General features: G+C 46.2%; 1 protein-coding gene across 6 annotated transcripts; it reads right to left on the reverse strand.

Annotated features, from left to right (window-relative positions):
• Nucleotides 1–20,518: 20,518 nt before the first annotated feature.
• LOC310824276 (striatin-like) lies at nt 20,519–133,924 on the reverse strand. Of its 6 annotated transcripts, none has more exons than XM_083697144.1 (18): nt 133,562–133,921; nt 106,215–106,318; nt 99,078–99,151; nt 75,924–76,002; nt 72,195–72,368; nt 43,374–43,557; nt 43,061–43,232; nt 40,277–40,390; nt 33,839–33,970; nt 33,474–33,607; nt 32,522–32,697; nt 32,265–32,312; nt 32,050–32,171; nt 31,763–31,930; nt 31,517–31,657; nt 31,321–31,422; nt 31,037–31,123; nt 20,519–21,970 (listed from the first exon to the last, which is right to left on the reverse strand). In XM_083697144.1, the coding sequence occupies exons 1-18, from the start codon at nt 133,775–133,777 to the stop codon at nt 21,801–21,803; spliced, it is 2,397 nt and encodes a 798-aa protein (XP_083553270.1). In that variant the 5' UTR covers nt 133,778–133,921; the 3' UTR covers nt 20,519–21,800. The 6 variants fall into 6 exon arrangements, with proteins under 6 accessions (XP_083553270.1, XP_083553273.1, XP_083553274.1 ...); XM_083697147.1 differs by having other exon boundaries at nt 43,374–43,500; nt 133,562–133,920; XM_083697148.1 differs by lacking the exon at nt 40,277–40,390 and having other exon boundaries at nt 133,562–133,924.
• Nucleotides 133,925–288,358: the final 154,434 nt, after the last annotated feature.

Raw genomic sequence — 288,358 nt, forward strand, 5'->3', positions numbered from 1 at the left:
ATCCAAAGAAGTTATTATCACGTCTGTCCCTTATATACACGAGAAAATGCTGTATCATTTCTTTTGGCAAAAACAGGTGTACAACATCCACCCTTTGGCCCAAAACCCATTGGCTTATAAGAATTGGACCAGAACATCATCGTTTAGACATCATTATGACATGTTTTTCTCACTCCTGTCCCAATAAAAACATCTGGATCGTATCAGCCATTATTTGATAAGCAGGAATTAACATCAGCAATTTCTTAGAAAGGCTATCACTAAACTTTCTGTCACATCATTCTGGGATTTTCTACCACATATTCCCCACTCTGGGACTGGAAAGTCCCATCAGCCACGGAAAACATCATTAAAAGCAAGAGTGTTGAGCAAGTAGAAGTCGCTTCAGCAATCAGCCGGGTATTTGCAGATATGACATATGAGTAATGAATAATGAGTATGTGAGAGAAATAGACTCAACAATCAGCTATCCCTTAGCTGTTGCCAAAGTCCATCCCACCTGGGCAGTAAGACGCTAACCCCTGATATCAGTGATCATCAAAAAGATGACTATCACTCGGATGGAGGTTTAACAACAGATACGAGCACTGCCTGGGAAACATCCTCTCCCTGTTTGGAGGGAAGTAGGTAAAACCCTAGCATTGCTCCTCTCCCTAAATATTGAGTCCAGTTTAATACTGACAACAAAAGTAAACAACAACAAATTATGAAAATGTTATGTGGGATATGTCAGTGTAAGTGCAAATACACTTGGAAACAGTCTCCAGATGATGGTCAACGTCCTCTTTCAGATGTCAAGTTTATTGGTTTCATTACCCACTGGCCCGAAAAACACTAGGCAACTGCAGTGCCGGGCCAGAGTAATAGAAACTTTGTAGTGGCATATCCTCTTCGCGCGCCAGGGCAAATCCTCTTCACTTCTCCCTGGAGACATGATTGTTCCCCAGTGTCCTAACAGGCACGAAGTCCCTCCAGTTCATGCGACATCTCAGTCCACAGACCCTTCAACTCTCAATATTTTCACCAGCCCACCTGCAATGAGAGATTAGCCTGTCCCCTACACAGGTGCATTCTACCTAAACACACCAATCTCCCTACCACCTAGCACATGAGCATAAACATACAGAACCACATAACTTGAACTAACCTCCACTACCCTTCTCCACAAACATGAATACATGATTATTACCATACATTACTAGGTTATGCATCTTTTTATTATGATTATTATTTTCTATGATTTTGTAGTGATTATGAGCACAGAGATTATAGGATTACACGATTAAGTAGACAACTCCCCACACAGATAATACTCAAAATTACATACTAATCAACTTCCACACTTAAACTTCAACCCACCTATACTTCCAGCTGGATCTGTCACCCTAAACACTGGCAAGCCAAACTCACTTTAGTGGATCACAACATGGAGGACTACACCGAAGTGTCCTCATCATCCTCTGTGTCATCATCGTCCTCACCCCCCTCTGACCATGGCTTTGTTGGAGCCTAGTCAGGAACGGGGTACAAGTCAGGCTGTTTGAGAGTTGGACCATTGGACTGCATCACCATCTGGGCGCTCAATTTTGACATCACGACCTTGCGGAGGATCGGAATACAACAGCAAAAACTGAAACCAAGATCGGCAAAGTTGATGGTGGGGAACTCAGCTGTGAGGTTCCCTGCTTCCTCACCGCACCCGGGTCTTGTTGGCACAGGTTGGCTGGGATGACGTGTGGTATGGGGGATGGCTGCGTCTGGCTGTTGGTGGCCCCTCCAGCCAAGTTCGGCAGTGGGGTCTGGGTGGTAGAAGCTTCTGTTGAAAGAGGGGTCAGACTGTCGAGACTCTCCCAGGCCTCGGTTGGCCAGGTGTAGCGGAGGAGTACCGTTACCAGCATGAGGACAGCAGCTGTCGCCAGCACTCCCCCTGCCACCAAGAACCTCTTTTCCCTCTCTCGGTTCCTGCCCCCTGACTCCGGCTGCTCCAGGTCCGGTTCCTGGACCGGCTTCCGGATCAGCTCCTGGACCAGCTTCATCCTTCCCCTTGACTCTGGTACCTGCAACTCTTACGTCCTCTTCTGGCGAAGCCTTAACACAGTGATTAAGATGATACCACATGGGTGAACCCTTTACCTGGACTGCTGTCCCTGTTGACCGGATCACCTTGAACGGTCCTTCTCGCCGGGAACCGTTCCACTTGCGCCGGAAGACCTTCACGAACACCCAGTCTCCCGGCTGGATTGGATGTGCCTCTGGCTTCTCCGGCTCCTTCTCCTTTTCCTGTAGATATATAACTCGGTGGATGTGAGCTATTTGTTGCACAAAGGTTTTTATATCCTTTTCTAACACATCCAACCCCGGTCCCTTATGCAAATGCCTATATGCCGGCGCAGGCATGGGTCGACCCGTAAGCATTTCATGCGGTGTTAGTTGCGTTTTGCGGTTCACTCTACTTCTATAGGCCATGAGTGCTAAAGGTAATGCATCCACCCAGTTGAGTTTTGTGTGATCACACATTTTTGTTAGTTTTGCCTTCAGCGTACCATTCACTCTTTCTCTCATTCCTTGTGATTGCGGATGATATACACATCCTAGCCTTTATTCCCAATTTCTGGTAAACTCCTTTTACCGTTTTGTCAATAAACTCCTGTCCATTATCTGAACTTATCATACTTGGTATGCCAAATCTGGGGATAACCTCTCTACATAAAAATGTTACCACTGTGTCCGCATTTTTATGCTTTGCTGGTACTGCTTCCACCCATCGACTAAACCTGTCCTCAATAACCAACAAATATCTCTTTCCCTGTATTGGTCGAATCATATCGACATAGTCCATAGTAATATGTCTAAACAGCCCCTCTAGTATTGGTATATGGCCAATTGGGGTGGTTATCCCTTTTCGAATGTTGTTTTTTATGCTTGTCAGACATCTGCCCAATATTGCATCTACCTGCGCTTGCAATTTAGGAAACGACAATCCCATATTTGCTATTTCCCTTACCACCTCCCCCCTTGCACAATGGTCCATACCATGCGCATCGGGAATAGTATATGCCTGCAGACGCTGATTAGTGTGGTGGATGTCTAGGATTTACCGCTCTGTACTTCAGCTCTTCGGAGGTAAGAATCAAGAAATAAGTCCTGAGTAGCCACAATATCTGAGTCCGGTATTTATTGCTTGCAAACAAGAGACAAGAGCGTAACAGCAGCCCAGCGTAAATCTGGAGGTCTGTTCAGCACAAGTCTGAAGAGGCGATTATCAGGGTTGTCTCTTATACAGATTAAACATAATGGTAGGCACCGCCAAGGCTATCACCGACAAGCTTGTGCTTACGTGAGAGGGGGCGGGAGAGAATGAACAATGGGGAGACTTTCTTACTGATCAATCAGCGTTCAACACTTCACACTTCCTGTCGGCAAGATGGGTCTGTTCCTTTGTCCTCGCTCTCCCCCCACTACTCCCTCCGAAACCACTGCTATCCATATTGTAATCATCCGCCGTTTCTCAAAACAATGGCTATAGAACTTTAGAGGTGTGGCAAGAGAAAATGTAATCACAGTATTCACACAAGTTGTATCAGTCATACGAAAGTGCATATCCTTCTAACAGTTCTATCAATGTATTTTCCATAACATTAGTCAACACAAATGTACCCCTCTCAATCACATTTGCCAACTTGTGATGTGTGTGAATGTGAATGTCATACCCCATGGTTATACAGGAAGCTTTTTCATACATCAAATGTATTGCTGCTAGCCCCTGGTGACAAGGCAGTTGAATAGTAAGCTATTGGCTGTTTCTTTCCCCCTATACCTGTATCTTGTACCAGAACTGCCGTGGCGTACTGGAGTCGATGGGAAACAAACAGATGAAAAGGTCTTTCATAATCAAGCAGCGCCAACGCTGGAACCTGCTGAAGGAGACACTTGATTGTTTCAAATGCCTGTTCTCCCTCAGCAGTCCACACCAACGGTGCCTGAAGTTTGTCAGTCCCTGCAACTTTAATCATATTTCTTAAAGGCGCAGTAGTCAAAGTATAATTTTCAACCCAATCCGAACTATAGCCCGTCATCCCCAAAAACGTCATCATATTCCGCACAGTAATGGGTTTAGGGGCGGCCGATATGCCCCTAAGCTGAGATGGCAAGATACTTTTGGTGCCTTCTTGTAGCACCCGAGCCAAATATTCAACTTTAGTTTTACAATACTGCACCTTTTGTTGGGAAGCTTTATGCCCCCCTTTTGCCAACTCTTGTAACACCGTGATCGAATCCCTGTGACACTTCCAGTGAGTCAGAGCAAATGATTAGTTCATCAACATACTGAATCACAGTACTGGTAACCTTGTGTTTTAAAGCATGCAGATCTTCCTTAAGCACTTTTTGAAATACATGTGGCGAATGTTCAAAGCCCTGTGGCATACATGTATACGTGTATTGCTGACCACGATATGTAAATGCAAACAGATGTTGAGACCTTGCGCTCAGTGGCACACTGAAGAACGCAGAACAGAGATCGATGACAGTGTAAAACCTGGATGTTGGTGGCACGTTTGTCAACAGCGTGTGTGGATTCGGCACCTCTGCATCATACCTCATTAACAGCTCTAAGATCATGCACTAATCGGTATCTAGACCTGTCTGCTTTTATAACTAGATGTATGGGAGTATTAGCTCTGGAGCGCGTATGTACAAGCACCCCTGCAGCCAACAGACCTTCTATTGTACTTGCAATACCCTGCTCTGCCTCTGGCTTCATAGGATACTGCCATATCTTAGGTGGCCTACACCCTGGTTTAAGCACTATCTCTACAGGTTGAGCTGTACATCTGTGTCGTGTTGAGACCATAACTCTGGTGGTACTTGAGACATCATGTCGCTAAACAAATCACTTTCTACCATAATGTGAGCGTTGTTAGGCAACCTGACCACTTGTGGCACAGCCACATAATATTAATGTAGTTTTTGTTTTCACTATGCCATATTTGTGGACACTCTGTCGAAGTCCACTTTTGTTCGCTCGCCTCTAACCATGGGCCCCAAATGTTTAGACTCATATTCCGGATTTATTTTTAGCGTGACATGCGGGATTGCATGTTCTATTTTAAATTGATCTTTTAAATACTCATTATTTAACACAGGCAGAGCAGCTCCTTGTTATTGAAGCTGAATCAATCTGCACCCGCCGTGGCTGTCCTTTCAGCCAGCACTCATTTCGCTTTTCATCATTCTTCTCATAATATTGGAACGTGCAGTGAGATTCCAGCTCTGGCTCTCTGGACTGGGGGATCTGAGCCATTATGAAAGGCTCCCACGGATGACAAACGCTGTACACTTCATCCTTGAGCCAGAAGACAGTGGACTCTTCACAGCGTTGGGCTTGCAAAGTCATTTGATACACACCACTTTCCATGCCAATTCCATATTTTGCATCAGAGTTTACACATGGCATCCCTTCCCAACAAATTGATAGGAGTATTTTCCGAAATCAGAACTGGTAATGTTATGTCTCTGGAGTCCACCCTGAGGGTGACAGGTTTTGAGGTGGGGATCAGCTGTGTGGTTCCCGAGAATCCAACTGTCCTGACAAATTGTCCTGACCGGGGGAGATGTGAGGCATAGGATGGTGACACACAAGTGTACGCGGCTCCCGTGTCCACCATCATTGGTGTTTGTTAGAATGAATCTGGGGGGCAAACTATTTACGACTCTATTGTAATGATAACCAGATGTGGAACATAACCTAGGGCTACATCAACCTCCAGACTTACTGGCACCATGCCACATAAGGTATGGGGGGGAGGCTTACAAAGAGTTGTTGTATTTCTGTATAAATAGGAGCGAAACCCCCATTTCGTTGCTCTCATGTGGAAATATGCACTCACCATGTATCTTCCATTGTGAGCCCAGATCAATCTGAATTAAACCATCTTGATTCAACTTCGTTGCTCTCTCAAGTGGAAATATGCACTCACCATGTATCTTCCATTGTGAGCCCAGATCGATCTGAATTAAACTATCCTGATCCAACTGTTATTCGGCATATCTACTTTGTGTACATCACCGGTGACTGCATTCTTCAACATCCGAAAATCATCATTACAGTGTTGTTTTGCCTCCAACTTGAACCTGCAGCATAGGTTCTTCATCAGCTGCTGTCGAAACCATGGATAGCTGATGCTCCCCCCTCAGATCCTCTGGGCACCCCTAGTAACCTTGATTGGGGCCCCCCCACCTGTTGGAGGGGCCTCCTGGCCCATTGGGGTTCCGCTGGTTTCCAGACGGCGGCGGTGACATCCACGGATAAGACCTACATTCTCTCCTTCAGTGTCCTGTCCGTCCGCATCCCCAACAAACCCCTGGTCGACCAGGCGCTCCTCTATGCCCATTTGGCCCTTAATTTTGGTAGACGTTACCTTGTTGTCCACCCAGTCTGTTGGAACTCTGCCTCTGCTGTGGCCCCCATCCTCTTCCTCTCCCTGCTTGGGGCTGAACAGGGCCATAATTGTTCATCACTTGAGGCTGGGGGCTAAAGGCAGACGCAGGTGTTGGCGGGGAGGGGGGCTTGACTTGGTGCTCCTACCACTCCTTGCACCTTCTTTTTCCCTTTGTTGAGTTGCTGCTGAGTGACCTTTCTCAGCTCATTTTTATCACTTTCTGTTCTTGACTCCTGAGCTTCTCCACTGCATGGGTCACATGGTCACAGAACAGGATATACTCCATGTCCAGCAGCCCCACGACGTCTTCCAATCTGCTGCGCACCGGACCAGATAGACCTTTTGTAGTAGAATTTAAGTAATGGTATTGTAAAATGAAAATACCGTTAACCAGAGCTGTTGATTCATCCAAAAGACTTTATTCACAGAGAACAAAGCCGGGTCAGGTTTGCAAAGTTGAACCCCTTTCACTTCCGTTACCTGTCCTTTTATAAACATCACACAGGTCAACGCCCTTCATTCAAATTCCTGTCTACTTACACCAATGATATTTAAGAACTACATTTCGTCATCCAGGGGCTACTCCCCCTTTGACTTGGCGCCGGTCAGTCTACTTGAGAGATCAATTGACCTAGGCTATTTTCTAAAGCCTTTTGTCCTGGCTGTTTACAACTGTGTTTATTACTCATCTATCCTGTTTCTGCAGCCCTGAACCATTTTGCTTCAAAGCCTTCATACCCTCTAGTCAACCCCCACTTATCTGATCTCACCCCTTCTGAGATGTTCCAGGACCATCTGGTGTCCTTGTGACCTTTTCCCCTAGGTGTGGGATTACAACCCTTATATTGTCTTTAAATTTACCATATATTCCCCCCTTTGGGACTTAATAGTCCCACATCCTATATTAATGAGTTGTAAATGATACACTAATAAAACATACAAGTGATTTCAAGACAATATACATAGGCAACTCACAGAAGTAAACATAACCTGTATGGCATAAACAATATGACATTCTATTAGCTCCTGGGGACACAGATCCTTTACAGGAGGCGTGGGGGCGAAAAACCCATCCTTGTATTTGGGAAAATTCCCCCACGGTTCTCACCTAATCCAATCATCATTGAGCAACCACTTTACAGGTCTGCAAATGAGCACCCGTCCCCATGAGCAACAACTTAACTACATTTAAATGACTACACAAATTGTTAATAAAAAGTAAAACAACACACAACACATCATTCTATTATGGGACCTATATGTCCAACACAGGGTAACACTCCTTCTCCCTTAACCATGGCCATCCCATTGTGTCTCTATGCATACATTCAACATGGTCATTCTATCAGTACTACACACAATAATTGTTACACATAACACCTTAAAACACATCCATGTCAATTCAAATTGTCAATATTCCCAAAGGGAATATAGTCCTTGTATGGCCAGGATTTCGTCTTTCTTGAGGATTGTAGCAATGCTTCTCCCCTGTAGGTGTAGTTGTTAGCGCTTGCTAGTCCTGGCTGGGAGTCTAGACGATCTCGTCATCATCGGATGAGGGGGCAGAAGACTCACTGCTGCCTCCCCAGTCGAGAACAGGATATAGGTCTTGTTGTCCTCCCATTCTGTTGAGTGCCATCGGAGCTATCTCTCTGGTTACACTCATCTGCTTAATTGTGCTCTGTATAAAAAAGGATCTCAAAACAGGCATTATACAACAAAATAACAGTCCTAACAATACAATCGCTATCACAACCATTATTCCCATTCTCACCAACATTCCTCCCCATGATCCTAGGATGTTGTCAAACCAGTCTAATTTCCCAAAGTCTGTGCCCTCATTTCTTCTGTGCTCCTGTACGATCTCACCCATTCCTTCGTCTTCTTCTCTGGTTTGCCTGAGTTCTTGCCTCGGGACCCTGGTGCCGTGGTTCTAGTGGTATCAGGTTAGGCTCCCTCGGACTTGTATTGCAGTGTGGGGGTGGCTCGCACTACCTCGTACGGTCCCTCTGTCCTTGGCTCGTTCCACTTCCTTCTGAAGACTTTGATGTCCACCTTCTCTCCTGGAGTTCTCGGATTGGGCAGGGGTGTCTCCGGCTCCAGCTGCTTGTCTTTTTCCTGTGAACATATAACTTTGTGTATCTCAGTTAATCAATTCATATATTGTTTCAATTCTATCTGGCGTTGGTCAAGTGGTGGTCCACTTGACCAAAGCTTAATTTACACAATTAAGCTTTGCGCTGGCACATATCTTATTCAGCTTTGTTTTGAGGGTACCATTTATTCTTTCTTCCATTCCTTGTGATTGTGAATGGTAGACACAACCCAATCTTTGCTTTATTCTTAACTGCTGTATGACTTGTTTCACAGTTTTCTGAATAAATGCTGCACCATTATCTGAGCTAATTTCATTAGGTATTCCAAATCTGGGTATTACTTCTCTTGTTAGAAATTTAACCACTGTTCCTGCCCCTGATTCTGCCGATGGCGTTGCTTCTACCCATCTGCTGAATCTATCTATTACAACAAGCATGTATCTTTTCCCATTGACCTTTTTGATCATGTCTACATAGTCCATTACCAAATGTTTAAATGGTCCGTCTGGAACCGGTATGTGTCCTAAAGGTGTTTTAATTCCCTTTCTCACATTGTTTTGTGCGCATACTGTGCATTCTGCCAATGCATTTTCTACCATAGCCTGTAAATAGGGTGACCAATACCCTTGGATTTTTATCTTTCTCACAACTTCCCCCCTTGCGCAATGGTCAAAACCATGCGCACCAGTGATCAAAATCCCCAGTAGCACCGTAGGTGCCACTGTATTACACTCATATGATCTCCACAATCCTGTAGAGTCTACCTTCGCCCCCCTTCGGAGCCACATGGATTGCTCAAACGGCCCTGCAATCCGTTGCATGCGTATTATATCCTCTAGCTGCGTTATTAGTTCTATTAATTGATTTATCTGACTTTTCTTTCACCTGAACCTGTCGTTTAACCAATATGGCTACTTCCTGTGGTATATATTATTTTTATGAATTCCTTATTCGCAGAATGTTTTATCAATGGGTTACTTGTTTCTTTCCAATTACTTTTTAATGCGGTTCTCATCATAGGTCCCAAGACTCTTGCTCTATACCCTTTATTTACCATTAATGACACATGATGAGCAGCATTAGGTATATTATACCATTTTTGTACGAATTCTGATTCATCTATTTGTATAGCTGCTCCCTATTTTCCCCCTATAATATATTGTGACATTAATGGGACAACCAGATTTTTGGTTTGCTCCTGCCAGATTTGTTCTTGGCAGGAGTTGTAATTTAAGTCAAATCGTGGTCTCCTTGCATCTGGCAGTTGGGCTTCAATATATTTTCTCCATTTTAACCAATTTTGCTCTATTTCATAATTTATTTCCCCTAACCAGTAATCATTTGCGCTTGCAGTTATTGGGATTTCTTGTATCTTTATTGCCATAGTATCTACTTATACACCTTCTGGGGAACACCATATGTTCATCCCCAGCATGCATAATGCATCCCTCCCCAAGAGATTTACCGATGACCGGTCAGAGGTCAGTATGGGCAGGGTTGTGGCTCTGTTTCCTATCTTCTATTTGAACCTACAGCATTGGTTCTTGATCAGCTTCTGTGGTTAATACTGGAAGCTAGTAACCATAATTTAATCCCCTATATGGATTGGCCGGTCCTTGTGGAGGCCTCTGCTGCTGCTGACCATAGCCCTGTTTACTATTCTCCCTCTGCTTCCATGGATTAGTTGTACAGTTCGTTCGGTTGTGTCCTGCTTGGTGACATCCCCAGCACACACCTGGTGGACTTAGTGGGTCTGTCCTTAGGACCCTTCCTTGGGGTCTCTTTCTGCCCTTCCCTGGCTTAAACTGCTGGGGCTGCCGGGTATACACCTGAACTACAGGTATGGTGGGTTGCTCTTGTCCCTGAGGTCTCAGCACTGGAAGTGGTTCTGGTGTGGCTCTGTATGGAACTGGTGTCCCGGTTTCGGCGCCCATTACGCCTTGTGCCTTCTTTTCGTTTCGTTCTGTGAGTTCCCCCAGCTGGAGCTGTGTTAACCTTCTCTGGTCCTCCTTTTCTTGCTTCTTTAGCCTTGACTCATCCTTGTGTGTTTTGGACGTGAGCCCCACCACAGCCTCTAACCTGCTTTTCACCGGAGGGGACATGGCATCTATCACTGCGGTTCTGAACAGAGTTGTCATCAGTGGGTCTCCCTCTGGGCTACTTCAGTCTCCAGTTTCCACTTCTTTGGTTGCTGGTGCAGGTATGTGGCAGGATTCTCAGTCTCTCCTAGTGGGTCTCCCTTCAGGGTCTTAATATCCATCCTTTGTGGATATTCTTCTCTCAGGGTTGTCCACCTCTCATTTCTGGTCTGGTCAAATGACATCCCATCGGCTCTGGTATCGCCCTTTGCTCCTTCCAGTCCACAGCTTATGAGAACGTCTTCCATCTTTGCCACCCCCAGTACCTTGGCCAACAGGGCTATGAGGTCTCCCACCGCCAGCAGTTTCCCTGCAGTCTCTTCCTCAAGGCTTCTAATCCCTTTACCTGCTCCATCATGTATGTTAAGTAATCCGCTAACTATTCCCTGCACATCCTGCATATCCCAGGGCACATAGTGTCCTTGATTTCCTTTTATCAGGATGGGGCAATGATATCTATCTTGGTGACCTATCTTTCCCCTATCCCTCAATTCTCGTTCAGTAGTCCTGGATCTTTCCTCATGTCTTCTCCTAATATTTTCTTTCCAGTCACTAATTATTTCATCTATTGTTTGTACTTGGTCTATCTCCCTCTGGCTTATCCCAGACCTCCTCTCCTCCTGTTCCTCGTCACCGGACCTCGGGTCATCTCTTGGGTCATCTCCTGGGTCATCTCCCGGTCCCCAGGTGGTTGCTCCCTCATCTCTGGGTGTGCTGTATAGCTGTTTCTCTGTTCGGCGTGCGCTTGGTTCCTTCCCTTTGTCGCCGAGGGCGAGCCTAGTATGGCCTTTACCCGGCCTCAGCACCACACTCAGAATTACTCAGGCAGTAGTAAGAAATCAGAATATGTGCTGTGGGAATGTATCCCGGAGGAAATGCCTACGGATGGGGGAGCCGAGAACACCTACCGCAGGGGTGGCCAACACGCGGCTCACGAGCCGCATGCGGCTCTTTGCTCATTAATGTGCGGCTCTTCTTTTTAAAAATGATTTTCTATTTAAAAACATAAATAATAATAAAATAAAAATAAAAAATGGAATACACATTACATCTTACATTAACTTGTATTTGTCATATTTTTACTCATTTTAATTTGGGAGTTATACGTTTAAATCTGCATCCTACTGCCGAATGTGTGAATTAGTTGAGTAACGTTAACTTATTGCTGTAGCAGCGGAACCAATCCACTGAACTAGCGAACCAATCACATACCTTGAAATTGAAAAAAAAAGTGCTTCAGCGCGGGTTCATGATTTTGCTGGTGAGGTCTTTGCATGACATGTCTGAATTGTTTGGCTAGTAATCATCGTTCAAAATGGCAGGAAAAAGTGAAACCAAACGAAAATATGAAGAAGAACACCGAACGTTTTTAGAGGATTGGGAGAGTTTGTATTTTTTTGTTGAATGCAATGGAAAACCCTTCTGTCTAATATGCCAGACATCATTAGCCAATTTCAAGGCGTCAAATCTAAAACGCCATTTCACCTCACTGCATGCTGCCATAGACCAGGAATTCCCAAAAGGTACAGCACTCCGCACGCAAAAGCTGAACATGTTGAAAGGTCAGTCCGAAAAACAAACGCAGTTGTTTTGCAAATTCGCCAAACACGCTGATATCGTTACAATGGCCAGCTATCAGGTCGCGTGGAACATTGCCCGTGCGAAAAAGCCATATAACGAAGGAGAGTTTGTAAAGAAATGCATCGGCGAAGTTGTTGCAATCTTATCCCCAGAAAATGAAAATATGAAAAAAATGGTTTCAGACATACAACTCTCTCGCCACACAGTTGAACACAGAATAACGGACATTAACAATGCGATAGAATCAGAATTACATTCTGATCTGGCAAAATGCGCATACCTTAGTATGGCATTGGACGAGTCGTGCGATGTGCAGGACAAGCCACAGCTAGCTATATTTGTACGGTCTGTGTCAGATGATTGTGTAATACACGAAGAACTCCTTGATATCGTACCATTAAAAGACAGAACCCGTGGCATCGATGTGAAGGAAACACTGATGGATGTCTGTGCGAAAGCAAATCTTCCATTTCTGAAACTTACGGCAATAGCAACGGACGGAGCGCCATCTATGGTCGGATCTGTGAACGGACTTGTGGGGCTGTGCAGAGCTGACGACAGGTTCCCAGACTTTTGGACATTTCACTGCATCATCCATCGGGAGCAACTGGTGTCTAAAAAGCTGAATTTAGACCACGTCATGAAACCCGTGCTGGAAATCGTCAATTACATTCGTACACATGCTCTTAACCACAGACAATTCAAGAATCTCATTGATGAGCTCAACCAAGGTCTTCCCGGAGATCTGCCCCTCCACTGTACTGTGAGGTGGCTTTCGAAAGGTAAAGTTCTTTCTCGTTTTTTTGAACTTTTGGACGCTGTGAAACTGTTCATGGAAGAGAAGCACAAGGAATACACCGAGCTGTCAGACCCCCAGTGGATTTTAGATCTGGCGTTTCTGGTGGACATGCTGCGTCATCTGGACAGACTGATCCTGGATCTACAGGGGAAGTTAAAGATACTGCCTGACCTGGTGCAAAGTGTATTTGCGTTTGTCAACAAACTCAAGCTGTTCAAGACTCAGCTTCAAGGGGGGGAACTAATGCATTTCCCTTCTGTGTTAAACGCAAGTGGGCACGCAGCTGACGTCCTGAAAAGGAACACAGCACGGTATGCAACATTGCTCGAAAACCTTGAAGATGGTTTCGTAGCCAGATTCCAAGATCTACAGCTGAGAAGGCCGCAGATTGCATTCCTGATTGACCCTTTCACTGCGGAGGCGGACTGTTTGAAAGCCCCGTTAGTCACAGACGAAGCAACTTCTCAGCTGGAGATGATCGAACTGTCTGAGGATGACAGACTGAAGTCTGTTCTGAGGGAAGGAGCCATTGAGTTCTGGAAAAATGTGCCGATGGAGAAATACCCCAATGTCAAAAGGGCTGCGCTCAGACTACTGTCAATGTTTGGCTCAACTTACGTGTGTGAGTCGGTTTTTTCTACCCTGAATCTAGTGAAGTCGAAGCATCGATCTGTTCTAACTGACACACACGTGAAGGAACTACTTCGAGTGGCCACAACCGACTCCAAGCCAGATTTGAGGAGGATTGTTGAAGGCAAGATTTGCCAAAAGTCCCACTGAATCAAAAACTGATACATGGCAAGAAAAAAATATTGTTGCTCAGAGAATAAATTATTTTCTCATTGTTATTGTAGTGTTGAGCCATTTTTATTACATTTATAGGGGGGGGGGGAAACATTATAATTATGAAAAAGTTATTTAATTGCAAGGTGTGTGTGTGTGTGTGTGTGTGTGCGCGTGCGTGCGTACGCACTATGTGGCTCTTTGCAGTAGCCATGGCAATTTTTTTGACTGTGACTGGTTGGCCAGGAGCCGGGGCACCAGTGGGACTTTGGAAGCAGGAGGCATCCACTGAGGGAGAGAAATTACCCGTACACACCCAGGAGGTGGAGCCAGACTCAGCTGAAAGCAAGGCCATAGAGACTAAGCCGGTAAGCATTGGACGAGAGTTGAGACCCCGTATAGTTGGGAGGTCACGACTGCCTAGTGAACTGACCTCTACCACGGATACTGACACCGAGTCAACTGACTCTGAATCTGATGTTTCTGAGTATAGGCCAGGGGCTAGGCCCAGTGGGCAAAGGTTAGAGAAACGTATGAGTAGAATGCGTAGAATGGATAGACGTATGGGTTTTAGACCTATTGGAGGGCCACATAAAAGCCACAGGGCTCAGGAAAGGAAGGCGGATACACCATCACCCCCACCAGGTTCACCAGCCTCCTTGGGCACACCAGAGGATTTAGTCAGACATCTTATTTACCACCCCGCAGTGGGGGAGGAAATGGAGAGTGTAGAACTGCCACCCGGCTGGGTGGTGTTGGATGAAGTAACCTCCCGTCAAAGTTCACCCGTCCAGAACGATTGGACTAGGGATACACCGGCTGCAGCTGGACCCCCTAGTACCCACTTACTTGCCTCTCTCCTCTATCCTCTCTCTCCTAACCCCTCTCCCCCTCGCAGAAATGGATTGGTTAAACCAACACCGGCAGTCATGGAGGAAACAGTTGCGGCATTGGTGGCTGAAGCTCAGGCTGCCCTGCAGACCCCCGTTCCCGAGAGAGAGGTTACTGTTATTGGTACCTTAGAGGAGGATATGATGCAGACCCCCCCTCGTGAAGAAGCAGTGTCTTTTGATATCGATCTCTCTGACATCTATGAGTTTTTCCTGCCAACTGTGGAAATGCCGGACCTGGAAGAAGGGATGGATCCCTTCCTCGACTCTATCTTCCTGGAATAAGTGGAATGATAAGTTGGCCAAAAATAAATATGTATCCAAGAATTGCTTAAAGAAAGTATAATGATTTAGAAGTAGTGCAACTATATAACTATATACTTAACCTGCAAATAATGAGTAGTTTTCAATATGTGTAATTGCATAACTAAATAAGAGGAATTAGAATGCAAGTGTGACCCAGAGTCACTATAGCTGCTTAGGCCTTGTGTATAAAGTGGGCCCACTAACAAAGAAAGTGCTAGAATTAACCATATTTAACTGTGTATTCTTGCTCAGAGTTGATTGCTGAGACAAGGCAATATATCTTTGGAAAGTTGACGTCATGTGTACAAAGGGCAACGGCTGTAGGAGAGAAAATGGGAAGTGAGACCCGTCTAAAGGTCAGGTCAGGTGATGGAAAGTCCCCAGCTGGACAGTGCCATGGCGTCCAAAATCAAGTAAGAATATGCTGTGTGAAGTGTGATATTATTAATATAAGGAATATAGCGATTTGCTGGTTTTAAGGCTTTTAACATGATTAATTACTATATGTTATACGATAGGAAAGTGCGTTGATAATGGAGCCTGGAAGCCATACTGGTTGGGGGAAGGGATAACGGCCTCACCACAGGGTTGCTACATTTGGAGCTACAGCAGCCCCCACCTTCTTATCTTTTGACTTCTGGAAAGGAAAACATTGCAGGCCTGATGTGTACCAACCAGAGAATCAAACTATGTGAAGTGTGTAATAAGATGTGTAATAGTGTAATAGATGCACTGTAACCAAAGCATAGATGTACAACAGATAGAGAAGTTCTGCATGCAAAACATAGATATGTACTGTGCAAGCAGACCTAGACACGCAATATCCAGATATAGACAATGTCCAGACATAGACCCAATGATTCAGGCTTAGGCCCAGTGATTCAGACATCGACGCAATGTCCCAGACAGGGAGGTACCTTAGCCAGGGTATAAAACATGCTTCTTGGGGCATTTCGCTGGGCGCACCCCGCTGCAGAGCGTAATACTTGAGGCATTGGAGCAGGATTGAGTGTGTTGGAGACCAAGCCCGGAGCTCATACTCTGATCATATTCTGACTTACGGATTGCCACCGCTGAACAACTTTTGGAAACGAGTTTTCTTGATAAGTATTTGGAATTCAGTTTAGGGACTAGACCACAATTTGAGAACTCCACAGCTTCTCTTTCAGCACGGGGCTTAACCCTTAGCTGTTGGGGCTGTGGCTTTAGGTAATACCAAGGAACTATTATCACAGGTTTTCACTCTGAGGAGCTATTATCATAGGTTTTCACTCTGAGGAGCATTTATCATAGGTTTTCACACGAAGGAACAATTATTACAGTTTTGTTGTTTTCTAAGTATTATTGTTTTAAGAGGAACCCCCTTGGATATAGTATTGTTACAGGAGTTCTCATCAGTTTCACAGATAATATTGGACACAGGATTTCAGAATCATTTGGATTTCAGGATCAATCGGAGTTCCGGATCATTGGGAGTTCAGGATCGTCTAGAATTCAGGATTCTTCAATCAATACCAAAAGAAAATAATTTTAGTAGTTTTTCTGGATTTTGCCTGTCAGGGGCAAGGCTGAAGCCCTGCGGGGAATCAGAGCCTCTTGGCTGGGTAGAGGAAACTCGAGCTTACCACAAACACGGCGGATAGAGGAAGCGGGTCTAACTCGACGGGGTTTGGAATCGAAGCCTCTCTAATCTTCACTGACCAGTAGTAAGACAGGCTGATAGGTTTTTATTATTTTCAATTTATATCATTTTTCTATTATCATGTTAACAATTAATCAAGCTGTCTGTAACCCCATTTATTGATATTTTAGCTATGCTGTAATGCTTTGAATTATTAATTAAACATCATATCCTGCATTTAAAGCAACAGTGTCAAGAAATGTAATGGTTTATTATTATTTTATTCTAAATTGTAGAACTTAGTACAAGTCACATTACTCTTCCTGGTAATGTAAAAAGTTATAGGCTACTGTGCATATGATATCATAGGATCTGAACGGTTATATCTGGCCCCTTATTTTTACCTCCATTGGGTATATTGTCCATACCGATAAATCTTTTATCCGCAACCACACCAACTGGCACTCATTAAGGTTAGAGCAGCCGTTAACCATAGAGGTCATTTGCTTCGATGCACGGTTTTATAGGGGTGACTTTTCAGTGCATTGGAAGTGAGTGAAGGAAGATTTGGGGGAACTATGGGATTTTTAGGCTGTTAACAGCGGAGTGAATCTAACCACCACCAACCTACACCGGACCCCTATGGTCCAAACCTGTTACTAGAGGGTTGGTACCGGAGCCCTGTACTGGGCTATGAGTTCTGGTTGTGAATTTTATATTTTAAACTGGAACTCAACTTTTGCCGGGAGACACCTTTTCCTCTCTCTCTTACTCCGGCTTTTCCTCTTCTCTTGCCTTGACTCTGACCTCCACACACCTTCTTCTAATCCTGCATAACAATCAAGCTCTATGGGGCTTCTAGATCCCCTTCTCACTTCACTTCTCTTCTCCTCTTTTAACATTGCTTCTCCTTCTGTTTTGAACGATTTCAACATACAGTGGGGGAAATAATTATTTGATCCCCTGCTGATTTTGTTAGTTTGCCCGATTACAAAGAAATGAGCGGTCTATAATTTTTATGGTACTTTTATTTTAACAAATAGAAGAAGAAGTCCAGAAAAAACACATTATATAAAGTTATAAATTAATTTGCATTTGATCGAAGGAAATAAGTATTTGATCCCCTACAAACCAGCAAGAATTCTGGCTCATACAGACCGGTTATATGCCCATAAGGCACACAGATTAGTCCTGTCACTTTAGGAAAAGTACTCCTAATCTCTGCTTGTTATGGGTATAAAAGACACCTGTCAATAGAATCAATCTCTTCCATTCCAACCTCTCCACCACCATGGGCAAGACCAAAGAACATTCAAAGGACATCAGGGTAAGAGTTGTAGACCTGCACAAGGCTGGAATGGGCTACAAGACCATCAGCAAGAAGCTTGGTGAGAAGGAGACAACTGTTGGTGCAATTATTAGAAAATGGAAGAAATACAAAATAACCATCAATCGCCCTCGGCCTGGAGCTCCATGCAAGATCTTGCCTTGTGGGGTAAGGATGATCATGAGAAGGGTGAGGGATCAGCCCAGAACTACACGGGAGGAGCTTGGTAATGATCTCAAGGCAGCTGGGACCACAGTCACCAAGAAAACCATTGATAACACACTACACCGTAAAGGATTGAAATCCTGCAGTGCCCGCAAGGTCCCCCTACTCAAGAAGGCACATGTACAGGCCCATCTGAAGTTTGCCAATGAACACCTAAATGATTCAGAGAAGGCTTGGGAGAAGGTGATGTGGTCAGATGAGACCAAAATTGAACTCTTTGGCATAAATTCGACTCTTCGTGTTTGGAGGGAGAGAAATGCTGAATGCTACAATCCCAAGAACACCATCCCCACCGTCAAACACGGAGGTGGAAACATTATGCTTTGGGGCTGTTTCTCTGCTAAGGGTACAGGACGACTTCACTGCATTGAGGGGCCAATGGACGGGGCCATGTACCATAAGATCTTGGACGAGAACCTCCTTCCCTCAGCCAGAGCACTGAGGATGGGTCGTGGATGGGTCTTCCAGCATGACAATGACCCAAAACATACAGCCAAGGCAACAAAGGAGTGGCTCAAGAAGAAGCACACTAAGATCATGGAGTGGCCTAGCTAGTCTCCAGACCTTAATCCTATAGAAAATTTGTGGAGGGAGCTGAAGCTTCGAGTTGCCAAGCAAAAGCCTTGAAACCTTCAGGATTTGGAGAGGATCTGTAAAGAGGAGTGGACCAAAATCCCTCCTGAGATGTGTGCAAACCTGGTGACCAACTATAAGAAACGTCTGACTTCTGTGCTTGCCAGCAAGGGTTTCTCCACCAAGTACTAAGTCATGTTTTGCTTGGGGATCAAATACTTATTTCCTTCGATCAAATGCAAATGAATTTATAACTTTATATAATGTGTTTTTTCTGGACTTCTTTGTTGATATTCTGTCTCTATTTGTTAAAATAAAAGTACCATAACAATTATAGACCGCTCATTTCTTTGTAATCGGGCAAACTAACAAAATCAGCAGGGGATCAAATCATTATTTCCCCCACTGTCGCTCTCTAGGGAGGTCACAATAACAATAACTAATCCTGACTGACGTTAAGCCGGGTCACTAGCTAGCTAGCAAGCATGCCTGTGTGTGTGGCAAGGGTGACAAACCCTAATCCAGAGCCCTTTGATTTCTCAAAGATTTTGTCGAGCATTAGGGTTAAATGCAAAACCAGAAGAATATCAGGTTAATTCACTCCCGTATGCTATGGGAGATACAGCTGACAATATTTTGGTAGTGTTACCATTGACTGATGCAGATAAAAATAATTATGATGCAGTCAAAGAAGCGTTTGATAAGCACTGTATAGGAAAACATAATGTTATTTTTGAAAGAGCTCAGTTTCTCATGAGATGCCAAAATGATGGGAGAAAGTGCAGAGACATTCATCACAGCAGTACATAAGCTAGCAGAACATTGTAGCTTTAGAGTACTAACAGAAGAATGTTGAGGTATCAGACAGAATGTTGACATTTTTTATTAGATGAGGAAGGAAAGCGTAAGCAAGCAGCGCACTACAACTTACAACACCACAACACCAAGGTCATACTTGGTAGAGACTGACAGGGGCATACTAAGGAGAAACAGACTTCCCCTTCATCCCACTGGGGATGCCCCAGGGCAAGAGACACTCACTAGAACAGGCATGGTTTCAAAAGCATCTGTGAGACTGGACTTGTGAATAAGAGTTAAAAAAAAGAGAACAGTTCATGAGTTAAAAAACTGTACAGTTCATATGTGCTAAAGAAAAGAACATACAGAAGATTATGTTTAAAATATGTTTATTTGAAACCGTAACGCTTAGGCTGTGTTGTGTAACTTCCCGGTTGTCTTCCTAAACATGTTTTACAGCGAAGTCCACGGCATCCTCGTCTCCTTATTATACACTTACAGGCCTTCTGTGCCTCGTGTTTGGATAGTTAGCCTTCAAATTTAATTTTGGCTCTATATGTCAACAATATGGATTTGAGATCAAATTATGAATATGTGGCAAAATTAATATCATCCTTTATTTGAGGGTATTTTCATACACATCTTTTTGACCATTTGGAAGTAGTCCCCCATTTGAAGAATTCACCTTAAGTGTTGTCTACAAGTTAGTATTGATCCCATATCCGTTGCATGCAATAACTACATCAAGCCTGCAACTCTATTAACTCTTTGGATGCATTTGCACTGTTTTTTAATGATGAGTGAGAAAGTTTCAAAGGCTAGACCAAAAGAAGAAATGCGCAAGAAGGGCGCTGTACTGTACATCCCTTTAGATTACCAAAGGCATTGGAGAGTGTTGATGCAAACCTTTATTCTCAATATGTAAAATGAAAGACACAAACAAGATTTTACAGCAGTTTTAATTTGAACAAACTTTCATATACAGACCAGTGACAGAGAAAATGGCAAATTAGATCTTGATTGGTTTGTATAGAAATAGAATGGTCTTCTCCAAATAATACACTGTAAAGTAACGCAATACACACCATGTAGTACTGTACAAATGTACTGCTTACAAACCAAAGCCTGGGTCTCCATATCTTGACATCAAAACTTCCCAACCTCAGTGGCTTTTTCTGAAGATGGATGGACAGCTGTTACCACATTCTGCTCATATAACAACTCATGTCTCCAAGTAAACCATCTGGTTAAGAATTTAATTTTTGCAGTGTACAGTAACTTCTTATTCTAACAAACAGGAAATGTTTACTTAAAAGGTCTATTTCACTCTGCCAACTTTGCTTTGAACTGCACAAAACGAATTCCCCACCCACACAATTTATCAAAAGGAGCACTCCAACGAGCACAATTAGTTAAGTGAACTTATTAACTGAATACATATTTTGTTTATTATCAGTATTAGTAATTTTACATCAAATGTTTTGTTAAAATGGACACCATTGTGACAACCTTTGCCCAACTCCACTTCTCCCACCCCGCTCTCGCCTCCAAGAAGATGTTCAAATAACATTTCAAGACTTTTTAAAGCAAAGGCACATTTGTCAGTAAGTGTTTTAAAAAGGAAAGCAAGGGCAGGCAGTCAGTCTAGGAAGCAGAGAAGGACAAGAGGCTTCCGTGACAGCTGCAGCAAGCCTTTAGTACCCGATGTTTCCATCACAACACAAAACCTGACAAAGTAGGGACCAGTCCACACTTGTCTGAGAGGAAGCCTTGGACTGGCATGGAAGCTGGGGAGTTGAGGGGGGCATGATGATGTGGGGATGGGGGAGCCCAAGCTCTCCAGTCCGCACTATAAACACTTGTTCTAAACCCCCCTGCTGTTGAGGGTAGGCATCAGTCAGTCTGTGTGTTAGCTGGCGACAGGGGCTCTGTGGCCAGTCACACCCAGGCCTGCCTGGGAGAGTACAGAGCCTTGTGCCCAAAGCAGTTCTTCTCCTAACGGGCCTTCCAGACAACCATAGCTCTGGCCCTTTCTGTCTGGAGTCAGGGCTAGTCTGGGGCTAGTGGCTACACAATCCACCAGTCAAACAGGACACCAGTAGCCAGAGGGAGCTGTGTGTGGTGGGAATGGACCCACACCTTATGGTCCTGCCCCTCCTGTGTCTATTGTTCCCTGACTTGAAGAGGCTGTGGGCAGGGTGGTCGGGAGAAGGCAGCTCCACATCATACAAACACCTTGGCAAGAGCATCTGCCCCAGCACAGGCGATATAGCACTTTGACGGGTGGAACGCCACATCATGGATTGACTCATCAAACTTCTTACGGTGGGCGGTGAACTCCTGGATGCAGGTCTTACTATCCAAATTCCAAAGACGGATCGAGCAGTCATGACCTGGAGAGAAGGGGATAAATTAGGAACAGAATAATAACGCCTTCAAGGATAGACTGAATCAATTTGTCTGGAGACAAGGGATGAAGCTAATCTTAGAAATACAGGTAACACTTTACATTAAGTCAGGTTTATTCATGGTTGATAATAAATCACTAATAACCAGTTTATGCAATCAGGAGCCAGTTATTAATGCTTTATAAATGCACTTATAAATGCTTTAAAAGCTAACCCTGACGTGAAATCATGCAACATTATTTGCAGTGGTTGCACAGTTGTTATTTCCTGAATTGTGGGGATGATTCAGCTGGCACCAAACAACACATCTTTACATACAGTATAATGTGAAGATCTCCCAAAGTACAGTACAGCTGTCACCATGTTTTTTTTTAACCATGGCCCATACTTGAAATCCTGATGTCCTTGTCAACACGTTCCTCATTTAAACATATCCACCATGCAGGTTCCTAGATTGTATTTGTTGATATATCTATCCACTACTTACTCCTTTCTCTGTGTTCACTGATGTGTGGTTAGTGCTCTGAGCTGGTTTGGATTAATCAATGAGTTGATAATTAAGTTACATGAGTACTGTTATGGAAAATACATTGATAGAACTATTTTCAGGTTATACACTTTCATATGACTGATACAACTTGTGTATATATTGTGATAACACTTTCTCTTACCACACCTCTAAAGTTCTATAGCCATTGTTCTGAGAAGCACTGTATAATTTACCATATGAACAGCGGTGGTTTCGGAGGGAGTGGTGAGGGAGAGCAACAATGGGGGGACAGACGTATCTTGCCGATAGGTGTGAAATGTTGAACGCCGATTGATGAGTAAGAAAGTGCCAATTGATCAGGAAGAAAGTCTCCCCATTGTTCATTCTCTCCCGCCCTCTCTCACGTAAGCACAAGCCCATCAGCCGATAGCCTTGGCGGCGCCTACCATTATGTTTAAACTGTATAAAAGACAACCCTGATAATCGCCTCTTCAGACTTGTGCTGAACAGACCCCCGTATCTACGCTGGGCTGCTGTTACGCTCTTGTCTCTTGTTTGCAAGCAATAAATACCGGACTCAGATATTGTGGCTACTCAGGACTTGTTTCTTGATTCTTACCTCCGAAGAGCTGAAGTACAGAGTGGTAAATCCTAGACTTCCACCACAGTACTCTTTTAAATTTTTGACATTTAGCAGACACTTTTATCCAAAGCAACTTACAACAAGTAAAGTCTAAAGTAAGTGAATCATCACATCAGTCATCATAAGAAAAAAAATTCTATGCTAGGACCAGGGGAAATTGGCAGTCACAATGCTAGAAGATGGAAGGATTTATTTATGATTATTATTATTATTTATTTTTTTACAGTAGAGGAACTGTACCGGGGGGTCGTGGGGTCTTTAGGAGGGACAGTCAAGATGTAGCCCGAAGAGATGGGTCTTCAGTCTAGATAGGTAGTGACTCTGCAGTCCTGACAGCAGTGGGAAGCTCGTTCCACCACCGGGGTGCCAAGACAGTGAAATGCCGTGACTGAGTAGCGCGACGGCTGCATTCTCGTAGAGGCGGCGGTGCCAGGCGGCCAGCCGAGGTGGAAGAATGGAGTGATCGGGCAGGGGTTTGGGGGCTGACCATTGCTTGCAAGTAGGGAGGGGCTGTTCCCTTTGCTGCCCGGTAGGCGAGCACCAGGGTCTTGAATCTGATGCAAGCTACTACCATTGAAGGGTGCAGGAGGTGGGTGACATGGGAGAATTTGGGGAGATTGAACACTAGACGGCCAGCAGCATTCTGGATGACCTGCAGAGGTCTGATGATGGAGGCGGGGAGCCCGGCCGAGAGTTCGTTGCAGTCGTCAAGGCCGGAGATCACAAGTGCCTGGACCAATAGTTGTGCTGCTTCTCTGGTGAGAAATGGACATATCCTTCTGATGTTGTAGAGGAAGAATCTACAGGAGCGCGCTGTCGCTGTGATGTTCGCCGCACAGGATAAGTGGTTGTCAAGGATCACCCTAAGATTATTGGCTGTCTGGGAGGAGTTCTCTACTGTGATGGAGAAGTCTTGAAAGCTTCTTTAAAAAAAAAAGAATTATTCCTTCTTCTAGCATTGTGACTGCCAATCGCCCCTGGTCCTACCGTAGATTACTTTTTCTTATGATGACTGATGGATAGATGATTCAATTACTTAAACAAATGTATTTGTTGTTAGTCGCTTTGGATAAAGAATCAGAATCAGAATCTGAATTCTTTTATTTTGCCAAGTATATTTGCACATACAGGAAATTGACTTGGTGAGGTTGCGTGGACATAAAAAACAAATAGCAAATATTGACATGAAATTTACAAAATAGCAAAGTATTAACAAAAATAACAAATTTACAAATTTACAAAAAAGAGCAGCAGAACAATACATCTTGTAGGCACAAGAGGCTGTGAAATGGTTGTGGGGCATGTACACTATACATTAGAATAATTTTAAATAATTATAAATTACACTGTCAGTGCGTTGTTTGTGTGACAGGGTGGGGGGTCAGAGAGAGGCAGGGGGCGTGGTTGTGAGCCCCACTGCCATGGGGAAGAAACTGTTCAGGTGGCGCAATGTTTTAGTCTTGATTGACCAGAACCTTTTGCTGGATGGAAGTCTCTGGAAGAGGTGATGACCAGGATGGGAAGGATCAGCGATGATCTTTCCTGCTCTCTTACTGGTCCTGGAGTGGAACAAGTCCAGGAGAGATGGCAGGTTGCAGCCTTCTCGGCTGACCGAATGATCCGCTGCATTCTGCCTTTGTCCTTGGCAGTGGAGGCAGCAAACCAGACAGTGATTGATGAGCTGAGGATGGACTCAATGATGGCCGTGTAGAACTCAACTATCACTTTCTGCGGCATGTTGAATTTCTTCAGCTGCCGTAGGAAGAACATCCTCTGCTGGGCCTTCTTGATGGTGGAGGTGATGTTCTCCGCCCACCTGAGGTCCTTTGAAATTATTGTCTCCAGGAATCTGAATGACTCCACAATGTTAACTGGGGAGTCACACATGATGAGGGGGGCTGGGCTTCTCCTGAAATCTACGACCATCTCTACAGTTTTTAGGGCGTTCAGCTCCAAGTAGTTCTGGCTGCACCAGGAAGCCAGGCTGTCAACTTCCTCCCTGTAGGCGGCCTCATCACCATTGGAGATTAATCCAATGAGGGTAGTGTCATCCGTGAACTTCAGGAGTTTGACAGAAGGGTGGCTAGAGGTGCAGCTGTTGGTGTAGAGGGAGAAGAGTAGAGGAGAGAGCACACAGCCTTGTGGGGCTCCGGTGCTGATGGTCCGGGCTCCGAGACAAGCTTGCCCAGCCGTACCTGCTGCTTCCTGTCTGTCAGAAAGTCAGTGATCCACCTGCAGGTGGTCTCAGGCACGCTCAGCTGGGATAGCTTGTCCTGGAGGAGAGCTGGGGCGATAGTGTTAAATGCAGAGCTGAAGTCCACAAACAGGATCCTGGCGTAGGTGCCGGGGGAGTCTAGGTGCTGTAGGATGAAGTGAAGTCCCATGTTGACTGCGTCATCTACAGACCTGTTGGCTCTATAGGCAAACTGCAGTGGGTCAAGGAGGGGGTTGGTGATGGTCTTGAGGTGGGTGAGCACGAGGCGCTCAAAGGTCTTCATTACCACAGAGGTCAGGGCGACTGGTCTGTAGTCATTAAGGCCTGGGATCCTCTGCTTTCTGGGAACTGGGATGATGGTGGATGTTTTGAAGCAGGCAGGTACCATGCATTCAGCCAGTGAGGTGTTGAAGATGTCCGTAAACACTGGAGACAGCTGGTCTGCACAGTGCTTCAGTGTGGAGGGGGAGACAGCATCTGGTCCAGCTGCCTTGCAGGGGTTCTGTTTCTTTAACAGTTTGTTAACGTCTCTCTCCTGGATGGAGAGAGGTGCGACGGGGGGGAGGGGGCTGTAGAGGTTAGTGTCTCTGGCCAGGCTGGGAAGGAGAGGTGTGATAGCTGTGGGGGAGGGTTGGTTTAGTGGGTCAGAGTCAGGGCTGCTCCATTGTCTGTCGAATCTACAGTAGAAGTCGTTCAGGTCATTTGCAAGTCTGAGGTCTTCCATAGAGTGGGGGGATTTGGTTTTGCAGTCTGTGATAACTCGAAGGCCTTTCCAGATTGACGAGGAGTCGTTGGCTGCAAACTGTTGTTCTAGCTTCTTTGAGTACTGTCGTCTGGCCTCCTTAATCTCCTTGCCAAACGTGTACTTAGCTAGTCTGAACCTTTCCTTGTCTCCACTCCTGAAAGCCCTCTCCTTCTCCAAACGAAGCTGTTTGAGTCTTGCTGTGAACCAGGGCTTGTCATTGTTGTAACTCACCCTGGTGCGTGTTGGAATACATCTGTCCTCACAGAAGCTGATGTATGACGTCACAGACTCTGTGTATTCGTCCAGGCTGTTAGAAGCAGTCCTAAAAATGTCCCAGTCTGTGGTGTCAAGGCAGTCACGCAAATGCTCCACTGCTTCTCTGCTACTCCAATTCTTTGATGTCCTCACAGCAGGTTTAGAAAGTTTTAGTTTCTGCCTGTATGCCAGGATCAAATGAATAAGAGCGTGGTCAGATAGTCCCAGAGCCGCGCGGGGAACTACGTGATAAGGTCTGCTGATGGTGCTATAACAGTGATCCAAAATCTTCTCCTCCCTGGTCGGGCATTTGATTAACTGTTTATATTTAGGATGTTTGTGAGTTAAGTTGCCCTTGTTAAAGTCCCCAAGGACAATAACTGGGGAATACGTGTTCGCTCTCCTTCTCTCCACTCCTAATATTTGGTCGGCGAGTTGACGTTGCCACTTTCACGTCAGCTTGCGGGGGGATGTAAACTCCAGCCAATATGAAAGAAGTGAATTCACGTGGAGAGTAAAGGTGATGAAAAATGATTCCAGGTCAGGAGAACAAGTTTGCAAAATCACTTTCACGTCGTTGCACTAGCGTTGATTTATATAGAAACAGATCCCACCTCCTTTCGCCTTGCGAGTAGAAATCGGTTCGCGATCTGCACGCAACAGCTGAAAGCCGGGCACATGTACAGCGGAGTCCGGTGTCAATTCCATCAGCCACGATTCCGTGAAACACAAAACAGAAGAAAGGGAAAAGTCTCTATTTGTCCTGATAAGAAGACGCAATTCGTCCATTTTGTTGCATAGTGCGCGAACATTTGAGAGAAGTATTCCCGGTAGAGGCGAGCGTAATCCTCTCTCCCTAAAGCGCACTAAAGCCCCGGCGCGTTTGCCATGGCGCCGGCGCCTTCGTTGCACTGCTTGGCCAAGGGACAGAGCACCTTTGACCAGAATGTCCAGTAAATCCACGGATGGGGCGAGAAAGTTGGGACATAAATCAGATGATGTTGAGTCCCTGATGTTAAGCATCTCGTCCCTCGTGAAAGTAAACTTAGTGGAATCACAATTAACGGAATTAAAGACTATAAACAAACAAAGAAGTGTGCACCAACACACCGAGGCGCCATCTTGAGGAGGAAAAAGGCGTCTGCTAAATGCCATACATGTAAATGCTTTAGCAGCTGATGCAGAGGAGGTGTAGTTGAGGAGGAGATAGAGATAAGGTTTTCGGTCATCGGGAAGGCCGGTTTTACTCCATTTCCTCTCAGCTGCCCGGAGCCCCATTGTACAAGTTTGCAGGGTTTCAGACAGCCAAGGAGTGCGTGGAGAGGATCGTGCTGGCCTTGGACAGAGAGAGTTGAAGGATGAAGAAAGAGTGGATAGGAGGGTGGAGGAGGCTGCATCAGTGGATAGAAGGGAGAAGGAATCAACAGAGGGTAGGGAGGATAAGACAGAGGAAGAGAGAGCGGTGAAGGAGAGGTTACGCAGGTTGCGACGAGTGGACACAGTGTGGGTAGAGTCTGAGGGGGTGGATTTGAGGGGAAGGGAGAAGGATCCAAAATGATGGTCAGAAACTTTCTCTCAGGCCTTCCTCGATGGACTCCACAGATTGACTCCTTTGTCTTCGTGTCAGGAGGCTGTCGCTCGTTGACAGTCAGGATAGAAGTACAGATTCTGTAATTGCTGATGAAGCAGGGTTGCAGCCCCTCCCACCTAAGGATCAGTTAACGACCAGACAGACTTCACCACCAAGTCCAAATGTACTTTGTTGTAGTCAGGAGCTGCTAGGCACTTAAGTTGGTTGCAAAGTTTTCAGCCCCTCCCACTGGGAATTGACAGCAGTTGGCTTCAAGTTGTCTATTCAACAGAAACTAGCTCCCTCGGCTTCAGGCAGGATTGACACAACTCACAGCAACAACTAAAAGCAACACACTGTTAAACAAGACTAAATTAATTTACTTAGTCTCGAGACAGACTTCACCACTCAAGTCCAAATGTACTTTGTTCTAGTCAGGAGCTGCTAGGCACTTAAAGAGTTTTCAGCCCCTCCCACTACTCTTCTATCCTGTGTACTTATGAAGAAAACCACTGACCATTTCATCATGTATAACTGATGAAATGTCACAACGTTAACCATTTATTAATGAGGAATCAACATTTGTAACTGATAAAATGTGACCTTAGTGTGACAAGTGTAACACATTTGATCATTTATGAATGACTTACCAACATTTATTAATGGGTTACAAATATTTCTAACTGATGAAATGTAACCTTAATGTAAATCGTAACACTGTTTACCATCATTATGAAGGAGTTACTAACATTAAATAACTAGCTACTACCAAGCCTCTTGGCTAGGGGTCAGTTCAACAGTCTGATGGCCTGAGGGTAGAAGCTATTCCGGAATCTGTTGGTCCGGGTCTGAATGCTTCGGTACCATCTGCCCGATGGAAGCAGGGACAACAGGGTATGACTGGGATGGCTGTTGTCCTTGATGATCTTCCCGGCCTTCCTCTTACATCTCTGAGTTGATGGCGGGGAGCTCACGGCCTGTGATGGACTGGGCCGTTTTTACCACTCTCTGCAGGGCTTTCCGATCGTGAGCGGTGCAGCTGCCATACCAGGCGGTGATGCAGCCAGACAGGATGCTCTCAATGGTGCACCTGTAAAAGTTTGTGAGGATCTGGGGGGGACATGCCGAATTTCCTCAACCTGTGGGGGACTGTGGGGGTGTGGTGTGAATATGTTAGATCCTTAGTGATGTGGACACCAAGAAACCTGAAGCTATTGACTGTGAGGAAAAAGTGTTATAATAATCATTTCTGTTCAATGTACTTGTTCTCTTCACGTGTTCTGCACATGTTTCAATGTATTGTGAGAGATTTCTAAGAGTGCAAGGGTGCTGCCCAAAAGGTCAACTTGTTCTATGTTAATGGTTTCCACCCCATAGATGTAAATGTGTTCGTGTTGATAGAACAATGAGAAGTGATAACATCTTGTATAGTATAAGACAGTCTGAATGGGGAAATAACCCCTCAGAACTGAGGTATAATTATGCTTTGTATCTTCTCTAAGAGCTCTTAATAAACTGAGGAAACTTTGTTTCATCACATCGTGTACCCTTAGTGGTTAATTCTTGTGAGCCTAGCAACTCACGTGTATCTTTAATTGATTAGTTAGTAGAATTTCCACAACATGACTCTCTCCACCTCAGCCCCTCCGATGTGGAGCACACAGACCTCGCTAGTAACAGGAGCTTTGATGGGGAGCTCCATATCACTATCCTCAAACTGAGCGTAAAATGAATTTAGCTTGTCGGGGAGCGACAGTGTCCAAACTGCTTGGTCTCACTTTATAGTCCGTAAAAGTCTGTACCCCTGCCACATACCTCTCATGTTAGAGCCTTGGTACTGAGACCTTGATCATCATTGCTTCAGACTATGATTCTTAGCACAGCGTTGCCTGTGCAGTATGTCTCTTTCATTATACCATTGTATCATTTAGACAACATAGGGCACTCGTCGGACTAAAGAGACATATTTTTCATTAAATATTATTGTTGTTGTTAATTAATCAATGTTCTAAATGTTTTCAATTATTATAAAAGTTTACCGAGAGAGGCTTGGAGAACCATTTTTTAAATATACTGTATACACAGTGAAGGGGGAGACATCAATTATGCCCCCCTTCTTGAGCCTGCAGAGTTCTGGAAAAGGGTCTTGTGGACAGATGAGACAAAGATTAACATGTACAAGAGTGATGGCAAGTGTAAAGTGTGGAGAAAAAAAGGAACTGCCCAAAATCCCTGGCATAACACCTCATCTGTGAAATATGATGGAGGGGGTGTTATGACTTGGCCGTGTATGGTTGCCACTGGAACTGGCTGCTACATCTTGTCTGATGAAGATGGCTGCAGTACAGGCCTGGCAGAGTATCACCAGAGGTCAATGGGTCGCAGACAGTTATTGCATGCAAAGGATTGTCGACCAAATACTAAACTTGAGTGCTTTATTTGGACATTATATGTTTTTTTTCAATAATTGTGGAGCCCTGAAATAGGGGAAGTATGTTTCAAAAATGTTGTACTTTCTCAATAGTGAAACCAATCTGAAAAAAAAAAAAAGAATTCAAGCTGAGATTTCTACTTTGACCCTATAGTAATTGTTTTATTTCAACTGTTGGAGTATAGATATGTTTTTATTAGCCCAGCCACCCACCCCCCCTTTTTTTTTTGTACAGTTTTTACATCTACATTGTATTTACATTATTTTATTTTTTTTACATGGTCTATTATGGTATATTTGGTATTTGGGCAAACTTTGTGGTGCTCTTATTGAAAAGCAATGAAGAGAAAACTAGTCTGCTATTGCTGTTGTCCAATGAGGTCTTGCCATACCAGAAATTAATCAATAAGTGGAGGGTATCAGTTTCTACCATATCTGATGAGGGTAGTCATGGTGGTAATTGTAGGACAGAGGCATAGATAGATAGAGTACATTCATTTGCAGGAATAAGCATTTCTAAAGCATTACTCACTGGCTCCTGATTGCAAGCTCCCTATTTGGCAAGCACCAAGTGAATATTGAACAATCTAAACAAATTAGTTAACTGTTTATAAGTAATTTATTAACGAATTATAAACCCTTGACAAATGTGACCTTAATGTTACCAAAATACAGAGATCATACATAAATATTGCTACTTACTGCCAGACATCAAATATAGTCCATTGGGGTCAACAGCTAGACTTGTGACTGCATCCAAATGGGCCACCATGGAGTGGATTAGCTTCCCTGCAATTATTACAAAGACAAATATTTGTCAGAACAGCAATTTTGGGGATTCATTGTACATTGAACAAACTCAGTAAATTGGCATAAGATACCAAATAGCTAAAAGGCTGAGGATGGCATACACAATGGATATGGTATATTTTGACCAACATTTTGACATAAGCAGGGATGCTGTCCAGGTATAACCTATACAGTACCTGTGTTGTTGTCGAAGAACTTGATGTGGCGATCCTCCTGTGCGGTAATGGTGATGGGTAGGGTGGGGTGGCTCAGAACTTTGTTGATCTGACAGGGAGTGCCTAAGGTGAGAAAAGGGACAAATTAGACCTTTTTCATTATCCATTAGGCTTCCTCAGTCCACCCACTGTCATAAATCCATCGCTCCAGATTTACCTGGCTCTACAGTGGATTGCAGGCTGAGGACCAGCTGGCGAGTCTCCATGTTGAAGAGGCCAATCTGACCACTGGTGAAGGAGGTGACCAAATGTGCTGGCTCACTGCACACCAAGTCTACTGAGGAGGGCACACCCATCTCTGCAACATGCACACGCACACAGACAGAGATTAATTTTTACCACATAAATAAATAAAACATCATGAAGAATTCAACTCATTTAGTGTGTGACATGTCTCTGTAACCTTTGTTCTCATTAAAGACTGCCAGGGCAAGGGAGGTGTTGTTGGCGTCCCACAGCCTCACAGTGCCATCCCCAGAGCAGGAGAGGAGGCGCTGGTGAGCACTGCTGTACACCAAACCATACACAGAGTCAGTGTGTCCCCACAGCGCCCCCCGTTGGACTGATGGCTCTAAGAAAAGGACAAAAAATGTAAATTCCGCATTTTGGTCTGAAAATCGATACATCTCTGTCCTCCAGATTCTTTTGGAATTTCAGAATTACACAGAAATACTTGGAGGCGGTTCTTACCGTATGAGTCATAGGGGTCGAGGTTGAGGTTGGGGGTGTTCCAGCTGTGGATCGTCCCGTCGACCCCCCCACTGAAACACTGCTCCCCTGTACTGCTCATGACCACACAAAGCACAGCACCCCTATGGAGAGAAGGCCAGTGTCAGTAATGTTCCCACACGTCACTTGTTCATAACAAACATCCAAATACGAGCTTTAAAACTAGAGGGGTCGACCTGTGGGCCCTGAAAGTGTAGATGGGTTCCACATCTAAGAAGGCACTCCTGCAGTCAAACAGAGAGAGTGGGTCAGAAAGCTGTAAAATCACATGTCATGTGTAGTTGTGGATACACTTACTTATAACACTAGAATGAGTTGTGGCCATAATCCAGACTAAATGGAGATGGCAGACAGACATTACAGCGACAGCTCTCTCCATCACTAGTACAGTTCATTGCATGGCTGTGCACTAGACATAAAAGGGTAGTCTCACTTCTTCGCAGGGGCAGCCTTCTGCAGGTTCCACATCTTGAGTGTGTGGTCCTCTGAGGCTGTGACCAGGACAGGCTCCACAGGGTGGAAGGCCAGACCACGGATCCCGTCAAAGTGGCTACGAAGAGTGAACTTTGGGTTCCACGTCTTCCTCAGAGCATCCTTATTGTTGGCGATCTGAGGAGAGGAAATGTGATCATGAAAGTGATCAAGTCAAGGCTGATTCATGTTTCATCGACAACAACACAACCAGGGGTCTGCGTAGGTTCGCGAAGGTCGCGCAACTGTTGCACAGGGGTTTGCGCTACTCTCTCAATTTCTCAATGTGCTACCTGCCACGTAGATGTTGCACACCATTAATTGGTTGGTTAGTGAATGGAGGCGGAGCTATCGGTAGTTAAAAGCACCGAGAGACCGAGACAAACTATCCTGAGGTAAATACAGGCAGCCTTTGTTTACTAGCTAGCTAGTTAGCTTTGTTTGTTAACGAGCCACTACTGATACCCTACTTTGACTGCAGCTGTTCTCAACCATTAATTATGTAATCGGTAATATAAAAGCTAAATATGTGTGTTCTATCTAGAGAACATGACCCCGCTGCACATAGGCTACGCAGAAGTATGAATTACAAAGTGCTTGCGACAGCGCAAACTGCGTACTCATCGCACAAGTGACGCAGAAGCATGTAGAGGCTTTAAGTGAACTGCTACAGTATATCTTCCATCTCTTGCAAGTTGTTAAAATCATGTTCAAACGTAAAACATTTCTAGAGGTACCTAGAAGGTAGAGGTATCTTTTTTGCATAAGGGCATCATTAATTTCATTTCTTGGCTAGTGGTGAGGGTTGGCTATGCTCAGTGTAATGACAGTTCATCTGAGGATGGGCAGTTCATTACTAAAGGTTACTCCTACAGTCTACAGAGATACAGTTGACTTTCTCTTGAGATACTCACATCATAGGCCAGGCTGTCAGCCTCGTTGGCCACTGTGAGTCCAGCCAGCTCCCCAAGCCCCAGCTCACTCATGGCCTTGTCAGCGTCCATGATGAACAACTTCCCTGAGGTGGGCGGGAAGGTCAGTGCCTCCACTGGGAAAATAAAGCCACAATCAATCTCCAATCGATGACCTGCAGGGCACCCATTAGAGCTAAGCTAATACAGGGTATTATAACAGATGCTTGCTGGGTTGGGGTCAACTTCATGTACGTTCAGGAGGTGAATTTAATAAAATATATATATATTTTTTTAAAAAGGGCCAAAACTATTTTAAATGTCTTCTTTTCTTTTGCTGTTAATCCTGTAAAAGACGGGGATATTACCTTGATCAGTCCGGTTTGCCTCGTGCTCGTTGAGTCTGGCCACGCTGGGCCGGGCATGGGGTGTGGCTGAGGGCATCTCCTCAGCATCTCTCAGGTTGGCTAGCATGTCCTGCAGCTTGGATCGGTTGGGCCCTGTTCAATAGCCAGGGAGACAGCATTAGCACACAACACACAGTGATGAAGAGAGATTGAGATACACAATATATAAAGAAAGAGAAGGGAAAGTCTTATAGGGAATAGGGAATGTTGTATCGGGAAGGTACAATGGGATAACAAAATGTACAGTGCCTTTGGAAAGTATTCAGACCCCTTCACTTTTTCCACATTTTGTTGTGTTATAGACTCAATTTAAAATGGGTTTGTGGGGGGACATGCAGCGTTCGGCCTGTAGAGGGAGCTACAGGACCGTGGCCGGGGTTGTGTCGGCGAGACTTTTGTTGCACACCTGCTGCGAATTAAGTCTCGTCGGCGAATGTTTAAGATGTGTGTGCTTCTGCCATTTCAGTAGGGGAGCTAAGCTGGAGAAGGCGAGGCGAGGCGAGGAGAGCCGAGAACTGAGACGGGAGAGAGAGAGACTTTGGACGAGGCTGGAAAGCCAAACAGTGCCAGCGGAATACTTTATGAATAAACGGGACCAATTCCCTTATCGAGATACTGCGTCTGCCTCTGTGTATAAACGAACTTTGTTACATTGGCGCCCAACCTGGGACACAGAATACAGGCAAGATGGACACGCTAACAGCGGCAATATCGAGGATAACGCTCGTCCTCGAGCAACAGACGGCCCTGCAGCAGACCCAGCAGGCGACGCTGGAGGAGCTGACGGCGGCGAGGGTCGCGGACAGGGCCCTCCTCCAGGACTTCACCAGGGCCGGCGGGCCGGCGCCGGGGACCGGAGCGGCACCAGGTCCCCCCAAGGTCCAGCTGCAGAAGATGGGGGACCTGGACGACCCAGAGGCGTTCCTCGCGGTGTTCGAGGGGACGGCGAGGATCTCGGGGTGGCCGGACCGAGAGTGGGCCTACCATCTGCTGCCCCTCCTGTCAGGGGAGGCGCAGCTCGCGGCCCACAGTTTGCCGGCGGCCGCCCAACGGGATTACCAGTCCCTGGCCCGGGCGATTCGGGACCGCCTGGGCCTGACACCGGAGGAACACCGGCGCCGGTTTCGGGCCATGACAATGGAGGAGGAGTGCCGGCCCGCACCGCCACCTGGGTCCAGTACCACCGCCCCCAGGACCTCAAGACCGCCGTGGGACTGGCCGAGGACCATCTCTCCCTCCCACCGCGGGGGCCACAACGACCAACCCCGGCCCCGCGGCAAGGGGGGGGGGGCCAACGCCCAGGAGGAACCGGGGGAGCAGAAGGAGAGAGGCCGGCGCCCGCCCCGAGGACGAGATGGCAGGGGCCCACCTATCTGGAACCGACCCCGGCCCCACAGGGAGCACCTCGAGCGACAGGGGGGTGTGTTGGCGGTGCGGACGGCCGGGCCACGTGCAGGCCGAGTGTCGGGCGATGGACGTGGGACAGGTCGTCCGCATCGGCGACATACCGGGCCCTCCCCCCGGACCAGGAGCGGCGTATCGTATTCCGGTAAGGATACAACGTGATACGCACCAGGCATTCTTGGATTCGGGCTGCATGCAGTCCATGATCCAGGAGCGCCTGGTTCGGCCGGGGGCATTGTTGAAGGCATCGAGGGTGCGGGTGAGGTGTGTGCATGGGGACATTCACGAATATCCGGTGGTCGCTATCGAAATTCATTTTGAGGGGAAAAACCATAGTGTACAGGCGGTGGTTAGCCCACGCCTCACGCATCCCCTGATTCTAGGTGTGGATTGGGAGGGGTTTCCTCAAGCGGTAAAGAGGGCTACCGGGATGCGTGCACGACAGCTAGGGAGGTGTGTGGCGTGTAATGTGCTCTGTGCCGAGGCGGCCCCTCGCGACACTGCCGGGGAGCCGGAGCCGGCGGGGGCGCCTTCCCCGCCGGACTTCCCCGCCGAACTATCCGCGGCTAGGCGACTTCCCCCTCGAGCAGTCTCGTGACGAGACCCTAAGATCAGCCTTTGACCAAGTGATAGCAATTGATGGTACTTTGATAAGGCCAGACACAGTGCGCGCCCACCCCTATTTTGCGATTATCCGCGACAGGTTATATCGAGTAAGTCGTGACTCACATAGTCAGGAGGAAGTAACCCAGTTGCTGGTTCCCCGCAGCCGCCGCGAAATGGTCTTCCAGGCGGCTCATTTCAACCCCATGGCGGGCCATCTAGGGTATGACAAAACACTGCACCGTATAATGGCTCGATTTTATTGGCCGGGGATTCGGGCAGAGGTGCGTAGGTGGTGCGCTTCCTGTCGGGAATGTCAGTTAGTAAATCCCCCGGCCATTCCACGGGCCCCCTTGCAGCCCTTACCATTGGTCGAGAACCCGATACCCCGAGGCAATACCTCTGCGCAATATCTCTGCCAGGAGTGTAGCGCAAGCATTGTTTCAAGTCATCTCCCGCGTGGGAATCCCGAAAGAGATTCTCACCGATCAGGGCACTAATTTTATGTCACGCACCCTCAAGGAACTGTATGGCTTGTTGAACATCAAGGCGATTCGAAACAGTGTTTACCACCCGGCCACTGACGGCCTTTGTGAGCGGTTCAATCGGACCTTGAAGTCAATGATCCGGAAGTTTGTCCACGAGGATAGTCGGAATTGGCTTAAATGGCTAGATCCCCTGTTGTTTGCGGTGCGGGAAGTTCCCCAAGCTTCCACCGGGTTTTCCCCGTTTGAATTACTCTACAGGCGTAAGCCCCGGGGTGTCCTAGACCTGCTTAAAGAAAATTGGGAGGAAGGGTCTAGCGACAGTAAGAGCGAGATCCAGTACGTCCTCGACTTGCGCACAAAGCTCCACGCCTTAGGGGCTATCTCACGTGAGCATTTGCTGCAAGCCCAGGAGCGTCAGAAACGCCTGTATGACAGGGGGACTACCCTACGAGAGTTTACACCGGGAGACAAGGTGCTCGTACTGTTACCCACCTCCAGCACGAAATTACTCGCGAAGTGGCAAGGGCCGTTTGTGGTCACACGTCGCATGGGGGACGTGGATTATGAGGTTGTACGCTCGGACCGGGGGGATAGCTTGCAGGTGTATCACGTCAATGTCCTAAAAAAATGGAACGACGGGGTCACGGTTGCTCTGGCTACGGTAATTCCGGAGAGAGAGGAGTTCGGTCCGGAAGTCCCAAAATCGAAAGTTAGCACTCCGGTCGATATTGATAACCATCTCTCTGCTAGCCAGGCCGCGGACGTTGCAGATTTGCAGCTTAAGTTCGCTGACGTGTTCTCTCCCCTGCCCGGTCGGACTACGCTCATCGACCACCATATAGAAACGCAGCCGGGTTTAACGGTGCGCACGCGTCCCTAACGAAACGTTGTGTGCACGGAGTTGGAAGCTATGCTGGAGCTGGGTGTGGTCGAGGAGTCCCGCAGTGATTGGTGTAGCCCCATCGTGCTTGTCAACAAGCCAGATGGGGCTATACGGTTCTGTGTGGATTATAGACGGGTTAATGCGGTCTCCAAGTTCGATGCATATCCGATTCCCCGGGTCGACGAGCTCTTGGACCGGCTTGGTACGGCCAGGTACTTCACGACATTGGATTGCACGAAGGGATACTGGCAGATTCCACTCTCGCCGGTGTCCCGGGAGAAAACGGCATTCTCCACTCCGCTCGGGTTATTTCAGTTCACCGTGCTCCCTTTCGGGTTGTTCGGAGCCCCAGCCACTTTTCAGCGCCTCATGGACCGTATTCTGCGGCCGCACGCCGCCTATGCTGCGGCCTACCTAGATGACATTGTCATTCACAGTGACACCTGGCCGCAGCATGTGCGGAGTGTGGCTGCTGTTCTGCGGTCCCTGAGGCAGGCGGGGCTAACGGCCAACCCGAAAAAGTGCGTGATCGGGCGGAGGGAGATCCGGTATCTGGGGTACCACTTGGGACGGGGGGAGGTGCGACCGCAGATTGAAAAGACTGCGGCCATCGCCGCCTCTCCCCGGCCCAAGACAAAGAAGGAGGTGAGGGCCTTCCTGGGGCTGGCGGGATATTACCGCCAGTTCGTACCAGGGTTTTCAGAGCTGGCCAGTCCCTTGACGGACCTCACCCGAAAGGGTGCCCCGGATCCGGTCCAATGGTCGGGCCAGTGCCAGGGGTCGTTCGAGGCCCTTAAGGGGGCTCTTTGTGGAGAAACGGTCCTGTATGCGCCTGATTTTAACCTCCCTTTCTCCCTACAGACGGACGCGTCGGATAGAGGGCTGGGAGCAGTGCTGACCCAGCGCGTGGAGGGGGCCGACCGGCCGGTGCTGTACCTGAGCCGCAAGCTGTCGGAGAGGGAGGGCCGGTACAGCACCGTGGAGAAGGAGTGCCTGGCCATCAAGTGGGCGGTCGGCACCCTCCGCTACTACCTGCTGGGTCGCGCCTTCACCCTCTACTCCGACCATGCCCCCCTCCAGTGGCTCCACCGCATGAAGGATGTAAACGCGAGGATCACCCGGTGGTACCTCGCGTTGCAGCCCTTCAACTTTTCCGTCGTGCACAGACCGGGGGCGCAGATGGTCGTGGCAGACTTCCTCTCCCGTGCAGGGGGGGGGGGAGTAGGTCGTCGGCCGTCGGTTCCCCGGCCTGTGTCGGGCGGTGGGGGTATGTGGGGGGACATGCAGCGTTCGGCCTGTAGAGGGAGCTACAGGACCGTGGCCGGGGTTGTGTCGGCGAGACTTTTGTTGCACACCTGCTGCGAATTAAGTCTCGTCGGCGAATGTTTAAGATGTGTGTGCTTCTGCCATTTCAGTAGGGGAGCTAAGCTGGAGAAGGCAAGGCGAGGCGAGGAGAGCCGAGAACTGAGACGGGAGAGAGAGAGACTTTGGACGAGGCTGGAAAGCCAAACAGTGCCAGCGGAATACTTTATGAATAAACGGGACCAATTCCCTTATCGAGATACTGCGTCTGCCTCTGTGTATAAACGGACTTTGTTACAGGGTTATTAATTGATTGATTCCTATGCAAACCAGAGACCCTATAAAAACAAAGATATTAATTCCAAAATTACATGAACTATTATCCTTGCATTAAAATGGACTCAATTCAACTTATTGAGTGACTTGTTGATGACATTTCTTTTAGTATTTTAGCTAATTTTAAGAGTGTCATAGCAAAGGGTCTGAATACTTATGTACATGAGGTATTTCTGTATTTCAATTTTAATAACTTAAATTTTTAATAAAAAAAACTTTAATAACTGAAATTTAAAAAAACTTGTTTTTGCTTTGTCATTCTGGGGTATTGTGTGTGGATTGACGGTAAATTATTTTTAATTCATTTTAAATTTAGTCTATAACACAACAAAATGTGGAAAAGGTGAAGGGGTCTGAATAGTTTCCGAAGGCACTGTATTATGAAAAGCAGATTTATCAGACAGTGCAAAGTGGAAATAAAACAATAAGAGGAAAGGAGTAAGAACGTAAAAACAAAACTAAACAATAAGCTGTAGAGAGAAAAAAAGAAAAATTATAGACTGACAGCAGTTGAGAGTCCATGTTAGTTGAAACTGAAGGGAAAGAAAAAGAGGCATATGATATAGGATGAGTGTTGGGGAATGTGTCTCCACGAGTAGAGGGTTAGAGGGGTTGGGAGGATGGGAGTCTAATACAGCTGGCAGGGTGGTAGACCTGAGACCACAAGGAAGCCGCACCTGCCAAGATACCCCCAACCAAGGTCTTTGGAGAGTAAATGCCAGTGAACACTGAGCTTCTCTGAATTGTGGATCTAATATAGAGGTAGTCCAAGTGCTGTATATTCACTTCAATAAAACTCAACCATAAGAGGGTGATCATGTCAGTTAGTGTTTGATTCCTGTTAGACCAGATCCAGTAAATGCTTTTACTGGAATCAACCTAGGACAACAAACTACACATAACTTTGGCATATGTAATGGTGACGCAGATGATGATGATAGGACAATACCACCAATATAGCAGTGAAAAAATGTATCTCTGGACTAGTGTAAGACCTGACAGGAGATCGTTCAGAATGGAGTAGAGAAAAGAGCAAATATCCAACGTCCATGAATTGATAAAATACAGCTTAAATATGGCCTTGATAGCATAACGAAAGACACAACAATGTCAGGGAGAGAGAAGCATGCAATGAAGAAACAATGAGAACAAAGATTTGAAGGAAATAACAGAACAAAACACAGGTTGTGCAGTACAGACACACCACTTTTTTGTAGGACACAGACAGAATTGAGGAGAGCTATAGTGGGAGAAATAAGGAGTGGCTAAAGTAAGAGATGAGAAAGAGGGCAAAGATGTTTGTTCTTGATTTGAGGCTTTCATATAATTTCTCAAACTCTATAGAGAGGGGCAAGGGAGGCAGCAATGCCTGAGTGGACTTACTCTTCACCCCCTTTTTCCCCTTGCGCTCCTTTCTGTACTGCTCCTTGAGTTTGGTTATCAAGCCCTGGTCCACCACGTCCCAGGCCTCAGAGATGGGACACTGCTCGTCCTTCTCTACACAGGGGGACAAAATCAGGCCGAGAGGCTGTTCAGGTGCAGCCCTGGATGTGGCCATTGGCCAGGCAAGATGCAAGACCTGGTCTCAGGCTGCTATTCTCCTGGAGGTTTCTCCACCAAAGATCTAGCCAAACTCAATTGGTCATGTCTTTTAACTGAGCCCTGAGATCATTAAAATATTTAAAAGGGAGTTCAAAGGGAGGTCGAAACCCCCAAGGAGAGTAGGTCTCTAGCACTGGAGGCGGACATCCCTATTTTAAAGGAAGAGAGAGACCACCTGCCAATGACATCAGTCCTGAGTTGAACCCTGCCCATGAGTAGCACAGAGGCCAAACATGAGATGGACCAGTCACTGTGGAGATTACTCTTTTACTCTTGGCCATTACCAGTGAAGGGACTTCTTCAAACTGGGGTGTTCCTTTGTCTGACACATTCATCTATACTACTTTAATGGATGAACATTTGGGGGATCAAATTAAACACAAATAATACATTTCAAGCCATGTGCATATCCTTACACGCATATTGAAATACTAGCTCATTCTCATGTTGAAACCCTAAAGAACACTAAGGAATTCCTTAAAATGGGTTCTTTCTGGCTTGAACATTCTCAACAAACCATACCAAAACAAAACAAAGTAACTGCCCAATATTGCATCCAGACCAGTTTTCTTAGTTTAAAGTAGAAGACTTGTGGGACTCATGTCATTACATACTGTCAGGAAGAGAATCAAGTCAACCCGGATCTTTTAACCAAAACAATACATTTGATTCTGTTATACCCTAATTAGTTTCAGCAGCACAGTATGAGGTGACATGCTGTAAAGGCGAATTTTTGAATTTCATCTTTCAGTACAGCATAATTCCTGTAGATGGCAGTAGAAGTAGGAGCCCCTGCCTGTTCCTGCTCAATCCTACAGTGTGTGGACGAAGTCCGAAAATGAGCCTTTCCAAAAAACGAAAAGTGTTTTGTCGTGTTTTCAAAATCGAATGGAGCACGAAATACTTTTTTTTTCATCTGTTGTATCTAAAGTGGTATGGCCCGCCAGAACATATTCGTTCAACAATCCACCGTTCAAGAAAACTCAACTAAGGCGATGCTGTCTCACAAAATCGCAAAGCATAGCAAGCCTTTTTCAGAGGGTGCATTTTGGGTGAATGCATGGTGGAGGCTGCTAGCCTGGTCAGCCCGGACAGTAAAGCTAATTTTGAGAATATTAGCCTGTCACGGAGAACAGTTACACGGACGGTGGAATTAATCAATCAAGATCTTAGTTCCCAGTTGGAGAGGAAAGTGACAGACTTCGAGTATTTTTCACTTGCGCTGGACGATAGTACGGACATTAAGGACACTGCACAACTTCTTGTCTTTATCAGAGGGATAAACAAGAACTTTGAAATTACAGATGCATTTCTTTCCATGGAATCATTATAAGGGACAAGACTTATTCAATAGCGTTTCTGCTTGCCTCGAACAACATAATTTGTCATGGGATAAATTGGTAAATGTCACTACAGATGGTTCTCCAAATCTTACGGGCAAAAACGTGGGCCTTTTGAAGAGAATTTAGGACAAAGTGAGAGAGGTGTCGCTAAACGCTGAGGTAACTTTCTTGCACTGCATTATCCACCAAGAGGCTTTGTGGAAATCTGTACTTGGACTGGAGCATGTTCTTAGAGTGGTTGTGAAACAGGTAAATTTTGTCAGAGCTAGAGGACTCAATCACCGTAGATTCATTCAACTGTTAAAGGACACTGATGCAGAGCATGGTGACTTACTTTATCATTCAAACGTTCGCTGGTTAAGTCAAAGGAGAGTATTTAATGCACTGTTAGTGATGCCAAGAATACCTTTTCCTGATAAAATGCACTGGAAATGAAAATAGTAAATGTTACATGAAAATGTTACTGAAAGTAGTAGGACAAAAAAAATAACTGTGATTAAGAGTATTGGTTGACTGTAACACAAATAATGTGCATTATAACTTGAGATAAGGCACTGATGTACTGTAAAATATGAAAGTGATAGCCTATTGTTCTGTATTTTGTATGTATTGATACTAATGTCATTGTTAAAAAAACAGGACTTTAAATGGAGGGACATTGTGTGAAAATAGGTCTCTTGAGAGCCAGTCCTTTGGAAATGTGATTCACTTGAACATCAGTGCACATGCAAAAATATTTTTGGTTTAATAAATTTGAAATTGAGGTACATAGAGCACTGTGTGTTGAATGCAATGTAACATCAAGTATTTCGAAAAAATAAATAAAATGTGGTCCCCCCCACCTGGTATTCAAGACCAAATGTGGCCCCTGAGCCAAAAAGTTTGCCCACCCCTGCTGTAAACAATCTGCAATCTGTAAACAAATTACAGAAATTGACTGCAAAGAAAATAAATTAAAGAAAATAGCAACTATTAAATGGCTTTGACAAATATGAAATTACTTCATGGTCAGTGTGGCACATTGTGTAAAAAAAAAAAAAAAAAAATCAAAAAAGAAATAGGTGGAATCTGAAATTAAAACTGTATATTGTAAAAGGAACAACCTGTCATAGTCTGTCACACCATACCACTGTTGCCTATCCTCTCCCTGGTCCCCATGTATTACTTCTTCAAAAACTGTCTGTTCCCCATCTCTCACTGAGCAGTGTTTCCCCTTACTCACCCCAGTCTGTGCCGTCCCCTGCACTCCGGGAGTCTGGCGAGGTGTCCATGTCATCAGGGCTGGACAGGAAATCAAAGCCCTTCATGGCCTCCTCTGTGTCTGGGTCTTCACTGGTGTCCATACGGGGAGATATGGTTGGTGATGATGACGATGATGGTTTCTGCCTTATGATCTGGGGAACAGACAGAGGGTCCTTATTACTGCAACAGCAGGGTATGGGTGCTCATAATAATCAGTATGAAAAGTGGGATAGAATTGTAGGTGTAAGTGATTGATGTGGACCATAGTGTGCGTCTGTGCATGAGGTTCTTACCGTCCCTGTTTCCATGATGGTTCGGTCCGTCCCCTCACTTTCCTCATCATCACTGAACTCTGCTGCTGCACTTTCAATTAACTTGAAGGCCTCCAATATAGCGCTGGATTCACTGAGCTCTGTTTTCCTTTCAGACACAATCACACAATGTTTGTATCCATGGTGAGAGACTGAGCCAATGACCCTACATGATGAAAGCAGACCGAATCAAACAGAGAGCAACATGACATTTCTACTCAGAAGGGGCCACCAGTGAGCAGGCCCATTATCACAGACATGGAAAATGATGATAGCTGATCCCTGTATAAGCCAGAATGGATGGCATTAGTAGAATGGACTGCATTAGTGGCATATCAATGTGGATGTGTATGATCATGCCCTTTTCATTTTGGAATCCCAATTCAGTGTTCTTCAGCTATGTGGGACTCAGTTCAAACACAGAGTACGTTGTTTCATTTCTGAAACCAAATAAGCATCTCCATCTGTGCTATCATGCATACATACATACTGTTGAACTGTGAGGAGAGACAGATTTCGCATCTGTCATTTATTATATTCTCATCAATATAGCCATACAACAATCTGCTTCAATCAGTATATCTGTCATTATGATTATATTTTGTTCAGTCATACACTGTTCAATGATTCTGTTATGATCAGTATCATAGTCTTTTATGATTTTGTGTAAAACTAGAATGCCTATGCAGTAATGGTACGAATCAAAATAGTCAAGATGGCGCCATGCTCTATCTGTTGGCGAGAACGCGCTGATTTAGGTGCAAGGCCTGTTATGGAAAATACATTGATAGAACTGTTTGAAGGATATACACTTTCATATGACTGATACAACTTGTGTAAATACTGTGATTACATTTTCTCTTGCCACACCTCTAAAGTTCTAGAGCCATTGTTCTGAGAAACACTGTATAATTATCATATGGATAGCTGTGGTTTCGGAGGGAGTAGTGGGGGAGAGCGAAAACAAAGGAACAGACCCATCTTGCCGACAGGAAGGTGGATAAGTGTGAAATGTTGAACGCTGACTAATCAGTAAGAAAGTCTCCCCATTGTTTCTTGTCTCCCGCCCCCTCTCACATGAGCACAAACTTGCCGGTGATAGCCTTGGCGGCGCCGACCATTATGTTTCATCTGTATAAAAGACAACCCTGATAATCGCCTCGAGACTCGCGCTAAACAGACCCCCGGATTTACGCTGGGCTGCTGTTGGGCTCCTGTCTCTTGTTTGCAAGCAATAAATACCGGACTCAGATATTGTGGCTACTCAGGACTTCATTTCTTGAATCTCACCTCCGAAGAGCTGAAGTACAGAGTGGTAAAACCTAGACATCCACCACAGGCCACACTGACCTAAAGGAGCGTCTTTATTATTGAACTGTGCACAAGTTTCTGTCCCTGAGAAAAATCCATTATCAAAGGTTTGCTCGAAAAAAACCTTATCTGAGAGAGTTTGAGACAGAGAGATCTACGGAGGCGGGTTGTCTCCGAGGTTAAGGGTGTGCATGCACGGGATGGTGTTCCAATGTAAAAGGAAAAAAGGCTTCCTTAAGGGGTGCACCCGCACAGGAAATTGGTTTTCCCCAGGTATTCGGCGGTCTTTGAGCTCACAAGAGAAAAAATGTTTTCCCCAGTTTTGTTGTATAAGTGCATGGGTTGTTGACCCTCTACAGTTGGTCCATTGTTTGTTGTATAGTGTGTTGGTGCACAGTTTATGTTTAAGGTGCGGGTATAGAAAAAGATAGCTTGGTCATCGAGCACGAAGGGAGAAAAACGTTTTAATGTCGATGTACTGTGGTTAGACAACAGTACTCCATAAGTATTGGAAAGAGGAAGCTTGTTGTCTTCTTTTAGTTTTATACTCCAACAGTTTGGATTTGAAATCAAACAATTACTATGAGGTTAAAGTAGAGAAAATTGGCTTGACAGGTGTTTCTGGTTAGTCAGGTGTGTTCCGTCACATCATTTGTGCAGGCGTAAGAGAGCCGTCAGTGTCTAGTATTGATTCTAGGCTTCGCATTTGGAGTCTGCTATTGCTGTCTGACAACATGAGGACCAAAGAGATGTCAATGAAGTCAAGGAAGCCATTATGAGGCTGAAATATCAGAAATATCTATCAGAAACATAGCCAAAACCTTAGACTTCCCAAAATCAACAGTTTGTAACATCATTAAAAAAGAAAGAAAGCACTGGTGAGCTCAGCAATCGCAAAACGGGCTGGTAGGCCAAGGAAGATTTCTACAGTGGATGACCGAACAATGCTCACCATAATTAAGAAAAACAACTGTTCCACTGATCAAGAACACCCTCCAGGAGGTAGGCGTGAATGTGTCAGAGACTGCAATCCGCAGAATACGTCGCCAGCCGAACTACAGAGGATTCACTGCAAGGTGCAAACCACTAATGATCCTCAAAAATGATGGTTAGGTTCCAGTTTGCTAAAAAGTACCTAAAAAGCCTGCAGAGGTCTGGAAAACGGTCTTGTAGAAAGATAAGATGAATATTATCATGTACCAGAGTGATTGCAAGAGGAAAGTTTGGAGAAAAAAGGATCTGCCCAAGATTCACAGCATACCACCTCATCTGTGAAAAATGGTGGAGGGGGTGGTATGGTTTGGGCATTTATAGCTGCCACAAGTACTGCCTAACCTGTCTTAATTGATGTTACTGCTGCTACTGAAGTGTACAGAAACATGTTGTCTGCTTGAATACAAGCAAATGCCTCCAAATTCAATGGATGGCACTTCATCATACAGTAAGACAATGACCCCAAACATACTGCCATAGCAACTAGTGAATGTCGTCAGTGACAAAAACCGGAAAGTTCTTGACTGGTCAAGTCAATCTTCAGATTTTAATCCAATTGAACATGCATTTCACTTCCTGATAAGATTTGAGGCAAAAAGACTTGATTTGAGACAAAAAACTGAAGATGGCTGCAGTGCAGGCCTGGCAGAGCATCACCAGAGAATATATCCAGCGTCTGGTAGGGTCAATGGGTCTCAGACTTCAGGCAGTTATTGTAGGCAAAGGATTGTCACCCAAACACTAAATTTTACATTACATTTTTGACATCTAGCAGACGCCTTTGTCCAAAGCGACTTACAGCAAGTACATCATCTATACATCAGTCATCATGAAAAAAAAATCTATGCTAGGACCAGGGGCTGTTGGCAGTCACAATGCAAGAAGAAAGAAGGATTAATTTATTTTTTAAAATTTGTTTTTATTATTTACAGTAGAGAAACTTGTACAGGGGGGTAGTGGGGATGAAGAGGTCTTTAGGAGGGACAGTTAAGATGTAGCCTGAAGAGATGGGTCTTCAATCTACGGCGGAAGATAGGAAGTGACTCTGTAGTCATGACAGCAGCGGGAAGCTCGTTCCACCAGCGGGGCGCAAGGACAGTGAAAAACCGTGACCGAGTAGCGCGGCTGCTGCATCCACGTAGAGGCGGCGGTGCCAGGCGAAGTGATCGGGCAGGGGTTTGGGGGCTGACCATTGCTTGCAAGTAGGGAGGGGCTGTTCCCTTTGCCGCCCGGTAGGCGAGCACCAGGGTCTTGAATCTGATGTGAGCTGCTACCGGGAGCCAGTGAAGGGTGCGAAGGAGGGGGGTGTATTTGGGGATATTGAACACCAGACGGGCGGCAGCATTCTGGATGAGCTGCAGAGGCCTGATGGCGGAGGCGGGGAGCCCGGCCAAGAGTGCGTTGCAGTCGTCAAGGCGAGAGATCACAACTGTTTGGACTAAGAGTTGTGCTGCTTCTCTGGTGAGGAATGGACGTATCCTTCTGATGTTGTAGAGGAAGAATCTACAGGAGCCTGCTGTGGCTGTGATATTTGCCGCACAGGATAAGTGGTTGTCAAGGATCACCCCAAGGTTCTTGGCTGTCTGGGAGGAGGTCACAGAGTTCTCTACAGTGATGGAGAAGTCTTGGAGAGGGTGTTGCCACCTGTGAGTCAGAAGGGGGGAAAGAGAGAAAGAGTTGAGTGTCATTTGCGTAGCAGTGGTAGGAGAAACCCTGGGGGACCCCAGTGGTGAGGGCTCGTGGAGAGGACAGCGATCCCCTCCACGTCACCTGGTAGGATGCAAACCAGGAGAGTGCAGAGCCAGAGATGCCCAGTTCTGAGAGGATGGAGAGAAGGATCAGGTGGTTTACTGTGTCGACGAGAGGATACTGTGTGGGTAGAGAGTGACTGGGAGGGGGTGGATTTGAGGGGAAGAGAGAAGGATACAAAATGATGATCAGAAACTGGAAGAGGGGTAACAGTAAGGTTGGAGGTATGGGAGGATCTGGTGAAGACAAGGTCGAGCTGATTGCCCGCCTTATGAGTCAGAGGAGAGTGGGACAGGGTAAGGCCGAAGGAGGAGAGAAGGTCAAGCATTCCAGATGAGTGAAGCTTCTCTGACTGGACGTTGAAGTCATCCAGGCGTGAGAGCGGTCTACCGTCCTCAGGGAAGAAGCTGCGAAGGACATCCATCTCATCTAAGAAGTGGCCAAGCTGACCTGGTGGACGATAGATAACGACAATGTGAAGTTTGACAGGGGAGGTGACAGAAACAGCATGGAATTCAAATGTGGATATGGACAGGTGTGACAGAGGAAAGACACTATGTGACCACTTAGGTGAGATGAGAAGTCCTGTGTCTCCCCCTCGACCAGAGAGTCTAGGGGAATGAGAGAAGGAGAAGGCATCAGAGAGGGCTGCCGGAGTAGCTGTGTTTTCCGGTGTAATCCATGTCTCTGTGAGGGCAAGGAAGTGGAGGGACATGAAGCAGGCGTAAGCTGAGATAGCCTCTGCTTTCCGGACCGCTGACTGGCAGTTCCAAAGTCCTCCCGCGACAGTGAGGTCGTGGTCAGTTGAGCATGGTGAGTAGATTCGATTGGAACGGTTGCGAGGGGAGGTGTTGTGTCGATTTGTCCTCCTGAGGGATGAAATAACAGGAATGGGGAGAAAGCACATTGTGATATTTGCCGGAATAGAGAGAGAGGGTTTGTGGGCAATACAAGATGTAGGTAGCGCTCAATAGACTCAGAGTAGTGAAAAAATAATAAAATACAATAAGAATACTTAGTAGTTTGGCCTTCCTCGATGGACTCCACAGATTGACTCCTTTGTCTTTGTGTCAGGAGGCTGTCGCTCTTTGACCGTCATGATAGAAATGCAGATTCTGTAATTACTGATGACGAGCAGGGTAGCAGCCCCTTCCACCAAACGATCAGTGTACGACCAGACAGATTTCACCACTCAATCCCAAATGTTTTTGTCCTGGTCCAAGGTGAGCAAGAGTTAAAATACCTTGCAGAACAGTTTCAGGCCCTCCCACTGGAGATTGAAAGCAAGTGGCTTCAAACAGATAGCTTTCAACAGAAACTAGGTCCCAGAGCTTAAGGCAGGATAGCCACAGCAAAATACAGCAAAACTACCAGCAACACACTGACTTTAAACAAGATTAAATTAACTTACTTAGACTGGAGAACAGGCTTCACCACTCAATCCCAAATGCAAACCATGAGTACTTTATTTGGACATCATATGCTTATTTTTTTTAATACTTTTGGAGGCCTGAAATAAGGGGACTATGTTTAAACAGTGTTGTACTTTCCAAATGGTGAACTCTAACCCAAAAAAAATAAAAAAATAAAAAAATAATGAAAAACATTGCATTAAAGCTGAGCATCTCTACTTTAACCCCATAGCATAGTGACTGTTTGATTTCAAATCCAAACTGTTGGAGTAAAGAGCTAAAATAAGTTATGGAGGGCACTATCACTTTTGAATTCTGTGTCTATACCAAAACAATGTTAATATCTGAGAGTGTGCATCTGAACTAGTTGTGATGGGGAAACAAAGCTTTCTGATGCATTGAAGCTTTCCAGTCAATTGTGTCGAAAATAGGTTCATTAGTCAAGGCTTTGAACAACAGTGTACACTAGTGGCAACTGCTGGTCAAAATAATTTAGAGCAGCCAAATTATTATTCATGATTATGTCCCACACGCTATAGTGCGGAGACAGAACTGTAGTAGTTGGGCCATTGGAGTATAATTATTATTTATGTTTGAATAAAAATAATGATGAGACTTTCCAAGATTGAAATAAAGAGGGAAAACATTTGTGTGGAACAACATTGTGTATGCATTAACTGGGCAGCGAAAGTGCTTCTTATAACTGGGAAGTTACCGTGCTTATGTAACTGGGCAAAATGTGTCCATGCTTCAGAACGTATTCTTTTTCTCTCTGGTTCCATCTCTCTAGGTTCTAGGTTTCACTCAATAGAAGCACACAACTTTAAATAACTGTCTGTCTCCTATACAACAACCCTCGAAATTAGTTATTTTCTTAAAATGACACTCTTAAAATTAGCCAAAATGCAAAAATGCCATCAACAAATCACTCAATAAGTTGAATTGAGTCCATCGTAATGCAAGGATAATAGTTCATATCATTGTGGAATTAATATATTTGTATAGGGTCTCTGATTTGCATAGGAATCCATTACACACTGTGTGAATCATCCATCTGCTATTTATATTGCTTACTGGCTATACTGTTCATATTGTTTATACTGTTTATACTGTCCATACTGTATATTTTTTAGTACTTCTATTTTTATTTTATTGTATTTTAAAACTTATTGTGTTGTTGCACTACTCTGTGGCACTGTCACTTTTGCATTTCACTGTATACTTGTATGCACGTGACAAATAAAGAAATCTTGAATCTTGAATCTTGAATCAGGTTGTCATTACAAACTGAGCAAATGGAGAGGAACAAAACTGTGGAAATGTGTTTAGTTGGTTTTACTACAAAGCATTAAGTTTGGTGCAAATCCAGCACATGCAATGCAGTTTCTGCACCATCTCTTGTGTGAAGAATAGTGGTAGCTGCATCAAGTTATGGGTATGTTTGTCACTGGCAGGGACTGGGGAGTTTGTCAGGATCAAGAGAAAATTATGAAATTTGCTGAGTTGGTCGTGACACCCTAATCTACACAGTGTGTAATTGATCCTATGCAAATCAGAGACCCTATAAAAACAAAGATATTAATTCCAAAATGACATGAACTATTATCCTTGCATTAAGATGTACTCAATTAAACTTATTGAGTGATTTCTTGATGACATTTTTGCATTTTAGCTCATTTTAAGAGTGGCATAGCATAGGGTCTGAATACCTACAGTGGGGGAAATAATTATTTGATCCCCTGCTGATTTTGTTAGTTTGCCCGATTACAAAGAAATGAGCGGTCTATAATTTTTATGGTACTTTTGTTTTAACAAATAGACACAGAATATCAACAAAAAAAGTCCAGAAAAACATATTATATAAAGTTATAAATTAATTTGAATTTGATCGAAGGAAATAAGTATTTGATCCCCAAGCAAAACATGACTTGGTACTTGGTGGAGAAACCCTTGTTGGCAAGCACAGAAGTCAGATGTTTCTTGTAGTTGGTCACCAGGTTTGCACACATCTCAGGAGGGATTTTGGTCCACTCCTCTTTACAGATCCTCTCCAAATCCTGAAGGTTTCAAGGCTTTTGCTTGGCAACTCGAAGCTTCAGCTCCCTCCACAACTTTTCTATAGGATTAAGGTCTGGAGACTAGCTAGGCCACTCCATGACCTTAGTGTGCTTCTTCTTGAGCCACTCCTTTGTTGACTTGGCCGTATGTTTTGGGTCATTGTCATGCTGGAAGACCCATCCACGACCCATCCTCAGTGCTCTGGCTGAGGGAAGGAGGTTCTCGTCCAAGATCTTACGGTACATGGCCCCGTCCATTGGCCCCTCAATGCAGTGAAGTCGTCCTGTACCCTTAGCAGAAAAACAACCCCAAAGCATAATGTTTCCACCTCCGTGTTTGACGGTGGGGATGGTGTTCTTGGGATTGTAGCATTCAGCATTTCTCTCCCTCCAAACACGAAGAGTCGAATTTATGCCAAAGAGTTCAATTTTGGTCTCATCTGACCACATCACCTTCTCCCAAGCCTTCTCTGAATCATTTAAGTGTTCATTGGCAAACTTCAGATGGGCCTGTACATGTGCCTTCTTGAGCAGGGGGACCTTGCGGGCACTGCAGGATTTCAATCCGTTACAGTGTAGTGTGTTACCAATGGTTTTCTTGGTGACTGTGGTCCCAGCTGCCTTGAGATCATTACCAAGCTCTTCCCGTGTAGTTCTGGGCTGATCCCTCACCCTTCTCATGATCATCCTTACCCCACAAGGCGAGATCTTGCATGGAGCTCCAGGCCGAGGGTGATTGATGGTTATTTTGTATTTCTTCCATTTTCTAATAATTGCACCAACAGTTGTCTCCTTCTCACCAAGCTTCTTGCTGATGGTCTTGTAGCCCATTCCAGCCTTGTGCAGGTCTACAACTCTTACTCTGATGTCCTTTGAATGTTCTTTGGTCTTGCCCATGGTGGTGGAGAGGTTGGAATGGAAGAGATTGATTCTATTGACAGGTGTCTTTTATACCCATAACAAGCAGAGCTTAGGAGTACTTTCTTAAAGTGACAGGAGTAATCTGTGTGCCTCATGGGCATATAACCGGTCTGTATGAGCCAGAATTCTTGCTGGTTTGTAGGGGATCAAATACTTATTTCCTTCGATCAAATGCAAATTAATTTATAACTTTATATAATGTGTTTTTTCTGGACTTCTTTGTTAATATTCTGTCTCTATTTGTTAAAATAAAAGTACCATAAAAATTATAGACCGCTCATTTCTTTGTAATCGGGCAAACTAACAAAATCAGCAGGGGATCAAATAATTATTTCCCCCAATGTATGTACATGAGGTATTTCTGTATTTCAATTTTAATACATTTAAAAAAAATGTGTTTTCGCTTTGTCATTCTGGGGTATTATGTGTGGATTGATGGCAAATTCTTTTAATTTAACCCATTTTAAATTGAGTCTATAACACAATAAAATGTGGAAAAAGTAAAGGGGTCTGAATACTTTCCGAAGGCACTGTACATTTTTGAAAACTTTCAGAAACTTAGTCCCTCCCACACACTGCCCCATCAAATCATGACTGAAGCTGGTCCCATTACTGGCAAAAGGGAAATAGGTGATGCCTTTAATCAACATTTAATTTCTGCTGGATATGTCTTTGAAATGTCAAATTCTACTCCTGCTGTTGGCAAGCAGTCAAGTGATATGGCAGTACATAGTGTCAACTGGCCTGGATTACATAGTAATAGTTATGGTTAGGCAGGGCTGCGCGAAAGAGGAATGGACCAGTGGGCCTGCCATGTCGGCGGAGATGGAGTAGTGGGCTCGGTCATTTTGGGCTGCGTCGTTCACCGGCCCCGCAACCCACAGATCCACCGGCCCCACAGCCCACAGATCGCGTCGTTCACCAGCCCTGCAGCCCACTGATCAACCGGCCCACCGGGAATTCTCCCGGTGCCCCAGATGGCCAGTCTGCTACTGGTCACTGGTCATAAATGATATTGTTAGTGCTCTGGATAAAAAAAACTAAAATGTATTGCTCTATTTATTGATTTGTCTAAGGCAGTTGTCTGACAACTCAGTCTATGAGTGCTGTAAATGCTATACAACACTCACCTTTATCTAGTTACAAAATACATGCTATTCTCCAGATCCCGCAAAGATACCTCAGAGTTAAATATTAGCACCCTGAGTGGCGTCCAAATTGAACAAGTCCCATCATATACATATCTTGGTATCTGGATCGATGACAAGCTGTCATTTAAAACACATATACACTCACCGGCCACTTTATTAGGTACACCTTGCTAGTACTGGGTTGGACCCCCTTTTGTAGCCCATCTGCTTCAAGGTTCGACATGTTGTGTGTTCAGAGATGGTCTTCTGCATACCTTGGTTGTAAACGAGTGGTTATTTGAGTTACTGTTGCCTTTCTATCATCTCGAACCAGTCTGGCCATTCTCCTCTGACCTCTGGCATCAACAAGGCATTTTCGCCCAGAGAACTGCCGCTCACTGGATATTTTCTCTTTTTCGGACCATTCTCTGTAAACCCTAGAGATGGTTGTGCGTGAAAATCCCAGAAGATCAGCAGTTTCTGAAATACTCAGACCAGCCCGTCTGGCACCAACAACCATGCCACGTTCAAAGTCACTTAAATCACCTTTCTTCCCCATTCTGATGCTCGGATTGAACTTCAGCAGGTCGCCTTGACCATGTCTACATGCCTAAATGCACAGAGTTGCTGCCATGTGATTGGCTAATTAAATATTTCCGTTACCGAGCAGTTGAACAGTTGTATGGTCCTCTGTGGCTCAGTTGGTAGAGCATGGCGCTAACAACGCTGAGGTTGTGGGTTCAATTCCCGCTGGGACCATATATACTGAAATGTATGCACTTAACTGGAATGTAAGTCGCTTTGGATAAAAGCGTCAGCTAAATGGCATGTAAGAATGTGTGTAGAAATATCATTACTGTGAAGTTATATGTACTTTCAAAGAAACTGGAAATTAAAGAAGGTTTCTTCTATCAACCTTCACGGCCACATTGGATTATGGCGATATAGTATAGTGTGGCGCCCGGCCCGTGCCTAAGCCCATGCGCGAGTGTGGGACGGTGGTAAATGGAGTATATATCTCGCCTCTCTTTGTCTCTGCTGTTTCTGCTGTCCCTCTCTTGCCCCGTGTTGTCTTTGGCAGGACCATGTATGGAGTTCCTGCGCCCCAAGGGGCCACAGCTGCAACCCGTGGAGATAATCACCGTATGCCCATACATGGAGTTCCTGCCCATCAAGGCACAGGTGAAGGGCATCAGCAGGAGCAGCAGAGACGGTACAAAAGTAGCCCACGGAGCACCCAGTGGGGAGGAGTTGCTACGGCGAACCAAGGAGCAGTTGATGAGAGAGAGAATAAGCCAAGTCACCATTGTCCAGTGTATGACCCCTGACCATAGGAGAGCCCGCTACGTTGCCAACCTTCGCCTGTCTGACTACCCCGCTGCCGCCCCGACCTGGAACGTAAGAGGACCACCCACCGTGTACCGAACCCCCCTGCTATCTTCACGACACGACGCCTTCTCACCCCCACCCTCTCTCTATCATTTCCCTCTCCCCGCTAACCGAATAAATATCTTTGATTATAATTCTGGTGTGGACCTCTCTGCTTACACTGTGTTTGGGTCCGTGACGCGCCCGCACACCCCGGCGGCCGTCACAATAGTAATATATGCATGCCAGTACATCCTCATTAAAACCTCTTGACGCAGTATACCATAGTGCCCTCCGCTTCATTACAGGAGACACATTTAATACACCATTGCCATCTCTATCAGAAAGTAGGTTGGCCATCCCTATCTACGAGGATAAAACAGCATTGCCTTCTGTTTATTTATATAGCCCTTTTATAAAAACTTCCAATCTCCTAAATTATAGAACCACTAGTTTTTCCACCCGATCACAGGAGTGGTTAGTTCTCAAGGTCCCGCATGTTTCCACTAACCAAAAAACCCCAGCTTTTAGCCAGTATGGTCCAAAAAAAATTAACGAACTCCAAGTGATACCAAAACTAGACTCTTTAGTACCGCTTGGACATTTTAGGTCGCTCTTACTCGTTTTGTTTGTTTCCTTGTTTGTATCCTATGTATTTGTATCATTTGTATTGCAAGGCTCCCTTGAAAAAGAGACTCTGGTCTCAATGTGACTGTGTTAAAATTATGGTTAAATAAAATAATTTATAAAAATGTATCTTGTTGGTTGAGGAAGACTTAAAAATGTGCATTCATAATGTGTTAAAACAGGCCACTAAGTAATCCAGAGTGAAGTATGTTTTGTGAATCGTGCTAACCATTAAGCATAGGCAAATTAATGGACAGTTTATCATTTGTGCCTACAGTAGTTGACAATGATAATTTTTGCTTACTTTGTCTACAGCACACATGCGGCCTGGTTTAATCAAGTAAACATATTTAGAGAAATGTAAGTGAACATTAGTTACCAACTCCAATTGTTGCCTCATTTCCAATAACACGTATATTCATTTCCAATAACAAGGACATCATTGTATCCCAAACAACTTACTAATTGGAAAGTAATGCAGATTCATTGAAATTGAATGTTGTAGACAAAAACTGATGAGTTGATGTGCTTTCAAGACGCATATTCAAATAAGAGGTTAACCGTTATTCCTAATTTTGAATGTAGGGATAGAATCGCTCCTGGTATGTGAAGGCCACATACATGGCATTGAAGCAGACTATTCTGTACAACCCCTGATAGGGGTGCAGGATGTTTAGTCGGCTGTTCCACACTCCGTTCTCATTGTTTTGTCAATGAGAATGGAAAGAACATAGCTGGCGATGCTCAGTGGATAGTTATACCAATTTGAGATAGTTGATTTAAGATGTCTGTGTTGTGGTGGATTCCTGACTAGTGCAGGATCACCAATACAAAATGGGGGATAGGGCAGAGACTACTATACAATAGAAAGCCCCATGAAGATCTTGATTTGGAGTTTAAAATGTTGCTGTACTCCTACTTCAGGAGGAGTATTATATTGACAGTAACTGATATATTTACTATTTACACAGATTCTAGGTATGCATTTGGGGCTCTATGGAGAGAGCGTGGGTTCTTAACCTCTGCTGGTACTCTGATAAAGCATGCTGCCCTCATTGCTGACCTGTCAGATGCTGTTATGCTGCCTTTAGATGTCTCAGTTAGTAAATGGGCAGCCCACACCACAAACACTTTTCTGTCTCACGGGGGAATGCCTGATGTTGCATTTAAATAGATTACTCCCTTTGCCCAGGGATGCCCTGTTGGCCGCCGTGACTCCTGTCCTTGTCCCTTTACCTGTTGATGAAGTTCTGTTGTTACAAAACAGTGCTGATAATAAGGAGAAATGGATTTGGATGTGTAATGACTGTACTCTAATCTAATGTTTGCCGCCATCGGAGCGGCTGCCCTGTGGCCCCAAAAGCACTGCTCCCATATCTTGCTCACGTGTCACGTCCTGACACGTGAGAAAAGGGAGGATGGTGGCAGCATGTGTAAAAGATTGGTGGACCTTTGGATTTGGTGGAATCTGTAAGAGATTAACTAAAAACTGCGGAATTGGCGCAAAACACAACGCAGCTAAACCAATCCCACACACTCTTGAAGCTGCTCCATCCCCGTGGGGACCTTTTGTAAATATTCAAATGAACCTGCTCTCATCTGTGAAGAGAACAGGACGCCAATTCTGGTGTTCTATCACGAATGCCAATCGAGCTGCATGGTGCTGAGCAGTGAGCACAGGTCCCACTAGAGGACGTCGGGCCCTCATGCCACCCTCAGGGAGTCTGTTTCTGACAGTTTGGTCAGACACATGCACACCAGTAGCTTGCTGGAGGTCATTTTGTAGGGCTCTGGCAGTGCTCCTTCTGTTCCTTCTCGCACAAAGGAGCAGATACCGGTCCTGCTGTTGTGTTGATGCCCTTCTACGACCCTGTCCAGCTCTCCTCGTGTAACGGCCAGTCTCCTGGTATCTCCTCCATGCTCTTGAGACTGTGCTGGGAGACACAGCAAACCTTCTTGCGACCGCACGTATGGATGTGCCGTCCTGGAGGAGCTGGACTACCTGTGCAACCTGAGTGGGCTGCAGGTACCACCTCATGCTACCAGTAGTGACAAGGACACTAGCAGAACACAAAACTAGAGAAGAATCAGTCAGGAAGGATAAGGAGAGAGCAATTGTCTGTGGCCACCACATGCAAAACCATTACCTTTTTGGGGGTTGTCTTGCTTTTGCCTCTCCAGTGCACCTGTTGTCACTTTCATTTGCACCAAAGCAGGTGAAATTGATTCACAATCACTTGTGCTTCCTAAATGGGCAGATTGATATCCCAGGAATCCTTCTCTCCACTGACTTGGTGTTACACTGTGACGATTAAGTGTTCCCTTAATTTTTTTGAGCAGTGTATATTATAATTCACTGCCCATCACTGACACTTGAAAAGAGAGTTCATTCTGTCTGTATAAATTACTGAACGCTCATTATCTTGATTGCCCCACTTATTGCAGCAGAGATGTTCGTCATGGTTCTGTAATCTGTCTGTTAGCTTCTGTATGTTGCCATGTTACGACGCAGTTGTCAGAGAACTTAAGTATTTACAAGTGTCTCTGTCTTAACTCACTCCTTAATATACCGATAGCAACTTGCGCAAAATTCGTGAAATTAAGAACTTGACTGTTCTAGGGGAGGAGTGGGACTGGATGGTAGTCACCATTCGAATTGTATCTCTAAAAGACAGTGAAAACATAATTTGTTTATTCTCATCATTGCAAATGGCATGACACATTTTTGATTGAAATTAGAGTTTTCATGAATCAATCATGTGAAATACATTCAATATGAACTTGTGGTGCCAGAGTAGAACATTTATGACACAAAAGCTCTTTGCTTTGTGTCCATATAGCCTCCTGCTGAAATGCGCGGAATCAACTGAGAAACATTATATAGCCTATATAGCCCTGCAACAAGGGGTAAGGAGCCCCCCAGGCTGCCCCCACACACTGAAATGTGATGTCCCTTAGTTCATCCAGCCCCACCTTTGGGGCTGTTACCTATGAGTGTTGAAAAATAAAAATAAAATGACTAGTCAATGCTGTCAAAGTCCCTATGTCTATATCCAATAGCATTGATTTGAATTCTTGACATCATCAGTGTACTGATTTCACGGCCCTGCAGCAATGGGCCAAAGAGCGGGTGGAAGAGGTATTCTCCTGGTCTCTGCCTAGAGGAGGGATAGAGGGAAGGAATCATAGGGATTGTCGTTGGGCAAAGTGTCTGGCCTGTTTGGTAGCATGAACTCCATCTCAAAAACACTATGAGGTGCTGAGATTAGACCAGACCCCAGGCCAGCACGATCCTCTCCACGCGCTCCTTGGCTGTCTGAAACCCTGCAAGCTTGGAGCTCTGGGCATAGGGCTCTGGGCAGCTGAGTGGAAATGGAGAAAAAACGGCCTCCCTGATGACCTAAAACCTTATCTGTCTCTCCTCCTCAACTACACCTCATCTGCATCAGCTGCTAAAGCTTCTTACAACCATTCCAAAATTCAATCCTCTGACCCAAGGAAACTGTTCTCCACAATTTCCTCACTCCTCAACCCACCTCCTCCCCCTCTTCCCTCCTCCCTGTCTATGATGACTTTGTCACCAACTTTGAAAAGAAGGTTGATGACATCAGCAGCTCTTTCCCTCTACCTCTCACTAATACTGTTAAATCTCCTCCCAAACCCATTGCGCTCTGGTCTCTGGTTTATCAGCTTTTCCCCCCCTCTCCCCTGATGATGTTCTAAAGCTGGTCACATCCAAGCGGGCAACCACCTGCCCCCTTGATCCTATCCCCTCCCCCTTTCTCCAATCCATCTCCAAAGACCTCCTTCCGTTCCTTACCACCTTAATCAATTCCTCTCTGTCCACAGGATCTGTCCCAGCTGCCTTCAAGACAGCCAGAGTCAAGCCTTGTCTCAAGAAACCAACTCTTGACCTGTCTGCTGTCCATAACTACAGACTGGTTTCCCTTCTCTCCTTCTTATCTAAAACCCTTGAACGTGCTGTCTCAAACCAACTGTCTCACTACCTCCTTCAGAACAACCTCCTTGACCCTCACCAATCTGGCTTTAAGGCTGGGCACTCTACTGAGACTGCTCTCCTTGCTGTCACGGAGGCCCTCCACTCTGATCGAGCGTCCTCCCTCTCCTCTGTTCTCATTCTTCTGGACCTGTCTGCTGCATTCGACACAGGAATCCTTCTCTCCACCCTCTCAGAATTGGGCATCTCTGGCTCTGCACTCTCCTGGTTTGCATCGTACCTGGCCAATCGCTCTTACCAGATGACGTGTCCTCTCGCTGTCCTCTCCACGAGCCCTCACCACTGGGGTCCCCCAGGGCTCTGTCCTAGTGCCCTTACTGTTCTCCCTCAATACTAAATCTCTTGGCTTGGTAATTTCCTCACATGGTTTCTCCTACCACAACTACGCAGATGACACTCAACTCTTTCTCTCTTTCCCCCCTTCTGACTCACAGGTGGCAACATGTGTCTCTGCGTGTCTTGCACCACCACCTCAAGCTCAACCTTAACAAGACTGAGCTGCTCTTCCTCCCAGGAAAAGCCTGCCCTCTCCATCACAGTAGAGAACTCTACTATGACCTCCTCCCATACAGCCAAGAACCTGGGGGTGATCCTTGACAACCACTTATCCTGTGTGGTGAACATCACAGCGACAGCACGCTCTTGTAGATTCTTCCTCTACATCATCAGAAGGATACGTCCATTCTTCACCAGAGAAGCAGCACAACTTTTGGTCCAAACACTTGTGATCTCTCGCCTTGACTACTGCAACGCACTCTTGGCCGGTCTCCCCGCCTCCACCATCAGGCCTCTGCTGCTCATCCAGAACGCTGCTGCCCGTCTGGTGTTCAATCTCCCCAAATTCTCCCTTGTCACTCCCCTCCTCCGCACCCTTCACTGGCTCCCGGAAGCAGCTCGCATCAGATTCAAGACCCTGGTGCTCGCCTACCGGGCAGCAAGGGGAACAACCCCTCCCTACTTGCAAGCAATGGCCAGCCCCCAAACCCCTGCCCGATCGCTCTGCTCTTCCACCTCGACTGGCCACCTGGCACCGCCGCCTCTACGTGGACAACATCAGTTCTCTGGTGGGAAAGGCAAGGCAGCGCCTGTTCCATCTCAGGCAACTGAGGAAATTCAGAGTCTCCCGGAGGATCCTTCAGTCCTTCTACTCTGGAGCTGTGGAGAGCATCCTGGCTGGCAACATCACCGTCTGGTACGGTAACAGCACAGCCCAGGACAGGCGAACTCTGCAAAGGGTGGTACGCCTGGCAGAAAAGACCATGGGAGCTCCAACCCCCCCTCTCCATGTCCTGTACACCAGGAGGTGTAGGACCAGAGCATACAGGATTATGAAGGACCCTCACCACCCGAAACATGGACTGTTCCAGCCGCTGCCGTCAGGAAAACGCCTCCGCTGTCATGCAGCAAAAACAGAGAGGCTAAGACTGAGTTTCTTCCCCCATGCCATCAGAATTGTCAACGATGACCCCACCAGTGCCCCCCTCAAGTCACTCACACATGCACTGTCATTCTAACACATATGCACACACATAATCATCCATCTGCTATTTATATTGCTTACTGGCTATACTGTTCATATTGTTTATACTGTTTATACTGTCCATACTGTATATTTTTTAGTACTTCTATTTTTATTTTATTGTATTTTAAAACTTATTGTGTTGTTGCACTACTCTGTGGCACTGTCACTTTTGCATTTCACTGTATACTTGTATGCACGTGACAAATAAAGAAATCTTGAATCTTGAATCTTGAATGCAGCAGCCGCACTACTCGGTCACGGCTTTTCACTGTCCTGGCACCCCGCTGGTGGAATGAGCTTTCCACTGCTGTCATGACTGCAGAGTCACTACCAATCTTCTGCCGTAAATTGAAGACCCATCTCTTCAGGCTACATCTTAACGGTCCCTCCGAAAGACCTCTTCATCCCCACTACCTCACTGTACAAGTTTCTCTCCTGTAAATAAATGAAAAGAAAAAAAGAAAAAAAAAAGAAATTATGCCCCTGGTCCAAAGCATTATTTTTATTTTTTTATCTTATGGCTGCGACGGTGTGTTGGTGCGCACTTCTTTGTTTGTTTTTAGTCTTTAGTTCCGTTAATTGTGATTCCACTCTGATTATTTTCACGAGGGACGAGACACTTAACGTCAGGGACTCAACACCATCTGATTTATGTCCCAACTTTCTCGCCTCATCTGTGGATTTACTGGATATTCTGGCCCTTGGCCAAGAAGTGAGGCGGAGACGGAGAGGTAAGCGCACCAGGGCTCTGCGCTTTAGGGAGAGAGGATTACGCTCGCCTCTAACGGGAATACTCCTCTCAAATGTCTGCTCACTGTGCAACAAAATGGACGAATTGCGTCTTCTTATCAGGACAAATAGAGACTTTTCTCTGTCTTCTGTTTTGTGTTTCACGGAATCATGGCTGATTGAATCGACACCGTTTTACTCTCCACGTGAATTCACTTCTTTTATATTGGCTGGCATTTACATTCCTCCGCAAGCTGATGTGAAAGTGGCTCAACGTCAACTCGCTGACCAAATATTAGGAGTGCAAAGAAGGAGAGAGAACACATATTCCCCAGTTATTGTCATTGGGGACTTTAACAAGGGAAACTTAACTCACAAACTCCCTAAATATAAGCAGTTAATCAAATGCCCGACCAGGGATGAGAAGATTTTGGATCATTGTTACAGCACCATCAGCAGAGCTTATCACGCAGTTCCCTGCACGGCTTTGGGACTATCTGACCATGTTCTTATTCATCTGATCCCGGCATGCAGGCAGAAACTAAAACTTTCGAAACCTGCTGTGCGGAGATCTAAGAATTGGAGCAGCAGAGAAGCAGTGGAGGAGCTGCGTGACTGCCTAGATAACACAGAGTCTGTGACGTCATACATCAGTTTCTGTGAGGACAGATGTATTCCAACACGCACCAGGGTGAGTTACAACAATGACAAGCCCTGGTTCACAGCAACACTCAAACAGCTTCGTTTGGAGAAGGAGAGGGCTTTCAGGAGTGGAGACGACGGTACAACAATTCACAGCCAACGACTCCTCATCAGTCTGGAAAGGTCTTCGAGAGATCACAGACTGCAAAACCAAATCCCCCCACTCTATGGATGACCTCAGACTTGCAAACGACCTGAATGACTTCTACTGTAGATTTGACAGACAATGAAACAGTCCTGACTCTGACCCCCCATCACACCTCTCTCCATCCAGAAGAGAGACGTCAACAAACTGTTCAAGAGTCAGAACCCCCGCAAGGCAGCTGGACCAGACGCTGTCTCCCCCTCCACACTGAAGCACTGTGCAGACCAGCTGTCTCCAATGTTTACGGACATCTTTAACACCTCACTGGTCGAATGCATGGTACCTGCCTGCTTCAAAACATCCACCATCATCCCAGTTCCCAAAAAGCAGAGGATCACAGGCCTTAATGACAACAGACCAGTCGCCCTGACCTCTGTGGTAATGAAGACCTTTGAGCTCCTCGTGCTCACCCACCTCAAGGCCATCACCAACCCCCTCCTCGACCCACTGCAGTTTGCCTACAGAGCCGACAGGTCTGTAGATGACGCAGTTAACATGGCACTTCATCCCCCAGCACCTAGACTCCCTCGGCACCTACGCCAGGATCCTGTTTGTGGACTTCATCTCCGCATTCAACACCATCGCCCCAGCTCTCCTCCAGGACAAGCTATCCCAGCTGAGCGTGCCTGATCCCACCTGCAGGTGGATCACTGACTTCCTGACAGACAGGAAGCAGCACGCGCGGCTGGGCAAGCTTGTCTCTGAGCCCCGGACCATCAGCACTGGAGCCCCACAAGGCTGTGTGCTCTCTCCTCTACTCTTCTCCCTCTACACCAACAGCTGCACCTCTAGCCACCCTTCTGTCAAACTCCTGAAGTTCGCAGATGACACAACCCTCATTGGATTAATTTCCAATGGGGATGAGTCCGTCTACAGAGAGGAAGTTGACAGCATAGCTTCCTGGTGCAGCCAGAACAACTTGGAGCTGAACGACCTAAAAACTGTAGAGATGGTAGTTGACTTCAGGAGAAGCCCAGCCCCAACCGCCCCCCTCATCATGTGTGACTGACCAGTTAACACTGTGGAGTCATTCAGATTCCTGGGGACAATAATTTCACAGGACCTCACCTCCACCATCAAGAAGGCCCAGCAGAAGATGTTCTTCCATTCCGAAATTCAACATACCGCAGAAAGTGACGGTCGAGTTCTACACGGCCATCATTGAGTCCATCCTCAGCTCATCGATCACCATCTGGTTCGCTGCCTCCACTGCCAAGGACAAAGGCAGACTGCAGCGGACCATTCGGTCAGCCGAGAAGGTCATCGGCTGAAAATGTAAAATTATTCTAATTTATAGTCTACATGCCGCATACCCATTTCATAGCCTACAAAATGTATTGTTTTATTGTTCTATTTCGTAAATTTGTTATTGCTATTTTGTTAATATTTTGCTATTTTGTAAATTCTAGTCAATATTTGCGATTGTTTTTTATGTCCCATACATCAACCTCACCAAGTCAATTTCCTGTATGTGCAAATATACTTGGCCAAATAAAATAATTCTGATTCTGATGATTCTGATTCCCTAGTCCTAGCATAGATTACTTTTTCTTTTGATGACTGATGGATAGATGATTCACTTACTAAGACAAATGTATTTGTTGTAAGTCGCTTTGGATAAAGGTGTCTGCTAAATGCCATGAATGTATGATTCATTAAATGAGATTAAGAATAGGAGGGATGAATGATTTCACCTCAGAGGGGGGTAACCGAGGGAAGACAGGGCAGACTGCAATTGGTGGATGCTGTAAATCTGCAACTCAGCAGAGATCACATTTGAGGGTATACTTAAAGGTCAACTAGAGCTTAATGTGCCCTGCTAGATGTTATAGATGGCACCGCTACAAGAAACTCCCATCTAACTACCTGCTCTCTCTCAATGCCCTTTTGACCGCCGTGATGGACGTAACTGAACAGGCCCTTCATATCCTTGAAATATCCTTGCCAAATGTGGGTAAATTTAGGCAGTGGCAGGTAAATCTATAATGTGGCGTCACATAATATAATAATAATAATAATAATAATAAAGTGCATTCAGAAAGTATTCAGACCCCTTCACGCTTTCCACATTTTGTTATGTTACAGCCTTATTCTAAAATTCATTTTTTTCCCTCATCAATCTACACACAATACCCCATTATGACAAAGCCAAAACAGGTTTTTAGAAATGTTTGCTAATTTATTAAAAATAACAGAAAAAACAAAATCACCTTTACATAAGTATTCAGACCCTTTACTCAGTACTTTGTTGAAGCACCTTTGGCAGCAATTACAGCCTCAAGTCTTCTTGGGTATGACGCTACAAGCTTAGCACACCTGTATTTGGGGAGTTTCTCCCATTCTTCCCTGCAGATCCTCTCAAGCTCTGTCAGGTTGGATGCAAAGCTATTTTCCGGTCTCTCCAGAGATGTTCGATCGGGTACTCTACCATTTATACTGCAATTGTGTCATGTCTATTGTCTTGTGTCCCCAACAATCGTCACTGTCCAACCGTCTCACTTATATTGTACTATATATATTGTGTCACTTATTGTCTTGTCCTTACCTCATTGCACTACTGCGTATTTGTATTATTTGTATTTTGTATGCTGCATTGCCAAGGAACCGAGCCCAAGAATTTTACTCCCTGCACTTGTGTATGAGACGTAACAAATAAACTTGAAACTTGGGTTCAAGTCCGGGCTCTGGCTGGGCCACTCAAGGACATTCAGAGACTTGTCCCGAAGCCACTCCTGCGTTTTCTTGGCTGTGTGCTTGGGGTCATTGTCCTGTTGGAAGGTGAACCTTAGCCCCAGTCTGGGGTCCTGAGCACTCCTGAGCACAGGTTTTCCTCAAGGATCTCTCTGTACTTTGCTCCGTTCATCATTCCCTCAATCCTGACTCGTCTCCCAGTCCCTACCGCTGAAAAACATTCCCACAGCATAATGCTGCCACCACCATGCTTCACCATAGGGATCGTATTGGCCAGGTGATGAGCGGTGCCTGGTTTCCTCCAGACGTGACGCTTAGCATTCAGGCCAAAGAGTTCAATCTTGGTTTCATCAGACCAGAAAATCTTGTTTCTCATGGTTTGAGAGTCCTTTAGGTGCCTTTTGGCAAACTCCAAGCGGGCTGTCATGTGATCTTTACTGAGGAGTGGCTTCCGTCTGGCCACTCTACCATAAAGGCCTGATTGGTGGAGTGCTGCAGAGATGGTTGTCCTTCTGGAAGGTTCTTTCATCTCCACAGAGGAGCTCTGTCAGAGTGGCCATTGGGTTCTTGGTCACCTCCTTGACGATGGCCCTTCTCCCCCTATTGCTCAGTTTGGCCGGGCAGCCAGCTCTAGGAAGAGTCTTGGTGGTTCCAAACTTCTTCCATTTAAGAATGATGGAGGCTACTGTGTTCTTGGGGACCTTCAATACTGCAGAAATTGTGTAAAAAACTGCAAGATCTGTGCCTCGTCACAATCCTGTCTCGAAGGTCTACGGACAATTCCTTCGACCTCATGGCCTGGTTTTTGCTCTGACATGCACTGTTCAACTATGGGACCTTATATAGACAGTTGTGTGCCTTTCTAAATCATGTCCAATCAATTGAATTTACCACAGGTGGACTCCAATCAAGTCGTAGAAACATCTCAAGGATGATCAATGGAAACAGGATGCACCTGAGCTCAATTTCGAGTGTCATAGCAACGAGTCTGAATACTTATGTAAATGTGGTATTTCAGTTTTTTATTTTTAATAAATTAGCAAACATTTCTAAAGACCTGTTTTCGCTTTGTCATTATGGGGTATTGTGTGTAGATTGATGAGGAAAGAAATTAATTTACTGAATACTTTCCAAATGCACTGTATCTGTGTCCAAAGTGAGACATTTTTCAGTATATATGGTTCCAGCAGGAAACAAACCCACAACCTAAGCGTTGTTAGTGCCATGCTCTACCAACTGAGCCACAGAGGACCACATTGCTGGAGTGAAAAGACGACAACTTTAACAAAAGAAGATGATGAAGTACCACAAACAGGCAAATAAAACAAAAAAGTGTTGAAAGTGGCACACTGATGAGGGGGAGACGCGTGAATGCCTTGTGTTTGAGGTAAAAGAGGGCCTTATGTTCTGTCGCCTTTACACTCGAGATAAAGCATAGAATAACTTGTTTGTACTGGGCACAAAAAAACTCAAACTGGAGGCGGTAAAAGAGCACAAGTCTTCAAAGTAAGTCTCACATTCAATGCAGCACAATTAAAAACGCGAACACAGATCCTCAAGAGGAGAGTCTTGCCATGAAGGCAATAACGCAATAACGTCAATGAAGTCACAGCAGTTCGAGAGAATGAAGCTGCTCTTCAGAAATGTCCATGCCATTGGCAAGAAAGGAAGACTGTTCTCAGACTATATGTGGATGTGCGAGTAAGTAATCAAACATGTATTTATGACAGTTTATAAAACGTTGTTACATGATATTAAAATGTGCTCGACTAACTTGTTAACAGTCAGTGCCAGTGTGGCTTGCTAGGCAGTTTTATAGCTCAGCAGTGACAGACAGTAAAGCGGGCAAGGCAGCCAAAAATTGCTTTGCTGCCTCTTTATGACCTAGTGTAATTGAGGTGGAGCTGGTTAGTTTCATCATCACGTTTAAAAAAACGTGATATCGCTAGCTCATTTACCTGAGACCCGATCATTTCATGCTTTTCACTCGCACTAACCACTACGTTATTTTCCCATCAAAAGTCACAAGAATTGCTTGTTTAACAGGTGATACATTTTCTCTGGGTCACAACATTTTAGGCAACACCCCCTTGGGAAATATACTTCCTACGTCCCTGGACAAATAGCCAAAATTCAGGGTGATCAGATCAGATTGACATACTGACAAACATATGCAATGCTCTCATGATCAGAGATTTGTTTCATTCTCATCATTGCAGATGGCATGTAAACATTTGTTTTGATTGATTCATGAAAGTTCTCATTTTAATGATGTGAAATACGTTCAGTGCCAGAACAGAAAATGAATGACACGAACTGTGCTCTTTGCTTTGTGAGTGCGCTGTGTCCATATACAGTAGCCTACTGCTGAAATGCACGGTGTCAACTGAGAAACATTATAACCAAATTGAAACAACAACTCATGAGCTACTCTCAAATAAATGATCTGAACACACTATAACACATTGTAAACATATCCATCATGCTCAACGATGCCAAAAAAAAACTTTTTGCGAGCCTTCGCGACATCGTCACACTGGCAGCTCGGCTCTAAACTTCTGCCAACTGTAGAGCAGGTATGCTTATAATATACCTTAATCTAAGCCTAAAATATAACAATTACAGGAGAAGATAAATTCAATCATTGAGGAAATAGAAAAAGTTCATTTAGCCAGCATAGTGCTTTGTTTATTTCTCTGAAAAATGAAAACAAACTAAACGTTTGTATACACCTTATTCTATACAATGTTATATAGACCTGGACCCATGCTGAAGAGAGCATTGGCAGACCCAAAGACTTTTGAGGGTGTCAGTCTGATGAACACTGACAACAGTGCCCTGGCCCATGTAAATGCAGCAAAGGACCGACTGATTGAACAGCTATCCCAAAGCATGGACAACAGATTTGAGAATGTGAGCACTTCCAAAATTGGCCAGATGCAGAAAACAGTGCAGGTTAGCATCTTACAGACAAAACACATTTGCCATAACATTTTACGTTTACTCAATCTTAATTGCAGTATATTTATTTATTAAACATATTTCATGTGTTTTCAGAGGTTCCTCTGGGGTTAAGGTGGAACAGATCCAGGACCAGTGGACCATCCTGAAGTCAAGGCTCTACCAGGACCCAAATACCCTGGACAAGGTCTCCTGGCTCAAGGTCAACAGGATCCTAAAGCACCAGTGCCCTGACCTCCTCCATCTGGTGGAACTGATCCTAGCCATCCCAGCCTCCACAGCAGTCTGTGAGGGGGGGGTTCAACACAATGACGCAGGTCAAAAGTGACTGGAGGTCAAGCCTGAAAAGCTAGACTCTCTCAGACCTGCTAACAGTCCAGCTGTCCTCTCCCTCCATCAAGGAGTTTAACCCTAGCCCAGCCATAGAGATGTGGCATCTCGACAGCCTTCGGTCTAGGAGGCCAGACTTCATGGAGAGCAGAGGAGCAAGGGAGAGTAGCAGTGAAGAAGAGGAATCTGCATATGCATATATGTATATTTCAATAAGTTCAAGAAACATTTAAGCATGGTCCCTCTTGTTTTATTGCTGAATGATTTTATTGAATAAATGTCTTGTTTTAACAAGTTGAAGAAGCATACAAGCATGCTCATGTGTTTTCTGTGACTGCCTTTATTTTGCGGACAAAAAAATGTTGGTATGAAGTCCAAGTGGCTGGTACATTTTTGCACCCACCTGCCACAGTGGCTGGTGGCCCAAAAGGTTAATTTCATGCGCTGGTGCAAGGTGTCACCGAGGGCGAGTCTAGTATGGCCTTTCCCCGGCCTGAGCATCACTCCCAGAGTTACCCAGGTTACAACAGGTTGGGCCTGAAGGCTGAGAGGGGTCCTGATACGGAGGAGAAGCAGGGAGTTGAGGCGGCAGGGGACTCCATCGCTAGAGAAGGCACCCCCAAGGAATCACCAAGCCCTGAGAAAGGCCGTGATGTCATTCTCATACCACCACTGATGGAGATGGAGACACGGACCGGGCCTATTAATCCAGTACAAACGGTTAAGAAAAGGAGGGCACCAACAAAAAGGGTGGAAAGGCCCTTTGGTACCCAGGAGATGGCGCCAAAGGCTACGGAGGATAAGGCTACGGGTACCGCTACGATAAGCATTAAGCGTGAGTTGAGGCCACGACGACACAGTGGACTAGTCTATGCAACTGATTCTGAAACTGAGTCGGCCGAGTCCGAGTCTGACTCTGAGACTACCTACTATCGGCCAAAGGCTATGCTAAACAGGCGTATGGGTCTCAACAGGCGTATGGATGTGGTGGCCTCCCAAGGGCACGGGACGAGCCCCTGAGAACAAGGCGAAGTGCAAAGCTCCCGGGAGACCCACAGGAGGCCAGGGGGCGCAAGAGAAGAAGGTGGTTACACCACCGCCCCCACCAACATCACAGGTCCTGTTGGAACTAGAGGATGTCTCTTCCTCGGAGCTATCAGAGGAGCTTTCAACCAACAACTCCATGAAGACAGGAAGAGGACGGGCCAATTGAGGACATACAGCTACCTCCCGGCTGGGTGATATTGGACGAGGTGACCGCACCTCCCTACTCACCTATCTCCTCATATTCGCCTCTCGCCCCTCTCATCTCGCCTGTCTCCCCCGATTCGCCTCTCACAACCACAGACGTCATTCAGGAGCCGGTGACTGATCCGATCCTGCTCAACCAGATGTGGGAGGATACGACTGAGGATGATCCTAAAATAGTAATTATAATACCAGAGAATGACCAAATGCCAACCCTCACTCTAGAGACAGAGACCTCACAGGAGACCATACAGCAGAGTCCTCCACCAGAAATGTCTTGCGAGGTCGACTTCACAGATCTGCTCTACGAGTTGTTCCTGCCACAGCTGGAGATACCAACCCTGGTGCTGGAAGAGGGGACGGAGCCATTCATCAGCTCCACCTTCCAGGATCAGTAAATGATAAATTAATTCAGATATGTGTAACTGCATAATTGCTTATAGATGATAAGTTGATTCAAACATATGTAACTGCCTAACTGCATAGGAGTAACTAGAATGTGAGTGTATGACCCCGTGTCACCATATCTGCTTAGGCCTCATTGTAATGATGGCCCGCTATCAAAGAAAGTGCTAAGAATATGAGAATTCCCATGTTTGATTGTGTAATCTTACTCAGAAATGATCACTGAAGTAAGGTACTATATTACTGAAAGTTGTTATCGAAGGTACAAAGTTTAATCACTGCAAGAAAGGGGATATAGTGTAAGGCCCGCCGGGAGAGGCAGGTCAGGTGGTGGAAAATCCCCAACAGAAAAGTACCACGGTGTCCAAAATCAAGTATGAACATGTTAAGAATGGTTAAGACTAACAGTATGAAGAATAGAGTGATTTACTGGTTTTGGATCCTTTAAAATGCTTGATTATGATGTGATAAGGCCTGAAAGTCCCTTTTTGGGACAGAGAAACTTCCCAAAAAGCACTTCCCTAATTTTGGTGTTGCTGAAATCTGGAGTTACTGCAATCTGGTGTTACTGCAATTCCCTCTCCCTCTTTCTCACTCTCTGCAAACACTTTGCAGGCCCGCTCTGCAGACACTTTGCACACTCTCTGCAAACATAGACGCACACAAGGTAGAGAAGAGCTGTTCAGATTAGACACACACCGTTCAGACATAGACACACACACAAGGTAGGGAGGTACTTTTGGCAAGGGTATAAAACGAGCTCCCCGGAGCATTTCGCTGGTCATTCCCCGCTGCGGAGCGTAAAAACCTGAAGCATCGGAGCAGGAGAGAGTGTGTTGGATACCAAGCCCGGAGCTCATACTCTGATCAAATTCTGACTCACGGATTGCAACCGCTGAACAGCTATTGAGGACAAGTTTCTTGACAATACTTGGACATATTTCTGTAGGATATTGCAAGTTACAAGACTACACTCTGAAAACTCCACCTCTGAACTGTACCTCTCTCAGCACTAGGCATCACCTTAGCTGTTGAGGCTGTGGTAGTGAGTAAGACTGGGGTCTATTATTATAGATTTTCACCGGTTTCACAGAAGACACTTGGACACATTTCTATTGGATTTCACAAGTTCCTGGACCACACTTAGACATATTATTATAGGTTTTAACCGGTTTTACGGAAGATACTTGGACACAGGTTTCCCCAGGATCAATCAAAGAAGCCAATTTTAGTAGATTCTCCAGGTCCTACAGGTCAGGGGCAAAGCTGAGACCCTCTGTGGGGAATCAGAGTCCCTTGGCTGGGTAGAGGGAACTCAATCTCTCTACTACAGCTACGGCGGAAAGAGGAACCGGGTTCGCTCGACGGAGCGGAACCGGGTTTCGCTCGACGGAGCGGAACTGGGGCCTCTCTAAATTTCACTGATAAGTAGCAGAACAGGCAGAGTAGGGTCAGAGGTATGGTTTTTATTATTTTTATGATTTTATATTATAACATATTAACATTCTAGAACACTGTCTGTAACCCACTTTTATGATATCTTAGCTATGCTGTAATGCTTTGAACCATTATTAAAGATCATATCCTGCATTTAAAGCAACAGATTTCTGAAATTTAATGTTTTATTATTTTTATTCTTATTATACCATTCGTTATAAGTCTTATACCTCCTCCTGGCAATGTGAAATGTTATAGATTACTGTGCATATTTCATGATAGGATCTGAACGGTTATATCTAGCCCATTATTACCTCCTTTGGGTATATTGAACATACCGATAAATCTTTTATCCGCAACCACACCAACTTGCACTCACATAAGGTTAGAGCAGTCGTTAACCATAGAGATTGCCCACTTCTGCGTACGGTTTTTTAGGGGTGAGTTTTCAGTACAACTGAAGTGGGTGAAGGAAGTCAATGGGGGAACTATGGGATTCTTAGACTGTTAACAGCGGAGTGAATCTAACCGACACCAACCTACACAGGACCTTATTGGCGGCTTAAAGGGTAGAGACCCTGCAGGCTGAGGTCCATACCTGTTACCAGAGGGTTGGTTCCGGAGTCCTGGATAGGGCTTTTAATTATTTTGAATTGCCGGGAGACAAAGGCCACACTGACCTAAAGGGACCCCTTTGTTATTGAACTGTACACGTGTTGCTGTCCCTAAGAAAAATTCAGTATAAAAGGGCTGCTCGAAAACACCTTATCTGAGAGAGTTTGAGACAGAGAGAGATTGTGCACTCTGCCAGAGGGACAGGTTGTTTTTGACTCTCTCCTGCAGATCTGTAATAAATGGTAAACCTTGGTTGGACTCTGATATCAAACATGTCTTCTTTTATTTAAAGTATTAAAGTTGGGGCCAAGGAATTTCCTTGCACCCTAACAGAACTGCACATTGATAAAAAAACAATTTGTATTCATTTACATGTGATGTATGTTGGTGCACCTTCCCTGTACTTGGATTAAGAATGTGAAGAGAACTCACCCTCCTGTACCGGTGCCCTTTGGTGATGTGTCTGTCCCGTTGATCAGGGGCTCTGTGCCCGTCCTGTCAGTGGACCCCTCCCCCCAAGCCTCTCCAGTCAAGCGGAGCAGAGCCCTCACCCTCTGGGACTTCACATCCAGGATGGTGTCTGTGTAGCCTACCTCCTGCAGGTACCTGAAACATGAGACAGGGGGAGTTGCTTAGTTATAAGTCATAGTTTATCTAATGTTGGCTCTGACCTTGAACAGATTATGTTTAATACATTATTGAAGAAACTCTGTTTATGGAAATAAACTAATGGATGTGTGATTTTTGAAAAAACCTCAGAGCATGAAAGGTAAAAAGTCAGTGAACTCAGTCCTCTTCAATAGTAAGAAACCACTGTCTTTGTGATAACACGTGTATGACTTAAAATATTCAATTAAATAACCTCCAACATAATGCCTCTACAAAACACAGAGGGGTGGTATAAAGTATATCAGTTTAGGAGGTTGATTTAGTTACATGCAAGCAGGGCATCCAATTAACTTTTCCATGCATCAGCCAAGGTGTCTGGTGGATGAGAAAATTCACCAGCCACTCTTGATTTTTTAGCAGCTACATTTTTTTTTAACTAACATTAAGGCAAAGATCACCAAAGAACACATTAGCATGACTCCTGACGCATTCACAATTACTCCCTGCACAGAACGATCCTCCTGTAGTAGGCTTTAAAGCTTCGAGCATATCCCTGTCAAAATACAGCAAAATATTTTCCCCTGCATGTTTTCTCTCACACGGTTGCATGTAAGTTGTTATCTCGTGCTGTCGCGTGGAGTTGAATTTTACTGTTATGCTTTATTTTAGGTTGTAACCAGAAACATTGTAAAAAAAGCTCATAGGCTCTGGGGTTTGTTTGAAAGTCAGGAGAAGCGTGAGTGAGATGCGCAGCAGTTACAGTCAGCTGGAGGAGGCAGGAGCAGCAGGAGTGTTGTCACAAATGTTGAATCAACAGTGACCATAATTGCGGATCGCACCAGTTTAATTTTTAAATTGAAGCATCGTATTCGTGAACCTTTGTTGGCTACCCGTCAAAGTGTCAGGTAAGATTTACAGATGTACCCGCCAATGCCGAAATCTACCGGCGGGTGTACATTTTTTGACCTGAATGCAAGGATTGAATCCAAAGCATCTTTAATCCATAGAGGAGTTAGGTAACAACACTTCACTGATACATAATCTACAGTGCCTATAGAAAGTCATCATACCCTGTGAAATCTTTACCTTTTGTCACATTACACCCTGGACATTAAAATAAATGAAATCTAACTTTTTTGAGCTGTATGTACACATTATAACCCTCATCATCAAAGTGAAAATAAACATTTTAAAAATTCTGGACAATTATTAAAAATTAATTTGTGAAATACCTGATCAGCCCCTTAGAGTATACCATTATAAACTTGCTCAGGTGCAACCAATCAACTTCCAGATCAAACACCAGGCTAATTGCCCCCCACCTGACATCAATTGTAGTGGTTTTGATTACTTCAGAATAAAACTAGCTGTTTCTTGAGGATTCCACTACTAGAAGTGCATGGTTCTGCAAAGAATTCACCATGGTTGGAAAAGTACTTTTAAAAGGCCTCCGGGATAAAGTTGTAGGAAGGCACAAGTTAGGTGAAGGCTACAAAAAGATTTCGAAGGCTTTAGCTATCCCTCTGAGTACCGTTCAGAGCATCATTAAGAAGTGGAAGGCGTATGGCACCACCAACCTAGATCAGATGCCTAGATCAGGCCGTCCGTCCAAACTGGATGACTGGAGCCAGGAGGACATTGATCAGAGAAGCTACCAAGAGGCCAAAGGCAACTTTGAAGGACTTACAAGTCTTTATGGCTGGGACTGGTCTGTCTGTGCATGTGACAACAATCTCACAAGCTTTACACAAAGCTGGCCTGTATGGCAGGGTAGCAAGAAAGAAGCCTTTTCTGAAAAAGTGCCACAGTCAGTCTCGTTTGTGCTATGCAAAAACACACCAGGAAGATTCTGTTGCCATGTGGTAAAAGGTTTTATGGTCAGACGAGACTAAGATTGAACTTTTTGGACTGAACTCCAAGCGCTATGTTTGGCGAAAACCAAACACAGCACACCACCCAAAACACACCATACCTACTGTGAAGCATGGTGATGGCAACATTATGTTGTGGGGATGTTTCTCTTCAGCGGGGACTGGGCAATTGGTCAGGATTGAAGGGAAAATGGATGCTGCCAAGTACACCCAAATTCTTGAGGACAACCTGCGTCCCTCTGCTAGACAGCTGAAGATGGGCAGGTCATTCACCTTCCAACACGACAACGATCCTAAACGTACCGCCAAAAGAACAACGCAGTGGCTTAAGGATAGAAAGGTGAATGTCCTTGAGTGGCCAAGTCAGAGCCCTGACTTAAATCCGATCTGTGGACGGACTTGAAGAGAGCAGTCCATCGACGCTCACCACGGAATTTGACTGAACTCGAACAATTCTGCAAGGAAGAATGGGCAAATATTCTCTGTAATTGCAGCAAAAGGTGGCTCTACAAAGTATTAAATTCAGGGGACTGATGACTTTTCCAACCCTGTTATTCTTGTTTTTCTAATTTTTATATTTTTATTGTTTTTATAAATTTTCAGAACTGTCGCCTTTTTTTTCATTAGTTTGATGTTGTATTTTTTTTTTAATGGGTTTTGATTTCAGGCTGTACGACAAATATAGTAACTATTTCAAAGAGGTATGATGACTTTCTATAGGCACTGTATAAACTCAGATATTAGCTCTGTTAAAATATGGTGATAGACCAGCAGTAGTCCTCATTCTGCATTCAATATGGTGTCCTCTCTGATCAATGTCAGCTCTGTTGAGGCCAGTGTGCTCAGCCATCCTATATTACACTTACCCTGCAGTGACATCCACAGCTGAAATTTTAATTGGTTTGAACAGGACATGGACAGCAACAGGTTTAGCACATTGATCTGTCACTGACACACACTCGGGCTACAGGTGACGCGTGAGGCTCCCTGATGGTGTCCATGTCACAGGCTGGGGCTCTCTCATTGACACTGCCTGGAGTGTGATCACACAACAATAAGTAGAGCACAGAGGACATGGTGTATGGATAATGACCATTGTTGACCAAGTGAGGGAGCTATTCCCCATTTTCCTGCCAAAGCATGGTACAGGAGTAATATTCCACCAGCCATGTCTGGCACCTCTGGGACAAAGAGTCCGACTCTGAGACTGACACTGCCAACTATCTTTGAGAAGCCAAGTGTTTGACGATAGCCAGAGGGTTGTGGTGCTACAGAGTACAGCCAAAGATCACCCATTGTTGGAATCTATAAACATTCTCTCTTGTAGTAGAATTAGACATGTGTTATGATGAATTTTAGCTGGGGTACAAACTACGTAAGACTCTGTTGTAATGACAACCAGATGTGGAACATAGCCTGGGCCCCTCTACCTCCAGACTTGCTGGCGCCATGCCACATATGAGATGGGGGAGGCTTCCAGAGACTTGTTTGTCTCCCTGTATAAATAATGAGAAACCCCCATTTCGGTACTCTCTTGTGGACTGTGCATTTACCATGTATCTTCCATTGTGGTGGAATCTTCCAAATCGATTTGATTCGGCGTATCCACTTTATTTACATCACCGGTGACTGCATTCTTCAACATCTGAAAATCATCATTACAACATGTGTCTCTACTCACTGTCTGAGGAGCTGGCGGCCTTGCTTCCAGGACAGCTGATTGTTCAGTGACCCAGGGGCCTCGTTCTCATTCGCTTCATCTGGGGGAGAGGAGCAAGAAACTAATCACAACACGAACTCTACTCCACAAACACACAGCCAGGCACATACAGTGGGGGAAATAATTATTTGATCCCCTGCTGATTTTGTTAGTTTGCCCGATTACAAAGAAATGAGCGGTCTATAATTTTTATGGTACTTCTATTTGAACAAATAGAGACAGAATATCAACAAAGAAGTCCAGAAAAAACACATGATATAAAGTTATAAATTCATTTGCATTTGATCGAAGGAAATAAGTATTTGATCCCCAAGCAAAACATGACTTAGTACTTGGTGGAGAAACCCTTGCTGGCAAGCACAGAAGTCAGACGTTTCTTATAGTTGGTCACCAGGTTTGCACACATCTCAGGAGGGATTTTGGTCCACTCCTCTTTACAGATCCTCTCCAAATCCTGAAGGTTTCAAGGCTTTTGCTTGGCAACTCGAAGCTTCAGCTCCCTCCACAAATTTTCTATAGGATTAAGGTCTGGAGACTAGCTAGGCCACTCCATGACCTTAGTGTGCTTCTTCTTGAGCCACTCCTTTGTTGCCTTGGCTGTATGTTTTGGGTCATTGTCATGCTGGAAGACCCATCCACGACCCATCCTCAGTGCTCTGGCTGAGGGAAGGAGGTTCTCGTCCAAGATCTTATGGTACATGGCCCCGTCCATTGGCCCCTCAATGCAGTGAAGTCGTCCTGTACCCTTAGCAGAGAAACAACCCCAAAGCATAATGTTTCCAACTCCGTGTTTGACGGTGGGGATAGTGTTCTTGGGATTGTAACATTCAGCATTTCTCTCCCTCCAAACACGAAGAGTCGAATTTATGCCAAAGAGTTCAATTTTGGTCTCATCTGACCACATCACCTTCTCCCAAGCCTTCTCTGAATCATTTAGGTGTTCATTGGCAAACTTCAGATGGGCCTGTACATGTGCCTTCTTGAGCAGGGGGACCTTGCGGGCACTGCAGGATTTCAATCTGTTACAGTGTAGTGTGTTACCAATGGTTTTCTTGGTGACTGTGGTCCCAGCTGCCTTGAGATCATTACCAAGCTCCTCCCGTGTAGTTCTGGGCTGATCCCTCACCCTTCTCATGATCATCCTTACCCCACGAGGCGAGATCTTGCATGGAGCTCCAGGCCGAGGGCGATTGATGGTTATTTTGTATTTCTTCCATTTTCTAATAATTGCACCAACAGTTGTCTCCTTCTCACCAAGCTTCTTGCTGATGGTCTTGTAGCCCATTCCAGCCTTGTGCAGGTCTACAACTCTTACCCTGATGTCCTTTGAATGTTCTTTGGTCTTGCCCATGGTGGTGGAGAGGTTGGAATGGAAGAGATTGATTCTATTGACAGGTGTCTTTTATACCCATAACAAGCAGAGATTAGGAGTACTTTTCCTAAAGTGACAGGACTAATCTGTGTGCCTCATGGGCATATAACCGGTCTGTATGAGCCAGAATTCTTGCTGATTTGTAGGGGATCAAATACTTATTTCCTTCGATCAAATGCAAATTAATTTATAACTTTATATAATGTGTTTTTTCTGGACTTCTTTGTTGATATTCTGTCTCTATTTGTTAAACTAAAAGTACCATAAAAATTATAGACCGCTCATTTCTTTGTAATCGGGCAAACTAACAAAATCAGCAGGGGATCAAATAATTATTTCCCACACTGTAAATCAGTTCCCACTCTGTAAATAAACCATCACATTCCTCTACATGAGGAGGCATCACAGCAACAACATGCATACAATATTTGGATTACATTCAGAAAAAAATAAATAAAAAGCTTTTTATCCAGTCTAGAGTACATAATGAAATCAAAGGGCCAATTTTAAGAGAGACGTAAGCCTCTCCACTATCGCTCCTTATTCTAAGAGACCGTTTGCTCCATTGCTCCTTATACTGGGTCATTGAAGCAATGCTGCCATGGAAATATTGACATTCAATACAGTCCAGAGACATGATTAACTTTTAAACTAGTGTAACCACACTTGTAACAATATCACAGTAGAAAACATATTAAAAGTACTTTTCAATCAATCAAAGAGAAACATATGAACTGGGTGATACCTGGTACCAGGGTTTCATAAACCTATTAAAAGTGCTCTTTATAACCTTAAACGGAGATCCGCTTTATATCCAGATAAACGATTAAATAAACAAATAAAAATGAGTGTAACAAAACCAGAGCTTAGCAATCCTGCCTTGAGCAAAATCCATTCCTTCCCTTTTCCCTGTGTGCGACGGAGGCTGTCCAGAGAGGCGCGAATCCAGAGTGGTATATTAGAAGTGGCGCCAATGAAATTACTGAAGGCTTCAAATCGTTAAAAAAAATCCTTCCTGATTTACTCAATATTGATTTTTTTATTGGACTAAGATGCTGCATAAGTAATGGGACAGTGAAACATGTTTTTTTTCTTTTGGCTTTGAAATCAAACAAGTGAAGTATCACATAGGTTTAGTCAGGCATGGCAAGGAGGACGCAGCTGGCCGTCAGGTTCGCACTTATGCAGATAGTGTCACATGTTCATGGGACAGGCTATAAGAGCCAGTCATGTTTAGACTCCACCATAGCTGAGCAGTCGTTCATGCTTGCTCGTCCGTTTGAGCATACTCTTACCCACACCTGGTTGGGGTTCTTGTTAGCTTGTTAAGTAACTTCGTCATACACTTGAGAGTAAGCTATCCAACTTGGCTGCATTTTCGTCCTACACTTTGTTTTTTGCTAACCGGGTGATCATATTAGGATTAACCATTTGCAAGATTTCTGCTATTAGTTTTGCCTTTGCTCTACGAGTGTTTTACTGCAAGCTTGATTGCTTCTACAGATGACGAGTGTTTCCTTGTGGATCATTGTTGCTTTACGTGTGTGAGAACTGTTGTGGCCTCAACCATCGGATTCACCATCTTGGATTACCCACGATTTTCTTTATTGTCTTGCAGTTCCTACCTCTCGATGGAATCTTCTGTTCTATTGTTTTGATTTGGCCCACAGGTGCATTCTCAATGTTATTTTACCTGGGGTTCACGTCCCTCATGGGTTCTGTAATGGCAAAAAATATATTTGTACTATTTTGCTTAAGTCATATATGAAATGTATTGACCTCTCTGTGACCCAATGTACTTTGTTATTTTTAATTATGTGACTGAGGAAGAACCAAAACCGACTGCTCCTTCTGTTCTATCAGAGATGTTATGTGACCTTGGAACACTCCTAACTGCAGGCTGAGGTTTGAGATAGTGGCTCACAACGCCTACGCTTCTTTCCCAGCTTCTCTATCATCAAACAGGTGCAAGATATGTTTACCCCTAGACCTATGACGTACGAGCATTGGAGTAAAGGAGGGTCCTCTCCTCAGCCACAGCATCAGTATCTGAATCCACACTGTTGGTGAAGGAATGCTGATGCAGCTTTAAACAACGTTGTTTAAACGTTGTATATGCATTAAAACTCTCAACTGAGACCAAACATTGTTTATTGTTTTTCACTGAAAGATTTCCATCACAGTTCGTTCGCGATGACTCGGACACGGATATTCTTGTTCTCGTTCGAGAGGGATGGCCGACCAGAAGATAGCCTCTGCCTTCCAGCAAAGCATTCCTGCCAAGTGCCTGTGAGCCCATCCGTGAACAGGGAAGTTAAACATTGTTTTCTCAGGTTGAGTTTCTGCGTCTTTACATGTAATGTGGTGTACCAGTTGGGAAGTACGTAGCAAATAGTTATAAGAGCTTCATTATGTCTTAGCTCATGTGGTTGTGTAGTATCAGTTCAGAGTTTCAAGTTTTTTGGGGGGTTCTTTTCTAGAAGTGCATGTGGTTGGTATTCTAGCTTCAACAATATAACATGGGTTCAGTTTGCTATACAGGGCACAGTGGTAACTTCGGAGCTAACTCCACTAACTAAAGTGTTCCAGCAGAGAATTGCACGTTTAATGTTCAGCAAAGTTCAGTATTCATGGTTGCCGTGTCACGTGTAGGCTTGAGGCGCTTTATCGCTTAACTTAGTCGGCGACATTGTGTTCCCTATGCTTTTCAAGTGTGTTGCAGGTTACTACTCGGATGGCTTAAATTCCTGTACTTGCAGGAGCAGTCTGATTCAGTGCCAGGACTGAAGGCTCGGTTCAGGACGGTGTTAGGCACAGCAAGGAGGACGCAGCTGGCCGGTTCTCACTTATGCAGATCATGTCACAGGCTATAAGAGCCAGTCATGTTTAGACTCCACCATAGCTGAGCAGTCGTTCATGCAGCTTGTTCGTTTGAGCATCCCACCCGCACCCCAGCTTCCACCTGCAGGTTAGCTCTGTTGTTACCTACCTACAGGGGGTTCGAAGTTCATGGTCTCCCCGCAACATATTTTATTTGTATTATAATGTTGTTTAATTCAAGTGGGGAGAGTGGAGCCATCCTTTATGCCAAATCTAATTGTACATTTCATTAAAACACTTTACATTAACGACTTAAGTGTCCAGACTGAATTGCGGTGAGGTTAAAGTAGAGATTCTCAGTTTTTATGTTATGGTATTTGTGTACATATTGGTTTCACCATTCAGAAATTACAACACTTTTTATGCATAGTCCCGCTACCTCAGAGTACCCAATTACCCAGTAATGGGACAATTGCCTTGACAAGTGTTTCTAATAAGTCAGGTGTGTTCCGTCACATCATTTGTGCAGGCATAAAAGAGCTGTCAATTTGATTCTAGGCTTTGCATTTGCCTTTGGAGTCTGCTATTGGTGTCTCTAAACATGAGGATCAAAGTGGTGTCAATGAAAGTCAAGGAAGCCTTTATTAGGCTGACCAATCAGAAAACATCGCCAAAACCTTAAGCTTGCCAAAATCAACAGTTTGGAATATCATTAAAAAGAGAAAAAAAGCACTGGTGACCTCAGCAAACGCAAAATGGGCTGGTAGGCCCAGATATTTTAAAAAGAGGCTAGAATAACCATTTAGATCCTATGATGTAATATGCATCGTGAAATCTAACTTTTTACAATATAACAAGGAGGATAACACAAATTAGGTGTCTATTTCAATCTAAACTTCTAACAAGAACAAAACAAAAAATACTTATTTTTCTTGGGCATACCTTCCCCTGTTCTGGAAAGTATCTTCGGTGGATGTTACACCATATTTGGGCACATCTTCCCCTGTTTGGAAAGTACCCTCCAGATAAGGCCCACGTCATTCACCTCTCTCTCCCTACCAAACTTGAATACAGATCAACACTTCAACTTTAATCATAAAACAAACATCAACCATTAAACATGTTAAACACATTTCCACATTAAACATTCCGTTAGGTACATTTGAAACATTAAATGTATTAAAACATGTACTATTGGTTATATTTGAATGGTTACATTCGCTGTTACTTTATTAGCTACATTGGAATAGTTATATTTTGATGTTATATCATTATTTATTTTGTATATCCTATTGATAACACTTGATTTTACTTCAGAACATCATTACTCCACACAGGCCTGTCTAGGACCAGGCATTGCAGATAGAGGGAAGTCCATATCTTTCGACACACTGCAAGGTGCAAACCACTAGTTATGCTCAAAAAGGATGGTCACTTACAGCTTGCTAAAAAGCCTGCAGAGGTCTGGAAAAAGGTCTTGTGGACAGATAAGATTTATATTATCATGTACCAGAGTGATTGCAAGTGGAACGTTTGGAGAAAAAAGGATCTGCCCAAGTTTTACAGCATACCACCTCATCTGTGAAACCTGGTGGAGGGGGTATTAATGTTATGTATAGCTGCCACTACCACCGCCTAACTTGTCTTCATTGATGATGTAACTGCTGATGGCAGCAATATAATGTATTCTGAAGTGTACAGAAACATATTGTCTGCTCAAGTACAAGCAAATGCCTCCAAATTCATTGGATGGCGCTTCATCATACAGTATGACAATGACCCAAAACATACTTCCATTGCAACTAGGGAGTTTTTCAGGGCCAAAAAGTGTAAAGTTCTTGACTAGCCAAGTCAATCTTTAGATTTGAATCCAATTTACAGTGGGCCAGTGTTGAACACGAGCAATTCGACATCGCAGCGGGGTATACTTCAATGTCGCTGCTGCAGCAGACACAGGGTCTGTAACTATCTTGCTGTAAAATGGAATTGATAACAGTTCCCTAAAATATAACAACACTTTGAACGAACAAAATTTGGTAAATGAAGAGCATTTGAATTGTATCTCTAAAAGACTGTGTAGTGCCTAGATAAATTGTCCCGCTTTTGTTTGTTAATCGGAAACGATTTGAGCTTCTTGTAAGCAGAGCTCAAGCAAGCACACACAGACATTTAATTTCCCCTTCACCTTTCCCTACCTATTTCATAAAAATGGCCAGTAACTGGTAAATGTGCTGGTTTGTGCTGTTATTTGATTTTTTTTTTATTCAACACGTTCTTGATCACATTCCGGTTGATGGGAGAATAACATAGTGGTTAGTGCAAGTGAAAAGCATGAAATTATTGGGTCTCCGGTAAATAACAAGGCCTACAGCTGATTCACTCGAGTGCACCCGTCCGGACCCGATAAACAGCTCTGATCATGAGAGCATTGCATATATTTGTCAGTATATCAATCCCAACTCATCCAAACCTGCGCTACAATCTAGCAGGAGCCTATGCCAATGTGGCTTTTGGAGTAGCCTAACCAGTGTGATATCTACACTTCCAGAGTGCAAGTTGCTATCGGTATATTAAAGAGTGAGTTAAGACAGAGAGACTTGTCAATACTTATGTTCTCGATGACAACTGTGTCGTAACATGGCAACATACACAGGCTAACAGACAGATCACAGAACCATGACGAACATCTCTGCTGCAATAAGTGGGTCATGATGGGCAGTGAATTACAATATCGTGGGGGAAGGTGAGCAAATTTGTCATCAAATGCGGGCTAAAGTCAGTCATCTTCTGCTGTCCTATATAGTTTATCACTAAGCATCACAATCGGCTCTGCCAAATCCATGCACGCTTTACTAGAAAGGTGATATCTAATCAATGACAAATGAGGCTAAATCAGCTGGAGGTTTATGCAGTCCATCTGTCTGACAATTCATACAGTCGCCGTGCGTCCGACATTTTTAGTGATAACCAGGCACGTCGGAAGGGGGGGTGCGGCCGCAGTTCTCTAAAATATGTAACATTAAAGGCTACAGTAAAATCAATGTTTGCATGTCAATCTTCTATGAACTAACAGAATTTGTTGAATGAAAAACTTTACTGTTCTGGGTGGAGGAGTGGGATTGGATTGTGCTCATCATTCGAATTGTATACAGTGGGGGAAATAATTATTTGATCCCCTGCTGATTTTGTTAGTTTGCCCGATTACAAAGAAATGAGCGGTCTATAATTTTTATGGTACTTTTATTTTAACAAATAGAGACAGAATATCAACAAAGAAGTCCAGAAAAAACACATTATATAAAGTTATAAATTAATTTGCATTTGATCGAAGGAAATAAGTATTTGATCCCCTACAAACCAGCAAGAATTCTGGCTCATACAGACCGGTTATATGCCCATGAGGCACACAGATTAGTCCTGTCACTTTAGGAAAAGTACTCCTAATCTCTGCTTGTTATGGGTATAAAAGACACCTGTCAATAGAATCAATCTCTTCCATTCCAACCTCTCCACCACCATGGGCAAGACCAAAGAACATTCAAAGGACATCAGGGTAAGAGTTGTAGACCTGCACAAGGCTGGAATGGGCTACAAGACCATCAGCAAGAAGCTTGGTGAGAAGGAGACAACTGTTGGTGCAATTATTAGAAAATGGAAGAAATACAAAATAACCATCAATCGCCCTCGGCCTGGAGCTCCATGCAAGATCTCGCCTCGTGGGGTAAGGATGATCATGAGAAGGGTGAGGGATCAGCCCAGAACTACACGAGAGGAGCTTGGTAATGATCTCAAGGCAGCTGGGACCCACAGTCACCAAGAAAACCATTGGTAACACACTACACCGTAACGGATTGAAATCCTGCAGTGCCCGCAAGGTCCCCCTGCTCAAGAAGGCACATGTACAGGCCCATCTGAAGTTTGCCAATGAACACCTAAATGATTCAGAGAAGGCTTGGGAGAAGGTGATGTGGTCAGATGAGACCAAAATTGAACTCTTTGGCATAAATTCGACTCTTCGTGTTTGGAGGGAGAGAAATGCTGAATGCTACAATCCCAAGAACACCATCCCCACCGTCAAACACGGAGGTGGAAACATTATGCTTTGGGGTTGTTTCTCTGCTAAGGGTACAGGACGACTTCACTGCATTGAGGGGCCAATGGACGGGGCCATGTACTATAAGATCTTGGACGAGAACCTCCTTCCCTCAGCCAGAGCACTGAGGATGGGTCGTGGATGGGTCTTCCAGCATGACAATGACCCAAAACATACAGCCAAGGCAACAAAGGAGTGGCTCAAGAAGAAGCACACTAAGGTCATGGAGTGGCCTAGCTAGTCTCCAGACCTTAATCCTATAGAAAATTTGTGGAGGGAGCTGAAGCTTCGAGTTGCCAAGCAAAAGCCTTGAAACCTTCAGGATTTGGAGAGGATCTGTAAAGAGGAGTGGACCAAAATCCCTCCTGAGATGTGTGCAAACCTGGTGACCAACTATAAGAAACGTCTGACTTCTGTGCTTGCCAGCAAGGGTTTCTCCACCAAGTACTAAGTCATGTTTTGCTTGGGGATCAAATACTTATTTCCTTCGATCAAATGCAAATGAATTTATAACTTTATATAATGTGTTTTTTCTGGACTTCTTTGTTGATATTCTGTCTCTATTTGTTGAAATAAAAGTACCATAAAAATTATAGACCGGTCATTTCTTTGTAATCGGGCAAATTAACAAAATCAGCAGGGGATCAAATAATTATTTCCCCCACTGTATATGTCTCTAGTGCAGGGGTGTCCAAAGACCGGCCCACGGACCAATCAAGGCCCATAAGAGATTTTAAACGTTAGATTTTAAACAATACATTTTCAAAATGTATACTTATGCTGCAGTTCTTATTTTGACCATGCGATGGCAGCTCTCAAACTCGCCAATTGTAGATTGCATTGTGTGGTCAAAAGAAGAAGCCCAACTAACGGCCAATGGCAGCTACTGCGGCACAATCCAAAGAGAGGACGTCAGATCTTTGACTTATTAAACAGCTAATTTGTAAAGTTTCCGTCACAGCCACAGCAAAAAAGAAGCACAGATTTTAAGAACGCTGGCATTGTGAATATTTTTTCACTGAAAATCGAGGGAAGTGTGTTTGCCTTATTTGCCAAGAGTCAGTTGCTGTAGCCAAGGAGTTCAATATTAAGAGACATTATGACACAAAGCATGGGAGCATTTTCAAGACATACACAGGGGATGCAAGGTTGGAAAAACTAAAACATTCGGAGGCAAGCCTAGCCTCACAACAAGGGCTGTTCACTCGAGCTAACAATGCGCAGGAAAAAGTCACCAAGGCCAGCTACGAAGTGGCAATGCTAATCGCAAACCACGGGAAACCCTTTGCTGAGGGTGCTGAGCGCCTCACGAAAGTGGTGGATGTTGTGTGCCCAGAAAAGCAGGACATCATGAATGTGAGTCTTTCCCGGAATACTGTTGCCCATAGAATAGAGTATTTATCATCTGACATAAAGAAGCGAGTGAGAGAGAAAAGGCAAGATTTCAATTTCTGTAAGAGGGGTTGATGACAACATGCATGTTACAGAAGAGCTACTTGATCTTCAGAGTCGAAAAGGACAAACAAGGGGGTCAGATTTATTCCAGGCAGTGTCTGATGCTACTGAGGACATGCAATTGCGATGGGAGAAATTGAGTGGAATAACCACGGACGGCGCTCCAGCGATGACAGGTGAGCGGCGCGGATTGGCCATGTTGGTGTGCAAGAATGTGAGCGAGTCAGGGGGCGACGCTATTAAACTCCACTGCATTATTCACCAGCAAGCCCTGAGCGCAAAATGCATCTTGTTGTCATGATTGTGAACTTTATTCGTGCAAGGATGCAGGATATGGGGATGTGATTTATCACAATGACGTCAGATGGCTCATTCGTGGCTCTGTGCTGCAACACTTTTTCTCCCTGAGAGCAGAGATCGAACAGTTTCTGACAGGGAAGGGTCAGCCATGGGGAGAGCTGTCAGACCCTGCCTTGCTGGCAGACCTTACATTTTTGACCGACATCAAGGGACATTTGAATGTACTCAACACCAGTCTGCAAGGGAAAAACACAGTGGTGTCCCAGATGTACACAAACATCAAAGCCATGCTGCTAAACTCCGCCTGTTTGACAGACACCTGACTCAGACTGAACCCAACGTCACACACTTCTCCTACCTACGAGAGGTGATGGCCTGTTTTCCAGATGAAAATATCGCTGGACAAATGGGGAATCAATGTGCACGTGATTGCATCACTGTCTGCAGAGTTCAACAGGCGTTTTCAAGATCTCAGTTATTGAGAAGGACATTCTCATGTTCTTGTGTCCCTTTACTGTTAATACTGATGATGCTCCTGAGGAGCTACAGCTGGAACTCATTGAGATGCAAGGTGACGATGCACTGCACAGCCGTCACCAGCAGCAGTCTCTGCCAGACTTTTATCAGGGCATGATTAAAGCGAGATTTCCCCAGATATGGTGCCACGCAAAAAGAATGCTGAGCTTATTCGGTTCCACTTACATTTGTGAGCAGACTTTTTCTATTATGAACTTGAACAAGAACCGTTTGAGATTGAGATTGAACGACACCCACTAACGTGACGTCATGCGAGTCACTACCACGGCTTTCAAATAAGACTTGACAGATACTTCGTTCCAAATCAGTTTCACATCTCTCATTAGGCCTGTCCAGTGAGTGAAGTCCACCAAACCCAAATGAATATGAATATACTATGTCAGAATATAATACAAAACTAATTGCATTACACTTGGTGGGTGAATACCAAATTTGAATACTAGCCTATAAGAATGTGAAGAAACTGTGTTCTGCAGGTCTCATGCTGTTTTTGTTCAAGAGGCCTGAAAGTTCCATAGCAGTTGCAATAAGAATAGTGTCAAAGGAGCTCACAGAATGTTGGCCTAAATCAACATTCCACCATGTTAACTGGATGAGTTTTTGGAGTTACAAAAAGCTTAATAGTTTCAAAAGTATAATGGGTATCAGAAAGCTTTTTACAGGTTTTATAATTTGGAGACCTCCATGTTAAAATTGCCACTTTCATGCTTGAATAGTTTGAAAAGTACATTGCACATTGTAAAGTTGGATTGGTGTGAATCTCTTAAAAGTTGTAGGAGTTGGAAGAGTTGAGTTGGAAGAATTGGAAGAATTTAAATAATAAGTAGTATGAGCAAGAACAACAGTTAGTTGCCCATTAATTAGGCTACAGTTCAGCTGTTGAAATGAACATGCACAGTTGTATGTTAAAAGAAATGTCTGAAAAGAAACACAATAATACGTTTTTTGTAAATAATGTGCACTGTGTTACAACTGATGGGTGAAATTGTTGAACCTTAGGCAAGAATAGAATATATGGGCTCCAGTTGTTGCTAAATAGAAGATTTGATATACAGTGCCTTCGGAAAGTATTCAGACCCCTTCACTTTTTCCACATTTTTTTGCGTTATAGACTCAATTTAAAATGGATTGAATTAAAAGAATTTGCCATCAAACCACACACAATACCCCAGAATGACAAAGTGAAAACAGGTTTAGAAATTTCATTCAATTAATTAAAATTTAAATACCTCATGTACATAAGTATTCAGACCCTTTGCTATGACACTCTTAAAATTAGCTAAAAGGCAAAAATGTCATCAACAAATCACTCAATAAGTTGAATTGAGTCCATCTTAATGCAAGGATAACAGTTCATGTAATTTTGGAATTAATATATTTATTTTTATAGGGTCTGATTTGCATAGGAATCAATTACTGTCGATCAGGATGTCGCTACCAACTCAGCAAATTTCATAATTTTCTCTTGATCCTGACAAACTCCCCAGTCCCTGCCGGTGACAAACATACCCATAACTTTATGCAGCTACCACTATTCTTCACACGAGAGATGCGGAAACTGCATTGCATGTGCTGGATTTGCACCAAACTTAATGCTTTCTAGTAAAACCAAATATTTGAGCCACTTTCTTTGCTGCATCACTTGAATTCATTGTTGCAAACACAATTATTGGTTATAGACCAATTTTGTAGAGTGATTGAGAATCATCTTGTCCCATCGCTTTTTCCTCTTTAACTTTGTAGATTTTTGTAAGTCTCCCCAGGCCTCAGGGTCACATTCCTGAGCAGTTTTGTTCCTCTTCATTTGCTCAGTTTGTAATGACAACTTGATCCTCACAGTGTGTAATTGATTCCTATGGAAATCAGAGACCCTATAAAAAGATATTAACTCCAAAATTACATTAACTGTTTTCCTTCCATTAAGATGGACTCAATTCAACTTATTGAGTGATTTGTTGATGACATTTTTGCATTTTAGCTAATTTTAAGAGTGTCATAGCAAAGGGTCTGGATACTTATGTACATGAGGTATTTCTGTATTTCAATTTTAATACATTTACTGAAATTCGCTTTGTCATTCTGGGGTATTGTGTGTGGACTGATGGCAAATTATTTTAATTCAATCCATTTTAAATTGAGTCTATAACACAACAAAATGTGGAAAAAGTGAAGGGGTCTGAATACTTTCCAAAGGCACTGTATATGTTGGAATCTTGCTGGCCTTAAAAAAAAATTTAATAATCTGGACAAATAAACATTGTCTTAATGTAGAATACATGAACAAATTGGAGTTATTTAATGGTTTTCAACTCAATAAGACAGTTGTTCAAGAAATGACTGTCAATCCGTTTATTTTATATTTGGTCATTCCAGTGCGGCCCCCAGGTGGTTTCAATTTTCCCAATCTGGCCGTCAAAGAAAAATGTTTTGACACCCCTGCTCTAAGTGGCAAGATAAATTGTCATACTTTCGTTTGTTAACGGCAAACAATTTGAGCTTGTTGTAAGCGGAGGTCAAGCATGCACACACACTCAGGAGCTGAAACAAAATGTGTAGCCTACAGATCATGAATGTCACACATCAACAACTGTCCAAGGCTACAGCAATTATATGACACCTATATGAAAATACATCATTTGTAGCCAACTATTATACATTATGTAATGGACAGGGGCAAAAAAAAAAGAACAGTCAAATACAGACAGTAGGCAACTATAAATGACTAGTTTGACACGGGCAGTAAAACAGTGAAAATATTCGTTGTTTTATTCTCGTCATTGCACATGGCATGTAAACATTTTTGATTAATTTATAAAAACTCTCATTTCAATCATGTGAAATATGTTCTTCTAAACTCTGGCCTACTGTAACATGCATTTCATTTCCTGATAAGATTCTAGCAAAAATACCTCAAAACACAGCTGAAGATGGCTGCAGTACAGGCCTGGCAGAGCATCACCAGAGAAGACACCCAGCATCTGGTGGGGTCAATGGCTCGCAGACTTCAGGCAGTATTGCATGCAAAGGATTGTAGTCCAAATACTCAACATCAGTGCTTAATTTGGACATTTGATAGATACAAACAGGGGGACTTTGCATACAAAGTGTTGTAATTTCTGAATGTTGAAAACAATATGGATGTATGAGTCGAAGGGAACAAAGGAACCAGAGACTTGTTTGCAGTGAAAAGCCCAAATGCGTTTTTCACCTCACAACTAGCATCACCAACCCAGTGAAAACAACCGGCGAATAAAACAAAATGCATAACCCTCTGTCACAACTGCGACCAAGTCTTAAAGGGCCCTAGCCCATATAACACAATACAAACATGCTGGTGAATTATATCAGTGTCTCTGAGTAGCATCCGCTACATGGACAGAAATACCATTAAATAAAAGCTGAGAATCTCTACTTTAACCTTGTAATAATTGTTTGATTTCAAATCCAAACTTTTGGAGTGTAGAGCCAAAAGAAGAAAAAAATGTTTCACTGTCCCGTTATACACAGGGCACTGTATGTAAGTGGGAGGGGCTAACAAGGCGTCCGAAAATATGCAGTTTCTGCCCCCAAAACGTCATGGCTACTCTCAAGTAAAACAATGAAACTACCACACATTTGGAAAATCTCTCTCTTCAACTGGTTTAACCACACAACTATTCAGTTTAAACATTTAAATCTTCGGTTGGTGTGAAGGAACTATTTGTGTCTCTATTAGCGTTAGCCAATAGAAAATTGACTCCTTCATTGGCACCACTCTTCTAATATACTATACTATATACTCTGTGCAAAACTGTCTCTTCCTCACTCCTCGTTTCAGTGTTCACATCACCAGTGGCCCACAGTGACTCTGGATGAGACCTCAGAACGAGCTTATGAAAAAGCTAAAAACACAGTCCTCCTGAATAAAAGTGACCGGTCCCTAATGTACGTCCTGACAGTGGTTGAAAGCTCATTCCACCACTGGGGCACCAAGACAGAGAAGACCGTGACTGAGCAGAGCGATCACTACGTCCTCGTAGAGATGGCGGTGCCAAGCAGCCAGCAGAGGTGAAATAACGGAGTGATCTGGCTGTTCCCTTTACCACTTTGTAAGCGAGCACCAGGGTCTTGAATCTGATACTGGGAGTGGAGGAGAGGGAGAATTTGGGGGAGATTGAACACGGGAGATGACAAGTGCCTCGACCAGGAGTTGCGCTGCTTCTCTCGTGAGGAATGGGCGTATCCTTTGAATGTTGTACAGGAAGAATCTACAGGAGTGGGCCACCGCTGTGATGATGTTAGCCGCACAGGACAGTTGGTTGTCCAGGATCACCCCAAGGGTCTTTGCTGTCTGGGAGGGGGACACAGGAGTTCTCCACAGTGATGGAGAAGTCTTGGAGAGGGCAGGCTTTCCCAGGAAGGAAGAGCAGCTCTGTCTTGTCAAGACTGAACTTGAGGTGGTGAGCAGATGTCCAGGCAGAGATGTCTGTGAGACACATGTTGCCACCTGTGTGTCAGAGGGGGGGAAAGAGATAAAAAGTTGACTCATCAGCATAGCAGAGGTACAAGAAACCATGTGAGGAAATTACAGAGCCAAGAGATTTACAGAAAGACCAATAAGGGTCCTAGGACAGAGCCCTGGGGGACACCAGTGGTGAGGGTGCGTGATGTGGACAGCGTTCCTCTCCACGTTACCTGGTATGAGCAATCAGCCAGGTAGGATACAAACCAGGAGAGTGCAGAGCAGATGCTCAGCTCTGAGAGGGTGGAGAGAAGGACCTGGTGGTTTACTGTGCCAAACGCAGCAGACAAGAGTTTTGGACAACAGATAGGTCAAGTGATGGCTTCTTGAGAAGAGGTTTGACTCTGGCTGTCTTAAAGGCAGCCGGGACAGAGCCAGTGGTCAGGGAGGAATTGATGAGGGTGGTAAGGAAAGGAAGGATGTTGTTCTTGATGGATTGGAGAAGGGGTGAGGGGATGGGATAGAGAGGGCAAGTGGTTGCCCGATTGGATGAGACACATTTCAGGATATCATCAGGGGGGAGAGGGGAAAGAGATGATAAACCGGAGCCAAATCTACGAGTGGTAGTAATGATGGCAAGAGGTTGTGTGAAAGAGCTGCTAAGGTCATCAACCTTCTTTACAAAAGTAGGTGACGAAGTCATCTGCAGAGAGGGAGGAGGGGGCTCTTAGCTGCTCAAAGGCCTATTCTACTAGCTCACAGGGATTCAGACAGCCATAGTGCGGGAGGAGAGGATCTTGCTGGCCTAGAGGAGAGTGGACACAGAGAGTCAAAAGACAAGGAAAGAGTGGATATGAGGATGGAGGAGGCAGCATCAGTTGACAAAAGGGAGAAGGATTCAGTCAAGGGTAGGGAATAGTGTTGCACGACATACCGGTTCTACAGAAGTATCACGATACTCTGGTTTGAAAACGGTTCTATACTAAGCAAACTTAGAACAGTTTTTTTTATGTTTTTACCATAAATGCTTGATGCAGTATTTACTTTGAGCTGTGCGGAATATTATCTTATAAGTGTAATTTGTCTATATGCTTACGGGGGGCAGTGTGCTCTGGCATGCACTCTGCATGTATAGTGGGCACGTGTGGCTGGGAAAGACAAACCTAAACAATCGCACAAGGAGTTGACAAGGAGGAGGAAAGAGAAGGATGGAAACCGCAATTGTCGATGCTGGCTGTCCCCAGCTTGTTGATAAAAACGATGCCAGAAGTGAAATCTGGCATTACTTTGCTTATAGAGCCAATTTGTAAAAGATGTTACAAGGCCATACAGTCAAATGGAGGCAGCACGTCAAATTTAGCAAAGCATCTTTCTTCTTTCGACCTCTTCAAGGAGTTCAAATCATGACAGGTCAGCGAGTAGGTCTGATAGTTAAGGATATGCTTAGATACATGATTTGATAACATAACACGTTCAGGGATGAAAATGAAGTTCAGCATGTCCTTAAATATTCAGTCAAGCAAGCGAGTGAGTTTAAAAAAAACAAGTGTCTTCTCCTCTCCTGGTGAACTGAACGTATGAGAAAGACTCAAAAGATGCCAAATGACTGAACAGAGCTGTAGCTGAATTTATCTGTATTGATCAGATGACTGTGTATACGATCAGGAACCTTGTGCAACCTGTTGAATCTTGGAAAATGCAGTCATGGTGCATAGGATGTTCAACTTTATATTCTGATCACATAGCAGAGAGTCTGCATGAAATGGTATACCAGTCATGGGAATTGGACCCATCAAAAATGGCTGGGATAACCACAAACAATGCCTCAAACAACAAAACAGCATTTGCAGACTACAGCTGGGTCCCATGTTTTGGCCAACATGTGCATCTAGTGGTAGGCAAGGCTACAGACCTGGACCGTGTCTCGCCATGCCTGTCCAGGCTCAGGAAGACAGGAAAAATAAGAAGACCTTGCAAGTACCCCAGCACACTCATCCATGATGAGCCTACATGCTGAAACTCAACCTTTGAGATGGTGGAGCGGTTTTGTGAACAGCAACAAGCCAAGTGTGCGGTTCTGGCTGAAAACAGAAAGAAATGACACTGATATCACCATACTTGAGACTGTGAGAGAGGTCCTTGCCCCACTGAGTAACTTCACTGACGCATTAAGTGGAGAGAGAGATCCCACACTGTTTTCTGTCCTGCCCCTGATGTAGAAGACATTCTACATGTGTGTGACAGAGGATGAGGCAGACAGCATCTTTAACCTTGACATGAAAGAGAAAATAAGAGATGACCTGAAGAAGCGATATGAAAACATACTGTTGCAAACCTTTCTCAACACAACAACCTTCCTGGACCCTAGGTTTAAGGACAGTTTTGTGACAATGGAGAAAGAGGTAAAGGAAATGCTTCTGCAGAAAGCTGATACAGTTCAACAGCCAGAGGAGCAGACCCAAGAGGCAGATGAGCAACATGAAGAACCAACAGCAGCAACAAAGAAAAGAAAAACAGACCTGAAAAGGCTGGTATCCAGCATCATGGTTGAAAAGAGGGGGGGCAACAGCTGAGTCAGCAGTGGCTGGGGTTGGGAGAGTGGGCATGATTCCCAAAACCCCTGCTGACAAATTTACCAATGAGTTTTTGGTGTACAATGAAATGACAGAGATAAGTGCTGAAGACCCACTCACCTGGAAGAGCCATGAAGCCAGCCTGCCCACCCTTGCACAGTTTGCCAGACAGTATCTGTGCATTTCAGCCTCAAGCTGTGCTTCAGTTCAGCACATCAGGAATCATCTGTGGGCCTAGGCGCATAAGGTTAACCGAGGACCACATTGACACTCTTGTTTTCCTGGCCAAGAACCTGAAGCAGGCCAAGGCGGTGTCTGGGAAATAGCTTCAGAAAATAGTTAAAGTTCCTGGTTGTTGTAAAAGAGTAAGAAGACACATTAGCAGACAAAGGAACTGTCTGAAAAATAGCTAAGTTTAAAGCTTTGTTAAAAAAATAAAATAAAAAAATAAAAAATTATTATGTATGTAAGTCATTATTTATGATTATTTAATTTTCATATTCAAGATGTTCTTCTGTTATTTTATTAATAAAAATAAATGTTATCTGTGAAACAATTTCCATGTTCTGTTTCTGTTATTTAATAGGGTCTTTTACTTTGCCTGATGTTTTTTTGGTTGCAGTGCTATCATTTAAGAATCGAAATTGTGATGCAATGGTATCGAAGTCAAAATGTTGGTATCGTGACAACCCTAGAAGGGATGATAGAACAGAGAAAGAGAGAGAGGTGGGAGAGAGGGTCCGCAGGTTGCGGCGGGTAGTAATAGAATGGGTAGAGTTTGAATGGGAGGGGATGGATTTGAGGGGAGAAGGATAGAAAGTGATGGTCAGAAACCAGAAGAGGGGTAACAATAAGGTTGGAGGTGGAGCAGGATCTGGTGAACACTGCCTGATGAGTCGGAGGAGAGTGAGACAGGGTAAGGTCAAACGAGGAGAGAAGATTAAGAAAGTCAGAAGAATGAAACTTCTCTGATTTGATGTTGAAGTCACCCAGGAGAGCGAGCGGTTTGCCGTCCTCAGGGAAGAAGCTGAGAAGGGCATCCATCTCATCTCGTAAGTCACCAAGCTGACCTGGGGGGCCACAGATAACAATGTGAAGTTTGAAAGGGAAAGTAACAGAAACAGCATGGAATTTAAATGAGGATATGGACAGATATGATAGAGAAAGAACATTAAAATGTCCACTTAGGTGAGATGAGGAGCCCTATGCCACCCCCTCGACCAGAGGGTCTTGGGGTGTGAGAAAAGGACTAGGCAGCGGAGTGTGCTACTGGAGTAGCCGTGTTCTCTGATGTGATCTATGTCTCAGTGAGAGCCAGGAAGGAGGGATTTAAAGGAGACAAAGGATGCGATAGCCTCTCCTTTCTTTTCTGCTGACTGGCAGTTCCAGAGTCTTCTGGCAACAGCAAGATCAAGACATCTTGAGCATGTAGGGTACACCAGATTTGATTGGTTTGGTTGCTGTGGCGAGGTGGAGTGCCTCGTCTAAGTACCCTACAGAAAGGTGAAATATCATTAGGGAGAAAACACATTATAGCACATGAGATTCGATTGAGGGATTCTAAAGCAAAAAGCAATATAGCTAGCACTGATGACAACAATATCGAAAGCAAATACTCGTGTGGCCCTTCTCTCCATCCTTCCTTGATGGACTCCCACAGATAGACTCCCTTGTCTTTGTGCGCAGCTGACGCTGTCAGATCAGTTAAAAGTGCAATTCACAAATTGCTGATTGTGAGCATCTATCAGCAGTCCTACAGACAATAATTAGCCCACAAACTACCAGTCAACACTTTCAAAACAGCCAGATGGCCAATCTACTCAAAACAATAATAAAAGCTATTCAACAGAAACCGACAGACTAACCAATCCCACTTATTCTACCAAAAACTAACAAAGTAACTAGCAAATCATACTTTATTCAAATACAGAAGGAATTCTACTCAAATCAATCAATCCTGAAGACACAGAAGATTCCACAGCTATAGACAAACTGGTAGGCCATAATGCATGAAGAACCTTTCCCACAAGACTTTGGCTACACTACTTGCACGCTGGTCCTTGGTGGGGTAGACCTGAGCATAGTGGGTGAAGTGGTCTGTTATGACCAGGATGTTGCTGATGTTTCTGCTATAATTTTCTCTTTGGGGAGGACAAGCTTTCTCTGACAAGAATTGGGGCTTTTGGGGTTCCTATATAATACTCCATTTGTTAGGGTAAGCATGTTCCATGACCTCAGGAGAATGGTTTCCTCAGAGTTACCATTGTTTTTCATGGAGGGTCTCTTATGTGAGTTTAGGGCCCTGACAACAATGGATGTGACTGGATCCCTCTGCTGTCCGAGGAGATCCTGGCAGTAATCAGTAGACAGGTGGCCCAGACTTCTGGGGAGGGGACCTCAACCCAGTCGTCTTCCTCAGATGTGAGGCCATCTTGACAGCACGTCAGCGTTGAATGTTCAACTGACCTGGCCTGTACTGCAGCTTGAAATCAAAGTTGGACAGGACGGCCATCCACCTCTGTCCTGTGGCGTCCAGCTTGGCTGTGGTTTGCACATGGGTGAGGGAATTATTGTCTGTGTAAACCAGGAACTTATCCTTCAGGTAGGTAACTCCAGAGGGAGAACTGGGTACATAACCTTTGGTCCGCTCCTGGAGGGGCCTTACTACTAAAGTGTATCCTTCCACAACCTCCCGATAGTATCTGAAAAACCCAAGAAATGACAGGAGGGCCTTCAGGTTCTCTGGTCTCGGCCAAGAGGTGAGGGCTTCGATCTTGGAGGGGTCTGTGGAGATGCCCTGATCAGAGACTATATGGCCAAGGTACTTCACAGAGTTCTGGCAGATCTGGCACTTATCCACTGACAGCTTCAGTCCTCAGGCCTTCAGCCAGTCCAGAACTTTCATAAGTCTCTCCTCGTATTCCTCCAAGGTCCAACCGAATACAATCAGGTCATCAAGGTAGACTAGCACTTCAAGGAGGTTCATGTGTTAGAGAATTGTCCCATGATTCCTGTATTCTATTTTCAAGTATTCTATGTCACCTCTGGCCAAGTAGCAATCGATCAAATACACAACGCAGAGACTAAATAACACCTGGTGCTGGAGAAAGGGGAGTAGAGAGATAGGATCTGTGGCCTCCGAGGCCAAATTCCATGGCTAGTTTATATAGTTTCTCTGGGAGATGAGTCCCAGGGAGAGAGAGACATAACCTGCTAGCCTGAAACATAATTTCTTTGTAACATCGAATATAGTACCCTCTCCAAAAGACATTAACCTTCAGATCTCTTTATTTCATCTCATTACAAACCTGGAAACTATTATGTTGCTGCGGAAGAAATTACACATATCTAACACGTCACCGACAGGCTTCTCCATCAATGTTGCTGAAGCTCCGGTGACTCCTTGTGGCATCCTCTCAAACTGATAAATCCTGAGAGGACAGATGAATGCTGTTTTTTCTTTGTTTGGTCCAGCACCGAAAACCATGTACTTCCAGATAAGCAGTCCAACATGTCTATTCTGGGGACTGTGTCCTGGTCGGGGATGGTCCGTCTGTTCAGGGTGCGGAAGTCAATGCATAACCTGATTTGGCCACTCTTCTTCCTCACCACGACTATGGGGGATGCATAGCTTTGAGAGTCAGAGATGATTCCAGCATCCCTCAAAGGTGTTTTTGGACATTCTCTACATCTGCAGGAGCGATTCTGCAGACCTCTCTCTAAAGGGGCGATCACCTGTCATCCTTATCTGATGCTTCACTCCTTTAGCACACTCTACATCCCACTCATTCAGTGAAAATGCTTGAGCTCTCTTACTCAGCAGTCTTCAAGTGCTCTTTACAGTCAGATGGTATGAAAGGTGTCACCAAAGTTGAACAGGTGGGTCTGTGACTTGAGTGTGAGCCACGCTTTCAACATAATGCAGTTCCCCAATCTTCAGCCTGGGTTGCAGACTTACAGGCCCTCTTTTTTTTTTTCCCTGAGAAGGCACAATATGGATGCCACTGGTCATCATTACTTGACTAGCCATGGCACTCTTCTTAAAGGGCTCGATCAGGACAGTATGAGGCCTTGTTGCCTTGGTGAACTTCAATCTCAGCTTCAGCAAGGGGGGGGGGGTTAAAGTCAGGGGCCTGACAGAAGTGCATTTAATTAACCCTATGGGTTCATCTTCCTTCAGAGTGTTCTCTCTTTTCCTCTGGTGGCAGGCCTTTAGGCAGTTGGGGCTCTGACGGGGTACACTTTCCTGTGTTCCACAGTCCAGCTTCTCCCACAGCGTCCCTAGTACAGCGAACATGTTGGAGTTTGTTCCAAAGAAGACGTAGTAGTCTCTCTAGGGTGGTGGCCTCTGATCCCGCCTCTATGGGGAATGCCGCCACCTCTCTTGCGAACTCCGTTTCTGCCTCTCAGTGTACGGTTGACTCCCCCTCTCTAAAGAGTGCAGTCTCTGCCTCTCTGATGGGTTGACTAGATATCTGAGCTTCAACGGGTCGGACACAGACTTCCCTCATGGCTGCAATGATGGACTGTAGGTCACTCACTTGCTTCTGCAGCTCAGCCACATGGCCATCAGTCTTCACAGGAAAACTCTTCTGGGTCACAGGTTTCCAGTGTGATTGCCTCTCCGCTTCTCTCTCTTCCTCCTCCTCAGGGATTTCTCAGAGTAGGGTGGGGAAAGACGGAGGCTCGTCTCTCCTCTCTCGAGTATGAGGTTGACCAGGACCTCACAGCTATACAGAACTCCTCATCAGCAGCTCAACTCTTGACTTGGCCACATCTGGAACAGTCCATTCCTCCCTTTATCACAATCTTTTGCAGGAGCTTCTCCATGTGAAGTAGGAAGTCGGATATATTCTCAAGAAGTGGGGTTACACTAGATTTTTCCATGTAAGAATAATTCCCCTCCCCACCCTTAAACTCCATCAATGCCACATTAAGAAAAGGAAAGAAGAATAACTGCAATACAAAGAGGGGCATGATCAGTATCCTGATTTGTCTATTTTGGACTTTACAAAGTTTACAAATGATCATTGTGTTAACAATGATCATTGTGCAACTACAACAGCAGTTAATACTGTTACTACAGAGGGACCTCTTCATAAAACATTGTAGGCAGTAGTAGATAAACCATCAGAGCACTCACCAGCTATATTTTTTTCTATATGTTCAAACAAAAATACTTTGTCACTGAGGAGCTGTTAAATATTCAATGCAGCTTTTTATTAAACATATTCAAAATGTCTCTTCTGCTCTAACCCGGTACCATGACATGCCACACACAGCAAAGACAATGCCCACAGCATCCAACACTGCTGTTATAACACCAGACAAAAACACTGCTGTGGAATATGTGGGCTCACTTGGATATTACAATCAGGACTGATCTAGTTCTGAGAGGGATTGGATCCACTGAGGGTTTGTTTTAGCATGAGGACAGTGGTGCTAATAAGATGGAGCTGAGGTGTCTGTGAGGGGACTGGGTTGGCGATGTAGAAGGGAGTGTGGTTTTCTGTGAAAGACTTACCAGAGTCATAGCTTGGGGGCTTCATGTCACCTTGGTTCAACTCAGTCCCATATATGAACTTGTGGTACTTTGCCCTAGAGGGGAAAACAAAGAAACAAAGCTGGGCTTAGTGTGAGCAAAATACAGTGCCCTGCAGAAGTAATGGGACAGTGACAAACAAAAATCCAGACACGCTTAAACCTGAGCATTTCACTTAAACTCCTTTGCTTGATTTGCACCTCTGATTCAATTGTAGTGATTCAAATTCACATGATTTTGTGATAAAAGCAAAAACATGTCCTATTGATCTGCGATGACAGCGAAAAAAGGTATGTGCATATCTTTTTCCTTTTCAATTAAGAACATCCTGCATTTTTTGTGGGCTATTCCTGCTATTCCTTTTAGAGGTATTCAAAGATAGGACCTGTTGCTAAGCAACCATAGACAACAGTCTTCAAGCTTCTTGTCGAAACTAGGTTCACTGGGTTTGTGCAAACAAAGTGACGTAAATGTGAAGCAAACAAACTGTTTGCTTGTTAGCTGGAGCTGCTTGCTAGCGGTGTCCTGCTCAGGCGAACACTTGGCCAAGCCACCACAGCCGAACTGTGGCGGAGGGTTTCATAGCTGTAGCACATCCTCCACCACAAAAAAAAACATCAGCCATGCCCTCCCATGAGAGCAGGCATAACAGCACCAAGTCTTGGAGGTTTTAAACTTCATCTGAAAGGTTTATCAACTTAATTTTGAAGAGGATAGATCATTTATTTCCTCCTCTAAAAACAACTTTTGTTCCCCTGTGATTGTGAATCGGCTGCACAATATATTTTGTATACCTTGTCTTGTGACAAGTGAGAAAACTGAGTTCAAAAGAAGCATGCTGGAACCTTTACAGATGCACTGTATAAGAGTGGTTCATTGTGTCGGAAGAACAGGCCATGCGTCATCCCAGACTAACTCACGGAACCTACACTATGGCCAGCGGTGGATTTACAGTGCCTTTGAAAAGTATTCAGACCTCTTCACTTTTTCCAAATGTTGTTCTGTTATAGACTCAATTTAAGATGGATTGAATTAAAAGAATTTGTCATCAATCCACACACAATACCCCAGAATGACAAAGCGAAAACACATTTTTTGAAATGTCAGTACATTTATTAAGATTGATATACAGAAGTACCTCATGTACAAAAGTATTCAGACCATTTGCTGTGACGCTCTTAAAATTAGCTAAAATGCAAAAATGTCATCAACAAATCACTCAATAAGTTGAATTGAGTCCATCTGAATGCAAGGATAATAGTTCATTTGAATAGTTAATAGTTCATTAACATCTTTGTTTTTATAGGGTCTCTGAATTGCATAGGAATCAATGACACACTGTGTAGATTAGGATGTCACTACCAACTCAGCAAATTTCATAATTTTCTCTTGATCCTGACAAACTCCCCAGTCCCTGCCAGTGACAAACATACCCATAACTTGATGCAGCTACCACTATGCTTCACACGAGAGATGGTGCATTGCATGTGCTGGATTTGCACCAAACTTAATGCTTTGTAGTAAAACCAAATAAACACATTTCCAGCCACTTTCTTTGCTGTATCACTTGAATTCATTGTTGCAAACACAATTATGGATATGAGATCATGGAAAATAATCGAAGGGATTATTTTTGGCCACTTGGTTATAGACCAATTTTGTAGAGTGACTGAGATGATGTTGTCCCATCGACTGTGCTTTTTCCTCTCCACCATTCAACTTTGTAGATTTTTGTAAGTCTCCCCAGGCCTCAGGGTCGCATTCCTGAGCAGTTTTGTTCCTCTCCATATGCTCAGTTTGGAATGACAACCTGATCCTCACAGTGTGTAAATGATTCCGATGCAAATCAGAGATCCTATAAAAACAAAGATATTATTTCCAAAATGAGTGATTTGTTGATGGCATTTTGCATTTTAGCTAATTTTAAGAGTGGCATAGCAAAGGGTTTGACATTTCTAAAAACCTGTTTTCGCTTTGTCATTCTGGATTGATGGCAAATTCTTCTAATAAATTTTAAATTGAGTCTATAACACAACAACGTGGAAAAAGTGAAGGGGTCTGAGTACTTTCCAGAGGCACTGTACCCTTCATGTTAATTGGGAAACTTACTTACTTAACCTGCTTAGTTAGGCCTTCTCTAAAAGGGGCTCCCCCCCCCCCGAATAATAACGTGTGACCTGTACAGGCTATGTTTGACTGATACACGTCACACCGTGACCGGGATTGCCCAGAGATAACCTCACCAGAAGCAGACCAGAAACCAGGAGTGATTAACCCCAACTACGCGCACCCTGTTCCCTGGAGTTGGGCCAAAACTACTGTGTGGAGACCGATGAGAGCCTGGCATACCCCGCCCGCCAGATTCCCAGACTCTCCTTTCTGCTGTAAAAGCCTCGGTAAGTCCTCTTGCGCAATCCCGAACAAGCATACACGCATGAGTGAATAAAGTGTGACTGATGTTAAACCTTCACTTGGAATAGTGGAGTCGTCACTAGAAAGTGGTGATTAAAACGTGTTATCCATATATCTGTTAATTCTCTTAAGCTCATGAGTCGCCATTTACCTGGTATATATTCTGTATATTCATTATTGATCTATCCTAAATCTGAAACCAGTAATAGTAAGACGACTACTGTCCAAGTTCTGCGTATTCTGTATTGTACAATCGTGCGAGAAAAGACTTCCACATGACATCGGAAGATGGCATGAAAACTAAAACCAAAGCACTGGCTGAATCGAAAGTGGAAGCAGAGCAGAGGGCCAGGGCATTGACTGGATCCATAGGGGAACACGAACGAACCAGGCTCGACGCAGAGGAGAGGGCCATGGTGCTGGCCGAATCGGAAGTGGAGTCTGACCGAGCCAGGCTTGAAGCAGAGGAGAGGGCTGAAGTGCTCAAGGTGAAGCTCGAGACAGAATGCGCTAAAAGCCGGAAGTGGAGGGAGAGAGCTAAAGGGAGACGAACAAAGGAGGGGCCAGCCCCTCCCCTACCAACCATCTGCCCTGTGAAAGAACTCAAGCAAATGGTAGCTGCAGTGCCATGCTATGGAGTTTACAGTTAAGATTCATTCTCTTCCTCTGATGATGTTGTTGCAACTCAAGAAAAATGTATGATTAATTAAAGTTAGAAAACCAAGGAAAAAAAAAAAGCCGGCCCAGACAATGATGAAGAAAAACCGTCACACACAAGGTTCCTGACCCCAAGGATGTCGACAAGTGGTCAAAAGAGGCATCAGACCCACGCACAGCAGGTATCTCCTCGAGAGATTGAAGCCGTGAGACTAAAAGTGGAGAACGCTCTGGGTGTAGATGGGCAGAACCTCAATGGAGCCTGGGAAAGTATTCAAGAATGGGTGATTTCAGCCTCCCATGCCACCACTGACTGGACTGAGGTAACCAAGTGCCTCTAGAAGCCCGGTGAGCACTTTGCGGACTTGGAGGAACGCTTCCGTCAGACGTGGCTCAGACACAGTGGTTTACCTGCCATAACTTCAGACAACATGGACAGGACCGTCAATGGAGGCCTAAACCATCAGCTGATGCAAGCAGTGAGAGAGGGACTTTGAAGGACCGTGGTCACCGTAAGTGCAGAATGGAGAAATGCCAGTTATGGTGAACTCGTGGCAAAACTTTCACAACTGGATCGTAACCTGGGAACAGGAAGTTCCATAAAGGTCAGAGCGGTCTTGAAGAACCAAAATCGAGCAGACAGGGAGAAGAGTTTTCACTACTGCAAAAGACCTGGACACTGGAAGGAGGACTGAAAAAAATGGCAGGAATCCCAGAGGGGAGAAAACAAGATCCCTGACAAACTCAAACTCAAACTCGATGCTTCAACAAGTTGGTCAGGTGTCCTCGGATCAGCAGAGGGTTCTGTTGGCCTCTGTGGAGAGTTGTTGACTAGATGCCCCCCTCTTGCGCCCTCTTCAGGCTGCCGTTCACGAGAAATGATGGGATATATGCTTCACTGGATGTCTGGGGAAGAACGATTTACTTCCTGGTAGACACTGGAGCTAAAATAACAATTATCACGAGCAGCAGCCAAAAAGGAATCAACATCTCCTACACTGGAAAAACAAGGCGCATGGAGTAGGAGGGGGGAAACTGGAGCTCCACGAAACCAAGCCAGTGGAGATACAAATTCGACCCACAAGTCTCACAGCAAAATTGTGGATTGGGAAGCATGTGGAACAACCCATCCTAGGGCTTGACATCATGACAAAAATGAACACCACTCTGAGCCGACTGTGATATCTTCCAGCACAACTGTCAAGACCTGGTCATGGACCAGGCAGATGAAGGAATGGTTAAATCCACACCCTTTGACAACCTTGACATGATACTGTTTACCGATGGGTCCTTCATGGTGGAAGACGGAGTGCAGAAGGCTGGATGGGCTGTCAACACTGATAGCGACATGATAGCCTCTGGCGCTCCGCCCCCTGGGACTGGGGTCCCTTGGAAGCTATTACCCTATCTGGCTACTCAGATTCATTCACTAGGTCATATCAGAACAGACAAAACGGTTCACCGCTACTCCAACCAGTAGTGGAACCCAGCTTTCAGGAAACAGGCAGAAAGAATTGTATCTCAGTGCCCTACCGGTCAGAAAAACAACAACCAAGGAAGAGTATCAAAATCTGTTGGTGGTTGTTGACAAACTCTCTCAATGGGAGGAAGCCTTCCCTACCAAAAAGGGAACTGCTTTACCTACAGCCAAAGTGCTAGTCAAAGAAATCATTCCATGATTGTCACGCCTGAGGTTTCTGTCCGTTGACTCTGGCACCCCCCTCTGGCTATACGGGTCAGTGCCTCCCAATCTACCTTGAATCACCCTCATTGATATCACCTGTGTGTTCTGTCCCCTGTTTGTATAAATAGCCTGTGTGTTCCCCATGTCTTCGTCCGAGATTCTCCCCGTCTGTTGTGAGTACCCTGTCTGCCTGTCCGTATTGTTGGTCCCCGTGATAACCCTGTATCCAGTATTTTCTGTGTACCTTATTTAGCGGAGCTTGCTTTCTCCACCTTTGTTTTACCGTTTGGTCCCCGTGTTTGTTTGTTCCCGACTCCCTACTTCTGTTACATTAAACCCCCCTGCTTTAAGAACACTGTACGCCGTTGTCTGAGTATCTCTCCGCACTTGGATCCACCACACTACCACCCACCCTAACACATGATGGGGTCTACCAGAACAAATAGACTCTGACCAAGGCTCTCACTTCACTGGGAAGATCTATGAAGAAGTCAGCAGGACGCTGGAAGTAAAGTGGTCACTCCACTGTCCCCATCACCCTCAATCATTTGGGCAGGTGGAACGAATGAATCAAACTCTTAAAGAGAGACTCGCCAAAATGCATCATGAAGGGGTGCCCTGGCCAGAGGCCCTGCCTGCAGTACTGTGCAGTATTAGAGCAACACACAATAATACCACAGGACTGAGCCCCTTCAAAGTCATCACAAGCAGCCCAATGTCACTACCCGGTACTATTGATCTGAGACGAGCAGACATGCTTCTGATGAGCGACGGTTTCTCAATTATTGTTTAGCTCTTGGCAAAGCCACTAAAGCAGCTGAACAGCAGGTACATGATGCGTGGGTAGAGGCTCCTGAGGGGGGACACACTATCGTGCCAGGTCAATGGGTTATGATACACAAACCACAGAAAGTTGTTAGAAGCTTGATGGGATGGTCCCTATCAAGTTGATAACCAACACAGCAGTTAAAGTAGAGTACATCAAAATGGATACACGCCAGTCACTGTAAACTCATTGATCATACTGGGGTGGATCAAGCCTTGGGGCTACAGAACCATGAGCAATTGGCTGTGGGGGCCTACTCTGGGTGAAGACGGTGTTAATGGGGAATCATTTATTTGATGTCACGTCCATGCTGGTCTACCTCAGATGGGGAAATGTATTGTTTTGCTTTGGGCAAACACTTCAACACTTCAATAAGAACCTTGTTTCTGCTGTTTTTCTTTTTTTATCCGTCTTTCAGGTGGAGTTGTCCAAATCAGGGTGAGCTGCACCAATTCCAACTGACATCACGCCTGGAACTTCAACGTTACCGTGTCACCTATCAAGTGTGCTTCAGTAACGACTTGATAGATCAGTGGACTGAAAAACACATTTTATGGAAAGCTGTCATATTTAAGCATACACAGTATAACAACAGTGTAGACTAAGAGTCATCAAGACTGAAATGACGCATGCTTGGTAAGAGCTTGGTATGCCTTAAAGTTTAAGTATCAGTGATTCATTTTGATATGACATTGTTTGCTGTTTTTTATATATTTTATTATTCATTTCTGTATTTCCTTATTTCATTGTTGTACCTTGTTTTCCCACTGAATAATCAACTGTTGTAACTTTTCTAGCTGTCTGACTGATGTAGCCTTCACCCCTCCCTGGGTTTAATGGTATTAAGTTCCCGAATCTAACGGCAATTCTGTATGAGGATGTTGTCCTAGAGACAACAGGGGGGGGTGTTCAGTAAATGAAGGAATGTAATCACTTTTTATTCTGGCTGTTTTTTTATACTTTTAATGTTTTGATGTCTTTATTGTTATTTCGGTAATTCTTGATTATTGTACTTTGTTTAAAATAATCATAGAGGGGACTGTTAGAATTGTCCAATGATTTCTGTATTCTATTTTCAAGTATTCTATGTGCCCCTCACCTCTGGCCTAGTAGTAACCTATCAAATACACAACACAGACACTAAATAACACCAGATGCTAGATAAAGGAAGTAGAGGGATAAGGACCTGTGGCCTCCAAGGCCAAATTCCATCGCAAGTTTTTATAGTTTCTCTGGGAAAGAGAGAGAGAGAACCTGCTAGCCTGAAACTTAATTTCTTTGTAACATTGAATAAAATACCCTCTTCAAAAGACATCAACCTTCAAATCTCTTTATTTCATCTCATTGCTGCGGAAGAAATTACACATATCTAACAGTGTCTGACACCAAACACATCCATCCTACCAAAATGCACTCAATAGAAGACTGTGCTCAGATGATACTCGACCACTCCATTACTGCCTCGGCTGAACCCAAATAAAAAGCATTTTAAATGTACTATTGCTGAGTAGAGTCATAAGGTAATGTGTTGAGTACTGACCTCTCCTGCTTCAGGGCAAACTCCAGCATCTTGATCCTCCTGACTAAGTCCTTCTTTAGGTTCTCCTGGCCTTTCCTCTCGCCCTGCAGGAACATGATCTGGGCCTGCGTGCACGCACACACGCACACCAATTAAAAACATATTCAGCACAGCCAAAAATGTATTCAATTAACATCAGCGATGTCAACTCGTTTAGTTATCGTTCTGAATTTTCTAACATGATAAGGCTTTATAGGCATAATTGTCTGTCATCTTGGTCAAAGCATTTTCTCAGCAACAAGAAGAATGCCCCTCAGTGATTTATAACTGATTTATTGTGAGTGATTTGACATTCCAGACAGTTTTGGAGAGATTGCCAGGACAATGTCTAAGGTAGAAGAACGATTTAGGCCTAGTTTTGGACGTCCTAAATACATAAGTGTTTTTGGCAATACTTTGGTTTTATCCAACTGCTTGGAGAGGTATTGGTAACATGTGAAAAAGAATACCAAATGTGGCATATTCTTGGCACAAGCTTCAAACGACGGAGAGAAAAATCGCCTCCAGAGACAGAAAGATATCAAATCAATATGCATGGCATTGGCATGATAGCAAATAAATCAGTTTTAATTTAGATTAGATTTATTGTCATTGTGTACAAGTACTGAGACAACAAAATGTAGTTTGACATGTAACCAGATAGTAAATAGTGGCATAGTGCAAAATACACGAAATTGTAGACAGTGGATGGTATTACAGTATAAGGTATTACAGTGAGTATAAATAAGTGAATATACATGAGATGAATATCAATATGATATGTACAGTTGAACAAGGGCAATAGGTCTTGAGGTATGTTGCATATGTAAGATATATAATTAGAGACCAATATAATAAATATGGTATGTGCAAACAAGCAGTAGTGCAAAAGCTAAATTTAGTCCTGAGTGTGCAGCCAGTAAAGGTATGGGGGGAGGATACACAGATACTGGGAGTCAATGTTCCTCTTGCTGGGGGGTGGAAGGGGGCGGCTGGGAGAGGGGGGGTGCTGGGCTGGGCTACCACCGGGATTCTGAGTTCAGCAGAGTAACAGCTGTAGGGAAGAACCTGTTCCTGAGCCTGCTGGTGCGGGAACGGAGACTCCTGACTCGATGGCAGGGAGTTGGGCACCGGTGATGTGCTGGGCGGTTCTCACCTCTCGTTGCAGGGTCTTCCGGTCGGAGACAGAGCAGCTGCCATACCACACAGTTTGTCAGAATGCTCTCGATGGTGCACCGATAAAAGTTGACCAGGATCCGAGGAGACAGATGGGCTTTCTTCAGTCTCCTCAGGAAGTATAGAAGCTGCTGCGCCTTTTTGACTAGGGTGGAGGAGTTGAGGGTCCAAGAGAGATCCTCGGAGATATGGACACCCAGGAACTTGAAGCTGGAGACACGCTCCACCTCCATCCCATTGATGTAGATGGGGGTGTGTCTGCAGCCCCCAGCTTTCCTGTAGTCCACAATGAGCTCCCTGGTCTTCTTGGTGTTGAGGGTCAGGTTGTTGTCGGCACACCACACCGCCAGGTGCTGGACCTCTTCCCTGCAGGCCGACTCGTCGTTGTTATTGATCAGGCCTACCACCGTGGTGTCGTCTGCGGACTTGATGGCGTTAGAGACAGGCACACCGTCGCGGGTGACGAGGGAGTAGAGGAGAGAACTCAGCACACAGCCCTGTGGGACACCGGTGTTCAGGGCGTCTAACCTAACAGACTGGGGTCTGTTGGTCAGGGTCCAGTTGCAGAGGGAGGTGCTGATGCCAAGGTCACTGAGTTTGATGACGGTGTTGAATGCTGAGCTGAAGTCAACAGCATCCTTGCGTAGGTGGTGTTGTTATCCAGGTGGGTAGGGTGGAGTGTAGTGCCGTGGAGATGGCATCCTCAGTTGACCTGTTTGGGCGGTAGGCAAACTGGTGGGGATCCAGTGTGGGGGGTAGGTGGTCTTTAAGGTGAGCCAGGGCCAACCTCTCAAAGCACTTCATGATGATGGGAGTGAGTGCAACGGGGCGGAAGTAATTCAGGCCTGCTGCAGCAGAATGCTTCGGCACCGGCAAAATCTACTTTAAATCTACTCCCTCTGCTTCTACCCATGCCTTCCTCCATCAATTCCACCAGTTTCTCCCTTCAATAACAGGCAGCAGTTGTTGACGCGCACAGTCAGAGTCAGAATTGCATCACTAGGTCAATCACACAGCTTTCCTGAGCCGGGCAGAGTGCAGCGCAGGAGGCTACATTACAAGCAGCCTGGCACTCAAAACCGCCATTAGACAGGCGAAACAAATCAACACCAACAGATTTCAGACTAAAAGTCTTACAATGAGGTCACTATACAGGGCACAGTCTTCAGTCAAAAAGGTGAACTGCACCAAAACACAACAAAAGCCTATTTCAGTCCATGATGCTGCAGATTGTGTGCTGGAGCTGAAGTGTGTGCCTCCTCCAAATTGCTCAGGGCTGGAGAGCTTGGGGTTAGGATAAGCTTGTTCTCCCTCTAAACACCTCATCACCTGCAGTGGGACAATGTTTTTGTCGGTAAATCTGAGAAAAAAAGGATAGGAGTTACTGTGGAGTTCTGAGTTTCTCTTCAAAGGCACTGCTGCTGCCTGCAGTGATGAGTCACGGCAGAGCTTCAATCTGCATGATTTAAACAGCGTGAGCTTCATTTCACCCACCCTCCACGCAACAATCCCACAACCCTCCCCCTCTAACCCACACAGTTCACATCCAGTACAGACAGAAAAGAGCAGCAAAACAAGAGAGGGAAGGCAGGGGTGCAGCCCTACTCAGCCTATACAAGGGCCGTACTGACTACAACAGCGGCATCACCAGTACATATCTAACACAAGAGAATATGTAAAGGACCAAGAAAACACTGAAGCTATATTAAACTAGGACGTAGGAGCACATGACAAGGTCACAGTTGGTCAAGTTGACATTGTACAGTAAAAAGAAAGAAAGAAAGAAAGACTGTTTATTTGCCATGCAATCAATTCTCATAAATTGTTGGAATGTAATTTTTTGCACCCCCCCCCCCCTCCTTTCAGTGCCCATCTCTAAATACAGTGCATTCAGAAAGTATTCAGACCCCTTCACTTTTGACACATTTTGTTATGTTACAGTCTAATTCTGAAATTGATTAAATTATTCTTATTTCCTCATGAATCTACACACAATACCCCATAATGACAAAGCGAAAACAGGTTTAGAAATTGTTGCTAATTTATTACAAATAAAAAACTGAAATATCACCTTTACATAAGTATTCAGACCCTTAGCTATGACACTCAAAATTGAGCTCAGGTGCATCGTGTTTCCATTGATCAGAATCAGAATAATTCATTATTTGCACATACAGGAAATTGACTTGGTGAGGTTGGTGCATGGGACATAAAAAACAATAGCAAATATTGACAATTTACAAAATAGCTAAATATTAACAAAATAGCAATAACAAATTTACAAAATAAAACAATACATTTTGTAGGCTGTGCAAGGCTAAGTCCCAGAGTCAGTGAGAGGCAGGGAGCTTGTTTGTGAGCCCTACTGCGATGGGGAAGAAACTGTTCAGGTGGCGCGAGGTTTTGGTCTTGATTGACCGGAACCTTTTGCCGGATGGAAGTCAATGGAAGAGGTGGTGACCAGGATGGGAAGGATCAGCTATGATCTTTCCTGCTCTCTTACTGGTCCTGGAGTGGAACAGGTCCAGGAGCGACGTCAGGTTGCAGCCTATGACCGTCTCGGCTGACCGAATGGTCCGCTGCAGTCTGCCTTTGTCCTTGGCAGTGGAGGCAACGAACCAGCTGGTGATCAATGAGCTGATGATGGACTCCATGATGGCCATGTAGAACTCGACCGTCACTTTCTGCAGCATGTTGCATTTCTTCAGCTGCAGCAGGAAGAACATCCTCTGCTGGGCCTTCTTGATGGTGGAGGTGATGACCAACCTGAGGTCCTATTATATTATTGTCCCCAAGAATCTGAATGACTCCACAGTGTTCAGCTGGGATAGCTTGTCCTGGAGGAGAGCTGGGGCGATGGTGTTGAATGCGGAGCTGAAGTCGACAAACAGGATCCTGGCGTAGGTGCCGGGGGAGTCTAGGTGCTGGAGGATGAAGTGAAGTCCCATGTTGACTGTGTCGTCTACAGACCTGCTGGCTCTGTAGGCAAACTGCAGTGGGTCAAGGAGGGGGTTGGTGATGGCCTTGAGGTGGGTGAGCACGAGGCGCTCAAAGGTCTTCATTACCACAGAGGTCAGGGCGACTGGTCTGTAGTCATTAAGGCCTGTGATCCTCTGCTTTTTGGGAACTGGGATGATGGTGGATGTTTTGAAGCAGGCAGGTACCATGCAATCGACCAGTGAGGTGTTAAAGATGTCCGTAAACACTGGAGAGAGCTAGTCTGCACAGTGCTTCAGTGTGGAGGGGGAGACAGCGTCTGGTACAGATGCCTTGCGGGGGTTCTGAGTCTTTAACAGTTTGTTGACGACTCTTTCCTGGATGGAGAGGGGTGTGATTGGGAGGGGGGGGGGATTAATAAATTTGGGATTGAGTGAGTGGTGAAACCTGTCTGGTCGTTAAGTAATCGTCAGGTGGGAGGGGCTGCTATCCTGCTAGTCATCAGCAATCACAGAATCTGCATTTATATCGTGACGATCATAGAGCGACAGCCTCCAGACACTTGACAAAAAGACAAAAGGAGTCAATGTGTGGACTCCATCGAGGAAGGCCTGAGAGGAAGGCCAAACTACGAAGTATTTTTGTTCTACTACTTTGTTTTTTTCACTACTCTGAGTCTACTGACTGCTACCTACATCTTGTATTGCCCACAAACCCTCTCTCTCTCCATACCGGCAAATATCATAATGTGCTTCCTCCACATTCCTGTTATTTCATCCATCAGGAGGACACATCGACGCTAAACCCCCACTTGCAACCCTTCAATCTAATCTACCCACCATGCTCAACTGACCACGACCTCACTGTCACGGGAGGATTTTGGAACTGCCAGTTAGCGGTCTGGAAAGCAGAGGCTATCTCAGCCTATGCCTGCTTCATGTCCCTCCACTTCCTTGCTCTCACAGAGACATGGATTACACCGGATAAACACAGCTACTCCGGCAGCCCTCTCTGATGCCTACTCCTTTTCTCATTCCCCTAGACTCTCTGGTCGAGGGGGAGGAACAGGACTCCTCATCTCGCCTAAGTGGTCACATTAATGTCCTTCCCCTGTCACACCTGTCCATATCCACCTTCGAATTCTATGCCATTTCTGTCACCTCCCCAGTCAAACTTCACATTGTTATCATCTATCGTCCACCAGGTCAGCTTGGCCACTTCTTAGATGAGATGGATGTCTTTCTCAGCTTCTTCCCTGAGGACGGCACACCAATCACACTACTGGGTGACTTCAACATCCAGTCGGAGAAGCTTCACTCATCTGGAGCACTTGACCTTCTCTCCTCCTTCGGCCTTACCCTGTCCCACTCTTCTCCGCGGCGGGCAATCAGCTCGACCTTGTCTTCACAAGATCCTCCCATACCTCCAACCTTACTTTTAAGTCTTCCGGTCTCTGATCAACATTTTATATCCTTCTCTCTCAAATCCTCCCCCTCCCAGTCAGTCTCTACCCACACTGTATCCTCTCGTTGCAACCTGTGCATCCGCTCTCTCTTCCTCTGTCTTATTCGCCCTACCCTCTGTTGAATCCTTCTCCCTTCTATCCACTGATGCAGCCTCCTCCATCCTCCTGGCCTCTCTTTCCTCATCCTTCGACACTCTCTGTCCACAGATCTCAAGGCTGGCACGATCCTCTCCACGCGCTCCCTGGCTGTCTGAAACCCTGCAGGCTCGTAGAATAGGGCTCCGGACAGCTGAGAGGAAATGGAGAAAAACTGGCCTCTGTGATGACCGACTCTCCTCCTCAACTACACCTCATTTGCATCAGCTGCTAAAGCTTCTTACTACCATTCCAAAATTCAATCCTCTACCTCTGACCCAAGGAAACTGTTCTCCACATTTTCCTCACTCCTCAACCCACCTCCTCCCCCTCCTTCCTGTCTGCGGATGACTTTGTCACCTACTTTGAAAAGAAGGTTGATGACATTAGCAGCTCTTTCCCTCTACCTCTCACCAACACTGCTCCCTTTCCTCCCAAACCCACCGTGCTACACCCGGTCTCTGGTTTATCAGATCTCCCCCCCCCCTCTCCCCTGATGATGTTCTAAAACTGGTCACATCCAAGCGGGCAACCACCTGCCCCCTTGATCCTATCCCCTCCCCCTTTCTCCAAAGACCTCCTTCCGTTCCTTACCACCATTAATCAATTCCTCTCTATCCACAGGATCTGTCCCAGCTGCCTTTAAGAGACCAGAGTCAAGCCTCTTCTTAAGAAACCAACTCTTGACCCGTCTGCTGTCCATAACTACAGACCAGTATCCCTTCTCTCCTTCTTATCTAAAACCCTTGAACGTGCTGTCTCTAACTACCTCCTTCAGAACAACCGCCTTGACCCTCACCAATCCGGATTTAAGGCTGGGCACTCTACTGAGACTACTCTCCTTGCTGTCACGGAGGCCCTCCACTCTGCTCGAGCTTCCTCCCTCTCCTCTGTTCTCATTCTTCTGGACCTGTCTGCTGCATTTGACACAGTAAACCACCCGATCCTTCTCTCCACCCTCTCAGAATTGGCCATCTTTGGCTCTGCACTCTCCTGGTTTGCATCCGACCTGGCCGATCTCTCTTACCAGGTGACATGGAGAGGAGCGCTGCCCTCACCCCTGGGTTCCATCAAGGCTCTGTCCTAAGGCCCTTACGGTTCTCCCTTTATACCAAATCTCTTGGCTCTGTAATTTCCTCACATGGTTTCTCCTACCACAGCTACGCAGATGACACTCAACTCTTTCTCCTCTTCTGACTCACAGGTGGCAACATGTGTCTCTGCGTGTCTTGCAGACATCTCTGCTTGGATGTCAGCCCACCACCTCAAGCTCAACCTTAACAAGACTGAGCTGCTCTTCCTCCCAGGGAAAGCCTGCCCTCTCCAAGACTTCTCCATCACAGTAGAGAACTCTTCTGTGATCCTTGACAACCACTTATCCTGCGTGGCGAACATCACAGAGACAGCACGCTCCTGTAGATTTTTCCTCTACAACATCAGAAGGATATGTCCATTCCTCAGAGAAGCAGCACAACTTTTGGTCCAAACATTTGTGATCTTTCGCCTTGACTACTGCAACGCACTCTTGGCCGGTCTCCCCGCCTCCACCATCAGGGCCTTTTCTGGGTCTCTCCCTTCATCCAGGACCTACTGAAACTGTTGGCACCCATTTTGTTTGGTCTGCTGGTAATGTACGTCATTAAAATGTGGGCTGCTCAAAATGTCTGCCTCGAAGAGTCGGCGCAGTAGACTAAGAGTCATCAAGACTGACATGACGCATGTTTGGAAAGAGCTTGGTATGGGTTTTAGGAGCTTGGTATGGGTATTAGGTTTGAGAACCCTGGTATTTGCTACAAGTATCAGTGATTAATTTTCATATGACATTGCTTGCTGTTTTATATGTTTTGTTATTAATTTCTGTATTTTCTTATTTTTGATTATTATACTTTGTTTAAAATAATTACAGGGGGGGACTGTTGGAATTGTACAATATTCTGTGTGTTAGCCGTGTCTCTAGGCCTTCGCCCTTTCACCTGGTGGGCCATAAAAGAGTAGATGTTCTGAAAACACCTGATAGTAGGGGAGAGGGTCAGGGGACTGGTTACCATAGCAACCTAGGGCCTTCTCAAGGTCACATTCGAAGAGTGTCTCTGGTATAAGAGTTGGGACGGGGAGAATCTCAGAGAGAAAGTACAATGCTGGCTGTAACATCAATTAAAGTACATCGTCTCCAAAAGACTTCGACCTCAGTTCTCCTTATTTCATCTCATCACAAGACCTGAAACATGTTGCTGCAAAAGAACTACACTATTTAACAGCTTTAGAGAAGCATGGTGGCAGCTGGTGCCCTTTCGCCTCTCCACAATCTGTCTTCACAAGACTGCAGGAATCAATGCGAGCCATGAGCAGTCAAGCTCTTGTCAGACTGCTTTGGCATGCCAGGGCTGTCAGAGCAGGCCTTTGTTTCACCTTGTACTATTACTACTATTATCAACTATTACTACTTTCCCGACTACTACCAACACTGCAGTGTATCGCAGAAGTGCCATTCAAGCTGACACTAGATAAAGGATGTTCAAATTAATAAACACCAAAACAAACACACAGATTAGATTGATCTGTTGTAGACACAGCAACCCTGACAGATTGTTTAATCTGTGATTGCTGAAGTTTAAAACTTGGGAGGCAAGCAATTCTACAGTGTGAGAGGGCAGCCGTCCTACACACCCACATGCCTAGTATTTTGTAAGTGTAGTGGCAGAAAGAAAGAAGAACTGATGAACAATGTTTGGAGTACACCACTGGACAGGATGGAAGCACTCTGGTCTGATTCCACCAAAGCTCAGAGGAGTGGCTTCCAGTCAGAATAAACAGCCCCCCAGCTCTACTCACAAAGACAGCCCCCAGCTCACAGGTAACCCACAAATCCATTTGATATGAAGTGACTGCCTCTCTAGTCTCAGGGATGCATCCTTAAAAAGATGTTACCCTGTTGAAGACTAGTGGTACTCAAGTTAACCTTGTTGAGATCAGGCTTTCCTAGTTCAGAAAGCCTGGTGAAATCCTTTGCAGAAAATAGGTACAAAAGGGGTGGAAACCAGTTTGAAATGAGTGACGCCTTGCCACGCATCAAACACCTAATGCATAGTCCTAAAAATAGTCCTACACGGTCGGAAAACAGTCAAGACGGTGCACATAACAAGCAATCATCTATGGGCATGTGGGGGAGGGTTCTTGTAATGTAACATCCAATGAAATTGCAAGCACATTCTCCCATCGCTATGTCCAGGTTCAATCCAAGCCAGATTGGCAAATCAAAAATTCTCCAGACCTCCAAAGGAGGCGAGAGAATAACGTGTTTTGGAGGTATGGCTATGCTTGACTGTACTCAAGTGTATGTCTCTTTCTCTTTGCCACTTTGAGTTGAGGAGCAGCCACACACAGAGGGAGAGAGAGAGAGAGAGGGGGGGGGGGGGGGGGTACAGAAATAAATGCAGCTTGGGCGTGGTTGTGGTACACTACATTGACTGAGGGATGGTAATACCCAAACATATCTTGGAGTGTGTGTGTGTGGTGTAGTAGGACTCCCTTTACCCTCAACTAGGGCTGTGATGGTTACGCGGTTATACGACTGTCATAGCCGTTGAAATACACTGCTCAAAAAAATTAAGGGAACACTTACGGGACACATCAGATCTTGGGTTAGGGTTAGGGTAACCCTAACCCAGATCTTGATGAACGAATTATTCAAGTTGGAAATCTTTACTGATGTACATTGTATAATTTGTTGAGAACAAAATGACGTTACAACGGTCATTGGAAACCAAAATCATCAACCCATTAAGGGCTGGATTCAAAATCACACCGAAAATCAAAAGTAAAAAATTCAAATCACAGGCTGATCCAACTTGTGTGAATTTTATCACGGCAACTCATGATGTGATTCAGTAGTGTGTATGGCCCCCGCGTGCCTGTACGCACTCCCGACAACGTCTGGGCATGCTCCTGATGAGTCGGCGGATGGTGTCCTGGGGGATCTCCTCCCAGACCTGGATCAGGGCATCAGTGAGCTCCTGGACAGTCTGTGGCGGTACTTGGTGGCGTCGGATGCACCGATACATAACGTCCCATAGGTGCTCAATTGGATTTAGGTCAGGGGAACAAGAGGGCCATTCAATGGTATCAATGCCTTCTTCATCCAGGAACTGCCTACACACTCTGGCCACATGAGGCCGGGCATTGTCCTGCACTAGGAGGAACCCAGGGCCCACTGCACCAGCGTAAGGTGTGACAATGGGTCTGAGGATCTCATCCCGGTACCTAACAGCAGTCAGGGTACCGTTGGCTATGACATGGAGGTCTGTGCGACCCTCCAAGGATATGCCTCCCCAGACCATCACTGACTCACCGCCAAACCGGTCATGCTGGATGATGTCACAGGCAGCATTACATTCACCACGGCGTCTCCAGACTCTTTCACGCCTGTCACATGTGCTCAGTGTGAACCTGCTCTCATCTGTGAAGAGAACAGGACGCCAATGGCGGACCTGCCAATTCTGGTGTTCTCTCGCGAATGCCAATCGAGCTGCACGGTGCTGGGCAGTGAGCACAGGTCCCACGAGAGGACGTCGGGCCCTCATGCCACCCTCATGGAGACAGTTTGGTCAGACACATGCACACCAGTAGCTTGCTGGAGGTCATTTTCTAGGGCTCTGGCAGTGCTCCTCCTGTTCCTTCACGCAAAAAGGAGCAGATACCGGTCCTGCTGTTGTGTTGATGCCCTTCTACGACCCTGTCCAGCTCTCCTCGTGTAACGGCCGGTCTCCTGGTATCTCCTCCATGCTCTTGAGACTGTGCTGGGAGACACAGCAAACCTTCTTGCGACCGCACGTATGGATGTGCCGTCCTGGAGGAGCTGGACTACCTGTGCAACCTGAGTGGGCTGCAGGTACCGCCTCATGCTACCAGTAGTGACAAGGACACTAGCAGAACACAAATCTAGAGAAGAATCAGTCAGGAAGGATAAGGAGAGAGCAATTGTCTGTGGCCACCACATGCAAAACCATTACCTTTTTGGGGGTTGTCTTGCTTTTGCCTTTCCAGTGCACCTGTTGTCACTTTCATTTGCACCAAAGCAGGTGAAATTGATTCACAACCACTTGTGCTTCCTAAATGGGCAGATTGATAACCCTGAAGTTTAACTGACTTGGTGTTACACTGTGACGATTAAGTCTTCCCTTAATTTCTTTGAGCAGTGTACATTGATTTTAGAATTTTAAAATGTCGATTTAAATTTTCATGTCGATATACTTTACCTAATAGCATGTGTAAAAAATAATCATTAACAACAATTGTTTTGTTCTTAATGATTAGCTAGCACGCTAGATGCAGGAGAGGGGAGGAGGTAGACCTGAAAGCACTGCCCCTCTACCGATGAGAGTGTGTGCCATCACTGAAAATTACGTGCAACCGACAAGAAGAGCCGCTGGACTCCACTGATGATCCCCTGGCATGGTGGCGCAACAACCAGGGTCGCTTTCCTTTGACAGCGAAACTTGCAAGAAAATACATGTGTATTTGAACAACGAGCACAGCCTCAGAGACAGTTTTTAGTACAGCGGGGAACATTGTTACCCCTGCCCGGTCACGCCGGACAACGTAAATATGCTTGTGTTCCTGGCGCAGAACTTAAAGGAAGAGGCCTAATAATAGACTGAACAAAGTTCTTATAGTTCGCCTATTTTGCTATTAAATAGCATGTGTTTATTTTGCTCTTTTAGCCTGTTATTTTAAAAGGACACGCACAAGAGTCTATTTGCACTGACGACAGTAGGCTTATCATGTCTTCTGTGTTTGTAATTTTGCTATTTATCAAGCAGCAGCTGCCTGTTATTTTCTTTGCGTAGACTATTTATTAAAAAGTAATAAGCACTTTTGTTAAATATGTGTGTGTGGAGGTGCGGTAAACAATGAGACAAGGAGGCGAAGGCAAGTCGAGTCTGTTTACTCTCCACATAAAAATACAACAACACTGAGCGGGGCAACACGTTACCCGGAACCCCAAACATATAACTCCCGCCCACTCTCTTAAAGGCACAGATGCCCCGGTGAATGTCTCTCTCTCTCCTCCCTTGTAGGTCACTACACAGGCCCCCCCAGAATTCACCATAACAAAACGCAGTCAATCAATGAACAATTAACATAACAAACAGTCAACGTGGCAGTGGCCGTATCAAGCGGCCAAAACGGCTGCGTTTAGCAGGAGGGGGGTCAAGGGCCCTGGGCGGCCTTAGAGCCCGGGCAGGGGCCGGGGCAGGGCCGGAGGCCGCAGAAGGGGGGCGTCCCCGCCGCGGGGGTAGGGCCAGCTGAACCGGCTTGTCAATGTCCAGATGAGCAGGCTTGAGACGGTCCACTGTGACCCGCTCTGGCTTACCCCCCATGTCCACAACAAAGTTCTTAGCTCCCGCCTCCAGGACGCGGAAGGGTCCATTGTATGGGGGCTGTAATGGAGTCCGATGGCTGTCATGGCGGATGAAGACGTATCTGGCCGACAGCAGGTCCTTGGGCACGTAGGACTGGGGGACGCAGTGGCGAGATGTTGGGATGGGGACAAAGGCATCAGCGACGCCCCGGGACACCGCCCGATGAGTGTCGGCAGACCAGGGGGATGCGGCCTCCGGGAGGAACTCCCCCGGAACTCGCAGTGGCTGGCCGTACACCAGCTCGGCGGATGAGGTCTGGAGGTCCTCCTTGGGAGCAGAACGAAGACCGAGCATGACCCACGGGAGGCGGTCGGCCCAGTTGCTGTCCGTAAGGCTGGCCCGCAGAGCAGCCTTCATGGAGCGATGGAACCTCTCAAAGTCCGTTGCCCTGCGGGCTGTACGCTGTAGTGCGGTGGAGCTTCACCCCCAGGCCCTCAGCCACCGCAGTCCAAAGCTCTGATGTGAACTGTGGGCCCCTGTCGGAGGTGAGGTCAGCCGGCGTGCCGAACCGGGCAACCCAGCACGCGATGAACCCGGGCCACCTCTGCTGATGTAATAGACGACAGGGGAACGGCTTCCGGCCACCTGGTGGTTCTGTCCACCATGGTGAGGAGGTGAGTGAACCCGAGGGAGGGGGGCAGGGGGCCCACCAGGTCCACGTTGACATGGTCGAACCGGGGCCTTGATATGGCGTTGTACCTTGGCACGCTGGCACGCCACGCAGGAGTCAGCCCACGTCCTGACGTCCCTTCTGAGGCCCGGCCAGACGAACTTGGCCCCCACCAACCTAGTGGAGGCTTTCACGCCCGGGTGGGAAAGGCCGTGGATGGTGTCGAAAACACGGCGCCGCCAGCCAGCAGGCACCATGGGGCGCGGTTGGCCCGCAGACTAGCGTGGCTTTGGCGTCATCAAACACCATGTCCTCCAGCCGCAGCCCAGTGGGGGCCGTCCGGTAGGCTTGAATGTCCGAGTCCGTGGCCTGGTCAGCGGCCATGGCAGCGTAATCCAGTCCCAAGTGCACGGACCCCACGACTGACGGGGAAAGGCAGTCGGCGACAGAGTTGTCCTTGCCAGACACATGCTGGATGTCCGTGGTGAACTCGGAGATGGCAGAGAGCTGACGCTGCTGTCGACCAGACCACGGCTCCGCGGTTTTGGCCATGGCGAATGTCAGCGGCTTGTGGTCCACGAAGGCGGTGAACCGGCGGCCCTCCAACAGGAACCTCAAGTGTCGGGTGGCGAGGAAGAGACCCAGGAGCTCAAACAGGCCAAAGGGCGTGATGACCGCTGTCTTGGGGACGTCCAGTGGTTGGACCGGTACCTGGTGGTATCCTCGCACCAGGTCCACCTTGGAAAAGATGGTGGCCCCCGCCAAGTGGGCGGAGAAGTCCTGTATGTGCGGGATGGGATACCGGTCGGCAGTCGTGGCGTTGTTCAGGCGACGGAAATCGCCGCAGGGGCGCCAACCGCCATCAGCCTTAGTCACCATGTGCAGGGGGGAGGCCCACGGGCTGTTCGAGCGGCGCACGATGCCGAGGCGTTCCATGGTGGCGAACTCCTCCCTGGCAATCACGAGTTTAGCAGAGTCGAGGCGCCGAGCACGAGCGTAGACTGGAGGGCCGACGGTGGTGATGTGGTGCTCTACGCCGTGCTTAGCCACTGCCGACGAGAACGTGGGTGTGGTGAGGACAGGGAACTCGGCCAGTAGGCGCTGATACTGATCCCCGGTGGCGAATGTGTTTGACAGGCAGAGCCCGCCAACCCCTCCAAGCGTGCAGGGGTATGTAGCAAAGGCCACAGCATCGATCAGGCGGCAGTTCGTAACATCCACCAGCAACCTGAAGGCACAGAGGAAGTCCGCGCCCAGGATCGGCGTAGACACAGCGGCCATAACAAAGTCCCAGCCGAAACGCCGCCCGCCGAAACACACCTCCACATACCTGGTGCCGTAGGTACGTATAGGCGTGCCATTGGCGGCGTCCATCTGTGGGCCGTGTCCGCCAGCCATGGTGTCCACGGACAGAGCTGGCAGGATGCTGCGCTGGGCGCCCGAGTCGACCAACAGACGCCGGCCGGAGATGGAGTCGGTGACAAACAGCAGCCTGCAGTCACGGCCAGCACCCATAGCTGCTAATGAGTGCCGGCCCTGGCGTTTCCCGGCCCCGCGAAACTGCATGGTTGGCGACACTGCTGAGCCTGAGCTCCAAACCTGGCATGGTAATAACACAACCCGTCGTCGCGCTGGCGGCGGGCCGTCACCGCGGCTGCGGTGCCCATGGTGTCCTCCGGAGGGGGGGGCGGGGTCGAAGCGCCCAGGGTAGGGAGCAGCGCGTGAACAAACTGCTGCCGGTTGGCAAGGAAAATCCTGTCTGCCTCCGCAGCCAGCTCACGGTAGTCCTTGGTGGAGGAGAGGGAGGAGCTGGCTAGCGCAGTGCGTACCGGCGCTGGGAGCTGTCGCAGGAAAATGTGAGCAAAAAGGAATGAGGGATCAGCCGAGCCCAGCACAGCCAGCATTTTCTCCATTAATTCGGACGGCCTGCTATCCCCTAGGCCGTTGAGGGACAGCAGGCGGTCTGCCTTCTCCATTTCTGACAGTTCGAAAAGTCTCAATAGGAAAGTTTTGAGCGCGGCGTACTTGCCGACAGCCGGTGGAGCCTCTAGCAGTGCCATCGCTCTGGCCGTCGTCGAGGCATCCAACGCCGCCACCACATGGAAGTACCTCGTCACATCTTGCGTTATACCTCGTAGCTGGAACTGGGCTTCAATGTGCTGAAACCACGGCCGTGGGTTGCGCTGCCAAAAGTCAGGCAACTTGATGGTCGCGGCGTAGATGTTAACATTTGCCGCTTCTTCCGCCCCGCTCGGTCCAGGCATTGCAGGGTAGTTGTTGCCATCTTCGGATGTCGACATATCACGTCAGGGTCACCAATGTGGAGGTGCGGTAAACAATGAGACAAGGAGGCGAAGGCAAGTCGAGTCTGTTTACTCTCCACATAAAAATACAACAACACTGAGCGGGGCAACACGTTACCCGGAACCCCAAACATATAACTCCCGCCCACTCTCTTAAAGGCACAGATGCCCCGGTGAATGTCTCTCTCTCTCCTCCCTTGTAGGTCACTACATGTGCACTTTATCTTATGCCTGATGTTCTTGCTTTCTGTTAAATCAATAATAGATCTTCTTAAAAACGTTGGAACTGTTCATTAGTTATTCAGTAATAGCAACAGCAGTCGACCACAAGGTTATTCTTGCTCTGTCATGCGTTACAGTTGTCTCCCCGTTTTGAAACGGTGATGACGGTTCTAACGATTATTTGCATGACAACTGACCTTCTGCTAATCTGATTTATAGCCAACCTGCCTTCGGCCACCACAACCTAGAGTTTTACATTTCAGAGGGACCCGATGGGCTCGGGTTGGGCCTGATTTTCTGACAATTGACTCGGGCCAGGTCAGGCTGGGGTTTGCCGCAACAGAGTTGTGTTTAATTGTTTTTTAGATATAATCCTGCGTGGCTGTGTGATAACTCGCCACCAACTGCTCTCTCTTCCTCTGCTCTAGTCATAGATGCACAGCACCTGTTCAATTAATGGTTTTTTTTGTTGCTTTTCTTTAGGCTAGGCTTTATATTATCTGCAGAAATAATGCAAATAATTTTCGGCTCGGGGTCATTAAATCTGTCTTCGATGTCAGGCTTGGGGCTCATCTCAACAGGCCTGGTTCGGGTTGGACTGGGCTTGCATTTTCAGGCCAGTTAAAACTGTACCACAACCTCCTGTCAAATCAAATCAAAAGACATTTTTCCTCACTGGATAATATAGAATACAGTCACTTAAAAAGGCAAACAGGGGGATGTCAATCAATTGATTCTCAATGGCCACGCAACACTAATATGCATAGCCTGGTCTTTTCAAGATTTTAACAGGGAAGTTGCAAAAAGTACCATTTAAAAAAAAAATTAAAGAACGGGGCCCAAATTGCAGCTCCAAACAGAACAGAGACAACAGGAAGCGAAGTATTGAAGGAAAACAGAAGACCCAGTTGGACATTTGATTGCAGCTGTGCCACACCAATGTGTGGCTCTACCATAATCAAACAAGCCCTATAGTGTGAAACTTTGTCCCAACGAGTGACAATAATATTAATTGTTCATGTGCTCCTTGAACATAGGAATTAGGAACCTTGGAAATGTCCAGCTTAGTAAGCCCTACTTGTCTACTATCCATGTATGCATCGTCCTCACTAGAAAAGGGTTTGAGTAGTGAAATGGTTGAGCAACTGTGTGATAGAAACAAGTCTAGATTTAATTTGGATTTTGGTACCAAAGGGAAAAACACACTACTGACTTACCGGATGAAGAATTAAGAGTGAAGTGGCCCTTATATTAAAAAGGGAAAGTGGAACAGAAAGGACAGTGAGAAACACTGACTCACAGGTGGCAACACGTGTCTCTGCGTGTCTTGCAGACATTTCCGCTTGGATGTCAGCCCACCACCTCAAGCTCAACCTTAACAAGACTGAGCTGCTCTTCCTCCCGGGAAAAGCCTGCCCTCTCCAAGACTTCTCCATTACAGATGAGAACTCTACTGTGACCTCCTCCCAGACAGCCAAGAACCTTGGGGTGATCCTTGACAACCACTTATCCTGTGTGGCGAACATCACAGCGACAGCACGCTCCTGTAGATTCTTCCTCTACAACATCAGAAGGATACGTCCATTCCTCACCAGAGAAGCAGCACAACTCTTGGTCCAGACACTTGTGATCTCTCACCTTGACTACTGCAACGTACTCTTGGCCGGGCTCCCCGCCTCCGCAGCTCATCCAGAATGTTGCCGTCGGTCTGGTGTTCAATCTCCCCAAATTCTCCCATGTCACCCCCCTCCTCCACACCCTTCACTGGCTCCCGGTAGCAGCTCGCATCAGATTCAAGACCCTGGTGCTCGTCTACCGGGTGGCAAAAGGAACAGCCCCTCCCTACTTGCAAGCAATGGTCAGCCCCCAAACCCCTGCCCGATCACTCCTCTCTTCCACCTCGGCTGGCCGCCTGGCACTGCCGCCTCTACGTGGATGCAGCAGTCGCGCTACTCAGTCACAGCTTTTCACTGTCCTGGCGCCCCGCTGGTGGAACGAGCTTCCCACTGCTGTCATGACTGCAGAGTCACTACCTATCTTCCGCCGTAGATTGAAGACCCATCTCTTCAGGCTACATCTTAACTGTCCCTCCGAAAGACCTCTTCACCCCCACTACAAGTTCCTCTACTGTAAATAAATAAATTAAAAAAATTAAAAAGTAATTATTCCTTGTTCAAGCATCGTGACTGCCAATAGCCCCTGGTCCTAGCATAGATTACTTTTTCTTATGATGACAGATGGATAGGTGATTCACTTAGACAAATGTATTTGTTGTAAATCACTTTGGATAAAGGCGTCCATTGAAACATTTCATTATTCATCAATGTCAGTTTCCTTGCATTTAAATGAGCTTCTGCCTGTTACCCCATACAGTAGCACCTGTTAAAGTGAAAGCAACCAATATTGACCTATTTTATTTTATGTAATTTAAATGTTTGAAGACACAAGTATGCCTCCCATGAGAGATCTGACTTTCCGATCACTGATACATTCTTCCCGCACATTGTTACCAGCGCACATTGATCTATTCTAAGTCATAAAGGCAGTAAGATGTGCAAACCCAGTGTAGCGTGTTAACAATAACAGTGAAGGAATATGAGTGAGTAGTTAGTACCTTTGCACTTGCAGTAAGTGCTGCAAAGGATTTTGCAATCACCAGGTGATGCATACCACATCTGGTGATTTCATAGCAGCAGTAGGAAGGACAACAAGAATTGAAACAAAGCGCACATGATTCTGGCGCCACAAACAAATCACCCATTCAGCTGATTTGCAGTCACACTCTGCTTTACCACAGAGCTCTGTGCAACAGTGCTGATAGTGCTTCACAACAGCAGGAACCTATAGGGCCCACCTCACAACTACCTACAACAGCACTTTATAGGCTTCTGTACAATATATCTAGGCAATATACCCTCATCATGCAGCTTCTGATATCAATCCTCTGAGTCTCACATGGGGTTTTGAAATGTCAGTGACAGCCATGTTTTTCCTAGCATCAGTATAAAAGGTAGAACTTGGTCAGTAGGTCTTGGCTACTTGCTCTGATTACATACATCTGAAGTGTGTGAATAACTAGTCCCAGGAAGTCCTTGCAGTAAGACAGTGGCCTACATAAACCCCCAAACACTCAGCACCTCCTCCTCTGCCCCATCACTGCTCCGCCATACATCACTGCCCTCTGTTTGAAATGTTCCAGGTATTTTGCTCAGTCACACCACTGGATCTTAATTCCACAAAGGGGACAAGGAAACAACTGAAACAGCAGGTGTCCTCGCTTTGATGGTGAAGGCCCAAGGGGGAATCTATGCAGGGGGACAGAGACATAAGCAGACAAGAAAAGATACACAAATAACCTCCAGACAATCATTTTGTGACATGTTTGATGTTTGTCGACGGTTGATCAGTAACGTGTGAGTCCTGGTTAAACAGCAAGCAACATTTGCAGACAAGCACCTCAGAGACAACAATCAAATGACAGGACTTTGACAACACACATTAGAAGTTGCTGCATTTGTTACCGCTCCTCTAATATCAGTGCAGACTGCCAGGGTATGAGCACGGGTTGCTAGCCTACAGAGCACTGCAATTCTGTCATGAAGTGGCCTGGTAATGAAGCATTGTTCTTTTTTATTTGACGACTTGTTTGATCGATTGATAGCGTGAAACTTATAAGTTGTGAACGAATCGCGAGCGTCCATGCTTTTCGATCTCCATCAGATAAATGGCAAATGTCACTGTGTTATCATTATTGCCATAGTAAGGAGGCAAAGCAGGAAAACACCACACTGAACATTTTTCGTTTCTGATTTCCTGCTGACAACCGCAAAAGGGTGCCTATAGCCCACGCAAGACAAATCATCACAGCTGAAGACGGCATTGTGAGATTCGAAATGTCCGACAACTATCTCGTCGCGTCTGTTTACGTAAACTCCATGGACTACTACTGATGACGTATCAGTCTTGAAGGGTTGTCCCATTTCACAGGGAAAGATTTCAACCACTACCCCTTGTAACTCTGTTCCGAGGGGCAAGTCGAAAAGCGAGGGGCACTCGAAAAAGAGGGGTAGGGGTAAAAATAAGAAATGGGATTGGGCCCAGAAGTAACATACCTCAAAACCTGAAAAAGTTTGAACCGAAAGCATACCTTCCACACCGTCAACACCCAAACAGGTCTTAGTAGACACAACCTACAACAATCATGCCTGCGAGACCATAAAAAGGAAAACAGAGAACATTTGGGAAAAGACATCACACTGACACCTTAATTTGTCACATACACAGGCCTTTTCAGTCACCTCCATTGACACCCCTGCTCTTTCTCCAACATACAACAGGGCCTACCCAAACCAGAAGCTGCTGGCTCTGTGATTTACTTTTCAAATTATCCATTCCAGTAACTATGGTAGATGCTTCACAAGGCCAGCACAGAACAAAGCCGCTTGGCTCAGTGGTATGAAAAGAGTTATAGGGGATTTACACACAACAGGCCAACCTGAGGCAAACTATGCTGGCCTGGATATTTTGGTTCGGCTCAGTCGTCAGCCTATTGTCTCTATAGAGCTCTGGTTACTGTATGCATATAAAGGTGTTTTGTGGAAGAACAAAGGGGGGGTAGACACTATTCCAAACATAATTCATAATTTCAGCAATCAAAGAAGAAATGCTCCCTCTTAATTCCACCCCGCATTTCCCCTATAGTGCAGCCCCCCACCCTGGCGCGCCACATAATATTAGCATTACGCAAAAATACGTCAGTTGCAGTGAATCGAAAAGCGAGACAGACGCATAAGACAAATTAGTAAGTGCATTGCAATGGCTACAAAGAAAAGTAAAGTTGACACCGAAAATAGACTGTTTAATGCAGATTGGACTGATCGATTTTGCTTCATTCTACCTGGACATGACAATGCTAAGCCAACTTGCTTAATCTGTTTGCAAACAGTAGCGGTCAGCAAGGTTGCAAACATCAAACGCCATTTCGAAGCAAAACACAGCAGCTTCAATGAAAGATTCCCACCAAAATCAGATACCAAAAAGCAGAAAATAGCTAGCTTAAACTCTGCTTATGAGCACTCCGTTAAAGTTATTCATAAAACGGCTACTGCTCAAGAAAATGCAACCGCAGCATCTCTCCGTGTATCATGGCGTCTCGTAAAGAGCAAAACCTTACTCAGATGCAGAGCTTTTGAAGTCTTGTGCTGTGGATATGCTGGAGGAAGTGCTCAGTCACGATGAAAAAAAACAAAAAATCTGTGACCGAGTTAATCAAACCAAATCAAAGTACCAGTCTGATAATAGCGCAACAAGAAGGATAGAAGTTTTAGCGGAGGATTGCTTTTCATCCCTCCTTGCCAATCTCAAAAAGGCATATTCCATGTCACTAGTCATCGACGAGTCCTGTGATAGAACAGACATCGAACAACTTTCTGTTTTTTGTGCGTTTTTTGATTAAGTCCTTTCGGGAGGAGTTGCTATGTTTGATCCCATTATATGGGCACACTATAGGTGAAATTGTTTTTACAGAATTAACGCAGTTTTTGGAAAATAATGATTTGGACATGAGCAAAGTTGTAGGAATTGTGACAGACGGACACGATTGGTTCTCAAAAGGGTCTGGTAAGCAGGCTTGCTGCCGTTAAGCCAGCGCTCACATAATTCCACTGCATCATACACAAATCAGTTTGGTGCACAAAATTGTGTGGGACGATGAAAAGAACAAGAAACAACTGTGATGCGGCTCGTCAACTTCGTTCGCAGGAACTCCAGTCTGCAACACAGACTTTTTCGGGCTCTACTGGAGGAATTGTCAGCGGCACACAAGAACTTGCTGTTGCACAATGATGTACGTTGGCTAAGCAAGGGCTGGGTACGAATTCTGGATCAGTGTGGACCCCGAAAAATTCTGATTCACAAGAGCCATTGCATTGTTCTTGCTCACGTTGTTTCCATCCACTTACATCTGCGAATCATCATTTTCAATGATGAATGTGATCAAAAGCCAAGAGAGAAATCTGCTGACCAACAAACATCTTGACCAGTGCCTTCGCATAGCAACAACGGAGTACGAGCCCAACTTCAGGACCTTGGCCGCTTCCCGACGCTGTCATTTCTCCGACTGGACATCGGAGGGACTGCTGTGGACAGGGTGAGCAGTTTTAAATACCTGGGAGTCCACATCTCAGAAGACCTGACCTGGACTACCCACATCAGTTCTCTGGTGGGAAAGGCAAGGCAGCGCCTGTTCCATCTCAGGCAACTGAGGAAATTCAGAGTCTCCCGGAGGATCCTTCAGTCCTTCTACTCTGGAGCTGTGGAGAGCATCCTGGCTGGCAACATCACCGTCTGGTACGGTAACAGCACGGCCCAGGACAGGCGAACTCTGCAAAGGGTGGTACGCCTGGCAGAAAAGACCATGGGAGCTCCAACCCCCCCTCTCCATGTCCTGTACACCAGGAGGTGTAGGACCAGAGCATACAGGATTATGAAGGACCCTCACCACCCGAAACATGGACTGTTCCAGCCGCTGCCGTCAGGAAAACGCCTCCGCTGTCATGCAGCAAAAACAGAGAGGCTAAGACTGAGTTTCTTCCCCCATGCCATCAGAATTGTCAACGATGACCCCACCAGTGCCCCCCTCAAGTCACTCACACATGCACTGTCATTCTAACACATATGCACACACATAATCATCCATCTGCTATTTATATTGCTTACTGGCTATACTGTTCATATTGTTTATACTGTTTATACTGTCCATACTGTATATTTTTTAGTACTTCTATTTTTATTTTATTGTATTTTAAAACTTATTGTGTTGTTGCACTACTCTGTGGCACTGTCACTTTTGCATTTCACTGTATACTTGTATGCACGTGACAAATAAAGAAATCTTGAATCTTGAATCTTGAATCTTGACTGAGCGGTGAGTCGATGTGGAATAACTCATTTCTTAGTAAAAGTAAGACTAGTAGCCTAATATACCAAAAAATAGATGGAAAATATCTGTTTAAATTATAATCAGAGGAACATATTAAAATCGTCCAAAAAGTCACCAACATGTTTAGTGTGCAGCAAATTATAATACCTACAACGTATCTACACCAAAACAAACCAATGAACAACATGCTTTTCTAGAGTAGGTGTTTCAAGGTGTTAAAACAGCTGTTTCCTATTGTTAAAGGGAAAAATGGATGAGATGAGGCAATGTGCGTGTCTGGAGGGTACAATAATTCGGAGAGCACGCAGCCGTCCACCGCCCCCTACTGGCGGTAACCAGTACTGGTGGATAACAGTGCGCAAACTTGGAAGACTAAAGAGCAAACATCAATTTAAGAAATATTCCCATAACTAATTGACCATATTTCTTGTTTACTGGTATTTACATAACTCGTAAAGAACATTGGTAGGCTATTAATGTAACTCAATTATTTATCTGAACACATTTCAACCTGTCACACCATACAAGTGTTTGGTTGCACGATGGGGCTGGAGGTTGAGTGGCCCACGGTTTCCCAGTGCATTTTAAAAGTGGCCCGCTATGAAAAGTAATTGCGGACCCCTGCTCTAGATCCTGTGATTTCATTACCACATAAGGATATTTTTTTACAACAAGCTGTTTACAGCAAACTTCCTCTCAAGGGACGAAAAAAAAAAAAAAAAAAGTTTGCCGCAGAGCTTTACTAGAATTAGACTTTAAGGTAATCACTGTAAATTGCAAAGACGATTCTAGATTCATCCTGATAAACCCTTAGATTGTTAAAGCGTAGCATTAATGGTTTGCCTTGGTGGCGGTTAATTCCCACGAGTCCTGCACTTAGTCTTTACTATTAAAAAGTATAGAACATGCTTTAATTCATCCACAAGACTTGATTCTTATTGACATAAGGTGTGTTTTGTGAATATCTTTAAATGATACATTGTTGTTCTGTTGCACTGAGTAACTTCATTTAGCTATCCAGCATTGAGGTCAAAACCCTCTTCCCGTGTTTATAACAATATTGTTCCTGATAGCTCCATCTCAAAAGATGGCAACCAAACAGTTGATGCCCTGATCAGCCCACGCTGTCTGAACTTTGTTCTAGCCATTTCACTTGGCACCTGGGTATTATACCCATACCCAATATTAACTGAGGTCAAGTATGTGTGCTAATTGCAGTGCTTATGAAGTACCTGGACATGACAAGTCAAATGGCGAGAATCTCACTCAAAGCTTGAGTGACACTAATGCATCTGAACAAAGAGAATCAGATGACACTATGAAACCTAGTGATTGGAAAGCCACCATTAAGATTTTTCAATCTCAGTTTGAGGAATTTAGTGTGTCAAACTGTAACTTGCGTTCAGAAGTTACCGAAATTAAGACTGAAGACTGTAGCAATACTATCGCCACTGGCTACACAACCCAACCTGATCTCATGTCGATACGGACGCATGTTCCGATCGGTCGTATTCTGAGGCATGAACAATGCCTCATGACTATGCTTGACCATGCGAATTACGAATTGTGTGGTGGCAAGGCAGTATTAGGCATTAACTTTGAGTGGTTAAGGTTAGGGTAAGTTGTCGGGGAAGGCATTAGCAAAAATTAGCATAAGAATTTGCACCAAAAAAAAAGGTTTTAAAAACGTTGTGTCCCAAGCATCGAACAAGCGACGTTCGGGTTGCAAGTCGGGCAGTTTCTTTTTGATGTCCCAGAGGATAGGCCTAATTCAATTTCTCTGCAAGAAAATGTGTTCTGTGGCCCCCAGAGAGAAACAAAAAGATTTGTAAAACACCAGCAGACAGAGAGTTTGAGAAAGGGGGGTGGGGAATTCACACAAATTTCTTTGCTGAGCTTCTTAACTAATAGCCGAGGCCCTCCTCTCACTAAAGTCATACACGACCAAACACCTTTAAACTCAAGGAGGTGATAGCCCTGACTAAGGTGATTGATTGTCCCGGGAATCGGGTCAAATCTGTCAATGATACAGAACCATATCTCTTAGACCATTGAGACGTCCTTGAGCACTATCCTGAAGTGACAGACGCAGATAAAGTCGACCTGCTGAAACCCTAACCAAGAAGTCACAAACTTTGTCCGTCGCCAGCCTTTAGATGTTCAAGCCGATTATGAATGACTCTGTACAAAATTGAATTCTCAGGTTCAGTGCCCATCAAACACGACCGCTCTCTCACGCATACTATTACACATTCATGATTGTGGCTAGGACCAGCACGCATTTCAAACACGCCCATTCTCCTGCTGGCAGGAAACAGGCATAAAAGAGCTTTGGCTCAGCTATACTCTGTTCAAATGATCCCCTCAAAGGGGGTCCTGAGATTATCCCTTCCGGGATGAGTGACCAGCTTTGCACAACTGGAGAAGAATGCAGCTTGCTCTCCACTAAGGAGGGACCCAACCATGGTACCGTCAGCACAACAAGCTCTACGATTGAAAACATCCAGGAGGGTGTGTTGGACGCAAGCCTTGGAATCTGATCAATTCTGTAAATATTGACAATCACTTTCTTCCTCCTTGAAACCATTACAATTATGATTGAATTTATGGTAAATTCCTATAGAAAATAAAGATTCCTAATTCCACAAAGGAAAGGTAGAGAGAGGATTAAGACCAGGATGGCCAGTGGTTGATTTGTGAGGGGAGAGTAGTGAAGAGGTTTTTTTAAAGGTTACAAGGAAGGAGCAAAGTTTGGAGAAAGCAGATGATCAGGGTATGAGAAAACAGGATATGGTAAACAGAAAAGTGAAGAGGATATAAATTTAACCAGTTGTGAACATTCCAAATGGACAGGACAAAGAAGCTGAGAGCAGATTATGGAAACCAGATACACTTATTCCATGAGAAAAACAGGATAAGGGAGAGAGGGAGTGAAGATTTATTAAAACCCTAATAAACACTGCGATTGGTAGGTGAAGATAAGGTCAACCGTGCCAGGCACTAGAATCATAGTAATAAACACAATGAGCTCATCACCAATATGAAGTAACGCGAGAACTGTCTTTAGAAATGGGAGGGGAAACCAGGCCGTGACGAGATGTAGGAACCAAATGATATTGGTGGTTATAAATGATTTGCATATGAGGGAGGCAACCTAAATTTGAAAGTATAAAATGGCGGGCTGAAAGAACAGGGTCACCTTTGCAAATGTGAACGACTTTTATTACTTGTGAATAAAAGTCTCTAGATAAACCATCTGTTCTAGTCTTTGGCATTTTATTTCAAAGTATTTTAACTTGGAATTCTACCACAAATTCACCTTTATTAATCTCTGCAAACTCCTTGTGTGTTTCTTAGCGTCGTAATAAATTATCTTTATAAAGAAGTATTGTTTCTCTTGCTTCGACAAAGGCTGGCTCTATGAACACTTACTAATATATTTGATGGACATCAAAGACCTTTCAGATTATTGATATGAGACTGACTGTTGAAGTAATTATTCTGTAAAAGAACAAATCCAGACTAAGATTTTCTCCTGTTTTTTTTCAGTTGGTGGCACCAGCACCAACATTGTGTCACGCAATAGAAACAAATTAGTAGGCTAATCATCTTAGAAATGAACTTGCCATTGCATTCAGAGACAACTTGTGCTGTGTGTGCTAAACATTCCTCTTCTCATTTTAATGGTCTTACTATTTACAAACACATACAGAAACGCATTACACGCTACATCGCAAGACAAAATATGACTTTGCAATTGCATGTGGGGGAAGGCACTTCCTGGCAGGATGCATAACACTGACAGTGTTGGCCAAGACAAGTCATATGGATATCGAATGGAGAGAATTGGGAAATGTTGTGCTGCTTTGGGGAAAGCCTCCGCTCTGTAGACATGTACATACGAGATACAATATCCTTGTATTACACAACTTGCAGGGTCCAAAATGAACACCTGCCGAGCGCTAAATGCGGGTAGGTCTACATTTTCCTTGTGGCGGGTAAATCTCTGTGACCACCTGCCATTCTGGCGGTTGCTTGTGAAGGGCAGCGCTTTATTCCGTATTGTCAGAGTTTTTAATATCTATTTGGTATCAAAATGTAGGCCAAATCATTTTAGTTGCTCGTTTTTCAAAGATTGGACAGATGCGTTTCGCTTTGACACCGTGTGTAGTTCGAGGCGAAAAGCCAAACTTGCAGCGGTAGCAAATAATGTATCGGTAGATAACAGTTGTTTTCATGTAGGCCTATTGCTTTCACTTCAGCGGCGAAAACTACCGGAGAATAGTTTTGGAATAGCCGCGATTCTAACTTTCATAATTGTATGCGTAGCATCAGTCGTCGGCTATTAGGTTGCTATTGGAACGAAATGACAACGAGAGTGTTGAATGAATATCGAACATGTTGCGTTACAAAAACATCAGCAGTTCAGACATCAGGACCAATTCATCAGTTCACTGAACTTTTCCTGGGATCACAAGACGCATTCCTAACATCTCCATATAATGGGACCTCAAATGGTGTCATCCTACTCGTACAGTCAAGGCTCCAAACGTTTCAGGACCCTCACCACCCGAAAAACGGACTGTTCCAGGCAAACGCCTTCGCTGTCATGCAGCAAGAACAGAGCGGCTTAGACTGAGTTTCTTCCCCCATGCCATCAGGATCATCAACGATGACCCCACCAGTGCCCCCCTCAAGTCACTCACATCATAACACATATGCACACACAATCATCCATCTGCTGTTTATACTGCTTAAACTGTTCCTACTGTATATGTTTTAGTACTTCTATTTTATTTTAAAACGTATTGTAGCACTACTCTGTGGCACTGTCACTTTTGCATTTCACTGTATACTTGTATGCACGTGACAAATAAAGAATCTTTAATCTTGAATCTTCAGTCTTGATAGCAGCGCCGCTTTCCAGTCGCAAGAAATGGTGGCTAGCCGAGTAGTTGAAGCATAGCATTCTAACACCAACTAGTCTGGGGGCGCTGAGGCTAACTACTAGGTTAGCTAGCTGTCGAACACTAACTGAAACAAACGATTTGTTTAACGCATAGCTTGCTATAACACCAAATGGACGCTCGAAAGTGAATACAACAACATAGTAATCAACCTGTAATTCGGCCCGCTCCACGTCCCATTGTGCTCGCTCCAACTCGAAACGGGCCCATTCGTGCTGCAGGAAGTGCAAGATCCCCGGGATACTGTACTGAGCTCGAGCCGCCTCCCCTGCGTCGCCTTCAGGCAGTGGTCCTTTTCCACCACCGGGTAAAATCGACTTGTTATTGTTGAAGAAGACGCCAGGCCCTGCATGTTCGTCCATGTCCATTTACTTTTGTACCGCTGATTTGTGAGGTCTTCGCAGAGACGGTGTGTGTACCTCGCGGCCATCCAATTTGCATGTTCAAAACGGAAATCGGAAATCCACTCATATCTCGTTTTTCGTTTGTGGAGTTAGAAAACAGAAAACGAGAATTGGCTCATTTTCCGATTTTTGCCTATGTTGAGGATACAGGGGGGGGACAAGGGTAATTTTCATGTTTTCAATGTGCACCCCAAGAACGAAGAATCAAATAACAGTAATAGAAAGACAAGAAAATAGACTTCATTCTGTTTTCGTATTTCCTATTTTCTATGCTGGTGAAGGGCGATACAAGCTTCCAATGTGGGCCCGCCCACAACACTTTCATTGGCCAAATGCAAAGCTAGCTTTTCCGACCCACCCTTTTCCACAAGCTTCACTCAAGGGCAAGCCATGCTGTCACCTAGCCTACTGTTGCGAAATTATGAAGTCTGGTAGTCAACCAGATTCAAGATGATAGAATAACCATTGCTTGCCTGTGAGTCCAAGGCGGGCATAACCCGATAACATTGAGACATGTAGTGTGCGGCGGTGCGCGGCACAGCCACTTTAAATGACAGACCATAATTGATAGTCCAAAAGGATACAATTAGTGATGGGCAAATGAAGCTTTTGTGAAGCACTGAACCACTTGAGCCAATTGTTTCGAAAATGGGTTCATTACTCGAAGCTTCAGTTACAGTGACCTCTTCTGGCGAAGTGCAAGGCTGCAGTCAAATTAGGCAGGCTAGTTGGTGGACAGGAGGCTTTTAATTACACGCATGCACGCACGCACACACACACACCTCAATGAGCAGTGTTGGAGAAACTACTTTACTTTTGTAGAAAAGATCTTTTGTTCTGCAGCATCTTTGCTTTGATCACCCTTGGATTTAAAGTATTGTAACGACCCTGTGTAAGGCCCGTTAGCAATTCCGCCAAGGTGTTGTGGCTAGCGCTGCCGGTTTGTAAGCGAAAGATTGCGAGTTCGATACCCGCTTAAGGCAAGCTGCTCTACCCCGCCGTTCGCTACAGTATCTTTGCTTTGATGAAATTCTTTGATGCACACACACACTAAGACTGAATATCATGTTCTATTTACAAATAAAGATTGATGAATGTGTGTATTGTGTTATTGAGGAGAGAGTGCTGGGGAAAATATGGCATAGGTTGGGTGTGTTTGTGTAACTATGGCAGGGGGTGATTATGTGGGATGGGGAACACTCAAAGATTACAAGAACACTCAGAGAATACAAACGCAATACCAACAACTCAACAGCAACAACGCACCTACTACGACAATCCACAAATTGTGCATTATTTAGAACGGTTATAAAGTGTTGAGGCACTCAAATTCAAAACTGTCGCAACCTATCACCTGTCAGAATCGAGACGAGGTAGTGCCAGTGAATCACCTGATTGGACCGCGAAACAGTCAGGTGATTCATTCAGGCAATGAAGCAGTTGCTGCTTCGGACGTCATATGTCACATGATTTTTTTCGCACCAAAGCAAGCTTTGAAGCAGTGGTTCGATGGAATTGTTGTTCAGTGTTTGAATACAGTAGATACAATTAATAATGCGTCTCCGTCGTCCCAGCTTGGATTTACGTTCACCGATTTACGCCTTCAACTCTTTCTCCTTTCACAGTTTTGTGCATCATCTTTCTACGTACAAACTTTTGTCAGTTATGTGGCACCTGCAAACAACACAAATCGTATAGACCATGGCTGCCCAATTTGGGGACCGATTATATTTGGCCCGCGCCTTATCCACTGTATAATTTTTTCCCACCATCAGCGCTCGGAATCTGCGCTCGCTCGGAATCTGCGCTCGCTCTCATTGAATATTATTTATTGGTGCACTTCCACTCCTGACCAGAGAATAACATTGTGATACAATGATGGTAGGGTGGCGCTGTTGAGCTCCTACCAGATGCAATCCGGTGAGGCGAAGACCAGTGAGTGAGAGGATGCAAGGATGGAGCGTGTTAAGCAGTGGCACACAGACAAACGAAAATTCAAAAAAAGTTGGGAACATGGTTATCTTTTTACCGAGGTCGATTCCAACGCAGTGTGTCTGGTATGTAAGCAGAGGGTCGCTGTTTCAAAGGAGTACAACATTCGTCGTCACTATGAAACTATGCATTCTCACCAGTTCGCAAAATACACAGGTGACGATCGCAAGCTGAAGGTAGCAGACTTGCTAAGAAAGCTAACCACACAGCAGCGAACTTTACTTCAGCCGTTCACTGCACAAGAAAATACCACTCGGGCAAGTTATCGCATTAGCAAAGTCATTGTCAGAAGTGGACGAGCTTTTGCTGCGGGTGATTTTGTCAAAGAGTGTCTGACAATTGCTGCTGAAGCTGTGTGTCCAACTCAGATGCTGGCTTTTTCTCAGATTAGCCTGTCACGGAACACGGTCACCCGCCGCGTTGAGGACATGGCCGAAGACGTTCGGGGCCAGATAGCCCAAAGAGCAGGTCGGTTTTCTGCCTTCTCCATCGCAAGCGATGAAAGCACCGACATATCTGACTCAGCACAGTTGCTGGTGTTTTGCGAGGTGTCAATGAGGACTTTGAAGTGTGTCAAGAACTAGCGGGCCTTGAAACACTGAAAGGGACAACAAGAGGTATCGATATTTTTATGGCAGTGCAGCGAATTATGGACAAGAACGGGTTGAAGTGGGAAAACCTATCTGGCATCACGACTGATGGAGCCCCGGCCATGGTCGGTAAGAGAGCAGGCCTAACTGCACTTGTGTCGGACAAAGTCCGTGAGTTTGGTGGCTCGATTTTTAAATACCATTGTATTTTGCATCAGGAGCAACTGTGCGATAAAAACATCGGCCTGAAGAACGTGACTTTTACAAATGTGTTCCTGCACACAGATGGCAAGATCCGCAAACATGCACAGGTGATGTTATCCCTCTTTGGAAGTACCTATGTATGTGAACAGCCTTTCAGCCTGATGAATCTTAATAAGTCCAAACTGAGAAATGCTTTATCTGACTCTCACCTACATGACATTCTCACTTTGTCAGTTAGTCAGCTGGAGCCTGATATTGAGAGACTTTTAAAAACCAAGGACAGGCTTCATGTCTCCCACTGATAGGCCTAGCCTACTTCAGGCAGGATGTGTAGGCCTAGGCCTCCAATGTGTCAGAGTATGTTCTGCTCTGTATGATTAATGGGGGCATGTTTTGTCCCATGTTACTTTGTTTATTGCACTTGTAAGTACAGTACTGATTTCTACAAACCTTCTCAAGCTGTTGTCCAATTCTACTACTATTCCTGATTTAAAAATGATTGTTCAAACCAGTGAAGAATGTATTTTGGTCCCATGGAGACATGTTTTGTCCCATGTTACTTTGCACTAAATGTCTTTGTATTTGAAGATATAGGCCCAAGGCCTAGTAATGTTCCCTGTCTGTCTTCAAATATTTCATAGTGCTTCAATTATTTTTCTAATTTAAAGAAGCCAGATTGACGTCAGTAATCTTTTGAACATTAATGTGAAGCACAATAAACAGTGTCATTCCTTTTTCAAAATTACTTTGTGATAGTGTTTATTTTGTACATGCATGCTATATATACCCATATTTAACTTAATGTACTGCAAAATTAACATTTTGGCCCACGACCCTCCCCCCAGATTAAATTTTGGCCCTCCACTGGGAAGAATTTGGGCACCCCTGGTATAGACCCATCCAAAAAACCCAGAATAAGTTTTCGATTTATTGCAGCTAACCTGCTTTACCAATCAACTCGGCAACAGATAGACAGCAACGCCGCGGGCAATTAGGATGCAGTGTTATACGTATAACCTTTATTTAACCATGAAAAGTCTCATTGAGATTGAAAATCTCTTTTACAAGAGCATCCTGGCCAAGACAGGCAGCAGCACAATTAACAGGGTTGCAGACATAAAGTTTTTTAAAAACATAAAACAATTTACAATGAAAATAAAGAATAAATTACAGAATCAAAAATATTAAAAATATTAAGCAATATTCGTCACAAGTCATCAACATCAGGGATCAAACAGGGGCAATATGAATCAGCCAAAACATCTACAGCCCGATGTGCCTGCCTCCAAGTCATTAAATGCATCCAGTAAGACCAGCTCCCGAAGATTCAGGTAATTTTGCAACTGATTCCAAGCAGAGGGAGCAGCATACTTCAACACCCTTTTTCCCAGATCAATACGAACTTTAGGGACAGATAGTAGGAATATGTCCTGGGAGCAAGACAATAACTTCCCATACTTTTCTGAAGGATGTAGATCCGTAGGTAAGATGGAAGCAGATCAAGAATAGCCTTATAAATAAAAATATGCCAATGGTTAAGTCTACGGGTGGACAAGACAGACCATCCAACCTGAGCATACAAAGCAATGGTGAGTAAGGGCTTTAAAATTTGTAATCAACCTCGATGCTCCATGGTAGACAGTAGGCATTGCGAAGATGCACGCATGTATATAACATTGCCATAATCCAGCACAGACATAAAGGTGGCAGCAGCAAGTCTCCTTTTGGACTTGTTTCTAAAATAAAAAAACAATTTCAACTTCAGTTTTTTCACCAATTGCTGAATGTGAGGCTTAAAAGAGAGAGAATCATCAATTACAATTCCTAGATATTTGTATTGAGATACAGACTCAATCTGTCGGAAATCTGGCCCTCCCCCGACCTACATCGCCACCTGAGTATGCCACTCCGAGCTTCAGAAGAGGGATTCGATGCATTCAAGACTGTGGCAGGCTCCCGTATACAGTCATGAGAAAAAATTAGGACACCCTATGAAAACCTTTGTCTTCTTCAACATATTCAAACATATGGACATTTGATATTCATTTGAACAATATTGAAAAATTGAGGTAATATAACTAAACAAATACAACTGAAACAAATTATTTAAAAAATGATTGGTAAAATGTAATTAATAGAAATGCAATCTTCTTGTGAGGAAAAAGTTAGGACACCCCCACATTTAGTTCCACTTAAAATGCCTAAAATTATAATAAAGAGCACCACATCAGGTGCAAATGATTAGAACAGCGTTACAGAGGATTTTGGAGGAGCCTGTCCTATTTAAACCTCAGATATTTAGTTTGGTTTGCTCTTGATTGTTGAAGTGAGTTGCATCACCATGGCGAGATCAAAAGAGCTCTCTGAGGCCTTCAGAAGAAAAATTGTAGATGCATATGAGTCTGGGAAGGGATATAAAAAGATCTCCAAACTATTCGAAATTGGCCATTCCACTGTCCGGAAAATAATTTACAAGTGGAGAACATTTAAAACCACCACCAACATGGCCAGGTCAGGCCGCCCAAGCAAGTTCAGCCTAAGAGCTGACCGAAAGATGCTTAAAGAAGTCTCCAACAATCCCAGAATGTCATCACGAGACCGACAGGTATCTCTTGCCACAATTGATGTCAAAGTACATGCATCCACCATAAGAAAGAGACTGAACAAGTTTGCATTACATGGGAGGTGTGCAAGGAGGAAACCCCTGCTGTCAAAAAAAAACATCAGGGCAAGACTAAAGTTTGCCAGAGAACACCTAGAGAAAGACCAGAACTTCTGGAACAATGTGCTTTGGACAGATGAATCCAAAGTTGAACTATTTGGGCACAGTAAGAGTAGACATGTTTGGCGCAAAACCAAGACAGCATTTGAGAACAAGAACCTCATACCAACTGTGAAGCATGGGGGTGGAAATGTCATGGTTTGGGGCTGCTTTTCTGCAGCAGGGCCTGGTCAGCTCACCATCATAGAATCCACTATGAATTTTGTATTGTATCAGAGGGTGCTTGAGGAAAATGTGAGACCATCTGTTCGAAAGTTGAAGCTGAAGCAGATGTGGACCATGCAACATGACAATGACCCAAAACATTCCAGTAAATCTACCAAGGAATGGCTCAAGAAAAATAAATTGAGAGTTCTGGAATGGTCAAGTCAAAGCCCGGATCTTAATCTTATTGAGATGCTGTGGATTGATTTGAAACTGGCTGTGCATGCAAGACACCCCTCGAACATCACACAGCTGAAAGAATTCTGCAAGGAGGAGTGGGAAAAACTTTCTCCCAATTGATGTCAGAGACCTGTAGACAGTTATAAGAAACGTCTAATTGAGGTTATTTCAGCCAAGGGGGGCAATACTAGCTATTAGGGCATAGGGTGTCCTAACTTTTTCCTCAGTAGGAATTGGCATTATTGTTAATTTTTCGTTAAATAAATGATTACAAAGTTACATTTTCATAGTTTTTTGTTCAATTACATCCCCTTTATCTATAGACATTGTTAGAAAGAAGATAACATATTGATATGTCCATATTTTTAAGAGAATAACTTAATATTTTGGGGGGTGTCCTAACTTTTTCTCATGACTGTAGATGGGAAGAGATATCACCTGGTGAAGCGGTGAAGCCTGTTCTCCAGTCTAAGTAAGTTAGTGTGCTGTTGGTAGCTTGTGTATTTTGCTGTGGCTATCCTGCCTTCAGCTCTGGGACCTAGTTTCTATTGAAAGCCATCTGTTTGAAGCTAATTGCTGTCAATTGCTGTCAATCTCCAGTGGGAGGGCCTGACACTATCCTCGCAACCATTCCAATCTAATCTACCCACCATACGCAATGGGCTGGTAAGGTGAAAACGCCTTCGGGAGGAATCAGAGCGGCGTGGGGAGCTGGCCCCACCTGGTGAAGCGGTGAAGCCTGTTCTCCAGTCTAAGTAAGTTAGTGTGCTGTTGGTAGCTTGTGTATTTTGCTGTGGCTATCCTGCCTTCAGCTCTGGGACCTAGTTTCTATTGAAAGCCATCTGTTTGAAGCTAATTGCTGTCAATTGCGTTCAATCTCCAGTGGGAGGGCCTGACACTATCCTCGCAACCATTCCAATCTAATCTACCCACCATACGCAATTGACCACGACCTCACTGTCGCGGGAGGACTTTGGAACTGCCAGTCAGCAGTCCGGAAAGCATAGGCTATCTCAGCCTATGCCTGCTTCATGTCTCTCCGCTTCCTTGCCCTCACAGAGACATGGATTACCCCGGAAAACACAGGTACTCCGGCAGCCCTTTCTGATGCCTACTGATTTTCTCATTCCCCTAGACTCTCTGGTTGAGGGGGAGGAACAGGACTCCTCATCTCACCTAAGTGGTCACATAATGTCCTTCCCCTGTCACACCTGTCCATATCCACCTTCGAATTCCATGCTGTTTCTGTCACCTCCCCTGTCAAACTTCACATTGTCGTTATCTATCGTCCACCAGGTCAGTTTGGCCACTTCTTAGATGAGATGGATGTCTTTCTCAGCATCTTCCCTGAGGATGGCACACCGATCACACTACTGGGTGACTTCAACATCCAGATAGAGAAGTTTGACTAGTCTGGAGCACTTGACTTTCTCTCCTCCTTCGGCCTTACCATGTCCCACTCTTCTCCGACTCATATGGCAATCAGCTCGACCTTGTCTTCACCAGATCCTCCCATACCTCCAACTTTACTGTTATTCCTCTTCCTGTTTCTGATCATCATTTTGTATCCTTCTCCCTTCCTCTCAAATCCTTCCCCTCCCAGTCAGTGTCTATCCACACTGTATCCTCTCGTCGCAACCTGCGTACCCTCTCACTCACCGCTCTCTCTTCTTCTGTCTTATCCTCCCTATCCTCTGTTGAATCCTTCTCCCTTCTATCCACTGATGCAGCCCCCTCCACCCTCCTGTCCTCTCTTTCCTCATCCTTCGACACTCTCTGTCCACAGACCTCAAGGCCGGCACGATCCTCTCCACGCGCTCCTTGGCTGTCTGAAACCTTGCAAGCTTGTAGAATAGGGCTCTGGGCAGCTGAAAGGAAATGGAGAAAAACTGGCCTCCCTGATGGCCTAGAACCTTATCTCTCTCTCCACCTCAACTATTCCTCAATTAGGTTGAGTCAAAACAACAATGGTTTTTGATAAGGGAAAGAGACAAAAAGGAGCCTGACAATGTCAAGATGGCTTAGGATGGGTCAAATATGTTCACTTTCCAAATAGGGGAGGATACTCAGAGGATGGCTCTGCTCAGACGGGGGAGGTTATACAAAACTGGATGGCAGGTGCATTTCAAGAGGCATTTTCCAGAAGACTCCAAAGAGGACGGATCCCTCAGAGACCAGGAGGTCTAGCCCGATCGGGGTATCCACGACCAAAGTTCTCTCTGGAGAGAGTTTAGACTTGGAAGCCCCCAGTCTGGATTGCTGTTGGTATCGGAGTAGGCTCCCTTTTAGCTGCCTGGATTCGGTTGAAAGGATTGCTAGAGGTTGAGCGACCGCTTCACTTGTACTGGGAGGTGTGGGTCGTCGAGGTCCCTCGGCTGAGGGCACGGTGGTACTCCGGAGAAATCAGCTGGGCTGAAAGAGGAATCGAGAGTATTTCGGCAGCAGCCGCTGTCGATGCTGGATGGAGCTATGGTAAATTTAAAGACAATATAATGGTTGTGATCCCACACCTAGGGGAAAAGGTCACAAGGACACCAGAGGGTCCTGGAACATCTCAGAGGGGTGAGATCAGATAAGTGGGGTTGACTAGAGAGTGTGAATGCTTTGAAGTAAAATGGTACACAGCTGTATAAACAGGATCGAGTGATCTAGGGACAGGATGGATAAACACATGTTGTGGAATAAACACAGTTGTAAACAGCCAGGACAAAAGGCTTTAGAAAATAGCCTAGGTCAATTGATCTCTCAAGTAGACTGACAGACGCCAAGTCAAAGGGGGCGTAGCCCTGGGATGACGAAATGTAGTTCTTAAATATCATTGGTGTAAGTAGACAGGAATTTGAAAGAAGGGCGTTGACCTGTGTGATGTTTATAAAAGGACAGGTAACGGAAGTGAAAGGGGTTCAACTTTGCAAACCTGACCCGGCTTTGTTCTCTGTGAATAAAGTCTCTGAATGAATCAACAGCTCTGGTTAACGGTATGTTATTTCAAAATACCATGACTTAAATTCCACTACAGAGCCTCTCTAAATTTATACTAAATTAGACAGATTAGGTGCAGATAGGGTAAGATTTAATTTGATTTCTCTTATTCCTTTCATTTACTTTGATTACTTTAATATCTATTATTCCTTTTATTTACTTCAATTTTGTTAACTAATTTTCTCCTGTATTTACTTTGATTTCTTTAGTTTCTTTTCAGTCCTTTTATTTACTTTAATTTATTGTATTCCTTTTCTTTACTTTAATTACTTTAATATATTTTTTTGGTCTGAATACTTTCTGAAGGCACTGTATGGAGAAGTGTGTTTAGTTATTCAAAGGAGATCAATGATGTGGTGTCTGTTGGGAGTACTCCCCTATCTGAAGGTTTTGAACACAACTCGACGTATTATGTTACGAGACAAGTAAGTCTCGAAGGGGGGAATGTGGAAGATTGTGATAATTGATCAACTGATTATTAATGCTATACTTTCAATTAATTATATGATACATTGGATGCTGATCATTTGACCTTTATACATACATAGGTATCGTGAACCTTTGACTTGAGACTCATGTTTACTTTTTCTGGCTACTGTTATTGCAAGAACACATTCCTGAGCATATGTAGAGGTGAAAGGTAACCTATGATTTGTATATGGAGAGGCGAAAGGTTACATCTGGTTTAAAGATTGAGGGGTGACGCCCCTGAGCAGGCACTGGTGGGTTGGGGCTTGGGCCGGCCGGTAAAGGATGGGTTGGGATGGTTGCGGTGCTGGCTCTGGGCACCTCGGGTTCATGCTGCTGCCCCCTCTATCCCCCTGATGTCCCTTTGGCGTCTCTTTGTAAGTGGGAGCTGGCCTTCAGGCCACGTTGCTTCAGGCATACGTCGTTTAGATGTATTTCAGATGTGCCAGGGGCCTCAGGCCACTTGCTTTATGTTGATTCTCTCCTACTGTTTAATGTATCAGTTTTTCAGTTTGCAACAGCCTCTAACAGTCTTGTGTTGTCCTCTTTGTGCTTATCTGTCCGAGGGGCTCTGAGCCCCTCAAAACTAGACTCCAGTTCCTGAATTCGTCCACCCGGGTCCCACCAGAAAGCTGCCCTTCACTATGGACCCCTGAACTCTTGCACCACACCACATTCCACATTAATTTACTGTTCAGCACCTGATCAGCCAGAGGAGGATGGGTCCCCTGGAGTCTGGTTCCTTTCAGTTTCTTCCTCTGAGGGAGTTTTTCCTTGCCACTGTGCCCTATATTCTTCTCCCCTCTGGGGAGGTTTTTCCTGGGCTTACTTTTGGGGGTCTATGATTTGGTGTTAGATCATATTGTTTGTGTTGTATTTATTGCTTATATTATTTAGTATTATTTTTGTTGTGAAGCACTTTGTGACATGTGTCTATGTAAAAAGCGCTATACAAATAAACTTGATTGATTGATTATGAATCAGAGTTCCAACCATGAGCAGTGTTGTTGGCTTTTTACTGTGGCCCAACAGTTCAAAGCGCTCCATCTAGACTGCATTGGGCACACATAATGGACTGTACACAAGTATTTTTTGAAGGATAAACTTGATTTTTAGTACCAGTGTACTCAGCAGCTATTCTAGTACACAGTAACAAGCCAACAACACTTTGTATGACACCACTCATGGTTGGAACTCACTTGATTCATATTCTAGAAGTGTTGCTGATTGGAGTGGTCGTAAAAATCTAGTTTAGCCTTGGAAAAATATTTGCGTACAGTCCATTATGTGTGCCATATGCAGTGCAGCAGTCTTTCATCAGGGTAATTAGGATATTAGAAGAATTACAAAAACCCTTAAAAACACAAATCATTCATTGAGATGATTAAATGTTTATTTCCAGAGATAAATTATATTTAACTGTGGTCCCTTTATCCATACTGTATTTACTATTTCTAAATGTGTAAACAAGTTTAACGTGGGTGCTTTTATTTTGAAGAAATCTTCATTTACATACTCCCGAGGTAGGTGGACGGAGTTCCACTATTGTTGTTCACAGTACACAGTGTAAAAGAAATGAAAAGATCTACAAGTCAAGCTATAAATGTATTTCTAAAAGTGACGTTTAAAGTTGCACTAAGAAAATATAAATCATAGAAATAATGTGGGGAGAAAATTCCACTTTACAGTCAAATGGGAAACAAAAGCAAACATCTTCAATCAATTGCAGATAATAATCATAACATGCTATTTGATAGTTACATGGATACAAAATTTCAAGAGTCCTATTGTTCCTGGCCAAATGAGGTTGATTCCAGCTTGACTTTCATGTTCTACAATTACTTTCGAATATACAAATTCATGCCTTGGCCATCATAATGTTTTTTTATAGCCCAAATCAGACAAAATAAGCATTTCTCTAACGACAGTATTGTACATTATATTAGATTCTCTGTACAGTATAGGCCACTGTACCCTAATTAGTTTGTATGTTCTCCACAATGGTTCTAACTTGCTACTGCAAGATCAATCAAAATGGTAATGTAGCCTAATATAAATTATGCAATGATGAAGGAATGATTGTAATGTCTTGATGTTCTAAAATTTACATTTTGTGTCATGACTGGAGTACTTAGGCAAAGGACTCAAATGCACGACTCAGAGACAAAAACCTAAATCCAATAGAATAGTTTTTACTATCAAAAAAGGTTCGGTACACAGGTAGGCAGTCAATGGGTAGGCAGATAATCCGAAAGGGGTAGGCAAAGTCAGAAGCACTATCAAAGATCAAAATAACCAGGAATACTCAACACTAGGAAAAATCGCTGGAATGCTTGACACAAGGTACAAAGACGACCTGGCACAGAGACAGGGGAACACAGACTAAATACACAGGGAAGGATGATGAGGACCAGGTGAAGCTAATAAGGGCGGGGTAGACAATCACACAGGCGGGAAACACACAAGGGCAGGTGGTAAAGTGTCTGAAACGAGAGACAAGGTGAGGAACACAAAAATAAACAGGAAACAATAAATGAAATAACATGAAACAAAGACAAACATAAACTAAGGAACAAGGCGGGACGTTACATTTTGTGATGATGAACCGAGTTGTCCAACTAGAACTTTCAGTATTTTTAACAACATGCACACCTTCAGAATATATATTGATAGGCTATTATCATATTCATAACCAGGTTTAGAACTGAGAGAGGTTTTTATGTGCGGACATCGACAGATCTACACATCTTCTCGATGGCTGATGGACGCAGGTGTGGCTTGACGGCAAAATCAAGGATATTTGGACCATTAAACTGGATTACTTTGCACGATGAAGGTAGGGTAAGGCTTCATACAATATTTATGCAACTTTCTACAATGGAGCCTAACTTTTAGCCTACCGTTCCCTCGCGATCGATGGGTTGGATAGATCAAACACTTATCGCTTCAGAACAGAAAAATAATAAACGTTATATCTTCATAACAAGGCTTGATGGAACGAGGGACGCTGTCATGAGTTCACATCATGATTTGAGATCAACATCTTGTCAATCGTGGCTAGTGACAACTCTGTTCATATTAGCCTTTAGAAAAAAAAAAAGTGGTACCATGTTTTCTGTGGGATGCTAATTTATTTAGGATGATAATATCAAGTAAATTACACTGTTCGCATCATGGCTGAAGGTAAGGCTTTCTAGAAATATAATGCAACTTTAACCGTTCTCTGGTGATCAATATGTTTTGGATCAAACAGTGTGAATTAATTTCTCAAATCATTACAATTTGAGTCAACTTTCAATGCAGTACTCGCATTACCTAACTCCTATACTTTTATGATTTGGCTACGTCAAGAATAAAATCAGATGTCGTAGGCTAGGTGGAAAGACAATAGGGTTAACACAGCAACCCCGGCAGCCTTACTCCTTTTCTCATTCCCCTAGACTCTCTGGTCGAGGAGGAGGAACAGGACTCATCTCGCCTAAGTGGTCACATAATGTCCTTCCCTTGTCACAACTGTCCATATCCTCCTTTAAATTCCATGCTGTTTCTATCACCTCCCCTGTCAAACTTCACATTGTTGTTGTCTATCGTCCTCCAGGTCAGCTTGGACACTTCTTAGATGAGATGGATGTCCTTCTCAGCTCCTTCGCTGAGGACGGCACACCGCTCGCACTACTGGGAGACTTCAACATCCAGTCGGAGAAGCTTCACTCATCTGGAGCGCTTGACCTTCTATCCTCCTTCGGCCTGACCCTGTCCCACTCTCCTCCCACTCATAAGGCCGGCAATCAGCTTGACCTTGTCTTCACAAGATCCTCCCATACCTCAAACCTCACTGTTACCCCTCTTCCGGTTTCGGACCATCATTTTGTATCCTTCTCCCTCCTTCTCAAATGCTCACCCTCCCAACCAGTCTCTACCCACACTGTGTCCTCTCGTCGCGGCCTGCACACCCTCTCACTTACCACTCTTTCTTCCTCTGTCTTATCTGCCCTACCCTCTGTTAAATCCTTCTCTCTTCTATCCACTGACGCAGCTTCCTCCACCCTCCTGTCCTCTCTTTCCTCATCCTTCGACTCTCTCTGTCCACAGATCTCAAGGCCGGCACTATCCACTCCACGCGCTCCCTGGCTGTCTGAAACCCTGCAAGCTTGTAGAATAGGGCTCCGGGCAGCTGAGAGGAAATGGAGAAAATCTGGCCTTCCTGATGATCTAGACCCTTATCTCTCTCTCCTCCTCAACTACACCTCATCTGCATCAGCTGCTAAAGCCTTATACTACCATTACAAAATTCAATCCTCTGTCTCTGACCCAAGGAAACTTTTTTCCACATTTTCCTCACTCCTCAACCCTCCTCCTCCCCCTCCTCTCTGTCTGCCGATGACTTTGTCACCTACTTTGAAAAGAAGGTTGATGACATTCGCAGCTCCTTCCCTCTACCTCTCACCAACAATGCTACCTCTCCTCCCAAACCCACTGCACAACACCCAGTCTCTGGTTTATCAGATTTCTACCCCCTCTCCCCTGAGGATGTTCTAAAGCTGGTCACATCCAAGCGGACAACCACCTGCCCCCTCCATCCTATCCCCTACCCCTTTCTCTAATCCATCTCCAAAGAGAGAAAAATAGAAAAAGAAAATCTTCCGTTCCTTACCACCATAATCAATTCCTATTTACCCACAGGATCTGTCCCAGTTGCCTTTAAGACAGCCAGAGTCAAGCCTCTTCTCAAGAAACCAACTCTTGACCTGTCTGCTGTCCATAACTACAGACCGGTATCCCTTCTCTCCTTCTTATCTAAAACCCTTGAACGTGCTGTCTCGAACCAACTGTCTAACTACCTCCTTCAAAACAACTTCCTTTCCTTGACCCTCACCAATCCGGCTTTAAAGCTGGGCACTCTACTGAAACTGCTCTCCTCGCTGTCACGGAGGCTCTCCACTCCGCTCAAGCTTCCTCCCTCTCCTCTGTTCTCATTCTTCTGGACCTGTCTGCTGTATTTGACACAGTAAACCACCCAATCCTTCTTTCCACCCTGTCAGAATTGGGCATCTCTGGCTCTGCACTCTCCTGGTTTGCATCCTACCTGGCCGGTCGCTTCTACCAGGTGACGTGGAGAGGATCGCTGTCCTCTCCACGACCCCTCACCACTGGTGTCCCCCAGGGCTCTGTCCTTGGGCCTTTACTGTTCTCTCTCTATCCCAAATCTCTTGGCTCTGTAATTTCTTCACATGGTTTCTCCGACCACACCTACGCAGATGACACTCAACTTTTTCTCTCTTTCCCCCCTTCTGACTCACAGGTGGCAACACGTATCTCGGCATGTCTTGCAGACATTTCAAGATTCAAGATTCAAAGTGTTTATTATCATATGCACAGTAGAAAACATGTTTCCCTGTACAATGAAATTCTTGCTTTGCTGTCCGCAGAATGCCAACCAATGTAAAATGTACAATACTAAAAAATATACAATATTGTGACGCCCGCCGTGCGAATGAGGGCGCACGGGAATGTGGAGTGGTGATAAATGGGGTGTATATCTCGCCCCGCTATGTCTCTGCTGTCGCCTCTCTCTCTCTCTCTCCCTCCTCGCAAGATCTGTGGCATGCCCATATATGGAGTTCCGCCGGCCAGGGCGAGTTCAGCAGGAGAACGCAATCAGCGGAGCGCAGCTGAAACAGATCAGCGCGAGTGGAGGCAGCAGAAAAGGAGGACTCAGACAAACAATGGGGAGAAGTAACTTCGGTGAATGAAGGTGGTAGTAAGGTGATGAGAAGGAGAGATTTAACAGCGCTGTGTATGACCCATTTGTGTAGGAGAACCCCGTGGAAAGTCCGACCCCCTGACCGTCTGAGAGCCCGCCTGTGTACCGAACTTCGCCTGCCCGACTACCCTCCCGACCGCCTCATCCTGGATCATATGACAGCCCGAGCCCGTGTACCGAACCCAGCGCTTGACCACCGACGACGGATTGACAGCCCAGCGGACGCATTGACTCCCGATTCTCCCTTCCCCTATCACCTCCCTTCTCCCCTCCCCGACTCCCAAATAAAGTTAATTAATTTGGATCCTGGTGCGGAACTCACGTCTTTTACTGGGTTTGGTTCAGTGACACTCCCCCACGCCCCGGAGGGTGTCACAATATATATACTAAACAAAATGTACAAGATAACAAAATTTAAGGCAGCATGTGATAATAAAAAAGCAACAATAATAATAATAAAACAGTGCAAATGTAAGCAGTGCAATTATGCTTGTGCAAACTGAAAATTTAACAGTCGGGTTCAGTTATGTGAAGTAGTACAGTTATATGAGGTAGTCTATGATTATAATCTCCTATGCGTTGTTTAGGAGCCTGATGGCAGTGGGAAAGAAGGAGTTCTTTAGTCTGGTGGTCCTGCATTTAACACTTCTGTACCTCCGGCCTGAGGGTAGAAGTGTGAACAGTCCGTGCTAGGGGTGGGTGGGGTCCTTGAGGATGGAGGCGGCTCTCCTGTGGACTCTGCGGTGGTAGATGCTCTGCAGAGAGGGCAGTGGAGTCCTGGTGATTTTCTCAGCGGTCTTCACCACTCTCTGCAGGCGTCTGCGGTCCATAGCAGTAGTGCTGCCATACCACACAGTGATACAGCTAGTTAGGATGCTCTCAACAATGCAGCTGTAGAAGTTGCTGAGGATCTTGGGCGACATGCCAAACTTCCTCAGCCTCCTCAGAAAGTACAGCCGCTGTTGGGCCTTCTTAACCAGCTGAGTGGTGTTAAGTGTCCAGGTGAGGTCCTCGCTGATGTGGACGCCCAGGTATTTGAAGCTGCTCACCCTCTCTACTTCGAGTTCCCGGATCTACAGTGGCCGATGAGGTCCCCTCTTCTTCCTCATGTCCACTATCATCTCCTTTGTCTTGTCCGTATTGAGGGTGAGGTTGTTGTCCTCACACCTTGCTACCAGACTGGCCACCTCCCTCCTGTAAGCCGCTTCGTCCCCGCCAGTGATGCATCCTATCATTGCGGTGTCGTCCGCAAACTTTAGGATGATGTTGTCCTTGTGGGAGGCGACACAGTCGTGGGTGAACAGGGTGTAGAGGATGGGGCTGAGGACGCATCCCTGTGGAGTGCCAACATTTGTAATAATGCTGGCTGAAGTCCTATTACCAATCCAGACAGACTGGGGCCTGCCAGTCAAAAAGTCTAGGAGCCAGTCACAGAGGGTGGGGTGCACCTGTTGGGCCGGTAGGCATACTGCAGGGGGTCTAGGGTGTCCGGTGTGCTGCTCTTAATGTGTGCCAGTACCACTCTCTCAAAACACTTCATGATGATTGGAGTGAGTGCTACTGGCCTGTAATCATTCAGGCAGGCAGGTTGGCTCTTCTTGGGAAGGGGGACGATGGTTGTAGTCTTGAAGCAGGAGGGAACAGTGCTGTGACTGAGGGAAAGATTTCTGCTTGGATGTCAGCCCACCACCTAAAGCTCAACCTTGACAAGACTGAGCTGCTCTTCCTCCCTGGGAAAGCCTGCCCTCTCCAAGACTTCTCCATCACAGTAGAAAACTCTACTGTGACCTCCTCCCATACAGCCAAGAACCTTGGGGTGATCCTTGACAACCGCTTATCCTGTGTGGCGAACATCACAGCGACAGCACGCTCCTGTAGATTCTTCCTCTACAACATCAGAAGGATACGTCCATTCCTCACCAGAGAAGCAGCACAACTTTTGGTCCAAGCACTTGTAATCTCTCGCCTTGACTACTGCAATGCACTTTTGGCTGGACTCCCCGCCTCCTCCATCAGGCCTCTGCAGCTCATCCAGAACACTGCCGCTCGTCTGGTGTTCAATCTCCCCAAATTCTCCCATGTCACGCCCCTCCTCTGCACCCTCCACTGGCTCCCGGTAGCAGCTCGCATCAAATTCAAGACCCTGGTGCTTGCCTACCAGGTGGCAAAGGGAACAGCCCCTCCCTACTTGCAAGCAATGGTTAGCCCCAAACCCCTGCAAGATCACTCCGCTCGTCCACCTCGGCTGCCCGCCTGGCACCGCCGCCTCTACGTGGATGCAGTGGCCGTGCTACTCGGTCACGGCTTTTCACTGTCCTGGCGCCCCGCTGGTGGAATGAGCTTCCCACTACTGTCAGGACTGCTGAGTCACTTCCGATCTTCCGCCGTAGATTGAAAACCCATCTCTTCAAGCTACATCTTAACAGTCCCTCCTAAAGACCGCTTCATCCTCACTACCCCCCCCATAGTAACCCTAACCCCGAGACCTCTTCTCCCCTGCTACCCCCCTGTACAAGTTCTCTCCTGCTAATAAAATATATTTAATACAAAAAAAAATAGCCTACTGGCATTACGACTGCCGATGGCGTGAGCATTGATTACTTTGTCTTATGATGACTGTTGGACAGATGATTCACTTACTTCAACAAATGTACTGTTGTAAGTCGGTTTGGATAAAGGCGTCTGCTAAATGCCATAAATGTAAATGTTTGATAATGAAATAACATTAAATATTGTGGCCATATTGAAACTAATCTCTTGGCAACAACTAATCTCTTGGCAAACATAAATAATAATAAAAAAGGATTTGCACAGAATCTGAATAAATGACACTGTAAGTATCCAATAGGACGATGATGAAATGTCAGAACTAAATAAATACAAACGAAATGACGATGTAGGCTACCCATTAAGGTTACTAAGCCAACTTCTATAGCGGGTGTTGTTCTGTCAGCTGAATAATGTGGTGTGTCTGTTTCTGGCATTGCTGGCTGAGGCGCGTTTCCTGTGTGCTTCTCGTTTTGGTAACCCAGTGTGCATGCTCGATCGGCAGAGGCCTGCACGGGGCTACCTTTGGCTCATGCGTTCTTCTTGCGTTGTTCTTGATGAAAGCGAATACTGAGCATGTTCTGTGGGCGGACAGACCAAAATGGCGACATGGAAGTACACATTTCGTTGGCAGATTAGTGACACAAGCTACTACTATTGAAATTAATCGGGTGACATCAGGCTTTAATATGTCCATTCCTGTTTACAGTCATTGGTGTCTGTCCCTGTCCGCTTCAAACGTTTTGTCAGTTTTTTACAGACTAAAAAAGTTTGAAGGAGTTGAACAGTCCACAGTCCGTTCAGCCAATTATAAGCAAGGTTTCGTGAGCTGCTCGGTTGCATTGTTCAGTTGCTAGGTTGATTCAAAAGTCACACCAGAATTCCATGGATCAAATCGGATAGTGATTTAATACGTATACGTTTGTATCAATTTTCTGATAGTTAGGTGTTGGTGGGACCTGACAATACTGTATCTTTTCTCACTCTCTTTCTCTCTCGCTCTCTTTATGCAAGCAGGTCCATAATAATTAATGATAGCCTTTCGATGAGGCTCTGAAACAAGAACCAGGAACAGATTAAAATATTTCTGAAAATACTTTCCCCACCGTAACCACTAGAAGTAAGCTCCTGTAAGCTCCTCTAAACTGAAGCATGCCTCTGTGCTGTGGTTCCCTGGAGGCCTCCCTCTGTTTCTCCTCTGAACTGTCCACCACAACATCCTTCCACTCTTCACCCTCCATCTGTTGCACATTACACTCCACACAGGTCTAGCCAGATGCAAGGAACATGGCTTACCCTTGCACAAACTCAGCACATACAGTACATATGGCCCTGTTGACACTTGCTGCACATCAAGTGTTATAACTTGAACAAGCCACTCAAAAATATGATCTATTTGATGAAAAGTAGATTTTATTGTTTATTGTTGCACAGGGCGAGAGGGATCTGACAAATCGTATCATATTTGTAATGAGCTCTGAACATTTAAAAAGCCTGGATTTAATAGGCACACCACTTTTTCTGACTGAAATGTTTTTTTTTGTACTGAGGAAGTATGAGGGGTCAATTCAATCTACTCAGTATTATTCCACATCACAGCACAGTCCTCATGGCTCAAATTAGGCCTGCATAATTCACTTGGGCTCTCTCCTCATTTTAAACTACACAGTCACCCAAAGCTACCTGATTCAGATTAACAAGAAAAACACACACACACATACTCTCTCTCCTTACAAAGAGGAGTGATTCATTTTCACCATATTTTATCCAGTCTTTCCCACACAAACAAAAGGGACACTCAGGAGCATCCAAGACTGTTTATGAACTGGTTTAATGAGATCTATTGAGCAGATGTGAGGGCTGAGACCAGAGTCATCTCTTTGTGGAGGCCTGTAATTAATACATTGGCTTCTTGCTTAGGTTGGGTAAGATGAGCCAGATCTTACATTTAAGCACAATCCGATTGGATGTTCTGCTAACGTGCCTCACATACAGACTTGAACACACTCATACTCATGGCACACACACCCATGGCACAGTCTGAACATTTAAATCTATGCAGTTAGATCTTCTTCCAAAGTTTTCATTTGTTACCCGAGTAAAATTGACTCCTTGGGGAACAATTACATTTATTATTTCAGACTCATAAAAGTTTGTTTTTCTGGGTAGCTAAGTCCAAGCCTTAAAGAAATTATGAAATAATAATGAAACAGGTAATCGGTCATGGAAGAGGACTGTATAATACCCAGCTGGCCAAGACTCAGTAGTGATTGCCTTAGTTATGCGCCACATAATATCACACATTCATATTTTTTTTTTAAATATGTTTTTAGGGCATTTCTGCTTTATTGGGATAGAGATAGTAGAGATTGACAGGAAGGATGGGTGAGAGAGAGAGGAGGGATGACATGCAGGATATGTCGATGGCCAGAATCGAACCAGGGACCTTGCGATGATATGGTATGCGCCTTAGTGTGCTACGCCACTAACCATTACTACTGTATTTTCAAGCTAAAAACCTTTTATACCTTAATTATGTATATCTTGTGAGTATGTGTTTGCAGGTGTATTTATGCACTGTTGTGTTGGTTGTGTATAGAGTCACTGTTGCCATTGTATTACTGTATTATTGTGTAAGATTGATTCATTGTACTGGCATACAACCAGATGATGTGACAATAAACGTACACTAAACTAATATGAAACTGTAACGTTTTGGTATAGTAAGCAGACCCAGGTGCGGTGCAGATGAGGCAGACGAGTAGGTAGCGGTACCAAAGAAAAGGATCTTTACTTAATGTAGTGCAGACAAAACAGGATACAAACACAGACTTAAGCTCGAAAACAAAGGGGGAGAACACAGTCTCCAAAAACAGTACTCGTATATTCAATTAGCTTACGTTCTCGAAGCGACCAACAAACGGTGAACACACGGTGAAGACTCAGCGGGGAGTGAAGGGAAGTGAGGGCACATAAAGCATCAATGACAATTACACACAGGTGCAGGTGACAAGTCCGTGATTGAGGCGGCACAGTGGACGGCCGGAGGGAGACACCTAGGGACCGCACTGTGACATGAAACTGTGTATGTGTAGTATTTGTCTGGTTTGTGAACATACATGTGTGCTAATGTGTATGTGTTTCTTCGGGAGTGTGTGCTATTTGTGGCAGCTGACCTCCCTGTAACATTGGCTTTTGTCACTTTGTGTGGGCTGGCAATTTACAACAGATGATTGTCAGGACTCTCACGTCAGTTTAACCATTTATTTCATGACAATGGTAATACTTTTATGCTTGGCGTAATTGGATGGCTCCGCAATGTATAGCTCCCTGCCTAGAGTAAAATGACCACAACAAACAATACGTACTCGCATAGCCAATGCAATTCGCTGTTGAATGCCATGGAAGAGCATTAACTGGCTTCTTAGCCTCTGTCCCTTTGAACATGTGATGATGTTTTTGCATACCTATGAACCAGTTGTCCTGTCACCTGACAGACAGCTGCAACATTAACTTAGAGCGCCCTATCTGAACCAACGCGATGCTCAGATTCAGTCAGGACACTCACGTCAGTTTAACCATTTATATCATGACAATGGTATTACATTTAAGCTTGGCATAATTGGATGGCTCCGCTCTGTGTAGTTCCCTGCCTGGAGTAAAACGACCACAACATACAAATATACAATATGGCTTATCAAACCCCAACACAACAGAACCATCCAATCACATTCAACTACATTCAGTCAGGACACTTACGTTGTTTAATGTAAATGTAGTTTAGTGAAAATGGTACACATTCGGTTTGGTGTAAATGGATGGCTCCGCTCTGATATAGCGGGGAGCTCATAAACTGCAAACCCCCAAACAGTGTCCGAGCTAACCCCGGTACCTGCTTAGCAGGGTGACCCACCCGGTGTCCCCCCGCACCACACTGGATGCAGGGACGATGCTTGACCACCTCGATCAGACGGGGGTCATTCTAGCATTACGTGACCTCAACTGTTTACTATTACCCATGTAGCACAGCGACTTCTACACTTTTCCTTCTCTTGCATTGTAGGGCAGGGTCTAATAACCCTTTAGAAACAAGTTTTCCTTCTAATCTCTAAACTCGTCAGCACCTACAGTGGGGGAAATAATTATTTGATCCCCTGATGATTTTGTTAGTTTGCCCGATTACAAAGAAATGAGCGGTCTATAATTGTTATGGTACTTTTATTTTAACAAATAGAGACAGAATATCAACAAAGACGTCCAGAAAAAACACATTATATAAAGTTATAAATTCATTTGCATTTGATCGAAGGAAATAAGTATTTGATCCCCAAGCAAAACATGACTTAGTACTTGGTGGAGAAACCCTTGCTGGCAACCACAGAAGTCAGACGTTTCTTATAGTTGGTCACCAGGTTTGTACACATCTCAGGAGGGATTTTGGTCCACTCCTCTTTACAGATCCTCTCCAAATCCTGAAGGTTTCAAGGCTTTTGCTTGGAAACTCAAAGCTTCAGCTCCCTCCACAAATTGATAGGATTAAGGTCTGGAGACTAGCTAGGCCACTCCATGACCTTAGTGTGCTTCTTCTTGAGCCACTCCTTTGTTGCCTTGGCTGTATGTTTTGGGTCATTGTCATGCTGGAAGACCCATCCACGACCCATCCTCAGTGCTCTGGCTGAGGGAAGGAGGTTCTCGTCCAAGATCTTATGGTACATGGCCCCGTCCATTGGCCCCTCAATGCAGTGAAGTTGTCCTGTACCCTTAGCAGAGAAACAACCCCAAAGCATAATGTTTCCACCTCTGTGTTTGACGGTGGGGATGGTGTTCTTGGGATTGTAGCATTCAGCATTTCTCTCCCTCCAAACACGAAGAGTCGAATTTATGCCAAAGAGTTCAATTTTGGTCTCATCTGACCACATCACCTTCTCCCAAGCCTTCTCTGAATCATTTAGGTGTTCATTGGCAAACTTCAGATGGGCCTGTACATGTGCCTTCATGAACAGGGGGACCTGCAGGATTTCAATCCGTTACGGTGTAGTGTGTTACCAATGGTTTTCTTGGTGACTGTGGTCCCAGCTGCCTTGAGATCATTACCAAGCTCCTCCCGTGTAGTTCTGGGCTGATCCCTCACCCTTCTCATGATCATCCTTACCCCACGAGGCGAGATCTTGCATGGAGCTCCAGGCCGAGGGCGATTGATGGTTATTTTGTATTTCTTCCATTTTCTAATAATTGCACCAACAGTTGTCTCCTTCTCACCAAGCTTCTTGCTGATGGTCTTGTAGCCCATTCCAGCCTTGTGCAGGTCTACAACTCTTACCCTGATGTCCTTTGAATGTTCTTTGGTCTTGCCCATGGTGGTGGAGAGGTTGGAATGGAAGAGATTGATTCTAATGACAGGTAGGTGTCTTTTATACCCATAACAAGCAGAGATTAGGAGTACTTTCTTAAAGTGACAGGAGTAATCTGTGTGCCTCATGGGCATATAACCGGTCTGTATGAGCCAGAATTCTTGCTGGTTTGTAGGGGATCAAATACTTATTTCCTTCGATCAAATGCAAATGAATTCATAACTTTATATAATGTGTTTTTTCTGGACTTCTTTGTTGATATTCTGTCTCTATTTGTTAAAATAAAAGTACCATAAAAATGATAGACCACTCATTTCTTTGTAATCGGGCAAACTAACAAAATCAGCAGGGGATCAAATAATTATTTCCCCCACTGTAGCTCAATTTTTGTTTCATCTGACCACAGAACTTTCCTCCAGAAGGCCTTTTCTTTGTCCATGTGATCAGCAGCAAACTTCAGTCGAGCCTTAAGGTGCCGCTTCTGGAGCAACGGCTTCCTTCTTGCACGGCAGCCTCTCAGCCCATGGCGATGTAAAACACGCTTGACTGTGGACACTGACACCTGTGTTCCAGCAGCTTCTAATTCATGGCAGACCTGCTTTTTGGTGGTTCTTGGTTGACTCTTGACCATCCTGACCAATTTTCTCTCAGCAGCAGGTGATAGCTTGCGTTTTCTTCCTGATCGTGGCAGTGACACAACTGTGCCATGCATTTTATACTTACAAACAATTGTTTGCACAGTTGATCTTGGGACCTGTAGCTGCTTTGAAATGGCTCCAAGTGACTTTCCTGAGTTGTTCAAGTCAATGATGAGCTTTTTCAGATCCATGCTGAGCTCCTTAGACTTTCCCATTGTTGCGTTTTTGGCTGAGTGTAATGAGTGTATCAAACGAGCCCTATTTAAATGGGATGAAATAAGTCACCAGCTGTAGTCCATCATAATCACTCATAAGAAGTTAAGAGGCCATGCCACAAAGCAAAATTGATAATTCAAAGTGCTGTATGTATATTTTTGACCCAGCAAGACTGCCATGACATACATGTTCTTTACAAGTGTATGTAAACTTCTGACCACAACTGTACATAAGTATTGAGACCCTTTGCTATGACACACTACGTTAAAATGCAAAAATGTCATCAACAAATCACTCAATAACTTGAATTGATAATACTTGAAAGGATAATAGTTCTCAATGCAAGGATAATAGTTCATGTCATTTTGGAATTAATATCTTTGTTTGTTATTTTTGTTATTCTGGGGTATTGTGTGTGGATTGATGGCAAATTCTTTTAATTTAATCCATTTTAAATTGAGTCTATAACACAACAAAATGTGGAAAAAGTGAAGGGGTTTGAATACTTTCCGAAGGAGAACATGTAAATGAAACAAAACATTTATCCAGGCCGAATATGATCCCTTCTCCGGGGAGGAATGCCATTCACTTGAATGGCAGAGGCGCTCTTCTTGTCAGGCCATCCGTCCCGAACGAGAACAGGAATATCCATATCTCAGTTATCGTGAACAAACCCATAAGGGACGCAATCTCTAGGTGAAACAAACATCAGAATGCAGCCTGTGGGCCCAATCAAAACGTCCAACTAGTTGGCAGCTCGTGATGATGTATGCCAACGTTAGGTTGTAAAAACACAGCACAACAGATAGATTCCATTGAGAGGTAGGAAACTGCAAGATCATGGGTAATCCAAGATGGCGACGTCCGATGGTTAAGGCCACACAGTCCTCACCACACGCAAATGATCGACGAAACACTCTCGTCAGTCTGTAGAAGCAATCACACTCGCCGTAAAACACTCATTGAGCAAAAAGGCAAAACTAAAAGCAGAAATCTTGCATATGGTCAATCCTAATATGATCACCCGGTTAGCAAGAAAACAAAAGTGTAGGAAGAAAATGATAGCGTACTCTCACAAGTGTATGACAAAGTTACCTAACAAGCTAACAATTACCCCAACCAGATGACGGTAAGAGTAAGCCCAAACGTATTTGCATGTCAGTGCGAACAACCGCTCAGCTATGGTGGAGTCTAAGCATAACTCGGCTCTTATAGCCCGTCCCATGAACATGTGACATGATCTGCATCATGTCTGTCCCTGATGGCCAGCTGCCGTCCTCCTTGAAGCGTTTTGCCTAAACTTTTTGGAACTTCAATTATGTGGCGGACCCTCCCGGTGTCCCCCTGCACCTTCTTGGGTGCAGGGACGGATGAGCCTTGCATCCTGGATCAGACGGAGGTCAGACTAGCACCATGTGAAAGTGAGACTATGTGGCCGTGGCCGAGCCCCGTTTCCTACTTGTTCAGGATGACCTTCTCGGTGTCCCCCTGCACCTTCTTGGGTGCAGGGACGAATTAACCTTACACCCTTGATCAGACTGAGGTCATTCTAACATTATGTGAGCTAAAACTATTGACTATTATCCATTCTCATATGTATACATTCTCACATGTATTCATAGGGCCAGGCTTCTTTTCTTTTTAGCCCTTTAGAGATGGCACTTTGGCTTCTCGACTCTAAGCTCGTCAGCACCCATCCAATGTTTGCGAAGCAGATACTATCTTGTTATCTGGTACATGGAAATATTCTACCTGTGAACTACAGTGCTCTCCATAAGTATTGGAAAGAGGAAGCATTTTGTCTTCTTTTAGCTCTATACTCCAAGTTTGGATTTGAAATCAAACAATTACTATGGGGTAGAGATTCTCAGCTTTAAATGTTTTTTTCTTTCAGATTGGTTTCACCATTTAGAAAGTACACCATTTTTAAAACATACTACCCCTATTTCAGGGCTCCAAAAGTATTGGGGAAAAAAACATATAATGTCCAAATAAAGCATTCATGTTCAGTATTTGGTTGACAATCGGAAAGTATTCAGACCCCTTCACTTTTTCCACATTTTGTTGTTATAGACTCATTACACTAGGCAGTCAGTATCAGCCAACCACTTGCTTAGCGATCCTGCACTTACTCTCATGTATTTCATGCTGCCTGTATGCAGGCTGTTAAGCTGCGTGCCATCGCAGGTCTTCATAGCATACATTAACGGTACTCTACGCTTAGATTCAAGATTCTTTTTTTGTCACGTGCATACAAGTATACAGTGAAATGCAAAAGTGACAGTGCCACAGAGTAGTGCAACAATAAGTTTTAAAATAAAATAGAAATAATTAAAAATAGAAACAGTATAAGCAGTATTAACAGCGGTGAAGCAATGTACACAATGGAATGGCTATATGCAATGACAGGTTGACAGTACAGATAATTGCAGTGGAAGATGAGTCTGCAATGGATAATTATGTGTGTGCATATGTGTTATGATGTCAGTGAGTGTGTGTGAGTGACTTGAGGAGGGCACTGGTGGGGTCATCGTTGATGATCCTGATGGCATGGGGGAAGAAACTCAGTCTTAGCCTCTCTGTTCTTGCTGCATGACAGCGAAGGCGTTTGCCTGACCGCAGCAGCTGGAACAGTCCGTTTTTCGGGTGGTGAGGGTCCTTTATTATCCTGTAGGCTCTGGTCCTACACCTCCTGGTGTACAGGACATGGAGAGAGGGGGTTGGAGCTCCCATGGTCTTTTCTGCAAGGCGTACCACCCTTTGCAGAGGTCTCCTGTCCTGGGCCGTGCTGTTACCGTACCAGACGGTGATGTTGCCAGCCAGGATGCTCTCCACAGCTCCAGAGTAGAAGGACTGAAGGATCCTCCGGGAGACTTTAAATTTCCTCAGCTGCCTGAGATGGAACAGGCGTTGCCTTGCCTTTCCCACCAGTGTACTGATGTGGGTAGTCCAGGTCAGGTCTTCTGTGATGTGGACTACCAGGTATTTAAAACTGCTCACCCTGTCCACAGCAGTCCCACCAATGTCCAGCGGCGTGTAGGTCCTTGGATGTTGTGCTCTCCTGAAGTCCACAATCAGCTCTTTTGTCTTGGAGACATTCAGGATGAGGCTATTCTCCTGACACCAGAGTGACAGGTCCGCCACCTCGTCCAGGTAGGCTTCCTCATTGTTATCTGAGATCAGCCCCACCACAACTGTGTCGTCTGCAAACTTAATGATGGAGTTGTCGCTGGACTTAGCCACACAGTCGTGGGTGTACAGGGAGTAGAGGAGGGGACTAAGGACGCAGCCCTGGGGGGACCCTGTGCTCAGGATGAGTATGCTGGAGGTGGCTTAATGCTTGTCATTAAGTCTTTTGAATTTGACCTAATTAACGTAAAAAATGTAGCCGAGCAACCAGTTTTGGATGACAAGCTGTCGATTCACAAGCTGATTTCTATTTATTTATTTTTTTATTTTTAAATATGTTTTTAGGGCATTTCTGCTTTATTGGGATAGAGACAGTAGAGATTGACAGGAAGGATGGGTGTGAGAGAGGAGGGATGACATGCAAGATATGTTGAGGGTCGGAATCGAACCAGGAACCTTGCGATTATGTGGCATGCGCATTAGTGTGCTATGCCACTAAGCGCCCCACAAGCTGATTTCTGATGTCATCAAAATAACACCGTAAACAGCCACAAAGGTAGACAAAGTCACCAGTGCCAGCGCAATAGAATACAACCACTGAGTGCAAATGTTAAATACAGTTCGAGTCCGAACAACATCCCTAATAATAATATAAACCCCAGAATCACTTGCTGTGTCAGACATTAGCTTAAAAGCCAACAACCCTTTGTATGACACCACTCATGGTTGAAACTCACTTGATTCATATTCTAGAAGTGCTGCTGAGTAAAGTGGTAGTAAAAATCAAGTTTAGCCTTGGAAAATGATTTGTGTACAGTCCATTATGTATCCCCTATGCAGTCTAGATGAGGCATTTTGAACTGTTGGGCCACAGTAACACATTGTATGACACCCCTCATGGTTGAAACTCACTTGTATTATGTATACTAGAAGTGTTGTTGATTAGATTGGTAGTAAAACTCATGTTTAGCCTTGGAATATTATTTGTATACAGTCCATTGTACTATATCTATAACACAGTTAAGGGCTGGGACTGTAGGTTAACAGTATGTATTTTTATTACCCAGGCACCTTAGGGAGAAGCAGGGAGGGAGTCAAAGAGCTGTGAAGCCAGGATATGAACAAAGCCAGAACAGAGAGAGAGGCCAGCGCTTGAACACCATACCATGACAGACATCCTTTGGGCTGTTTTATTCAGCTGCCAGAAGCTTTTTAGGATTTGTTTTACAGTCATGAGAAAAAGTTAGGACACCCCCCAAAATATTAAGTTATTCTCTTAAAAATATGGACATATCAATATGTTATCTTCTTTCTAACAATGTCTATAGATAAAGGGGATGTAATTGAACAAAAAACTATGAAAATGTAACTTTGTAATCATTTATTTAACGAAAAATTTACAATAATGCCAATTCCTACTGAGGAAAAAGTTAGGACACCCTATGCCCTAATAGCTAGTATTGCCCCCCTTGGCTGAAATAACCTCAATTAGACGTTTCTTATAACTGTCTACAGGTCTCTGACATCAATTGGGAGAAAGTTTTTCCCACTCCTCCTTGCAGAATTCTTTCAGCTGTGTGATGTTCGAGGGGTGTCTTGCATGCACAGCCAGTTTCAAATCAATCCACAGCATCTCAATAAGATTAAGATCCGGGCTTTGACTTGACCATTCCAGAACTCTCAATTTATTTTTCTTGAGCCATTCCTTGGTAGATTTACTGGAATGTTTTGGGTCATTGTCATGTTGCATGGTCCACATCTGCTTCAGCTTCAACTTTCGAACAGATGGTCTCACATTTTCCTCAAGCACCCTCTGATACAATACAAAATTCATAGTGGATTCTATGATGGTGAGCTGACCAGGCCCTGCTGCAGAAAAGCAGCCCCAAACCATGACATTTCCACCCCCATGCTTCACAGTTGGTATGAGGTTCTTGTTCTCAAATGCTGTCTTGGTTTTGCGCCAAACATGTCTACTCTTACTGTGCCCAAATAGTTCAACTTTGGATTCATCTGTCCAAAGCACATTGTTCCAGAAGTTCTGGTCTTTCTCTAGGTGTTCTCTGGCAAACTTTAGTCTTGCCCTGATGTTTTTTTTTGACAGCAGGGGTTTCCTCCTTGCACACCTCCCATGTAATGCAAACTTGTTCAGTCTCTTTCTTATGGTGGATGCATGTACTTTGACATCAATTGTGGCAAGAGATACCTGTCGGTCTCGTGATGACATTCTGGGATTGTTGGAGACTTCTTTAAGCATCTTTCGGTCAGCTCTTAGGCTGAACTTGCTTGGGCGGCCTGACCTGGCCATGTTGGTGGTGGTTTTAAATGTTCTCCACTTGTAAATTATTTTCCGGACAGTGGAATGGCCAATTTCGAATAGTTTGGAGATCTTTTTATATCCCTTCCCAGACTCATATGCATCTACAATTTTTCTTCTGAAGGCCTCAGAGAGCTCTTTTGATCTCGCCATGGTGATGCAACTCACTTCAACAATCAAGAGCAAACCAAACTAAATATCTGAGGTTTAAATAGGACAGGCTCCTCCAAAATCCTCTGTAACGCTGTTCTAATCATTTGCACCTGATGTGGTGCTCTTTATTATAATTTTAGGCATTTTAAGTGGAACTAAATGTGGGGGTGTCCTAACTTTTTCCTCACAAGAAGATTGCATTTCTATTAATTACATTTTACCAATCATTTTTTAAATAATTAGTTTCAGTTGTATTTGTTTAGTTATATTACCTCAATTTTTCTATATTGTTCAAATGAATATCAAATGTCCATATGTTTGAATATGTTGAAGAAGACAAAGGTTTTCATAGGGTGTCCTAATTTTTTCTCATGACTGTATCTGTTCTGCCCCTCCACCTCCCACTCACCCACGCTCCCACCCGTTTGGTTGGTGGTCCGGATCATACATGTCCAGTTTGGCTTCACTCAAAGTAACACAGCATCTCAAAGCGAGCACTCTCCGCCTCTTTCTCTCTGTAATCAGCCTCACACCAGGCAGGACTTGAATACAACACGCAAAGCTCTACCCTGCCTGCCTTGTTTTGAGTAGCTGTTAAACCTCTTTTCTGCTTGTGTTTTTTCTTCAGATAAAATAAATAAAATGCTCATTAAAGGTTATATAATTCAAACATTAATTTAAAACATTTCACACACTTGCACCCCTGAGACCCCTCTGTAAGGAGACGGAGAGAGATTCAGAGATCTGCCAGAGTTAGCTCGCTGTGCAGACAGCCGTTTTTGACTCTCTCCTGCAGATCTGTAATAAATGTTTTCTTTTATTTAAAGTGTTCAAGTTGCAGTTGCACCCTAACAATTGCATGAAAGACTGGGGTCAGCTTCTTAGGTATTTGGATAATATGCTTTTGTACTACTGAAGAATCAATAGCGCATATGAGTAAGTACAAATTACAAATAGTAACCGTTTAAGTACAGTGGATTGATTGTCATTAGTTAATAGGCATTTGTGGGGGGACATGCAGCGTTCGGCCTGTAGAGGGAGCTACAGGACCGTGGCCGGGGTTGTGTCGGCGAGACTTTTGTTGCACACCTGCTGCGAATTAAGTCTCGTCGGCGAATGTTTAAGATGTGTGTGCTTCTGCCATTTCAGTAAGGGAGCTAAGCTGGAGAAGGCGAGGTGAGGAGAGCAGAGCCGAGAACCGAGACAGGAGAGAGAGAGACTTTGAACGAGGCTGGAAAGCCAAACAGTGCCAGCGGAACACTGTATGAATAAACGGGACCAATTCCCTTATCGATATACTGCGTCTGCCTCTGTGTATAAACGGACTTTGTTACATTGGCGCCCAACCTGGGACACAGAATACAGGCAGGATGGACACGCTAACAGCGGCAATATCAAGGATAACGCTCGTCCTCGAGCAACAGACGGCCCTGCAGCAGACCCAGCAGGCGACGCTGGAGGAGCTGACGGCGGCGAGGGTCGCGGACAGGGCCCTCCTCCAGGACTTCACCAGGGCCGGCGGGCCGGCGCCGGGGACCGGAGCGGCACCAGGTCCCCCCAAGGTCCAGCTGCAGAAGATGGGGGACCTGGACGACCCAGAGGCGTTCCTCGCGGTGTTCGAGGGGACGGCGAGGATCTCGGGGTGGCCGGACCGAGAGTGGGCCTACCATCTGCTGCCCCTCCTGTCAGGGGAGGCGCAGCTCGCGGCCCACAGTTTGCCGGCGGCCGCCCAACGGGATTACCAGTCCCTGGCCCGGGCTATTCGGGACCGCCTGGGCCTGACACCGGAGGAACACCGGCGCCGGTTCCGGGCCATGACAATGGAGGAGGGGTGCCGGCCCTTCGCCTTCGCCCAGCGGCTGGGGGACAGCGCATGGCGGTGGCTGGACCCCGAGAACAACTCGGCGGTGGAGGTCGGGAACCGGGTGGTAATGGAGCAGTTCCTCGCGGGGCTCCCGGCCCGCACCGCCGCCTGGGTCCAGTACCACCGCCCCCAGGACCTAAAGACCGCCGTGGGTCTGGCCGAGGACCATCTCTCCCTCCCACCGCGGGGGCCACAAAGACCAACCCCGGCCCCGCGGCAAGGGGGGGGGGGGGGGGCAACGCCCAGGAGGAGCCGGGGGAGCAGAAGGAGAGAGGCCGGCGCCCGCCCCGAGAACGAGATGGCAGGAGCACACCTATCCGGAACCAACCCCGGCCCCACAGAGAGCACCTCGAGCGACAGGGGGGGTGTGTTGGCGGTGCGGACGGCCGGGCCACGTGCAGGCCGAGTGTCGGGCGATGGACGTGGGACAGGTCGTCCGCATCGGCGACATACCGGGCCCTCCCCCCGGACCAGGAGCGGCGTATCGTATTCCGGTAAGGATACAAAGTGATACGCACCAGGCGTTCTTGGATTCGGGCTGCATGCAGTCCATGATCCAGGAGCGCCTGGTTCGGCCGGGGGCACTGTTGAAGGCATCGAGTGTGTGGGTGAGGTGTGTGCATGGGGACATTCACGAATATCCGGTGGTCGCTATCGAAATTCATTTTGAGGGGAAAAACCATAGTGTACAGGCGGCGGTTAGCCCACGCCTCACGCATCCCCTGATTCTAGGTGTGGATTGGGAGGGGTTTCCTCAAGCGGTAAAGAGGGCTACCGGGATGCGTGCACGACAGCTAGGGAGGTGTGTGGCGTGTAGTGTGCTCTGTGCCGAGGCGGTGCCTCGCGACACTGCCGGGGAGCCGGAGCCGGCGGGGGCGCCTCACCCCGAGACTTCCCCGCCGAACTATCCGCTGCTAGGCGACTTCCCCCTCGAGCAGTCTCGTGACGAGACCCTAAGATCAGCCTTTGACCAAGTGATAGCAATTGATGGTACTTTGATACGGCCAGACACGGTGCGCGCCCACCCCTATTTTGCGATTATCAGCGACAGGTTATATCGAGTAAGTCGTGACTCACATAGTCAGGAGGAAGTAACCCAGTTGCTGGTTCCCCGCAGCCGCCGCGAAATGGTCTTCCAGGCGGCTCATTTCAACCCCATGGCGGGCCATCTAGGGTATGACAAAACACTGCACCGTATAATGGCTCGATTTTATTGGCCGGGGATTCGGGCAGAGGTGTGTAGGTGGTGCGCTTCCTGTCGGGAATGTCAGTTAGTAAATCCCCCGGCCATTCCACGGGCCCCCTTGCGGCCCTTACCATTGGTCGAGAACCCGTTCGACCGCATTGCGATGGATATTATCGGGCCATTTGACCGGAGCACACAGGGTTATCGATTTGTGTTGGTCTTGATAGATTACGCCACCCGATACCCCGAGGCAATACCTCTGCGCAATATCTCTGCCAGGAGTGTAGCGCAAGCATTGTTTCAAGTCATCTCCCGCGTGGGAATCCCGAAAGAGATTCTCACCGATCAGGGCACTAATTTTATGTCACGCACCCTCAAGGAACTGTATGGCTTGTTGAACATCAAGGCGATTCGAACCAGTGTTTACCACCCGGCCACTGACGGCCTTTGTGAGCGGTTCAATCGGACCTTGAAGTCAATGATCCGGAAGTTTGTCCACGAGGATAGTCGGAATTGGCTTAAATGGCTAGATCCCCTGTTGTTTGCGGTGCGGGAAGTTCCCCAAGCTTCCACCGGGTTTTCCCCGTTTGAATTACTCTACGGGCGTAAGCCCCGGGGTGTCCTAGACCTGCTTAAAGAAAATTGGGAGGAAGGGTCTAGCGACAGTAAGAGCGAGATCCAGTACGTCCTCGACTTGCGCACAAAGCTCCACGCCTTAGGGGCTATCTCACGTGAGCATTTGCTGCAAGCCCAGGAGCGTCAGAAACGCCTGTATGACAGGGGGACTACCCTACGAGAGTTTACACCGGGAGACAAGGTGCTCGTACTGTTACCCACCTCCAGCACGAAATTACTCGCGAAGTGGCAAGGGCCGTTTGTGGTCACACGTCGCATAGGGGACGTGGATTATGAGGTAGTACGCTCGGACCGGGGGGATGGCTTGCAGGTGTATCATGTAAATCTCCTAAAAAAATGGAACGACGTGGTCACTGTTGCTCTGGCTACAATAATTCCAGAGAGAGAGGAGTTCGGACCGGAAGTCCCAAAATCAAAAGTTAGCACTCCGGTTGGTATTGATAACCATCTCTCTGCTAGCCAGGCCACGGACGTTGCAGATTTGCAAGCTAAGTTCGCCGACGTGTTCTCTCCCCTGCCCGGTCTGACTACGCTTATCGACCACCATATAGAAACGCAGCCGGGTTTAACGGTGCGCACCCGTCCCTATAGGTTACCGGTACACAAACAAGACATTGTGTGCAGGGAATTGGAAGCCATGCTGGAGCTGGGTGTGGTCGAGGAGTCCCGCAGTGACTGGTGTAGCCCCATCGTGCTTGTCAACAAGCCTGATGGGGCTATACGGTTCTGGGATTATAGAAGGGTTAATGTGGTCTCCAAATTCAATGCCAACCCGATTCCCCGGGTTGACGAGCTCTTGGACCGGCTTGGCACGGCCAAATATTTCATGACATTGGATTGCACGAAGGGATACTGGCAGATTCCACTCTCGCCGGTATCCCGGGAGAAGACTGCATTTTCCACTCCGCTCGGGCTATACCAGTTCACGGTGCTCCCTTTCGGGTTGTTCGGAGCCCCAGCCGGATTCTGCGGCCGCACTCTGCCTATGCTGCGGCCTACCTGTATGACATTGTCATTCACAGTGACACCTGGGTGCAGCATGTGCAGAGTGTGGCTGCTGTTCTGCGGTCCCTGAGGCAGGCGGGGCTGACGGCCAACCCGAAGAAGTGCGTGATCGGGCGGAGGGAGATCCGGTATCTGGGGTACCACTTGGGTTGAGGGGGGGTGCGGCCGCAGATTGAAAAGACTGCGGCCATCGCCGCCTCTCCGTGGCCCAAGACGAAGAAGGAGGTGAGGGCCTTCTTGGGGCTGGCTGGCTATTACCGGCAGTTCGTGCCGGGATTTTCAGAGCTTCTGGGTGAGGTCCGTCAAGGATGCCCTGGATCCAGTCCAATGGTCGGACCAGTGCCAGGGGTCGTTCGAGGCCCTTAAGGGCACTCTTTGTGGAGAAACGGTCCTGTATGTGCCTGATTTTAACCTCCCTTTCTCCCTACAGACGGACGCGTCGGATAGAGGCCTGGGAGCAGTGCTGACCCAGCAGGTGGAGGGGGCTGACCGGCCAGTGCTGTACCTGAGCCGCAAACTGTCGGAGAGGGAGGGCCGGTACAGCACGGTGGAGAAGGAGTGCCTGGCCATCAAGTGGGCGGTCGGCACCCTCTACTCCGACCATGCTCCCCTCCAGTGGCTCCACCGCATGAAGGATGTGAACGCGAGGATCACCCGGTGGTATCTCGCGTTGCAGCCCTTCAACTTTTCGGCCGTGCACAGACCGGGGGCGCAGATGGTTGTGGCAGACTTCCTCTCCCGTGCAGGGGGGGGAGGAGTAGGTTGTCGGCCGTCGTGTCCCCGGCCTGTGTCGGGCGGTGGGGGGACATGCAGCGTTCGGCCTGTAGAGGGAGCTACAGGACCGTGGCCAGGGTGACGGAAGCGAGGCTTCGTTGCGCACCTGTTGCGAATGAAGCCTCGTTAACGGAAAGGTTTAAGATGTGTGTGTCTTTGCTTTTGGGAGAAAAAGGCTGGAAAGCCAAAGGACTGAAAAGTCCATAACAAACTGCAAAATAAACGGACAATTCCCTCATTCCAACACTGCGTCTGCCTCTGTGTGTCACGGACATTGCTACAAACACATTCATACACAAGAACGTTCAAATCCCAGACTAGTCCCCATTTATGTTACGAACCCCCCCAGATATTACGTCTAAGGATAGAAAAAGGGGGGGGAAACGTAATATACAGTGCCTGTATATGCTGCTGAGGACTGCTGGTGCTGTAGTATTGCAACACACACACTTAGGACGACTGAGTAAAATGGCAACAACAAGACAGATTTATTCAATATTACATACAACAAACAACCAGACACATAGTTCCCTCTCTAATGGGAGGACGCCAGACGGCGCAGAATAAATTAAATAAAAAATAACCTCAAAGCTAATATTCTAATCCTCAAGATTCTTTATTTGTCACGTGCATACAAGTATACAGTGAAATGCAAAAGTGACAGTGCAACAATAAGTTTTAAAATAGAATAAAATAAAATAGAAGTACTAAAAAATAAAACAGTATGAACAGTATAAACAGTATAGGCAGTATAAACAGCGGTGAAGCAATGTACACAATGGAATGGCAATATACAATGGCAATGACAGGTTGACAGTTCAGATAATTACAGTGGAGGATGAGTCTGCAATGGATAATTATGTGTGTGCATATGTGTTATGATGTCGGTGAGTGTGTGAGTGACTTGAGGGGGGCACTGGTGGGGTCATCATTGATGATCCTGATGGCATGGGGGAAGAAACTCAGTCTTAGTCTCTCTGTTCTTGCTGCATGACAGCGAAGGCGTTTGCCTGACCGCAGCAGCCGGAACAGTCCGTTTTGCGGGTGGTGAAGGTCCTTTATTATCCTGTAGGCTCTGGTCCTACACCTCCTGGTGTACAGGACATGGAGAGGGGGGGTCGGAGCTCCCATGGTCTTTTCTGCCAGGCGTACCACCCTTTGCAGAGCTCGCCTGTCCTGGGCCGTGCTGTTACCGTACCAGACGGTGATGTTGCCAGCCAGGATGCTCTCCACAGCTCCAGAGTAGAAGGACTGAAGGATCCTCCGGGAGACTTTAAATTTCCTCAGCTGCCTGAGATGGAACAGGCGTTGCCTTGCCTTTCCCACCAGTGTACTGATGTGGGTAGTCCAGGTCAGGTCTTCTGTGATGTGGACTCCCAGGTATTTAAAACTGCTCACCCTGTCCACAGCAGTCCCACCGATGTCCAGCGGGCGTGTAGGTCCTTGGATGTTGTGCTCTCCTGAAATTCACAATCAGCTCCTTTGTCTTGGAGACATTCAGGATGAGTGTCTGTTCTAACTATCTGTTTTAACTACGAAATATCTGCTATCTGACTAACTAAGTCTTGCCCGCCTACCCTAAACCCAAAATACAAGAGGTGGCGCCCACCTGGGGAAACTAACCTAATGTATATAACAAATCCAAACCTGTGTGATGGAGGTGTAAGCCCTGGGCATCTTACCTGCCTAACTCGCCCTCCCCTGGGGCTAACGACAGGTGTGGCAGCGAACACAATGGTAGGACAGACACTTTACAAGAACAGTAGAATAACAACACTATGATGTAACAAATTACAGAAAACCGCTAACCGATGCTATCACACCCTCCCCTTGTGTGCGGGATTTTTAAATGGAGACGGACAACGGTCTAATTGGACTATGGATGACCGCCAGATGAACCCATTGGTCGAAGGACACCAGGGGGAGTGGCGGACGAAACAATGATTGACAGGGGGACGAACCAATACCTGGGAGAGATACAGAGGGAGAAACAAACAGACAAACAACACCACACGCACACAAATGTGTGGACGTAATAGCCACCATGTCCTATATTTCCTGTTTTGATCATACAACTGTTACGGATGGGGTCGCTATTCCCAGTGCGAGCCCTAGGTGTCCCCCTCCGGCCGCTCACTGTGCAGCCTCACTCACTCTCTCTATCATTATGGACTTATTTCTTGCACCTGTGTTTGATGGTCACCTATGCCTTTTTATGCCCTCACTCCCCTGCATTCCCCGCTCAGTCTTCACAGTGTGTGCACCATTTGCACGTATGCCCTTAATATTTCGAGTTCGAGTAATGAGACGTTGTTCTCTTTTCTTTATTTTTCGAGTCAAGTCTGCTGCCTTTAGTTACATACTATTTCTGTTTTGGAGACGTTGCTTTCTTCCATTTGACTTCCGTGTAAAGTTTGTGTTTTGTATCCTGTGTTAACCAGAACCTTCAAGGAAAGACATTTTTTGAATCGCTGCCTTTCGTCTGTCTCATTATATGCACCGCACCTGGGCCCGCTCATCCAACACAATATCTTACAGAAGATTGAGCCAAAAATGGACCCAGCGGTTGCAGAGCAATATCGCCTCACAGTAGCAGCGCAGGACGCCGTTCTCACGTGGCATGAGCAAAGTCTACAGCCGATCTCTGATACCTTATGCCAACTGACCACTGCAGTCCAACACCTGTCGACCGCACCACAAACCCCAGCCCAGATGGGTAGCGCAGCAAAAGTTTCCGCAGCGGCTGCTTCATCTCCTCGGCCGGTGGCTCAGGAGCCTCGACTACCACCTCCCGAGAGATACGATGGTCGACCAGAGGGCCGGGAGTTCCTCACCCAGTGCTCTTTGGTATTCAGCCTCCAGCCTTCCTCCTTCCCCACCGATGAAGCCTGGGTGACATACATCATCATGCTGCTGACGGGTCGAGCCCTGACCTGGGCCACCGCGAAGTGGGAGAAGCAGACTCCGGTCTGTTCCAACTTCCTCCAGTTCACTCAGGAGATGCGGAAAGTATTTGACACATCCCGGGTGGTGTCAGGACACGAGGCGGGGAGGCGACTCACGGCGTACTGACAAGGGAACCAGACGGTGGCAAGGGAGGCCGGATGGGAGCAGAATGCGCTGGTCGTATTATATGCTCAGGGACTCTCTGAGGGTATTAAGGACAAGCTCGCCCTCAGAGAGTTACCTGAGTCATTGGACGCTCTCGTCGACCTGATGGTTCGGGTGGACAACTGACGACGAGAGAGGTTACACAAGAGGAGGTCGACTCTCGGCATGCCTTCCCATATCCTACCCAGCCCGGAATCTTCTTGTCATTCCACGGAGGAACTACCTTCAGGGGAGCCTATGCAGTTGGGAGGGATGCGCCTCTCCAGAGAGGAGAGGCAACGTTGCTTACGCAAGGGATGCTGCCTATTCTGCTAGTTAGTCACAATCATTAGATCGACTGGTCTTCGGGCCAACTCATCCGGTGGGGTAATCCCATAAACAACCAGGTCCAGTTCCCATGTTCTTGTTCTCTTAAACCTCTCTGTTGCTGTCTCCACTGGGGGGACGGAAATCCCAGAGAAAGATGCTGTCCCTGACCTTTCCGGCATTCCACGCCTCCACGGGGTAGGCTGTTTTCCCTATCTCGCCCTGAGACCTGGCCATGAAGGCTTATATAGAGGAGTCCCTTGCCACGGGTCACATTCGCCCCTCCACTTCTCCCACGGGCGCGGGGTTCTTCGTCGTGGCAAAATAAGATGGTGGACAATGTCCCTGCATCGATTATGGAGGGCTTAACAACATCACCATCAAGAATCGTTACCCACTTCCTCTGATGACAACGGCCTTCAAATCAAATCTTCACCAAGCTGGATCTACGAAACGCCTATAATCCGGTGAGAATCAAAGAAGGCGACTAATGGAAAACGGCCTTTAATACTCCCAGTGGCCAGTATGAGTGCTTGCGAACATGCCTGCGGTGTTTCAGGCGCTGGTGAATGGTGTGCTTCGGGACCTGCTCAACCATTGTGTTTTTGTATACTTGGACGATAGACTCATCTTTTCCAAGGACATCGCCCAACACAAGCAGCATGTTCGGCTGGTCCTTCAGCGTCTTTTGGAAGATCAGCTTTTCGTTAAGGACGAAAAATGTGAGTTTCATGTCGACACCGTCGCTTTCCTGGGGTTTATTGTGACCCAGAGACATCTTCAAATGGACCCCGCCAAGGTCAGTGTGGTGCTGGACTGGCCCCAACCCTCGTCAGTGAAGCAAGTGTTGTTTTCTGGGATTTGCGAACTTCAATAGATGATTCATTCTGAATTTTTGTGCCCTAGCCGCTCCACTGACAGCCCTCACCCGGAAGAGCCCTCTTCCTTTCTCCTGGTCTCAGGAGGCGGAGGACACATTGAATGCGCTAAAGCAGCACTTCACCTCTGCCTTTCAGAATCAGAATTCTTTTATTTGGCCAAGTATATTTGCACATATAGGAAATTGACTTGGTGAGGTTGGTGCATGGACATAAAAAACAAATGGCAAATATTGACAAGAAATTTACAAAATAGCAAAGTATTAACAAAATAGCAAGAACAAATTTACAGATTTACAAAAAAGAGCAGCAGAACAATACATCTTGTAGGCTGTGTGAGACTAAATGGCAATGAGGCTAAAGGCTGTGAAATGGTTGTGGGGCATGTACACTATGAATTAGAATAATTTTAAATAAATATAAAATACACTGTCAGTGCATTGTTTGTGTGACAGGGTGGGGGGGGGGGGGATGGAAGTCTCTGGAAGAGGTTGTGACCAGGATGGGAAGGATCAGCGATGATCTTTCCTGCTCTCTTACTGGTCCTGGAGTGGAACAGGTCCAGGAGAGATGGCAGGTTGCAGCCTGCAATCTGCCTTTGTCCTTGGCAGTGGAGGCAGCAAACCAGACGGTGATTGATGAGCTGAGGATGGACTCAATGATGGCGGTGCAGAACTCAACCATCACTTTCTGCAGCATGTTGAATGTCTTCAGCTGCCGTAGGAAGAACATCCTCTGCTGGGCCTTCTTGATGGTGGAGGTGATGTTCTCCGCCCACCTGAGGTCCTTTGAAATTATTATTGTCCCCAGGAATCTGACTCCCCAATGTTAACTGGGGAGTCACACATGATGAGGGGGGCGGTTGGGGCTGGGCTTCTCCTGAAATCTACTACCATCTCTACAGTTTTTAGGGCGTTCAGCTCCAAGTAGTTCTGGCTGCACCAGGAAGCCAGGCTGTCGACTTCCTCCCTGTAGGCGGCCTCATCACCGTTGGAGATTAATCCAATGAGGGTAGTGTCATCCGCGAACTTCAGGAGTTTGACAGAAGGGTGGCTAGAGGTGCAGCTGTTGGTGTAGAGGGAGAAGAGTAGAGGAGAGAGCACACAGCCTTGTGGGGCTCCGGTGCTGATGGTCCGGGGCTCCGAGACAAGCTTGCCTAGCCGTACCTGCTGCTTCCTGTCTGTCAGAAAGTCAGTGATCCACCTGCAGGTGGGCTCAGGCACGCTCAGCTGGGATAGCTTATCCTGGAGGAGAGCTGGGGCGATAGTGTTAAATGCAGAGCTGAAGTCCACAAACAGGATCCTGGCATAGGTGCTGGGGGAGTCTAGGTGCTGTAGGATGAAGGGAAGGGATTTGGTTTTGTAGTCTGTGATCACTCGAAGGCCTTTCCAGACTGACGACGAGTCATTGGCTGCAAACTGTTGTTCTAGCTTCTTAGAGTACTGTCGTCTGGCCTCCTTAATCTCCTTGCCAAACGTGTACTTAGCCAGTCTAAACCTTTCCTTGTCTCCACTCCTGAAAGCCCTCTCCTTCTCCAAATGAAGCTGTTTGAGTCTTGCTGTGAACCAGGGCTTGTCACTCACCCTGGTGTGTGTTGGAATACATCTGTCCTCACAGAAGCTGATGTATGACATCACAGACTCTGTGTATTCGTCCAGGCTGTTAAAAGCAGTCTTAAAAATGTCCCAGTCTGTGGTGTCAAGGCAGTCACGCAGCTCCTCCACTGCTTCTCTGCTGCTCCAATTCTTAGATGTCCGCACAGCAGGTTTAGAAAGTTTTAGTTTCTGCCAGTATGCCGGGATCAGATGAATAAGAGCGTGGTCAGATCCCAGAGCCGTGCGGGGAACTGCGTGATAAGCTCTGCTGTAACAGTGATCCAAAATCTTCTCCTCCCTGGTCGGGCATTTGATTAACTGTTTATATTTAGGGAGTTTGTGAGTTAAGTGTTGTTAAAGTCCCCAAGGGCAATAACTGGGGAATACGTGTTCACTCTCCTTCTCTCCACTCCTAATATTTGGTCGGCGAGTTGACGTTGAGCAACTTTCACGTCAGCTTGCGGGGGGATGTAAACTCCAGCCAATATAAAAGAAGTGAATTCACGTTGAGAGGAAAACGGTCTTCAGGTGATTGCAGGTCAGGAGAACAAGTTTGCAAAATCACTTTCACGTCATTGCACCAGCATTGATTTATATAGAAACAGATCCCACCTCCTTTCGCCTTACAAGTAGAAATCGGGTCGCAATCTGCCCTGAACAGCTGAAAGCCGGGCTGAAAGCGGACACCTCGGACGGGGCAGTTCTGTCTCAACGATTGCCTACGGATAACAAGACGCAGTCCTTGTGTGTTCTTTTCACACCGGCTCTCGCCAGCAGAACGGAACTACGATGTGGGGAACCGTGAGTTGCTGGCAGTCATGCTTGCACTGGAGGAATGGAGGCATTGGTTGGAGGGCGCCACGAATCCCTTCATTTTTTGGACAGACAATAAAAACCTGGCATACATTCAGGGAGCTAAGCAGCTCAATTCGCGGCAGGCCAGGTGGGCGCTCTTCTTTACCCGGTTTAGTTTTACCATCTCTTACGCCAAGAGCTCGTCAACCCGGGGCATCGGGTAGGCATCGAATTTAACCCTTCTATAGTCCACATAGACCGTATAGACCCATCCGGCTTGTTAAGAATCACGATGGGGCTACACCAGTCACTGCGGGACTCCTCGACCACACCCAGCTCCAGCATGCCCTCCAATTCCCTGCACACAATGTCTCATTTGTGTACCGGCAACCTATAGGGACGCGTGCGCACCGTTAAACCCGGCTGCGTTTCTATATGGTGGTCGATAAGCGTAGTCCGACCGGGCAGGGGAGAGAACACGTCAGCGAACCTAGCTTGCAAATCTGCAACGTCCGTGGCCTGGCTAGCAGAGAGATGGTTATCAATGCCGACCGGAGGGCTAACTTTTGATTTTGGGACTTCCGGTCCGAACTCATCTCTCTCTGGAATTATTGTAGCCAGAGCAACAGTGACCACGTCGTTCCATTTTTTAAGGAGATTTACGTGATACACCTGCAAACTATCCCCCGGTCCGAGCGTACTACCTCATAATCCATGTCCCCCATGCGACATGTGACCACAAACGGCCCTTGCCACTTCGCGAGTAATTTCGTGCTGGAGGTGGGTAACAGTACGAGCACTTTGTCTCCCGGTGTAAATTCTCGCAGGTTAGTTCCCCTGTCGTATAGGCGCTTTTGACGCTCCTGGGCTTGCTGCAAATGCTCGCGTGAAATAACCCCTAGGGCGTGGAGCTTTGTGCGCAAGTCCAGGACGTATTGAATCTCACTTTTACTGTCGCAAGACCCTTCCTCCCAATTTTCTTTAAGAAGGTCTAGGACACCCCGGGGCTTACGCCCGTAGAGTAATTCAAACGGGGAAAACCCGGTGGAAGCTTGGGGGACTTCCCATACCGCAAACAGCAGGGGATCTAGCCATTTATGCCAATTCCGACTATCCTCGTGTACAAACTTACGGATCATTGACTTCAAGGTCCGATTGAACCGCTCTCAAAGGCCATCAGTAGCCGGGTGGTACACACTGGTTCGAACCTCCTTGATGTTCAACAACCCGTACAGTTCCTTAAGGGTGCGTGACATAAAATTAGTGCCCTGGTCGGTGAGAATCTCTTTTGGGATTCCCACGCGGGAGATTACTTGAAACAATGCCTGCGCTACACTCCTGGCAGAAATATTGCGCAGCGGTATTGCCTTGGGGTATAGGGTTGCGTAATCTATCAAGACCAACACAAATCGATACCCCTGTGTACACCGATCAAATGGCCCGATAATATCCATGGCAATGCGGTCGAATGGGTTCTCGACCAATGGTAAGGGCCGCAATGGGGCCCGTGGAATGGCTGGGGGATTTACCAACTGACATTCGCGACAGGAAGCGCACCACCTACGCACCTCTGCCCGAATTCCCGGCCAATAAAATCGAGCCATTATACGGTTTAGTGTCTTATCATAACCTAAATGGCCCGCCATGGGGTTGAAATGAGCCGCCTGGAAGACCATTTCCCGGCGGCTACTGGGAACCAACAACTGGGTTACTTCCTCCTGGCTATGTGAGTCACGACTTACTCGGTACAACCTGTCGCTGATAATCGCGAAATAGGGGTGGGCGCGTACTGTGTCTGGCCGTACCAAAGTACCATCAATCGCTATCACTTGGTCATAGGCCGATCGTAGGGTCTCGTCACGAGACTGCTCGAGGGGGAAGTCACCTAGAAGCGGATAGTTCGGCGGGGAAATCTCGGGTTGAGACCCCCCCGCCGGCTCCTTGGCAGTGTCGCGAGGCACCGCCTCAGCACAGAGCACATTACACGCCTCACATCTCCCTCTCTGTCGTGCACGCACCCCGGTAGCCCGCTTTACCGCTTGAGGAAACCCCTCCCAATCTACACCCAGAATAAGGGGATGCGTGAGGCGCGGGCTAACCGCCGCCTGTACACTATGCTTTTTCCCCTCAAAATGAATCTCGATCGCGACCACAGGATATTCGTGGATGTCCCCATGCACACACTTCACCAACACACTCGATGCCTTTAACAATGCCCCTGGTCGAACCAGGCGCTCCTGGATCATGAACTGCATGCAGCCCGAATCCAAGAACGCCTGGTGCGTATCGTGTTGTATCCTTACCGGAACACAATACGCCTGTCCTGGTCCGGGGGGAGGGCCCGGTATGTTGCCGATGCAGACGACCTGCCCCACCTCCATCACTGGGCAATTTGCCTGCACATGGCCCGGCCGTCCGCATTGCCAACACACCCCCCCTGCCGCTCGGGGTGCTTCCCGTGGGGCCAGGGCTGGTTTTCGACATGCCTGCCCCTGCCATCTCGTCCTCGGGGCGGGCGCCGGCTTCTCCTCCTCCGGCAGCCTGGCTCCTTCCGGGCGCTGGCCCCCCGATCGTCAGGGCCCGGAACCGGCGATGGTGTTCCTCTGGGGTGAGGCCCAGGCGGTCTCGAATCGCCCGGGCTAGGGAGGGATAATCCCGCTGGGTGGCCGTTGGCAGGCTGTGGGCAGCGAGCTGCGCCTCGCCTGACAGGAGGGGCAACAGATGGTACGCCCACTCGCCGTCCGGCCACCCCGAGATCCTCGCCGTCCCCTCGAACACCGCCAGGAACGCCTCCGGGTCGTCCAGGTCCCCCATCTTCTGGAGCTGTACCTTGGGGGGACCTTGTGGCGACCCGGGCGCCGGTCCCGCTTTGATGGCCCCGACGAGCTCCCGGAGGAGGGCACGGTCCTCAGCCCTCGCCGTCGCCATCTCTCCCATCGCGGACTGCTGCTCCTGCTGGAGGTGGGCCTGCTGCTCCAATATGAGGGCCATCTTTCCGATGCCCGTGCTTGACGCCTCCATCTCTGTGCCCCACGTTGGGCGCCAATGTAGCAATGTCCGTGACACACAGAGGCAGACGCAGTGTTTGGATGAGGGAATTGTCCGTTTATTTTGCAGTTTGCTATGGACTTTTCAGTCCTTTGGCTTTCCAGCCTTTTTCTCCCGACAGCAGAGGCACACACATCTTAAACCTTTCCGTTAACGAGGCTTCATTCGCAACAGGTGCGCAACGAAGCCTCGCTTCCGTCACCCTGGCCACGGTCCTGTAGCTCCCTCTACAGGCCGAACGATGTATGTCCCCCCACAGTGTTGTTGAGATTTGTTTGGTGTGCTGCGTAGTTGCATCGTTTTGGTTAGTGGTCGTGTCTAGTGCTTGACTGTGTACTATAGTTTGCTTTTGTCATGGCTACCTCTGTGGTGCAATTGTTTATAGAGGCACCATCTATAGATTTGTTGGACCAGTGTCGCAAGGTGGATTTATTCAGTATTGCTGAGCATTTCGGTATCCCTACATTGAGGAATGTAGTGAAGGCAGAGCTCAAACAAGTAGTGTTGGCTGGATTGGTGGAAAGCCCAGTGTGTGCGTTTCCTGTTCCGAGTATCCCTATTGAGAGTGCGGCTGGTAATGCCTTAAAAACGGATGAGAGCAATGTGATGGTGCCGGGTGGAAGTGTTACGGCAGGGACAACAAAGGCCGACCCTGTTGTACGCCCCAGTCACCTTACCGCGTTTTGAACCGCTCTCTTTTTCTCCGGTAGGGTCGGGCATGGATGCTCGCCTTAAGGTTCGGCTAGCACATCTCCAGTTGGAGAAAGAGGACAGGGCGCACGCCAGGCTCCTCCACCACTTTGTAGACCGATGTTGGATCTGGTAGTAGCCCACCATCTGGTCCAGAAGGTCTACCCCCTTCATACAGTCATGAGAAAAAACTAGGACACCCTATGAAAACCTTTGTCTTCTTCAACATATTCAAACATATGGACATTTGATATTCATTTGAACAATATTGAAAAATTTAGGTAATATAACTAAACAAATACAACTGAAACAAATTATTTAAAAAATGATTGGTAAAATGTAATTAATAGAAATGCAATCTTCTTGTGAGGAAAAAGTTAGGACACCCCCACATTTAGTTCCACTTAAAATGCCTAAAATTATAATAAAGAGCACCACATCAGGTGCAAATGATTAGAACAGCGTTACAGAGGATTTTGGAGGAGCCTGTCCTATTTAAACCTCAGATATTTAGTTTAGTTTGCTCTTGATTGTTGAAGTGAGTTGCATCACCATGGCGAGATCAAAAGAGCTCTCTGAGGCCTTCAGAAGAAAAATTGTAGATGCATATGAGTCTGGGAAGGGATATAAAAAGATCTCTATTCGAAATTGGCCATTCCACTGTCCGGAAAATAATTTACAAGTGGAGAACATTTAAAACCACCACCAACATGGCCAGGTCAGGCCGCCCAAGCAAGTTCAGCCTAAGAGCTGACCGAAAGATGCTTAAAGAAGTCTCCAACAATCCTAGAATGTCATCACGAGACCTACAGGTATCTCTTGCCACAATTGATGTCAAAGTACATGCATCCACCATAAGAAAGAGACTGAACAAGTTTGCATTACATGGGAGGTGTGCAAGGAGGAAACCCCTGCTGTCAAAAAAAAACATCAGGGCAAGACTAAAGTTTGCCAGAGAACACCTAGAGAAAGACCAGAACTTCTGGAACAATGTGCTTTGGACAGATGAATCCAAAGTTGAACTATTTGGGCACAGTAAGAGTAGACATGTTTGGCGCAAAACCAAGACAGCATTTGAGAACAAGAACCTCATACCAACTGTGAAGCATGGGGGTGGAAATGTCATGGTTTGGGGCTGCTTTTCTGCAGCAGGGCCTGGTCAGCTCACCATCATAGAATCCACTATGAATTTTGTATTGTATCAGAGGGTGCTTGAGGAAAATGTGAGACCATCTGTTCGAAAGTTGAAGCTGAAGCAGATGTGGACCATGCAACATGACAATGACCCAAAACATTCCAGTAAATCTACCAAGGAATGGCTCAAGAAAAATAAATTGAGAGTTCTGGAATGGTCAAGTCAAAGCCCGGATCTTAATCTTATTGAGATGCTGTGGATTGATTTGAAACTGGCTGTGCATGCAAGACACCCCTCGAACATCACACAGCTGAAAGAATTCTGCAAGGAGGAGTGGGAAAAACTTTCTCCCAATTGATGTCAGAGACCTGTAGACAGTTATAAGAAACGTCTAATTGAGGTTATTTCAGCCAAGGGGGGCAATACTAGCTATTAGGGCATAGGGTGTCCTAACTTTTTCCTCAGTAGGAATTGGCATTATTGTAAATTTTTCGTTAAATAAATGATTACAAAGTTACATTTTCATAGTTTTTTGTTCAATTACATCCCCTTTATCTATAGACATTGTTAGAAAGAAGATAACATATTGATATGTCCATATTTTTAAGAGAATAACTTAATATTTTGGGGGGTGTCCTAACTTTTTCTCATGACTATGTTGCTGATAGTCAGCAAGGCATGCTGGCACCCGAACCTCCATCTGGCGTTGACCATTGGCCTTTCTCCTCACTGACCCATAAGCTGTCGTGTCATGGTAGTTGGAGAGGACCATCACTGCCTTGGTGTCCTGCGAGATGCAGAAGGTCAAGTCATCCCGCTGCGCCACCTTGAACTCATGCCTGTTCAAGCCAGCCTGCTTTGTGAGGTCCTTGTTCTTGGGGAGGTCCTTCCTGTTGGCACGCACCGTTCCACAAGCTTGCACCCCCCTGGTCTTGAGGTCCACCATCAACTTCACACCGGTGTAAAAGTTGTCCATGTATACGGACAGGTTGGACCCGAAATAAGGTGTCGCCAGGTCTGAGACTATCCGGTGAGCCAGGTCTTTCTCCGTTTTGCTCTCCGCCATGACCCACACCTTTATTCCCCACTTCACCGGCTTCATGGGGAGGTACTGCCGGAAGCCCAGGCGTCCCTTGAACTTCACCATGGACTCATCCACGGTCACGAAGCCATTGACCTCATAGAGTGCCTGGAATCTAACCAGGAGGAGGTCCATAAACCCCCGGAGCTTCCAGAGCTTGTCCGATTTGTCCACGGCAGGGTCCATGTTATCTTGGAGATGGAGATATCTGAAAATGCATATGATAACGCTACCGCTAGCTAGTAAGAGAACGGAACTCGGAAGAGAGCGCAAGAAAACAAAACACAAATAATTACCTCCAGATCATGTCCAAGCGGTCCCTTGCCATGGCCTTGGGGACGTGGGTCTGGTACAACCATTTGGTCTGCCTCCAGTAATCCCTGCGTGCTGGCAGCTTCAAAATACCGAAGGTGAAACACAGCCCGACAAATGTCTTCATCTCCGTTTTGGAGACAGGGTTCCACTTGGAGTTGGTGGGGGTCTGACCGCGCGTCTCTTCAGCCTACCGATTAATTTCCGTCACCAACATGTCCCAAAGCTCATCGTTAAAAATACGCTCTCCCAAAAAAATCAACAATAAACGCATGTGTATGTCTGATTGATTGACGTGATTTTCGGCGAACCACACGACATTTGGGTGGTCACGTGGTTTTAAAAAATCAACAAGACCCACCTCATGTGTATTTGAACCAATGACAGTGCATTATATGCTTATATGACGACAAATCAACAATGCTGCGCCACGCAGCAGCCGGCAGGAGATTCAGACTGAATATGTTTCCCTTCGAGTTACTCTTGTTGAAGAAAACAGCTGTGTTCCTGTCCCTCTTGATCCTACCTATCAGCCGTTCATATTTCAGAGGTAAGTTTCGTTTACCAGAGACCCAACAGATCAGAAACCGATTCAGATTTTAAGACACACTGGTGCTGCGTAGTCCCTGATTCTCTGGGATGTGTTGCCCTGGTCTGAGCAGTCTTGCTGTGATTCAAATGTGTTGCTGCAGGGCATTGAAATGGGTTGTGTGCCTGTGCCCATACACCAAGTTCACTTGGTCTCTGATTTGGTTTGTGGACGTTTCAGAGTAGACGTGCAGCCGCAGCTTCCCGTTCATGGTCTGTCTATGATATTGGGCAATGACATAGTGGGAGGCCGAGTGATGCCTGTGTTGGAAGTATTGGATACTCTTGACACACACTCTTGCCGTGACATTTTAGCCGTGGAATTCCCTGAGGTTTTCTCTGCTTGTGTGGTGACGCGTGTCCAGTCACCTCGATGGGGTGACGTTATTGGTTTGGCTGACACGGTGCTCGCCCCAGACTTCTCCCGTGAGAAGGCTCAGTTTCCCACTCCTTTGTCTCCTGTGTATCCCGACACAGAGTGTCGTGAATCAGGAAGTGCCTGATAGTAGTGAGCTGAAATTACCCATTACCCGTGTGAAGCTTATCGCTGCACAAACTGAGGATGTTAGCCTTGTGAAATGTTTTGCCACTGCTATTAGTCAAGAAGAAGCAAAAACTAAGAAGGTATCTTACTTTCTCAAGAATGGACATTTGATGAGTATGTGGAAGCCCCGTGCTGGTATTGATAATATCTGGAGCACGGTATTTCAGATTGTGGTTCTTAGAGCGTTGCGTCAAAAGGTGTTGTCCCTGGCCCATGATATCCTGTGGTCTCATCACTTAAGGGTTACAAAAACATATGATTGTGTCCTCCGTCATTTCTTTTGGCCTGGTATGAAATCAGATGTAGCTCAGTACTGCCGTACTTGTCATACCTGCCACATAACCGGGAAACCAAACCAGGTCATTCCTCCTGCTCCTCTCTACCCTATTCCTGTTATGGGAGAGCCCTTCGAGCGAGTGATAGTTGATTGTGTTGGCCCGCTACCAAGGACAAAGTCGGGTAATCAGTTTTTATTAACAATTATGTGTTCTGCTACTAGATACCCAGAGGCAGTCCCCACCGCTAAGGCTGTGGTTAAAGTGCTAATTAAGTCCACTTTTGGTCTTCCAAAAGTAGTCCAAACGGACCAAGGAACTAATTTTGTCTCGCAGAGAGTGTTTTACAGTCTCTTGCTATCTCTCACAAGATTTCCAGTGCCTATCATCCTGAAAGCCAGGGTGCCTTGGAAAGGTGGCATCAAACACTGAAGTCCATGTTGCATAAATACTGCATGGACACTGAGAAGGATTGGGACGAGGGTGTTCCATTGGTAATGTTTGCTATCCGTGAAACGATAAAAGAGTCGCTTGGTTTCAGCCCCGCTGAATTAGTTTTCGGACACACAGTCCGAGGTCCCTTAAAGGTGCTGAAGGATCAGATAATGTCGACTGACTCTGGCTCCAAAAGCGTGTTGGACTATGTTAGTCAATTCACAGAGCGGTGCTTGCGCTCTAGCCAAGGAAGTGCTCTCTTCCTCCCAAAAGAAAATGAAGCATCATTTTGATGAAAAGGCTGATCATCGCTCCTTACAACCAGGTGACCAAGTCTTAGTTCTGTTGTCTATCCCCGGATCCCCTCTCTCTGCACGATTTTCAGGTCCCTACTTGGTTGAGAAAAAGCTAAGTGACACTGACTATGTTGTGCAGACTCCAGATAGGAGACACGTGTCTCGAGTCTGTCATATTAACATGTCATGTTGAAGCGTCATCATGCCAGAGATGTTCCACCTGTACACTCCACCGATAAGATGACCGGGCCTGCTGTCTCTTCGGTGGCCTCTGATGCATTGGTACCTGATTTTAACATTGTTAATGGTCTTGATGAGGATGGCTTAGTGCTGCGTAATGCTCCCCAGCAGTGCGCATGTTTGTGCAACACCAAGATGCTATCGTCTCTCCCGTCTCACCTAGAGCATTTGGATAATGAACAAACAGCCGATATTGTAGCTTTAGTGAACAAATTTCCCTGTCTTTTTAGTGATGTCCCCAGTGCCAGCGCCTGGTAAATATTGTATTGGCCGGTGTTCAGAATTGTACAGCTTACTTGGATGATTTAGTTGTCTACTCTGCCACCTGCTCTGAACATATAAGTTCTAAGCAGGTGGGGCGAGGTAAAGTCCGTACTCTTACTGCCAAGGTCTCAGCTATCACAGCTTTTCCTCCACCCACCACCTGAAGTGAATTGCGTAGGTTTCTAGGAATGGCTGGATATTACCAGTTTCTGCAGAAACCTTTCCAGCGTTGTTGCACCTCTGACTAGTTGGCTCAGCCGGTCTGTATCTTTTTGTTGGTCAGCTGAGTGTCAGAGCGCTGCTTTGTAGTTCTCCTGTTGTCGCTGCCCCGGATTTCAGTAAACCATTTAAACTGGAGGTGGGTACAAGTATGGTGCTGGTGCTGTCTTGCAGGAAGATGCAGATGGTATTGATCACCCGGTCTGTTACTTTTCCCGCAAGTTTAACGACTGTCAGTCTTGGTACTCCACCATCGAACAGGAGACCCTTGGTTTGTTGCTCGCCACCCCTACAATTCTTTGAGGTTTATGTTGGTTCTAGCGTTCTCTCTGTCGTTGTGTAATACAGACCACAATCCTTTTAGGTTTTTTTTAAAATAGTATCTACAACCACAACCACCACCTCATGCGGTGGGCCTTAATGGTACAGCGTTATAATTTAGTGATCAAGCACAAGAAGGGTTCTGAGAATGTTCTGGCAGACGTGCTTTCTCGCATGTAGTTTTGTTTTTGTTTCATTTTACAACATTTGTTTTGTTGAGAGAAAAAAGAAATGACCATGACATGTATTTTTTCTTTTGTATCGCAATCCCTACAGATTTGCTCTTTATGGGTGGGAGTGTTGCATCCCCACATTTGTGTATGTGTGGTGTCGTTTGTTTGTAGACTCCACCTGACTCTTTTAGGTCTCTTGTACAGTCACTGAGGCTTTAGTCACAGAACTTCTTTTACACTGTGTGAGTGTTAGACATAAGACTGTCAGAGCTTCGAGCACAATGGAAAATGCTTATGTATGAACTCAAGAATAGAGTGAGCACATTTGACAATGTTAAACATTAGTCAGTTTAGTTGCTATACATATGGTGTTATGTACAGTAACTACAATAGCATTGTTGGCTCATTGATGGATTATTATTTCTATTGGACAGAAATATTTGAGAATCTGGACATGTATTGAGGAGGACAGGATTATTAAAGCACAATCAGTATACACTGTAGCCTATATCTGGTACATACAGTGGGGGAAATAATTATTTGATCCCCTGCTGATTTTGTTAGTTTGCCCGATTACAAAGACATATCGAGTCCGCCTCTGTGTCCAAGAACATTGTTACATTCATTTTTACTGTCGCTAGACCCTTCCTTCCAATTTTCTTTAAGAAGGTCTAGGACACCCCGGGGCTTACGCCCGTAGAGTAATTCAAACGGGGAAAACCCGGTGGAAGCTTGGGGAACTTCCCGTACCGCAAACAGCAGGGGATCTAGCCATTTATGCCAATTCCGACTATCCTCGTGCACAAACTTCCGGATCATCGATTTCAAGGTCCGATTGAACCACTCACAAAGGCCATCCGTGGCCAGGTGGTAAACACTGATTCGAATCGCCTTGATGTTCAACAACCCGTACAGTTCCTTGAGGGTGCGTGACATAAAATTGGTGCCCCGGTCGGTGAGAATCTCTTTAGGGATTCCCACCCGGGAGATCACTTGAAACAATGCCTGCTCTACACTCCTGGCAGAAATATTGCGCAGCGGTATTGCCTCGGGGTATCGGGTTGCGTAATCTATCAAGACCAACACAAATTGATATCCCTGTGTACAACCGATCATAATGGCCCGATAATATCCATGACAATGCGGTCGAATGGGTTCTCGACCAATGGTAAGGGCCGCAACGGGGCCCGGGGAATGGCTGGGGGATTTACCAACTGACATTCGCGACAGGAAGCGCACCACCTACGCACCTCTGCCCGAATTCCCGGCCAATAAAATCGAGCCATTATACGGTTTAGTGTCTTATCATAACCTAAATGGCCCACCATGGGGTTGAAATGAGCCGCCTGGAAGACCATTTCCCGGCGGCTACGGGGAACTAACAACTGGGTTACTTCCTCCTGACTATGCGAGTCACGACTCACTCGGTATAACCTGTTGCTGATGATCGCAAAATAGGGGTGGGCGTGCACTGTGTCTGGCCGTATCAAAGTACCATCAATCGCTATCACTTGGTCATAGGCCGATCGTAGGGTCTCGTCACGAGACTGCTCGAGGGGGAAGTCACCTAGCAGCGGGTAGTTCGGCAAGGAAATCTCGGGTTGAGACCCCCCCGCCGGCTCCGGCTCCTCGGCAGTGTCGCGAGGCGCCGCCTCAGCACAGAGCACATTACACGCCTCACACCTCCCTCTCTGTCGTGCACGCATCCCGGTAGCCCGCTTTACCGCTTGAGGAAACCCCTCCCAATCTACACCCAGAACAAGGGGATGCGTGAGGCGCAGGCTAACCGCCGCCTGTACACTATGCTTTTTTTCCTCATAATGAATTTCGATAGCGACCACAGGATATTCGTGAATGTCCCTATGCACACACTTCACCAACACCCTCGATGCCTTTAACAATGCCCCTGGTCGAACCAGGCGCTCCTGGATCATGGACTGCATGCAGCCCGAATCCAAGAACGCCTGGTGCGTATCGTGTTGTATCCTTACCGGAACACAATACGCCTCTCCTGGTCCGGGGGGAGGGCCCGCTATGTTGCCGATGCGGACGACCTGCCCCACCTCCATCACTGGGCAATCCGCCTGGACGTGGCCCGGCTGCCCGCAGCGCCAACACACCCCCCTGCCGCTCGCGGTGCTTCCTGTGGGGCCAGGGCTGGTTCTCGACGTGCCTGCCCCTGCCATCTCGTCCTCAGGTCGGCTCCTTCCGGGGTTGGTCGCCAGGGCTCCCGCGGCAGGAGGGAAAGATGGTCCTCCGCCAAGGTAACAGCGGCCGCGAGATCCTGGGGCCGGTGGTACTGGACCCAGGCGGCGGTCCGGGCCGGGAGCCCTCTGAGGAACTGCTCCATCACCACCCGGTCACCGACCTCCTCCACTGAGCTGTTCCCTGGGTCCAGCCACCGCCACGCGCTGTCCCGCAGCCGCTGGGCGGAGGCAAAGGGCCAGCTCCCCTCCTCCATCGTCAGGGCCCGGAACTCTGGCGTTCCTCCAGGGTGAGGCCCAGGTGGTCTCGAATCGCCCGGGCTAGGGAGGGATAATCCCGCGGGGCAGCAGATGGTACGCCCACTCGCTGTCCGGCCACCCCGAGATCCTCGCCGTCCCCTCGAACACCGCCAGGAACGCCTCCGGGTCGTCCAGGTCCCCCATCTTCTGGAGGGGGACCTTGTGCCGACCTAGGTGCTGGTCCCGCTTTGATGGCCCCGACGAGATCCCGGAGGAGGGCACGGTCCTCAGCCCTCGCCTTCGCCATCTCTCCCACCACGGACTGCTGCTCCTGCTGTAGGTGGGCCTGCTGCTCCAGGATGAGGGCCATCCTTGCAATGGCCGCGCTTAATGTCTCCATTTTCCTCTGTGTCCCACGTTGGGCGCCAATGTAACAATGTTCTTGGACACAGAGGCGGACTCGATATGTATCGTGAGGGAAAACCCTGTTTATTTTATGAGTGTACGTCAGGACCTGGTTGACTTTCCAGTCGCCGCTTTCCAGCCGTCCTCCCTTCCAAAGAGGAGGCACACACATCTTAAACCATTTCGTTAACGAGGCTTCATTCGCAACAGGTGCGCAACGAAGCCTCGCTTCCGTAAACCCCGGCCACGGTCCTGTAGCTCCCTCTACAGGCCGAACGCTGCATGTCCCCCCACAAAAGACTAGACAAAACAGGATACAAAAACACAGACTCAAGGCTCGAAACAAAAGAGGAGATCACAATCTCAATATAGTACTTGTGTAGTCATAGAACTCGCGCTAGTGAAGTGGCCAACAAACAGTGAGGACAAAGCGGGGAATGAAGGGAAGTGAGGGTACATAGCATAATGACAATTACGTACAGGTGCTAGCAATGAGTTTGTGATTGGGCGGCCCAGTGGACGGATGGAGGGAGACACGTAGGGAGCGCACTAGGGAGCGCGACCCCCATCCGTAACAGTGCCCCCCTCTGACAAACTCTTGCCGTTTCACTGTGGCACGACCTGGCGGCAGGCCAGGATCTGGTGGATCGTGTAGGCGGGGTTGGGGGGGGGGCAAATGAAGGTGGGGTTTGACCGGGGCAGCTGCAGGCGGTACGCCATCGGGTTGACCCGGCATAGGACCTTGAAGGGGCCGACATAGCCGATGGATAGTTTCCGGGACTTGAGTCGGAAGGGGAGGTCCCGTGTGCCCAGGATGCCCAGGACGGAAGACCAGAGCCGGGCGACGCCTGTGATTGGCTTGGTGTTGGGACCGGACCGAAGCCTGCTGGAGGGCTTTGCGCACCTACATCCAGGTACGGCGACAGGAAGCGTTCCACCTGTTTGACTGAAGAGGGTTGAGGCCAGTCCAGCACAGCACGGACCTTGACGGGGTCCATCTACAGATGTCCCTGGGAAACAATGCGACTGTGTCCATGTGGAACTCGCATTTCTCCACCTTTTCGAAAAACCGGTGTTCAAGGGGACGCTGGAGAACTAATCGTATGTGTTGCTCATATTGGGCGAGGTCCTGGAAAAACATGAGGATGTCATTGTAACAAGTCCGTGACACAGAGGCGGAGTCGAGGTATGGTTTTCTGGGAAGGATCCCGTTTATTTTCATCAAGTGTTAATAATAATTCCAATGTTCGTAATGGTTTCAATGTTCGTAATAATACGCCACTCGGCGACTTTCCAGTCGCCCTCCTCCTCTATCGAACGCCGAGGCACACACATCTTAAACCATCTAGTCAACGAGGCTTCATTTGCAACAGGTGTGCAACGGAGCCTCGCCGACGTCACCCTGGCCACGGTCCTGTAGCTCCCTCTACAGGCCGAACGCTGCATGTCCCCCCACATACCCCCACCGCCCGACACAGGCCGGGGACACGACGGCCGACAACCTACTCCCGCCCCTCTGCACGGGAGAGGAAGTCTGCCACGACCATCTGCGCCCCCGGTCTGTGCACGACCGAAAAGTTGAAGGGCTGCAACGCGAGATACCACCGGGTGATCCTCGCGTTCACATCCTTCATGCGGTGGAGCCACTGGAGGGGAGCATGGTCGGAGTAGAGGGTGAAAGCGCGACCCAGCAGATAGTAGCGGAGGGCGCCGACCGCCCACTTGATGGCCAGGCACTCCTTCTCCACCGTGATGTACCGGCCCTCCCTCTCCGACAGCTTGCGGCTCAGGTACAGCACCGGCCGGTCAGCCCCCTCCACACGCTGGGTCAGCACTGCTCCCAGCCCTCTATCCGACACGTCCGTCTGTAGGGAGAAAGGGAGGTTAAAATCAGGCGCATACAGGACCGTTTCTCCACAAAGAGCTCCCTTAAGGGCCTCGAACGACCCCTGGCACTGGCCCGACCATTGGACCGGATCCGGGGCACCCTTCCGGGTGAGGTCCGTCAAGGGACTGGCCAGCTCTGAAAACCCCGGCACGAACTGCCGGTAAAAGCCAGCCAGCCCCAGGAAGGCCCTCACCTGCTTCTTCGTCTTGGGCAGCGGAGAGGCTGCGATGGCCGCAGTCTTTTCAATCTGCGGCCGCACCTCCCCCTGACCCAAGTGGTACCCCAGATACCGGATCTCCCTCCGCCCGACCACGCACTTCTTCGGGTTGGCCGTCAGCCCCGCCTGCCTCAGGGACCGCAGAACAGCAGCCACACTCTGCACATGCTGCGCCCAGGTGTCACTGTGAATGACAATGTCATCCAGGTAGGCCGCAGCATGCGGTCCATGAGGCGCTGAAAAGTGGCTGGGGCTCCGAACAACCCGAAAGGGAGCACCCTGAACTGGAATAGCCCGAGCGGAGTGGAGAATGCAGTTTTCTCCCGGGATACCGGCGAGAGTGGAATCTGCCAGTATCCCTTCGTGCAATCCAACGTCGTGAAATACATGTCCGTGCCAAGCCGGTCCAAGAGCTCGTCAACCCGGGGCATCGGGTAGGCATCGAACTTGGAGACCGCATTAACCCGTTGTGGCGCCCGCCCCGTGCCTAAGCCCATGCGCGAGTGTGGGACGGTGGTAAGTGGAGTGTATATCTCGCCTCGCTTTGTCTCTGCTGTTTCTGCTGTCCCTCTCTTGCCCCGTGTTGTCTTTGGCAGGACCATGTATGGAGTTCCTGCGCCCCAAGGGGCCACAGCTGCAACCCGTGGAGAGAATCACCGTATGCCCATACATGGAGTTCCTGCCCATCAAGGCACAGGTGAAGGGCATCAGCAGGAGCAGCAGAGACGGTACAAAAGGAGCCCACGGAGCACCCAGTGGGGAGGAGTTGCTAAGGCGAACCACAGAGTAGGGGATGAGAGCGAGAGTAAGCCAAGTCACCGTCGACCTGTGTACGATCCCTGACCCTAGGAGAGCCCCCTTTGAAGCCCGACCCCGAAACCGTCCGAGAGCCCGCTACATTGCCAACCTTCGCCTGTCTGACTACCCCGCTGCCGCCCCGACCTGGAACGTAAGAGGACCACCCACCGTGTACCGAAACCCCCTGCTATCTTCCCGACGACGGATCTCCTGCGGGGCCCGTGCACGACACGACGCCTTCTCAACCCCACCCTCTCTCTATCATTTCCCTCTCCCCGCTAATCGAATAAATATTTTTGACTGTAATTCTGGTGTGGATCTCTCTGCTTACACTGTGTTTGGGTCCGTGACGTGCCCGCACACCCCGGCGGCCGTCACACCGTCTATAATCCACACAGAACCGTATAGCCCCATCCGGCTTGTTGACAAGCACGATGGGGCTACACCAGTCACTGCGGGACTCCTCGACCACACCCAGCTCCAGCATGGCTTCCAATTCCCTGCACACAATGTCTCGTTTGTGTACCGGCAACCTATAGGGACGCCTGCGCACCGTTAAACCCGGCTGCGTTTCTATGTGGTGGTCGCTAAGCGTAGTCCGACCGGGCAGGGGAGAGAACACGTCCGCGAACTTAGCTTGCAAATCTGCAACGTCCGTGGCCTGGCTAGCAGAGAGATGGTTATCAATACCGACCGGAGAGCTAACTTTTGATTTTGGGACTTCCGGACCGAACTCATCTCTCTCTGGAATTATTGTAGCCAGAGCAACAGTGACCACGTCGTTCCATTTTTTTAGGAGATTTACGTGATACACCTGCAAGCTATCCCCCCGGTCCGAGCGTACTACCTCATAATCCACGTCCCCCATGCGACGTGTGACCACAAACGGCCCTTGCCACTTCGCTAGTAATTTCGTGCTGGAGGTGGGTAACAGTACGAGCACCTTATCTCCCGGTGTAAATTCTCGCAGGTTAGTTCCCCTGTCGTACAGTCGCTTTTGACGCTCCTGGGCTTGCAGCAAATGCTCGCGTGAGATAACCCCTAGGGCGTGGAGCTTTGTGCGCAAGTCCAGGACGTATTGAATCTAATTTTTACTGTCGCTAGACCCTTCCTCCCAATTTTCTTTAAGAAGGTCTAGGACACCCCGGGGCTTACGCCCGTAGAGTAATTCAAACGGGGAAAACCCGGTGGAAGCTTGGGGGACTTCCCGTACCGCAAACAACAGGGGATCTAGCCATTTATGCCAATTTCCGACTATCCTCGTGTACATACTTCCGGATCATTGACTTCAAGGTCCGATTGAACCGCTCACAAAGGCCATCAGTGGCCGGGTGGTAAACACTGGTTCGAATCACCTTGATGTTCAACAAACCATACAGTTCCTTGAGGGTGCGTGACATAAAATTAGTGCCCTGATCGGTGAGAATCTCTTTCGGGATTCCCACGCGGGAGATTACTTGAAACAATGCCTGCGCTACACTCCTGGCAGAGATATTGCGCAGCGGTATTGCCTTGGGGTATCGGGTTGCGTAATCTATCAAGACCAACACAAATCGATATCCCTGTGTACACCGATCAAATGGCCCGATAATATCCATCGCAATGCGGTCGAATGGGTTCTCGACCAATGGTAAGGGCCGCAAGGGGGCCCGTGGAATGGCCGGGGGATTTACCAACTGACATTCGCGACAAGAAGCGCACCACCTCCGCACCTCTGCCCAAATTCCCGGCCAATAAAATCGAGCCATTATTCGGTTTAGTGTCTTATCATAACCTAAATGGCCCGCCATGGGGTTGAAATGAGCCGCCTGGAAGACCATTTCCCGGCGGCTACGGGGAACCAACAACTGGGTTACTTCCTCCTGGCTATGTGAGTCACGACTTACTCGGTACAACCTGTCGCTGATAATCGCGAAATAGGGGTGGGCGCGTACTACGTCTGGCTGTACCAAAGTACCATCAATCGCTATCACTTGGTCATAGGCCGATCGTAGGGTCTCGTCACGAGACTGCTCGAGGGGGAAGTCAACGAGGCTTCATTTGCAACAGGTGTGCAACGGAGCCTCGCCGACGTCACCCTGGCCACGGTCCTGTAGCTCCCTCTACAGGCCGAACGCTGCATGTCCCCCCACAGTCATTCAGGTAAACAAAGACACAGTGGTTGCGCAGTTCACAGAGCACGTCGTTCACCAATGCCTGGAACACCGCGTTCGTGAGCCCGAAGGGCATGACCAGGTACTCATAGTGCCCGTTCGGGGTATTGAAGGCGATCTTCCATTCATCCCCCTGCCTGACATCGACGAGATGGTAGGCCTTTCGAAGATCCAGCTTGGTTAACACCTGTGCCCCCTGCAGGGACTCGAAGGCGTCAGGGGGAGAGGGTAACGGTTCTTTATGGTGATGTTATTCACCCCCCTATAATCGATGCAGGGGCATTGTCCTCTGTCCACCTTCGCCACAAAGAAGAACCCCGCTCCGGCGGGGGAGGTGGAGAGGCGAATCAGGCCAGAGGCGGGGGACTACTCATTGTATGCCGACATGGCTAGGGTCTCGGGGCGAGAGAGGGGAAAAAAAAGTCTACCCCGTGGGGACGTGGTACCCGGCAGGAGGTCAATGGCACAGTCATACGGTCTATGGGGAGGTAAATCCCTGCCCCGCTGCTTACTAAAAACCTCTCCCAGATCCCAATAAACCCGGGGAACGCGGGAAAGGTTGGGCCTGATCTCTCTCCCCAGGGATCCCGGCGTCATGGTGGAGACGCCAACAAGGGGTCTTGGAGTGCAGGGATGAGGGGGTTGGCCGTGGCTGTCACAGGTGTTACCTAGCAGAGGAGCTGGCCCGATGAACAGTCTATGTGGGGGTTGTGGGTAGACAGCCAGGGGTGACCGAGGACTAGAAGGCAATCGGGAGAGTCCACTATGTGGAGCTGGATGAGTTCCCTGTGCCCCTCTCCTGCCTGGAGGTGCACCGGGACCATGCACCGGGTTATCCTACTCGAGCCCAAGGGCCGGCTGTCCAACGCCATGACAGGGGAAGGTTCGGGGATAGTTAAAAGGGGAACGCCTCACTCTTGGGCCAGGCCCGCAGCCAGCAAATTCTCTGCAGCTCCCGAGTCAATTAACACCCGTATGTGATGGGTGTGTTGGGTCCACTGCACCACCAAGGGGAAGAATGTCCTGGTGTCCTTTGGGTCGAAGGGTGGACATCGACTCGCTAGCACCCCTCTAGTGGCTAGCGAGACCAGTCGTTTCCTGACCCCTCCGGGCATGCAGCGCAGACATGTCCCACTCACCCACAGTACAAGCAGCGCCCCTCCCGCATGCGGCGTTGCCTCTCCTCTCTGGGGAGACGCATCCTTCCCAACTGCATGGGCTCCACCAGAGAAAGTTCATCAGGGGGGCGGCGAATGGGCTCTGGGCTGGGTGTGTAACGGAGGGGCGCGCCGTGAGTCGACCTCCTCTCGTGAACCCGCTCACGGCGATGGTTGTCCACCCGTATGGTCAAGTCAATGAGGGCGTCCAGTGTCTCCCTGAGGGCGAGCTACTCCCTGAGGGCGAGCTAGTCCTTGATGACCTCGGAGAGTCCCTGAACGTAGAGGATGACAAACATTCTCCTCCCATCCGGCCTCTCTAGCCAAGGTACGGAAGCCGACTGAGTAATCTCCTACGGGCTGGCGTCTCTCCGCCTCGTGCCCCGAAACCAGTTCTTGGGTAAACAGGTGCACGTTGACGCAGGCCAGGGTCTGCTTCCCCCACTCCGCAGTGGCCCAGGTCAGGGCTCGACCCGTCAGCAGGGTGATAAGGTAGGCGACCCGGGCTTGCTCTGTGGGGAAGGAGGATGGCTGGAGACTGAAGACCAGGGAACACTTCATGAGAAACTCCCAGCACCCCTCCAGGCGCCCATTATAGCTCCATCACATTGTTCTCACCCACACTGCAATGTAGTAATAATGGGCAAAGTTGACAATGTATACATAATTCAAATCAACCATTTATTTATATTTGCAGACTGGCAATAATTTCTGATCTGGCAAAAAATACTTTCCAAAGATGATATTTATCCTGGAGCCACTGTTACGAACCCCCCCAGATATTACGTCTAGGGATAGAAAAAGGGGGGGGAACGTAACATACAGTGCCTGTATATGCTGCTGAGGGATTGCAACACACACACGACTGAGTAAAATAGCAACAAGCCAGATTTATTCAATATTACATACAACAAACAACCAGACAACACGGGGGGAACATAGAGAGGGAACTAAGGGGAGGACGCCAGATGGCGCAGAATAAATGAAATAAAAAATAACCCCCAAGCTGTAATTCTAACCCTACCTGTTCCAACTACAAAGTCTGCTATCTGACTAACTGTCTTGACCGCCTACCCTAAACACAAAATACAAGAGGTGGCACCCGCCTGGGGAAGCTAACCTAATGTATATAGACCAAACCAAACCTGTGTGATGGAGGTGTAAGCCCATGGGCATCTTACCTGCCTACCTCGCCCTCCCCTGGGGCTAACTACAGGTGTGGCAATGAATACAATAGTAGGACAAACAGACACTCGAGCCAGAACAGTGTATACCCTGAACAAACACTATGTAGAAACAATGAAAGAACCGCTAACCAACGCCAACACCCACACTGAAGAGGGAGCAGGAGGTTTAAATATAGACGCACGCCCCTCTAATTGGACGACGGATGACAGCCAGACGAAATCATTGGTCGAAGGACAACAGGGGGACTGACAAAGTCAAAGTGGCTTTAATATCAATTCTTCACATGTCAAGACATACAAAGGAATCGAGAGGACGTTTCTCACTCTCCCACGGTGAGACAGATAAGACAAGACATACTAAAAGTAAAACATTCAATAAAAATAATTTAAACAGTGCAAAAAGAACAGTCAGTAAAGACAGTAAATAACAATAGAATAGTCGATTGTCCAGAGTCCGTAGTGTTTTTAGGGGGGGGGGGGAGAATTTAGCTTCCTGACAGCTTGGGGTATGAAGGCAGGAGGCTGAACAGACTGTGTGCGCGGTGGCTTGCGTCGCTCACAATCGAGGTAGCTTTTCGGGTGAGGCGGGTGGAGTAAGTCTCTTGCAGGGAAGGGAGTGGGGCACCAATGATCTTACCAGCTGTGTTCACTATGCGTTGCAGTGCTTTCCTGCTGTGTTTGGTGCAGCTACCGCCCCACACAGTGATGCAGCTGGACAGGATGCTTTCAATGGTGCCTCGGTAGAATGTTGTCAGGGTTGGTGTGGGAGCTTTCGCTCGCTTCAGCTTGCGGAGGAAGTAGAGGCGCCGCTGGGCTGTCTTCGCCAGTGATGCAGTGTTGGTGGTCCAGGAGAGGTCCTCGCTGATGTGCACCCCCAGGAATTTGGCGCTGCTCACTCTCTCCACAGCAGCACCATCGATGGTCAGTGGTGGGTGGTCGGTGTGGCCTCTCCGGAAGTCGACCACAATCTCCTTTGTTTTGCTGACATTCAGCAGGAGGTTGTTGTCTCTGCACCACGTGGTCAGAAGGTTGACCTCCTTCCTGTAGTGGGTCTCGTCGTTCTTGGAGATGAGACCCACCAGAGTTGTGTCGTCCGCAAACTTCACCATGTGATTGGTGCTGTAGGTTGGTGTGCAGTCGTGAGTCAGCAGGGTGAAGAGCAGGGGACTGAGCACACAGCCTTGGGGGGCCCCTGTGCTGAGTGTGATGCTGCTCGAGGTGTTGTTGCCGACTCGTACTGCTTGTGGTCTCTCACTGAGGAAGTCCAGCAGCCAGTTGCAGAGGGAGGTGTTGAGCCCCAGCTGGTCCAGTTTACAGATCAGTTGTTGTGGGATTATGGTGTTAAATGCTGAGCTAAAGTCTATGAAAAGCATTCTTACATATGAGTCTGCTTTTTCCAGGTGGGTGAGGGCTGGGTGGAGAGCAGAGCAGATTGCGTCCTCCGTGGAACGTTTTGCTCTGTATGCAAACTGAAAGGGGTCCAGGGTGGGGGGGAGGATGGACTTGATGTGAGACATGACTAGCCGTTCAAAGCACTTCATGATGATGGGGGTCAGTGTTACTGGGCGATAGTCGTTGAAGCAGGATGGAACGGATTTCTTTGGCACAGGTATGATGATGGAGGTCTTGAAATGTGATGTGTGTTAAAGATGTCCGTGAAGACATCCTTAAGCTCCTCTGCGCAGTCCCTCAGCACACGGCCTGGAATGTTGTCTGGGCCTGTTGCTTTGCGGGGGTTGATGGTAGAGAGTGTCCTCTTCACACTGGCAGCAGACAGGCACAGGACCTGATCGTGGGGGGGGGTGGAGTTTTCTGTGGGCTTGTGTTGTTTGTTGCTTCAAACCGTGCAAAGAAGCTGTTGAGGTTGTTGAGCAGAGAGATGTTGTTGTCGCAGGTCTGTGGCGCGGGCTTGTAGTCCGTTATGGTCTGAATGCCCTGCCACAGGCTTCGCGTGTCTCTGCTGTCCTTGAAGTGGCAGGTAATCTTGTTTGTGTAGTCCAGTTTTGCTTTCCTGATGCCACGGAACAGGCTGGCTCTCACTGTTCTCAGGCCATTTTCATCCCCGGCTCTGAAGGCTTTGTCTCTGGCCCTCAGCAGCCGATGGACAGCCCCTGTCAGCCATGGCTTCTGGTTAGCCCGAGTGATGATGGTCTTTGTGTGGGTCACATCATCAGAGCACTTACGGATGTAAGAGAGGACAGTGTCTGTAAGCTCCTCATTGTCCGTATGGTTGTTCTGTGTGGCTGCTTGCTTGAACATGCCCCAGTCTGTTGTTGCAAGACAGTCCTTGAGAGCAGACCTGGACCCCTCCGGCCACACAGTTATCTCTTTCCGGACCGGTTTTCCGACTTTCACTCTGGGCCTATATGCTGGCATTAGCGTAACAGTGATGTGATCAGAGAGTCCGATGTGGGGGAGGGGGGAGGCCTTGTATGCTCCTTTGTGAGAAGTGTAGACCAAGTCCAAGGTGTTTTCCCCTCTTGTTGGGAAATTGACATGCTGATGGTTTTGGTAGGACAGTCTTAAGATCAGCATGATTAAAATCTCCAGCGAGGATGGTAAATCCATCTGGGTGTGCTGTCTGTTGTTCACTGATGGCCTGATACAGTTCACAAAGTGCCGCATTCCTGTCACTGTTGCTGGAGGTTGGAGGGATGTATACCGCGGCTAGCAAGACCGCAGTAAACTCCCTCGACAGATAGAAAGGACGGCACTTTATGATCATAAACTCCGCCAGTGGTGAACAGTGTTTGCATACTACCACAGCGTCCCGGCACCACGCATCACAAATGTAAACACAAACCTCGCCGCCACGCTGTTTACCTCCGTTGACGAGGGCTCTGTCCGCTCGATAGCATGTTAGCTGCTCAAGTTGACAGCGGAGTCGGGGGTGTTGTCGTTAAGCCATGTTTCAGTGAAAACAAGTACACAGCAGTTACTCACTGTCCGATTCACTGACCTCAGCAGTCGTATGTGTGTTATGTGATCCATTTTGTTGTCCAAGGATCGTACGTTAGCCAGAATGATGGATGGTATGGCTGGGCGAGTTGGACTAGCCGCTAGCCTAGCCCGGATACCCCCGCGCTTGCCCCTCTTCTGCTTCCTCGCGCACCGCTTCCGACCTCTCCTTTCCGGGGGAGTGGTGGCAGTCGAGTCAAATCGAGTCGAGTCGAGTCGAGTAATCGCAGGCCGGCGAAGTAATCCGAGCTCTTTGAGTGTCTCTGTTGTGGTGTCCAAAACGTTGTAAATCTTGCTCTCGCAGATGTCTAGCAGAGCCTGTCGACTGTACTTGTATTCTGACGCAGACAGACGAGACGAACACGACAAACTTTCGGGCAAACACTTATTAAACAAACAAAACACTGCATTCCTTGGAGCGCGAGTGGTCGCTGCGTGTACACGCGCCGCCATCTTGAGTTTTTCGGACGGACGGACGGACCAACGAAACGATGATTGGCAGAGGGACGAACCAATACCTGGGAGAGGGGCAGAGGGAGAAACAAACAGACAGAACAAACGACACCACACGCACACAAATGTGGGGACGTAACACACACAGTTTACAACCATACATCATACATAATTACAATATTATAAGACACAATCAAGAAAAACAAACACATTTTCAACAAACAGGTCCTCAATCAAAATGTTAAATTGCCCGAGCAGCACCAACAACCAACTAAAATGTTTTTTATGTTTATATATTAAATGTTTATACTTTTCCAGCACCGAGGTGCACCATAACTAAAAGCGGATTTACCCAATTTGGTGGAGACTTGAAGAACCTCAAGAGTTAACCAACTTAATGTTGTTCTTGAATGTTACGGATGGCGGTCGCGCTCCCCAGTGCGGTCCCTCTGTGTCTCCCTCCATCCTTCCACTGTGCCACCCAATCACAAACTCATTCCTAGAACCTGTGTGTAATTGTCACTAATGCTACATGTACCCTCACTTCTCTTCTGTCCCCGCTTCGTCTTCACCATTTGTTGGCCACTTCACGAGCACAAGTTTGTCAGTACTATTTGCAGACTGTGATCTCCCATTTTGTTTTCGAGCTTTGAGTCTGTTTTGTATTCCGTTTTCTCTACTCTTCCTAGTTAAGATCCTTTTGTTTGGCACCGCTAACTACTCGTCCGCCTCCCTTCCTCTGCACCGCACCTGGGTCTGCTTACAACATCAAACCCTTACACTTCAATTTCAATAATCATAGCACAGAGACTGCTCTCACTAAAATTGTCAGTGATCTCAGACTAAACACTGATGCTAATAAGGTCTCCGTTCTTGTTCTCTTGGATTTCAGTGCAGCATTCAACACGATCTTTGATCACGAGTTCCTCATCAATCATCTTCAAAACTGGGTTGGTCTCTCTGATTGCATCCTAAGCTGGTTCCGTACATATATTACAGGGAGAAAATTCTATGTCAGTCTTGGAGATCATGAGTATGATATGCGTTTTGGTGTTGCACAAGGAAGTTGCCTTGGTCCCTTACTTTTCTCACTGTATATGCTACCGCTTGGCGATATTATCAGAGCACACAATGTAAACTTCCATAGCTATGCGGATGATACTCAATTATACATCTCTGTTGAACCAAATGATACTAATGCTATTTGCCCCCTCACTAACTGTCTATCAGCTGTCAATAAATGTTCTTGTTCTGTTCGTGGTCCTCTGTGGCTCACTTTGTAGAGCATGGCACTAACAACGCGGTTGTGGGTTTGATTCCCGCTGGGACCATATATACTGAAATGTATGCACTCACTGCAATGTAAATCGCTTTGGATAAAAGCGTCCGCTAAATGGCATATATTAAATGGATGAACAATAACTTTTTAAAGCTAAACGGACAAAACTGAAATCCTGTTACTTGGCCCCAAAGACAAACAGGCTTTGCTTTGCTGATGTGAGTTTTAATTCCCACATTAGCAAGGTGACCAAGACAGCCTTTTTTCATCTGAGAAACATTGCCAAGGTGCGGCCGTTTTCAACTCAGTGGGATGCTGAAAAACTGATTCATGCTTTTATTTCAAGTCGACTTGACTACTGTAATGTACTTTTTACTGGCCTCCCCAAGAAGTCTCTTGACAGGCTCCAACTAATTCAAAACTCTGCTGCAAGGCTACTGACAAAAGCTAATAGGAGAGAGCATATCACTCCAGTCTTAACTGCTCTGCACTGTATCGTTTAGAATTGACCAACACAACACACTCCTGGAGACAGATTCAATAGTTAGAAATATTGGGAGGTTTGAACCTGCTCAGTGGGACCCTGTGGAATTTTTAGCTACTCTCGAATGCCATGCTGATGGTGGTCCTCTGTGGCTCAGTTGGTAGAGCATGGCGCTAACAACGCTTAGGTTGTGGGTTTGATTCCTGCTGGGACCATGTATACTGAAATGTATGCACTCACTGCAGTGTAAGTCGCTTTGGATAAAAGCGCCAGCTAAATGGCGTATATTATATACTTCTAGTCCTTCTACTCGTATTTAAAGCACTAAATGGGCTGGGACCATCCTACCTTACTGATTCGCTGACACCCTATACACCCTCAAGAACACTCAGGTTTTCTGCTGCTGGCTTATTGAAGGTTACTGTCAAAACCCAAAGGGAGTATGTGGGGGGACATGCAGCGTTCGGCCTGTAGAGGGAGCTACAGGACCGTGGCCGGGGTTGTGTCGGCGAGACTTTTGTTGCACACCTGCTGCGAATTAAGTCTCGTCGGCGAATGTTTAAGATGTGTGTGCTTCTGCCATTTCAGTAGCTAGGCTGGAAACGGCGAGAAAGGCGAGGAGAGCGGAGAGCGGACAGTGGAGAGAGAGAGAGACGCTCTGCCGAGGCTGGAAAGCCAACGAACTCTCATTGAACAATTACTGACTATATGAATAAACGGGACCTTTTCCCTCACTACACCGCTGCGTCTGCCTCTGTGTACACGGACACCACTACATTTGGCACCCAACCTGGGACACAGAGGGAAGGCGGAATGGAGGCGCTAGCAGCGGCGATGTCGAGGATAGCGCTTGTCCTCGAGCAGCAGACGGCCCTGCAGCAGACCCAGCAGGCAACGCTGGAGGAGTTAACGGCGGCGAGGATCACGGACAGCGCCCTCCTCCAGGACTTCACCAGGGTCGGCGGGCCGGCGCCGGGGACCGGAGCGGCACCAGGTCCCCCCAAGGTCCAGTACCACCGCCCCCAGGACCTCAAGACCGCCGTGGAACTGGCTGAGGACCATCTCTCCCTCCCACCGCGGGGGCCACAACGACCAACCCCGGCCCCGCGGCAAGGGGGGGGGGGCCGACGCCCAGGAGGAACCGAGGGAGCGGAAGGAGAGAGGCCGGCGCCCGCCCCGAGAACGAGATGGCAGGAGCACACCTATCCGGAACCAACCCCGGCCCCACAGAGAGCACCTCGAGCGACAGGGGGGGTGTGTTGGCGGTGCGGACGGCCGGGCCACGTGCAGGCCGAGTGTCGGGCGATGGACGTGGGACAGGTCGTCCGCATCGGCGACATACCGGGCCCTCCCCCCGGACCAGGAGCGGCGTATCGTATTCCGGTAAGGATACAACGTGATACGCACCAGGCGTTCTTGGATTCGGGCTGCATGCAGTCCATGATCCAGGAGCGCCTGGTTCGGCCGGGGGTACTGTTGAAGGCATCGAGGGTGCGGGTGAGGTGTGTGCATGGGGACATTCACGAATATCCGGTGGTCGCTATCGAAATTCATTTTGAGGGGAAAAACCATAGTGTACAGGCGGCGGTTAGCCCACGCCTCACGCATACCCTGATTCTAGGTGTGGATTGGGAGGGGTTTCCTCAAGCGGTAAAGAGGGCTACCGGGATGCGTGCACGACAGCTAGGGAGGTGTGTGGCGTGTAGTGTGCTCTGTGCCGAGGCGGTGCCTCGCGACACTGCCGGGGAGCCGGAGCCGGCGGGGGCGCCTCACCCCGAGACTTCCCCGCCGAACTATCCGCTGCTAGGCGACTTCCCCCTCGAGCAGTCTCGTGACGAGACCCTAAGATCAGCCTTTGACCAAGTGATAGCAATTGATGGTACTTTGATACGGCCAGACACGGTACGCGCCCACCCCTATTTTGCGATTATCAGCGACAGGTTATATCGAGTAAGTCGTGACTCACATAGTCAGGAGGAAGTAACCCAGTTGTTGGTTCCCCGCAGCCGCCGCGAAATGGTCTTCCAGGCGGCTCATTTCAACCCCATGGCGGGCCATCTAGGGTATGACAAAACACTGCACCGTATAATGGCTCGATTTTATTGGCCGGGGATTCGGGCAGAGGTGCGTAGGTGGTGCGCATCCTGTCGGGAATGTCAGTTAGTAAATCCCCCGGCCATCCCACGGGCCCCCTTGCAGCCCTTACCATTGGTCGAGAACCCGTTCGACCGCATTGCGATGGATATTATCGGGCCATTTGATCGGTGTACACAGGGTTATCGATTTGTGTTGGTCTTGATAGATTACGCCACCCGATACCCCGAGGCAATACCTCTGCGCAATATCTCTGCCAGGAGTGTAGCGCAAGCATTGTTTCAAGTCATCTCCCGCGTGGGAATCCCGAAAGAGATTCTCACCGATCAGGGCACTAACTTTATGTCACGCACCCTCAAGGAACTGTATGGCTTGTTGAACATCAAGGCGATTCGAACCAGTGTTTACCACCCGGCCACTGACGGCCTTTGTGAGCGGTTCAATCGGACCTTGAAGTCAATGATCCGGAAGTTTGTCCACGAGGATAGTCGGAATTGGCATAAATGGCTAGATCCCCTGTTGTTTGCGGTGCGGGAAGTTCCCCAAGCTTCCACCGGGTTTTCCCCGTTTGAATTACTCTACGGGCGTAAGCCCCGGGGTGTCCTAGACCTGCTTAAAGAAAATTGGGAGGAAGGGTCTAGCGACAGTAAGAGCGAGATCCAGTACGTCCTCGACTTGCGCACAAAGCTCCACGCCCTAGGGGCTATCTCACATGAGCATTTGCTGCAAGCCCAGGAGCGTCAGAAACGCCTATATGACAGGGGGACTACCCTACGAGAGTTTACACCGGGAGACAAGGTGCTCGTACTGTTACCCACCTCCAGCACGAAATTACTCGCGAAGTGGCAAGGGCCGTTTGTGGTCACACGTCGCATGGGGGACGTGGATTATGAGGTTGTACGCTCGGACCGGGGGGATAGCTTGCAGGTGTATCACGTCAATCTCCTAAAAAAATGGAACGACGTGGTCACGGTTGCTCTGGCTACGGTAATTCCGGAGAGAGAGGAGTTCGGTCCGGAAGTCCCAAAATCGAAAGTTAGCACTCCGGTCGATATTGATAACCATCTCTCTGCTAGCCAGGCCGCGGACGTTGCAGATTTGCAGCTTAAGTTCGCTGACGTGTTCTCTCCCCTGCCCGGTCGGACTACGCTCATCGACCACCATATAGAAACGCAGCCGGGTTTAACGGTGCGCACGCGTCCCTATAGGTTGCCGGTGCACAAACGAAACGTTGTGTGCCGGGAGTTGGAAGCTATGCTGGAGCTGGGTGTGGTCGAGGAGTCCCGCAGTGATTGGTGTAGCCCCATCGTGCTTGTCAACAAGCCAGATGGGGCTATACGGTTCTGTGTGGATTATAGACGGGTTAATGCGGTCTCCAAGTTCGATGCATATCCGATGCCCCGGGTCGACGAGCTCTTGGACCGGCTTGGTACGGCCAGGTACTTCACGACATTGGATTGCACGAAGGGATACTGGCAGATTCCACTCTCGCCGGTGTCCCGGGAGAAAACGGCATTCTCCACTCCGCTCGGGTTATTCCAGTTCACCGTGCTCCCTTTCGGGTTGTTCGGAGCCCCAGCCACTTTTCAGCGCCTCATGGACCGTATTCTGCGGCCGCACGCCGCCTATGCTGCGGCCTACCTAGATGACATTGTCATTCACAGTGACACCTGGCCGCAGCATGTGCGGAGTGTGGCTGCTGTTCTGCGGTCCCTGAGGCAGGCGGGGCTAACGGCCAACCCGAAAAAGTGCGTGATCGGGCGGAGGGAGATCCGGTATCTGGGGTACCACTTGGGACGGGGGGAGGTGCGACCGCAGATTGAAAAGACTGCGGCCATCGCCGCCTCTCCCCGGCCCAAGACAAAGAAGGAGGTGAGGGACTTCCTGGGGCTGGCGGGATATTACCGCCAGTTCGTACCAGGGTTTTCAGAGCTGGCCAGTCCCTTGACGGACCTCACCCGAAAGGGTGCCCCGGATCCGGTCCAATGGTCGGGCCAGTGCCAGGGGTCGTTCGAGGCCCTTAAGGGGGCTCTTTGTGGAGAAACGGTCCTGTATGCGCCTGATTTTAACCTCCCTTTCTCCCTACAGACGGACGCGTCGGATAGAGGGCTGGGAGCAGTGCTGACCCAGCGCGTGGAGGGGGCCGACCGGCCGGTGCTGTACCTGAGCCGCAAGCTGTCGGAGAGGGAGGGCCGGTACAGCACCGTGGAGAAGGAGTGCCTGGCCATCAAGTGGGCGGTCGGCACCCTCCGCTACTACCTGCTGGGTCGCGCCTTCACCCTCTACTCCGACCATGCCCCCCTCCAGTGGCTCCACCGCATGAAGGATGTAAACGCGAGGATCACCCGGTGGTACCTCGCGTTGCAGCCCTTCAACTTTTCCGTCGTGCACAGACCGGGGGCGCAGATGGTCGTGGCAGACTTCCTCTCCCGTGCAGGGGGGGGGGAGTAGGTCGTCGGCCGTCGGTTCCCCGGCCTGTGTCGGGCGGTGGGGGTATGTGGGGGGACATGCAGCGTTCGGCCTGTAGAGGGAGCTACAGGACCGTGGCCGGGGTTGTGTCGGCGAGACTTTTGTTGCACACCTGCTGCGAATTAAGTCTCGTCGGCGAAGGTTTAAGATGTGTGTGCTTCTGCCATTTCAGTAGGGGATCTAAGCTGGAGAAGGCGAGGTGACGAGAGCAGAGCCGAGAACCGAGACGAGAGAGAGAGACATTGAACGAGGCTGGAAAGCCAAACCGTGCCAGCGGAACCCTTTATGAATAAACGGGACGAATTCCCTTATCGATATACTGCGTCTGCCTCTGTGTATAAACGGACTTTGTTACAGAGATAATTCCTCTACAAAATCACCTAATCAGACATCCCATTCCTGTTTTCCCCTGGCTGGTGCTCAGGGAGAAGATCGTCATTGACTTGCATAACGGTCTTAATCACAACTCAATTAGTAACATTATTTCTCAGACCAAAAAATTACTCTACTCTTTCGTAACAAAGGCATCAGTCGCAGAAGAGTTACAAAATTGAATAAGGGAGGAACAGGACCGCAAATAGAAGAGACAAGGCTTAGTTCCTCCAGGGTGATTTTATAAAACTACCCTTCACAGTGATATGATTCTCTACTCCAAGATGTTGTAAAACACTTCTATTTCTGGACTATCCTCCCGTCACAACATACTCTACACACACAAAAACACACACACAGTTCCTCTCCTGCTGGTCACGGAACAGACAGCAATGGCAGATCAATAATTCTGTTGTAGCACTGTGCATTGTTCTAGTTGCGCCATCCCGAGATGCAATTGAGGGGAAAACAATGGTATCATGCTAAACAGTTGAGGAGATTGGTGGTTAGGCCACTCCCCTCTCACCACCGACACCCCATCCCCTCCCCATGTCCCACACCTATTTGTAATAGGACAGTGAAACATTTTTTCTTTTGGCTCTACACTCCAAAATTTTATTTGATGGTATTTGTGTACATATTGGTTTCACCATTCAAAAATGACCACTTTTTATGCGTAGTCCCCTTATTTCAGGGTAACCAAAAGTAATGGGACATGTCATGGAAATTCTCCACTGTAGTATATGTAGTATTCAGTAAATGTGAGATTCAAGAGCTAAGGATCTTGTTAAAGCCACAATATACACTTACGCCCTTTATTAGGAACACCTGTACACCTTCTCATGGTGGAGGTGGTGTAATAGTGTGCGGAATGTTTTCTTGGCACACTTTGGGCCCTTTAATACCAAATATCAATCATCGCTTGAATGCCACAGCCTATTTGAGTATTGTTGCTGACCATGTGCATCCCTTCATGGCCACAATTTACCCATCTTCTAATGGCTACCTCCAGCATGATAATGCACCGTGTCACAAAGCAAAAGTCGTCTCAAACTGGTTTTATGAACATGACAATGAGTTCAGTGTTCTTCAGTGGCCTTCCCAGTCACTGGATCAGAATCCAATAGAACTTTGCGATGTGGTAGAACGGGAGATTCACAGCTTGAAAGTGCACCTGAAAAATCTGCAATTCATGGAATTCTGTGATGCAATCATGTCATCATGGACCAGAATCTCAAATACCCAATATTTAGTATAGTGTTCCTAATAAAGTGCCAAGTTTATTAGTGAGTAAGTTTATTACACTTGCAAGTGGAGAAACGCTCCAAACAGAAGTTCAGTGAGATCGCTGAGATGCAGCTCAGCAACCTTCCTCCTAAAGAACACAATCAAGGACAAAGGTCGGGATGTTGGCGGTTTGGAGCTCACCGTGTCAACAACAGGTGTCTCAAGGACTGTTTCCCACAGTCTGCTCCCAACCTCCAACCCCCGCTTTGCCCAACAACAATACTCAGTAAATTTCTACAGCTCGCCTCACCATAAGGGCAGGCAGGCCTAGTACATTGTTATAAGCATACAGCAGTATTCTGTCTAAACACATCTCTATCAATAATATTTCTATTACAATACCCCCTTTTAACATTTTACCAAGTCAAGCTTTATTAGTTAAGCAAAACAGTTATATTTCATAGTCAGGTAAAGGGAACAAGTTGGAAAAGTCAGGCGTGTTCTCTTGCTGTTGGATCATAACCTGAGCTGTCACCCTTGATGCACACATTTTAAGCAATTTGGAAATCATTATACAACAATCCATTAAAAAAGCAATAATGGCAAACACACCAATCAGCATTTTAACAATAGAAGTTCCCCATGTTCCAAACAATGAATTCAGAGTTGAGAAAGGGTCTATGCCATGTGTTTTGTGGAGTTCTTCTATACCTTTGTGTTTCTTGATCAACCACCTTCTCGGTTGCATCCGAAATCTAAGTACAACATTCAGTACTGATCACCTGGCAAACCCCTCCCTGTGACGCTAACATCATATCCAATGCCATTCTATTCTGCAAAGCAACAGCTCTGGTCTCATCTAATTCCTTTGCCAGGGATCAAATGGTGTCTGCAGTGAGATTCATGTGTTTTTCTAATACCAGGGAGAGTGCGTGGATTTCCTCTTGTGTATGTGCCATACCCAGGGATAGCCATCAGAAGTTGGGTACACTGTGTTCATAAAGTGATGGACATGCTCAGCAACAATATTCAGGTAGGCTGTGGCGTTTAAACGATGCTCAATTGGTACTAAGGGGCCCAATATGTTCCAAGAAAATATCCCCCACACCACCACCACCACCAGCCTGAACCGTTCATACAAGGCAGGATGGATCCATGCTTTCATGTTATTTACGCCAAATTCTGACCCTACCATCTGAATGTCGCAGCGGAAATCGAGACTCATCAGACCAGGCAATGTTTTTCCAACCTTCTATTGTCCAATTTTGGTGAGCCCGTGCGAATTGTAGCCTCAGTTTCCTGTTCTTAGCTGACAGGAGTGGCACCCGGTGTGGTCTTCTGCTGCTGTAGCCCATCTGCTTCAAGGTTCGACGTGTTCAGAGATGGTCTTCTGCATACCTTGGTTGTAACAAGTAGTTATTTGAGTTACTGTTGCCTTTCTATCATCTCGAACCAGTCTGGCCACTCTCTTCTGACCTCTGGCATCAACAAGGCATTTTCGCCCAGAGAACTGTCGCTCAGTGGATATTTTCTCTTTTTCGGACCATTCTCTGTAAACCCTAGAGATGGTTGTGTGTGAAAAAATCCCAGTAGATCAGCAGTTTCTGAAATACTCAGACCATCTGGCACCAACAACCATGCCACGTTCAAAGTCACTTAAATCACCTTTCTTCCCCATTCTGATGCTCGGTTTGAACTTCAGCAGGTCGTCTTGACCATGTCTACATGCCTAAATGCATTGAGTTGCTGCCATGTGATTGGCTGATTAGATATTTGTGTTAACGAGCAGTTGAACAGGGGTACATCTGGTACATGTGATGGAACACACCTGACTTACCAGAAACACCTGTCAAGCCAATTGTCCCATTACTTTTTGGTACCCTAAAATAGGGGGACTAATAAAAGCTGATAATCTCTACTTTAACCTCATAGTAATTGTTTGATTTAAAATCCAAACTATTGGACTGTATAGCCAAAAGAAGAAAACATGCTTCACTGTCCCATTACTTATACAGTGCCCTGTGTATGTTTGTGTTGACCCGATCTGTGTATTGTTTTATATCCACATCTCAGTTGGCTCACTGCCAGACTGCCTCTCAGCAGGATCATAGGTCACAGCTTCATACTGTTCCAATATGGAGGAGTGGTCTTTCAGCTCTGCAGCACCACTACAGCTCACACTGGGTTCTTTGTCATGGCTGCCAAAGTCCCACATTAGGACTGTCTGTAGGAACAGCACTGAGGCCCACTGGCCTTAAGACCCCTCACCATGGACCTCTCTTTGCCCACACGCAGACAAACTCCGGTCATTTTCTTACATCCCTATACTCCAACCCTCTATATTCATACAAAGCCCTTCCCATCCATGCTATTTCTATTCTTGTCTGGTTAATGGACATGTTTTTCTCTGTGCAGTAAAAATAAGTACAGTACAGTAACCCTCTCTCTCTTTCTCTGTAGCTTTTAGAATAGGCCGCTGAACCATCTGGTAGAGCTCCAGCTGTTATGAGAGGATGGAGAAAGAGATGGAATAGAAAGAGAGAGGGAGAGATAAAGGGACTGCAATGGAGATTGGGGGAGAGGATGAGAGAAGGGGGATATCTCTTTTACAATCCTGTTATGCAGTCACTTTCTGTGGCTGGCATATTGCATCTGTTAAAAAAAAAAAAAAAGTGAAGAAGAAAAACAGCTTTGCAATTAGCGCTGGATATCCTAAGGGTCCTGGTCTCCCCCAATCACAATGCACCATCCTGTCCTCCCGAGTGTGCGTGTTACAAAGCAGACGATGTGACTCAGGAACACACTGCTACCCATACAGCCTCATCACAGACTCACTGATACAGATACGTTGTCTTTCTCTCCCTGCTTGCCATGCACTGTAGGCATTCTGCTGCTACACACATCAAATTGCTTTGGAATTTTGTACAAATAAAACAGGCCTAATTTAAAATCTGAATCAACAGCATTGCCAAAATAGTAACATGACACAAGCATTATGTAACAATGGCCTCAAATGTGAGGTCTACATAACCTACAGTATTTTCTGAAAATATAGTATGCACTGCAAGGCTGAATGCTTACTCTAGGTTAGTAATATAAGCTAAATATAAACTGGTACTGCGTAGTAGGTATAAGGTCTCTGTAAGGTATGGTCTCCACACACTGGCACTTCCTCTCTGGTGTGTGGGTGTTTATGGGTATGGCCCTGCTTCCTGCCTCTTAGATTAGGACCACCCACAGGGGCCTCATCATTCTAAATCTGTCAACAGCTTGATTATCCGGGAGGTAGCGCCGCTGTTATAGTAATGACTCAGCTCTTCAGTAATGCGATAGCTAACCAAATACATTAAAAGATAATGTTAGATAATAGCTTACAATGCAATGGTATTTGAGTAGCTCCCTTTTGTACAGCAACACCTTTTGCTAACATACACAATGTTGTTTTCATAAACCCAGCATGAAGACTGATGTCACCTTAGGGTGAATAGTCGAGAAGGACTAAATATGTCTGTAACAAGGTCCGTTAGTACACAGAGGCAGACGCAGTATAGGATTTAGGGATTGCTCCCGTTTATTCATACAGTCTCTCGTCAAAGTCCTTAGTCGGCTTTCCAGCCTCGTCAAACGGTTCGTTCGGTCGTTACGTCTTTCTCTCTCTCTCTCTCGCCGTTCCCAGCTCACCTACTGAAATGGCAGAAGCACACACATCTTAAGCACTCGCCAACGAGACTTCATTTGCAACAGGTGTGCAACGAAGCCTCGCCGACACAACCCCGGCCACGGTCCTGTAGCTCCCTCTACAGGCCGAACGCTGCATGTCCCCCCACATACCCCCACCGCCCGACACAGGCCGGGGACCCGACGGCCGACGACCTACTCCCCCCCCCCTGCGCGGGAGAGGAAGTCTGCCACGACCATCTGCGCCCCCGGTCTGTGCACGACCGAAAAGTTGAAGGGCTGCAACGCGAGATACCACCGGGTGATCCTCGCGTTCACATCCTTCATGCGGTGGAGCCACTGGAGGGGGGCATGGTCGGAGTAGAGGGTGAAAGCGCGACCCAGCAGGTAGTAGCGGAGGGTGCCGACCGCCCACTTGATGGCCAGGCACTCCTTCTCCACAGTGCTGTACCGGCCCTCCCTCTCCGACAGCTTGCGGCTCAGGTACAGCACCGGTCGGTCGGCCCCCTCCACGCGCTGGGTCAGCACTGCTCCCAGCCCTCTATCCGACACGTCCATCTGTAGGGAGAAAGGGAGGTTAAAATCAGGCGCATACAGGACCGTTTCTCCACAAAGAGCTCCCTTAAGGGCCTCGAACGACCCCTGGCACCGGCCCGACCATTGGACCGGATCCGGGGCACCCTTCCGGGTGAGGTCCGTCAAGGGACTGGCCAGCTCTGAAAACCCTGGCACGAACTGCCGGTAATAGCCAGCCAGCCCCAGGAAGGCCCTCACCTCCTTCTTCGTCTTGGGTCGAGGAGAGGCGGCGATGGCCGCAGTCTTTTCAATCTGCGGTCGCACCTCCCCCCGACCCAAGTGGTACCCCAGATACCGGATCTCCCTCCGCCCGATCACGCACTTTTTCGGGTTGGCCGTCAGCCCCGCCTGCCTCAGGGACCGCAGAACAGCAGCCACACTCCGCACATGCTGCGCCCAGATGTCACTGTGAATGACAATGTCATCTAGGTAGGCCGCAGCATAGGCAGAGTGCGGCCGCAGAATACGGTCCATGAGGCGCTGAAACGTGGCTGGGGCTCCGAACAACCCGAAAGGGAGCACTGTGAACTGGAAAAGCCCGAGCGGAGTGGAGAATGCCGTTTTTCTCCCGGGACACCGGCGAGAGTGGAATCTGCCAGTATCCCTTCGTGCAATCCAATGTCGTGAAGTACTTGGCCGTACCAAGCCGGTCCAAGAGCTCGTCGACCTGGGGCATCGGATAAGCATCGAACTTGGAGACCGCATTAACCCGTCTATAATCCACACAGAACCGTATAGCCCCATGTGGCTTGTTGACAAGCACGATGGGGCTACACCAATCACTACGGGACTCCTCGACCACACCCAGCTCCAGCATGGCTTCCAACTCCCTGCACACAATGTCTCGTTTGTGCACCGGCAACCTATAGGGACGCGTGCGCACCGTTAAACCCGGCTGCGTTTCTATATGGTGGTCGATGAGCGTAGTCCGACCGGGCAGGGGAGAGAACACGTCGGCGAACTTAGCCTGCAAATCTGCAACGTCCGTTGCCTGGCTAGCAGAGAGATGGTTATCAATATCGACCGGAGTGCAAACTTTCGATTTTGGGACTTCCGGACCGAACTCCTCTCCCTCTGGAATTACTGTAGCCAGAGCAACAGTGACCACGTCGTTCCATTTTTTGAGGAGATTGACGTGATACACCTGCAAGCTATCCCCCCGGTCCGAGCGTACTACCTCATAATCCACGTCCCCCATGCGACGTGTGACCACAAACGGCCCTTGCCACTTCGCGAGTAATTTCGTGCTGGAGGTGGGTAACAGTACGAGCACCTTGTCTCCCGGTGTAAACTCTCGTAGGGTAGTTCCCCTGTCGTACAGGCGTTTCTGACGCTCCTGGGCTTGCAGCAAATGCTCGTGTGAGATAACCCCTAGGGCGTGGAGCTTTGTGCGCAAGTCCAGGACGTATTGGATCTCACTTTTACTGTCGCTAGACCCTTCCTCCCAATTTTCTTTAAGAAGGTCTAGGACACCCCGGGGCTTACGCCCGTAGAGTAATTCAAACGGGGAAAACCCGGTGGAAGCTTGGGGGACTTCCCGCACCGCAAACAACAGGGGATCTAGCCATTTATGCCAATTCCGACTATCCTCGTGTACAAACTTCCGGATCATTGACTTCAAGGTCCGATTGAACCGCTCACAAAGGCCATCAGTGGCCGGGTGGTAAACACTGGTTCGAATCGCCTTGATGTTCAACAAGCCATACAGTTCCTTGAGGGTGCGTGACATAAAATTAGTGCCCTGATCGGTGAGAATCTCTTTCGGGATTCCCACGCGGGAGATAACTTGAAACAATGCCTGCGCTACACTCCTGGCAGAGATATTGCGCAGCGGTATTGCCTCGGGGTATCGGGTGGCGTAATCTATCAAGACCAACACAAATCGATATCCCTGTGTACACCGGTCAAATGGCCCGATAATATCCATCGCAATGCGGTCGAATGGGTTCTCGACCAGTGGTAAGGGCCGCAAGGGGGCCCGTGGAATGGCCGGGGAATTTACCAACTGACATTCACGACAAGAAGCGCACCACCTACGCACCTCTGCCCGAATCCCCGGCCAAAAAAATCGAGCCATTATACGGTTCAGTGTTTTATCATACCCTAAATGGCCCGCCATGGGGTTGAAATGAGCCGCCTGGAAGACCATTTCGCGGCGGCTGCGGGGAACCAACAACTGGGTTACTTCCTCCTGACTATGTGAGTCACGACTTACTCTATATAACCTGTCGCTGATAATCGCAAAATAGGGGTGGGCGCGCACTGTGTCTGGCCGTATCAAAGTACCATCAATTGCTATCACTTGGTCAAAGGCTGATCTTAGGGTCTCGTCACGAGACTGCTCGAGGGGGAAGTCGCCTAGCAGCGGATAGTTCGGCGGGGAAATCTCGGGGTGAGGCGCCCCCGCCGGCTCCGGCTCCCCGGCAGTGTCGCGAGGCACCGCCTCAGCACAGAGCACATTAAACGCCTCACACCTCCCTAGCTGTCGTGCACGCATCCCGGTAGCCCTCTTTACAGCTTGAGGAAACCCCTCCCAATCTACACCTAGAATCAGGGGATGCGTGAGGCGTGGGCTAACCGCCGCCTGCACACTATGTTTTTTTCCCTCAAAATGAATTTCGATAGCGACCACCGGATATTCGTGAATGTCCCCATGCACACACCTCACCCGCACCCTCGATGCCTTCAACAATGCCCCCGGCCGAACCAGGCGCTCCTGGATCATGGACTGCATGCAGCCCGAATCCAAGAACGCCTGGTGCGTATCATGCTGTATCCTTACCGGAACACGATACGCCGCTCCTGGTCCGGGGGGAGGGCCCGGTATGTCGCCGATGCGGACGACCTGTCCCACCTCCATCGCCTGGCACTCGGCCTGCACATGGCCCGGCCGTCCGCACCGCCAACACACCCCCCCTGTCGCTCGAGGTGCTATCTGTGGGGCCGGGGTCGGCTCTGGATGGGTGCGCCCCTGCCATCTCGACCTTGGGGCGGGCGCCGGCCTTTCTCCTCCCGGTCCCTCGGCTCCTCCTGGGCGTCGGCCCCCCCGCCCCCTGGCGCGGGGCCGGGGTTGGTCGTTGTGGCCCCCGCGGTGGGAGGGAGAGATGGTCCTCCGTCAATCCCACGGCGGTCTTGAGGTCCTGGGGGCTGTGGTACTGGACCCAGGCGGCGGTTCGGGCCGGGAGCCCCGCGAGGAACTGTTCCATGACCACCCGGTACCCGACCTCCACCGCCGAGTTGTTCTCTGGGTCCAGCCACCGCCACGCGCTGTCCTGCAGCCGCTGGGCGTAGGCGAAGGGCCGGCACCCCTCCTCCATTGCCAGGGCCCGAAACCGGCGCCGGTGTTCCTCCGGTGTAAGGCCCAGGCGGTCCCGAATTGCCCGGGCCAGGGACGTGTAATCCCGTTGGGCGGCCGCCGGCAAACTGTGGGCCGCGAGCTGCGCCTCCCCTGACAGGAGGGGCAGCAGATGGTAGGCCCACTCTCGGTCCGGCCACCCCGAGATCCTTGCCGTCCCCTCGAACACCGCGAGGAACGCCTCCGGGTCGTCCAGGTCCCCCATCTTCTGTAGCTGGACCTTGGGGAGACCTGGTGCCGACCCGGTCCCCGGCGCCGGCCCGATGACCCTGGTGAGGTCCTGAAGGAGGGCACGGTCCGCCGTCCTCGCCGCTGTCAGTTCTCCCAGCGCAGCCTGCTGGGTCTGTTGTAGGATGGTTTGTTGCTCGAGGATCAATGAAATCCTCGAGACTGCTGCTGCTAATGTCTCCTTCTGCCTTCACTCTGTCAAAGTCCTTAGTCGGCTTTCCAGCCTCGTCAAACGGTTCGTTCGGTCGTTACGTCGTTACGTCGTTACGTCTTTCTCTCTCTCTCTCTCTCGCCGTTCCCAGCTCACCTACTGAAATGGCAGAAGCACACACATCTTAAGCACTCGCCAACGAGACTTCATTTGCAACAGGTGTGCAACGAAGCCTCGCCGACACAACCCCGGCCACGGTCCTGTAGCTCCCTCTACAGGCCGAACGCTGCATGTCCCCCCACAATGTCAAATTCAAAGAGCATAATTCAAGCTCCTTAAGTGGAAGACCGTTCATCTTTAACCTTGCATTGCTCCCCCAATTGTAAAGTAGTCCTTTTTAGGCTAATCCTACCCAAAACCAGTCTATGTACAGACTATGTAATCCAATCCTGAAAAAAATGAGGTTGAGGCTATTAGATCTGAGAGTCCTGGCACAAAAACAATGCCTCACTGTGACAACTACATTGTCAGTTGTGGTCTCTGTTAGTGTTATAGAAAGAGACAGAAAGCAACACAGGGGGACAGTATTTAATCTCCACATGGATGAGGCTAATGGTCTGCACTCTGCATGAGTTGTGTGAATCGACAGTATCTGAGAGGGAGTGATGCATTATTGAAGAGTAAACATGGTGGAGAGAAAGAGAACCAGTGTGGTTGGGGCAGTGTTGATTGTGACAGACCCGGAGAGGCATGAACACCTCCCCAAAGCGTCTGGGGCTTTTTACAATACCCCCACAAATCAGCATTTATTGCTCTGGTTTTGGAGACTCCAGAGACAGCAGCCTATCCGCAACCCCTGAATGGGCCTTAATGCTATCAATCAATCATTCATCACGAGTCACAAAGAAACAAAAACAGGTGGCCAAAAGACAGCCAGGAGAGCAAGGCAGCTGAACTGGACTGTGTCTCACAGCTTTCAGGCTGAGACGGAAAAACCCTGTCAGATTATACAGTGCCTATAGAAAGTCATCATACCCCTTTGAAATAGTTACTATATTTGTCGTAGAGCCTGAAATCAAAACCCATTAAAAAAAATTAAAAAAAAGCTTTATGTACAAATTTAGCCATACAACATCAAACTAATGAAAAAAAGGCGACAGTTCTAAAAATGTATACAAAATGAAAAACAAGAATAACAGGGTTGGAAAAGTCATCAGTCCCCTGATTTAATACTTTGTAGAGCCACCTTTTGCTGCAATTACAGCCATCAATCTGTTTGGATATGCACACCTAGATTGGAGAATATTTGCCCATTCTTCCTTGCAAAATTGTTCGAGTTCAGTCAAATTCCGTGGTGAGCGGCAATGGACTGCTCTCTTCAAGTCCATCCACAGATTTTTGGATTTAAGTCAGGGCTCTGACTTGGCCACTCAAGGACATTCACCTTTCTATACTTAAGCCACTGCGTTGTTCTTTTGGCGGTATGTTTAGGATCGTTGTCGTGTTGGAAGGTGAATGACCTGCCCATCTTCAGCTGTCTAGCAGAGGGACGCAGGTTGTCCTCAAGAATTTGGGTGTACTTAGCAGCATCCATTTTCCCTTCAATCCTGACCAATTGCCCAGTCCCCGCTGAAGAGAAACATCCCCACAACATAATGCTGCCACCACCATGCTTCACAGTAGGTATGGTGTGTTTTGGGTGGTGTGCTGTGTTTGGTTTTCGCCAAACATAGCGCTTGGAGTTCAGTCCAAAAAGTTCAATCTTAGTCTCGTCTGACCATAAAACCTTTTTCCACATGGCAACAGAATCTTCCAGGTGTGTCTTTGCATAGCACAAACGAGACTGACTGTGGCACTTTTTCAGAAAAGGCTTCTTTCTTGCTACCCTGCTATACAGGCCAGCTTTGTGTAAAGCTTGTGAGATTGTCACATGCACAGACAGACCAGTCCCAGCCATAAAGACTTGTAAGTCCTTCAAAGTTGCCTTTGGCCTCTTGGTAGCTTCTCTGATCAATGTCCTCCTGGCTCGGTCATCCAGTTTGGACGGACGGCCTGATCTAGGCAAGGTGTTGGTGGTGTCATACGCCTTCCACTTCTTAATGATGCTCTGAACGGTACTCAGAGGGATAGCTAAAGCCTTCGAAATCTTTTTGTAGCCTTCACCTAACTTGTGCCTTCCTACAACTTTATCCCGGAGGCCTTTTGAAAGTACTTTTCCAACCATGGTGAATTCTTTGCAGAACCATGCACTTCTAGTAGTGGAATCCTCAAGAAACAGCTGGTTTAATTCTGAAGTAATCAAAACCACTACAATTGATGTCAGGTGGGGGGCAATTAGCCTGGTGTTTGATCTGGAAGTTGATTGGTTGCACCTGAGCAAGTTTATAATGGTATACTCTAAGGGGCTGATCACTTAACCAAACCAGGTATTTCACTAATTAATTTGTAATAATTGTCCAGAATTTTTAAATTTTTTATTATAACCCTCATCATCAAAGTGAAAATGTGTACATACAGCTCAAAAAAGTTAGATTCGATTTATTTTAATTTCCAGGGTGTAATGTGACAAAAGGTAAAGATTTCACAGGGTATGATGACTTTCTATAGGCACTGTATTTGGGCAGAGTCCATGGCTCATTTTGTGCAGAAGAAACTGAAACATTTGAGTGGAGGGAGGAGGAAAGGGAAGAAAACTTTTTGAAAGAGGGCGAGTGAAATGTGGCCCTCTGTGCCCCCTCTCCCTTCCCCTCCCCTGACCCTTCTGCACATTCCTCCCTCCTCAGCAGGTCTGGTATGCTCCACAGGAAGCGGCGGCAGCAGCACAGTAATCTTTGCAAAAGGGCAGATTTGAGCGGCCGCCAGGGCAGCTGGCCAACTATTTCTCATTTGGAGCTGGCCTGGGGGTGACCCTCTTGCTGGAGCCCCACTCTCAGGAAAAACAAAAAACGACAGCATCAAGTGAGGAAGCTCCTTGGCATCACTGGAGAGCCGGGAACGGACTTGCGGAGGGAAAACATGGAAACCGCCGGCCTGGTCTCAGGAACACTTCCTGTGTAAAAAGAAAGATTTTTTTTTTTTAATACTGTCTGTATGAGCCCCTGGGCCCCAAAAACAAGGGAGATCTGAATGTTTTTAAAAAAATTTGCTTGGAACTCTCTAACTCTCTACACCCCTCTTTCTTTCTTCATTTCCCTCTCTGTCTAATGCTTTCTCAAGCCCACTGCCCCCTATCCCCCACTCTTTCCATACCCCTCCACCAAACCCTGGCCTCTTGCACTCTAAGTGGAAGCCCACCATTGGCTGGGGAGGAGCTGGTCTGGGTCTCTGTTATGTTGCTTCAGTGATGGATTGGCAGGAAGGCTGCTTGGAATCCTAGTCCAGCATTCCAGCTTTTACAGTGGGATGAGAGGATGGGGAGGGGCATTCCGCAGTGTCTTTGTAATCACAATGGCTCTAACAATAACAACTCTCATGACCTTCAGCCAATCCCAGGCTAGCACATATTAATTATCAGGGTGTTCCCTGCAATAGTCATGAAAAAAAAAGCTGCCAGAAAAAGCAAAAGAGACACAGTGAAGCGAAGACATGTGGAAATGTTTTGAGGCTATAAGGCTTTGTGAGTCCGACCAAAGACATGAAATTCCACATGCTGGGTTCAGATATCGTGTCTGTGTGCAATGAGTGTGGCAGTAAACAAGCCCCACTTGGCTTGCGGACCAATCAGGCACCCCTGTGGCCAGCTTTAGGGAGGGAGCATAGAAGAACAACAAAGAGTCCTTATGTTTTTATTCTAAAACCCATCCCCCACAACTCCCCTAAAAACCCTTCAGTAAAAACTCATCACACATTCGGCAGATCCACTGAGGCCTGCCTCCAATTATCCGCCCATGTTGCTGGAATCCCAGGAAGGATTTCCCAGGAGGTTTGATGTTACCTCGAAACTTTTGACAGAGAACATGGCGGCTTTGAAAATCAGGGTGTGAACTTGCCTGCCAGAAAAAGAAAGAGAATGAAAGGAAAATGCCACTGGATGGAAATCCGCTGCGGAAGGTTGGGACACATTACTTTAAATGGGCCCAAATGTGTCAGAACCATACCAAACATCTCCCAGCAGCACTGGCTGCTGGAGGACTGGTGAGCGTTACAGTTTTGTGACTTCTTGCTGATATACAGTGCCCTGCGTAAGTAATGGGACATTGAAGCATTATTTTTTTGCTCTACACTGCAAAAGTTTGGATTTCAGTATTTGTGTACATATTGGATAATGCAGTAATGGGACAATTGGCTTGACAGGTGTTTCTGGTAAGTCAGGTGTGTTCCGTCACATCATTTGTGCAGAAAGCTGTCAATGTGTACTATTGATTCTAGGCTTTGGCTTTGCCTTTGGAGTTTGCTATTGGTGTCTGTGAACATGAGGACCGAAGAGGTGTCAATGAAAGTCAGGAAAGCTATTATGAGATTGAAAAATCAGGAGAAAAAAAACATAGCCAAAACCTTAGGCAGTTTGAAACAACATTAAAAAGAAACAAAAGCACTGGTGAGTTCAGCAGTCGCAAATGGGCTGGTAGGCCAAGGACAACTTCCACACTGGATGACCGAAGGTTTCTTATCGTACACTGTAAAAAAATAAAAATATCTTAACGGTGATTCACTGTAATTTCGTACCTTGTTTTTTCCGTTTTATTGAATAATGGAATAATGCTGGTAAAATCCTAGAGATGCATCTCAATTCAACATTTTTCTTGTAAAAAAAATGGAATAATCCAAATTAACCTTTCTCGTGTTCATCATCCCCCCCCCTTATTATAGTGTTCGCGGCCAAATTTGGCCGGTCTGTCTTAACTGCTCTTATATTAACACAAAAAACATAAATCATCACCAAATTTTATTTAACACCTTTTTAATGAAACAACAAACATTCTATGTTTTTTCACAGACATGAATCCCCTGTTCACAACAATACACTCACACAACCTTTATTATCGTTTTTAATTAATTGAAAGTGAAAATAACTCTGTTTTTAACTTTCACGTTAAAAGACAGTGTAATTCCATGAAACCGAATGCAGAATAACATATTCGCTGTTATTTCACAGATTTTGATTCCTAAACCACAAAGATAAACTCTAAAAGTATGGTCATTTACATCACCTCCAACAAAGTTAACATCTGTTATTTTGCAGACATTTTACTTTTATTTCACTTATTTATTTAATTTAATTAATATTTATTTAATGTTAAAATAGGCAATTTATTATGTTTAAAAATGCTATAACGCCATGAAAATTAATGTAAAATAAAATATATTTAATATTATTTCACAGATATTGATCGCTTGTTCACAACGATAAACCGCAAAAATATAGTTTTACACTCTCAAACATCACTAATTTCCGTTGTTTTCCAGACATTGAAATTTATTTCACACAGAAGTTACATTTTGAATAGGGTTAGTAATTTACATTAAAGGGATACTTCACTATTTTACACCTTATAATCAGATGGTTCTTATACACCTTATACACCTTATAATCAGGGACGTTCGGGTGGAACCAATGACGGCACAGAGAGCGGAGAATACGGTTATGCCCGAAGGCGTCTTTAATAATAATAATAATAATAATAATAGGGAAGGGGGAAGAGTGAATAATCCAGAGAGAGTAGTCGAGGGTCGGTCCAGGGTTCGGCAGGCGGGCGATAGTCAGACCAGGCAGGGGTCGGGCAGGCAGACGGGTAATCAGACAGGAAAGGGCTAGGTCCGTGGAAGGGTCGAGGCAGAATCCAAGGGGGTCGGGACTGCAGGAGGAGACACAGACGGGGTAAGGCAACGACGAGGAGACGAAAACACTGAAGGGCTGAAGCGTAGCGATGAGAATACTGTAGAGTTACCGTATGGTCACAGTATGTTCTGGCACTGGAGTGGAGTTCAGGCTGGGGCTATGTAGGGTGCTGATTGGGGATCGGGTCCAGGTGCGCTGTCGACTGGGAGGAAGACGCTCCAGTGATGACCGCCGCGGCCTCGAGGTGGTGCCAGAGGGTTGGTTAGGAGGGGGAACCATAACAGGTTCCTTACATTGAAAGTAGTCATTGAAAGTAGGCCAACCAAGTCAGGTTTAGGTATTAACTTGCCTAAGTGCACTGTAAAATACTCAGGGGCTTCGAAAAGATGACTCCTAGACTTCCACAAACATCATATTCAGAAATAAATATTCAACATAGCCAGCTGCTTAATGTCAACATAATTTTTTTCAGGACATGCATCTACTATAGATAGCAACACTTGTGAGAATGCTGTTCATTGACTTCAGTTCAGCATTCAACACCATCATCCCCTCCAAACTGATCTCCAAACTCAGTCAACTGGGCATCAACTCTGCAACTGGATTCTGGACTTCCTAACCAACAGGCCGCAGTCTGTTAGGCTACACAACCACACCTCCTCAACCCTCACCCTGAACACCAGCGTTCCACAAGGCTGTGTGCTGAGCCCCCTCCTTTACTCCCTCTTCACCTACGACTGCACACCTGTACATGGCTCAAACACCATTGTTAAGTTTGCAGACGACACAACAGTGATTGGTCTCATCAGCAACAACGATGAGTCGGCCTACAGGGAGGAGGTCCAGCACCTAACAGTGTGGTGCAACGACAACAACCTGGCTCTCAACACCAGGAAGACCAAAGAGCTCATTGTGGACTTCAGGAAGTCAAAAGCTGGCACACACACCCCCATCCTCATCAACGGGACTGAGGTGGAGCGAGTCACCAGCTTCAGGTTTCTGGGTGTCCACATCTCTGAGGATCTCTCCTGGACCCTCAACACCTCTACCCTGATCAAGAAGGCTCACCAGCGTCTCTTCTTCCTGAGGAGACTAAAGAAGGTCCATCTGTCTCCTCAGATCCTGGTGAACTTCTACCGCTGCACCATCGAGAGCATCCTCACCAACTGTGTCACAGTATGGTATGGCAACAGCTCGGCATCTGACCGGAAAGCACTGCAGAGGGTGGTGAAAACTGCCCAACTCATCACCGGTTCCTCACTCCCCTCCATTGAGGCTGTCCAGGGCAAACGATGCTTGTGTAAGGCACGCAGCATCGTCAAGGACATTTCTCACCCCAACCACAGACTTTTCACCCCACTCCCCTCCGGGAGGCGCTACAGGTCTCTCCGCACCCGAACCAGCAGGTTCAGAGGTAGCTTCTTACCTGCGGTTGTCACCCTACTGAACTCCAACTCTGCACCTAGGTGACAACCTACCAACCCCTGCACCCCCCGGACAATTGCACTACTCTTACAGTATTCCTATAAACTGTACATACTGTATCCACACTTGTACAAACTGCTCTTACTCCATAACACTGCTCTTCTGTACATATGTCTATACTGTTCATAATGCACATGTCCTTATATTTTTCTTTTATACACTGCACATATCTGTACATACCTGTTTATACTGTTCATACGGCATTCCATATTTATTCTGCTATTTACTCTAATGTTACTGTTAATACATATATACTGCTAGACTGCATTGCCTATACAGCTCATATGCTGCTTACACTGTTCATACTGCATCCTATTTATTCTGCTTATAATGCTACTGCTAATTCATATACTGCTTACACTGCACTACCTGTATATACTGTTCACACTGCACTTTTCTGCTTTTTTGCACTTCTGGTTAGACGCTAACTGCATTTCGTTGTCTCTGTACTTGTACTCTGCACAATGACAATAAAGTTGAATCTTATCTAATCTAATCCTCAATAGAAAAAGAAAAAAAAAGTCAGTGTACCACATAATTCCTCAAATCTGAAGTACCTTAATCTGCAATTGTAATTGTTATGTTGAGGGCCGTAGCTATCGACTTGCACACATTTCACGCCAATGGGTGCCGATCCAACCACCCTTATAAAACACTTGCATGAACATAAGCTCAGACATAATACAGTTATAATCAAACAAGAACCAACATCACAGGTACATTAGTTAGTGGGATAATGCAACAGAAAGAACAGAAATTCACAATTACCCACAATGACCTTGCAAAAGAAGGAACAACATCTGCATATTTGCTCGGGAATTGTGGGTCATGAGAGTTTCGGTTAAGTTAACGTATAAATGTAAGTAAATGTAACATAATATTTATTAGGAGATGCATGTACTAATAATGTGGAGATTATGCAGCTGGCTACGTTGAATATTTATTTCTGAATATGATGTTTGTAGAACAAATGAAAGTGAAGTACTGTAATAGAAATATTCACGTAACATTTAAACATTTTCTTTGTCAAAATCATAGATTTCTAGGAGTTCTTTACGAAGCCCCAGAGTCATTTTTTTACAGTGTGTGGTGGAAGTCTAGGATTTACCACTCTGTACTTTAGCTCTTCGGAGGTAAGAATCAAGAAACAAGTCCTGAGTAGCCACAATATCTGAGTCCGGTATTTATTGCTTGCAAACAAGAGACAAGAGCGTAACAGCAGCCCAGCGTAGATCCGGGGGTCCGTTCAGCGCAAGTCTGAAGAGACAATGATCAGGTTTGTCTTTTATACAGTTTGAACATAATAGTAGGCGCCGCCACGGGTACTGGCTGATGGGCTTGCGTTTATGTGAGAAAGGGCGGGAGAGAATGAACAATGGGGAGACTCTCTTAGCTTTCTTACTGATTAATCGCTGTTCAAAATTTCACACCTATCGGCAGGATGCGCCTGTCCCCCCATTATTGCTCTCTCTCACCACTCCCTCAGAGACCACCGCTGTTCATATGGTAAATCATGCAGTGCTTCTTAGAGCAATGGCTATAGAACTTTAGAGGTGTGGCAAGAGAAAATGTAATCACAGTAGTTACACAAGTTGTATCAGTCATATGAAAGTGTATAACCTGAAAATAGTTCTATGAATGTATTTTCCATAACAATCCCTCCTTTTAACATTTAATTCCTTGAATGTTAACAACACTTCAGCCTAAATATCATTGTAACAATGTCCGTGTACACAGAGAGGCAGACGCAGTGGTGTGGTGAGGGAAAGGTCCCGTTTATTCATAAAGTTCGTTAGTGATAATGTCCGTTGGCTTTCCAGCCTCCTCAAAACACTCTGCGACTTTCCAGTCGCCCCTTTCTCTCTCTCATGTTCCGTTCCCAGCCCACCTACTGAAAGCAGAGGCACACACATCTTAACCATTTCGTTAAACGAGGCTTCATTCGCACCAGCTGCGCAACAAAGCCTCGTCCCCCGTGACCCTGGCCACGGTCCTGTAGCACCCTCTTCAGGCCGAACGCTGCATGTCCCCCCACAATCATATTTCACTGGACGGAGGTTCTCATATCCTCCTCGTCCACATCAAATAAGTTAAATAGGGAAGGGATCCGGGTTAGAGAGGTCATCCCCTGTCTCCATTCGTTCGAGTACCATGTTAGTTGTCATTATATGGGTGGCCGCCCTCCTTATACATGCCATGCCAACCACCGACATCAATATACGACTATTTTTCATCAAGAAAGCGATAAGTGCACGCCTGATTAAGCAAGTTCCACCTGCATTTTTAGGTACACAACTGTAAGCTTTTGGACCGCAGACTAAGTACACTTGCTCTGGCAGTGGTTTAGCTACGGTGAGGTCGAATTGGGTTTGGTTTCCTGCGTTATCATGAACAATCACTCTTTCCCAGATAAACTTGGCCTCTTGTCTTATTAGAGAACAGTATGTCACATTATGTAGCTCATATACAGCCACTCCGTAGGCCCAATCGTCTCGGCGGCTTCATGGTGTTTCAATTATGTTGGAATCAGAGATTACTAGCACATGATTCTTGTTGGAGCCCTGCGGTGGCTCAGTGTTGTCCTTGTCTTGGGCCTTACTACTTCTCTCCTCCTGGCTGGTCACGCCTGGTCCCGTCGTGTTGCCCCTGGGCTGGCCGCTGATGTCTAGTCTCGCTGGGTCGCTCCTGGTCTGCCCGCTGATGGCTGGTCTCACTGGGTCGCTCCTGGTCTGCCCGCTGACGTCCCCACTGGTCTCTCCAGTGGTGGTGCCTTCTTGCCGTGTGTGGCATGTACCCACGTGCCTCTCTCTGCAGACTGCGTGACGAGATGTACCTGGAAAGGCCCCAACAACCGTGGACTGCTCCAGTGTTTTCTCCTGCAGTTCTTGGTCAGCACCCACTCCCCTTGCTGGATGTCGTGGAGAGGTCCCCCTAGTGGTGTGAGGAGTGTCTCCTTCACGGGTCTGTGGATGCCTCTTAAAACTCTGGTTAGGTTAGCACAGTATGTTAGCATAGAGTAATTCACATAGCATTGGTCTACCAGTCAGGATCCCATGAGGAGACAGGCCGTTCTTTGCCCTAGGCCTCGCTCGCCTAGCTGTGAGGATCAATGGAAAAGCTTTAACCCAGTTCAATCCGACTTCTTCACACACTTTTGTCAGTTTTGTCCTGTTCTCACTCTCCACTATCCCTCCACTCTGGGGGTGATAAGAGCAGTGAGTTTTCAGACATTTTGTGTGACCAATCGTCACTCGACAATTTCCTTGGGAAATTGTGGCACTACTTCAGTTACCAATGCTTTCGCCACTGCTGAGGAAACTGCTTTTCCTGATGGAAAAACCTCAACCCATTCAGAAAACATGCCCACAAAAAATTAACAATATTTCTTTCCCTCACAGGGGTTTAACTCAACCAAACAACAAAGTCCATCATAACACGATCAAATGGGCCATCAGGGGGAGGATGGCTTGATTGGGGAACCATTTGCCCTCTTTCTACACTATGCCAAATTCTGTGAATAATTTGAAAAGCCTTGAGTGTATCAATGCTTATTTACAATATCCATCATCCCCCCTTTTGACACATGATCTTCTCCATGTGACAACACTTCATAAAAATAAAATTAACATTTGGGTAAACATGGGTTATCATTTGGGCCCACCCAAAACAAAAAATAACAGGTGTTTCTTAATAATTATCGTAGGTATTTTAGTGATTGCGTCTATTCTGTTTGTACTCTGGCTTTTGCCCTTCCTGGTGAGCTTATGGCCCAAAAACAAACAACAACAATAACAACAGCAACAACCTTTACAAATAGTAATCTCTGCGAGCTCGCCTTGTGGCTCTGTTCTGCCAAATATTTTAGGGGTGCCTACCCCCTTTCAACACCAAATTCTTCCGAAATAGATAAAGTTATCTCTTATAGCTGCCCAAATACTGCTGGGTTTTCAACGTAGCCCATAGGGGCTCTAGACCCTGTATATATCTATCCATCTATCTATCTATACCTATATATCTATATATATATATATATATATCTATATATATATATATATATATATATATATATATTATATCATATCATATCACTTATCCTTAAAGCGAAATGCGAACCAGAACTGGGAATCCTTATGTACAGGAATACTGAAGAACGCATTAGCTAGGTCGACCACTGAGAAATATGTAGCATTACTTTGCATATGTGTAATTAGTATATGGATCCGTAACAATAGGGGCGCCCTTGGACTGCTTCATTAACCTTTTTAAGATCCCAGACAAAGCGCCAGGTTTGTGAATGGCTTTCCTGTTTGGCCTCTTTTACGGGGATGATGAGGGTACGACAAAAGGCTGTCAGGACATGCAACAATAATGCCTCTTTCCAATAATGCCTAAAAAGCTAGTGTAAATATCGTCTATGGCTTCTCTCTGAACCAAACTTTTCCAACACTCATCCTGAATTTCCGAGACCTTAGCTGTACAATAAAAATTATCTTTATCCGTGAACATACAATTTCTAATTCTTAGCTCGGCTTCCGCCAACAATTTCTGTGCAATTGATCTCAGCCGAGAGACGGGCAAGTTCCATTCGTAAAAATAATTTAGTGGTGCATTACCCAACGATATATTTTGCATTACACGTCTTTCTATTCTAATTCCATCTTCTGCACACCACAGATTTAGTCCTATCCCACACATCAAGTCTCTACCTAGTAAGTTGATTGGGCAGCAGTCAGATAATATGAATGAATGTTTACTATATTGATAACTATCTTCATCATACACCGCTAGAGGGACTGTGAATCTCTCTTTTACCCCTCTTCCCTCTGCTCCAACTATGGTGATTACCCTTCCACTGAGTTTCGGTGGGGGTTGCCAATCTTCTGTTCTTAAGACAGAGTACCCTGCTCCTGAATCTACTAAAAAATGTAACCGATCTGCCAGCCACCTTCAATGTTATTCTAGGTAGTACCTCATATGCACTTTCTTTCCTAATAGCCTGTATGTCTAGTTGTGGTGTACGTGTGCTCGCGTATTGGTTTTATCTCACCGGGTAATGCTGGCGATGGGACCTCTCCCGCCTCCTCTGACTGTCAATCGCCCTCTCGCTCCGTTCCCCTCGGATTGTTGACAGTAATCCCTTGTTTATAGCTCCGTTTCTCTCCTTCCGCTGGCTCAGGACAGTCTCTCACCCAGTGGTCCTCTGCTTTGCAGCGACGACACCCACTTGTGCGTGTGTAATCACCGTTCCTGTAGCGCTCGCCCACGAACTTTCCTCGCCCTCGATTGCGTCCGCCTCTGGCTCCGTCGTAATGACTCAATTGAGCCAACTGCAACCTTGTTTCCCTGTTCTCTTTAATTTTCCCCTTCTCGGCCTTCTGGTTTTCTATCACTTTCTCGGCATGTTTAATGTATGGCCAGACCTCTCTCATTCTCCCGGTTTCATAGATGATGCAATTGTTCTTCACGTAATCCTGAATATCCGGCAAAAGTCCTGCTCTCGTTCTCGAAGATATCGGCGAGGTCGACGCTGGGTTCGGGCGAGCCATATCTGCCCGTGGTGCTGTCAGGGGTCTGTAGGGTGGAGGACGGACAGAGGAGCAGTCGAGATCCGCATCAACCTGTTCGGACAAGAATACTATAGGACACTGGTTAGAAAGCCCTGGCCTATCTGACTCAACTTGTGGTTCCTTTCCTGATTCAACTGGCTTTACCTTCTCTAATTCGACTTGTTTTACCTTCTTAAACTGTTCAGCCTGTTCTTGTTGTGACTGTCTAATTGCCCCCTCCGTTTTCCATGCCCAAAACGCTCTTTTGTAACTTCTTTATTTTACCCGCAGCATAATTTTCAAGCCTGTCTTCTAGCATGTTAATCTGTCGTTGGCTAAAACTCCCGTTCAATGGAAAACCCAAAATCCCCCACATGATTTTCCAATCATTATCTTAGCGCATCCATCTGTGCTCGAAGGCAGCGTGTTGGCTTTACTGGCCGCTTTCCCCATTATCAATTAGTGTAGCAACCTTTTCAGGTATTTTAAAAAGGTTACGTGTCATCAATGACAATAGGTGAGTCCTTACCTTTTATTCACGTGTCTCCACACCGGTTTTCTTTTTTCTTTTTACGCGTTTCATGCAAATTCTAGGTATACCGAAAAACTGTGTGTCCTCCACACATTGAGTGTCCCCGACACCTCTTCTCGAAGTGTCAATCAGCCCGTCGGCTCTTAGCAACAAGTTTATCTAGATTAAAAACAAAAACAGAAACACACACAAACAACAAACTGCAGACCTAAATATAATTTACACGGACTTTAACCGCGTGGGACTCCAACTCAATAGAATTTACAACGGACTCTAACCGCATCCAACCCAATATCATTTACACGGACTCCAACTGCGTGGGACTCCAACCCAATAGCTAGCACAAATATTGTGGTCTTACCTCTTCCGAGTTCAATGTCTTTATGGACTCGCCGTGCCTGAAAACGCCGTCTCTCTCCTTTCAGGCGCCTTTTCTCTCAACCTTTGCGTTCTGAACTTTCAAAGGGAGGATTTCGGCTCCAGGAATATATCCTGACCGTATACGAGTTGACCTTCTTGGCAGAGAGGAACTCAGGGCAGGCGGTCCCGGATCGAGCCCCCAAATTGTGGTGGAAGTCTAGGATTTACCACTCTGTACTTTAGCTCTTCGGAGGTAAGAATCAAGAAACAAGTCCTGAGTAGCCACAATATCTGAGTCCGGTATTTATTGCTTGCAGACAAGAGCGTAACAGCAGCCCAGCGTAGATCCGGGGGTCCGTTCAGCGCAAGTCTGAAGAGACAATGATCAGGTTTGTCTTTTTTACAGTTTGAACATAATAGTAGGCGCCGCCACGGGTACTGGCTGATGGGCTTGCGTTTATGTGAGAAAGAGCGGGAGAGAATGAACAATGGGGAGACTCTCTTAGCTTTCTTACTGATTAATCGCTGTTCAAAATTTCACACCTATCGGCAGGATGCGCCTGTCCCCCCATTATTGCTCTCTCTCACCACTCCCTCAGAGACCACCGCTGTTCATATGGTAAATCATGCAGTGCTTCTTAGAGCAATGGCTATAGAACTTTAGAGGTGTGGCAAGAGAAAATGTAATCACAGTAGTTACACAAGTTGTATCAGTCATATGAAAGTGTATAACCTGAAAATAGTTCTATGAATGTATTTTCCATAACAATCCCTCCTTTTAACATTTAATTCCTTGAATGTTAACAACACTTCAGCCTAAATATCATTGTAACAATGTCCGTGTACACAGAGAGGCAGACGCAGTGGTGTGGTGAGGGAAAGGTCCCGTTTATTCATAAAGTTCGTTAGTGATAATGTCCGTTGGCTTTCCAGCCTCCTCAAAACACTCTGCGACTTTCCAGTCGCCCCTTTCTCTCTCTCATGTTCCGTTCCCAGCCCACCTACTGAAAGCAGAGGCACACACATCTTAACCATTTCGTTAAACGAGGCTTCATTCGCACCAGCTGCGCAACAAAGCCTCGTCCCCCGTGACCCTGGCCACGGTCCTGTAGCACCCTCTTCAGGCCGAACGCTGCATGTCCCCCCACAATCATATTTCACTGGACGGAGGTTCTCATATCCTCCTCGTCCACATCAAATAAGTTAAATAGGGAAGGGATCCGGGTTAGAGAGGTCATCCCCTGTCTCCATTCGTTCGAGTACCATGTTAGTTGTCATTATATGGGTGGCCGCCCTCCTTATACATGCCATGCCAACCACCGACATCAATATACGACTATTTTTCATCAAGAAAGCGATAAGTGCACGCCTGATTAAGCAAGTTCCACCTGCATTTTTAGGTACACAACTGTAAGCTTTTGGACCGCAGACTAAGTACACTTGCTCTGGCAGTGGTTTAGCTACGGTGAGGTCGAATTGGGTTTGGTTTCCTGCGTTATCATGAACAATCACTCTTTCCCAGATAAACTTGGCCTCTTGTCTTATTAGAGAACAGTATGTCACATTATGTAGCTCATATACAGCCACTCCGTAGGCCCAATCGTCTCGGCGGCTTCATGGTGTTTCAATTATGTTGGAATCAGAGATTACTAGCACATGATTCTTGTTGGAGCCCTGCGGTGGCTCAGTGTTGTCCTTGTCTTGGGCCTTACTACTTCTCTCCTCCTGGCTGGTCACGCCTGGTCCCGTCGTGTTGCCCCTGGGCTGGCCGCTGATGTCTAGTCTCGCTGGGTCGCTCCTGGTCTGCCCGCTGATGGCTGGTCTCACTGGGTCGCTCCTGGTCTGCCCGCTGACGTCCCCACTGGTCTCTCCAGTGGTGGTGCCTTCTTGCCGTGTGTGGCATGTACCCACGTGCCTCTCTCTGCAGACTGCGTGACGAGATGTACCTGGAAAGGCCCCAACAACCGTGGACTGCTCCAGTGTTTTCTCCTGCAGTTCTTGGTCAGCACCCACTCCCCTTGCTGGATGTCGTGGAGAGGTCCCCCTAGTGGTGTGAGGAGTGTCTCCTTCACGGGTCTGTGGATGCCTCTTAAAACTCTGGTTAGGTTAGCACAGTATGTTAGCATAGAGTAATTCACATAGCATTGGTCTACCAGTCAGGATCCCATGAGGAGACAGGCCGTTCTTTGCCCTAGGCCTCGCTCGCCTAGCTGTGAGGATCAATGGAAAAGCTTTAACCCAGTTCAATCCGACTTCTTCACACACTTTTGTCAGTTTTGTCCTGTTCTCACTCTCCACTATCCCTCCACTCTGGGGGTGATAAGAGCAGTGAGTTTTCAGACATTTTGTGTGACCAATCGTCACTCGACAATTTCCTTGGGAAATTGTGGCACTACTTCAGTTACCAATGCTTTCGCCACTGCTGAGGAAACTGCTTTTCCTGATGGAAAAACCTCAACCCATTCAGAAAACATGCCCACAAAAAATTAACAATATTTCTTTCCCTCACAGGGGTTTAACTCAACCAAACAACAAAGTCCATCATAACACGATCAAATGGGCCATCAGGGGGAGGATGGCTTGATTGGGGAACCATTTGCCCTCTTTCTACACTATGCCAAATTCTGTGAATAATTTGAAAAGCCTTGAGTGTATCAATGCTTATTTACAATATCCATCATCCCCCCTTTTGACACATGATCTTCTCCATGTGACAACACTTCATAAAAATAAAATTAACATTTGGGTAAACATGGGTTATCATTTGGGCCCACCCAAAACAAAAAATAACAGGTGTTTCTTAATAATTATCGTAGGTATTTTAGTGATTGCGTCTATTCTGTTTGTACTCTGGCTTTTGCCCTTCCTGGTGAGCTTATGGCCCAAAAACAAACAACAACAATAACAACAGCAACAACCTTTACAAATAGTAATCTCTGCGAGCTCGCCTTGTGGCTCTGTTCTGCCAAATATTTTAGGGGTGCCTACCCCCTTTCAACACCAAATTCTTCCGAAATAGATAAAGTTATCTCTTATAGCTGCCCAAATACTGCTGGGTTTTCAACGTAGCCCATAGGGGCTCTAGACCCTGTATATATCTATCCATCTATCTATCTATACCTATCTATATATATATATATATATATATATATCTATATATATATATATATATATATATATATTATATCATATCATATCACTTATCCTTAAAGCGAAATGCGAACCAGAACTGGGAATCCTTATGTACAGGAATACTGAAGAACGCATTAGCTAGGTCGACCACTGAGAAATATGTAGCATTACTTTGCATATGTGTAATTAGTATATGGATCCGTAACAATAGGGGCGCCCTTGGACTGCTTCATTAACCTTTTTAAGATCCCAGACAAAGCGCCAGGTTTGTGAATGGCTTTCCTGTTTGGCCTCTTTTACGGGGATGATGAGGGTACGACAAAAGGCTGTCAGGACATGCAACAATAATGCCTCTTTCCAATAATGCCTAAAAAGCTAGTGTAAATATCGTCTATGGCTTCTCTCTGAACCAAACTTTTCCAACACTCATCCTGAATTTCCGAGACCTTAGCTGTACAATAAAAATTATCTTTATCCGTGAACATACAATTTCTAATTCTTAGCTCGGCTTCCGCCAACAATTTCTGTGCAATTGATCTCAGCCGAGAGACGGGCAAGTTCCATTCGTAAAAATAATTTAGTGGTGCATTACCCAACGATATATTTTGCATTACACGTCTTTCTATTCTAATTCCATCTTCTGCACACCACAGATTTAGTCCTATCCCACACATCAAGTCTCTACCTAGTAAGTTGATTGGGCAGCAGTCAGATAATATGAATGAATGTTTACTATATTGATAACTATCTTCATCATACACCGCTAGAGGGACTGTGAATCTCTCTTTTACCCCTCTTCCCTCTGCTCCAACTATGGTGATTACCCTTCCACTGAGTTTCGGTGGGGGTTGCCAATCTTCTGTTCTTAAGACAGAGTACCCTGCTCCTGAATCTACTAAAAAATTTAACCGATCTGCCAGCCACCTTCAATGTTATTCTAGGTAGTACCTCATATGCACTTTCTTTCCTAATAGCCTGTATGTCTAGTTGTGGTGTACGTGTGCTCGCGTATTGGTTTTATCTCACCGGGTAATGCTGGCGATGGGACCTCTCCCGCCTCCTCTGACTGTCAATCGCCCTCTCGCTCCGTTCCCCTCGGATTGTTGACAGTAATCCCTTGTTCATAGCTCCGTTTCTCTCCTTCCGCTGGCTCAGGACAGTCTCTCACCCAGTGGTCCTCTGCTTTGCAGCGATGACACCCACTTTTGCGCGTGTAATCACCGTTCTCGGGACAGTCTCTCACCCAGTGGTCCTCTGCTTTGCAGCGACGACACCCACTTGTGCGTGTGTAATCACCGTTCCTGTAGCGCTCGCCCACGAACTTTCCTCGCCCTCGATTGCGTCCGCCTCTGGCTCCGTCGTAATGACTCAATTGAGCCAACTGCAACCTTGTTTCCCTGTTCTCTTTAATTTTCCCCTTCTCGGCCTTCTGGTTTTCTATCACTTTCTCGGCATGTTTAATGTATGGCCAGACCTCTCTCATTCTCCCGGTTTCATAGATGATGCAATTGTTCTTCACGTAATCCTGAATATCCGGCAAAAGTCCTGCTCTCGTTCTCGAAGATATCGGCGAGGTCGACGCTGGGTTCGGGCGAGCCATATCTGCCCGTGGTGCTGTCAGGGGTCTGTAGGGTGGAGGACGGACAGAGGAGCAGTCGAGATCCGCATCAACCTGTTCGGACAAGAATACTATAGGACACTGGTTAGAAAGCCCTGGCCTATCTGACTCAACTTGTGGTTCCTTTCCTGATTCAACTGGCTTTACCTTCTCTAATTCGACTTGTTTTACCTTCTTAAACTGTTCAGCCTGTTCTTGTTGTGACTGTCTAATTGCCCCCTCCGTTTTCCATGCCCAAAACGCTCTTTTGTAACTTCTTTATTTTACCCGCAGCATAATTTTCAAGCCTGTCTTCTAGCATGTTAATCTGTCGTTGGCTAAAACTCCCGTTCAATGGAAAACCCAAAATCCCCCACATGATTTTCCAATCATTATCTTAGCGCATCCATCTGTGCTCGAAGGCAGCGTGTTGGCTTTACTGGCCGCTTTCCCCATTATCAATTAGTGTAGCAACCTTTTCAGGTATTTTAAAAAGGTTACGTGTCATCAATGACAATAGGTGAGTCCTTACCTTTTATTCACGTGTCTCCACACCGGTTTTCTTTTTTCTTTTTACGCGTTTCATGCAAATTCTAGGTATACCGAAAAACTGTGTGTCCTCCACACATTGAGTGTCCTCTTCTCGAAGTGTCAATCAGCCCGTCGGCTCTTAGCAACAAGTTTATCTAGATTAAAAACAAAAACAGAAACACACACAAACAACAAACTGCAGACCTAAATATAATTTACACGGACTTTAACCGCGTGGGACTCCAACTCAATAGAATTTACAACGGACTCTAACCGCATCCAACCCAATATCATTTACACGGACTCCAACTGCGTGGGACTCCAACCCAATAGCTAGCACAAATATTGTGGTCTTACCTCTTCCGAGTTCAATGTCTTTATGGACTCGCCGTGCCTGAAAACGCCGTCTCTCTCCTTTCAGGCGCCTTTTCTCTCAACCTTTGCGTTCTGAACTTTCAAAGGGAGGATTTCGGCTCCAGGAATATATCCTGACCGTATACGAGTTGACCTTCTTGGCAGAGAGGAACTCAGGGCAGGCGGTCCCGGATCGAGCCCCCAAATTGTGGTGGAAGTCTAGGATTTACCACTCTGTACTTTAGCTCTTCGGAGGTAAGAATCAAGAAACAAGTCCTGAGTAGCCACAATATCTGAGTCCGGTATTTATTGCTTGCAGACAAGAGCGTAACAGCAGCCCAGCGTAGATCCGGGGGTCCGTTCAGCGCAAGTCTGAAGAGACAATGATCAGGTTTGTCTTTTTTACAGTTTGAACATAATAGTAGGCGCCGCCACGGGTACTGGCTGATGGGCTTGCGTTTATGTGAGAAAGGGCGGGAGAGAATGAACAATGGGGAGACTCTCTTAGCTTTCTTACTGATTAATCGCTGTTCAAAATTTCACACCTATCGGCAGGATGCGCCTGTCCCCCCATTATTGCTCTCTCTCACCACTCCCTCAGAGACCACCGCTGTTCATATGGTAAATCATGCAGTGCTTCTTAGAGCAATGGCTATAGAACTTTAGAGGTGTGGCAAGAGAAAATGTAATCACAGTAGTTACACAAGTTGTATCAGTCATATGAAAGTGTATAACCTGAAAATAGTTCTATGAATGTATTTTCCATAACAATCCCTCCTTTTAACATTTAATTCCTTGAATGTTAACAACACTTCAGCCTAAATATCATTGTAACAATGTCCGTGTACACAGAGAGGCAGACGCAGTGGTGTGGTGAGGGAAAGGTCCCGTTTATTCATAAAGTTCGTTAGTGATAATGTCCGTTGGCTTTCCAGCCTCCTCAAAACACTCTGCGACTTTCCAGTCGCCCCTTTCTCTCTCTCATGTTCCGTTCCCAGCCCACCTACTGAAAGCAGAGGCACACACATCTTAACCATTTCGTTAAACGAGGCTTCATTCGCACCAGCTGCGCAACAAAGCCTCGTCCCCCGTGACCCTGGCCACGGTCCTGTAGCACCCTCTTCAGGCCGAACGCTGCATGTCCCCCCACAATCATATTTCACTGGACGGAGGTTCTCATATCCTCCTCGTCCACATCAAATAAGTTAAATAGGGAAGGGATCCGGGTTAGAGAGGTCATCCCCTGTCTCCATTCGTTCGAGTACCATGTTAGTTGTCATTATATGGGTGGCCGCCCTCCTTATACATGCCATGCCAACCACCGACATCAATATACGACTATTTTTCATCAAGAAAGCGATAAGTGCACGCCTGATTAAGCAAGTTCCACCTGCATTTTTAGGTACACAACTGTAAGCTTTTGGACCGCAGACTAAGTACACTTGCTCTGGCAGTGGTTTAGCTACGGTGAGGTCGAATTGGGTTTGGTTTCCTGCGTTATCATGAACAATCACTCTTTCCCAGATAAACTTGGCCTCTTGTCTTATTAGAGAACAGTATGTCACATTATGTAGCTCATATACAGCCACTCCGTAGGCCCAATCGTCTCGGCGGCTTCATGGTGTTTCAATTATGTTGGAATCAGAGATTACTAGCACATGATTCTTGTTGGAGCCCTGCGGTGGCTCAGTGTTGTCCTTGTCTTGGGCCTTACTACTTCTCTCCTCCTGGCTGGTCACGCCTGGTCCCGTCGTGTTGCCCCTGGGCTGGCCGCTGATGTCTAGTCTCGCTGGGTCGCTCCTGGTCTGCCCGCTGATGGCTGGTCTCACTGGGTCGCTCCTGGTCTGCCCGCTGACGTCCCCACTGGTCTCTCCAGTGGTGGTGCCTTCTTGCCGTGTGTGGCATGTACCCACGTGCCTCTCTCTGCAGACTGCGTGACGAGATGTACCTGGAAAGGCCCCAACAACCGTGGACTGCTCCAGTGTTTTCTCCTGCAGTTCTTGGTCAGCACCCACTCCCCTTGCTGGATGTCGTGGAGAGGTCCCCCTAGTGGTGTGAGGAGTGTCTCCTTCACGGGTCTGTGGATGCCTCTTAAAACTCTGGTTAGGTTAGCACAGTATGTTAGCATAGAGTAATTCACATAGCATTGGTCTACCAGTCAGGATCCCATGAGGAGACAGGCCGTTCTTTGCCCTAGGCCTCGCTCGCCTAGCTGTGAGGATCAATGGAAAAGCTTTAACCCAGTTCAATCCGACTTCTTCACACACTTTTGTCAGTTTTGTCCTGTTCTCACTCTCCACTATCCCTCCACTCTGGGGGTGATAAGAGCAGTGAGTTTTCAGACATTTTGTGTGACCAATCGTCACTCGACAATTTCCTTGGGAAATTGTGGCACTACTTCAGTTACCAATGCTTTCGCCACTGCTGAGGAAACTGCTTTTCCTGATGGAAAAACCTCAACCCATTCAGAAAACATGCCCACAAAAAATTAACAATATTTCTTTCCCTCACAGGGGTTTAACTCAACCAAACAACAAAGTCCATCATAACACGATCAAATGGGCCATCAGGGGGAGGATGGCTTGATTGGGGAACCATTTGCCCTCTTTCTACACTATGCCAAATTCTGTGAATAATTTGAAAAGCCTTGAGTGTATCAATGCTTATTTACAATATCCATCATCCCCCCTTTTGACACATGATCTTCTCCATGTGACAACACTTCATAAAAATAAAATTAACATTTGGGTAAACATGGGTTATCATTTGGGCCCACCCAAAACAAAAAATAACAGGTGTTTCTTAATAATTATCGTAGGTATTTTAGTGATTGCGTCTATTCTGTTTGTACTCTGGCTTTTGCCCTTCCTGGTGAGCTTATGGCCCAAAAACAAACAACAACAATAACAACAGCAACAACCTTTACAAATAGTAATCTCTGCGAGCTCGCCTTGTGGCTCTGTTCTGCCAAATATTTTAGGGGTGCCTACCCCCTTTCAACACCAAATTCTTCCGAAATAGATAAAGTTATCTCTTATAGCTGCCCAAATACTGCTGGGTTTTCAACGTAGCCCATAGGGGCTCTAGACCCTGTATATATCTATCCATCTATCTATCTATACCTATCTATATATATATATATATATATATATATATCTATATATATATATATATATATATATATATTATATCATATCATATCACTTATCCTTAAAGCGAAATGCGAACCAGAACTGGGAATCCTTATGTACAGGAATACTGAAGAACGCATTAGCTAGGTCGACCACTGAGAAATATGTAGCATTACTTTGCATATGTGTAATTAGTATATGGATCCGTAACAATAGGGGCGCCCTTGGACTGCTTCATTAACCTTTTTAAGATCCCAGACAAAGCGCCAGGTTTGTGAATGGCTTTCCTGTTTGGCCTCTTTTACGGGGATGATGAGGGTACGACAAAAGGCTGTCAGGACATGCAACAATAATGCCTCTTTCCAATAATGCCTAAAAAGCTAGTGTAAATATCGTCTATGGCTTCTCTCTGAACCAAACTTTTCCAACACTCATCCTGAATTTCCGAGACCTTAGCTGTACAATAAAAATTATCTTTATCCGTGAACATACAATTTCTAATTCTTAGCTCGGCTTCCGCCAACAATTTCTGTGCAATTGATCTCAGCCGAGAGACGGGCAAGTTCCATTCGTAAAAATAATTTAGTGGTGCATTACCCAACGATATATTTTGCATTACACGTCTTTCTATTCTAATTCCATCTTCTGCACACCACAGATTTAGTCCTATCCCACACATCAAGTCTCTACCTAGTAAGTTGATTGGGCAGCAGTCAGATAATATGAATGAATGTTTACTATATTGATAACTATCTTCATCATACACCGCTAGAGGGACTGTGAATCTCTCTTTTACCCCTCTTCCCTCTGCTCCAACTATGGTGATTACCCTTCCACTGAGTTTCGGTGGGGGTTGCCAATCTTCTGTTCTTAAGACAGAGTACCCTGCTCCTGAATCTACTAAAAAATTTAACCGATCTGCCAGCCACCTTCAATGTTATTCTAGGTAGTACCTCATATGCACTTTCTTTCCTAATAGCCTGTATGTCTAGTTGTGGTGTACGTGTGCTCGCGTATTGGTTTTATCTCACCGGGTAATGCTGGCGATGGGACCTCTCCCGCCTCCTCTGACTGTCAATCGCCCTCTCGCTCCGTTCCCCTCGGATTGTTGACAGTAATCCCTTGTTTATAGCTCCGTTTCTCTCCTTCCGCTGGCTCAGGACAGTCTCTCACCCAGTGGTCCTCTGCTTTGCAGCGATGACACCCACTTTTGCGCGTGTAATCACCGTTCTCGGGACAGTCTCTCACCCAGTGGTCCTCTGCTTTGCAGCGACGACACCCACTTGTGCGTGTGTAATCACCGTTCCTGTAGCGCTCGCCCACGAACTTTCCTCGCCCTCGATTGCGTCCGCCTCTGGCTCCGTCGTAATGACTCAATTGAGCCAACTGCAACCTTGTTTCCCTGTTCTCTTTAATTTTCCCCTTCTCGGCCTTCTGGTTTTCTATCACTTTCTCGGCATGTTTAATGTATGGCCAGACCTCTCTCATTCTCCCGGTTTCATAGATGATGCAATTGTTCTTCACGTAATCCTGAATATCCGGCAAAAGTCCTGCTCTCGTTCTCGAAGATATCGGCGAGGTCGACGCTGGGTTCGGGCGAGCCATATCTGCCCGTGGTGCTGTCAGGGGTCTGTAGGGTGGAGGACGGACAGAGGAGCAGTCGAGATCCGCATCAACCTGTTCGGACAAGAATACTATAGGACACTGGTTAGAAAGCCCTGGCCTATCTGACTCAACTTGTGGTTCCTTTCCTGATTCAACTGGCTTTACCTTCTCTAATTCGACTTGTTTTACCTTCTTAAACTGTTCAGCCTGTTCTTGTTGTGACTGTCTAATTGCCCCCTCCGTTTTCCATGCCCAAAACGCTCTTTTGTAACTTCTTTATTTTACCCGCAGCATAATTTTCAAGCCTGTCTTCTAGCATGTTAATCTGTCGTTGGCTAAAACTCCCGTTCAATGGAAAACCCAAAATCCCCCACATGATTTTCCAATCATTATCTTAGCGCATCCATCTGTGCTCGAAGGCAGCGTGTTGGCTTTACTGGCCGCTTTCCCCATTATCAATTAGTGTAGCAACCTTTTCAGGTATTTTAAAAAGGTTACGTGTCATCAATGACAATAGGTGAGTCCTTACCTTTTATTCACGTGTCTCCACACCGGTTTTCTTTTTTCTTTTTACGCGTTTCATGCAAATTCTAGGTATACCGAAAAACTGTGTGTCCTCCACACATTGAGTGTCCCCGACACCTCTTCTCGAAGTGTCAATCAGCCCGTCGGCTCTTAGCAACAAGTTTATCTAGATTAAAAACAAAAACAGAAACACACACAAACAACAAACTGCAGACCTAAATATAATTTACACGGACTTTAACCGCGTGGGACTCCAACTCAATAGAATTTACAACGGACTCTAACCGCATCCAACCCAATATCATTTACACGGACTCCAACTGCGTGGGACTCCAACCCAATAGCTAGCACAAATATTGTGGTCTTACCTCTTCCGAGTTCAATGTCTTTATGGACTCGCCGTGCCTGAAAACGCCGTCTCTCTCCTTTCAGGCGCCTTTTCTCTCAACCTTTGCGTTCTGAACTTTCAAAGGGAGGATTTCGGCTCCAGGAATATATCCTGACCGTATACGAGTTGACCTTCTTGGCAGAGAGGAACTCAGGGCAGGCGGTCCCGGATCGAGCCCCCAAATTGTGGTGGAAGTCTAGGATTTACCACTCTGTACTTTAGCTCTTCGGAGGTAAGAATCAAGAAACAAGTCCTGAGTAGCCACAATATCTGAGTCCGGTATTTATTGCTTGCAGACAAGAGCGTAACAGCAGCCCAGCGTAGATCCGGGGGTCCGTTCAGCGCAAGTCTGAAGAGACAATGATCAGGTTTGTCTTTTTTACAGTTTGAACATAATAGTAGGCGCCGCCACGGGTACTGGCTGATGGGCTTGCGTTTATGTGAGAAAGGGCGGGAGAGAATGAACAATGGGGAGACTCTCTTAGCTTTCTTACTGATTAATCGCTGTTCAAAATTTCACACCTATCGGCAGGATGCGCCTGTCCCCCCATTATTGCTCTCTCTCACCACTCCCTCAGAGACCACCGCTGTTCATATGGTAAATCATGCAGTGCTTCTTAGAGCAATGGCTATAGAACTTTAGAGGTGTGGCAAGAGAAAATGTAATCACAGTAGTTACACAAGTTGTATCAGTCATATGAAAGTGTATAACCTGAAAATAGTTCTATGAATGTATTTTCCATAACAATCCCTCCTTTTAACATTTAATTCCTTGAATGTTAACAACACTTCAGCCTAAATATCATTGTAACAATGTCCGTGTACACAGAGAGGCAGACGCAGTGGTGTGGTGAGGGAAAGGTCCCGTTTATTCATAAAGTTCGTTAGTGATAATGTCCGTTGGCTTTCCAGCCTCCTCAAAACACTCTGCGACTTTCCAGTCGCCCCTTTCTCTCTCTCATGTTCCGTTCCCAGCCCACCTACTGAAAGCAGAGGCACACACATCTTAACCATTTCGTTAAACGAGGCTTCATTCGCACCAGCTGCGCAACAAAGCCTCGTCCCCCGTGACCCTGGCCACGGTCCTGTAGCACCCTCTTCAGGCCGAACGCTGCATGTCCCCCCACAATCATATTTCACTGGACGGAGGTTCTCATATCCTCCTCGTCCACATCAAATAAGTTAAATAGGGAAGGGATCCGGGTTAGAGAGGTCATCCCCTGTCTCCATTCGTTCGAGTACCATGTTAGTTGTCATTATATGGGTGGCCGCCCTCCTTATACATGCCATGCCAACCACCGACATCAATATACGACTATTTTTCATCAAGAAAGCGATAAGTGCACGCCTGATTAAGCAAGTTCCACCTGCATTTTTAGGTACACAACTGTAAGCTTTTGGACCGCAGACTAAGTACACTTGCTCTGGCAGTGGTTTAGCTACGGTGAGGTCGAATTGGGTTTGGTTTCCTGCGTTATCATGAACAATCACTCTTTCCCAGATAAACTTGGCCTCTTGTCTTATTAGAGAACAGTATGTCACATTATGTAGCTCATATACAGCCACTCCGTAGGCCCAATCGTCTCGGCGGCTTCATGGTGTTTCAATTATGTTGGAATCAGAGATTACTAGCACATGATTCTTGTTGGAGCCCTGCGGTGGCTCAGTGTTGTCCTTGTCTTGGGCCTTACTACTTCTCTCCTCCTGGCTGGTCACGCCTGGTCCCGTCGTGTTGCCCCTGGGCTGGCCGCTGATGTCTAGTCTCGCTGGGTCGCTCCTGGTCTGCCCGCTGATGGCTGGTCTCACTGGGTCGCTCCTGGTCTGCCCGCTGACGTCCCCACTGGTCTCTCCAGTGGTGGTGCCTTCTTGCCGTGTGTGGCATGTACCCACGTGCCTCTCTCTGCAGACTGCGTGACGAGATGTACCTGGAAAGGCCCCAACAACCGTGGACTGCTCCAGTGTTTTCTCCTGCAGTTCTTGGTCAGCACCCACTCCCCTTGCTGGATGTCGTGGAGAGGTCCCCCTAGTGGTGTGAGGAGTGTCTCCTTCACGGGTCTGTGGATGCCTCTTAAAACTCTGGTTAGGTTAGCACAGTATGTTAGCATAGAGTAATTCACATAGCATTGGTCTACCAGTCAGGATCCCATGAGGAGACAGGCCGTTCTTTGCCCTAGGCCTCGCTCGCCTAGCTGTGAGGATCAATGGAAAAGCTTTAACCCAGTTCAATCCGACTTCTTCACACACTTTTGTCAGTTTTGTCCTGTTCTCACTCTCCACTATCCCTCCACTCTGGGGGTGATAAGAGCAGTGAGTTTTCAGACATTTTGTGTGACCAATCGTCACTCGACAATTTCCTTGGGAAATTGTGGCACTACTTCAGTTACCAATGCTTTCGCCACTGCTGAGGAAACTGCTTTTCCTGATGGAAAAACCTCAACCCATTCAGAAAACATGCCCACAAAAAATTAACAATATTTCTTTCCCTCACAGGGGTTTAACTCAACCAAACAACAAAGTCCATCATAACACGATCAAATGGGCCATCAGGGGGAGGATGGCTTGATTGGGGAACCATTTGCCCTCTTTCTACACTATGCCAAATTCTGTGAATAATTTGAAAAGCCTTGAGTGTATCAATGCTTATTTACAATATCCATCATCCCCCCTTTTGACACATGATCTTCTCCATGTGACAACACTTCATAAAAATAAAATTAACATTTGGGTAAACATGGGTTATCATTTGGGCCCACCCAAAACAAAAAATAACAGGTGTTTCTTAATAATTATCGTAGGTATTTTAGTGATTGCGTCTATTCTGTTTGTACTCTGGCTTTTGCCCTTCCTGGTGAGCTTATGGCCCAAAAACAAACAACAACAATAACAACAGCAACAACCTTTACAAATAGTAATCTCTGCGAGCTCGCCTTGTGGCTCTGTTCTGCCAAATATTTTAGGGGTGCCTACCCCCTTTCAACACCAAATTCTTCCGAAATAGATAAAGTTATCTCTTATAGCTGCCCAAATACTGCTGGGTTTTCAACGTAGCCCATAGGGGCTCTAGACCCTGTATATATCTATCCATCTATCTATCTATACCTATCTATATATATATATATATATATATATATATATATATATATATATATATATATATATATATATATATATATATTATATCATATCATATCACTTATCCTTAAAGCGAAATGCGAACCAGAACTGGGAATCCTTATGTACAGGAATACTGAAGAACGCATTAGCTAGGTCGACCACTGAGAAATATGTAGCATTACTTTGCATATGTGTAATTAGTATATGGATCCGTAACAATAGGGGCGCCCTTGGACTGCTTCATTAACCTTTTTAAGATCCCAGACAAAGCGCCAGGTTTGTGAATGGCTTTCCTGTTTGGCCTCTTTTACGGGGATGATGAGGGTACGACAAAAGGCTGTCAGGACATGCAACAATAATGCCTCTTTCCAATAATGCCTAAAAAGCTAGTGTAAATATCGTCTATGGCTTCTCTCTGAACCAAACTTTTCCAACACTCATCCTGAATTTCCGAGACCTTAGCTGTACAATAAAAATTATCTTTATCCGTGAACATACAATTTCTAATTCTTAGCTCGGCTTCCGCCAACAATTTCTGTGCAATTGATCTCAGCCGAGAGACGGGCAAGTTCCATTCGTAAAAATAATTTAGTGGTGCATTACCCAACGATATATTTTGCATTACACGTCTTTCTATTCTAATTCCATCTTCTGCACACCACAGATTTAGTCCTATCCCACACATCAAGTCTCTACCTAGTAAGTTGATTGGGCAGCAGTCAGATAATATGAATGAATGTTTACTATATTGATAACTATCTTCATCATACACCGCTAGAGGGACTGTGAATCTCTCTTTTACCCCTCTTCCCTCTGCTCCAACTATGGTGATTACCCTTCCACTGAGTTTCGGTGGGGGTTGCCAATCTTCTGTTCTTAAGACAGAGTACCCTGCTCCTGAATCTACTAAAAAATTTAACCGATCTGCCAGCCACCTTCAATGTTATTCTAGGTAGTACCTCATATGCACTTTCTTTCCTAATAGCCTGTATGTCTAGTTGTGGTGTACGTGTGTGCTCGCGTATTGGTTTTATCTCACCGGGTAATGCTGGCGATGGGACCTCTCCCGCCTCCTCTGACTGTCAATCGCCCTCTCGCTCCGTTCCCCTCGGATTGTTGACAGTAATCCCTTGTTCATAGCTCCGTTTCTCTCCTTCCGCTGGCTCAGGACAGTCTCTCACCCAGTGGTCCTCTGCTTTGCAGCGATGACACCCACTTTTGCGCGTGTAATCACCGTTCTCGGGACAGTCTCTCACCCAGTGGTCCTCTGCTTTGCAGCGACGACACCCACTTGTGCGTGTGTAATCACCGTTCCTGTAGCGCTCGCCCACGAACTTTCCTCGCCCTCGATTGCGTCCGCCTCTGGCTCCGTCGTAATGACTCAATTGAGCCAACTGCAACCTTGTTTCCCTGTTCTCTTTAATTTTCCCCTTCTCGGCCTTCTGGTTTTCTATCACTTTCTCGGCATGTTTAATGTATGGCCAGACCTCTCTCATTCTCCCGGTTTCATAGATGATGCAATTGTTCTTCACGTAATCCTGAATATCCGGCAAAAGTCCTGCTCTCGTTCTCGAAGATATCGGCGAGGTCGACGCTGGGTTCGGGCGAGCCATATCTGCCCGTGGTGCTGTCAGGGGTCTGTAGGGTGGAGGACGGACAGAGGAGCAGTCGAGATCCGCATCAACCTGTTCGGACAAGAATACTATAGGACACTGGTTAGAAAGCCCTGGCCTATCTGACTCAACTTGTGGTTCCTTTCCTGATTCAACTGGCTTTACCTTCTCTAATTCGACTTGTTTTACCTTCTTAAACTGTTCAGCCTGTTCTTGTTGTGACTGTCTAATTGCCCCCTCCGTTTTCCATGCCCAAAACGCTCTTTTGTAACTTCTTTATTTTACCCGCAGCATAATTTTCAAGCCTGTCTTCTAGCATGTTAATCTGTCGTTGGCTAAAACTCCCGTTCAATGGAAAACCCAAAATCCCCCACATGATTTTCCAATCATTATCTTAGCGCATCCATCTGTGCTCGAAGGCAGCGTGTTGGCTTTACTGGCCGCTTTCCCCATTATCAATTAGTGTAGCAACCTTTTCAGGTATTTTAAAAAGGTTACGTGTCATCAATGACAATAGGTGAGTCCTTACCTTTTATTCACGTGTCTCCACACCGGTTTTCTTTTTTCTTTTTACGCGTTTCATGCAAATTCTAGGTATACCGAAAAACTGTGTGTCCTCCACACATTGAGTGTCCCCGACACCTCTTCTCGAAGTGTCAATCAGCCCGTCGGCTCTTAGCAACAAGTTTATCTAGATTAAAAACAAAAACAGAAACACACACAAACAACAAACTGCAGACCTAAATATAATTTACACGGACTTTAACCGCGTGGGACTCCAACTCAATAGAATTTACAACGGACTCTAACCGCATCCAACCCAATATCATTTACACGGACTCCAACTGCGTGGGACTCCAACCCAATAGCTAGCACAAATATTGTGGTCTTACCTCTTCCGAGTTCAATGTCTTTATGGACTCGCCGTGCCTGAAAACGCCGTCTCTCTCCTTTCAGGCGCCTTTTCTCTCAACCTTTGCGTTCTGAACTTTCAAAGGGAGGATTTCGGCTCCAGGAATATATCCTGACCGTATACGAGTTGACCTTCTTGGCAGAGAGGAACTCAGGGCAGGCGGTCCCGGATCGAGCCCCCAAATTGTGGTGGAAGTCTAGGATTTACCACTCTGTACTTTAGCTCTTCGGAGGTAAGAATCAAGAAACAAGTCCTGAGTAGCCACAATATCTGAGTCCGGTATTTATTGCTTGCAGACAAGAGCGTAACAGCAGCCCAGCGTAGATCCGGGGGTCCGTTCAGCGCAAGTCTGAAGAGACAATGATCAGGTTTGTCTTTTTTACAGTTTGAACATAATAGTAGGCGCCGCCACGGGTACTGGCTGATGGGCTTGCGTTTATGTGAGAAAGGGCGGGAGAGAATGAACAATGGGGAGACTCTCTTAGCTTTCTTACTGATTAATCGCTGTTCAAAATTTCACACCTATCGGCAGGATGCGCCTGTCCCCCCATTATTGCTCTCTCTCACCACTCCCTCAGAGACCACCGCTGTTCATATGGTAAATCATGCAGTGCTTCTTAGAGCAATGGCTATAGAACTTTAGAGGTGTGGCAAGAGAAAATGTAATCACAGTAGTTACACAAGTTGTATCAGTCATATGAAAGTGTATAACCTGAAAATAGTTCTATGAATGTATTTTCCATAACAATCCCTCCTTTTAACATTTAATTCCTTGAATGTTAACAACACTTCAGCCTAAATATCATTGTAACAATGTCCGTGTACACAGAGAGGCAGACGCAGTGGTGTGGTGAGGGAAAGGTCCCGTTTATTCATAAAGTTCGTTAGTGATAATGTCCGTTGGCTTTCCAGCCTCCTCAAAACACTCTGCGACTTTCCAGTCGCCCCTTTCTCTCTCTCATGTTCCGTTCCCAGCCCACCTACTGAAAGCAGAGGCACACACATCTTAACCATTTCGTTAAACGAGGCTTCATTCGCACCAGCTGCGCAACAAAGCCTCGTCCCCCGTGACCCTGGCCACGGTCCTGTAGCACCCTCTTCAGGCCGAACGCTGCATGTCCCCCCACAATCATATTTCACTGGACGGAGGTTCTCATATCCTCCTCGTCCACATCAAATAAGTTAAATAGGGAAGGGATCCGGGTTAGAGAGGTCATCCCCTGTCTCCATTCGTTCGAGTACCATGTTAGTTGTCATTATATGGGTGGCCGCCCTCCTTATACATGCCATGCCAACCACCGACATCAATATACGACTATTTTTCATCAAGAAAGCGATAAGTGCACGCCTGATTAAGCAAGTTCCACCTGCATTTTTAGGTACACAACTGTAAGCTTTTGGACCGCAGACTAAGTACACTTGCTCTGGCAGTGGTTTAGCTACGGTGAGGTCGAATTGGGTTTGGTTTCCTGCGTTATCATGAACAATCACTCTTTCCCAGATAAACTTGGCCTCTTGTCTTATTAGAGAACAGTATGTCACATTATGTAGCTCATATACAGCCACTCCGTAGGCCCAATCGTCTCGGCGGCTTCATGGTGTTTCAATTATGTTGGAATCAGAGATTACTAGCACATGATTCTTGTTGGAGCCCTGCGGTGGCTCAGTGTTGTCCTTGTCTTGGGCCTTACTACTTCTCTCCTCCTGGCTGGTCACGCCTGGTCCCGTCGTGTTGCCCCTGGGCTGGCCGCTGATGTCTAGTCTCGCTGGGTCGCTCCTGGTCTGCCCGCTGATGGCTGGTCTCACTGGGTCGCTCCTGGTCTGCCCGCTGACGTCCCCACTGGTCTCTCCAGTGGTGGTGCCTTCTTGCCGTGTGTGGCATGTACCCACGTGCCTCTCTCTGCAGACTGCGTGACGAGATGTACCTGGAAAGGCCCCAACAACCGTGGACTGCTCCAGTGTTTTCTCCTGCAGTTCTTGGTCAGCACCCACTCCCCTTGCTGGATGTCGTGGAGAGGTCCCCCTAGTGGTGTGAGGAGTGTCTCCTTCACGGGTCTGTGGATGCCTCTTAAAACTCTGGTTAGGTTAGCACAGTATGTTAGCATAGAGTAATTCACATAGCATTGGTCTACCAGTCAGGATCCCATGAGGAGACAGGCCGTTCTTTGCCCTAGGCCTCGCTCGCCTAGCTGTGAGGATCAATGGAAAAGCTTTAACCCAGTTCAATCCGACTTCTTCACACACTTTTGTCAGTTTTGTCCTGTTCTCACTCTCCACTATCCCTCCACTCTGGGGGTGATAAGAGCAGTGAGTTTTCAGACATTTTGTGTGACCAATCGTCACTCGACAATTTCCTTGGGAAATTGTGGCACTACTTCAGTTACCAATGCTTTCGCCACTGCTGAGGAAACTGCTTTTCCTGATGGAAAAACCTCAACCCATTCAGAAAACTTGCCCACAAAAAATAAACAATATTTCTTTCCCTCACAGGGGTTTAACTCAACCAAACAACAAAGTCCATCATAACACGATCAAATGGGCCATCAGGGGGAGGATGGCTTGATTGGGGAACCATTTGCCCTCTTTCTACACTATGCCAAATTCTGTAAATAATTTGAAAAGCCTTGAGTGTATCAATGCTTATTTACAATATCCATCATCCCCCCTTTTGACACATGATCTTCTCCATGTGACAACACTTCATAAAAATAAAATTAACATTTGGGTAAACATGGGTTATCATTTGGGCCCACCCAAAACAAAAAATAACAGGTGTTTCTTAATAATTATCGTAGGTATTTTAGTGATTGCGTCTATTCTGTTTGTACTCTGGCTTTTGCCCTCCCTGGTGAGCTTATGGCCCAAAAACAAACAACAACAATAACAACAGCAACAACCTTTACAAATAGTAATCTCTGCGAGCTCGCCTTGTGGCTCTGTTCTGCCAAATATTTTAGGGGTGCCTACCCCCTTTCAACACCAAATTCTTCCGAAATAGATAAAGTTATCTCTTATAGCTGCCCAAATACTGCTGGGTTTTCAACGTAGCCCATAGGGGCTCTAGACCCTGTATATATCTATCCATCTATCTATCTATACCTATCTATATCTATATATATATATATATATATTATATCATATCATATCACTTATCCTTAAAGCGAAATGCGAACCAGAACTGGGAATCCTTATGTACAGGAATACTGAAGAACGCATTAGCTAGGTCGACCACTGAGAAATATGTAGCATTACTTTGTATATGTGTAATTAGTATATGGATCCGTAACAATAGGGGCGCCCTTGGACTGCTTCATTAACCTTTTTAAGATCCCAGACAAAGCGCCAGGTTTGTGAATGGCTTTCCTGTTTGGCCTCTTTTACGGGGATGATGAGGGTACGACAAAAGGCTGTCAGGACATGCAACAATAATGCCTCTTTCCAATAATGCCTAAAAAGCTAGTGTAAATATCGTCTATGGCTTCTCTCTGAACCAAACTTTTCCAACACTCATCCTGAATTTCCGAGACCTTAGCTGTACAATAAAAATTATCTTTATCCGTGAACATACAATTTCTAATTCTTAGCTCGGCTTCCGCCAACAATTTCTGTGCAATTGATCTCAGCCGAGAGACGGGCAAGTTCCATTCGTAAAAATAATTTAGTGGTGCATTACCCAACGATATATTTTGCATTACACGTCTTTCTATTCTAATTCCATCTTCTGAACACCACAGATTTAGTCCTATCCCACACATCAAGTCTCTACCTAGTAAGTTGATTGGGCAGCAGTCAGATAATATGAATGAATGTTTACTATATTGATAACTATCTTCATCATACACCGCTAGAGGGACTGTGAATCTCTCTTTTACCCCTCTTCCCTCTGCTCCAACTATGGTGATTACCCTTCCACTGAGTTTCGGTGGGGGTTGCCAATCTTCTGTTCTTAAGACAGAGTACCCTGCTCCTGAATCTACTAAAAAATGTAACCGATCTGCCAGCCACCTTCAATGTTATTCTAGGTAGTACCTCATATGCACTTTCTTTCCTAATAGCCTGTATGTCTAGTTGTGGTGTACGTGTGTGCTCGCGTATTGGTTTTATCTCACCGGGTAATGCTGGCGATGGGACCTCTCCCGCCTCCTCTGACTGTCAATCGCCCTCTCGCTCCGTTCCCCTCGGATTGTTGACAGTAATCCCTTGTTTATAGCTCCGTTTCTCTCCTTCCGCTGGCTCAGGACAGTCTCTCACCCAGTGGTCCTCTGCTTTGCAGCGATGACACCCACTTTTGCGCGTGTAATCACCGTTCTCGGGACAGTCTCTCACCCAGTGGTCCTCTGCTTTGCAGCGACGACACCCACTTGTGCGTGTGTAATCACCGTTCCTGTAGCGCTCGCCCACGAACTTTCCTCGCCCTCGATTGCGTCCGCCTCTGGCTCCGTCGTAATGACTCAATTGAGCCAACTGCAACCTTGTTTCCCTGTTCTCTTTAATTTTCCCCTTCTCGGCCTTCTGGTTTTCTATCACTTTCTCGGCATGTTTAATGTATGGCCAGACCTCTCTCATTCTCCCGGTTTCATAGATGATGCAATTGTTCTTCACGTAATCCTGAATATCCGGCAAAAGTCCTGCTCTCGTTCTCGAAGATATCGGCGAGGTCGACGCTGGGTTCGGGCGAGCCATATCTGCCCGTGGTGCTGTCAGGGGTCTGTAGGGTGGAGGACGGACAGAGGAGCAGTCGAGATCCGCATCAACCTGTTCGGACAAGAATACTATAGGACACTGGTTAGAAAGCCCTGGCCTATCTGACTCAACTTGTGGTTCCTTTCCTGATTCAACTGGCTTTACCTTCTCTAATTCGACTTGTTTTACCTTCTTAAACTGTTCAGCCTGTTCTTGTTGTGACTGTCTAATTGCCCCCTCCGTTTTCCATGCCCAAAACGCTCTTTTGTAACTTCTTTATTTTACCCGCAGCATAATTTTCAAGCCTGTCTTCTAGCATGTTAATCTGTCGTTGGCTAAAACTCCCGTTCAATGGAAAACCCAAAATCCCCCACATGATTTTCCAATCATTATCTTAGCGCATCCATCTGTGCTCGAAGGCAGCGTGTTGGCTTTACTGGCCGCTTTCCCCATTATCAATTAGTGTAGCAACCTTTTCAGGTATTTTAAAAAGGTTACGTGTCATCAATGACAATAGGTGAGTCCTTACCTTTTATTCACGTGTCTCCACACCGGTTTTCTTTTTTCTTTTTACGCGTTTCATGCAAATTCTAGGTATACCGAAAAACTGTGTGTCCTCCACACATTGAGTGTCCCCGACACCTCTTCTCGAAGTGTCAATCAGCCCGTCGGCTCTTAGCAACAAGTTTATCTAGATTAAAAACAAAAACAGAAACACACACAAACAACAAACTGCAGACCTAAATATAATTTACACGGACTTTAACCGCGTGGGACTCCAACTCAATAGAATTTACAACGGACTCTAACCGCATCCAACCCAATATCATTTACACGGACTCCAACTGCGTGGGACTCCAACCCAATAGCTAGCACAAATATTGTGGTCTTACCTCTTCCGAGTTCAATGTCTTTATGGACTCGCCGTGCCTGAAAACGCCGTCTCTCTCCTTTCAGGCGCCTTTTCTCTCAACCTTTGCGTTCTGAACTTTCAAAGGGAGGATTTCGGCTCCAGGAATATATCCTGACCGTATACGAGTTGACCTTCTTGGCAGAGAGGAACTCAGGGCAGGCGGTCCCGGATCGAGCCCCCAAATTGTGGTGGAAGTCTAGGATTTACCACTCTGTACTTTAGCTCTTCGGAGGTAAGAATCAAGAAACAAGTCCTGAGTAGCCACAATATCTGAGTCCGGTATTTATTGCTTGCAGACAAGAGCGTAACAGCAGCCCAGCGTAGATCCGGGGGTCCGTTCAGCGCAAGTCTGAAGAGACAATGATCAGGTTTGTCTTTTTTACAGTTTGAACATAATAGTAGGCGCCGCCACGGGTACTGGCTGATGGGCTTGCGTTTATGTGAGAAAGGGCGGGAGAGAATGAACAATGGGGAGACTCTCTTAGCTTTCTTACTGATTAATCGCTGTTCAAAATTTCACACCTATCGGCAGGATGCGCCTGTCCCCCCATTATTGCTCTCTCTCACCACTCCCTCAGAGACCACCGCTGTTCATATGGTAAATCATGCAGTGCTTCTTAGAGCAATGGCTATAGAACTTTAGAGGTGTGGCAAGAGAAAATGTAATCACAGTAGTTACACAAGTTGTATCAGTCATATGAAAGTGTATAACCTGAAAATAGTTCTATGAATGTATTTTCCATAACAATCCCTCCTTTTAACATTTAATTCCTTGAATGTTAACAACACTTCAGCCTAAATATCATTGTAACAATGTCCGTGTACACAGAGAGGCAGACGCAGTGGTGTGGTGAGGGAAAGGTCCCGTTTATTCATAAAGTTCGTTAGTGATAATGTCCGTTGGCTTTCCAGCCTCCTCAAAACACTCTGCGACTTTCCAGTCGCCCCTTTCTCTCTCTCATGTTCCGTTCCCAGCCCACCTACTGAAAGCAGAGGCACACACATCTTAACCATTTCGTTAAACGAGGCTTCATTCGCACCAGCTGCGCAACAAAGCCTCGTCCCCCGTGACCCTGGCCACGGTCCTGTAGCACCCTCTTCAGGCCGAACGCTGCATGTCCCCCCACAATCATATTTCACTGGACGGAGGTTCTCATATCCTCCTCGTCCACATCAAATAAGTTAAATAGGGAAGGGATCCGGGTTAGAGAGGTCATCCCCTGTCTCCATTCGTTCGAGTACCATGTTAGTTGTCATTATATGGGTGGCCGCCCTCCTTATACATGCCATGCCAACCACCGACATCAATATACGACTATTTTTCATCAAGAAAGCGATAAGTGCACGCCTGATTAAGCAAGTTCCACCTGCATTTTTAGGTACACAACTGTAAGCTTTTGGACCGCAGACTAAGTACACTTGCTCTGGCAGTGGTTTAGCTACGGTGAGGTCGAATTGGGTTTGGTTTCCTGCGTTATCATGAACAATCACTCTTTCCCAGATAAACTTGGCCTCTTGTCTTATTAGAGAACAGTATGTCACATTATGTAGCTCATATACAGCCACTCCGTAGGCCCAATCGTCTCGGCGGCTTCATGGTGTTTCAATTATGTTGGAATCAGAGATTACTAGCACATGATTCTTGTTGGAGCCCTGCGGTGGCTCAGTGTTGTCCTTGTCTTGGGCCTTACTACTTCTCTCCTCCTGGCTGGTCACGCCTGGTCCCGTCGTGTTGCCCCTGGGCTGGCCGCTGATGTCTAGTCTCGCTGGGTCGCTCCTGGTCTGCCCGCTGATGGCTGGTCTCACTGGGTCGCTCCTGGTCTGCCCGCTGACGTCCCCACTGGTCTCTCCAGTGGTGGTGCCTTCTTGCCGTGTGTGGCATGTACCCACGTGCCTCTCTCTGCAGACTGCGTGACGAGATGTACCTGGAAAGGCCCCAACAACCGTGGACTGCTCCAGTGTTTTCTCCTGCAGTTCTTGGTCAGCACCCACTCCCCTTGCTGGATGTCGTGGAGAGGTCCCCCTAGTGGTGTGAGGAGTGTCTCCTTCACGGGTCTGTGGATGCCTCTTAAAACTCTGGTTAGGTTAGCACAGTATGTTAGCATAGAGTAATTCACATAGCATTGGTCTACCAGTCAGGATCCCATGAGGAGACAGGCCGTTCTTTGCCCTAGGCCTCGCTCGCCTAGCTGTGAGGATCAATGGAAAAGCTTTAACCCAGTTCAATCCGACTTCTTCACACACTTTTGTCAGTTTTGTCCTGTTCTCACTCTCCACTATCCCTCCACTCTGGGGGTGATAAGAGCAGTGAGTTTTCAGACATTTTGTGTGACCAATCGTCACTCGACAATTTCCTTGGGAAATTGTGGCACTACTTCAGTTACCAATGCTTTCGCCACTGCTGAGGAAACTGCTTTTCCTGATGGAAAAACCTCAACCCATTCAGAAAACTTGCCCACAAAAAATAAACAATATTTCTTTCCCTCACAGGGGTTTAACTCAACCAAACAACAAAGTCCATCATAACACGATCAAATGGGCCATCAGGGGGAGGATGGCTTGATTGGGGAACCATTTGCCCTCTTTCTACACTATGCCAAATTCTGTAAATAATTTGAAAAGCCTTGAGTGTATCAATGCTTATTTACAATATCCATCATCCCCCCTTTTGACACATGATCTTCTCCATGTGACAACACTTCATAAAAATAAAATTAACATTTGGGTAAACATGGGTTATCATTTGGGCCCACCCAAAACAAAAAATAACAGGTGTTTCTTAATAATTATCGTAGGTATTTTAGTGATTGCGTCTATTCTGTTTGTACTCTGGCTTTTGCCCTCCCTGGTGAGCTTATGGCCCAAAAACAAACAACAACAATAACAACAGCAACAACCTTTACAAATAGTAATCTCTGCGAGCTCGCCTTGTGGCTCTGTTCTGCCAAATATTTTAGGGGTGCCTACCCCCTTTCAACACCAAATTCTTCCGAAATAGATAAAGTTATCTCTTATAGCTGCCCAAATACTGCTGGGTTTTCAACGTAGCCCATAGGGGCTCTAGACCCTGTAAGAGAATATAGTATACACTTTGTGTCAAAAAGTGATGACGTCACATAAATTTAATAATCGAAAATAATACTTGAAAATTATAAGTCCCGCCCCCTTTGGGGGCGGATGTGGTGTGCTGTTGATGCTGGTCCAATGAGACATGGGGGGAGAGGCTAAAGGTGTTCTGGTGTTTGTCGGAACTTGACATTTTTATGAGGCTGTGGTCACCCCCATAGGATGTAGATCCGTGAGAATGGAATGTATGGGTTAGGGGGGAGGGGAGGGGAGGGTAGGGGATGTGGAGGGGGCCCCCATGGGGGGCCCTGAACTGCCTGAAGAACCATAGGGAGGGGGTCAGCTAAAGTTTGTCACTGATAAGGGGTGTTGGGAAGGGTGTTTATTGCCCTATGAGACGTGGGTGAGAGTCTAAGGTGTTCTGGGGTTTGTCGGAACATGACATTTTTATGAGGATATGGTCACCCTCGGGCGCTATAGAACCGTGAGAATGGACTGGATGGAATAGGGGGGAGGGGAGGGGAGGGGGCCCCCATGGGGGCCCTGAACTGTCTGAAGAACCATAGGGGGTTCAGCTAAAGTTTGTCACTGATAAGGACTGTGGGATGGGTGGTGATGACTTTATGATGCATACAGGCCTCTATGTCAAAATTGCATGTGAGGCTTAAAATAAAACTTCAATACTGGGGGGTTAAAATGTGCAATTAAAAAATGGTTAGGCTGCTACTCTAGTGCTAGTATTGTGTTCAATAATGAAGGGTTAGGGTTAATAAAAGGGGGGGCTTAAAAAAAAAAAGGTTCAATTTTTAAAAATGTTTAGTTTCAAACGTGGGTCTGACCCGTGCCTCGGACGTGACGTTGATAAGATCACGTGTTTCCCGGGCAAAAAAGGTGTATATATATGACCCATGGGTGGGAACTGTAGTAGTAAGTAGTTGTGGATGTATGACATTGTCTAAAATGGCGTCTACAAGGAGGATGGGGGAAATGGAAGGGTGTTTAATGATCCATGAGACATGGGTGTGAGGCTAAGGTGTTCTGTTGTTTGTAAAATTAGTTGTAGCATCTTGACATTTTTATGAGGAGGGGGTCACCCCCGTAGGATGTAGAACCGTGAGAATGGATTGGTTGGATTAGGGGGGAATCACAGGGCCCTGAACTGTCTGAAGACCGACCGACCGAGGTCCTGCTAAAGTTTGCCTCTGATAAGAGCATGTGTTTCCCTGACAAAAAGATGTATATATATGAGACCCTGAGAGCTGGTCACAAAGGGCCGAAGACTTGGGACTGCTGAATCTGACCAATCTCTCACTCTCTCAGCCATGGAAGATGTACGTAAGTTTTTCCTATGGGGTTTCCCATCCAGAGGGTGTAAGGGAGGGTTTCTGTAAGAGAGGTAATCTTTAATCTTTCCAGATCAAACAATTGACTCTACAAGTCTTCAATCGTCACCTCATCGTGAACGTCAAATAGCACGTGTTTCTCCATATCGTCCCTGGAGGGATGCTGTAGGTATGTTAAATAAATAAATAAATAAATAAATCAACAAATTATTAAATACATAATTAAATAAAAACAATCTGTAACCTGCTTCTCTTCTTTTTACAATGGAAGCCGAGGGTTACAACGTTGAAGATTCTGGACCCCTTGATACATTCAGGCAGTTCCTATCGGCTGAGAGCGACAGTGAGGCGTATTTGCCGACGTCACCACAAGCTTCTCTCCACAGCGAGGATGCGCAGCTGCCTGGACTGAACCATCTTGAGGAGAATCGCCAAGGTTTTTATAATAATGATGATGATGTTCAACTGTCTCCCGTCCCCAGTCAAGATGCGCATGACGATGATGGTCGCCCTGATGCGGTTCTCTCAGCTTATTATGAAGGTCTTAATGAAGGTCTGGCTCTAGCAGAAGTGTCTGATGAAGATGAGGATTCAGAGACCGATTCTGTGAATAGTCTAGATTTTGAACAGAGTTTGATCAGTATTGAAATGAGATTGCATACGGCCCGGTTGTTACGTGTGAGATCCAGAAATATAGCACAACCTGGTGATCGCCGTAGTAGGCTTAGACATATACGAAAGCGTACAGGCGTATTGAAACGTATCGCAAGACGTCTGTTTACTGTTTAAAAAGTCACAGTTTCATTCAAATTAATAATATTAAAAAAAAAAAAAAAAAAAAAAAGTTTTACAGGGTTAATCATCATGATATTCCACATGACCTCAGGCAAATGGTCAATGATCTTAATACGTCTAGTGTTGTTAGAGAGTTTGAACCTGTAGACCGTCCATTACATCAGATGCTTCCCGATGTCCCTGTAAACAGGCCTCAGGAGCACTACTTCCTCCCTACCGAGGAGGCGTTAGATGATATACTCGCCGCTTATAGATATCCTTTATCTGACACGCTTCCGTCGTCTACCTGTGTGGAGGATGGGTCTGATTCGACAGAGGATGTTATGGATCCCAGTCGTGATATGGACATGGATTGGAGTCCTATACCCCTTTCCCAGATAACTGACTATGAGGCCCCCTGGACTCCAATACCCCTTTCCCAGATAACTGACTGTGAGTCCCCCTGGAGTCCAATACCCCTTTCCCAGATAACTGACTGTGAGTCCCCCGGGACTCCAATACCCCTTTCCCAGATAACTGACTATGAGACCCCCTGGAGTCCCGCTGATAATGTATGTTGTCAAGCCGTCAACGATGTTGAAACTCAACACGGGAGCGGTGGAGGTGTTGGAGATGGAGAAATTAATGATAATGTAATGGGTAATAACAACCAGCAATTACCAGAGGAGGGTGAAGCCGGAGTGTCTGTACCGTCCTGTAATGGAGGTAACGGGGAGGATTTTGCGGAGCGTATGGAAATTGACCGAGGCTCTATTGACACGCCTGATGGCATGCAGGTAATAAACAGAGAGAGCTTCAATAATGTTGAGGTGAGATCATTTTTAAATTTCCCAATGCCCGATAGGGCACTTACCAACCCTAATTTTGGAGAGTTTTACCACGCTGTAGTAAATGGTTTTCAGAACCGAATGTCTGCGATAATCGAAAGAGTTGGGGTAAACCCTCGCGATATTATCCAGCTCAATTTACGAGCTGATAGCTTACAAGATGACGTCTCAATGACTGTGCGTTACGGTGAAGGTAGGCTAACAGATTTCAACCAAATTCTTGACCGGCTTGTTCAGTCTAACATGGCTATTTTCAGTGGTTCAGGAATGCATCTTTCCGTGAACATTGTCAGGCCTCCGGGCGGTTCAGGTAGGCGGAAAATTAATACATTATTTATCACGGAGATCCTAAAAAAAAAAAGCAAACATTTATTTGTAATTCCAAATCTGAACCATGCATGCTTCGGAATAAACCTAGCTCTACTTGCAAATCCCGGTTTAACCGATGAAGAGGCAGGGAGGGAGGGTTACAATATTCATGTCGAAGCCGGGCTCGGGGCTAATGATAGGACCACATTTGAAGATGTGATCAAATTTGAACAGCTGTTAAACTGTAAAATCGTTATTTTTTACAGAGCCTCAGATAGAGTTAATCTGATTACGTTCCATACTGAAACAGAGTCAGAGACAATCTGTTACATGCTTTTGCATGACAATCATTTTTACGGGATAAAAAATGTTAAAGGATTCCTTGGCTGTGCATTTTTCTGTATTCATTGTTACACGGGGTATAGTCGAGAAGGAGGACACTATTGTGAAAAAGCTTGCAACGTCTGTCTTTCAGACTGTAAACAACAAGCTGCATTTCAAAAAGTCCATTGTAATGATTGCAATCGTAACTGTTCAAATAGTGTGTGTTATAGGCTGCATAAGGTGTGCAGATGGCATCCAAAAGCTAAAAAGATGGCTAGCAATTGTCAAATAAATAAGAAATGTCTTAAATGTGGATTTACATACCGTATAAACCTCATAGACTCTAAACCCCATGTCTGTTCAATTAAAGTTTGTCACATCTGTAAACAATTCCTTCAGCCCGTTAAACCCCCATCTTTGTCAGCTGTTCAGACTTCTGAAGAAGTGTCAGAGTGCGTGGATATTCATCAATGTTACATGCAATCTAAACCTCGTGTACCAGAGGAGAGGATTAATCAGAAGCTGGTATTTTATGATTTTGAATCAAGCCAGACAACTGGAACACATATCCCTGTCTATGTGGCTACACAATCCCTGCATGGGGTTCGATGGTGTGCCCAGGGTCCTAATTGTGCTCTAGAGTTTTTATTGCATTACCGGCAAAACCAATTCAAAGGCACGGTGTTCTTAGCCCATTATAGCAAAGGTTATGACAGTTATCTAATTTTAGAGGCATATGTAAAACAGGGGATAACACCGTTCGTCATAGCCCAAGGGAGTAAAATCATACTCATTATTGATAAACAATTCCGGCTCAAATTCATTGACACATATTCCTTCATCCCCATCCCCTTAAGACAGTTTCCAAAAGCGCTAGGATGTAAAACTGAATCGAAAAAGGGATATTTCCCTCATAAAATGACAGATTATTCAAAAATGTTAAATAAGTACAAGGGGGCATATCCAGAAGCAGAAATGTACGGATGTGATGAAATGTCGATAGAACAGAGAAACAGTTTCTTTAAGTGGTATAACACAGTAAAAGATCAGGAATTTGACTTTTTAACCGAGTTAAAGGCTTATTGTCAGAATGATGTGGAGATTTTAGCCGAAGGTGCCTGCAATTTCCGCAATGAATTTATAAAGACAACTCAATGCGATCCTTTTGCGAGCGTGACAATTGCGTCAGCAGCTTTAGCTGTTTTTCAAACCAATTTCTTAATCAAAAACTCAATCGCATTACCAGATGCTAACAACTACAGACGACAATTCAAGGCCTATTCCCATGCTTCGATACAGTGGCTTGAGTATCTAGCGTTTTCACGCTGCATAGACATTGAACACGCATTAACACCTCAGGGTGAACGGTGTTTCGGCCCTCTTCATGTCGATGGGTATGCAGTGATAAAAGGTGTGAAAACAGCATTAGAATTCTATGGCTGTTATTTTCATGGTTGTCCGACTTGTTATAACCCTCACGACATATCGCCGCTTACAGGAATAGAGTTTGGCGTGATGTACTCTAACACTCTGAAAAGGCTAACTCGGTTAGAAACAGAGTTTAAGCTGAAAACAGAGGTTATATGGGAACATACATGGAATTCGATGAAACAACAGCAACCTTCTGTTAAATTATTCCTAGAGAGATACCGGGAGCCTAGCCCTTTAAATCCTAGGGCCGCGCTATTTGGAGGCAGGACTGAGGCTATTGTCTTAAGACGCAAAATTGAACAAGGGCAGACCATCCAATATGTCGATTTTACCAGCTTATACCCGTATTGTAATGCAGAGTTTGATTATCCAATTGGTCACCCGGTTATAATCAGGAAAGATTTTAAACCGGTTGAAAATTACTTTGGCTTTATACATGCTAAAGTTCACCCCCCGAGGGGTTTGTTTTTCCCTGTGCTACCTATGAAAAATGACGAAGGTAAATTGCTTTTTACACTCTGTCGAACATGTGGGATTGAAAATAACCAGAATTCGAATTGTTTGCATTCTCTGGATGAGAGATCGCTTCAAGGCGTATGGGTTAGCATTGAGTTATTAGAAGCTCAAAAAAGAGGTTACATTATAGCTGAAATTTATGAGGTCTGGCATTTTGAACAGAGATCCGATAAATTGTTTAAAGATTACATCCATACATTCCTTAAGCAGAAGCAGGAGGCCTCGGGGTATCCTGAGGATGCCACAGACGAGGTTAGTAAACAGGCTTATATAAACGATTATAGAGAGAATCAAGGTATCCAACTTGACCCGCATAAAATTGTGTACAACGCTGCAAAGCGTCAGATCGCAAAACTTTTACTTAATTCCCTCTGGGGAAAAATGGCTCAAAGATCTAATCAACTTACAACCAGTATCGTGAAAGAACCCAAAGAGTTTTTTCAGTACCTCTTTAGCAGTAAGTATGATATAAGCCAGTTCCATTTCATAAATAATGATATTGCAATCATTCAATGGCGTCATAATTCCAAGTGTGTCTTACCACCCGGTGACTCAAATATTTTTTTAGCGGCGTTTACGACAGCATATGCAAGAGGTGTATTATACAAACAGTTACATTTATTGCAAGAGCGAGTACTATACTATGACACCGACTCAATTGTTTACCTCTCCAGCCCTGAAGATCTTTACACCCCTCCGACAGGCAATTATCTAGGTGATTTGACATCGGAATTAGCGGCGGATGATCATATTTGTGAGTGGACCGCAGCGGGTCCGAAATCCTACGGCTTTCTCACCCTGCAAGGAAAGGTGTGTTTGAAAGTCAAAGGTTTTATCCAGAATTATGAAAATTGTAAAAAACTTAACTTTAATAATTTGACTGCTCTGGTAGAAGACTATATTATAGATCCTAACACGCGACGCGAGATCCCTGCCCGTTACAATAGAATTAAACGTGATATCAAAGCTTTTTCGCTCGCTAATAAACATCAAGTTATCAACTTTTCTGTTGTTTTTGATAAGAGACGCCTTCTCCCTTCGGGTAGAACATTGCCGTTTGGTTACTGAGTTGTTATTACCGGTTATCATCTGTTATTACCTGGGTTCACAATAGCCTGTGTTCACAATGTATCCTAATGATGTTTTATAGTGTTTGAAAAAATGTATTCTACTGTGTATTCTACAAAGTGTCCTAATGGTGTTTTATTGTGTTTGAAAAATGTATTCTGCATTGTATTCTACAAAGTGTCCTAATGAGGGTTTTATTGTGTTTGAAAAATGTATTCTGCAATGTATTCTGCAATGTATTCTAGGAAGTATCCTAATGTTGTTTTATCGTGTTTGAAAAATGTATTCTGCAATGTATTCTGCAATGTATTCTAGGAAGTATCCTAATGTTGTTTTATCGTGTTTGAAAAATGTATTCTACAATGTATTCTACAATGTGTTCTACGAAGTATCCTAATGCTGTTTTATTGTATTTGAAAAATGTATATCTCATTAAATTCTTATTCATACGTCACCCCACCTCGTCGTTTTTTACATATTCTGGGCTGGATATAATCAGGGTTCATCGTTAACCATGCGGTTAGTCTGTTTTAGTACAGTTGTAAGAATGGATGTGACTGTCGATCTGGCATTCCAAATGCCATGTAGCATGCTAATAGTGGGGCCTAGTGGCTCAGGTAAAACTTTTTTTGTAAAACAATTACTTGAAAACATGGAGAGTACATTTTCAAAAGTGCCGGCTCGTATAATCTGGGCATACTCTTCATATCAGCCAATGTATGACGAGCTCAGTCAAAATGTCAATATCGAATTTGTAGAAGGTATTCCCGCAAACTTTAATGATGAAAATCTATTCCCACGGAACCAACACAATCTTTTAGTGGTAGATGACTCCATGGATGTGGGGGGCAATCATGAAGAATTAATGAAAGCGTTCACAGAATATCGCCATCATAAAAAATTGAGCGTATTTTATCTGCTTCAGAATTTGTTTAATCAAGGGAAACATTCGCGCACGATTAGTTTAAACACTAATTACATGGTGCTGTTTAAATCACCGCGTGATAAAATGCAGATCCGGGTTTTAGCTCAACAAATGTATCCCGGCCTGAAAAAATTCTTTTTAGAAAGTTATGAAGATGCTACAAGGGAACCGTATACATATTTAATCGTTGACCTGCGTCCTAATTGTCCAGAACCCCTAAGACTGAGGAGTGGAATACTCCCTGGAGAGTGGCCGGTGGTCTATCAAACTAAAAAGTGACAAGAGACTTTTTAAATAAATAAACCATGTCTCAACGGATGAAAAGAAACCTTCCCATTTTAAAAGCTTTGCTCGCTCTAAAACCCTCGGAGAGAAGAAGTTTTCTATGTAGGGGGTCGGAAGATCTCATACTAGCCCTGTGTGAGATTGCTTTAAACATATTGAAGGGAAACATACCTCTCACCCCTGGACAGTTCACTAAATTAAAAAAACAGAAACAATTTATCAAGCTTTTTGCCCAGCGTAAAACCGGATTTAAACACAAGCGGAAAGTGCTGACGCAATCGGGGGGCTTCCTATTGCCCTTATTAGCGACAGCCCTACCCTTTATAACTAGTCTGTTCTCTCGGCAGAGATAGTCAGAGACAATCTGGGCATGTCTGCGTTTAATAAAATGTACATGATTTCTCCACAACAGCTGGATAATTTAACCCAAAAGAGTTCACAGAGCATTGGCGAGCGAGCCCAACATGTCTTGCAAAACAATATGGAACGAGTTCTGAAACAGACAAGTGTTGACTCGCATACTAAAGCCAAGCAGTTCAATGATTTACTCGATAAATATCTAACCTTGCACCGCAAGGGGGCGACTCAAGATCGCGAAATCGTTTTTAAACTACCTGACAAACCCTCTGAGAAATCAGGTGAACCCGATGAGGGCTACATAAGAGTGGGGGAGGAGGAAGAAGCTTCAGACACCCTGGAGGAGGAGATTTTGGAGAATATAGGTTCACGCAATCGAAAAAACGCCGCCTACATTCTGCAGAAGCTTCGTCAATCAAACCTTCTAAGTTGGAATCGTTCAGGCGAGATAATTGTCCAGGATAGCCCTATTAAAGGATCTCATATTTTCGATTTGATGAAGACGTTGTCAAACCGTCGGTTCCATTCCGGAACTCTACCGCGAGGCTGGGATGTTTTTTTAAATACAATTTCCGAATTAAATATTCCAATCACAACGGTTACGAACACACACGCTCGCCAGCAATTACGCCTTAAACCCTCCAAAACCGCGAGTGAATCAATTCCTCAGATACGTCATAGCAAGAGAAACCGTGGAGAAAAAAAAAAAAAATCTCCATTGTCAACATCATTATTATTAGACATGTCTTACGCCATGACCCCTTCTAAAAAAAAACCTATGGACATGTTACAGATGTCTACACCTGCAGACTCTGAATGGTCAACGCCCACCGAATGGCAACTCTCTACACCCATCCATTCTAGATGGTTAGATTTCAATCGAAAAAAATGAATTCAAACAGACTGTATGATGTTTTAATCAATAAAATGATTTATTGAAATTAATATATGTTCGAAAAGAGTATTCATTCATGACAATTATAACACTCATTAAACAGTTTTAAAGAGCAGGCATTCTGATTATACATTTTAACAGTCTTCATCCGTGAAATACATTTAGCATATTTCTTGACAAACTTGCTGACCATAACATCATTCTTTTTTAAATGATCTGAATACAATCGCATTGTTTCTTGAAAGGAGAGTCCTTTAAATCGATGACATAGGTAGAATACTACATGGGCTCCACAAGTCGTTGAATAATCATCTTGAACCTTCTGTTTGTTATAGAGTATTTCTTGAGCATTCCTTGATAGAAAACGCATAAACGCTTCAGGGTAGAATCTGTGATCTGGAGGATTTGCATATGAATCAAAAAATGTTGCCTTGTCTGGTTCAGCTTCGATAATCATACCCACCCAATGTTCGCCTTCTCGGTTCTGATCGTGCGTGTTAACGACTAGATAGCTGGGGCGTCTAGCTATCTCGGAGGGTAGTAAATCACTAGGCCAAACACCGGCAAAAGCATCACCTAAAATTGGCTTTAATATAGACTCCAGCTGATGGTTATCCATCCTTTTATCAGGTTTAAAGGTTTCCACTTTTTTTTTTTTTTTTTAATAGTCAATCAGGACTTGACGCTTTGAGTTTATCTCTATAACACTGTCGTAGCAGGCGTACACTATCAGGGTCATTGTCTGAGGGAGGGCTATTCTGAATCTTAAATCCAGACGACATGTGCCATGCACCGAGGGTGAGAGAGCCTCGCTGTCTAATTCATCATCCCTTGACAAATTGAACAGGAACAGCGAGTATCCATTTTCAAAGTTGTCACGGTTGATGCAGAGCGGAGAGTCTCTGATATGTCGGTTTGTACCCACATATAAGTTGTAAAATTCTCGAACACTCTGATGGGTGTCAAAGTGGGGTTGGTAGGGTTTTGCGGGAATATAGCGTGAATTTACACTGAGACTGAGATATTCAAGATCCGAGTGATGGAATTTGAAAGGGTTCTTATCTCTTGCCCCTACGAAAGCTCGATGATCAACTAATCCCGCTACTATATATTTAGGGAGCCTCCCTAAATATAAATTGTCTTGCGCGCACACCCGGGAGCCTCTAGGGATTGTATAATTCTTAACGACTACCCGGCTTATAGGGTATAACGCATTGGATTTCATCAGAGCAGCCGAATGTCCTAACATGACATCGGGTGAAACCTGTACTTTTTTCGCAAAAATACTTGCAGATAGGATTTTTAATGCATACTCCTGGTCAGCAGCTGACACCAGTGTAAAAGCACTTTTGGCTTTCACCAGTTTCAAACGAACATCGACATTGTTTAACAAGAGTCTTTCGGAGAAAAATATGTCACTGTGTAGAGGTCCCATTACTTCGAATGCGCGTGAATCTCGACAGAAGCTCGCGCGCTTAACAAGTCCTGTGTTAGGACCATCAGCGGCAATAGATACAGAGTCCAAATCTACACCTTCATCTTTGTACCATAGACCCGCGGAAAACTGACTCTCCAAGGTTTCTTTTGAAAAGTTGAGCAGAGTTTCAATAATAGATCTGTAAGGATGTGTAGCGGACGATGAGCTAATGAGAACATCATTTAGACTAACATCTACCTGGGAGAATATAGTATTTAAGGGGTATTGTATTATTCCACAATTATCACCGCCCCCCAGATCTGTTCCATCAGCCTTGGTAATCTTGAGTCGTAGATATAGCAATGTTGAGTTTAGATCTAGATATGCACTTCCACTTCCTGATATCTGAAAATCCAGAACCTCTTGATCCACAATAGAGTTTAGAGGATGGATCTCCACGTAACCGCTTTGTTCTATAGACAATTGGGTCATGGGCGGTGCAAAAAGGTCAAGTTCCGATTTGGTGCACTCTGCTGAGAGATGATGTACAAGAGACATTCTTCTTATTCTTATTCTTATTATTTTTAGAATATATTTCCGTCAGTTTGTTTTTTAGACTTTCTGGGTTTTTTTGATATGCGTTTCTTAGAGGTGCGATGCTCTAACAATGCCACAGATCTTTTTCTTCTTCTTCCTCTGGCAAGGCGTCCTATTCCAGATCCTTCCTGAGACCTGCTGGCGCGATCGGCGATATGACGGGTTACGGCCCCCACAACGTCTGATGCTATCCCCTTCGCTGCTGTTTTCAAATGCGGTTTAACTATATATGCGCCGCGCTTAAGAAACGGTAGGACAAATCTGAACGCCCTACTTAAGATAGACCCTAACCCTCGACCATATTGCACAGGAGTACCTGCAAACCCACTTAGACTGCCGCGCCCTGTTTGGTTTACGTAATAATTCACAAATCTTTGTGAATCCATTTTTTTATTTTATTTTTGCTGCTGTTTTTGCTTTGTTCTATAGATTCAGATGAGAGACTTGGGTTTAAAGTGCAGCTTGCAAATTGTCTTCCCGTATGTGAATCGAATCGGCTTGTTTAAATCAGTTTTTAGCTCAATCTGTATATCCTGAATGCGCTGTTTATTAACAGTAACGTAGTGTAGCCTGCTGTAGGAGAGAGTGATTACATCCCCGTAAGATCCTTCTTTTTTAACGATTCTTAGAAGAGGAACCGTATAGTCACCAATATGCTGGGCTTCCACGATATTCGTATAGACGAAAAAATTATACTGCCCCGCATTAATATCGCTGGGATATTTACTCAACGGTTTTCCACCCGACCGTGTCCAAGCGTCGGGTTCAAACCCTAGCATGTAGGCTAGTGGAGCCTTGAACCTGAGAGAATATTTGTCAGGTCCTAATATAGAAATTCTTTTATGTATAGAACTGTAATATAAAAGTAGATCTGTTTTTTGTTTCTTAAATACGGCATTTATCTCCTTCACTATCGCATCGACACTGTCATAATAGCCTGTAGGGATTTTCTGGTAGAATGGAGGGTCCCTCGGTCTCGATTGGTCTTTCAGGTCATAGGTATCTTCTAAACTTATAATATTATTCCAGGTATGACAGTACATTATCTCGGCTAACGCCACCTCATAAGGTCCATGTAACTCTATAGGGTGAGACAGCGTTATCGTATAATTTGAACTGTTATTGCTAGGGTAAACGCTGTGACATGCATTTGAAGGGAGAGTCACATAGAAAGATTCTCGCTCCTCCATCCTTGCTTCTTCTAGGTTGGCTTCTTGTTTTTCTTCCTCCCGAGCTCCATGACCTCTTTAGCCGGGAGCCATGAGTCAAACTGACTAGGCCAACCTTGCCAGTGGACTAAAACCATCTTCCGGCCCTTTTGAATTTTCTTGTCTAAAATCCTTTCTACCCGAAAGACTGTGTCAGAGGTGATTCTCACCTTCTGCAGTTCTGCTTCATAGAACGTGCCAGTAAGAATTTCACCTTTTATATCCCTTAATTTATAAACGGGCGGGAGTCTAGGGATACATTCGTTAACGATAAAGTATTCGTCAGTGAATGATTGTTCGTACATTTTATCGAATATCCCCCTGTATTTGGAAATCCGCACAATGTCACCCTCTTTGAATTTAAACACAGGGGTCATACTGTTCAGAGGTAAAGTCCCGTATAAATTCTCAAAGACTTGCATGCTATTGGAGGATGTTACCTCAACAGGTTTCATTTTGATACTGCTATGATAACTATTATTATAGCTATCAAGCAAATCCCGAATCACATCAATATATCTGCGGGTGTTCTTAGCTGTGAAAAACCTCCACATCTTTGTCTTCAGCGTACGGTTAAAACGTTCCACGACTGACGCCTTCAAATCACTACCCGTTGCAAAGTGTTGAATATTATGTTTCTTCATTAGTTTTTCAAAGATACGGTTAAAAAATTCTTTTCCAGCATCCGTTTGGATTTTAACTGGTATACCGCTCTCTTCTAAGACTGCTGCAAAGGCCTCCGCAACTACGACGGCCGTCTTGTTTTTTAAAGAGCGTGCATAAGCTTTTTTTGAAAATACATCTATTACTGTAAGCAGAAATTTAAAATTATCATTGTCTTCAGACAGTGCACCCATATCGCAAAGATCCGCTTGAAATTGATACATAGGACGTGGCGCAAAAACCCGATTTCTAGCATAGGTTTTTCTAGCCGTTTTGTGTAAGGTATACGCCTCCTGACCAGACAGCCACTCTCGTACTTGATCAGTCCAAACTTTTTCAGCCGTCTGCTCTTCGACGGCTTTTTGAAGTTTTTCTACCCCTCCAAAAGATCCAGGGTGTGCCGGGTCATAATATATTCTCTTCATTACACGCTCGGCCTTTTTCGAGGTCATGACGACTAGCAATCAAGCGAGATCTGAGTACAATGTCAATTTTGCATAATTATTTATTGATTACAAGTCATTACATCTGAATGATTACATGTCATTACATTTGAATGATTAATACAAGTTTTTAATACATCCCCACAGAAGTGTGTAAGACATTTAGGGCCCTATCAACATCAAATGCTAGACCATTCTTAAAGCGATATGTTGCTACATCAATTATATAGGTATATAACACCATGAAATGACTAAATTTGAAGCTATGCATAGACACTTCTCTAATAATTCCATCTAATGTTTTTTCAAATTTCTCCGCATCGGAGGCATTTGAACCAATATACACCAATTCCTTCCAACGGTTAAAAGACACACAATCTCTCACAATTTCCAATGACCTCTCAAAACGGACAACTTGTTCAATGTCAACATCGCTACATGTTTGAAATAAAGATTCATCATTAACCCGATTAGCAATAGCCCGTTTTACAAGAGAGCTGACCCCAGGATGACCTGAAGCGGAATTTAAAAAGTTAAAGAATAGTCTGAAAGCATTCCCCATTTTTGAACAGTTTAGACTTGTTCAAAAGAGGGTGTGAACTATTTCAACACTATTCCAGTAGGATACGAGTTCATCTATCATATGATCCCGGTCCCTGTTAACCCCCACATACGCATCAAGGATTTCTTTAAGTTTCCCCTGGATGTTTTCTTCATACTTCAGACCGTATAGAAAGGCCTCGGCGGCTCCTTGAACACGGCCGGTTGCTATTCCCCCTAATCCAACCGTCTCCAGAGCAACCATAAGAGTCGGGAGAAATTTCCACGTCCACAGGGCGGTCATCAGCACCTCAAAGTTGTGGTAAAAGTAATCACTCTCTAGAGGGTACAGACAAGAATGTCGTCGTTGGCTTGGATGACCGGTTTTACACCCATAACATTCGTTTTTCATCTGAACGTCTATCACCATTGTTAACACCATGGCTACGCCGGCCTTCACCGTGTCCAGAAAAACATCAACATCCTGACGCTGAGATTGAAGCCGGTTCTCTAGAATTTCTTTAACCTCTACAACCATCGGATCAACCATGGGAGTGTTCTGGGGTGTCCCCAGGGCAGTGATGCTAGCTTCCGCAGAGGGTTCGTTCTGAGACCCAGCGGACCCTGGTACTTGCAGGCTAGGCGAAGTCGGAGGTGTCTGATGGCCGTTGAGGACAGCATGATCTTCAGCCACAGGGGCTGCAAAATCTGAAGCCTGACCTCCGGGGGTGTATAGACCGGGTCCTTTGTCGAATGTAGGCCTGCCGGTATACGGCCTATATCTTCTGACGGGGAATTCAAGAGTCTCGAACAGAGTATTTGACGCGTCGCTGTCGGGTGAGACGGGTGAGTAGGTGACCGGGGTAATAGGCTCCTCGGAATCGCTCTGAGGCTCTAGGGCTTTCCACCTTGTGAGGTCGTCCGTCTGGGCATTCCGGTAGTCTTCAAGAACCGGTTTATACAAATCAGCGTAGCCGCTAGATTCCTGAGAAAGGCTCGGAAGATAGCTGAGAAGCTTAGACTCTTCATCTTGAGATTCTAAGGGTTTACATTCCCCACCTGTAGAGTAGCCTTCGTCTTCACTTGAGGATGGCAAATCGTTGACTGTGAAAAAATCGGCCATGTTGAAGTAATAAGTATTGTCGCACAAACTCGTTTTTCCAAACTTCTTATATAGATTGTAGGTGAGGGGGCGGGGTAAGGGGCATGTGTCTAGTAGGCGTGTCTAGTAGGACTGGATAGTAGAGGTGTCTAGCACGATTTACTATGATTCAACACCATCTGTTTCAAGCGTGTCTTCAGGAAAAAGATTACGACTGCATAACTCTAAGTCAGACCGAGATCTAGGGGTTAAACGCCTGGAAGGGCCTGAGATCCGTTTACCTGAGCACGTGTTCAGACTTTTTGCCAGCTGGAGGAGTCTCTGTCTCTGACTTTCCAGCTTGAAAAACCCAGTGATAGATTTCAGGAGATTTCTCAAGGTTGAGAAGTCTACCACTTTGAACGCCAGTTTAATAGGCCAGTAGCGCTCTTTCTCCATCACCGTCTTTGGTCTTTCAGAAGACTCTGCCTCTGTCTGGAATCGCACCAACAGCCATATGTGAGATCTTGAACAGTCAACAAGAAAAGCTTCCTGCGGGTTACGGCACGGTACTCTAAGATCCACGCCCATCTCTATAGAAGCTTTCATACCCTCCAGGGGCACACTTTGTGTGTCGTGCACAGATTGCATGTAGCGGATGAATTCCAAGATGTAAGCCTTCAATGTATCGAATTCTGATGAATAGATTCTCAGACGATTCTCTGATTCTTTTTCGAAAGCGTATATGTCCGCATAGGGGTGTGCACCTCCAGATGCATACTCTACATACACTACACTACCATCCGTCAATTCCCACATCATACTTGTAGACGCCATTTTAGACACTGTCATATAGCCTCAACTACTCCAGATCTCACCCTTGCTCATATATATACATACACCTTATCCCCGGGAAACACGCGTCTCATTGGGCCACCCTCATCAGCACACCACATCCGCCCCCCAAAGGGGCGTACACCTCCAAAGGGGGCGGGACTTATAATTTTCAAGTATTATTTTCGATGATTAAATTTATGTGACGTCATCACTTTTTGACACAAAGTGTATACTATATTCTCTCCTGTATATATCTATCCATCTATCTATCTATACCTATCTATATATATATATATATATATATATATATATATAATATCATATCATATCACTTATCCTTAAAGCGAAATGCGAACCAGAACTGGGAATCCTTATGTACAGGAATACTGAAGAACGCATTAGCTAGGTCGACCACTGAGAAATATGTAGCATTACTTTGTATATGTGTAATTAGTATATGGATCCGTAACAATAGGGGCGCCCTTGGACTGCTTCATTAACCTTTTTAAGATCCCAGACAAAGCGCCAGGTTTGTGAATGGCTTTCCTGTTTGGCCTCTTTTACGGGGATGATGAGGGTACGACAAAAGGCTGTCAGGACATGCAACAATAATGCCTCTTTCCAATAATGCCTAAAAAGCTAGTGTAAATATCGTCTATGGCTTCTCTCTGAACCAAACTTTTCCAACACTCATCCTGAATTTCCGAGACCTTAGCTGTACAATAAAAATTTTCTTTATCCGTGAACATACAATTTCTAATTCTTAGCTCGGCTTCCGCCAACAATTTCTGTGCAATTGATCTCAGCCGAGAGACGGGCAAGTTCCATTCGTAAAAATAATTTAGTGGTGCATTACCCAACGATATATTTTGCATTACACGTCTTTCTATTCTAATTCCATCTTCTGAACACCACAGATTTAGTCCTATCCCACACATCAAGTCTCTACCTAGTAAGTTGATTGGGCAGCAGTCAGATAATATGAATGAATGTTTACTATATTGATAACTATCTTCATCATACACCGCTAGAGGGACTGTGAATCTCTCTTTTACCCCTCTTCCCTCTGCTCCAACTATGGTGATTACCCTTCCACTGAGTTTCGGTGGGGGTTGCCAATCTTCTGTTCTTAAGACAGAGTACCCTGCTCCTGAATCTACTAAAAAATTTAACCGATCTGCCAGCCACCTTCAATGTTATTCTAGGTAGTACCTCATATGCACTTTCTTTCCTAATAGCCTGTATGTCTAGTTGTGGTGTACGTGTGTGCTCGCGTATTGGTTTTATCTCACCGGGTAATGCTGGCGATGGGACCTCTCCCGCCTCCTCTGACTGTCAATCGCCCTCTCGCTCCGTTCCCCTCGGATTGTTGACAGTAATCCCTTGTTTATAGCTCCGTTTCTCTCCTTCCGCTGGCTCAGGACAGTCTCTCACCCAGTGGTCCTCTGCTTTGCAGCGATGACACCCACTTTTGCGCGTGTAATCACCGTTCTCGGGACAGTCTCTCACCCAGTGGTCCTCTGCTTTGCAGCGACGACACCCACTTGTGCGTGTGTAATCACCGTTCCTGTAGCGCTCGCCCACGAACTTTCCTCGCCCTCGATTGCGTCCGCCTCTGGCTCCGTCGTAATGACTCAATTGAGCCAACTGCAACCTTGTTTCCCTGTTCTCTTTAATTTTCCCCTTCTCGGCCTTCTGGTTTTCTATCACTTTCTCGGCATGTTTAATGTATGGCCAGACCTCTCTCATTCTCCCGGTTTCATAGATGATGCAATTGTTCTTCACGTAATCCTGAATATCCGGCAAAAGTCCTGCTCTCGTTCTCGAAGATATCGGCGAGGTCGACGCTGGGTTCGGGCGAGCCATATCTGCCCGTGGTGCTGTCAGGGGTCTGTAGGGTGGAGGACGGACAGAGGAGCAGTCGAGATCCGCATCAACCTGTTCGGACAAGAATACTATAGGACACTGGTTAGAAAGCCCTGGCCTATCTGACTCAACTTGTGGTTCCTTTCCTGATTCAACTGGCTTTACCTTCTCTAATTCGACTTGTTTTACCTTCTTAAACTGTTCAGCCTGTTCTTGTTGTGACTGTCTAATTGCCCCCTCCGTTTTCCATGCCCAAAACGCTCTTTTGTAACTTCTTTATTTTACCCGCAGCATAATTTTCAAGCCTGTCTTCTAGCATGTTAATCTGTCGTTGGCTAAAACTCCCGTTCAATGGAAAACCCAAAATCCCCCACATGATTTTCCAATCATTATCTTAGCGCATCCATCTGTGCTCGAAGGCAGCGTGTTGGCTTTACTGGCCGCTTTCCCCATTATCAATTAGTGTAGCAACCTTTTCAGGTATTTTAAAAAGGTTACGTGTCATCAATGACAATAGGTGAGTCCTTACCTTTTATTCACGTGTCTCCACACCGGTTTTCTTTTTTCTTTTTACGCGTTTCATGCAAATTCTAGGTATACCGAAAAACTGTGTGTCCTCCACACATTGAGTGTCCCCGACACCTCTTCTCGAAGTGTCAATCAGCCCGTCGGCTCTTAGCAACAAGTTTATCTAGATTAAAAACAAAAACAGAAACACACACAAACAACAAACTGCAGACCTAAATATAATTTACACGGACTTTAACCGCGTGGGACTCCAACTCAATAGAATTTACAACGGACTCTAACCGCATCCAACCCAATATCATTTACACGGACTCCAACTGCGTGGGACTCCAACCCAATAGCTAGCACAAATATTGTGGTCTTACCTCTTCCGAGTTCAATGTCTTTATGGACTCGCCGTGCCTGAAAACGCCGTCTCTCTCCTTTCAGGCGCCTTTTCTCTCAACCTTTGCGTTCTGAACTTTCAAAGGGAGGATTTCGGCTCCAGGAATATATCCTGACCGTATACGAGTTGACCTTCTTGGCAGAGAGGAACTCAGGGCAGGCGGTCCCGGATCGAGCCCCCAAATTGTGGTGGAAGTCTAGGATTTACCACTCTGTACTTTAGCTCTTCGGAGGTAAGAATCAAGAAACAAGTCCTGAGTAGCCACAATATCTGAGTCCGGTATTTATTGCTTGCAGACAAGAGCGTAACAGCAGCCCAGCGTAGATCCGGGGGTCCGTTCAGCGCAAGTCTGAAGAGACAATGATCAGGTTTGTCTTTTTTACAGTTTGAACATAATAGTAGGCGCCGCCACGGGTACTGGCTGATGGGCTTGCGTTTATGTGAGAAAGGGCGGGAGAGAATGAACAATGGGGAGACTCTCTTAGCTTTCTTACTGATTAATCGCTGTTCAAAATTTCACACCTATCGGCAGGATGCGCCTGTCCCCCCATTATTGCTCTCTCTCACCACTCCCTCAGAGACCACCGCTGTTCATATGGTAAATCATGCAGTGCTTCTTAGAGCAATGGCTATAGAACTTTAGAGGTGTGGCAAGAGAAAATGTAATCACAGTAGTTACACAAGTTGTATCAGTCATATGAAAGTGTATAACCTGAAAATAGTTCTATGAATGTATTTTCCATAACAATCCCTCCTTTTAACATTTAATTCCTTGAATGTTAACAACACTTCAGCCTAAATATCATTGTAACAATGTCCGTGTACACAGAGAGGCAGACGCAGTGGTGTGGTGAGGGAAAGGTCCCGTTTATTCATAAAGTTCGTTAGTGATAATGTCCGTTGGCTTTCCAGCCTCCTCAAAACACTCTGCGACTTTCCAGTCAAGTCAAAGTCAAAGTCAAAGTGGCTTTATTGTCAATTCTTCACATGTCAAGACATACAAAGGAATCGAGAGGACGTTTCTCACTCTCCCACGGTGAGACAGATAAAGTGCCCAGGCACAACAGATAACACATACTAAAAGTAAAACATTCAATAAAAATAATTTAAACAGTGCAAAAAGAGCAGTCAGTAAAGACAGTAAGTAGCAGCCAAATACTGTGTATTCTGTATAAAAAAAAAATAATAGTGCAATAGTGCATTGTAGCAATAGAATAGTGGATTGTCCAGAGTCCGTAGTGTTTTTTGGGGGGGGGGGGGGGGGGCTGAAGGGTTGGGAGGGGGGGTGGTGGTTTCAGCTTCTTGACAGCTTGGAGGATGTGGCTGGGGGAAGTGAGGGGAGAGAATTTAGCTTCCTGACAGCTTGGGGTATGAAGCTTTTCGTGAGTCTGTTGGTGTGGGCACGGAGGCTCCTATACCTTCTTCCAGAAGGCAGGAGGCTGAACAGACTGTGTGCGGGGTGGCTTGCGTCGCTCACAATCGAGGTAGCTTTGCGGGTGAGGCGGGTGGAGTAAGTCTCTTGCAGGGAAGGGAGTGGGGCACCAATGATCTTAGCAGCTGTGTTCACAATGCGTTGCAGTGCTTTCCTACTGTGTTCGGTGCAGCTACCGCCCCACACAGTGATGCAGCTGGACAGGATGCTTTCAATGGTGCCTCGGTAGAATGTTGTCAGGATAGGTGTGGGAGCTTTCGCTCGCTTCAGCTTGCGGAGGAAGTAGAGGCGCCGCTGGGCTGTCTTCGCCAGTGATGCGGTGTTGGTGGTCCAGGAGAGGTCCTCACTGATGTGCACCCCCAGGAATTTGGTGCTGCTCACTCTCTCCACAGCAGCACCATCGATGGTCAGTGGTGGGTGTTCGGTGTGCCCTCTCCGGAAGTCGACCACAATCTCCTTCGTTTTGCTGACATTCAGCAGGAGGTTGTTGTCTCTGCACCACGTGGTCAGAAGGTTGACCTCCTTTCTATAGTGGGTCTCGTCGTTCTTGGAGATGAGACCCACCAGAGTTGTGTCGTCCGCAAACTTCACCATGTGATTGGTGCTGTGGGTTGATGTGCAGTCGTGAGTCAGCAGGGTGAAGAGCAGGGGACTGAGCACACAGCCTTGGGGGGCCCCTGTGCTGAGTGTGATGCTGCTCGAGGTGTTGTTGCCGACTCGAACTGCTTGTGGTCTCTCGCTGAGGAAGTCCAGCAGCCAGTTGCAGAGGGAGGTGTTGAGCCCCAGCTGGTCCAGTTTACAGATCAGTTGTTGCGGGATTATGGTGTTAAATGCTGAGCTAAAGTCTATGAAAAGCATTCTCACATATGAGTCTGCTTTTTCCAGGTGGGTGAGGGCTGGGTGGAGAGCAGAGCAGATTGCGTCCTCTGTGGAACGTTTTGCTCGGTATGCAAACTGAAAGGGGTCCAGGGTGGGGGGGAGGATGGACTTAATGTGAGACATGACTAGCCGTTCAAAGCACTTCATGATGATGGGGGTCAGTGCTACAGGGCGATAGTCATTGAAGCAGGATGGAGCGGATTTCTTTGGCACAGGTATGATGATGGAGGTCTTGAAATGTGATGGGACAGCAGCTTGACGCAAAGAAGTGTTAAAGATGTCCGTGAAGACATCCTTAAGCTCCTCTGCGCAGTCCCTCAGCACACGGCCTGGGATGTTGTCTGGGCCTGTTGCTTTGCGGGGGTTGATGGTAGAGAGTGTCCTCTTCACACTGGCAGCAGACAGGCACAGGACCTGATCGTGGGGGGGGGGTGGGGTTTTCTGTGGGCTTGTTGTGTTTGTTGCTTCAAACCGTGCAAAGAAGCTGTTGAGGTTGTTGAGCAGAGAGATGTTGTTGTCGCAGGTCTGTGGCGCGGGCTTGTAGTCCGTTATGGTCTGAATGCCCTGCCACAGGCTCCGCGTGTCTCTGCTGTCCTTGAAGTGGCAGGTAATCTTGTTGGTGTAGTCCCGTTTTGCTTTCCTGATGCCACGGGACAGGCTGGCTCTCGCTGTTCTTAGGCCATTTTCATCCCCGGCTCTGAAGGCTTTGTCTCTGGCCCTCAGCAGCCGATGGACTGCCCCTGTCAGCCATGGCTTCTGGTTAGCCCGAGTGATGATGGTTTTTTTGTGGGTCACATCATCAGAGCACTTACGGATGTAGGAGAGGACAGTGTCTGTGAGCTCCTCATTGTCCGTATGGTTGTTCTGTGTGGCTGCTTGCTTGAACATGTCCCAGTCTGTTGTTGCAAGACAGTCCTTGAGAGCAGACCTGGACCCCTCCGGCCACACAGTTATCTCTTTCCGGACCGGTTTTCCGACTTTCACTCTGGGCCTATATGCTGGCATTAGCATGACAGTGATGTGATCAGAGAGTCCGATGTGGGGGAGGGGGGAGGCCTTGTATGCTCCTTTGTGAGAAGTGTAGACCAAGTCCAAGGTGTTTTCCCCTCTTGTTGGGAAATTGACATGCTGATGGAGTTTTGGTAGGACAGTCTTAAGGTCAGCATGATTAAAATCTCCAGCGAGGATGGTAAATCCATCTGGGTGTGCTGTCTGTTGTTCACTGATGGCCTGGTACAGTTCACAAAGTGCCGCATTCCTGTCACTGTTGCTGGAGGTTGGAGGGATGTATACTGCGGCTAGCAAGACCGCAGTAAACTCCCTCGGCAGATAGAAAGGACGGCACTTTATGATCATAAACTCCGCCAGTGGTGAACAGTGTCTGCATACTACCACAGCGTCCCGGCACCACGCATCACGAATGTAAACACAAACTCCGCCGCCACGCTGTTTACCTCCGTTGACGAGGGCTCTGTCCGCTCGATAGCATGTCAGCTGCTCAAGTTGTACAGCGGAGTCGGGGATGTTGTCGTTCAGCCATGTTTCAGTGAAAACAAGTACACAGCAGTTACTCACTGTCCGATTCGCTGACCTCAGCAGTCGTATATGATCCATTTTGTTGTCCAAGGATCGTACGTTGGCCAGGATGATGGATGGTATGGCTGGGCGAGTTGGACTAGCCGCTAGCCTAGCCCGGATACCTCCGCGCTTGCCCCTCTTCTGCTTCCTCGCGCACCGCTTCCGACCTCTCCTTTCCGGGGGAGTGTTGGCAGTCGAGTCGAGTCGAGTCGGGTCGGGTCGAGTAGTCGCGGGCCGGCGAAGTAATCCGAGCTCTTTGAGTGTCTCTGTTGTGGTGTCCAAAACGTTGTAAATCTTGCTCTCGCAGATGTCTAGCAGAGCCTGTCGACTGTACTTGTATTTCGACGCAGACAGACGAGACGAACACGACAAACTTTCGGGCAAACACTTATTAAACAAACAAAACACCGCATTCTCTGGAGCGCGAGTGGTCGCTGCGTGTGCACGCGCCGCCATCTTGAATAGACGTCTATGATGCCGCCCCTTTCTCTCTCTCATGTTCCGTTCCCAGCCCACCTACTGAAAGCAGAGGCACACACATCTTAACCATTTCGTTAAACGAGGCTTCATTCGCACCAGCTGCGCAACAAAGCCTCGTCCCCCGTGACCCTGGCCACGGTCCTGTAGCACCCTCTTCAGGCCGAACGCTGCATGTCCCCCCACAATCATATTTCACTGGACGGAGGTTCTCATATCCTCCTCGTCCACATCAAATAAGTTAAATAGGGAAGGGATCCGGGTTAGAGAGGTCATCCCCTGTCTCCATTCGTTCGAGTACCATGTTAGTTGTCATTATATGGGTGGCCGCCCTCCTTATACATGCCATGCCAACCACCGACATCAATATACGACTATTTTTCATCAAGAAAGCGATAAGTGCACGCCTGATTAAGCAAGTTCCACCTGCATTTTTAGGTACACAACTGTAAGCTTTTGGACCGCAGACTAAGTACACTTGCTCTGGCAGTGGTTTAGCTACGGTGAGGTCGAATTGGGTTTGGTTTCCTGCGTTATCATGAACAATCACTCTTTCCCAGATAAACTTGGCCTCTTGTCTTATTAGAGAACAGTATGTCACATTATGTAGCTCATATACAGCCACTCCGTAGGCCCAATCGTCTCGGCGGCTTCATGGTGTTTCAATTATGTTGGAATCAGAGATTACTAGCACATGATTCTTGTTGGAGCCCTGCGGTGGCTCAGTGTTGTCCTTGTCTTGGGCCTTACTACTTCTCTCCTCCTGGCTGGTCACGCCTGGTCCCGTCGTGTTGCCCCTGGGCTGGCCGCTGATGTCTAGTCTCGCTGGGTCGCTCCTGGTCTGCCCGCTGATGGCTGGTCTCACTGGGTCGCTCCTGGTCTGCCCGCTGACGTCCCCACTGGTCTCTCCAGTGGTGGTGCCTTCTTGCCGTGTGTGGCATGTACCCACGTGCCTCTCTCTGCAGACTGCGTGACGAGATGTACCTGGAAAGGCCCCAACAACCGTGGACTGCTCCAGTGTTTTCTCCTGCAGTTCTTGGTCAGCACCCACTCCCCTTGCTGGATGTCGTGGAGAGGTCCCCCTAGTGGTGTGAGGAGTGTCTCCTTCACGGGTCTGTGGATGCCTCTTAAAACTCTGGTTAGGTTAGCACAGTATGTTAGCATAGAGTAATTCACATAGCATTGGTCTACCAGTCAGGATCCCATGAGGAGACAGGCCGTTCTTTGCCCTAGGCCTCGCTCGCCTAGCTGTGAGGATCAATGGAAAAGCTTTAACCCAGTTCAATCCGACTTCTTCACACACTTTTGTCAGTTTTGTCCTGTTCTCACTCTCCACTATCCCTCCACTCTGGGGGTGATAAGAGCAGTGAGTTTTCAGACATTTTGTGTGACCAATCGTCACTCGACAATTTCCTTGGGAAATTGTGGCACTACTTCAGTTACCAATGCTTTCGCCACTGCTGAGGAAACTGCTTTTCCTGATGGAAAAACCTCAACCCATTCAGAAAACATGCCCACAAAAAATTAACAATATTTCTTTCCCTCACAGGGGTTTAACTCAACCAAACAACAAAGTCCATCATAACACGATCAAATGGGCCATCAGGGGGAGGATGGCTTGATTGGGGAACCATTTGCCCTCTTTCTACACTATGCCAAATTCTGTGAATAATTTGAAAAGCCTTGAGTGTATCAATGCTTATTTACAATATCCATCATCCCCCCTTTTGACACATGATCTTCTCCATGTGACAACACTTCATAAAAATAAAATTAACATTTGGGTAAACATGGGTTATCATTTGGGCCCACCCAAAACAAAAAATAACAGGTGTTTCTTAATAATTATCGTAGGTATTTTAGTGATTGCGTCTATTCTGTTTGTACTCTGGCTTTTGCCCTTCCTGGTGAGCTTATGGCCCAAAAACAAACAACAACAATAACAACAGCAACAACCTTTACAAATAGTAATCTCTGCGAGCTCGCCTTGTGGCTCTGTTCTGCCAAATATTTTAGGGGTGCCTACCCCCTTTCAACACCAAATTCTTCCGAAATAGATAAAGTTATCTCTTATAGCTGCCCAAATACTGCTGGGTTTTCAACGTAGCCCATAGGGGCTCTAGACCCTGTATATATCTATCCATCTATCTATCTATACCTATCTATATATATATATATATATATATATATATATATATATATATATTATATCATATCATATCACTTATCCTTAAAGCGAAATGCGAACCAGAACTGGGAATCCTTATGTACAGGAATACTGAAGAACGCATTAGCTAGGTCGACCACTGAGAAATATGTAGCATTACTTTGCATATGTGTAATTAGTATATGGATCCGTAACAATAGGGGCGCCCTTGGACTGCTTCATTAACCTTTTTAAGATCCCAGACAAAGCGCCAGGTTTGTGAATGGCTTTCCTGTTTGGCCTCTTTTACGGGGATGATGAGGGTACGACAAAAGGCTGTCAGGACATGCAACAATAATGCCTCTTTCCAATAATGCCTAAAAAGCTAGTGTAAATATCGTCTATGGCTTCTCTCTGAACCAAACTTTTCCAACACTCATCCTGAATTTCCGAGACCTTAGCTGTACAATAAAAATTATCTTTATCCGTGAACATACAATTTCTAATTCTTAGCTCGGCTTCCGCCAACAATTTCTGTGCAATTGATCTCAGCCGAGAGACGGGCAAGTTCCATTCGTAAAAATAATTTAGTGGTGCATTACCCAACGATATATTTTGCATTACACGTCTTTCTATTCTAATTCCATCTTCTGCACACCACAGATTTAGTCCTATCCCACACATCAAGTCTCTACCTAGTAAGTTGATTGGGCAGCAGTCAGATAATATGAATGAATGTTTACTATATTGATAACTATCTTCATCATACACCGCTAGAGGGACTGTGAATCTCTCTTTTACCCCTCTTCCCTCTGCTCCAACTATGGTGATTACCCTTCCACTGAGTTTCGGTGGGGGTTGCCAATCTTCTGTTCTTAAGACAGAGTACCCTGCTCCTGAATCTACTAAAAAATTTAACCGATCTGCCAGCCACCTTCAATGTTATTCTAGGTAGTACCTCATATGCACTTTCTTTCCTAATAGCCTGTATGTCTAGTTGTGGTGTACGTGTGCTCGCGTATTGGTTTTATCTCACCGGGTAATGCTGGCGATGGGACCTCTCCCGCCTCCTCTGACTGTCAATCGCCCTCTCGCTCCGTTCCCCTCGGATTGTTGACAGTAATCCCTTGTTTATAGCTCCGTTTCTCTCCTTCCGCTGGCTCAGGACAGTCTCTCACCCAGTGGTCCTCTGCTTTGCAGCGATGACACCCACTTTTGCGCGTGTAATCACCGTTCTCGGGACAGTCTCTCACCCAGTGGTCCTCTGCTTTGCAGCGACGACACCCACTTGTGCGTGTGTAATCACCGTTCCTGTAGCGCTCGCCCACGAACTTTCCTCGCCCTCGATTGCGTCCGCCTCTGGCTCCGTCGTAATGACTCAATTGAGCCAACTGCAACCTTGTTTCCCTGTTCTCTTTAATTTTCCCCTTCTCGGCCTTCTGGTTTTCTATCACTTTCTCGGCATGTTTAATGTATGGCCAGACCTCTCTCATTCTCCCGGTTTCATAGATGATGCAATTGTTCTTCACGTAATCCTGAATATCCGGCAAAAGTCCTGCTCTCGTTCTCGAAGATATCGGCGAGGTCGACGCTGGGTTCGGGCGAGCCATATCTGCCCGTGGTGCTGTCAGGGGTCTGTAGGGTGGAGGACGGACAGAGGAGCAGTCGAGATCCGCATCAACCTGTTCGGACAAGAATACTATAGGACACTGGTTAGAAAGCCCTGGCCTATCTGACTCAACTTGTGGTTCCTTTCCTGATTCAACTGGCTTTACCTTCTCTAATTCGACTTGTTTTACCTTCTTAAACTGTTCAGCCTGTTCTTGTTGTGACTGTCTAATTGCCCCCTCCGTTTTCCATGCCCAAAACGCTCTTTTGTAACTTCTTTATTTTACCCGCAGCATAATTTTCAAGCCTGTCTTCTAGCATGTTAATCTGTCGTTGGCTAAAACTCCCGTTCAATGGAAAACCCAAAATCCCCCACATGATTTTCCAATCATTATCTTAGCGCATCCATCTGTGCTCGAAGGCAGCGTGTTGGCTTTACTGGCCGCTTTCCCCATTATCAATTAGTGTAGCAACCTTTTCAGGTATTTTAAAAAGGTTACGTGTCATCAATGACAATAGGTGAGTCCTTACCTTTTATTCACGTGTCTCCACACCGGTTTTCTTTTTTCTTTTTACGCGTTTCATGCAAATTCTAGGTATACCGAAAAACTGTGTGTCCTCCACACATTGAGTGTCCCCGACACCTCTTCTCGAAGTGTCAATCAGCCCGTCGGCTCTTAGCAACAAGTTTATCTAGATTAAAAACAAAAACAGAAACACACACAAACAACAAACTGCAGACCTAAATATAATTTACACGGACTTTAACCGCGTGGGACTCCAACTCAATAGAATTTACAACGGACTCTAACCGCATCCAACCCAATATCATTTACACGGACTCCAACTGCGTGGGACTCCAACCCAATAGCTAGCACAAATATTGTGGTCTTACCTCTTCCGAGTTCAATGTCTTTATGGACTCGCCGTGCCTGAAAACGCCGTCTCTCTCCTTTCAGGCGCCTTTTCTCTCAACCTTTGCGTTCTGAACTTTCAAAGGGAGGATTTCGGCTCCAGGAATATATCCTGACCGTATACGAGTTGACCTTCTTGGCAGAGAGGAACTCAGGGCAGGCGGTCCCGGATCGAGCCCCCAAATTGTGGTGGAAGTCTAGGATTTACCACTCTGTACTTTAGCTCTTCGGAGGTAAGAATCAAGAAACAAGTCCTGAGTAGCCACAATATCTGAGTCCGGTATTTATTGCTTGCAGACAAGAGCGTAACAGCAGCCCAGCGTAGATCCGGGGGTCCGTTCAGCGCAAGTCTGAAGAGACAATGATCAGGTTTGTCTTTTTTACAGTTTGAACATAATAGTAGGCGCCGCCACGGGTACTGGCTGATGGGCTTGCGTTTATGTGAGAAAGGGCGGGAGAGAATGAACAATGGGGAGACTCTCTTAGCTTTCTTACTGATTAATCGCTGTTCAAAATTTCACACCTATCGGCAGGATGCGCCTGTCCCCCCATTATTGCTCTCTCTCACCACTCCCTCAGAGATCACCGCTGTTCATATGGTAAATCAGGCAGTGCTTCTTAGAACAATGGCTATAGAACTTTAGAGGTGTGGCAAGAGAAAATGTAATCACAGTAGTTACACAAGTTGTATCAGTCATATGAAAGTGTATAACCTGAAAATAGTTCTATGAATGTATTTTCCATAACAAGTGCACTTGAAGTTAATGCCTAAACCTGACTTGGTTGGCCCATAGACTACTTTCAATGTGAGGAACCATCTGATTATAAGGTGTAAAATAGTGAAGTATCCCTTTAATGTAAATTACCATACTATTACAGTTTATTTGTGTGATTTTGGATCAACATCTGTGAAATAACAGCAAATATATGTATCTTTTATTCTACATTTGGTGTTATTATACCATTTGGAAACATAAAAAGTGGTCTAGTTTGACATTCAATAAATCCTATTCAAAATGTAATTTCTATGTGAAATAAATGTCAATGTCTGGAAAACAATGGTAATTAGTGATGTTTGAGAGTGTAATAAACTATATTTTTGCGGTTTATGGTTGTGAACAAGCTATCAATATCTGTGAAATAACATTAAATATTTTTCATTTTACATTAATTTTCATGGCTTTATAGCATTTTTAAACATCCAAACTATTTTAACATTAAATAAATATGAATTGAATTGAATGTATAGGTGAAATAAAAGTAAATGTCTGTACAATAACAGATATTAACTTTGTTGGAGGTGATGTAAATGACCATACTTTTACAGTTTATCTTTGTGATTTAGGAATAAAAATCTGTGAAATAACAGCAAATATATGTTATTCTGTATTCGGTTTCATGGAATTATACTGTTGGGTTCTTTTCACTTTCAATTAATCTTATTTAAAATATAATTTATTTGTGAAATGAAGATCAATGTCTGTGAAAAAAACGGTAATTAAGGTTGTTTGAGAGAGTGTAATAAACTGTATTTTTATGGTTTATCGTTGTCTTTTCTGCTGCTCTTGTGCCTGTTTTGTCTGCGCCTGTCAATAAAAACATAATCTTGTACTCTGAAGATCCACCGTCTGATCCTTCATTATTGATCACTTCGAGTCCTTCAGTGGTCAGAGGTTGCAGATTTCCACAGCACCTTTAAGGAACAGTTCCAGTCTTTCTGGTTGTGAAAGTAACTGTAGATCTTCACATGGGTCATAGCAAATATGTATTATTACCTGTCACTTGACATGTCGGGATCTTATCATAATAGTCTGGATAGCCGATTTCGGGTTGGAAGCTAGCTAGCACCAATGGCTAGCACTACATTTGTAAACAAGCAGCTCATTGTAATTGCAATTTTGATGAACTTTGATACTTCATGTGTAGCTCCTATGGTTCCCCATTCCCTGGGAAAACATACATAGGATTGGCATGACAACGTAGTTGACACGCATGACAACGTGGCTGACACGCATGACTGCAAAGACAGTTGCAAACCCATATAACATATTTGGATAATCAGATTTGGATCACAGAGGTTAAATGAAAACCAAAGGGTCATACATCTGTTTGTGATCCATACATTATGTTACAATATATTACAAATCCTGAGCAGAATGCAAAAGCTCTTGACACTAACACTTTGTTATCCTTGAAAGTTGCCTCATGGGCTAATATCTTAGAGATAATCAGTAACATAAATTATATTTTCATACTTCTGATTTCTATCTTTCAAATACAATTTGAACTGAAGCCATGTCATACTGAGGCAGTTATGAGATCATATACAGTACCTAGTAGCATTTATGGAAAAGTTTTTCCCATTACAATATCAACGTTAGAATCGAGAAACGTGTGGCTTGACACCAGGAGGGCATTCTTGCAATGAGAATAAGTTGTACTGCCTCACAATGAGCATTCATTCTTGACCACCAACACACACCTGTTCCGCAGGCTGTTTAAGAGTACACAGTGGCAAAAAAGAGCTGTACGTCACACCCTGTTCTGAATTTCACTAAGGTTAGGCAAATTAGGTTGACCTGAATTTACCCTTGGATCTTCTTCACTGAAACAGGCCCTGCAAGATGTCAGCACTTCACTCTCAATGATAACCCATGGTTTAAGTATTCTAGGTGTGATTGACTAATCTTAAACTAGCAAACAACAGCATATTACCAATGCATATTCATTATTTCTTTCACTTTATGGGTCATATTCTCCTTGATTATTGTGAGAGGATCAGATTTACTTGGTCTCAGAATATCATCCATGACTTGCAAAAAAAATAAAACAGCTGAAACTGGATGATGACACACAACATCCACTGTTCCTTCCCACAGAATATTGGCAGTACCGATACGTGGAGATATCTTGTCCCTTTGTCTCGCTTCATTTAAATGGCAGATACTATCACACAGTCCCTTCCGGACCAAAAAGATCACATTGTTCCCCTGACATGCTGGGCTCCATCATTATTTAACAAGGTCCAATTCAGGACAGCTCACATAGACATTACTCTATTCATAATAGGATCCAGGAACAACACAAGCACCATGTGACATACATGAGTAGTGTGCTCTACAAATTAGAAGGTATTAGAAGGTACAGCCTGTAAGGCTACTAATACAGACACATATTTTCAGGATATATGTTTCTACCTTTATAATACTTCTATCTCCTCTGTTGATATGACATTGACCCACTGTAAAAATAATCCTATGGCATAGATATATCAGAGAGTCAAATTACAACAATTATTGTGTTTTTCATGTTTGACCTGTATCACACAAAGAAATATGCAGTAACTTGCTGTTTCTTACAGATTCATTCATGAAATAAATTCCATGTAATTCCCCATAAAGCAAGTCTTTTCAAAGTAGAATGGCAGCTTTATGAGAAATATTCTCAAAAGACATGAGTAAAAAATTGTTGTGGTGTCATCTTTCAAGCTATACTTTGTGTATGGTCTACTTTTGCTGAATACAAAATCGTGCTTGCAACCCAGGCTTGTGCTTTGTGAGTAGCTTTCCGTTGACTGAGAGGAAAATAAATAAATGAAGGAATTAAATAATATTTGTGATTATGATAATGATTTACCCAGAGGGCATTAGCTGACTGTCTGCAGATGTTTTTGGCCTTCAGAGTAGTTTCCATGGCAACAGGACTGCAGACTGTGGCTATTGCCGGCTCCATCGCATCAACAAATCCCTTTGATGTATCTCTGGAATGTGCTGTACTGTTTTTAGGGGAAACCATGGGCCATGTATGCAGTTGCTCTGCACTGAGTACAGTTTCTGTGTTGACTTCACATCCAGAGAAACCAGGGGAAAGTTTTTTAAAGGAGAGCCTCATCTGACACTTTCACTAACCTACAGTATTTCTGACTCCATATTCATAATATTCATGGTTTATTCACCACTCTGGGGCTGGATATTGCAGAGGTGGGCACTAGGGTTGAATATTTCCCAGAAATTTTACAAATGTTTCATCCCAAGAATAAATCACTTCACTCGGTAACCCGGTATTCCCACCAAAACCAGAGGTGTAATTCTAAAGCATAAAACCATTGTGCCATTCTAAGCTACAGTTAGGTCCATATATATTTGGACTCTGACACAATTTCTTTTGTTTGAGCTGTTTACCAAAACATATTCAAGTTACAGTTACATAATGAATATGGGCTTGAAGTGCAGACTCTCAGCTTTAATGTGAGGGTATTCACATCCAAATTGGAGGGTTTAGGAATTACAGCTATTTTATATGTAGCCCCCTCTTTTTCAAGGGACCAAAAGTAATTGGACAATTGACTCAAAAGCTGTTTCATGGACAGGTGTGGGCTATTCCTTTGTTATTTCTTTATCAATAAAGCAGGTAAAAGGTCTGAGTTGATTCCAAGTGTGGCATTTGCATTTGGATCAATGCAAGTGAAACAGGCTACAGGCTGCAAAAACAAAATAAAACCATCAGAGACATAGGAGTGGCCAAACAGTTTGGTACATTCTGAGGAAAAAATAACGCACTGGTGAGCTCGGCAACACAAAAAGGCCTGGACGTCCACGGAAGACAACAGTGGTGGATGATCGCAGGATCCTTCACATGGTAAAGAAAAACCCCTTCACAACATCCAGCCAAGTGAAGAACACTCTCCAGGAGGAATATCATTATCCAAGTCTACCATAAAGAGAAGACTTCATGAGAGCAAATACAGAGGGTTCACCACAAACGGCGCTTCACAGTACAGTTGGACAATGACCCAAAACATACTGCGAAAGCAACCCAGGAGTTTTTTAAGGCAAAGAAGTGGAATATTCCGCAATGGCTGAGTCACCTGATCTCAACCTGATCGAGCATGCATTTCACTTGCTGAAGACAAAACTAAAGACAGAAAGACCCACGAACAAACAACAACTGAAGACAACTGCAGTAAAGGCCTGGCAAAGCATTACAAAGGAGGAAACACAGCATTTGGTGATGTCCATGGGTTCCAGACTTCAGGCAGTCATTGCCTGCAAAGGATTCTCGACAAAGTATTAAAAATGAACACATTATTTATGATTATGTTAATTTGTTAATTTGTCCAATTACATTTGAGCCCCTGAAAATAGGGGACTGTGTATAAAAATGGTTTAAATTCCTAAACGTTTCATACAATATTTTTGTTCAACCCCTTGAATTAAAGCTGAAAGTCTGCACTTCAATTGCATCTCGATTGTTTCATTTCAAATCCATTGTGGTGGTGTACAGAGCCAAAATTATGAAAATTGTGTCACTGTCCAAATATTTCCGGACCTAACTGTATATTATGCATAAAAGCTAACATTTTCTTATTGCATTCATTCTCATTTGTTAGCCTAAAAATGTATTGCATTTCTAAAGCAATACAGTCAATGATCATCTCTCAGTTTTTTTTTACCGGTATGTTGTTGGGGGTTATTATGGTAGCGGATAAAGTTAAAGATGGTTTGGATGGATGGATGGATGGATAGATAGATAGAGTAGATGACAGAAGGTTAGATAGATTGATACATAGATATTGTAGATAGATAGACAGATAAAGTTAGATAAATTAGGGAAAGATATAGATACTGTAGATTAGATAAGGTTAGATGGGATATGTCGATAGATAGATAGATAGATAGATAGATAGTGTGGGGGGACATGCAGCGTTCGGCCTGTAGAGGGAGCTACAGGACCGTGGCCAGGGTTACGTCAGCGAGGCTCCGTTGCACACCTGTTGCAAATGAAGCCTCGTTGACTAGATGGTTTAAGATGTGTGTGCCTCGGTGTTCGGGAGAGAAACGGCGACTGGAAAGTCGCCAAGTGTTTGGAGGAGTTTGCCAAGCCAAAGGAATAAATGACAATCATCATTATTATCTTAAATAAACGGGATTTCCCTCATCACCACACTGCGTCCGCCTCTCTGTACAAGGGACCTGTTACAGTGGCGCCCAACGTGCGGCACAGTGAAGGCGGAAGAAAGGGAAATGGAGGCGTTAAGCGCGGCCATAGGAAGGATAGCTCTTGTACTGGAGCAGCAGGCCCACCTCCAGCAGGAGCACCAGGCCGCGGTGAGGGAGATGGCGACGGCAAGGGCTGAGGACCGTACCCTCCTCCTGGAGCTCGTCGGGGCCCTGACGATGGAGGAAGGGAGCCGGCCCTTTGCCTACGCCCAGCGGCTGCGGGTCAGCGCGCGGCGGTGGCTGGACCCAGGGAACAGCTCGGCGGAGGAGGTCGGGGACCGGGTGGGGTTGGAGCAATTCCTCACGGGGCTCCCGGCCCGGACCGCCGCCTGGGTCCAGTACCACCAGGATCTCGCAGCCGCCGTTACCTTGGCGGAGGACCATCTCTCCCTCCCGCCGCAGGAGCCCCGACGACCAACCCCCGGCCCCGCGCCAGGGGGCGGGGGTCCGGCGCCTGGAAGGAGCCATGGTGACGGAGGAGGAGAGACCGGCGCCCGCCCCGAGGACGAGATGGCAGGGGCAGGCATGTCGAGAACCAGCCCTGGCCCCGCAGGAAGCACCCCGAGCGACAGGGGGTGTGTGTTGGCGATGCGGACGGCCGGGCCATGTACAGGCGGAGTGCCCAGTGAGGGAGGTGGGGCAGGTCGTCCGCATCGGCGACATACCGGGCCCTCCCCCCGGACCAGGAGCGGCGTATCGTGTTCCGGTAAGGATACAACATGATACGCACCAGGCCTTCTTGGA

This window comes from Argentina silus, assembly GCF_951799395.1.
Source record: "Argentina silus genome assembly, chromosome: Y".
In the NCBI taxonomy this organism is placed as follows: domain Eukaryota; kingdom Metazoa; phylum Chordata; class Actinopteri; order Argentiniformes; family Argentinidae; genus Argentina; species Argentina silus.

Bases quoted from the DNA above. Each gene is read 5' to 3' on its own strand.
- LOC310824276 (XM_083697144.1), bottom strand. From the start codon at position 133,777: ATGGACATGGACGAACATGCAGGGCCTGGCGTCTTCTTCAACAATAAC. The intron at 32,698-33,473 runs GTGAGTATCTCA...TCCTCTCCTCAG, and splicing joins CTGACAGCCTGGCCTATGAT to ATCGCCAACAATAAGGATGC. The intron at 31,658-31,762 runs GTTACAGAGACA...TGCATGTTGCAG, and splicing joins AGTCTTTAATGAGAACAAAG to AGATGGGTGTGCCCTCCTCA.